The sequence below is a fragment of the Carettochelys insculpta genome, chromosome 4 (assembly GCF_033958435.1).
Source record: "Carettochelys insculpta isolate YL-2023 chromosome 4, ASM3395843v1, whole genome shotgun sequence".
Lineage (NCBI taxonomy): Eukaryota > Metazoa > Chordata > Testudines > Carettochelyidae > Carettochelys > Carettochelys insculpta.
Genome location: NC_134140.1, coordinates 26,140,785 through 26,409,094, shown reverse-complemented (window position 1 = coordinate 26,409,094; position 268,310 = coordinate 26,140,785). Strand labels below are relative to the sequence as shown.

The 268,310-nt window shown below is 42.6% G+C and overlaps 4 protein-coding genes across 5 annotated transcripts; 2 read left to right on the top strand and 2 right to left on the bottom strand.

The window, feature by feature from the left end:
- Positions 1–22,157: 22,157 nt before the first annotated feature.
- On the bottom strand, positions 22,158–38,821 carry LYAR (Ly1 antibody reactive). 2 transcript variants are annotated; one of them, XM_074992485.1, is made up of 9 exons: positions 38,765–38,821; positions 36,304–36,493; positions 34,272–34,386; positions 30,855–30,962; positions 28,152–28,235; positions 25,617–26,034; positions 25,202–25,315; positions 23,052–23,137; positions 22,158–22,621 (listed from the first exon to the last, which is right to left on the bottom strand). In XM_074992485.1, exons 2-9 carry the CDS (start codon positions 36,423–36,425, stop codon positions 22,487–22,489), a joined length of 1,182 nt encoding a protein of 393 aa, XP_074848586.1. In that variant the 5' UTR covers positions 36,426–36,493; positions 38,765–38,821; the 3' UTR covers positions 22,158–22,486. The 2 variants fall into 2 exon arrangements, with proteins under 2 accessions (XP_074848586.1, XP_074848585.1); XM_074992484.1 differs by lacking the exon at positions 38,765–38,821 and adding an exon at positions 38,599–38,743.
- A 22-nt stretch (positions 38,822–38,843) lies between these two features.
- On the top strand, positions 38,844–66,574 carry ZBTB49 (zinc finger and BTB domain containing 49). The gene is made up of 8 exons (XM_074992481.1): positions 38,844–38,958; positions 44,440–44,612; positions 47,811–48,916; positions 56,576–56,622; positions 61,401–61,474; positions 62,450–62,532; positions 62,622–62,783; positions 64,787–66,574. Exons 2-8 carry the CDS (start codon positions 44,461–44,463, stop codon positions 65,455–65,457), a joined length of 2,295 nt encoding a protein of 764 aa, XP_074848582.1. The 5' UTR covers positions 38,844–38,958; positions 44,440–44,460; the 3' UTR covers positions 65,458–66,574.
- A 37,116-nt stretch (positions 66,575–103,690) lies between these two features.
- NSG1 (neuronal vesicle trafficking associated 1) lies at positions 103,691–130,683 on the top strand. Its single transcript, XM_074992483.1, has 5 exons — positions 103,691–104,148; positions 104,767–104,900; positions 112,502–112,618; positions 123,124–123,234; positions 130,478–130,683. The coding sequence occupies exons 2-5, from the start codon at positions 104,772–104,774 to the stop codon at positions 130,676–130,678; spliced, it is 558 nt and encodes a 185-aa protein (XP_074848584.1). The 5' UTR covers positions 103,691–104,148; positions 104,767–104,771; the 3' UTR covers positions 130,679–130,683.
- Positions 130,684–130,705: 22 nt separating this feature from the next.
- STX18 (syntaxin 18) lies at positions 130,706–245,778 on the bottom strand. The gene is made up of 11 exons (XM_074992482.1): positions 245,588–245,778; positions 180,343–180,410; positions 169,855–169,970; positions 169,166–169,243; positions 168,929–168,995; positions 162,317–162,432; positions 154,363–154,451; positions 137,450–137,508; positions 136,578–136,647; positions 135,144–135,224; positions 130,706–133,723 (listed from the first exon to the last, which is right to left on the bottom strand). The coding sequence occupies exons 1-11, from the start codon at positions 245,747–245,749 to the stop codon at positions 133,628–133,630; spliced, it is 1,002 nt and encodes a 333-aa protein (XP_074848583.1). The 5' UTR covers positions 245,750–245,778; the 3' UTR covers positions 130,706–133,627.
- Positions 245,779–268,310: the final 22,532 nt, after the last annotated feature.

The window sequence follows — 268,310 nt, the reverse complement described above, 5'->3', positions numbered from 1 at the left end:
TAGGAGTATGGAGTGTGCTGGAGAGAGCGCGAGGTGTTGACTCCCGCGCAGGGGGAATGGGGTGTGGGGGGCTCCTGAAGAAGCACTGGCTCTGGTTGTCAGTCCGACTGCTGCAGGCAGGCGCGGGAGAGCGGGTTGGTTCTTGGGTGCGATGTGTGTAAGCGAGGTGAAGGGGGGAGGTGAGGATCCCTGACATGAAGTGAGAGATGTGATGTGCTTTGGGTGAAAGGAGGAGAGAGACCAACAGGCATCAAGGAAGCCGATTAGCTAAGTTATCTTTCCCAGGGGAGCTTTGAGGGAGGGTTCCACAAATAATGACATAAGAACGGCCATACTAGGTCAGACCAAAGGTCCATCCAGCCCAGTATCCCATCTGCTGACAGTGGCCAATGCCAGGTGCCCCAGAGAAGGAGAACAGAAGACAATGATCAGGTAATTTATCTCCTGCCATCCATCTCCTGCCCTTGTACTGAAGGCTAGGGCACCATACTTTACCCCTGGCTAAAAGCCATTTATAGACCGAACCTGTAAAAATCTATCGAGCTCTTTTTTAAACCCTAATAGAGTCCTGGCCTTCACAGCCGCCTCCAGCAAGGAGTTCCACAGGCTGACTGTGCGCTGTGTGAAGAAAAATTTCCTTTTATTAGTTTTGAACCTACTACCCATCAGTTTCATTTGGTGTCCCCTAGTTCTTGTATTATGGGAAAAGGTAAATAATTTTTCTATCTTCACTTTCTCCACACCATTCATGATTTTATATACCTCTATCATATCGCCCCTCAATCGCCTCTTTTCCAGACTGAAAAGTCCCAGTCTCTCTAGCCTCTCCCCATATGGGATCCGTTCCAAACCCCTGATCATCTTAGTCGCCCTTTTCTATACCTTTTCTAATGCCAATATATCTTTTTTGAGGTGAGGAGACCACATCTGCACACAGTACTCAAGATGTGGGCGTACCATAGTTTGATATAGGGGAAGTATGATATCTTTTGACAAAGAAAGAGAAGTTACTCACCGTAGTAACGATGGTTCTTCGCGATGTGTCCCCGTGGGTGCTCCACGATAGGTGTCGGGCTCGCCCCGGTGCCGCAGGTCGGATCTTTTCAGCAGTTTCTGCCGGACCGTGCATGCGCCGGCACGCGATGCTCCCTTGCGCGCTCCCGGCCACATGCGCGATCCGGTCCCCGCCAGTTCCTTGACCAACCGCCTCAGATGCTCCTGAAAAATACTAAACAGAGATCCAAAGCAGGGAGGATGGGTGGGTGGTGGAGCACCCACGGGGACACATCTTGAAGAACCATCGTTACTACAGTGAGTAACTTCTCTTTCTTCCTCGAGTGTCCCCATGGGTGCTCCACGATAGGTGACTACCCAGCAGTAACCCAAGATAGGAGGTGGGTAATCAGTTTATGTGCAGCTTGTCCCCGAGAGGACCGCTGTCGAGAGACGGGTATCCTCTTGGAATACCCTGTGAAGGGCATAATGCTTGGCGAAGGTGTCATAGGATGACCAGGTCGCCGCTCTGCAAATGTCTTTTAGCGCAATGCCCTTGAAAAAGGCTGTTGATGCCGCCACCGCCCCAGTGGAGTGAGCCCTAGGCGGGGCCAGTAAAGGAGTCTTTCTAAGTTTGTAGACATTTTTATGCAGGATACGATGTGCTTCGAGATTCTCTGCGAAGAGAGACCTTCTCCTTTTGATTTGGGAGCGAGAGAGACTAGGAGCCTATCCGTTTTCTGGAAGGACTTAGTCCTGTCTATATAGAAAGCCAGCGCCCTCCTCATGTCCAGGAGGTGTAGGCGCACCTCTTTGTTGGAGTTATGAGGCTTTGGATAAAACGAGGGTAAAACTATAGGTTCGTTAATATGAAACTCTGAAGAAACTTTGGGAACAAAGGCTGGATGCAGCCGTAAGGTTACCGCCTCCTTGGAAAATACTGTGCAGGGTGGCGTTGCCATAACTGCCACAAGCTCGCTCACCATGTGAGCTGATGTGATTGCAAGAAGGAAGGTCGTCTTTATCGTAAGGAGACGGAGGGAAACCATGGCTAAGGGTTCAAACGGTGGTCCCGTTAGCGCATTAAACACCAGGTCCAAGCTCCACGAAGGTGGAAGCGGTTTCCGAGGGGGGTATAGGTTTACCAGCCCTTTGAGGAACCTGGTAACCATGGGATGGGCAAACACTGTGTGCCCTTCCTCTTCATGTCTGAAAGCCGATATAGCGGCAAGGTGGACCTTCAACGAGGATAGGGAGAGTCCGCCTCTCTTGAGGTCCAGTAAATACTCTAGTATTACAGGTATAGGCACAGCAAGGGGGGCTAATTGCTTGATAGAACACCATGCAGTGAATTGAGTCCATTTTTGCTTAGGAGGTCTTCCTGGTGGAAGTCCTCCTGCTACTTTCTAGGACTTGTTGCACTCCCTCCGTACATGTGCTCTCTAGGGAGCTGAGCCATGGATTAACCATACTTGCAGTCGCAGGCCTCGGGGGTGTGGATGCACTATGGACCCCTGGGCTTGCGTGAGCAGATCCGGCGCCACCGGGAGGGGCATCGGTGGACAGTCCGACATGCGCAGGAGTAAGGGGAACCATTGCTGTCGATCCCACGTTGGGACTACTAGGATCATTCGGGTTCTCTCTGTCTCCTGGCTTTCTGCAAGACTTTGTGAATAAGTACTGTGGGAGGAAATGCGTAGAGCAGGGGGCCCCTCCACAAGATCACGAATGTGTCCCCCAGGGACTCCCATCCCAGTCCTGCCCTGGAGCAGTATTGTGGGCACTTCTTGTTGTGTTGAGTGGCAAACAGGTCTATCTGGGGAAATCCCCATGTGTGAAAAATCGGTCGTAGCAGATCGGAACGGATCTGCCACTCATCTGTGAGTGCGAAGCGCCTGCTCAGCTGGTCTGCCTTCACATTGTGAGCGCCTGGTAAATACGAGGCTTTCAAGGTTATATTGTTGGCGATGCACCAGTTCCACAATTGGACTGCTTCCGCACATAAGGCACGGGACCGAGCTCCTCCTTGCCGATTTATATAAAACATGGTGGAGGTATTGCCTGTACGGATCCCGACTACTTTGCCTTGTATATGGTCTCAAAAGTGTTTGCAGGCGTTGAACACTGCTCTGAGCTCCAGTATATTTATGTGCAGTGACTGTTCCTTGGAGGACCACAGTCCTTGCATCACCTTTTCGCCCATGTGTGCTCCCCACCCTATGTGGGAGGCGTCGGTAGTGAGAAAAACAGATATTTGTGGTTGGTGAAAGAGCACCCGTTAGTATGTTCTTGGGGTTCACCCACCATTGCAGGGATCTGCGCACCTCTGTCGTGGGCGACACCACCCTGTGGACAGTGTGTGCTGCCGGTTTGTAGACGCTTGCCAGCCAGTGCTGCATGCTGCGCATATGCAATCAGGCGTTCTGTACCACAAACATTGCTGCTGCCATGTGGCCCAGCAGCTGTAAGCACGTCAGAACCGGCACCGTAGGCCTGAAGGTGATGACTTGCACGAGAGAACCAATGGCACAAAAGCAGGCATCTGGTAGATAAACCCTTGCTGTGATGGAATTTATACGTGCTCCTATGAACTCTATGTCCTGTGGGGGGTCTATCTTTGATTTTGCCAGATTGATGACCAAGCCCAGTGAAGAGAACATGTCTGCTGTGACGCATATCATGTGAAGTACCTCCTCCTGCGAGGCCCCTTTCAGTAGGTAGTCGTCCAGATATGGGAATATAAACACCCCCTGTCTGTGCAGGTAGGCTGACACCACTGCCAAGGTCTTGGTGAAGACTCTGGGGGCCGAGGAGAGGCTGAACGGCAGAACCTTGTACTGAAAATGTTCTTTGCCTACCATAAACCGGAGAAAACGCCTGTGAGCCGAGTGAATAGTTATGTGGAAATACGCGTCTTGTAAGTCGAGGGCTGCGAACCAATCTCCATCGTCCAGTGCCGTAAGCACAGAGGCGACTGTGATCATCCGAAAGCATTGCTTGCGCAAGTACCGGTTGAGGCCTCGAAGATCTAGGCTGGGCCTCCAGCCTCCTGTCTTTTTCTCTGTGAGGAAGTATCTTGAGTAGAACCCTTTCCCTCGGAGTTGCTCCGGCACTCTTTCCACTGCCCCTATAAGCATAAGATGGTCTACCTCCTGCTTGAGTCTCGCTTCGTGGGAGGCGTCCTTTAGGTGGGGTCTGGGTGGAGGTCGTGGTGGTGGGAGCGACTGGAAGGGAATAGCGTAACCCGTGGCTATGATCTCCAGTACCCATTTGTCTGTGGTGATCTTTTGCCACTGGTCATAGAATGGTTGGAGGCGATGGTGGAATAGTAGCTTCGGATGACATTGTGCGATGGTAGTGATAGTGCAGCCCTCGATCTGTGTGTCAAACTTGTGGCCTTTGGCCCTGCCCCGAGGATGCACGGCTCTGTTGAGAACGTCGCCTGGGAGTTCTGTACTGTTGGTGGTGTTAATGTTGCCCTTGCTCGTAGCCCCTGTGGTACTGGGGACGCTGTGGTTGATACTGGTATCGTCTTTGTTGGGGGTAATACTTTTCTTTCTGTATGGAGGGGTGTAAATCCCCAAGGTCCTGAGAGTAGCTCTTGAGTCTTTACTGGAATGAAGGACCGAGTCGGTTGATTCAGCAAACAGCTTCTGCGTGTCAAAGGGGAGATCAACGATCTTCGCCTGCAGATCCCTCAGGATACCCGATGTCTGGAGCCAGGACTCCCTGCGCATGACCACTGCCGTAGCTGTTGAGCATGCTGCCGTATCCGCTACGTCTAGGGCGATCTGAATTCCTGTCCTCGAGGCTGCGTAGCCTTCCTGCACGATGGCCTTGAGCACCGGCTTCTTGTCCTCTGGAAAGCGAGTCCATGAGGGAAGCGAGCCTGGAGTAGTTGTCGAAATTATGGTTCGCTAGATGCGCTGCATAATTCGCCATTCTCAACAGTAGGGTAGAGGAGGAGTAGACCTTTCTGCTGAACAACTCTAGTTTCTTTCCATCTTTGTCCTTTCCCCCTGTCTTGTACTGAGAAGTTTTCGACCTCTGTTGAGACGATTCCACCACCAGAGAATTTGGTTGCGGGTGGCTGAACAGGAACTCCATGCCCTTCGCCGGGACGAAGTACTTCTTATCCGCTCTCTTGTTTATAGGCGGAGTGGACGCAGGGGTCTGCCATATTGTGGTGGCGGACTCCATGATTGCTTCATCAAGCGGAATAGCTATTTTGGAAGAGGCCGGAGGTCTCAGGTTTTTAAGGAGCTTATGGTGTTTCTCCTGCACCTCTGCTGTTTGGATGCCTTGCGTGAAGGCCACCCTTTTAAACAGCTCTTGGAACTGTTTGGGATCGTCCGGAGGATGGATGTCCCCTGGGGCCGTGGCCTCGTCAGGGGAAGATAGCGAGGAACCGCTAGGGTAAGCCTCTCTGGACCCCTCTGGGTCCTGTTGACGGTGATACATCCTCTCGCTAGATACTTGTGAGGGAAAATCTCGGGGTTCCAGAATCAACTCCCCCTGAGATATCTGCGTTTCCGTCTCCGTCCGCGATTGCCCTCGAGGATATTGAACCGTCTGGGGGGATCTGTCCCTGGGAGTATGCCTATGGTGTCTATGCCCCACGTGATAGGGGCGATCATGGCAACACAGGCACTGTTCCGGAGATGGAGACCTGGACCACGCTGGAGGCGCATACCCCCTGCGTCTGGGTGAGCGAGATCGTCTGGGTGATTGAGATAATGGAGAGACTGATCTGTGGCAGTACTCCAGGGGTTCAAAGCCCAGGAAGGGCGATGGTGGTCCGAGCCATGGTGATGCTGGCTGTAGGAACGGGGATGGGGGCTCAGGGTATGCTGGAGGTGACCCCTGCCGCCTCGTTGGAGTCCGCAGCATAAGTGGAGGGCTTAGAGCGAGTAGCCCTGCAGCCCTGTCTGGAGAAAGGCTGCGGTGCCAGGTTTTCTGTGCTGCCTTTCCCCTCCCCTGTGGGGCTGGCTCCGCCCCTTTCCGCGTCGGGGATCTCAGCCCCGCTGTCTGCGCCGCGCTCGGCACACTCCGCTGCGGTGCCGCGCGGGTGGTCTCCCCCGGTGCCTGCAGGCCACATGCCTGCGAGCTCTGCACCGCCAGTTCCCCAGGGGTCGGTGCCGCTAGCTGCGGTGTCGCCGGTTCCGGCGCTTGCCTGGCCGCCGCCCTGCCCGTGGTGCGGGGCGGCTGTTTGATTATCGGAGGCTCAGCCTCTGCCACGTGCGTCTCCGTGCCACCGCCGCTCAGCTGTGACTGCAGCTGGGGGCTATGCGCTCCACCCATCCCGCTCGCTGTGGCTGCCGGCAGGGATCGGGTTGGTGAAAGCTTCCTCCGTTTTTGCGCTGATGGGGTTAGGGAAGCAGCTTTCCTTTTATGGGCCCCTGCGGGTCCCTCCTGCTGAGGCCGCTCCGGCGCGTCCGGCTGGAGGGCCTTGTCAAAGAGCAGCATTTTCAGCCGCATCTCTCTGTCCTTCCTTGCTCTCTGCAGCCGATGGCGGTTAAAGAGGAACTGGTGGGGACCAGATCGCGCACGTGGCCGGGAGCGTGCAAGGGAGCGGCGCGCGCCGGCGCAGGTGCAGTCCGGCAGAAACTGCCGGAAAGATCCGACCTGCGGCGCTGGGGCGAGCCCGACACCTATCGTGGAGCACCCATGGGGACACTCGAGGAAGAACCAAGACATATGGTATTAAAAGAGCGACCTAAAATGTCAGTGTTTCCTAGACAGATTCCTGAAGGCATATGGAGTCCGGCTCCTCCATCTCAGGTGGAAATGTGTTTGTGACAGGAAAGGTGTAAATTTACCCTTTACGAGCATGTCACACAGCACTGCCCATGTTGATCCTACTAACATGCTCTGTTAACTCCTGTTTCAAAGTGGAGTAAATCGGTGAAGAACTGCTAGGCTGCATCTACATTAGTACATTCTTGTGAAACAGTTTTTGAAAGAAGGGGCTCTTTTGAAATATTCAGGGGAGCATCTCCACACAAAAAGTGTTCTTTCAAAATTAAATCAAAAGAATGCAGCAGTCTGTTCGAAAGCACTCTTCCACTCCCACTTCAGGAAGAACATCTTCTTCCGAAAGGAAATGTGTAGATACTGCACAGGCCCTTTTCATCTTTGAAGGGGCAGTCCTCATGGTGCTTGATTTTTCCATCCCTGGGCTATTCTTCCGAAAAAGAGTGGGGGCTGTGGGGATGCACTCTTTCAAAAGAGAAAATCTTTTTTTTTTTTTAATCTGTGGTTTGTGTGTGGACACACTCTATCGAAAAAAATTCATTTGGAAGAGATCTTCTGAAAGAACTTCTTTCGAAAGATCACTGTACTGTACACATAGCCTGAGTATGTCAGCAGGGTCCATGAGTACACCTAGATATAGCAGCCTTATTTCAAAATAAACTATTCCAGAACAGCTATTCCAAAATAGCTATTTCAGTATAGGGCTGCTATACACAAAAAAGTGTTTCAAAGTAGCACTTAGCTATTTCGAAATACACCAAATATCTCACACCTCACTTGCATACTCCCATGGGATCTTGCTTCTGAAAGGGGCTGCTTTCAAAAGAAGGGTGCTTTCTAAAGCAGGGTTTCTTTTCAAAGGAACCCTGTCTTTATGGCTGTTTGTGTTTCGGGAGCAGCCCCTTTTGGAAGTGAGATCCCATGGGAGCATGCTAATGAGGCACAAGATATTTAAATCCACATCTTATTTGCATTTTCAATCAGCTGTATTTACAAGCCCTTTCTGAAAGGGAGGGGTAGTGTAGATGTAGCCAGTCTGCACACTGGTGCTGTTTCACAAGAGCGCCTATTTCAAGATAGGCGCTGTTAAGATAGGAATAGTGCTTATTTCAAAATAGTTAGTTTGAAATAGGGGCTATTCCTCCTGCACTGGGACGTATCAATTTTGAAATAATGCACCTGCTATTTTGAACTTATTTTGAAATAGAGGTTGTGTTGTGCAGATGCTAGTAAAGTTATCTCAAAACAGCTGCAATCTCAAAGTAACTTTGCTGTGTGGCTGTAGCCTTAGCATGCAGCAAGCTAGTGAAGAATAGATTCACATCCCATCTCCTAGGTTCAAGCCCCAAGCTGGTAAACCTGGGTGGGGAAACATGTTGCTCACCTGCAAGACCCCTTTCAAAATCGAAGAAGATAGTAATCACACCTTCCTTATAATTTGGCCCAGCAGTTGGAACACTCAACTGGTATGTAGGAATTCACAGTTCAACTCCTTTCTCTGCCTGATGGGGAGAAGGGAGGACCCCAGTTCAAATCCTGCCTCTCAGAGCACCCAAATCAGTGGACAAAGGGGTATTCTAATATAGGTCTCTCTCAATCTCTCATGTTGAAGCCATTCTACTTTACAGAAATACTCTAATGAGAAAGTGATAGACACTGTAGCCTGCTGGTTCGGACACTCACTTGGGAGAGGCAGGATCTAGTTCCTCTACTCCAATGACCTGTTAATTTACACACAGAACAGCTTCAGAGACCCACATCAGAACAGCCAATAGGCCATTGCTTCAGGCACATTTGTGAGAGGTAAGGATTCAAAGAGGCATCTCTTTCTGCAGAGTTTACTTACTCTGGGCTAAAAGTTAAGGAACACGCACCACTGCCACTTGGAAAAAACCCACCACCCACCAACCTATGCATCTAGTTCTAGAAGGTTCTTAGCAGCAGATCCCAAGCAGAGGGAAGTGCCAATTGTGAGCCTGGGCACGAGGCAGAGAACACATCCTTATTGCCATTTCACAATGACAGGTTTAGGCTATTCCCCACTTGGCATGCTGCATTTGATAGTCCCCTTTCCTCGGTACCTATGCATCCCCATGCATCATAAAGGGAGCTGAGCCTCTCAATGCCTAAGTTACTGGGAAAATACGTGCTGCAGTGCCTAAGCAGATTGGGAGCCTAATTTCCAATGCTTTCTATGAGAATCAGGCACCTAAGCTGATTAGGTGCTTTAAAAAGTCCTATTACGCACCTCTCTACATTCTTAGATGCCTAAATGCCTCTGAAAATCTGTCCCTATGTTCTTCAAGTTTTATTTATATACTAGAAGAGGAAAATAAGCATTATTGCTTCTTCAGTTCCCAATTAGTTTCTCAATTTGAATTAGTCTAAAGAAAGAAAATACGCTGTGCCCTAGTAGCTAAACTGAAACTAAATTTAGTAAGATGAAAGCTTTTCTCTGCAGCAGAAACTGAAAATACATGAGACAAATGTAAATGCCTGCATTCACTCCATCATAAGGCCAAAAATATATCTACTTAATGTAGTAATTATATTGCGACCACTATAAAGCATCACGTTGATATCAAAAGTTAAGATGTTTTAGCCCTGATCACTTCTAGTTTTAAAAAGCATCAGCACTCTAACTTATTAAAGTTTCAGGACTTAACAGGGGAAGTTAACAATTTCAGAGGTCAGTTTCAGATTTGCAAATATATTTTGTTAAAACAAATTGAATTATTAAAATATTAAGTTTAAATTACTACACTCAGCATGATTACAGAAGGGTTTCATCCATCAATCTCCTGCTTGGAGGGATGGCAGAGAAATTCAACCCAGTCAACTCCAAACACGCTATTCTCATAGCTGGAAATGCATATCTTAAGTCAACCTTCTCCCCTAGCGTAGACCTGGGTTTAGGAAGAAAAACAAACACCTTTTTCTCCATGTTCTTCAATATGTTAGACAACAGTTGGACAGAATTGCTTGGTATATTTTAGAGTTAGGGTCTTGTCTACACTACAAATGTTGTGCATAAAGTACTCTTCATAACTCAAATCAAATATAGCCACAATTCCAGTGCACTGATAAATTCAGACAATAACCAGAATAATTAAAGGATTAGAAAATATGCCTTACAGTGAAACTCAAGAAGCTTGGATTATTTCGCTTAACAAATAGAAGCTTGTAACTCAGTCTGTAAGTGCCCAAGTGGGGAACAAATATTTGAAAGTGGTTCCAATTTAGCAGCCAAAAGACACAATGAGACCAATAGCTGGAAGTTGCAGACAAATACAGAATGGAAATAAGGCACAGAGAGGATAATTAGGTATTGAAACAGTTTACCAAGAACCATGACTGGCTACTTAAAAAAAAATCTGAAATTTATTTTAAAAAGATACACCCTAAAGGTATTGTGCAAATTCTATGGCCTGTATCATACAGGAGATCAGAGTGGGTTCCCTTCTGGCCTTGCAAGCTAAGAGCTTGTCATGAAACACTAACATTTATACACCACAGCCCCGGGGTAAGGAGGGCCTAGCTCCATGTCCCTGAAGGGAAAGGGCCAAGGGCATTCAGCCCTGTTGGATGTTATCTGAAATGACAAGCCTAGGGGCAAATGCCCCCTTTGCACCTCCTTCCCCTATTGGTGGGCCTTTTTATACAACTGTGGATCTGACAAAACCCAGGCGTGGTGGAAGTGCTGGTGCCAGAGTGTGGCTTCTAAAATGTTTCATTTATAGATCAAAAATTGAAAGGCATTATCAGTGCCTTAATACTTCCTATCGCCATATGTGTATATAACCAGTACCTATCAAAATAATACACAGATGCAAGGTGAGCGAGCAGCTACAAGAAGTAATTCATAGACTTCAACATGTCCATGTGGAAATGAGCTCTTTTGCAGTTTGCCCAGACCCTGGATTTAATTAATTTGTTCCAACTGGCTAAAGAGTGTTTATATCCTCTTACGTTGGCAGCTACTAAACTAGCCATTAACCTTTAGTATATTGTGTCACTTCTGAAAACACTGCATCAGCATTTACTCTGCCATCAAAATGGCTTGACTACCATCGTACTAAGTAAGTCTAAGTGCAGTATCCAAAAGTTTTCAGCCTGTTATATTAATCTATGACTATACAGACAGTATTAAATGTGTTAGCATAACCCTGAAACTGTACACCACTATACAATTTTACACTATACAAGAGTAAAGGTTTGGTATACCTGCTCTCAAATATTGTAGATTTGAGTTGCTTGCTTTGTTTTGTTTTTTTCAAGATGGCCCAATTGGTTCAGCAAAGCAACCATTTCAGTCTCTACCACATCAGGTAGCAAAACAAGTGACCTAAGCCTAGAACTTCCACTCTAAATTTTGATAAAGCCATACTTTCCAGAACAACTGACTACATCTTTTGGACTTAGATGTACAACTATGTTCTTGTAATTAGGTTGCAACACCCACATCTGCTCTGGTTACATCAAGCAGTTTTGTCCACTGAGCAGCTTTTGTCACAATACAATCTCATGTCAACTGTGCTAATGTTCCACATCTACCATTTTGCGTACTGTGAAAGTGTGGGCAGGTATGCCATACAGTTTCAGAGGACATGCACATAAAGCTATACCAAAAATAGTGAGGTAATGCACTCAGGGAAGTCCTACTGCCAAGAGTTGTGAAGCAGGCTGACCAACAAATATTGTTACACAAACATGGGTCATAGTGCTATCTGCACTACAGAACTACTGTGTCCTATGAATAGAGGAAAATGACCACTTAGCAAAATAGGAAACTGGCACAAGTGAAACACTTAACTGGCAGTTACTAACTGGACAAACAAGGTGAGTGAGGTAATATCCTTTATTGGGCCAGTTTCTGTTGGCAAGGGAGACAAGCTTTTGAGCTTACTCAGAGCTCTTCTTCAGATTTTGGAAACATACTCAGTGTCCAATAAAAGATTCACCCATTTTGTCTTTCTAATAGCCTACAACAGAACTGCACACAGTTTAATTTGGAGTTAATCCTGATGTGTGGATGTAAACTTGGTTAATGAAGACAGAACAAAAACTGAAATTTACTTGTCACTGAGGATGGGGTCTAGGACAGAGGGACTGAAATTCACACTTCTGCAGCTTCTGTTTGGCTGGAGACGTTTTTCTGTCAATCAGGATAATAAGAAAGCAAGTTCTGATGCAATAATCTCAACATTACAAATCACATTTTCCCCTATCATCTCACATTGCATCAGTCACTACTTTGGTCATGCTTTTATAGACAACTGACTAAATGAACAACAGCAGTCAATGGCACAGGAAGAAGAAAGGAACACTAGAAAATACCAAGTCTCTATCACTATTTCAGAGGAAATTTACCCCACTGCAAGCTCCCAACAATCTGTTTCCTTTCAAATAGTCAATAATGTAAACAAAGCACAGCTGAAAACTTTGAACTAGGAACTGGTGATGGTTTAATTTCAATGATAATACATTGTGGCCAAATGTGTGAGACTACTGCTTTTGAACTGGCAGTATACAGGAATAAGGGTTTCTGTGATAATGTTCTGTATATTTTCTGAAGTCTACACTGAAGCAGTGCTGGCATACAGACTTAAAGGCATCTAACACCGCCAAGTACTACCAGAGGACCTCCTACAGGAAACCAGGGGTGTTCCACATGCTTAAATGAGCAGAATTTAGCTCACAGTGATTCTATGATATGGTTACATACCAACGCTAATTTAGGGGAAAGACCTCTGCCTTTAGAAGTCAGCTGATGAGCAACAGAGGGCTTTAGAACCAAAAAAATTCAGTAAGATGAAGAGGAGCAAAAGAGATATTTAAAGACAAAAAAGATCTACTTAAATAAAAGAAGAAACTACAGGCTGAATAATTCTGTTCATAATCTAACAGCAATTTTATAGCATAAGTGCCGCAGGGTCTTTTATTTTGTTTTAATTTATATCACGTTACACAAAAAATAAAAGCAGGAAGATGTATGTTTGCTGGAAAAGCTGTATTACCTAGAGTCTTGAAATAACCTGTATTAAAATGACCTAATAAAAGCAAAATCAGAGTTCCACTGAAGCACCTCAAACAGCATGTAAAAGCAGTAAGATACGTGCTCTAATGCACCTACATAGCAAGAAAGAAGCTACTATATGAGTTTTTTTTTAGCCCAAGTGAAATTTAGAATTCAATATAAAGTAACACTTCTTGGGGGGAAAAAAAGCATTAATGAGAAACTTAATACACTTTCTGTGGCTGACAAAGCAGAAAAGAAATTTAGAAGACTTACTCTTGTTTTCTTGAAAGCCTCACTGGGAAGAAAAAGGGACAAATGTTGAATACATTGTGAAATCTGGTAACTTGCGAGTAAAGCTCAATATATAGAACAATATGCTTTTTTTTTTTTTTGCTTACGTTACACTAAGTTTAATATTTGCTCTTCGATTTCCTTCAAAAGGGAGAGTGTTGCAGCTTAACAAACGTCTGAACGAAATAATGAGCTGAGACTCTGTATTCAACAGTCATCAAGCATAATCACCAGTCATGTTAGGGTCTGAATACACTGTACTGAAGCAATCAGATTACACCAGATGGGAGGATCATTTTTCAACGGGAGAAGGAAAACAAAATGCACTACCCTAATACTGCAATATAGTTCTGTACTAAGATGTGCATCCTTTGAAGCTCTTTCTTTGAACAGTAAACTGCTTAAATGCCTGTGTATTATATTTACAAAAATCCTTCCCCCACTAATTTAAAGTGTGGGGGGGAACCAAAATAGTTTACACAGAAATAGCAGGTAGTGTTTGGAATTAAAATTGCAATACAATTTTGGAAAGAAAAATACACTAACATGGCTATGTCTACACTAGCCCAAAACTTCAAAATGGCCATACATATGGCCATTTTGATGTTTACTAACAAAGCGCTGAAATACATATTCAGCACCTCATTAGAATGCTGGCAGCTGCGGCACTTCGAAATTGATGCGGCTCGCTGCCACGCGGCTCATCCAGACAGGGCTCCTTTTTGAAAGGACCCCAGCAACTTTGAAATCCCTTTATTCCTAACAGCAGATAATAATAAGGGGATTTCGAAGTTGCCAGGGTCCTTTTGAAAAGGAGTCCCATCTGGATGAGCCGCACGGTGGCCAGCTGCGTCAATTTCAAAGTACCGAAGCCGCCAGCATTCTAATGAGGTGCTGAATATGTATTTCAGCGCTTCATGAGTAAACTTCAAAATGGCCATATGTATGGCCATTTTGAAGTTTTGGGCTAATGTACACACGGTCCATATGTTTAATAATGAAGACAGATTGTGATATAATAATGATATAGCACAAGGAGATATCGGAGCAGCTCACTACAGCAGTTTCCTGTTACCTTACTTACTCCATATTAGCTTATCATCAAAAGAAGCTGATAGCCCAACATTTAGATTGTTCTGAAACTAAAATAAAAAGGGTTCAAGAAACCTCATGACTGTGTTGATTGAAAAGAGAAGTGAGCAAAATGTTAATTTTTTTTCATATTGTGTCTTTATGTCACAATAGAACCAAGTTTCAATACTGAGCAAATGCCAGAGAATGTCACTCTGTGGACCTCAGGCTGACAGATATGACTCCTTTGTTTTGTGTAAAACTGAGGTAGAAGACTCTTGTGAAAGATGTAGTTTGATTTTAATATAAAGAGGATATTTTCAATACTATGACAGGAGTATTAATTTTTCCTCTGAGTAGGGCTATTTCCAAGATTCTTTCAGCTAAGATTTATGACAAGTTTTAACAGACAGAATCCTCATAATGTAAGTGTCCAAAACCAGTTGTGGTACAAGCCTGAAAATGACTTTTAGATACTGCCTTCAAAATAGTGGGATGAAAGTCAAAGGATTTATAGGTTAAGTTTAGTAAGCTTCCTCCTCAGCCATGAGTCAAGTTTTCTACCCTAACTTAAGCTGCAAGAGCTACATTTATGATTATACCTTGATAGGGCATGAGGTTCAATAATACTGAGCACTTGCACCATTCATTCTACTCAAATTAGGTAGCAGTGGATATTCTAGTTATCCATATCAAGGTTTAATTCTAGTTTAAATCAAACTCTTGTGCTCATAAATCTTATTATTTTCCATTTAATTTACTTATTTTGTGCTTCTATGAAAAGTAAATAAAAGCCCTGATTTTACCTTTCTAATCTGTTCACTATTTTTTTAATGTCACTAACATGACCACTTTCATTTGTCACTTTCTAAAATAAACCATCCCCATTTTTTAAATGGCTTCTTGTGTGGAAGTTACTCCACGCTGCTAGATCATTTTCTTTACCCATTTCTGAAATACTTTTGTCTTCAATGACAACAAATGAGTAGGGTAATAAAAATCAAATTTATTTTGTGTATTTGAGTTGCACATATATTGTATCAAAACTAAAGATATTTGAAGAAATGGAACAAGTATTCAGATGGTTAAAATTCATAGCCACAACTTTAAATCCATTCACACATTGACACAGATTTATATATTTTGATGGTGGGCACTTAATAAAAGCATACATTTCTGGGACCTCAAAGATCTAAAACAATATGAGAATCTTGTCCACCTTAAACCCTAAATGCTAGTTTAAATGATGCAAGTAACAATTTTCACCACTTTCTTTCATATCCCATGGTAGCTGGTATTTTTAAATAATGGGGGTATTATGTGACACCTGAAAATTTATCCTATTACTTCAAGTAATACTCCCTACACAAATTTCACTTTATTCCACCATTTCTAAAATCTAATATAAAGACTTCCAGCTTAAAACTACAGTACTTGCAATTTTAATTAGTGTATTATTCATGATTCTAAAAGCACATAAAGATTGATACAACTGGAAAAAACTTACAATAATATAACCGTTTATCAGTATTTATTGTAAATTTTTTGACTGAGGTGATAGTACTCACGTACAAATAGCTTAAGGCTTCTAACCAAACATTTATGGTACTGAAATATGAATGGATTTAATGGTGCATGTATGAAGCTATGTATTTTCATTTAGCGTGTATTAGGAAATTAGACATTAACAAATGGATAGTGACTTGACACAGAAAAGAGAGAAGTTACTCACCTGTGTAGTAACGATGGTTCTTCGAGATGTGTCCCCGTGGGTGCTCCACTGTAGGTGGGTGTCGGGCTCGCCCCGGCGCCGCAGCTCGGAAATTCTTCAGCAGTCTCCGTCGGATCGCGCATGCGCCGATGCGCGTCGGCTCTTCGCGCGCTTACGGTCACGTGCGCGATCCGGTCCCCGCCAGTTCCTGATCAACCATTCCGGATGTCTCTGAAAAACACAAACAGAGCTCCGAAGTGGAGAGGAACGGGTGGGTAGTGGAGCACCCACAGGGACACATCTCGAAGAACCATCGTTACTACACAGGTGAGTAACTTCTCTTTCTTCTTCGAGTGGTCCCCGTGGGTGCTCCACCGTAGGTGACTACCCAGCAGTAACCCCCCCCCCCCAAAAAAGGAGGTGGGTACCCGATTTATGCGCAGCTTGCCCTTGAAAGGACTGCTGTCGGCACGCGTGTATCCTCATCAAGCATCCTGTGCATGGCGTAGTGCTTGGCAAAGGTGTCATAGGAAGACCACGTCGCCGCTCTGCAGATGTCTCTCAGCGCGATTCCCTTGAAGAAGGCCGTCGACGCCGCCATCGCCCTAGTGGAGTGGGCCCTGGGCGGAACTGGCAGAGGAGTCTTGCGAAGCTCGTAACACAGTCTTACGCATGACACGATGTGATTTGAAATCCTCTGCGAAGATAGTGCTTCCCCTTTTGACCTGGATGCAATAGACACCAGGAGTCTGTCTGTTTTCCGGAAAAGTTTAATTCTATCGATGTAGAAGGCCAGTGCCCTTCTTACGTCCAGTAAGTGCAACCGTGCCTCTTCGCTCGAGTTGTGAGGCTTAGGATAGAATGAGGGCAATACTACTGGTTCGTTGATATGAAAATCTGAAGAGACCTTTGGAACGAAGGCTGGGTGCAAACATAAGACCACCGCCTCCTTTGAGAATATCATGCAGGGTGGTGTAGACATTATGGCTGCGAGCTCGCTCACTCTGCAAGCTGACGTGATTGCCAGGAGGAAGGTCGTTTTAATGGTAAGTAGTCAAAGGGGGACCGTAGACAATGGTTCAAAGGGCGGTCCCGAGAGCGTGTGTAGAACTAAGTCTAAACTGCATGACGGCAGTATTGGTTTCCGAGGGGGTACAGATTTACCAACCCCTTTAGGAAGTGTGAGACAACAGGATGGGCAACTATGGTTGATCCATCCTCTTCATGTCGAAAAGCTGATATAGCCGCCAGATGAAACTTTATAGAGGATAGAGAGAGTCCCTTTTGAGTTGTAGCAGGTAGTCCAGAATCATAGGTATAGTGGCGTCCCGAGGTGTCAGCTGCTTGGAAGAGCACCAATTGGAAAAACGCGACCATTTGTGCTGATAAGTCTTTCTGGTGGAAGTCCTCCGATTACATTCCAGGACTTGCTGCACTCCCTCTGAGCATGTAGTCTCTAGGGCGCCGAGCCATGGATTAACCATGCTTGTAGCCGGAGTCTTTGCGGGTGCAGTATTGACCCCCGAGCCTGTGTGAGAATGTCTGGCACTGTTGGTAGGGGAAACGGCCGATGCTGTGCCATGCGTAGAAGCAATGGGAACCATTGTTGCCGATCGCAGGTCGGGACTATGAGTATCATGCGTGCTCTCTCCCTTTTGGCTTTCTCCAAGACCTTGTGTATGAGTGTTGTGGGAGGGAACACAAAGTAGAGGGCCCTTCCATGGGATCATGAAGACGTCCCCCAAAGGCCCCTGTCCCATGCCCGCTCTGGAGCAGTATCGGGGACATTTCTTGTTGTCGCGAGTGGTGAACAAGTCGATTTGGGGAAAACCCCATCTGCGGAACACTTGGTGAAGCAGGTCTGAACGGATTTGCCACTCGTGTGTGGGCGCAAAGTGTCTGCTGAGTTGGTCCGCCTTTACGTTGTGGACACCCGGTAAGTATGAAGCTTTTATGGTTATATTGTTGGCAATGCACCAGTTCCACAGTCGGACTGCCTCCGCACAGAGTGTACGAGACCTGGCCCCCCCCCCTCGGTTTATATAAAACGTGGTGGTGTTGTCGGTATTTACACCAACTATTTTTCCGCGCAGATAATTCTGAAAATGCCTGCATGCATTGAACACTGCTCTGAGTTCTAATATGTTTATATGCAGTGTCTTCTCTGCGGGGGACCATAAACCTTGAGTGGTTTTGTTGTCCATGTGTGCCCCCCATCCCGTATGGGAGGCATCTGTTGTAATGAAAACAGTAATTTGTGGTTGGCGGAAGGGCACCCGTTAGTAGATTCTTGGGGTCTGCCCACCATGTTAGTGACCTTCGTGCCTCCGTTGTGAGTGACACCATCTTGTGAACGGTATGGATTGATGGTTTGTATACGGTTGCCAACCAATGCTGCAATCCTTGCATGTGCAGCCTGGCATTTTGTACCACAAACGTAGTGGTCGCCATATGCCCCAGTAGTTGTAAGCACGTTAGGACTGAGACAGTGGGGCTGTATGTTATTAGTTGTACTAGAGACTCGATGGCGCGAAAACGGGCATCGGACAAATATACCCTTGACATGACAGAATCTGAGCCCCTATAAATTCTATATTTTGCATGGGGTCAGTCTTTGACTTTGAGAAGTTGATGATGAGGCCCAGTGAGGTAAATGTGTTTGTGGCAATGTGTATCATCCATAATACCTCTGCCTGGGAAGCTCCCTTTAGCAGGCAATCGTCCAGGTACGGGAAGATGAAAACGCCCTGTCTGTGCAGGTATGCTGACACGACCGCTAGGGTCTTGGTGAAGACTCTGGGTGCTGAAGAGAGGCCGAATGAAAGGACTCTGTACTGAAAATGATCTGTGCCAACAATAAACCGGAGGAAGCGCCTGTGCGCTGGATGAATTGTCATATGAAAATACGCATCCTGTAAGTCGAGGGCTGCAAACCAATCTCCGTCGTCTAGTGCCGTGATTATTGAAGCTATCGTAGTCATCTTGAAGCGCTGTTTGCGCAGATATTGGTTGAGTGCCCTTAGATCCAAAATGGGTCTCCACCCTCCTGTCTTCTTCTCTGTCAGGAAGTACCTGGAGTAGAAACCTTTGCCTTGGAATTGCTCCGGTACTCTCTCCACTGCCCCTATGAATAGGAGGTGGTCCACCTCCCGCCTTAGTTCCGGTAGGTGAGAGGGGTATCTGAGAAGGGGTGCGGTGGGAGGATTTGGTGGAGGTAATGACTGGAAGGGGATCGTGTATCCCATGTTCACAATCTCCAATACCCACTTGTCCGAAGTGATGCTTTTCCATTGTGGGTAGAATGGCTTGAGTCGGTGATGGAACATGTACTGAGATTGGCACTGAGATATGGTCTTGGTTTCGCGACCCTCGACGTACCCGTCAAACCTGCTGTCTTATATTTTGCCCTGAGGAGGCGTTGCCTTGTTGAGGTCGACGTCTAGGGGCCTTGTAATGTGGCTGTTGATGACGTCCCTGATCATACCCCCGTTGAAAGTGGGTACGTTGCGGTAGGTAACCATAACGGCGTTGTTGAGGATAAAACTTTTTCTTTCTGTATGGTGGGGTGTATATCCCCAAAGTCCGAAGTATCGCTCTGGAGTCTTTACTAGAGTGTAAGACTGAGTCGGTTGATTCTGCAAATAATTTCATTTTGTCAAAGGGAAGGTCTGCTATTTTTACTTGTAGTTCCTTGGGAATGCCGGAGGTGTGGAGCCACGACTCCCTGCGCATTACAACCACAGTGGCTACGGCACGAGCCGCTGTGTCCGCTACATCTAATGCAATCTGGATGCCTGCTCGAGAAGCTGCGTAACCTTCCTGTACAATTGCCTTAAGGATCGGCTTCTTATTCTCCGGGAGGAAGTCCATGAGGGAGGTAAGTTTGGGGTAACTGTCGAAATTGTGGTTCGACAAATGGGCAGCATAGTTAGCCATGCGAAGCAACAGGGTAGATGATGAGTAGGCCTTTCTACCGAGGAGATCCAGTTTCTTTATATCCTTGTCCAGTCCCCCAGATTTATACTGGGATGTTTTGGATCTATGTTGAGAGGATTCGACCACTAGCGAATTTGGTCGTGGATGACTAAACAAGAATTCCATACCTTTAGCAGGGACGAAGTACTTTTTGTCTGCCCTTTTGTTGGTAGGAGGAGCAGAGGCCGGAGTTTGCCATATGTTAGTGGCTGCCTCCACAATTGCACCGTCCAATGGTAGAGCTATTTTAGAAGAGGACGGGGGCCTGAGGTTTTTAAGAAGCTTGTGGTGCTTTTCCTGCACTTCCACCACCTGAATGTCCTGAGATTGAGCTACCCTTTTGAACAGCTCCTGGAACTGTTTTAGGTCATCTGGGGGGGAAATGTCCCCAGGAACCACCGCTTCGTCTGGAGAGGATGAGGAGGCATCACTGTGGTATCTCTCCTCCAGTTCCTCGAGATCCTGGCTGTATTCATATGGTTGCCCTTTTGAAGCTTCGAGGTGAGGCTCAAAATCTTTTGATCCAGCCTCTGATTGGGAAACTTGCGGTGTTCCCCCAGGTGGAAGCTGTGCACTGTGGCATTGAGGAGGAGTTGACGGAGATCTATGATGAGATGCAGACCTCCTATATTGATGTCCTGTATAATGGTGGCAGTCATAGCAACAGGGACAGGGACCCGGTGATGGGGACCTGGACCACGACCCAAAGATGTAAGGGTGATGCAGGGAATGCCGTGGCCGTCGAGATGACACCGATGTATGGGGAGAGCCTCTGTGAGAATACTCATAGGGGTCTCTGCTAGATGATGGTGAGAAGCGTGCAACTTCATGAGATGGACTTTGGAGAAAGGGAGATGGACGTCTGTGGCAGGCTGAAGGTGTTGCTGCTCGTCGAATCTCCGGTGGGGATTGCGGCGATAATGGCAGCGCAATTACCTCAGGGGAGGGACTGCGGTGCCAGGTCTTTGCTTTAGCTTTTGCTCTTTCAGGCATCACTGGTGGTCTGATCGGTGCCGGAGGGCTCGGCACCATAGCGGGTGCCGTGCTAGTTTCCACTGCCCCCGGTGCCGTTGTTCTCGGTGCCATCATTCCTGGTGCCGCTCGGGGTGCTTCGCTCGGCCCCATAGGGCCTCGTGCCGAGTGTTGCTCCGGTGCCGTTGGAGCCGAAACTTTCGGTGCCGCAGTAGCCGGTGCCGGTCTGTCCGGTGCCTGCACAGCCCTCGGTGCCATTTCCTTAAGAACCATGGGCCCCTGCGCGGGTGCACGCACCGCGGCTTTCTCAGCAGCAGAAGCCAGCGTGCCCGGGCCCTTTGTTTCGCTCGTCCCGCTCCCAGAGGTAACGGGCAGGGATCGAGCTGGAGAAGCTTTTCTCTTCTTCTGCACAGAGGAGGTCAAAGAGGCAGCCTTCCTCTCGTTAGATCCTGAAGAGCCCTTCTTATGGGGCTTCTCTGATGAGGCAGGTTGAAGTGCTTTGTCAAAGAGCAGCATTTTTAGCCTCATCTCTCTATCCTTCCTAGCTCTATTCGTTAATTTAGAACAATGGGAGCACTTCTGGGGAACGTGGGTCTCCCCTAGGCACCGGATGCATCTGCTGTGGCCATCCGAAGCAGGCATGGCCTCCCGGCAAGATTCTCACTTCTTAGAACCGAGGGACAACATTGTTAGAATTTAACTCTCTGAGTCCTTAAGTGCTAAGAGCACACTTAACAGTCTATTTGCCAAACAATAGCAACTGTTGGCCTTTGAAGGCTTGACAAAACTAGTGGGCCCGCCAGGAGGCGGCCACTCCAATGCTTAAAACAGTCTTGTACTTCTAAAACCAACTATAAACACGGTAAACTAATACTATAATAACTATATAACTGCTAACTATTATTATTATAACTATTAACACGAATAAAATGAGTTTCATCTGTCTCGGGCGTTGGAGCCGGAGAGGATTCCATCTGCAGCCATTGGCGGTTGAGAAGGAACTGGCGGGGACCGGATCGCGCACGTGACCGTAAGCGCACAAAGAGCCGACGCGCATCGGCGCATGCGCGACCCGACGGAGACTGCTGAAGAATTTCCGAGCTGCGGCACCGGGGCGAGCCCAACACCCACCTATGGTGGAGCACCCACGGGGACCACTCGAATCTCAATGATTCCTTTTATGGCAAAATTGGAGTCTAATATAGTTTTAAATATACTCTGAAGCGTATGGCATTAGCTTTGGACCCCAACATTTTTGTTTCTTAACTTTTTTTCCATTGCTTTGTATTACTATATCATGTTAGCAATTATACTGCTTCCTGCAAAACTGCAATACAACCCAGGTCTTAAGTAAATTCACACCTGCATAAATTCAGTAACATGAAAACAATTTTAATAGACTGGACAGCAATTTTCCAGCAATTTTTCTGTTAAAAATTCCCAAAAAATTATACATTTTCTGTAAAACCAAAATTTCTGGAAAGAGATATGCAACCATTCCCAAATTTTCAGTTGTATATATGAATGTAGGTAAGAAATAAGAGGGAAAAAAATCCAAGAATGGAATTACAGCTAAATTATTCTGTGATATGTACTCAATGTCTACTGGAATTCATTAAAGCTATGTTTGCACACTTGATAGGAAAATCTGGATACAGTGTGCAACTGTAAAATCTGACCATTATCAAAATACACATTTTCTATTTCATAAGTTTAACTCTGTCCTTTAAAACCCTGAATTTGGGATTGTTGTTCACTTTCTTATTAAATATAACCAGGAGATCCTCTTCTGATTTATGACGTTCACCAGCTACTGCATGAAATTGAGCTAAAACCTATACAAAACAAACACAAAATAGTTCAAGTTAACAGAAATTGACATTTTTTATATAAACATTTCACACTAAATTGCACACGTATTATGCATCAATTCAATAATATTGAATGATTTAAATCCAACAAGAAATGTATTAATACCTACACCTCAAAGCTGAAATTACAGACTTAACTATTTTCTTAGATGGTATTTTGCAGAATTGGGAGGAGTGGTTCCCCCATTATTTATTTCATAGAATAAACTTCTTTAAATCACATTTTTATATCTCTATATATGATTTGCTATTTAACCAGCTCACAATAACATATGATGTTTCAAAGTCTTGTTTATGTAGAATAGCTGTATATTTTCATATCGGTAGTTTAAAAGCGGAAAAAAATACTTATTTCCATAAACTAAAGGGGCTTTAAAAACAAACTCTACTGTACCTTTTTTCTTAGTTTTTTTACTGAAATTTCATTGTTTGGAGCTTGCTTCAAAACAGCTTTGATAGTTCCCTTCCAGTTGAATTTACCTATAATATTATTAAAAAAATATTATATCTTCTACATTCCTAGGTCATGCTTTCATTACATGTACTAGCTAAAAACAAATCACAGAACCCTTGTCTAGTTAGTTCCTTTCTCATTTCCTCATTATTGTACCCATGGCACTATCACCACCGTGGCACCTGGATTGAACAAGTGGTCTCTCAAGTTAGTGTAAAGGGGTGTACAGTCTCCATGCTGACTTGGCAACCAAGAAGTTAATGCAGCAACCACTAATCACCGTTCATTTCCTAGCTGCTGTGGCTCCTGCCACATATCACTTTGTCAGTGGCATACAGGAGATGCTGTGGAGTACTTCAGGGAAGTAGTGGAGCAGTGGCAAGGCCTGGGACAGAGCAGAGATCTGAGTAAAATCTGTGCTTATGCTACCAAGAACAGAGGAGGATAACCAAGCACTCCAGCAGGACTGAAACTAACACCCTTCAGAACCCAGAATGGGCCTACTATAGACACTCATTGTTTAGCTACACTTGAAATGTTGCAGTGGCACAAATGCAGCACTTCACTTCAGCTAGTACCTATGCCTACGGGAGGGATTCTTTTGTCAGCACAAATCAGCACCTTTCCGAGAAGCAATAACTAAGTCAGCTGAAGAATTCTTCTGCTCACCAAATGCTGGTTTACAGTGATTTCATTCATACAACTCTCTCTCTCTGGGACAAGAATTTTTCACACCCCTGGTATATGTAACTATATCAATGTAAACTTGTAGTACAGTCCAGTAAACTCTGATCAACACAGGCAACATGCTTCGCCAACAAGCAAAAACTAAGTTGACAGAAGAATTCGTCCATCAATCTAGTTTGTTTATGCTGGGGATTAGGTTGTCTTAACAGTGTCTTAGATAAGTAGATTTTTTTCATACCCCTGAGCAATATAGTTAAACCCAATTTTCTAGAGCCATCCAAGGCCTTTGGCCAGGGACTCTGACAGAATGACCACCAAATGAAGCAGATTGTGTGTAATGTTCCATCTGACCAGCATGAGTACTATTGCATTAGCATGTTAACCTTTTGTGAAGGAAGAACACATGACAAGACAGCATTCTGAACGACAAGACAGCATCTTGGGAGAGGGAGATGCTGCACACTTAAATAAATTAAGATTGTATTACGCTTGTCACAAACAGATCTCAAAGCATTTTTATCTAATATGGCTCAGTTTCTATGCAACTCAGGGTACGTCTATACAGCAGCCTTATTTCAAAACAACACTGCTACAGATAAAATGCATTTCGAAATAGCCCTGAGCTATTTGTGCCTACACATAATAGAGCCATTGGCTGCACTATGGCTTATTTTGAAATAGGCTCTATTCCACATCTACACAGCCACTATTTTGACACAGGTCAAAATAGGCGCTATTCCTCGTGGAATGAGATTTACCTATTTCCAAATAAGCCAACTGCTATTTTGAAATAGTGGTTGTGTGTGTGCATGTAAATGCTAGCAAAGTTATTTCAAAATAACTTTGTGTAGATACACCCTTTGGGAAAATTGAGGTCCTCCTCCCCTCCCCTAAAAAAGGAGGAAAACTTTAACGCAATATAGACTTAGGAAGCCATTCATTAGGATTGCTTCTAAATGTGAAAACTACATTGCCATATTACATGGGCTCAGCGATAAAAAAAAAATTATTATACATAGCCTAGATGTCAAGTACAACTAGTTTAAACAGAAATAAGGCCAATTATAGATCCAGCAGTCATGTAATGCCAAGCACAAAGTATGTCCAAGACATGCCATCTTCTTGGTCCCCTGCACTGGCTAGTCGTATGATATGTAGGAACATAAGAGGCTACTCTTCCTCTGTGCAGCTGTTTTGCCGATTCCTAGGAGGAGGGAACTGGGTGCTATGGAGAATGGCCAACAAAGCTAAGTGAAGAACCAGGGGAAACAGTCTACACCAGATATGAGGCTCATAGATACTATGTCTCTAGAGGAAGGTGGGAGCTCTTAAGTAATTTCATATGCACGTAACTATCTTCCTAAAATACACATCTAAATTTCCACTTTAAAATTCAAAGATACCTTTATCTGCAACCCCACTTTCTTCAGTTTCCATGGCTGCATCCCCACTTCTTTCAGTTTCTGTTGTCACAGGTTTCATATATTTCATTTTTTTTGTTATGGTGTTAAGATCGTCTGTAGAAGGGCAAGATATTAATTTAAATATTTTTCCTCATCAAATTTCTAAAAAAAAGTAAACAAAAGTTTCTTGGCATTGGAGTTTGTTGTAAGATTTTTCCAGATCTTGAAATTAAGAGAAACTTGCATCATATTATTTTTAAGTTGTATTATATATCTATTTTTTGCTTAAAAGTTTCTTTAAGAGCAACACTCTACAAAAGCTGGTTACTAAATTTTCAAGATGCCAAAAACAATCCTCCCCCTCTTCCCCTCCCCTTGGCACAGCCCTGCATGGAATGTGAGCTTAAATATATACCTTCATGTTTACGTTTTTGTTTTTTTATATTGGTGGTTTCTTCTTCAGTATGATGACTATTTCCATTTACGTCTAGCTGAGTTGTATCATTTTTCTCATGCTTTCTCTTCTTCTTTCTTTCTGCATTATTGTGGTTGGAAGTTTCTTCATTTTCATCTTCAGAAACTTCCTTTTCTTTCTTATGCTTTTTGCTTTTTTTAGTTTTCGAGTTCTCTTGTTGGCTTTCTATTTTCGCATCTTTTTTCTCTGCCTTTTTGTTTTTTTGTCTTTCTTCTTTTCGCTCTCTTTTCCTCTTTTTCCTCTCAAGTTTATCAGCTGTTATTTCATTTGTTTCTGCAGATAGGGGGTTTACTTCACTCTTTACGGACTGGCTTTCTACTTTCTGCAGTGGTTTCTCTAGTTCTTTTTTGCTTGGCCCCTTTTTGAAAAAAGTAATATTGTAATAAAATTTTATTTCACATCTATTATTTATGGGGTAGATGTTATGCTTGGAATAAAAAAATACTTGATTAGTTATGGAGCACAGCATTACGTGGCAGAGACAATTAATCTCAGCTGAAGTGCAAGGCATGGCCTGTAGTCTAACTCCCCAATCTAAGATGTTAATTTTACAAATGTAAATGCTGGAATAAATTGCCTAGGGAAGCTGTGGAATCTCCAGAGATATTAAGAGCAGGTTAGACAGACATCTTCTGGGAATGGCCTAGATCAGTGGTTCCCAAATTTTTTGGCATCACGCCCTCCTTTTGATTTCTAAGAAACCCTCACCTCCCACAGGCCAGCCACCCCAGCTGCCTATGAACTGCCTTCCTGAGCCCCTTCCCTCCCGCAAAGCCAAGCACTGCCAGCCCCTCATCAAACCCCATCCTCCTTCTCCTGCCCTAACCCACACTTACTCACCTTTGCAGGAGACAGCTAGCTCCACGTGAGCTTTCACCGGCTGCCTGCTTTTTATAGCGGCTGCACCGGGTCACCCATGTGACATGGCAGGGGCTGTGAGCTGGAAGCAAGGGCCGGCTTTTTCTTCGAGTGGCAGGGGGGCTAGGTTGCCTCACACCCCCCTGGAATTTCTTCATACCCCCCCGGGGACATGTCCCCCAGTTTGGGAAACCACTGTCTAGATGGTACTTGGTCCTGCCGTGAAGGCAGAGGACTAGACTCGATGACCTCTCAAGGTCCCTTCCAGGTCTAGTGTTCTCTGATTCTAAATCATATATGCTTCTGTTATTCCAATTAATTTTGTGTTTCAAAAAATGAATCGGGCATTTGTGCACATATTTTCGTTTTTAAAAATCCAACATGGATTAACATAATTTTTTAATTTTTTTTAAATGATTATGTTTATTTTTTTCAGCGCAACAACCAAATTTCCAAACACATCTGAGTGCTGTGAACCTTGGACAAGCAGCAAGTCCAGGCAAGGATAGTTTCCAAATTACAATGCATTAGTGAACAGGTAAAGTATTTTCCACCAGGGACAGGAGGTGTTGGTAATAGCTCAATTTAGCAAAATATTAAACAGAAATTGGGAAAAGCCAGCTAACAGATACAAGTTGTTGTTGTTTTAATATTATTATAAGTTGTTGGTTTCAACTCCATAAGCAAGACTGAATTCCATTCAAAGCATGGATTCACCACTCTGTTATGTATGAAAAGTAAAGCACATACTCTCCAAACGAACAGCATTTACACTTTGAATAACTAAACTTTCCGCTACCCTGCAGCAATACCACAAAAGGGGGAAAATAAGAATAAATATTTGGAACCATAAACAGTAAAATGCCTTAATCATACTCTGACAGTTATTGCATTGCTTGACTGCCTTAACTGTGCATTCCTTCATACGGTTGGATATATTTTCTGTGTACTTCAACTCTGAATTGCCTATGTTTAAGACAGCTGATTGTGAGACAGTTCAGATACCCCGTTTTACCCTTAAGTTACTGATATTCTTAATTTTAAATTCATTTTAATGAAGCTGTGTGTCTGGGAAGAGAATTGTTAATCTTAAAATACATTAAATATTACTTATTTTTAATAGAACTTCTTTTTTAACGAAAGACACAATTTTAAATTTGTGTTTATGAACTGAGTTAATAAAACACTCCAATGAGCGGGTAATAAGACAATATACAAGCTTTTCAGTTGCAATGGAAAAAAGATATGCAAAAATATTATTGGACACAGATATGCATGTCAGATTGGGGTAGTAAAGATCAAAGAGTGGACTGACTGTTCATTACTGGAAAAAACAGTTTGGGATAAGAAGTTTATCCAGAGTATTCAAGCTAAAATTTATTATGTTGCCATGTATAGCTACTGCGTACCCCAACTATGCCGTATCAGCAATCCACTGCCTTATAGATTAGCAAGAATTTGGTCTCATGTACTCTATCTTTTCTTTGGACACAGGAATGACTCGTTCTTAATATACAGTACTTAGTGTATCAAGCAGGAGTCTTGAAGATTCTTCACTTTGCTGCCCTATTGTTGTATTCTTAATGAAAAGATTTTTGTGGCTTTGATTTGACTTACGTTGCTGGTTGCTTCACAAAAGATATCCCACACCTGGTCCTGCAGTGTACTATTAACCACCTTCAAGTTGTTCACCATCCAATTCTATGCAGAAAAAGAAAAGTAGTGAGACAAGTGATGGGCATTCCACTTTAACTTGATAATTATATGTAAGGTAAGTATAAAGCTAAAGAATTAAAATTCACTCAAGTATAATTAAGGAAATGTGTGTTTCTTGTAAAGAAAGGCCACAACTAGTAAGTAAGAAGAAATCCTTTCAAATTACTGTAAACCCTTGATTTAATGGGCTAATGGGGGAGGGGTGTCTGTTAATCCCAAAAGTCTGTAAAATCTGAGGGTTTACTATCCACTCCCCCCAGCTAGGCTCCTCCCCTGCCCGGGAAAAAAAAGCCAGGAATTCACCAGCCCACAGCTGCTGAAGCCAAAACTGCTGGAGCCTGCCATACAGCTGGAGCTGCCAGATCATGGCTAGGACCCCACCATGCATGGCTGGAGAAGGCACCGCTGCCACACGCTTCTCCTGTGTGTCGGCTCCAGCAGCGGCTCCTTCCGGAGGCAGCGGTAAAAAATGTGTGTGTGCGTGTCTCCCAAAGTCCAAAGGAATAAAGTAAGGGAGAAAGTATCATTCAAAGAATAATGGGAAATGGGAAAGTTTCAGAAAAAAATGAATTTGACAAACAGGGTACACTGCACGTGGTTTTAACAATAAAAACAAAGAATCTGTCTTAAAATTAACTAAACTGGCTCTTACCCAACCCACACATCATTGCACGTACAATGGGAAAAATTGTTGGACAGCAAAAAGGGGGGAAAAAGCCCTGGAAAGAAAGGAGGTTGTAAATTTTATCTGGATTAAGACTGGAAACAAAGATGAATTGTCACAAATTGCTTGTTATTTAGCCTTTTTAGGCATGTTTGGAGCAACTGCATGAAGGGCTACTTGGCCTTTGGATTTGCCAAAAGAATTCATTGTTAAATTGGTGTTTGGTGATTGACCATATTAATAATTTCAAATATTTATTTAAGAATTCTAACACCACATGACCACTTAACTGAGGAAATGTAGGTGTCAGTCAACTGTTATTCTCAGTAGTCTAAAGGTTTATTCTCCCCATTGCACTGTTGCTCTACTTTGTTTTGCATATTATTTGCATCTATTATAATAGGTCATCCATGTCTCAGACATCAATAGCTGTCTCAGACTCTTGTCCAAATCATGAAATTAGTACCATGACTCTTCTGAGTAGAGACTGTCAACTGTACTAACATCCCATTAAAACCTGTAATTGTTTATTAAGTGAGCTATAACATAGTTAGGCTCACTGAAGTCATTTAAAACATGGGACAAGTGATTACACTCTCTAAGGCAATGGCCTTAGTTTGTTAGAGAACATGAAAATGGAAATAAGTTTCACATGTATCCACTTGAAAATTATTGGAGCAGTCTCAGGTGTTCCTTCTACAAAGGAAAGTGTTGCAAAATTTCTTTGGATATTCTGAGGAATCCGCGAAAGCTGATTAGAAAAGGGGCAAGGGGAGAGTGATGGCTTTAATGGTTTGCCATAAAGGTTTCCTCATTACAATACACAGGCTGAACCTCTCTAAACCAAGAATCTGTGTTCTAGCAACTGTTCTGGAACCAGAGAGCCCTGAGGAGTCCAGTGGCAGGAGGGCCAGCAGCCAGGAGCGCTGCCAGGGCTAGGAACCCAGCCAGTGGCAGCGGAGCTGGTGGCCCTTCTGGGATTGCAAGTCCAGCTGGTAGCAGTGGAAGCTGCCTACCAGGAGCCCCACTGGGGCCAGGAGCCAACCCAACTATGGAGCTGATCTGGGGGTCCAGTGGCATGGGAGCTGGAACTGACATACCCTGGTACAGCAAACTCCCTCATTCAGAACTGAGGAGGACCAACCTGTATTATTTCATTTGTTCCAGGAAAGGACTATGGAAATAAGATTGGACGGTTGAAACGTCTGATCTCTAATAATGGAGCAATGTTCCCAGCAGTATCATATGTCACTCCTCCCCCAAATACCTACTCAAATGTTCACATCTGCTGTGGTATCTCAAGAAGTTTTACCACAGCTTCTGTTTCCTGAACCATATAAAGGAGATATGTTCTGTCTATTGTTAGCCAAATAAATGGAGGCATGGAGTAAGAGAAATATGCTCACTTTCCCAGCCATGCCTATTATTCTTTATGGGTGTTATATAAAATCATTGGAACTTGGCACAGATGTCTAGTGGCAACTCAATAAGGCTATTTGGAGGAACTGAGAGCCCTAAAGAAGCAATGAAAGTTTCTGGAAGGAGTGAGATTTAGCAGAAAGATCACTGTAATTTTTTGAGCAGTGCTTGGGGGTGTGGAAGTTGACAGAAACAACAAATGGAGAAATACTACAGTGGGTGATTTTGAAATGCAGGACAGACCTAGAGTGGCAGTCTGTACCTGCAGGGCTCCAAACCTAACAAAGTGTTGAACGTTTGACCAATAATTCTTTAGATAAGAATTGAATAAACAGAAAGGCTTTCATCTAAAGATCAGTGCTTTATAAATACAATAGCAGCCTCAACCTCACCTTCACTCACCTTCCAAACTGTACAGATGGGTTAAGCAACCCGTTTCAGATAATGCAAATTAGTGGCACACATGAGATTATAATGCAGAAATCCTAATTTCAAATCCAGTACTTGTCTTAAAGTCATACCTGAAATTTGACCTTTTTTCTTGGAATATTGTCATAGGTATGCATTTGTTCCAAGATGTTTCGCAGTTTGGGACTAATGTTTGGCTTTTTTATAACTTCATGAATCTTCTGCAAGAAAGAAACCAAATAATTTGTCAAGTGAACACTGAAGTTAGCAGGATGAAATGAGAAATATAGAGCATATTTAGTTAAAAAAACTGCAAACCATGGAGTATCCATACATTCGAATATTTGCCATCTTAGTATTCAAACAGATTATATAGACAATTTTGAAAGTACTAGAGTATTACAAAAACAGCCCAACACACACCCATTCTTGAGTGCTTTGTTCTAAAAGTCACAGGAAAAAAAAAATCACAGAAAGTGATTATATGAATATTCTACATTCTTTACTGCTAATCTGAAGCAAATGACGGACTAAGTTTGAAAAATAAAATTCAAAAATAACCTGGCCAAGGTAAGATATTCCACTACTATCCACACATTATCTCTCCTGTTCATCTTTACTTTCACATCATGCACTGATGAAACAGAAGATATAAGCCAATTTAGCTATGGTCTCAAATTTAAAAAAATCTAAAAGTAAGACAAGTAGCATAATACCAGACAACTATGTTAAACTAAAGCTCAGTTATTCCTTCTGAGTCGTACTAAGAGAATGTCAGCTGCTTGTCTCTTCATATAGCACTCCAGAAATTCACAGCCTCTTAAAAGGAGGGAAGCAGTTGTCTTTGACTAACCTGAATATTGGGTTTCCACATCAAAAGCATAGCAAATAAGACACTGAAGACAACCCCTTCCCCTCACCACTGCCCCCCCAACCCCCCCCCAAAAATTACTACATCGCTCAGACCCACCAGATAAATGGGGCAGCACATAAAACTATTCTACTTCGTGGCAACTTTTTTTTTACATAAACAATCTAAGGCCCTTCTTCACAGCACCATCCACTGAATAATTAAAAGGCTCTGTTCTAGCAATTCACTAAATTACAAGCACACCTTCAATTACATCTGTAATACCATTGAAATCAATGGGATTATTTATCTAAAGTTAAATGCTGGTGTCAATACTCGGTGAGACTGGGGCTTTAGGGTTTGTCTATACACACACTTAATTTGCAACAAGCTGGGCTGCGAAAGTACCCTGGACAAGCCTACCATGCACTAAGGGCCTCCTTGGAACCTAACACTTTCTTGGTGTGCTTTATATCTACTTCTATTAGCTAGGTAGACCAGCACATACTAAGGAACTGTGTGTGTGGACCTTGCTGACATGTACAGACACTTGGACTAAATATCTGCATTGTAGCTGTCCGTGTGCTTCCCAGAGTACTAAAAACAGTAGCATAACCACTCTTAGAATGGCAGCAACTCAGGGGTGAGCAACTATGCCCCATGGGCCACATTCAGCCCATCAACCATTTTAATCTGACTCTAGAGCAGGCGTGTCCAACCCGTGGCCCTGGACAGCTAGTAATGCGACCCCACAAGATCGTAAACTTTTAACATTATTATGTGATTTATATACATTAACTATATTATATATTTTATATGTGGCCCAAGACAATTCCTCTTCACTCAATGCGGCCCAGGCAAGCCAAAAGTTTGGACACCCATGCTCTAGAGGTTTGACTGAGGAGCAGGGTATGGGGCTGGTCCTGCTCTGTACATGGCTCCTCACGGCTCTCAGAAGCAGCAGCAGCATGTGCCCACCTCTCAGCTTCTACATGTAGGGGCAACCAGATGGCTCCGTGCACTGCCCCCCTGCAGCTACCATTGGCTGAGAACCTTATATTGGAACTAGCTGGAATGGATACACGCCAATGACTCTGAGAGCTGCTCAGTAGATAAGTGCAGCCTAGAACCTGCCCCCCTGAACCCTCTGCACCAGTCCTGATCATACTCCCACACTCCCTTCCAACCCACAGACCCCCTTACATCCCAAATCCCTCGTGCCCAGAGCCTGCACCCCCAGCTAGAGCCCTCACCCACTCCCACGCAACAACCTCACTTTTGTGAGCCCTCCATATAATCTCTATACTTTGATGTGGCCCTCAGGCCAAAAAAACTGGCCCACCCGTTAGGCTAGCTGCTTGAATATATACCCAGCAGGTGAAGTGTGACTGCATCCTGTGGCTACGGTTACACTACAGCAATCTGTCGACAGAAGCACTGTCAGAAGAGATTACCCAACAAAATTTCTCTCGACGAAGTGTGGCCACGTACAAAAGCCAATCAGAGGAGTGCTCCGCTCTGTTGACAGAGCGGCTGGACAGGCCACTCTCTCCACGGGCACTGGAAGTACAGCAGACAGGGCTGCCCATTGTCCTGGATGCCGTGGCTGTCGAGAGAAGGCCCCCCAAAGTGTCCACACAGCTTTTGTGTTGACACAACCAATCAACTAAAAGTGTTCTTCCTCACCTGGGAGAGGCAGAAGGTTGTTGGAGGAAATGCCGACGTTTGTCAACATAGTATCAACAAAAACACACTGTGCAGGTGGACATTCCACCCATTTTTTAATTGGCAAAACTGGCTAGTGTAGCCATAGCCTGTTAGATAGCCTGAGCTGCTGCAGTCATGCTTCTGATTTTTAGCATGCTAAACTTCAGTAGAGTTTGTGCGCATCCATCTGTTCCCAAGTACAATGTTGGCATATCCTTAGTACATGGCAGGTTATTATTGAGTAAAGTTACACTTCACATTGCTGTGAATTAAACATACACACAAACTAGTCCTTGGGTTACTGTTGATAGCTTCTGAAGCAATTCAAATGACCACTGTCAAGGATGATGTTATAGATGTGGAAGAAGAGAGGTTACAAATCCACTTAAAGACTTGTATTGCTTATTAAAATTCTGTCACCTTTTTGTTTTTTAATTTATGGACGTATATACTTATAAGTATATAAATAGTCCCATTCACTGTATAAGTCTCTAGCTCATGCATTATTCTCAGTGCTGAGAAAAATTATCTTTAAAACCCTCTTGGAAATTTAAGAGCCCTCTCACCAATTTTGGCTGTCTCTTTTTTTCTCCTTTTCAACTTACAACTACCACCCCACTGGAGAAAGAATCAAGTTCAGCCTCCTTATAAGCAAGCAGGATCACAACGGAGTCGCTACCTGCAGGGGAAGAGTATGCTATCATTTACAATGCACAGACCGCGAGCAAGAACAGAACCTGAAGTTCTGATGCCCAGCTGGTGAGATGCATTATGTCAGGCTTTTAAGCTCTTCTCTTCATTTCAGACCTTTTTCAGGACATGCATAGATATTTAAAATAAAGAATCTGTGCATTTATTTTCCCCCACAGTATGAATTCTTGTTTTCAGTATGCAAGTTTTTCTGAAATAAAGATGACGTACTATTGGAAAGAAAAATAAAAAAAACCTAAATATATATATTTTAAAACATTACCTGAATCCACTCCTGTTGTTTAACATCTCCTTTGTTAGTTTTGGCCTCATAACCCTTGCCACCATATTTCTGATCTTCACTTATACACTTCACATGGCTCTTATAATCATCACCCCTTAAATATTAATAAGCCACAGTTAAATCTGTAAACAGTGTTTCATTTCAATTAACAAAAGCATTAACAACTCACACTCAGTGTTTCAAACTAGGCAACCTTCACAAGCAGGGAAACAAGGTGTAATTGTATAATACAAATTTACTCTCCAATTCTATGAATAACTGTGTACATTCTGTTTGTATTAGTGGTCCCACTGAAATCAGTGGAATTCACAAGAGTAAAGGACAAGCATATTTTCAGGACTTCCTGAATTCCTGACAGTGGATGGCCTGATAAACATCTCTTGACTTCAATGGATGTTAGAAGTAGCAAAGAATACAAAAGTAGGTCTTTATGTATGGCTGCTTTATATTTATTAAAGTAATACATATGTAATTATGCATACAAGCTAAATGTAGTATTTGCCTATACTCATATTTTGTAAAAGCTGTTTCTGAAGAATATTAATATTTTTCTGCAGTGTGATAAGAGTATAAACATTTATAGTTCATCTCTCCTGGCTCACATATAAGGTAGTTACATGGCCTATGAGCATAGTATCTGAGAGCCTCACTATTTTTAATGTATCCATCCTCACAATGTGAGATAGTAAAGTACTACAGATTGAACCTCTCTAGTCCAGGGACTTTGGTCAGACATCATCTGTGGCGCTAATGGAGCAGAGAGGCCTGGAGATCTGGAGGTGGGGCTGGCTGGCCCACTGCCTGACCACCAGCTGATAAGGTGGGCCGGCTGCCCAGAGGCGTACGTGTGATTATCCAACCCCCAGTTATCCAACATTCATTCAGTTTTATTCCACGCCACCCCAGGCAGTGTCACATAAAATGGAATGTTGGATAACCAGGAGTCAGCTCACTGAAACTGTAATGTAATTCCTGGATTTAGAGACCGTTCATCAATTTCTGTCTAGGGAAGTTTTCTTGACCATGTTTTTTTACAGCTGAAAAATAGGAGCCTACTAGTCTGGATCAACAATTTTATTTCTTGTTAAATTTAGATAAAACTAATTTCTACTTTTACATTTGGGAATAGACACTATAGTGGGTCTTTTGTGAAACATCTGGATAGTTACAGACTGAGCTGCTGCAATTTTGGCAATAAGTATTCCACAGTCACACTGATTCTTCAGCAATCAGCAACATTTTTGCCATAATCTAAAGCTCAAACTACTGTAATTCATAACTGCAAAGAGTAACAATAACACTTCAATGTTTACACCATATAACAGGGATGGAAAAAAAATTTAAACATGCACCTATATGCCATAATGCTTGAGTTACTAAAATAGGTTCAGAGGGGTAGCTGTATTAGTTTGTAGCTTCACAAACAACAGTAAGTCCAGTAGCACCTTCAAAACAAAGTTATTAGTTAGTCTTTAAGGTGCTACAGGATTGCTTGTATAACAAAGAAAGCCAAACAAAAACAATACTAAAAATGAGGGAACAATATATCAATAAATAACACATGAACCTGTAGGAAGTGCACTGTGCTACTCTTCATTCCAAGCTTTTATTTGAGTCCTCTTACTCCACAACGAGAAACAATGATAGGCTCTGTTGCTCTTTATATATATTTTAGCATAATTTCTTGTCCCTTTCAAGGGTGACCTTAGGCTCTGAAGAGTAAGAACATAATTAATCTTCCCTCTTTGCTACTACTTTGGAGAAGCTATGCATAATACCAGAATGGTCTATTAATTTCCAACTCCAGACAGCACATATTTTGGTTCAAATTGTATTTATGCAGCTTTGTAGAGTTGGCGTTTTTTGGGAGGATAGGGGTTGGTTTCAAATACAAGTCTGAATACCTCACAAAATAACTCACACCTCCAAAATATCCTAGGAAGCTTTTCTATGGAAAATGCTGAATATGCACATTCATCCGCCACTCCCCAACACAAAATCTTTGACATACCAGAAATCTTTGCCACAATCCATGCAAGAAAGGCACTGGCAGTTTCTGCAAATGTTTACATGTTTTTCAACTTGCCCTTTCTTCACAGAATCTCCACATGCATTACAGGTAAAAACTACCATTTTGGTGGCGCGATCAAAACAATTTCTTCCCAAAAGTGGTTATAATTGGTTATTTTTCAAATGCAAATCTAGAAAAAAAATGCAATTAATGTTATAACTCTGAAAAAGCATATCAATTATATTTCATTAATAAGCAACCCACACAAATTAAGTGCACATGGCTCAATTTCCCAATCACAAATTTAACAGATGTATGTTTTTAAGTAATATTAATTTTTAATTTCAAACTTATTTCTGTGTATGCAACTCAATTATTCTGATCGTTTTTGAATAGAAAACTGTATATTGCTCAAACTCAGATTATCTTCTCTCCTTACATTAAAGTGTTTGCCCAATTTTGCTGTCCCTTTGTAAAACTTCTAAAATACGCTCTTCTTCGTTTCTGACATCAAAATCCTGGTTCTAACACAACGGTGTTTTTTGACACCAGGATTAATTTAACCGTCTTTATTCTAAAGAGGGGAGAATCAGGGGCTCTATACATCTTTGTACATATAAAAACAATCAATCAATCTCCTTTTGCCACTTTGACTACACGATCCCTTCCTAATTTTATCACACACTCATGGTCATATTTTGCATGAAGATCAAATTCTTTTCTCTCAAAATTTAAGTCTTTATTCCTCTTCCTATATTTAAGGCTTTTCCCCCCTCTGGAAGTCTGCTGCCCTCCAGTTTGCTCTTCTCAACAGATGTTCCTGTAATAGGCAGTCACATAAAGTCTAAAATTTTGAGAGAGATCTCTTTGTGATCTTTGTGTGGAATATGACCAGGAGTCCGACTACATCATCCCTTCCTGATGTATCAGGAAGCGGCAGGAGAAGATTATTTATTTTAATAAATACTGAGTGCATTGGGAGTAGAGGTGTGTGTGCGCGCAGGGGGTATGCTTAAATGTGGCCTTTGACTGATTCTTATGCGGCTCAATGGCTCCTGACCAAAAATAGGTTGGGTATGCCTACACCACAGTGCTGTGGGAGTTAGACTGACCCATTGCAGCTTTCAGGGCACAAAGATTTTCACACCTGGAGAACAGGTGTGCTCTACAGCTTAAGTCAATATAATTTACATCATTCAAGGATGTGAAAGCCTACCCCACTCTCAATCACCCCACTTCAGCACAAGTCTACACTGTCTCCACAGCCCTGGATCACAGGGGACACTACTCCAGCTCTGTAGCTTCTGAGCCTTGCTGAAGTGAAGCAGCTAGGCTACATCCAAACTACAGCCATCTTTCAGAAGTTCTTCTGGAAGTTCTCTTATGGAAAAACTTCTTTCAAAAGAGCTTGTCCATATGCAAAAAAGCAGATAAAAAAATCAAACTAAAAAAATTGACTCTTTCAATACAGAGTGTCTGCACAGCCCCCACTCTTTTGAAAGAAATGGGTCAGGAATCAAAAAGTGCTGTATCATGAGAACTGTTCTTTCGACATAAAAGGGCCCATGGAGCATCTACATGTGCCTCTTTCCCAAAAAGGCACTCTACTTCATCAAGGAGAGTAAGAGGGCCACTGGGAAGAGCGCTGCGCTCTTGTGATTTCAGGTCCAAAGAGCGCGTGGTGGGCAGGCACTCTGTGAGTTCTTTGGCAAAAGGCCCTTTTCTTTTCCGGAAGAACTTACTAGTGTCCACGCAGCCTTAGGCTGTGGGGAGCTCTGCCACAGCAGCTTATTGCGTCCTCACCAGACAAACGCAACAGCGTAGATTTGCCCAGAGAGGCACGGCCAAGCCCGACTGAGCGCCCCCCGGCGTGCTCTTGAGCTCCGACTTCGGCTAAGCCCCCGCCGAATGCCAGACTGCGCTCCCCTCGCGGCTGCAGGCTCGCTCCCCTGTTACCCCCTGCAGCGCCCTGCCCCTCCCCCGGCTGGCCGCAGTGGGGCTTGTTTCCCTCCCTCAGGGTGCGCTGGTGGGAGCCCTGCATAAGGCTCCCCACTGCAGCAGCCATCCCGCAGGGAGCGGGTAAGCGAGTTCGTGGGGCGCAGGCCGGCAGGGCGCCCCGCCGCTGGTGCCCCTCACGTGCGCGGCCAATGTCCGACGGGCGCATACAACCAGCGCGCTGCTCCCGGTGCCCCCACAGACCCTTCCGCCCGCCCGGCTTCCAGATGCGGGGAAAGCTAACAAGGAACTTGGGCCCGGCCCGACGCTATTCCACGCCTGACCGGCCCCTCCACTCACTTTAAATGCTGCGCCAAGGCCAACAACAGCCAACCCCGCCGGGCCCTGGCACGTGCGGCCACCTCCCCTCCCTCCACCTGGCCGCCGTGGAGCGTAGGGGACTCCTCCGCTCCGCCCTAACTGCGCGTGCGCTCCGGATGGTGTCACCGCGGTCCTCTTCCCCTACCCTGCCGCACGTGCGCTTCGGTGTCCCCGTCGCGTTGTCCCGCCACCGGCAGTCCCCTCCCCGTCTCTCTGCCGGCAAGCGGAAGTGCAGCTACCGGAAGTGCCGGGTCGGACCGGGCGGGTAGTGGCCCCTGGGGATAGATCGAGCCGGCGTGGGGCGGGCGCGGTGATGGAGGAGAGAGGCGGCCGGAGCCGGTAGGAAGGCCGGGCGGGAGGAGGCCTTAGGGCGGCTCCCTAGGGAGAGGACACATCCCTGCCCCCCAGCGCTGGGAACAGCGTTCTGCTAGTGGGGCCAGTGACTCGGCTGTTAGCAGCTGGTGTCTGCCCCTGTTGCTGTCCCCCCCCATCAGCGCTGTCACCGGTGGTATCTGTGGGGTCAAAATAAACCTTTCCGCGCCCACAACATTGCACCAGCCTGCTGTCCCTGTGAAATATCTGTGACTAGGGCTGGTCTGGGGATCGGGATAGCTCTTCTATACCCGCCCTTACACCAACGCCCTATGCAATGCCTGTGGCTAGGGCTGATCTGGGGATCAGGATAGCTCTCCTACTTCCACCCTTACATCAGCCTCCTATGTAATGTTTCTGGCTAGGGATGACTTGATGGGTTAGTATGCCCACTGCATACTTTCCCCAATATTACAACATTCCCTATATCGGTAATTAAGGCACAACTGAGGACTGGTGTCATCCTTTGTGTATCTTGCATCCCCAATATTATACCAGTTTCCCATGTTAGATCTGTAATTAGAGCTGACTTGAGCTCCAGTATAAGGTGTATCATTCTTCACCTACCAACATTAGCCACCCCTTTCCCACCCACACACCATTTGATACTTGTAGAGAGGGCTAATGTGGGGGTTAGTACCACCTCTGCTTGTCCCCTCTTCAACATTAGGCCCACCCTTCTCACCTCCCCCACCCCAGGCACTCATGTTAGGTCTGTAAATATGACTAATGTGGGATTTAGCATGCCTGCTGTGTATCTCCCTCCTACCCAACCCACTAACAGTGGACAAGTGCTGTCCTTTCTCTTATGATATACTGGTAGCTTGGGGTAAGGTTGGGATTAGTATAAGCCTTGTATATCCTCTTCTCCATGCTCACTGGCATTAGACCAGAACCTCCCTCACTTTCACACTCAGGTTAAGCCTGTAGCTCAGTGAGGGGCAACCTAGGCTAGTGTGTGGGTCACATCCGTGATCTTCCTTCATCTCAATGCACTGTAAGATTGTTGTAACCAAGATGGTCTCTAGGATAAAAGTTTTGCTAACTGCAGTTGTGTACCAAGAATTTGTGGGCACTTTGGAAGCAGAGGAAGTACATGGCTCTTAGAATGTTGTGTGCAATCAGCACACACTTCATTTCACATGCCCATACTTTAAGTGTATTGTCTCTTTTGTAATAATGGTAGGAAAAGACCTAAGTGGACAAAAACCAGTAGAATCTGGCACCCTTGAGCATGGGCAATGGCAAACAAAATGTCTTGTGGGCCTCACATAAAACCCCAATAGGCTGCATGCTGTCCTCAGGCCACAGGTTGCTCACCACTGGAGTAGTTAGAGCTAACCTGGGTTCACATAAAGGTAGAATCAGTCTCAAATTCCTCATGTGCCCGTATTGGAGCAAACTTTTCTTTGTGTTATACTCTAGGCTGTTTTCTTCTTTATTCAGACTTCATGGAGACTTTTCAAAGAACAGCCTAAAATGTTATCAGAGAGATAGCCGTGTTAGTCTGTAGCTTTGAGAACAAGAAGCAGTCCTGTGGCACCTTACAGACTAACAGATATTTTGGAGCATAAGCTTTCATGGGCAAAGACCTGCTTCATCAGATGCATGAGTGGGGGCGGGGGGGTGATTTCAGAGGGGTATTTAAAGAGTGGGGTCCCAGCAAAAGGGAGGGCCAGAGCTGACAAGGTCTATTCAGCAAGGTGGAAATGACCCATTATCAATAGTACGCATGAAAAGAGGGAGAAACAGGTCAGATCAGACGGGGTGATATGACCCATTGTCAGAGTCTAATGGGGAGATATTAACACCCAGGGCAGAGAAGCTGCTTTTGTCAGGTGCGAGCCACTCCCAGTATCTGTTTAATCCTTGGTTAATGGATTCAAATTTGCAAACAAATTGCAGCTCAGAGATTTCTCTCTCCATCTGATTTTTGAAATTTCTTTGTTTTAGGACTACCACCCTTAAATCTGCTATTGAGTGTCCAGGGAGATTCAAGTGTTCCCCCACAGGCTTCTGTACATTACTGTTCCTGATGTTTGATTTATGTCCATTTATTCTTTTACATAGAGACTGTCCAGTTTGACCAATGTAAATTGCAGTAGGGCATTGCTGGCACATGATGACATGTATTATATTAGTAGATGTGCAGGTAAAGGAGCCCCTGATGGTATGGTTGATGTTAGGTCCTGTGATGATGTCACTGGTGTAGATATGTGAGCAGAGTTGGCAGCGAGGATTGTTGCAGGGGCTGGTTCCAGGCTTAGAGTTACTGGTTTGTGATTTATAGTGGTTGGTGAGAATTTGTTTAAGGTTGGCAGGCTCTCTGTAGGCGAGGACAGGCCTGCCTCCCACGGTCTGTGAGAGTGAAAGATTATTGTTCAGGATGGGTTGCAGATCACTGATGATGCATTGGAGAGGCCTTACCTGGGGGCTGTATGTGATGGTCAGTGATGTTCTCTTGTTTTCCTTGGGAGGCCTGTCTTGTAGCAGGTGACTTCTGGGTACCCGTCTGGCTCTATCAATCTGTTTCCTCACTTCCTTAGGTGGGAATTGTAGTTTGAGGAAGGCTTGGTAAAGGTCTTGTAGATGTTTGTCTCTGTCTGATGGATCAGAGCAAATATGGTTGTACCTTAGTGCCTGGCTGTAAACAATGGTTTGTGTAGTATGCCCTGGATGGAAGCTGGAGGCGTGTAGATAAGCATAGTGGTCCGTGGGTTTTTGGTATAGGGTGGTATTTATGTGACCGTCGCTTATCTGCACAGTAGTGTCCAGGAAGTGAATCTCTTGTCTGGGCTGGCCCAGACTAAGGTTGATGGTGGGATGGAAACTGTTGAAATCATGGTGGAACTCTTCAAGAGCCTCCTTCCCATGGGTCCAGATGATGAAGATGTCATCAATGTAGCTCAGGTCGAGGAGGGGCATTAGGGGACGAGAACTGAGAAAGCGTTGTTCTAGTTCAGCCATAAAAATGTTGGCATACTGCGGAACCATGCGGGTGTCCAAAGTACTGCCACTGATTTGAAGGTATAATTTGTTCTCAAATCTGAAACAGTTGTGGGTGAGGGCAAAGTCACAAAGTTCTGCCACTATTTGTGCCTTCATTTTGTCAGGGATAATGTTCCTAATAGCTTGGAGTCCATCTTCATGTGGGATATTGATGTAAAGGGCCTCTGCATCCATGGTGGCCAGGGTGGTGTTTTCAGGAAGGTCACTAATGGATTGTAGTTTCCTGAGGAAGTCTGTGGTATCTCAAAGAAAGCTGGGGGTGCTGGTAGCACAGTGTCTCAGTAGAGAGTCCACATATCCAGACAGTCCTGTAGTGAGGGTGCCAATGCCTGAGATGATGGGGCATCCGGGATTCCCAGGTTTATGGATCTTGGGAAGCAGGTAGAAAATACCTGGTTTGGATTCAAGGGGCGTGTCTGTGTTAATCTGTTCCTGTGTTTTTATAGGGAGGGTCTTGAGTGTATGCTGTAGTTTCTTTGTGTATTCCTCAGTGGGATCCTTGGACAGAGGCTCGTAGAATGCGGTATTGGAGAGTTGCCTGGCAGCCTTCTTTTGGTAGTCTGTCCTATTCATGATGACAACAGTGCCTCTCTTGTCGGCCTCTTGGATGACAATGTCAGAGTTGTTTCTGTGGCTGTTGATGGCATTGCGTTCTGCACGGCTGTGGTTATGGGGTAAGCAATGCTCCTTTTCCACAATTTCTGCCTGCGCATGCCAGCGGAAGCATTCTACGTATAGGTCCAGTTTGTCATTTGGACCATTGGGGGAGTCCATGAGGAATTCTTTTTCTTGTACCGTAGGTCGGAGGGTACCTGTGGGTCAGTGTGCTGTTCTGTGTCATGTTGGAAGTATTGCTTGAGTTTTAGATGGCCAAAGAAGGCTTCCAGATCACCACAGAACTGTATCCAGTTTGGGGGGCGGGGGCAGAAAGAGAGTCCTCGAAAAAGGGCAGATTCTTCTACCGGGCTGAGTGTATAGTTGGATAGATTGACAATATTGCTGGGTGAGTTAAGGGTACCACTGTGGTAGCCCCATTGTAGCCTAGAATGTTGTTGACATTATTCCTGATAAGGTGGTGGCTTTCCACACGTTTGGGTTCCCTTCCCCAAGGGGAATGAGGTACTTGCACTCACTATCCTTAAAACACACATACACCAAGGTTGCAGATTGCTTCCATAAACTATCAGGTACTGTGCAGCAGGGAGAGGTTATAAGGACTATTACACTGTTACGGGGTTTTCAGTGAGCTCTGCTAGGAACTTTAGCAATAGGTGCAATGAAATAATACCTCATAATAGTAGTTGAGAAGCTGCATAAAATTATCATACGTTAGAAGGAGACACATCGTAAAGACCACAGGATGGTGCCCTGTAGTATTTCTGAGACATTGATTGGTAATTATTTTAATTGTAGGATGCAAATATGCTTTTTTTTTTTTTGGTGGGTGACCTAAGTAAATTTCAAACTTATATTCAGTAGTGAAGAAGAGTCCCTATAAGCTCCAATTCTTTCTATTTTCCTACGTCTAAAGCTAATGAGAGAAGGAGATACCTTTTCCTTTTGACAAAATTTAAGTGAAAACATAGATTATTATATAGTGTTGTTTCATTTGGGAACAAATCATAGATGTTTTCTGTACCAGATTACTTTTGTGAACATCCTGAAGAGGCTTTAAATATGGTGTACTTTCTTTTCAGAACAAAGTTAGTGTCCTGAATTTGTCTAATGCCAGTATAGTTTATGTATCTGAGAACAATAAGTGAAATGTGCTTAATGCTGCAACACTGAGCACAATATAAATTGTTTGGTAATAATTGAGTTTGTTCATTGCAGGATTTTCTGTTCTGTATTTAAAGAATTAAGAAACTGAGTTTTTCCTGTACCATATACCTACTTGCAGTAAAGTTTATGGATCTTCTGTGTTCTGTTTGGTAAAGTCTAATACATATTTAAGTGAATACAGCATTTGTATTATTATAAAAGCATTGACCTTGTAAACGCAGGATTGTGAGTTCAATCCTTGATGGGGCCTTTCAAAATTCTGGAACAGGCTACATTTAAAAAAAAAAACTGTGAGCAATGGGGATAGGTCCTGCTGTGAGTGCAAGGGACTGGACTCAATAAACGCTCAAGGTCCCTTCCAATTCCATGAGATATGTGGGTATATGTATGTATAAAGTTCAATTTTATGCAGTATCTTCATTACCAGATATTTGTGTAAAAACTCATGGTAGTAAGAAATACTCACTGTAATAAAACTTTTGGTGTCTGTATTGCTACAGCTATTGATCACCAACAGTTTTTTCATTAATCTTTATATGGCCTGAATATCATTAGACACCTGCATTAGCTCTGTCTTCCTTGCAAGATAGGGAAAATAGTGGTAATACATTAATTTTAATGTCATTTAAAATTTGTTCTGCAATTATGCTGTTGTAGGTAATCAAAGGGTGTTCTAGCATGGACACTGTTGCTAGCCATAGCTGTCATCTTCTTCAGCAGCTGCATGAACAGCGCATTCAAGGCCTTCTCTGCGACTGCATGTTGGTAGTAAAAGGAGTCTGCTTCAAAGCACATAAAAATGTGTTAGCTGCTTTCAGTCAGTATTTCAGGTATGTAGTGGGAAAATATTTTTATTGGTGAAATAAATAGTATACCATATAACTCATGTTTTACTTCTGAGGAGAGAAGTTTCCTGCTACTTAGGAAACAATGAATCTAATCACAGGTCAGAAGGAAAAAAAAATAAAGGGAACTTGGATCACTTGTGTATTTCACATCTGGTCTAATTAGAAATTATGGTCTGTCTAATTTATTTTGTATTTGTACATATTTAACCAGTAAACTCTTTGGGATTCTCTTTTTATTACATGAATACAGTGTCTGGAATAGTGGAATCCCAGTGTCTGGAGAATATTGGATAAACATGCAGTACGTAGTAATGTAGTGATTTGTAGTCTCAGAGGGCCAGCCATGTTAGTCTGTAGCTTCACAAAAAAGCAGTGAGGAGAGCCAGGTGGGAGATTTACTGTATCAGACAACCAGTTCATCCCCTTCTGCTGTTTGGTTTTTAAAAGGAAACTGAGCAGGAGGACAGCTTCTTTTTTTAGTTCTTCCAAATCTGTGTCTGAATCAAATTCACATTGCAATCTCTTGATGTGCTAATGAGTACATCTGAAACATCTTAAAGTTAAGCAAAACATCAGTCATGTATCACTTTAAAGACTAACAAAATAAGTTATTAGGTGATGAACTTTCATGGGACAGAACCACTTCTTCAGATCTATAGCATGTCCAGTCCAGACTCAGTTATGTAGCACAGAGGTCCAAAAAATTGCAATAAAAATGGACAAGTCAAATGCATGGAACTAAAGGAGGAGGGTGAGGGGTGGTGGACGTTGTTAAGTGTCTTGCCTGAGATAATTATGAACACTGAAGGATGGGAGACAGTCCTTGTAATGCATGAGATAATGCTGTCCCTGTTCATACCAAGTGTTAATGTGTCAAATTGAGTTTCTTAAAGTGTGTTAATAGCCCTTGCAGTAAGCAGCATCTGCTACTCACTTGCGTGGGGATGCTGGGCAAGACAGTTTTCCTTGCTTGTCAGTGAATAATCTGGTATTTTTCTTAACTGTTTTTTGTACCATCTCTAAAGCTTGTGCTAACAAAAATCCATAAAAACAGTAAGTTGGACAAGGTGGTTTATAGTGACTTCATGAGGGGAAGGAAAATTGACATTCAAATGCTTCTCCACTTGTTTTAGTAACAGAGAGGAAGCCGTGCTAGTCTATATACTATCAAAACAAAAAAGGAGTAAAGTAGCACTTTAAAGACTAACAAAATAATTTATAGGTGAGCTTTCGTGGGGCAGACCCACTTGTTCAGACCATAGCCAGACCAGAACAGACTCAATATTTAAGGCATAGAGAACCAAAAACAGTAATCGAGGTTGACAAATCAGAAAAAAATTATCCAGGTGAGCAAATCAGAGAGCGGAGGGGTGAGGAGTCAAGAATTAGATTAAGCCAAGTATGCAAAAGAGCCCCTATAGTGTCCCAGAAAATTTACATCCTGGTTCAAACCACGTGTTAATGTGTCGAATTTGAATTCGGAAGAGAGTTCAGCAGTTTCTCTTTCCAAAGCAGACTGAAAATTCTTCTTCAATAAGACGCAGACTCTTCAGTCATTAACAGAATGGCCCACTCCATTAAAATGTAGACTAACTGGTTTGTGGATCAGGAGTGTGTTGATGTCTGTTTTGTGCCTATTAACTCTTTGTCTGAGAGGGTTTGAAGTCTGTCCAATATACAAAGCATCTGGGCATTGTTGGCACATGATTGCATATATGATGTTAGCTGAGTATTCTCACCAACAGCCACAGTCTATACCGCAGGAACACCAGTCCTGGGACTTTTCTTTGCAACAAAGCCAGCTGCCAGCTTTGTCCACATATCTGTTCTGGAGATACCATTACTGGACCTAACCAGGTTAGTCACAGAATCACAGGCACATTCTCATGTTCCTCAACTAGCATCATATATGCCACAAACCAGTTAGTCTACATTTTAAAGGAGTGGGCCATTCTGTTAATGACTGAAGAGTCTGCATCTTATTGAAGAAGAATTTTGAGTCTGCTTTGGAAAGAGAAACTGCTGAACTCTCTTCCGTATTCAAATTTGACATATTAACACGTGGTTTGAACCAGGATGCAAATTTTCTGGGACAGTAAAGGGGCTGTTTTGCATACTTGCCTTAATCTAATTCTTGACTTCCCCCCGCCCATATGCTCTCTGATTTGCTCACCTTGATAATTTTTTTCTGATTTGTCAACCTCGATTACCGTTTTTGGTTCTCTGTTCCTTAAATATTGAGTCTGTTCTGGTATGGCTATGGTCTGAAGAAGTGGGTCTGTCCCACAAAAGCTCACCTAATAAATTATTTTGTTAGTCTTTAAAGTGCTACTTTACTGCTTTTCCACTTGTTTTAGTGTCATAGCACAGTCAATAATAAATTATAATTTGGATTTGTGCCCAAAGACTTTTGGCCATCAGGTTTAAACTTAAGGGAGTTAGGTGCCCATTTCTTTAGGATGCTTTCAGCAATCCAGGCCACATAAAATAAAAACAGTATTACAGTATGTTTCAGTAGTATGTATATAAATAAAGTGATTTTGTTCTATGGCTATGCCTGCAGCTTGAAAAGTTTGCCAGCCATTTAAATCTACTTGTTCGAGGTACAGCTCTAAGAAGGATGAGCCCTCATGAAATATACTAGCGGAGCCCAAAGTAAAAGATCTGTTGCTGGAAGGGGAACTATACCTTGGTTTCCTGACTGTGGGGTCCCATATTTCTTTTCATTTTGATTTGCTAAATGTAGAGCTCCCTTTCTCATTCCCCAGTGTTTGCCAAGAAGAATGGGGAGGCTCCCATTTCAGTCTATTCACTTCTTCACAGTCAACCAACACAACATTAAGGTTGATATTTAAAACACTTAAAATAGGAAATTACAAGTGTTGGGTGAGACTTTCAAAAGCACCCAGCTATGGTGTGGCTGCTCTTTTAACGTCAACAGTAAAACTCCCATTTTATTCAAAGGAAGCAGAGTTCCAGAGCTAGGTTAATTCTGAGCAGCTTAAAAACTCACTATCAGTAAGTATCAGAGCAACTTTCTCTCAGCCCCTGTATTACATACCAAGTTACTGATTCACATTGGCTTAGGATATTATGTTTGCTAGATATTGTATTAACAGTTGTTCAGACTAGCAAGGTACATGCTTGTGTATCATAACAAGTTATGCTTTATTTCATCAGAAGCCTGTTTCAGAATTCTCCGGGCCAGAAGAATGATGTTTTTCACTTGGACATTAAAAATGTGGGTGGCATAGGTCAGATCTTGGACTTCATGTACACTTCGCACCTTGATCTTAGCCAGGACAATGTACAAGCTATGTTGGATATTGCACAATGTCTACAAGTGCAAAATGTGCTGAACATTTGCCACACTTTTTTAAAATCTTCTACAGCTGTAGAACAGCCTGCCAGCATGCCTTGCAATAGTGTGTTCACCTTGCAAAATACTTTGGCTACAGAGACTAACTGTATAAATGAAAGTTATGGTACTAACTTACTGCATGAATGCTCATCAGATGCACAAGCGAGTAAAGTGTTGGATGACCATCATTCCCATGGATCACAATCTATTAATCTTCATACTTCCTCAGGTGATGTGCAGAAACAGACACAGGACTCCTTAGATGGCAATTGTGCAGAGCTACCATTTAAACAGCCAAATTATTATTATAAACTGCGTAACTTTTATAGCAAGCAGTTCTACAAGCAAAATGCATGTTCCAACCAGGAGAGAATAACAGAACAGTCCTTTGCTTTCAATACATCTACTGAACTAAGTACAGTAGAGAACAATTCTTGTACTGTCAATCAGTCTGAATGTATTTTGGAATCCTCTGACCACTTACCATCAAACTTTCTGGCTCAGTCCTTGAATGAATCTGTTTCAGACCAAGATTTGGAAAGCACATCCTTGCAGCCTACCAAACAGATGCGGTTGAAAAAGGCAATACACCTGAAAAAACTGAATTTTTTAAGATCACAGAAGTCTGCGGAACAGTTGTCTGAACCTAAGAGAGATGACAACGGCATAACAAGGGTGATTGAATCTGTAAATGAAACTACCATGGAGATGACAAATATTAGTGTTGTTGAAGAAAAAGAAACTGAAGATCTTGTTAGTTCAGAGAATTTTGAACAAGCTGTTGAAACGGAAAGATCTCAGGGTCCTTCAGAACAAGATGAGCAATCCCAGGTTCTTCAGTCACAAAGGCAATATACTTGTGAATTATGTGGAAAGGCTTTTAAACATCCAAGCAATTTGGAGCTCCATAAAAGGTCTCATACAGGTACAATTATTTAATGCTTTCAGGTTAAATATTTAATAATGAGATAAATAGGAAAATGTCATTCAGGACTTCTCCTAATTCAAAGACAGGAGTTACATAGAGATTCACTTTGAAAATTGTACTTTCTATGGTAAACCATGTAGGGAAATCAATGGCAGGGCTATCTTAAATGTATAGAAGAAAACTTTTAGGTTCAGTTAAGTCTGTTTTCCCTCAACTAAATGTTAAGGTTTCCCTTAAAAGCACACTTTGTAATGTTTAAATATAAATTTCATATTTTTTCTCACCTTTAAAGGAGATGCCTTCTTAATCCTAAGAAAATTCTGCGCCCAAAAGTTAAACAGTCTATGCAAAATAAAATTATATGCACAATATTTTTAAAATTCTACAAAATTCTGCAAATATTTTTCATCAGACGTGGCTCCAGCAGGGGCATTTGGAGCACAGGCCATTGACTGCGCTGGGGTAGATCTCCCTGAAGTCTCCACCACCTCCAGTACTGGGACTTGGCAGTGTGGCTGCACGCAACTTTGACACAGTGCAAGAGCTGGGCCTGGCCCAGAATCGCCTGGGCTGCTGTCTCTCTGCACCAGGGGTGGGTGGGCAGGCTCAGCCCAGCACGATCCAAGTATGGTGGTGATTAGTATAGGGGATCCATGCTTGGGGTGAGAGGTTTTTGTATTGGGAAAGCTAGTGGCTCAGTGGAAGATTTGGATGCATGGGAGCTTGGTGTGTGTGTGGCGGGGGGCGTGGGTTGTTTTCAGGTATAGTGGTATGGGATTCTGTAGGGGATCCAAGTGAAAGTGCTTGGGGCTCCGGGGGGGGAGGGGGCACAGCTGGTTTGGGTGTGGGGAGAAGAGGCTTGGTGGGAAGGGTCCTGAGTGTAGGGGCTTTAGTGGAAGAGTCTGGGTGCTCAGGGATTGGGACTCGATGGGTTGGGCATCCAGTTGAAGCTGGTTTGGGTCCCACTGGGGCAGTAGGGCTTGTCAGAGGGAAAGGGCTTGTCAGGGTGAGTGATCAACAGACCTGCTTAACAGGGGACTCCCTGCTGCTGTCGAGGGGATGTCGCAAGCCCAACTTTGCTTCCCCCATGATTTCCCTATCGTTCCTCATCTCGTCCCCCTCCTTCACTGTCCCATCTCCCTCCCTTCATTTCCATATTCCTTTCCCCCGCCCAAATCCTTTCCTATGCCTCTTCACCCCACCTCCTCACTCTCCCCACTTCCTCCTTTCCCTTGCCTTCCTTTACTCAGCCCCACCAGGGGCACTCACTGTTACACAGAAAATAGGAGTGATCCTAGCACACAGCATGGGAGCATGATTGAGACTAGAATGGAAAAGGCAGCATTCAGCTGCAGGCAGTGGAGCCTAGATGCAACCTCCTTCAGCTTAGGTAGCTCTGTCTTCTTAGAAATGGGGAAAGGGCAGTGGCATGTAATCCTACATGCCTTTGTGTGCCCCAAACCTGTCCCCACACAGCTCCTTACTGCTGATGTTTTCTGTAGGAAGCACAGGTATTTGGGAAGGGTGGTTTTGTTTTGTTTTGTTTTGTTTTTTGTTTTGTGGATGTGCAGTCTCACAGAATTCCCCCACGAGCAGTCTTTTGTGTACTATATGTAACCATCCAAAAGCACACACACGTGGAGAAACGACAATGTAAATGGGTGTGGGTGAGAAAAACTAGTAAAGGACCTGTAAATACCTCTTCTGTAGTATTTCACAATGAATTGAGGCCATCGTAAATCATACATGGATTTGTTTTTGTTTTGTTTCTCAATTTTGTACAGTATCAAACATACTCTGGCAGTTATAGTATTTATCAAGATTTCTATTGAAAAAGTCTATGGTCCCAGAGTACTATACTTGGTAGAGAAAATGAGGGGGTTTGAATAATCTGGCTATACACTTGTAAAATCCATTCAGATAAAAAATTGTGCATATATTGTTTTCTAAAAACAGAATTCACAGGTTTAGATTTCTTTTGTCACAGCAAAAATTAAACCCATTCTAGCTTTTTAGCTCATCACTATGAATGTTTAATGTCACCAACGAATAAAGTTTCAGATCTACAGCAAACTCGTTCGAAAAACCTTTTGTAAAATTATAGTTTAGCTGTTCAAGCAATACCATAATTTCCATAATTTATCATGGCTTCTTTCATGAGGGCAAAACAAATTAATGTTTTGTGCCCCTCTTTTTTCCTTTATACTCCAGTAGCTCATGACATAATTTACAAATGCATATAAATTCATCTTTCCAAATAAATACATCCACTTGTCAGATTATGCATTTTTTGCACAGACGTCAAGGAGAATATGGCCCTTGTTTTAATATACATTCATTTCTCTATTAAATCGTGGTCTTTAGTAGTGAGAATTTAGATTTCCATGAATTGTTAGTGAGCAGCCTTCCAGAAACAAGAAAATTTGAATTTTTCCAGCATAAGGTTGCCTCCAAAAGTCTATTCACTTTTTTATAAGGTTTTCTGGATGTTTGTGTTACAACTCATACGTGTCTGTTTTTTCAAAAATGAAGTTGCTCAGGCATTAGGTAAGTTTCTTTGGACAGAAAAATATATTTCATACCAATGTAATAAACCATTTTAAATTTATTATGAAAAAAGATATATTGTAAATTCAGGACTCCATGGGGTATTCTTTTATTTATTCAGAGACATATGTGCTTTATAGCACAAACAAAACATCATACAGTTTCATTTCAGAGAGAATGCATGCGAACACTGAACAGTGGGGACTTCAAAGAAGGACAAGGGTTGAAGGGCTCATATATTGGGTGCAAGAGCCGTGGCTTGGGGTGCAAGGTGGGGTGGGGCTGGAGATGAGGAGTTTGGGGTGCAGGAACCATGCTCTAGGTGTGGGAAGTATCTCTGGGCTGGCAGGGTATGGTTTTAGGGTGGTACTGGGGATAAAGGCTTTGTTGTACAGTAAACCCTCAAAATACACAGCTTCAGGCTGCACATAACATGCGTTAATGTGAGTTAAGCACAAAGTGAAGCTGCTCTGCTGCCGTCAGCTTGCCTAGGGCAGCTAAGCAGGCTAAGAGCCCCTTCTCCCTGCCTTCCCCCAGTGACGCTGCTGTCAGTCTGACAGCCACATGGCTGAGAGAAAGCAGGGAAAAGCAGCCAGGAAATTGACCAGCCTTGATGGGCTGTTCAGCTCCCAGGTCCTGCAAGCAGCGGGGAGGCAGGAACTAGTCTGCCCCCTTCTTCTTGGCTCCCCACCTCTCTGGGAGCCAGGAACGCAACCCCCATGTAACCCATGTAACTTGAGGGTTTACTGTACAGGAGGATATTCAGGGCTAGGGGAGGGTGGCTCCAGGTGAGGCAGGGGTTGGGGCTTGGGCTTGGCAGTGAGGAGCTACCCTCTGTAAGCCATGGTAGATCCATGCTGTGGCCAGCACCGACCTCTGCAGCTTCAGAGCTTGGGGTCAATGTCTTGGGAACATCTCTTTCTGCACTGCAGCCCCAAGCCTCTGTGCAGGGCTTAATGGGAAGCTGCCCAGCTTAAGGGGGAACAGATGAGACTCTGCCCCCTCCAACAGTTCGTAGAGTGGGATGGGTGGATGGGCTATAGCAGTGCATGACTAGGAAATTGAGACAGATGGCAAGGCCGTGTGGGTAGCTAAAGCAGTAAGAAGTATATTAAACAGAAAGACAAGAGGGCGACACACCAGGATGTGGAGGGAAGAAAATATGATGCTTTGTTTGCTTGCCTTGCTAAGTATATTCCTGTGCCATGTATATTCTGTGACTCAGTGTACTTTGTGGTGTGAATTCTGTTGAGCGTACTGCATCTGTGTTCCTTGTAATGTGTTGCTTCCTATTTATTTGTGTGTACAATTTAAGACATTAGATGTTGTTACATTAATCTAGAAATTCCTCTATAATCTGAATATCTAGGAGAGAGGTAATATATGTGCCTGTCTGACAACCGAGGGCAGATATGGAAGCTCTTCTAACAATCAGTGTAGCTTTTTGGGTGTTAGAAGCAGGATGTTGAAAGGTTTGTTTGTGCATCAGTGGATTTCAGCTCCCTGACACCACCAGGTTCTTCAGTGTTTTGAGAGCCCTTACTTTGCCTTGCAGGTTTATAGTCGGTGCACCCCCACCCAGTGGGAACCGGGGTGTGGGTACAGGTGGGAGGAGGGGACAACAGCCATGTGCGCCCTGCCCCATCCATGTTGCACCCACTCTCCACCCATACCCTGCCCATGCTCCCTGCTCCGCCCAGGGCCCACCCTCTTCCCTCACCTATGCATTGCGCTGCAACCCCTCCCCGCTCCCACCCACCTCTTCCTGTGAAAATACTGCACCACTTCCACTGAGTGTAGGGTCATTTCCCCACCTCACCCCCCAGAGCAGTGCAGCACTGACTCTAAGTGGGGGAAGGGGTGATGCTGGGAGTTGCGTGAGACACTCCGTATACCTCCACACATCACTCCTGCCTCAGTTCCCAAGACCTTTGAAGTATACCCCTGCATTATCCGGCACTTAATCATTAGAGGCTCTCAGAAGTTACCCAGTGAGCTGCCCTCATAGGAATAGTACACATCAGTTTGATTCAGCTACAGATCAGCTCAAATATAACATAATACTGAGATACAGTTATAGGGCAAACACTGTGTTTTAGTCAAGGCTGAGATTTAAGAACTGGTGAAAATAACAAATGGAAGCAGAACTGTTACATGTAAAACAAAAAAATATAACGTGCTTCCTAGAGCCTAAACTTTTAACAGGCTAAAACTCTTGTATAACATAGTTAATCTCACCATAAGGAGGGGAAAGACTGTATTTGGACACATACTGGCTAACCTAGTGAGGAGGGCTTTAAACTAGTTTCAGCAGGGACAGGGGAGCGAAGCCCACAGGTAAGTGGAGAACATGGAAACCTGGGAGGTGGGTCAGAAATGGGAGGGAGCATGGGCTACAATGTCAGAGTAAAAAGAGGGTCAGGGCAAAACAGGGAGGCAAGAGCAAATCAATATCTTAGATGCCTATATACAAATGCAAGAAGTGTGGATAATAAGCAGGAAGAACTGGAAGTGCTAATAAATAAATGCAACTATGACATTGTTGGCATCACAGAAACTTGGTGGGATAATACACATAATTGGTATGTTGATATTGAAGGGTACAGCCTGCTTAGGATGGATAGACAGGGAAGAAAGGGAGGCAGTGTTGCCTTATATATTAAAAATGTACACACTTGGACTGAGGTGGAGATGGACCTAGGAGATGGATGTGTTGAGAGTCTCTGGGTTAGACTAAGAGGGGTAAAAAAAACAAGGGTGATGTCCTGCTGGGGTTCTACTGCAGGCCACCTTCCCAGGTGGAAGAGGTGGATGAGGCTTTTTTTAAACAACTAACCAAGTCATGCAGGGCCCAGGATTTGCTGGTGATGGGGGACTTCAACTATCCAGATATATGTTGGGAAACTACTACAGCAGGGCACAGACTATCCAGTAAGTTCCTGGACTGCATTGGAGACAATTTTTTATTCCAAAAGGTTGAAAAAGCTACCGGGGGGAAGCTATTCTAGATTTGATTTTAACAAATACGGAGGAATTGGAAAAGATTACCCAAGATGGGGGATGCTGACAAATGGTTGTGAATTGCCTCTTCTCCAAGATGTAGGAGTGGAAGAGGCTTACTACTACTACTGTAATGAGGTTACACAAAATGGCTGTGGGTAGGGAAGAACATCCCTCATCATTTTTAGCCTAGTGGTTTTGGTACCCCGTGGTTCTAGCTCTACCTCAGGGAGAGAAAGAATCTGAATGCGGATCTGTTACTTCTCAGTACTAGGAGATATTCTGATGTGGGGCTCTCCCAATTTATCATCCTGTGTGCAAATAATTTTAAAAAAAATCATTGGCACAAGGAGAATGGATCCTGGGTGTCTCAGATGAGTACTGTAAGATATACAGTCATATTCATTCTCTTTCTCCTATTTTCCGCCCTTCCCTCAATGATGCTTTCATTATTTATCCACAGTGGAACAACTTCACTAGTTGAGACTGAGTATGGGAAGGGGCGCATATCAGAATATCCCATAGCCCTGTTGTTAGGATACTGACCTGAGAGGTGGCAGAACTCTTTTGAAATCATTTCTCCTCTTCAGGTGGAGAGATTTGAAGCTGGGTCTCCTACATCCCAGGTGAGTACCCTGTTTACTGGGCTAAAAGTAACGAGGGATGTAGGCCTACATCTCTGGGCTTCTTGCTAAATCAGCATAGGCCCCGAGTCACAAGAGAGAGTTTGCATCTGAGAATCCCAAGCAAAGTGAAGAGCTCAGTTTTAGGTGTCTGTTTCTGGGAGATTGGCAGGATTTAGCTCTGGTCCTTATCTTGCCACATCCTTGCTCGTCCTTGGCTAGTTTGGGGATGAAGCTGCCTAGCTTACCGTCTATTGTGAATGCCATTCTGAGGCACCTATTCCCATTCACTATATAGAGAGGCCTAGTCATCTAACCCAGGCTTTGTGAGTAATGGTGTTTTTCTAGGCACCTAAAAATTAGGTCTAGCAATGCTCATAATCTCCATACCTGTTTGTTTATGACTCTAGCCCTGGGTGCCTATGTGCATCTTTAGGCAACAAAATATTTTTAAAGATCTGGCCCTGGTCACTGGCTCCTAAATCACAGAGGGACTCCTGAAAGCTATGCATAATATAACATTAGGAAACCCTTTAATAGAGAGAACTATGGCAGAAGTATTTAGTGGCTAAACGTCCTTATGGGATAGGAGAAGAGTTGTTGAAAAAGAGTATACATTGATTCAAACTGATAATTAGGTGTCCGGACTAGAAAACTGAAGAATGTGACTAAATATCAGTATAATGGGATTACAGTATAATTCAAAAAGTACCAGTGTATTGGGCTGGTTTTCTTATTTCTTCAGTTTCTTATACAACAAATAGAGAGACTGAAATACCAGTTTATATATGGTTGAGAAATATTAAAACTTTTTGTTTTGTTTTGTTTTATGACCAACTTAGTTAGGTCAGTTGTCAGATCCTATTATAAAGGACAACTAAGAGTGTGAAGGCGTAGAGGGCAAAAGTAAAGGCAAATAGATTCAGCTAAGTTTTAGTGTGAAGTCATGGGCTCTAGACTGTTTCCCGTGTCTCTGACCAATCAGAGATAATATTCAAGTGAACAGAATCTTGCAAAGAGAGAGTAGAAGACCTCACATTTCTTTGTGAATTATTAATTTCTCAGTGAATGATTAGTGTGTTGGTTTGTGAGTGTGTGTAAAACTGTGAAACTGATGTGCTTATATATTTTTGTCTGAATTTAACAGAGTTACCACATTTCCTTCAAGTGTTTATAATTCTCATTCTCAACACATCCTGCAAGGAAGAAAAGTGTAAATGTTATGAACATTTCTATTCCTGTCCTTTCTTTGCTAGTTATTTGTTTGTGAAATATAAATTATATTCCAAAGAGATTCTCCTTTAAGAGGTAAATGACAGAAACACAATACCCATTTAATTTTCTCTTTAAATTATTTTGGTAAGTGCCCTTTTGGCTATAATTTTTGGCTAAATTATATATTTTTAACAGGAAATATAGCAATTTGAAACATTTGTATTCTGTTGAAACTATTAGATATGCCATGTTCTGTCTTTTCTCTTTTTAGGTGAGAAACCTTTTGAATGTAACATTTGTGGGAAACACTTCTCACAGGTGGGATTATTTTATTTTATGATATTTACAGTTAAACTAAATGTTTCTGCTTATTTTTATTCTAAAAATAAACTTAGTTTTGTTTACTGTGACACAAACGACATAGTCTTATCCAACATGACAATTCTAAATGTAGGATTTGGCCACCTGTAGTGGCTTTTGAAAATAGAAATTATAGTTTTTTCAAATTTCTTTAAGATATTTTCTGCCCTATTTTTTCTCCTTTTATGTAGCAGTTCTATAACCTCTCCCTCAATATGCCTTTATTTTGCTTTTCTCTCAGCAACTGGGTTTATAGCTACATTGATTTCCAGAAACGAAAAAGTCCTCCACATATTTAAAATCAAGAATACATTTACTGCCACATGGTTACAATATAGTGCCTAAAATATATAGGTATTTCATCTAGGAATACAATTTGAGTTGTGTTTAGAGGAACAGTGGAGTCAGTCTTGCATACTATTATTTTTATGTACTCTAAAATGAAAGTGTCTTAGTCACATGTACAATTTGTTGCATGTATTGTGGGCTTCTTGTACACCAAGGCTATGTCTACTCTTGCCCCCTTAGAAGTGTCAAACTTCGAAGTTGCCAAGGGGGAGAATTTGCCTAATGAAGTGCTGAATATTCATTGCAGCACTTCATTGGTGAACTGCCACCATCCTGATTAGCATGCCCCCTTTGAAGAAGGTGGCAAGTGTAGACATAGCCCAAATGTAGTAATGCAGACCTCTCCATATGGAACGCTGGGTAGCTGATAATTGCATAAATACAATCAGACTAATTTTGTTTTAGCTGAAATTCAAATAGTTTCAAAGCCTGGCATAGTAATTCAGTTAAGTTTAATTGGGAAATTAAAGTAGGGTTATTTTTCTTAATAACTGTCCCTGACTTTTAGCTATGCCTCAACTTCACCTCCAGTATTTAAATTGCAAAGTTTAAGATACTGTTCACTTGCATTTGCACACATCAGATGCCTAACTAGTTGACTTACAGTACAATCAGGTAGGCAGTTAAAAGGAGTCAGTTTGTTGTTTCCCTAAAATTTTATTACCAATATTGGAGACCACTTCTGAAAATTAAGGACTTTGCCTTTTAATTTTAATTCAGGTGGAGTATGAAGTCAATTGTTAACAGCTCTTTAGGTCAATGAGAGGGATGGAGCGGTGTAGACACACTCATAACAAATATGACCTAATGTGTAATACATCAACCTAAGACCAGCCCTAAGGATCAGAATGGGTACAACCAGGGCTTTTTTTGTGGCGAAATGCACTGGAACTCAGTTCAGGCACCTTTTTTCCATTAGAACACCAGAACAATTTTCACTGCCGGTCTTGCAGCAGCATAAGGACTGGGGCAGGAGCCCCCTTCCAGTCCCACAGCAGCACAGGAACCAGGGCAGGAGCCCCTGCCCTTCCCGCAGCAGTGCGGAGCCCAGGCATTAAAACTGAACACCCAAACCCCTATGAGGAATCATCAGACCTGAGTTCCAGTACCCTTTTTTCTATAGAAAAAAAAGCACTGGGTATAACCATTAAAAGCAGCTATGCAGAATTGTGGTGAAGATGTACCAGCCTAGGTGGAAGAACTTATTGCTGCCTTTCATGTTGATGAGGAAAAGAAAAATGGGTTGTCTTTTGTTTTTGTTTTTTTTTAATCATTAAATATTTTTTGTTTCAGGCAATTTTTTTCAAGGCTGGTATAAGTTGTTGATGGAGGATTTGTGGGAAGGGAGATGAGACAGCAAAGTATGACAAACTTAAAAAAAAAGTTATGTAACTGACTTTGTTTTTAATGAATGGGTTTAATTTTCCATCTGTCGAGAAAAGGTACCAGAAACTGTAATTTCTCTTTTTACTACCCTTAAACAGTTTTTCCCCTATCATAATCTCCTTAAGATGCAGGTAAATAAAGATAATATGGGGCTTTCATGTTTGCAAAATAGAAAGTCCACATAGCAATCCACTTGTTACTACTTTCCTATTCATAAAATGGAATTTACCTCCATCCCTATTCTTTCCTTATGTGAACGTCTCAAAAACATGTTGATTTTATATACTAGTAAGTATTGTTGAAGGAAGTGTGAGAGAGTGAAATTCTGGGTATCAGTCCCCTTATCATATCTTTCTCCTCAATCTGCAAATACAATACCATAACCCAATCTTGTAAGACTCCACCTACCAGGAAGTAAAGAGCCAAGAACATTGCCTTCTGCGTTTATAATAACTAGTTCCTCCCACCTTCCTCAGGTTTTTGTTTTGTTTTGTTTTTCTGTCACAGCCTGTAAGCGTGGGGGACTGTAGCATTGTTCTCTCTAGCCTTAATGCTTTGGTTTTGAGCCCAGTGCACAGACTACCAGTGAAGGTGATGGAAGTTACAAGTGCATAGCAAATGCTAGATCAGCATTACTTTTGTATATAGAAATAAGTGGAAGATTAATAAAAAAATGAGATTGGACATAGGAAAAAGATCAGTAAAAGGAACCTACTTTACTTGACCTTTGGGGAGAACAGCCCTTTTGCCTCCCACGAGTACACCAGCTGCTTGCCTGCATAATTTTTTGACACAGCAATTGAGGATAACATGACGGATCTCTTGCGTACCTTTTTTGCAGAACCTCTTTCAGCATATTTTCTTTGGTTATCTGCTCCCTAAGACATGCCACTTGAGCCTGGAATTTTGGTCATAAAAATTTGTAACCGGATCAAACCAGCTATCTTCTTCTGAATTAATCTGTGAAATGCAACTAGGATCATTCTGGCTCAGCTACTCTATCCCACATGATCTTTAGTAGCTTTTCCTCTGACTGAAATGTCCACGGTCTTCCTATCCCCCATCTTCCTAGCTAGTTATTATTATTCCTTATCTGAGTTAAAACACAGGGATCAAGCCAGAGGTTATAAGACAATGATAAACAGTAGAACATCTGATTTATGAACATATCAGAAATGGAGGTTATTCATAACTCTGAACCAAATGCTGTGGTTGTTCTTTCAAAAGTTTACTACTGAACATTAACTTAATACAGCTTTGAAACTTTGCTAGGCAGAAGAAAAATGCTGCTTTTAAACATCTTAATTTAAATGAAGCATGTACAGAAACAGAAATCATTTCATTGCTTTCTTAAATTATTTTTTAAAATTCCCCTGGTTTTAGTAGTTTACACCTAACAAAGAACTGTAGTGTGCTTGCTTTTCCCCTCCCCCTCCCCCTGGTCTGTCTCTGCTGCAGCCTCATTGTGTATGTCCTGTTCCAAATGAAGTTTGTGGTTAACCAATCAGTTTGTAACTCTGGTGTTTATAACTCTTAAGATTCTGCTGTACTATTGTCCTCATTCCCTAGGCTTCAAATTACTCCTGTAACAAAGGTATCAGAACTGCTAATGATAAGTTCATTCTCCTGGCATTATTAGGGGATGGGATCAACCATTACAGGTTTATTTGCATAGGGGAATTCATCAGAATAGCTGTTCTGCAATAGCTCCCCATGGGTACTGTTAGTTCAAAATATGAGTGTCCAGACTGTAAACCATTCCAGAAATGCTATTATCTTAATCTAAAATAACTGAAGTTTAGACCATCCCTGTCTTCCTGTTTGTTCTGTGGTAAGTGTAGACAGAGGTTCTGCCCTTTCTGTGGCGTGGATGCTTCAGGCTTCCCAGGTTTGCCTCACCATGGAAAATCTCCCTCCTCCTCCCAAACTCCAGTTTTACAGGGTCAGGTAATATAAAGGAGAACTTATCTTAGTTGAGACGTCCATTGTTCTCAGATCACTAGAGTCTGCTGAGTCTCCAGAACACCTGCCCTTGTTCCCATTCCTGCTATAGATTTTATTGTCTGACTCTGGCTACATCTACACTACAGAATTATGTTGAAAGAACAGCCATTATTTTGAAATAACTTTGCTACCATCTACACAACACACAATGTATTTAAAAATAAATTTGTAATAGCAGGTGCCTTATTTCAAAATTGGTAATCCTCAGTGCAGGAGGAATAACACCTCGTTAGAAACTGGTATTTCGAAATAGGTGTGATTAAGACACGGAATAGTACTATTTCAAAACAAGCCGTGATGGCCTCCAGTGGCACTATTTCTAAATAGCACTATGTGACTATGTCTACATTGCATTCCCCTTTCGGAGGAGAAATGCAAACAAGGGAAATCAAAAATTCAAACGAAGAACTGATTTACAAATATCTCACTTTATTTGCATAATCTCACACAACTGCGTTTCCAGAAGAGACTTTTCCAAAAGCAAAAACAGCCATGTAGACGGGTTTCTTTCAGGGAAAAAGCCCTGTTTTCAAAAGAACCCTTCTTTCTGAAACAAAGTAGGAAGAGAAGGAGACTAAGACAAATCAAATTACTGTTAAATAATCATCTCCCCATGACTGTAATCTGGATGTTATCTTTCTTCTTCTCTCTCTGAACAGCATCCATTTTTCAGGTGTCACTTGCTTCCAAATTTGTTTGAATCTGTGTGTCTGGTTGTTTTGGTTTTTTGGTTTTAATTTACTCCTTTTTTTGTCGTCAATTTGTTCTTGTTTATGTATAGCTGCAGAATAGATAGAGAGGTGGTTATTAGTGTGGACAACAGCATTTCTTGATCAAACAGCGTACATACTTCTTTCTCAAAATGGTGCATAGCCTTGAGCATTTTAAAATTAGAAACTGAAAGCTAGCTTCTGGATTCTGTTCTTTATGCCTCTTCATCTACAGACACCAACTTGCTAGCTTTGCCATCTTTAAACTTTTTATTCCCATCTTTTCAGGCAGGTAACCTGCAGACTCACTTACGTCGGCACTCTGGTGAAAAACCATATATTTGCGAAATCTGTGGGAAAAGGTTAGTATAGTTGTTAATCTCCTGTACAGTTAGCATGTCAGTGCTTTACGACTGTATTAATAAAATATTTGTTAACCATAATAACAACCCAGAGGCCAAGGTTTAGGTACCATGAATAGTTTGTGCTGATTTACATCACCATAGACTTTTATTTTCCATGTACCTATCACTTTTTGTGCAGTTCTGCCTTTATGGGAATACTGGTAAATTATAAGCAATGAATATTTGAAATTGCTCGTTAAAAGCTAGTACAGATGATGGGTTGAGCAAATATTTTGGTGATATTTGTGTGTATGTGTGTTTGTGTGTGGAGAGAGTACATTACTGCTGAGACTCACTAGATGTGTTTTATGGCTTAGATTTCTATTCATTGACAACTGTTTAATTAACTAAAAATATCCAATATCTATTCAATTTACACAATTTTTGGAAACTCTGGTGATCTCATGATGATAAAGTATGCACACATTTGTGCTTTTCCTTTAAAGCTGTCAATTGTCATGATGATTTAGATCCAGAATGTTTAGGGTTTTACTAAAATTTACAACAGTTGTGATCAATAGATAGGTCTTAATTTGAGTTTTTAAAATATTTCATTGAAGTCTTTACAACCCAAATATTGCTTCATTTTGCATGTAACTGAAAATACACAAACTTTTAACTGGCTTGTCTATTTTTATCTAGGATGGGCAAAATACAAAATGTAAAGAAATAGTATAATGGCAAAAAATGAAGTTGATTGTTAAAAATAGACGTTTGAAATTTAAGGTATTATGTTTGTTTAAAAAGTATTCTGAACCTGACAATTTCTCCTTAATAGCATCTGTAGGATTTTAATATTTGTGACTACAGTCCTCTAACGATTCTAGAATTGCTGTGCAGTTGAAACATTCCTGACTTCTGCTCCCTAGATGATATCCAGTTGTGGAGAGTAGTAAATAAACACTTAAACTGAATTTCCAAATTCTGTTTCAGGTTTGCTGCTTCTGGTGATGTACAGCGTCACATTATTATTCATTCTGGAGAAAAACCTCATCTGTGTGATATCTGTGGCAGAGGTATGGAAGACTGAATTTTTCTCTCTGTAGGATTTATGATTGAAATGTGAATAATGTTCTTAATCTTAGTGTCTGTTACATTCTTCCAGGGTTTAGTAACTTTAGTAACTTAAAGGAACACAAAAAGACCCATACAGCAGATAAAGTATTCACCTGCGATGAGTGTGGAAAGTCATTTAACATGCAACGGAAGTTAGTAAAGCACAGAATTAGGCACACTGGAGAAAGACCATACAGCTGTTCAGCATGTGGTAAGTCAGGTTTACAATACATATATGTTTATTTTTAAAAAACTAGTGAAAATTCATCTCATTCACTGAGGGATTTGGAAATAGACAAAGTAACACTAGATTGAAATACCTTTCCTGGATGTCTTCTGTTTGGTTTAGCTGATGGTTAAAATAGTTTTCAGATTGATTTATTATTGCTTTTTACCATCTCATACCTAAGACTTCACCACTATTGATGGAACAGGTGTTACTTTTTCAGCAAAATGCCCTGTTGTTCTCACCTGTGTGAAAGCTATTTTTTTCTTTAAGTTGTAAACAGTGCTAAGCTGAGCACAAATGATATCACAAGTGAATTTTGAATGGAGAATACAGAAAGGAAACTGGAAGAGTGAACGTTGTTTAAAGTGGTGAATCTGTTTCAAGGCCCTGTAGTCTGGATTTCCTTTAATATTGTTTTGATTAGTTTTTCTTGTATCCAGTTCATTTGATTACCACATAGGAGGTGTAGAATCTAAACGGAGAGCAAAAATGGCCCTCAAGTGAATCCATCTCTTGTATAGTTCACCATATACAAAAATTCAACACCTACTAACCCAGTGATAATGTAGCTATGCAGAAAAGTCTGGGCTTTGTAAAATTGTGTGTTAATTATAAACAGTTATATGCAAAATTATAATGTCAAAAATAAAAATATAGTCAACTGAGTGGCTTGTAGATCAGTTGTAATTTCTGAAGCTTTCACATAATTATGTTCTGTACTGTTTATTGTCATGATACTGGCCATATACAATACAGCATTAAAACAATCATTAATATGAACAAACACATGTAGAATCAGATTATACTACTTTGAAGAATGTAAAATCTCAGAATCAGTGTGTACGATTTTGGTAGAAATTGTATAAATTAGACATATCCTTTTCTCCTGGTGCAGTATGACATTGTTAATATCTTTGCTCAGTTGCAGTCTCTTACTATATTACTAGCTGTAGTTTTATAAGAATTATTTTATGTCTGGTTTCTATTTATTCTGAAAAACATGTATATAACTACTGCTTCTTAAGAAGGTGATAGTTTTTCATTATACCTGAATGCTCCTAGCAATAATAAAATTGCAACACGGAAATTATTCTGTAGTCAAAATATGTTTTCTGTTTACATTGTCCATCCAGCTAAGTTTTTAGCAGAGTACCCATCACTGTACTATCTGAAAATAGTACCTCTGTAGTGAGGCAATTACGGTAAGGCATATTTTAGATGATACAGTTCTTTCATGAAAAATGTCTTCAAAATGCCATGTTCCTCAGACTGTTACTACAGTAAATTCTGTTTTAACCGGTATTCAGGTAACCGGACTTCTCAGTTAACTGGCATATGCGAGCGGCTGGCAGTTCGTCCACTCTACCATCCAGTGTCTGCCACCCAGAGCAGCTCACCACACAGCATGGTGTCCCGCCCAGAGAGGTGCATGGCGTGGCCATGCACAAGCCACCCAGAACAGCTCCCCACACGGTGCCCCACCTAGAGAGGAGTGCAGCACAGTGCCCCACCCAGAGCAGCTAATGGCACTGCCATGCATCAGCTGCCCAAAGTGGATCACCACGTGGTGCTGCGCCCAGAGCATATTGGAATATCAGGCAACCTCCCAGTCCCAGGGCTGCAGGATATGAAAGAGTTTGTAGGGATCAAAGGGATTTGGTTCAGCAAAGACAGACACAAACTGAGAAAAGCAGTTGCTACTAATGCTTGTCACAGCCTTCCAGTGCTAGTGGGAGTTTCTGTTACTACAGACTGTGAACTGAAAGGTATGGAAGTACAGGGGAGCAAGTCAAGTCAAGAAAGAAGAAAAGAACAAATAATTTTTAAAAGAATAAAAACAAGTCTGAGTCTGTTTTAGACAGTGAATATGACACATTAGGAGTTGATCTGTAGTTTTAACACTTGATATGTCCCTCTAATCATACATGTTCACAGCACTCATACTGAGAGGAACAAAATCTAAAAGTATTAATTTTGTTTCTTAGGAAAATGTTTTGCCGGGTCTGGTGACCTTCGCAGACATGTGCGGACTCATACAGGAGAAAAGCCCTATACCTGTGAGACCTGTAACAAATGCTTCACTCGTTCTGCTGTTCTGCGGCGGCACAAGAAAATGCACTGCAAGGCTAGTGACGAGGGGCCAAATACCCTCGAGGAATTTACTCAGGCAATTGAAACTTCTGATCTTGAGAAATCTCAGCATTCTGACTCCTTTGCCCAGGAAATGTCTGTTACTTTGTTACCAGTATCAGTTAAATTTCCTGTTCGCCCAGTTGGAAATTCAGCTAGTGAATTTGATAGCTCTGCAGGGTCTTATTGCAAGTTGCGATCTATGATTCAACACCACGAGACTACAATCCATCAAAAGTTGAGTCTGGATCCTGCTGAACTCCCAAAATCTCAGACTCACCAAACTCCTCAGTCACCTTTCACGTATGCAGAGGTAGATGTGTCAGCTACAGAAGAACCTTTACAGTCTGATATTTCTATGATTCGTTCATCAATGACAACCCTGGATGGTCATTGTGGTGACCCATTGGGCAGTCGTGTATCTTCTGCTGCATATAGGAGTAATGAAGGACCATTCTTTTCCAGCATGACTCTGTGGGGCTTAGCGATGAAGACCTTGCAGAATGAGAGTGAGTTGGAACAATGAGGGTTCATGTTACTGATTCCCAGTCTTCTAGTGCAGTGGTTTTCAACCAGTGTGCCATGAGACCTGTCCAAGTGTGCTTGAAATTCATTTAATCATTTTCCCCTCACTGTGATTCTTTGCAGAGTCACCATGAGGGGAAATGCTGACTCCTAGGAGCCCATTTGGACTGGGAGGCATCTGAAAAGCTGCTTCCCAGCCCGAAGGAGCTGGCAGGAGCCTGCCTCCCCTGCTGTGGCAAGTGGGAGGAAGGGAGGACAGGAGCCTGTTGGAGCTGGGATGTGGTTTAAATGCCACATCCTGGTTCCAATGGTCTGGTGGGGAGGGGAGCCAGCTTTCAGTGGCTACTCATTTACTCAACATCCCTACCATGGCGCTGAGCAGATTTTGAAAATGTGACTGTGCGCATTGTCAAAGACTGTGTATTCTGTGGTGGATTTAAAACATTAATACACTTGGTCCTTGCTTAGCTTGTTGTATGCTCTACTGTGTGACAAACCTCTCTAGTAAGACTGTAACCAGAGTAAATATAAGTAAATGTGATGTTTCTGAGCAACTGATTTCCCTGAAAAAAGTGAGTGTGACGTAAAATTGTCTGTCTCATTGAAGTGTGCCGTGTTACTGAAAAGGTTGGGAACCACTGACCTACAGAAATTATTTTAATTTACCAGAGTAAGACCACATATTTCCGCTAGTGCACACCAACTCCATTTAATTGCCCATGTGCTATCCTGTAATGGAACTTGAGTTGTTCCAAGGCCCAGTTTCATTATTAAAAGTGCACAAACGTGAACAGAGACTTTATAAGCAAACCAGTCCTGAGGTTTGTTAGTGTAATGGTGTGGGAAAAATAGTGTTCTAGCCATAAGAGGTTGAAGTATCAATAATGGACTGCTTATCAGCAAGATCATTGGTTTACATGTCTTCATATGCATTGGTCATGTGAGATATTGAAACATTGTTAAGTACTGTACAATAGTTGTCAATAGTGCACAGTAATTGTATATCAAGGAGCTTTATTTTTACAATAAAAGCCTTTTCTAGTATTTTATAAACTATTTTGCACAGAGATTTACTTGTAGAATGTAGATCACAGTAAGAAAATGCTAATTTAATTTGAATAAAGAGAAGCTATTTTATGTAACATCTTAATTGTTCAGTGTGTTGCATCTTTACTAATTTAAAAAAATGCTATTTAATGGTATTTATTCCAGATGGCTCTAGCCTGTTGCTAAATCTGATATTAAGCCAAGCAAAGCTGCACTCTACAGACTGTCATGTTTGGTAAATTAATGGAAAATGTTGGCAAGTTGATGAGGTTAGTTGTCCAGAGGCCTTAGTCCTATTGAGGATCAAGAAAGTGGCCAGGTTTCTGCCCATAGCTACAAGATCTCCCTTACAAGGGGGGATCCACTAAAAACACAGTCCCCAAATAAGTTTGGGGGACAACTAAAAAGAAAACTGGGATGGGTGTGGAGGTCAGAGGGCTAAAATGAGGGAGCCAGAAGGGGATGCTGAGCAGAGAGCCCCAGACAGCCAGAAGCTTTAGGATATGACCACATTACCCTTATGCAGCGCCTCATTAGCATAACAACAGCTGCACGCGATTCGAAAGTGCCGGTTTCGAAAACACATGCCACACATGTAGCTGGGGCCTTTCGAAACAACCCCCCTTTTTTCAAAAGCCCCTTCTTTCAAAAACCAAGTGGAAAGAAGGGTCTTTTGAAATCGCGGTCATTTCGAAAGGTCCCCAGCTACACGGGTGGCATGCATTTAAAAACTGGCACTTTTGAAGTGCACACAGCTGCCATTATGCTAATGAGGCACTGCATATTCCTGTAAGTGGCTCATTAGCATCTGCCGAAGTGGCTCATTAGCATGCCCCCTCTGAAAGGAGGAGGTAGTGTGGCCACAGCGTCAGTGTTGGGCAGGTGGTTTACATTTTCAGTACCAATTTTGTCCTGCCTCACAGTCTGTGTTGCTGCAGTCAAACAAGTGTTAGGCGAAACAGATTTACAAACCATTTAAAGTGTGTTCTCAGTCTTTATGTCAAAACATCTTTGCAGATATAAAGTCTTCGAAATTCATATGACTTCCACCTAGCTACCATCCCTTAGGTGGTTCAATCAAAACATCATTGTCATGCATGAATGCCTGTAAACGGTTAAACCCAGAAGTAGTAGGTGTTGGTCAGCAGCCGGGTGAGGCAAAGGCAAGAGAGAGCAGGGTTTTTGAACTGAAGTGCTGTGACCGACTGCTGGCTAGGAGAAGCAAGCCAGAGCTCTGCCATGCCAGCTGCCGCAGGAAGGGTGTTTGGAGCTGGGTCACTAAGCCCACACCTGAGAGGTAAATGGGGAACAGCTGCAGGCCTCATTAGCCAGAGGGTTATATAAGCCTGGCAGGAAGGAAGTATGGGGAGAAGAAGGGGGAGGAGCCAGGGAGTGGAAGTCTGTGATTCCCCAGCTAGTTGTAGGCTCTAGCAATCTCAGCTGACTGTGCTGAACCTTTGTATGTAGCAGGTGATAAGAACTGATACGGGTAATAAAGGGCACAGGTACTTACACAAGAAGAAGGTCTCTGACTGGGCCCAGAGCTGAGGGGGCCCGCTTGTGTAAGCCTGTTATATCTGCTGAGAGAGTCCTTTGTGTGGCCAGAGGTGGATTAAGGTCTGAAACCAGACTCTGAGAGTTTCAAAAATATCGAGGCCTCTTGAGATAACAGATCTGTGAGTAGCAAGGAAATGTTTCAGGCCTCTATGTGGGAATTTCAGGGTGTGTGTGTGTGTGTGCTGCTTTTGTAAATATGAGCCTGCCCTCGACAGCGGGCCTGCCCTTTTCCCCTCACCCTTGGCTCTCCAATGAGCCCTGCCTTTACACCCCCTCTCTGCTCAGTCCAAGGACCTCCTCAACACCCCCATCCACCCTGGTAAGGCTCCAACATCCCCCCGACACCCAAACGCAGTCCCTGACCCAAACATGCCCTCTCCCTCCTGCCCTGCTCAGCTAAGGGAACCTCCAACCCCACTTGGCCCAGAAGGGTGAGGATTACTGGTGGCAAGTTGGGATAAAAGGCTCGATGGGCCAGATCCAGCCCCTGGCCATATCTACTTGGGGATAGGAGCTGCAAATAACCGGTAGCAGTAACCAATAAGCAGATGTTTATCAGTCGTGTAACCGGATACTCTGTTACATCCCTACTTTATGTCTTGGCCATTGTCACCTAGGGTGCTGGTCTCACATCAGGGCTCTTATACATGGGCTTTTAGGCCCTCCTCTTACTACAAGCACCACTTGGTAGCTGGAGAGGAGACATATCAAATGGGTCGTCATATTGCGTAGAGGGCAAGCTGAAAACATACTCATCCACCATCATAGCAGTTCCCTCTGCATTCCTGTTCCTGCCCAAAGACTCGTTCACACCTGCTTGCAGGCTATACGTTATGGAGTGCAGTTTGGGATGTTGCATAATCTACTAGCATCAGATTTTCTGGAAGGACATTGAGATTTCGGTAAGGAAGTAGTGGAGGAGGAGGAGCAGTAGCTCAGTGTCTTGATCATTGGCCGTGTAAACTCAGGGTTGTGAGCTCCATCCTTGAGGAAGCAAGTTAGGGGTCTGAGGCAAATAGATTAAAAAAAAAATCTGTCAGGGAGGGTGCTCAGCCCTGACAAGGGGATGAGACTCAACGACCTCTCAAGGTTCCTTGCAGCTCTGATATATATACGTCTCCATATATTACAATTATAAACAACACACTTAACAGGCATGGTTGGGCCTAGCAGTTACACATGGAAGAGTGAATCCAGGTGGACTAAGAGCTACATTTGATGGTTTCAGGGACTTTTGAGGAGGGGATTGAGCAACAGAGAGGGACAAGTTGATGGAGAAAGGGGCAGAAGGGAGGGATGGCTCAATGGTTGGAGCCTTGGCTTGTAAACCCTGGGTTGTAAATTCTATCCTGGGGGTAGCAGAGGGGCCTTTCAAGGTTCTATGGCAGGTTAGATTATTTGGAAAAAAAAATGTCAGGGATGGTGGTTGGTCCTGCTTTAAGTGCAGGGGGCTGGACTCCATGACCTTTCAAGGTCCTTTCTAGCTCTGAGATATGCATATCTCCATGTTTTCAAGATAGGGTAGTCTTGCATGTTTGGTGAGAGAATCTGGAAGTCTGTAGTAGGTGCCCTCATTGCTTTATGTATGCTTCTGTCCCCCAGCTGTGGTGATCTTTCATTTTGCAAAAATCTGGGCGCATAAATATGCCATATCAAGGGATATTCAGTGTCTTTCACAGCGGGATCTCTCTGGAGGAATGCTTTGAAAAGGGATGGTGTTTTGTTGAAATATGGGAAGAATCCTGAGACAAACTGTGCAATCCAAAGGAAAAGAGAGTTTCTGAGTGTGAACATGAAAGGTGATATTACTTTAGCCAAAAATGATCCTGCCTCTGGGGGGAGAGAGGCCAAGTCAGAGCAGCAGCTGCATCTTGACTTTGAGGTAGAAGCCACAAAATGATTAATCAGACATCTGTGTGGAGGCAGTGCTTCTACAAGCAGAAAATCTTATATAGGTTCTGCTCACGTGCCTAGCTCTGCACAAAGCATCAGGCACTGCTGCTATGCCATTATGATCAGTGTAAGTATCTTGGCTAGGTTTTTTAATATTTTTAGAATGATCTGACATGCCTGCTAATTAGTTAAGTTTTCCTGCAGTTTGGCATTGCTCTTCAGTCATTGTTGAGTACTTGAATCACTTATTTCTGATATATATTTTTAATTGCCCATGATTTAGTTATCCTTTTTTCTTGAATTTCTGTACAATAATTGAACTTTATACTGTGATAGTGCTTAGATGGCTAATGTTGTCACAGTGTGCCTTTTGGATAGTAGTTTCATGTAATTATGTAAAAACCAAGGGCAAAGTTCTATGATTACACCTCTGTGTGTGTGCTTACAGGTGAGCTGTTATTACTAATAGGTCTGCCTGGCACTTGAATAAACAACTCAGTCGTCAAAGTTTACAGTCCAATTTCTTGAAAAGTAAAATTAGTGGAGCATTTTTCATCAGAAAATAGTGCTGTTCTTAATCCATACCAAATCTTTTAAAGGAAATGTTTCTGTTTTGATACAGATTTCTCAGGTCCAGGATAGAATTTCTGGTCAAAATAAGAGACCATTCTCATAAAGAGCTAGAGAGAAACAGTTTAGGCGCTAATCTGTGTTTTGTGGTTTCCACATCTAATCAGGTTGTGGCAGACGTAGATTCAAATCACTGCCAATCGTGGGCAAGCGTCTTAACCACTGTTAGTGGTAAGTGAATGAGACATTTTGTGGGTTGGTGAGAGGTGGAAAGGGTTGGTGTATGAGAGGAGAATTTAAAGTCTAAGTGCCCTTGATGCAGAATGAAAGCAAATAGCAAAATCTTGATTTATTGTTAAATGGGATTCTGGTTATTCAGCTACTCCCAGTCACAACAGAGTGAAAATAGACAAAGGGAGGGACAAGGAGGGAAGGGTAATGACAATTTGTATTTTTTTCAAATTTTTCAGGATTTGTTTGGGGAGCTGTGTTTAGAGTGTAAAAGGTGAAATGCAAGAATAGATGTAGATGTTCGCCGAAAAGAAAGTTAGTGGTGGGAAGCCAGCTAAACCAAGTCAGTTTTACAGGATGATTTGAAATATGAAAATGGAGTTACTTAGAAAATAAACTGCCAGGATAATACAAGAGCCTTATATGTAGCCATTCTTTCATGTAATTCACTAATGATTTTAGAGTGAGCTGTGTTCCACTCTCCTGCAAAAACATTTGTGTGTTAATACATTTTGAGTCATGTTTTCTGGCCCACAGCCTTACTCATTAATCCTTAGTGACACCTAATTTTGATTAGTAACAGAGAGTAAGCCGTGCTAGTCTATACACTATCAAAACAAAAAGCAGTCAAGTAGCACTTTAAAGACTAGCAAAATAGTTTATTAGGTGAGCTTTCATGGGACAGACCCACTTCTTCAGATTTTAATTTAATTTTTAATTTAATCTTCTAATTTTGATTGTTGGTGTCTCTCAACAGTCAGTCAGTCTCCATTTCTTCTTATGAAATCTGTGTCCTAATGCATGGAGATAACATCTGTAATATGTAAAAAAATAATCTGTAATATGCAAAACAATGTTGGTATGACGTCTCTGTCTTTTTAAAAACACATACATAATGCTCTTCAAATACTGGGGGAAGGGTGGTGTTCTTTGATATTCATAGGGGTTTTGTAATCTGCTGACTGTTTTGTTCTCTTGCAATGATTGAATTTTTCTTTGAAGGCTACACAGCCCATGTTAATTCAGTCACACAATGTAGTGCCGAGGAGGTGCATTCATGAGCTACACATCTGCTTGCTTTTTGTTAAGCTCTGCAGGGGTCATATAATGAAATACATTATCTCAGACTCTTTTAATGTAGATCTGACCTGCTACTCTGTAGTACACAGATAACTGGAACCAGAGAAAGGTCAGCGTGATTACTGTAAATATTTGTAAGTATCTCCGTGCCTTTCAAATAGAACGGTAAGATCTGAAATGTGAAAATGTATCCCACAGGTATAGAGAGGATCAAAGGGAAGCCAGCCTGTGCTCAGACATCTTTTCAATTACCAAACTAGAATGAATCAACTTCTGTGTAAGTCTATTCAGTTAATATATTTCACACGGAAAACGAGTCAGAGGTGAGTAATATTTTTGGCCCCAGGGCTACATCAGAGTATGGAGAACCATGAATGTTCACAAAGTTGCGGTTCGGGTGTGGGTGGGAGTGCTGGCTCTGGGGTGGGGCTGGTGCTGAAGAGTTTGGGGTGCAAGAGAGAGTGCTCCAGGCTGGTATTGAAGGGTTCATAGAGCGGGAGGTTGATCAGGGATGGGGCATGCAGAGGGAAGAAGTACCTCAGGGTGCTGACTCCATGCAGCACTTATCTCCATTAGCTCCCACAACCAGCAGACCCCCCTCCTCCCCAGCCACCCACTTCTATGTGGAGGTGCGGCTGTGTGTTCCACCCCGTCAGCAGGTACCACCCTGGCAGCTTCCATTGGTCATGATCTGCAGCCAATGGGAGCTGTGGGGCAGCACTTGGGGTGGAGGCAGTTCATGGACTCCTATAGCTGCTCCTGTACCTCGGAGCTGGAGGGGTCATGGTACCTGCAGAGCAGGGCAAGCCCCCAACCTTGCTCCCCAGTGGAAGCTTGATGGCCAGATTGAAATGACTGAGGGGCTGAATGTGGCCAGTGGGCTGTAGTTTGCCCATCACTGCAATAAGCAAAGCAATGGAAAACTAACACTGCCCGTAATTAAGGGATAGACCAGTGTGTTGTGAGAACTGTCCCAATGTGCTGTGAAACTTCATCCATTTACCCTTATGGCAGCTCTTTGCAGATCTGCTGTTGAGAGGGAGGGATTGATCGATCCCCACCAGCTGGGACTCAAGCAGCAAGATCTGTAATGTGAATATATCCCACAAGTATAGAGAGGATCCAAGGGAAGGCTTCCTGAGTCCCAGCTGGCACAGGGCTGATCAATTCTGTGCCCCCATCCCCGGTGGGTCTTTGCAGAGGTGCTCTGACGGGCAGTGCGAACCCTACAGGGGGCCATTCACACCAGGAGATAGCTGGAATTCTGCTTCCCAGCCTAAAGGGTTGGCAGGAAGCCTGCTGTGGCAAGGGCGGGGAGAGGGTTGAAGCTTGTTGGAGGTGGGATGCAGTTTAAATGCCACGTCCTGGCTCCAGCAGACTGGCAAGAAGGGGAGTCTGCTCTCTGGACCTGCCTGCCCACCCTGCAAGTAACTGAACATTTCAGCAGTTACTCGATGACTCAACATCCCATTTGATCCTTGTTTAGCCTCTTGTATGCACTGCTATGCTGCAAATCTAAGACTGTAACCATAGTATACTTAAGTAAATGCAATGTTCATGAGCAATCGATGCAGCTGAAAAAAGTGAATGTGCCATGGGATCTTGTCTCATTGAAGTGTGTTGCGTTACTGAAAAGGTTTAGGTTTTAAGCTATCAGAGCACAGCTATCTGCAGTTTTCTAGAAGATGTTTACATACCATTGCATGTAAAGTTTGCAACACCAAAGTGAGGAAGCTACAAAAGATTCTTGTCCTAGTATTGGGCTGCTACGTTAAACTTCATTTTATGTAATCTAAATTAAGTTACCAGAACCTGAGGTAACCTATATTCTAAAAGGTGCTTAGTTATCTGTATTTAGGCCATGTCAACCTTGGCAAAGCTAAGTGGAATTTTTAAACCATGTTTAAAACTAGTTCAGAGAACATCATACTAGCTCTATTGCAGGTCCGGGACCATAGTTTGGAGGCTACTAACACAGTCCTTTGGACCTTATTTACATGAATCTCCAGTGGGAGTACTAATGTAGATTAAGTACCAGTCTCCTTAGCACTGTATTCTACAGATGGGATGCCAATGACAGAGATACACATCTGGAACCTTCGAAAGGTCAAAGTGAATGACATTAAAAGATTTGTATAATTGTTTTAAGGTTTGGATGCCAGTCACCCTTAGAATTGATTAGAACAGGTGTGTCCAACCTGCGGCCCGCGGGCTGCATGCGGCCCCGGACAGCTAGTAATGCGGCCCCACAAGATCGTAAACTTTTAACATTATTATGTGATTTATATACATTAACTATATTATATATTTTATATGCGTCCCAAGAAAATTCCTCTTCACTCAGTGCGGCCCAGGCAAGCCAAAAGGTTGGACACCCATGGATTAGAATATTCTAGGGTAATAGGTTTATCCTCTACTCTTGTTGCACAAATCTTAACTTTCACTCACACAAGAAATAAATCAATTGAATGTCTGATATGAAGGATAGCGCTTGCTTGTGCTTGTACACGATGAAAGGCTGAGTCCTGATATGGCGTCGAGCTTTCAAATTCCTAAGATAACAAAATAACAAATGGACAGATGAACACTACCCTTCAGTTTGAATCACTTCTTCCTACCTAAGGAGTAGCAGCAGAGACAATGGTCACATCAGGCAAGTTATTAAGTAGAGAGCCTCTGAAACAAGTCTGGGAGTTGAAATTCCAGCTGCTTCATGAGACACAACAAATGAATTTCATTTTAGGAATAGTAATTTCTAAATGCTGACTCCCAGGAAGAAAAGTATTTAGGATTCTTTTTCCACTGAGTAATTTACATTTCAAATTTCTCTCCCTGTCACTGATGCATCTCGCAGTAGTTGTCTCCTCATGAATCACTCCTGTTACCTTAAGTATATTTTTAACATTCTGATGTACTCTAAATGACAATGCTGTTAAGCAAACAGCCTACACTGTTTACAACACCGCTCTTTCCTTCCCTCTGCCCCTTTAAAGCTGCCACCTTTTTAAATGCTTAGTAGACCGTCCCTACCAGTTAGTGAGAGCACTTTGGTACTCACCAGCTTGGTGGGCCATACCCCTTCCCGCTGTGCTCCTACCCCCAAAAATGCTCTTTTATTCCAACCAAAAGGGTAAAGATTTTATTTACCCACCCCGCTTGGAGTTCCTTATTGGCGCAGGAGGCTACAGAGAGGTCCAGGACAGCATCCCAATGGTTGACTTCAACTGATAAAGGCATTAAATGCCTTGGTCTTTAGGGTGGGGGGTGGGTGGGGAAGTCATGTTCATCAACCAGCCTCTGGTTCCACTCATGTGAGGAAATCCTTCACAGGTGGTAGACTCTCTCCTTCTCTGAGAGTCCATAGAACAATGGCATTCCAACATTGGGGGGAGGGAATTACACTTCCCATACAACATGGAGATTGGAGACCTGGTTTGAATCTATGCCAACTAAATATCTTTTCTCACCAAGCAAAGTTTTGCATGGTGATACTGGCACATCTCCCTGAAGGAGAACACAGTTTGCGTCTCTCAACATGAAAGATGCTTATGTTAGCGTGGATTGTCACACAAAGTTTCTCAGATTTGCGGTTGTCCTGAATCACTACCAGTTCAGTCCTGGGACTTTTCGTTGCAACAAAGCCCACTGCCGGCTTTGTCCACATATCCTTTCTGGAGATACCATTACTGGATCTAACCAGGTTATTCACAGAATCACGGGCACATTCTCATGTTCCTCATCATGTGCCAACAATACTCAGATGCTTTGTATGTTGGACAGAGTTCAAACTCTCTTAGACAAAGAGTTAATGGGCACAAAACAGACATAAAAATACTCCTGATCCACAAACCTGTTAGTCAGCATTTTAATGGAGTGGGCCATTCTGTTAATGACTTAAGAGTTTGCATGTTACTGAAGAAGAATTTTCACAACACTCTCCAAAGAGAGGCTGCTGAACTCCCTTTCATGTTCAGATTCGACACATTAACGCATGATTTGAACCAAGATTGGAATTTTCTGGGTCACTATCAGGGCTCATTAGCATGCTTGGCTTAATCTAATTCTTGACTCCCCGCCCCTCTACGCTCTGATTTGCTCAGTTGGATAATACTTTTTATGATTTGTCCACCTTGATTACTGTTTTTGGTTCTCTGTGCCTTAAAGGTTGAGTCTGTTCTGGTCTGGCTATGGTCTGAAGGAGTGGGTCTGTCCCATGAAAGCTCACCTAATAAATTATTTTATTAGTCCTTTAAAGTGCTACTTGACTGCTTTTTTGTTTTCATTTTCCTGTGTTTTTCAAATTAGTTATTGGCAATTGTCCACCAGGTGGCAACAAAATCCTTATTTAACATAGCTGAATTGTATTTGTGTCTTGCTTTTGATGACTGTATGACCAATACCGTAGTTTCACTCCAGTAATTAAGCCTGGTTTACTTGCTTGTACATATTCTGTGTGCAGTCAGAAATCTCTTGCTTTCTACACTGCTGGCAATTATAAAACTCATTCATTTCTATTAGTGAGTGGGTATGCAGCTAATAACCTGGGTTCAAATCTGGAACTTGAACAGTAAACTGTAACAAAGTGATTTCTTCATGGTGCATGCTCTTTAAGATGGACCCAGTCATTATTTCCCTCAGTAGAAAGGAGGTGTGAAGGTTCCAATCATGTAGCTATTATAAATGGATAATGTATCAAGTTTAATAATTTTCAGTTTGTGTTTTGACAATTAGGTTTTGTTTACTGTGAAAAATCCCTGCTATGTGTTTTAAGCCATTGGTTAACTACATACAATGCAAAATATAAAAACCAGAAGAGTATATTGAATTATCCAGGAATAACCAAGTTCCCAGAAGCAATGATATTAGACTGTGTAAAAGACTATCAATGCTCCATTGTATCTAGTCACATTGTCTATATTCCACCAAATGTTTCATTTAAAAACCAATATAGGTTTCTCAAGAACATCTATCCCTATAAATAATGTTGTCCAACTGACAGGGTGGATAGCCAGTATTCTGGGTCTTGCAAGGTTTTTTCCTGTCAGGAGAAGAAATGGATATATATATATCCATTTTATATGAATCAGAAATAGGATTGAATTATTAAAATATTTTAACAGTAGGGATTATTTAGATTTCAAATTTAAATACATGTATTTAAAAATATATAAATTAGAAATTATGAAACTTATGAAGGCCTCAGCTTAGTATAACACATTAAAATAATTTAAGGTCATGCAAAAACATAGACAAGGAATACATGTCTGCTGCCACAGCTTTAAAGAAAGTCAAGCCATTGAATTGGTGGACATCATTGGCTAAGCAATTAAAATGAGAATTTGAAATGGTAACCTAGCTTTGGATAGCAGAGGCCTCTCTTGCAGGTACAGACATAATATAGTGCTTTGCCTTTATCTACACTGGCATTTGTCAGCAAAACTTTTGTCATTCAAGAGCTTTAAAAAAAACACACACACATTCCCACAAAGGACAAAAGTTTTACCAACAAATAATGCTGGTATGAACAGCATTTTGTCAGATGCCATTCGTGGGGGATGGAAGGTGCAAGTTTTTATGGGCAGGTGAAGTCTCTTCTGCCAACAACAGCAGCTACACTGCATGACTTTTAGTGGCACAGCCCTGTCACTAAAAGTTGCATGGTATAGCCGTAGCCTTCATTTCACTTTACTTGATTTGTTCAGTTCAACAACTAATTCATGACAAGCTAAGAAAGAAGTGGTTGAAAAACATCATGAAAGCTTTTTTTTCCTCTTTCACTCTGTACATAAAAATGAGATGTGAGGATGGAGTCTACTTTTAAAACCTTGAAGGGACATCATGATCAGAAACAATCAGTTCCATACGCCAGTATTGAACTTCCTTTGCTTAAAAATCTGTTTAAATGCAGAACAAATTTTGCTACTTTCCATATATATCTTGTTTATTAATTTACATACAACTCCAGTTAAAATGCTACTTTACTGAATTTTAATTGAATTCCAGCTCCCATCCAACTACAGCGTGACATGAGTTGCAATTAAAAATTAATATAGTCAGAGATGCATTATTAAATATTTTCTAGCGTAATGAAAATTTAAAATGTAAGAATCTGAATAAATTTAAGGTAAATAACTGTATAAAAAGTGTGCATAGATAATATGGTTCGTAAAGAAGTACCAAATTTAGTGTAAAGGTTATATTTAATTGCAAATCTTAATGCTTCAATGATGATGATCATCTCTTTAGGAAAAATACAAATAAAAACCAACATTAAAATTAATGTTTTAAATAATCATGTTAAATCACTTTATAGCTCAATCCATCCTGTTGCAGAAAGTGTTTTTTTAAAAAAAAATCCTGTTTCTCTTGTTGTAGTAAGAACAGGCAGCAGTCTTTCTTGTTTGCTATATCCAGATGTGCTCCTCCAGTCAGTTCTGTGCAAAAGGCGCTCTGTGCGTCTGCCCTTACTCTCGACCATGTTTAACTGACTCACGTGCTGCATGTCGGCTTTTTGCTTCTAACACACAGTTTGACAAATATTTGCCTTGCCCTTGGTCTTTGTGTTTGCAACCAATCCAGGGAAACCCCCCTCAGACCAAATGGCTAGCCCTGCTCAAGCTTTGCCACCTGCCCAAGACACTGGGCCACTAGACTCCTGTTTCCAGCTATCACTATATAAAGGAGTATTTAATTATTACTTCAGCTTAGACTGAAGAAGGGGTGCTTAGCACACCAATTGGCTTTAACCAGGTCTGCAGTTGTTTACAGATCAAATATGGCAGCTTTTAACTTCCAGCACAACAATATTATAAATATAGTTGAAATTTGAAAAATAGTTTTAAAGCAGGTGCTGCTGCCACTGGAATGGTGGTTGAAGCATGAAGAGATGTGTGAATGTATAGCACAGCGGCCTCAAACTCATGGCCCGCAGGCTATCCCCAGCCAGAGCAGTTGTGCAGTCTAGCCCAGGAGTACAGGTAGGCTGGGGTGGGGTGGGTGGGGGGCTGTCCATTCCTGTGCCCCAAGCTCCACTCCTTCCTGCCACTGCCACGTCTTACCCCAACAGCAGCCCAACACCTGAGACACATGGTCTCAGGGATATGGGGGAAGAGCTGGTACAGGGTCGGGGGTCTCCTGCACTCCCCATCGTGCCAGGAGCTGTGGGGAAGCAGAGTGTGCTCACTGAGTACATTTGCTCCACTTCCCTGCAGCTTCTGCTGTTGAGAGAGCTTGAGGGGGCCCAACCACTGCTGCTGTCCTGGGCCAGGCGCCTCCACCCCCATAATCCCTAAGGCCCCAGCCCTGGGGAACAGGGTGAAACTGGAGGGAGGGCATGCGCTGGTGGCAGGAAGGTTTTGGGCATAGGCCGGGGTCCTATCTGGTCCTACCAGTATTCCCAGGGTGGACTGTGTGAATGCTCCAGCCAGGGATGGCATTCAGGTTGTGGGTTGGAGTCCTCTGGTTTAGCATATCTGGCATATAAATACCTTTCAATGCCAGCTACAAAAGCCTCATGCAAATGCCTGTGCTTGCTCTCTGGTGATGTAAATAAGTGAGGCGGCATTATCTCCCATAAATGTAAACAACCTCCTTTGTCTTAGCTAGTGTTTCCCAAATGGTGTTCTGTTGAACCCTGGGGTTCCGCAAAGTGAAAATATGGGTTTCACCAGGAAATGATCAGGGAATGGCAACCTGTGGCTCTGGACACTGCTGCTGCTGACTCCTCTACGGATCCCTGCCCTGCCACTGTTAAAACAGTAGAACTAAATTTAATTGGTTTACTGTCTGGCAGGGAGGTGGGAGGGATCCACCTGTTAAACCAATTAAATTTAGTTCAACTGTCCTCTCACGTTGCCATAGGGAGGTCAATGAAATCAGGCCCTCAGGCTTAGAGGTGGAGGAGCAGCAGTGGCTAAGGTATGTTTGTCTGCCATGTTGGGTGAGATAAGGGGGAGCAAACTCGAGTGCAGTTTATTCAGGCAGGATTAGGCTAGGGGCCTCTTTGGGTGGATGGGTTAGTCCTGAGTGTTGTTTGGGGCTAAGGCAGGTTAATCCTGGGGATGGAGGGGAGAAGGTTTGGGGTGAGTGAGGTTAAATCATATATAAGACTGTTGTTAGGGGTTCTGCAAAACTATTTTGAGTTTGAAAGGGTTCTGTGGATAAATAAAATTGGGAAACACTGGTCTTAGCAATTGGCTGAACAAGAAGTAGGACTCAGTGGACCTGTAGGCGCTAAAGTTTTACATTGTTTTGGTTTTGAGTGGTTATGTAACAAAAAATTTAGATTTATAAGTTACACTTTCATAATAAAGAGATTTGATTATAGTACTTTTATGACATGAATTGAAAAATTCTATTTTTATTAGTTTCAGTGTAAATATTTGTGATAAAAATATAAAATGAACACTGCACACTTTGTATTCTATGGTGTAATTAAAATCAATGTATTTGAAAATGTGGAGAAACATCCAAAATATTTAATAAAGTTCAATTGGTATTCTCTGGTTTAATAGTACAGTTAAACTGATTAATCATAATTACATTTATGAGTTAATTGCCTGGGGTTTAACTGGGATTAATGGGCTGCCTTAGTGTAAATTGTAGGATTTTTGTTGAAGTGTGATACATAGGAAGATTGTGAGTAGAAGGATTACTTTCATTGTGGGCGCAGTTTACAGTGGGATTTCTTTGATGATGTCATTTATAGGATCTGTACTCTAGGGCTTCAAACCTCCAACACGAGACTAATCAGAACACCCCAAGGGATGTGCTCTTCTGTCCATTTTGTGGGGCTGCGACTTCTGTGCTGGGTTTCTAAACAGTTTAGCATAAAATTTTGTCCCATCTTTGGCCTGGGCAACATCTTAGGCCAGTGTTTCTTAACCGTGGTACACAAACTCATCTAGATATTTGCCTAGTTTTACAACAGGCCACATAAAAACACTAATTAAGTCACCACTATCTAAAAGGTCATTCAGACTTGTTTCTACTGCTTCATATGCCTTACGCTGAAAAGTAAGTACAATATTTCTATTCTAATTCATTTATTTGATAATAAGATGGTATAAAGTCAGCAAGTTTTCAGTAGTTGTCTTCTCTGATATTTTTGTGTGGTTTTGTAGGTAAGTAGTTTGTAAGTGAGGTATAACTTGGTGGTATGTGAAACAGACCTGACTCCTGACAAGGATACGGTCATCTGGAAAGGTTGAATGGCACTTGTTTCAAGACCTCAGATTTCCTTAGGACCATGTTTCTCAACCAATGGTACGCAAAAAGTTAGAATAGGTATTTTTGTTTTTGTTTTATGTTTTTTAAGAGGTACTTTTTTTTTTAAATTAACAGTTGAGAAAAACAGTCTTATTACTCCAGGGAGGGAGCCATTTTGCCTGATCTCCTTATAGTCTTTGGGATGAATGGACTAGTGAGTAGGCTCCATCATTAGGAACTCAAAAGAAGGGGCAGAACTTGACATTTCCATCAGCTACTCTCAGTGCAGCTCAAACCAGCTGTCCTGAATCAAAGCAACGATTTTTTTAAAAGTTCAGAAGTGACTGATGCCCAGTTTACCAGAATAGGAGAATCTAGAATTTGTGGGATTGTGATTGTTTAGCTATAGTAGCCCAAAGAAATGCAGGCAGAATTTCAAAACGGGAGCATTTAAGTGTTTTCTCTATCCTCTACCATAAGTTTGAATTTGTATGTGTGAGAACTCCTCCTAAATAGTATGAGGTAGGACCACCAAACTCATTGTACAATTTCCTCTTTTCATAATTTAAAGCAACATGATGGTTTGGATGTGCCTGGAATGGAATTGCTTCTCATAAAACTAAACAGAAAAAAGACAATCACCAGACAAGTGAAAGGGGCTGGCTGGGGACTGCCTCACCCTGAACCTCCCCTGACCCCCATAGGGAGGGGAGGGGCCGAAACTCGCTCCCTGCACAATTCATATGAGTACATTGTTGGCTTGTTCTCCTTTGTCAGGGATCACGGGGAAAGTACACAATTTGCTGCATTCCTCACTCTGGCTTGGGAGTGGTGGAGGCAGAATGGGTGTGCATTTTGCTCTTGCTCCCTGACAGGGACAGGAAGGGAAAGAGCAAGCAACCCTGGTATGAATCTTGGGGTGGAGTTGTGTCATAAGGAAGAGGGTGGGCAGGGTGACCCCGTCCTGACTCCTGCACCTCCTGCTTCCCCACCCCCTGTCTTGAGTCCCCCACATCCTGGCACTCCCCAACCCCCTGCCACACTTCACCCCACACTTATATTTCTTACACGTACTGTTGGGAAACATGGCCCAACCTCTTGCCCTGAGAGTCATCCCAGGGGCATGAAGGATTATGATAGGATTATACCTGTAAGAAATTTTAGTTACTTTCACCCCTGGACTGAACCAAGATGAGCCAGAAAAATAGGATGAACCTGGAATAGGACTGATTGTCAATAAACTTTACAGAAAAGAGATAAAAACGGAGAAATTTGGAGTAGTGCTCTATTTGGCACAGCTAAATCAATGCTTAAAGTTTGAAAAGTAGAAGAAACTGTTATTGCAAACCAAGTTGACTCTAGCTTTTTTTGTTAAAATAGAGCAAGTGATAAAAAGTTATGAGGATGAAGAAAAAAGTACAATTGATGGAATTCCCATTTAAAAACTGACTTAAAAATCGTAATAATCCCTTTTTAAGAAATCTAAAATAAAAATAAATTCATAAAATATTTTTAAAAAATACAGTGATTTAAATCAAGCATAGTTAGAGAGGTGTTAGTCTGTGTCTTCACAAAACAAAAAAGCAGTCATGTAGAACTTTAAAGACAGAAAGCCCCCATGAAAGTTCATCATCTAATAAATTATTTTGTTAGTCTTTAAAGTGCTAGTCAACGCATATATATTTTTTTTTTTCAAAAAAATACCCTAACTGAATTAAGGACTCAAGCAATGGTGGGTAAATGGGCTAGTAGTAAATATTTTTCTAAAAATATGTAGAGAAATCAATAAAACGTTACTGTGCTAAATTTGCAGACTAAAACCAAGCATTGAAATGTAAAATGAGGATTTTAATCCACCCTAAGTGCAAATCTCAACACAGCCTTAATTATGTAACTGCTGCAGGTGCCTTTATAATTTGGACTTATACAATGTATTTTTGAACCTAGTAAAACAAGGATCATACCACCTCAGTTGGTTTTAAAACTGTTTACAGCTCTGAAAGCTATAAAGAAAACCATAAAGTGCTATGTGTCAAATATCACATCTTTTGTAGTGACTTTGGCTATAGAAGCCAATTGCATTTTATTGATTTTTTCCATTAGTGGTGAGAGCATTTATCATCATAATTGATATCTTGTTACTACCTGTGTCACTTTTAGAAAAAAATTAACCAAGCTGAACAGGATTTAACGGTCATATTTAACTGCTTCTAAAGCCTGTAGGAACTAAAGCACAATTGCTTCAAAGTTAAGAAAGCAGCTAAAAATATATTTTAACTATTATACAAGTTAAAATAGATATTAACTTTTTAAAGAACATCTTTTTTCTACATGTCCCTAGTGCATAAAAATAACCCAGTGACCATCATTACAAATACATTACACTATTAATCATACATATTTTAAAGAAATAAGCCCTGCAATATCTGGAAGTTAATTTCCAGACCCCCTCGTGTGGATAAAAACATTATACCTGTGTTTGATTTGTGATCCATCAATTACTCTTTCAATTATTTGATGAAGGGGTGATCATTTTACAATAAAAAGACCTGTTAGCAAAAACCATCAAGAAAACACTTTATTCTGATAGTGGGCCAAAAAAAACAAAAAACCAGAAGTGTTGGTTTTCACTAATACTGCCATTAGAGTGAGGATTTTCAAGAGCCTAAGGGAGTTAGACACCTTGGACTATACTCAAAGAAATTTGGCATGTAACAAATCATTTATTCACAGGTGTGAAGTTTGGCACCTAGGCTACCTATACAATAAATGGGGATAGTAACAGAGAGGGAGTCGTGCTAATCTATATACCATCAAAGCAAAAAGCAGTCAAGTAGCACTTTAAAGACTAGCAAAATAATTTATAGGTGAGCTTTCGTGGGACAGACCCACTTCTTCAGACCATAGCCAGACCAGAACAGACTCAATATTTAAGGCACAGAGAACCAAAAACAGTAATCAAGGAGGAAAAATCAGAAAAAAATTATCAAGGTGAGCAAATCAGAAAGCGGAGGTGTGCGCGGGGGGGGGGGGGGGGAGATCAAGAATTAGATTAAGCCAAGTGTGCAGATCAGCCCCTATAGTGACTCGGCAAATTCCCATCCCGGTTCAAACCTGTGTTAATGTGCCGAATTTGAATATAAAAGACAGCTCTAGCTGCTTCCCTTTGAATAGCCGTGCAAAAAATTTTATTCAGTAACACGCATACTCTTAAGTCTTTAACAGAATGGCCCATTCCATTAAAATGTTGACTAAATGGTTTGTGGATCTGGAGTGTTTTGATGTCTGTTTTGTGTCCATTAACCCTTTGTCTAAGGGAGTTAGAAGTCTGTCCAACAGACGTCAAAACACTCCACATCCACAAGCCAGTTAGTCAACGTTTTAATGGAATGGGCCATTCTCTTAATGACTTAAGAGTATGAGTGTTACTGAAAAAATTTTTTCGCACCGCTATTCAAAGGGAAGCAGCTAGAGCTGTCTTTTATATTCAAATTTGGCACATTAACACATGGTTTGAACCGGGATGGGAATTTTCTGAGTCAGTATAGGGGCTCATATGCATATTTGGCTTAATCTAATACTTGAACTTCCCCCTCCCCTCCACCCTCCGCTCTCTGATTTGCTCACCTTGATCATTTTTTTCTGATTTGTCCTCCTTGATTACTCTTTTTGGTTCTCTGCGCCTTAAATATTGAGTCTGTTCTGGTGTGGCTATGGTCTGAAGAAGTGGGTCTGTCCCATGAAAGCTCACCTAATAAATTATTTTGCTAGTCTTTAAAGTGCTACTTGACTGCTGTTTGTTTTGATGGCATGTATGATGTTAGTTGAGGAGCATGAGAAAGTGCCCATGATTCTGTGAATAACCTGGTTAGGTCCAGTGATGGTATTTCCAGAGAAGATATGTAGACAAAGCTGGCAGCGGGCTTTGTTGCAAGGAAAGGTTCCAGGCCTGGTATTCCTGGGGTATAGACTGTGGCTGTTCATGAGGATGCTCATAAGGTTGGGAGGTTGTCTGTAGGAGAGAACAGGCATGTCATCTAGGGCTTTCTGGAGTGTGGCATCCTGATTAAGGGTAGGTTGTAGGTCTTTAATAATTCGTTGCAGTGGTTTGAGTTGGGGGCTGTAGGTGATGACCAGTGGTGTTCTGTTCTTGGCTGTTTTGGGCCGATCTTGGAATAGTTGGTCTCTGGGTATTCGTCTGGCCCTGGTGGGTAGTTCAGATTTATGAATATTTGGTAAAGGATAGCTGTCTTACAGTGGGATCCACAAAAGCAAAGAGAAGCACTTGGACCTTCTGTGTAACTTTTGGCCCAGTGGTTAGGAGGCTCACTAGGGTGTTGGTGGTCCCTTCCTCAAGTCCTCCACTCCAGTGGTGCTCACAGCCACTGCAGGCCCCAAGGCAAGATGGAAAGGGGGCCTGGCTCCATAACACAAAAAGTTGGGACCTCCCATTCCCTCACAGGTGCGCGAAGTTGGAGCAGCGTTGCCACTGCAGTTCAAAGGACCTTACAACTCCAGCTGCTGCTGTCGCCAAAGTGGCACGGGTATAGGCTGAGGCTGGAGTTCTGTGACTCTTTGAAACACCAGGACCAAAGGCAAATTCTTGTTGTTGGTGGGCCTGGACCGCTCCCCCGAGGGAGAAAAGGAATTTTAACAGAGCTCTTTCCACTTCTAGATGAATGTCCTAACCACTGAGTTATGGGGTACTCTGGGATTCCCATTAAACCTGTTCCACTATGAATAAATAATTAAAATGCTCAGAGGAATAGCATGACAAATTCTGGGCTTCCCAGGTCAGTGCTTTATTTTAAAGCACAGAGCTATTCTGGTCGTTCTGGGTGGCTGTTTTACTCAGAGAGTGGCCTCAAGGCACAGTTCAGGTGCCCGCTGACCCACCTCTATATGGGGGAGTGCAACATCCCCGAGCTTATGGGAGATGGTTGTATCCTTCACAACGCCATGGAGGGGAAGGGTGAGGCCTTCCTCCCAGGGCTGGGAGTGGCCACCAGCCACAAGGGGTGAGCCTATGAGCAACGAAGCACAGTCACCATCTGCTAGGCCCATCAGGATGGAGCATGGATCTGGGAAGCCCTGAGAGACCGCTTCTCCCCAGGGGCCCCATAGAAGCACTCTCATTCCCACCATAAGCCCTCCCTTTGCCCCTTCACCCCTCCCCTGACCTGTGCTTGTATGGTGAACAATAATTGAGCTTAATGTGAAAACTATTTACAAAGTGGGGGCAGGATGGTGGCTGGGACCGTGGGGTGGGGGGGTGTCTTTCAACTTGGACGGCGTGGGGCTTGGGACAAGGGGCCTCAGAATATGGAGGTGGAAGGGCCCACAGACCCAAGGGGGAGCAGGATCCTGAGTGGCATCAGTCTTGGGATCCCACCCACCACAAGTTTGGGAGGCCCTGTTGGTGCTGACCTGGGGCTGGGATCAGGGGGAGGTATGGACAAGGAGGAGCTGGAGTGGGATCTGGGTTGGCAGAGGGGGGAGTCATAGTCGACAGGGGGCATGGCCATCACCCAGGGAAGCAGGCGAGGGTCCAGGAAGCCTTGTGGGAAGACAGGCGGGTGTAGGGAGGCAGTGGGAGTTAATGGTCAGCTGGGCCAACATGTCACAGTGGGACATCAGCTGGTCCTGCAACTGCCACTCCACATCCTCCCAAACACGTTAGGCCAGGGTGTGCTGGATGTCCTTGAGGACAGCAACATGCTGCTGCATGATATCCTTATGCACCCTCCAACTCCTCCTCTGGTTCCAGGGGGCGGTTTCAGGGCTGGGCCACCCCAACACCATCACCAGTCAGTGCAGGTCCAGCTGTCCAGAACACAAGGAGGTAGAAACGGTGAGTCATTCATGCAATGCAGCCTCTGAGGCCATGCCCTCCACTGTGAGCATCAACCAATACCCCTCGGGCCAATGTTCGGGGATGTCCTGGGCCAGAAACAAAGACGTGTGGCTTGCATAGTGAGTTCTGCCACATAGGGACTCTAAGGTTCCTCCAGGACCATGCTCGCATTTGCCGCTCCCACTCCACAGTCAAGGGGCTAGTATCCAAGGTGGGTGTCTGGCAATCGAGTGGTTCCCTCGTGGATAATGGGGGAGCCAAAAGCAGCCTGGCTCTTCGTGGGGCCCACTCTCACACCTGTGGCTTGCAGTGCTGCTGGCAGGAATGGGTGCTGACTTGCACATGCAGGCATGTCAATGTACCACATGCCGTGGTGTCTGGGGTCATGCCGATGCCCTTGTGTCTAATCTGCGTCCGCCTGTGGCAGGTGCTAAGAGGGCCCCAGATGGGAGGGCTCAACCCCCAGGGCCTGACACTCATCTAGACTTCCACAAGCCTGGCAGCAGAATGCCACTTGGGGCCAGGCAGCACGCATGCTGGGACCTCAGCTTGGGGTCCCGGCCAAGCGACACTTGCAGCCTGCCCCATCTGCACCATCTCCCACACCCTTGGGTGTGTGACAAACGAGGCACTCGTCAGAGGAACCCTCCCCAAGTTCAGAGAAGGCCTAGGAGGCATCCTGGCTGCCAGGGACCAGGTCCAACATGATAACCAGGCTGTTGGTCTCCAGATCTAGCTGCTGGTGCTGCCCCTCTGGTGGCTGGTCCTCCTCCTCGGGCTTCTGCTTGACAAGGGAGGTGTTGAGCCCCAAGTCCAGGCTGAGGCCAGGGGGTGATGTGTTCTCCTCCAGGATGCGGTGTAGTGCCACGTAGTAGGGGGCAGATTGGAGGTTCTACCTCAATGTCTCACAGTCTCCTGGGCCCGCACATACCCCTGCCATAACTCCTTGACTTTGGCACCCACCTGTTCAAGGGTGCAGCAGGTGTTACCCTGTTCTTCCAGTTCCTCTGCCATCTGGCTGTAAATATCAGTGTTCCTACGCCAGACTTTTGGGGTCCTGAAGGGTTTCCTCCTCCACCCACAGGCTAGCAGAGCCTGGATCTCAGCCCTGCTCCAGGATGGGGCATGCCTCTTGGAGCATCGGGGAGGATCTTGGGACCACTGGGGCTGCTTGCTCAAGGGCCCGGGGGGGTTGCAGGGTACCTGCCATATCAGAAGAGGTGTGGTCTTGACAGCATGGGGGTAGAGCTGTGTGTGGCATAGCTACTCCCATGCTTTCAACTTCCTGCCACAGGGTTCCATGGGCTCCCTGCAGCTTTAAAAAGGCCTGGAGGCAAGAACCATAGAACTCCAATTACTGTGGACAGGGTGTCCACTGGGGCACCTGCATGGCATCCTGGAGGCCTGTTCTGAAACTTGTCTGTTCTGTTGACTTACTGCTGACAGAACGTGCTTTGTAATCTGGTCATGCCCTGGGTTGCAGTCTAGGTATAGCCCTGGAATAGAAAACCACTTCCCCAGACAAAGTTAGTTATGTTGATGGAAGCATCTGTCATTAAAATAGCTGCATCTACACTAGGCATAGATCTGCTTAGCTATGTTGGTCAGGAGTAAGAGGAGTTTCATACCCCTGACTGACACAGCTATGTCAACCTCACTTGTCAGTGTAGATTAAGCCTTTGAGACGAGATGAGTGGGAATGAAGGACTGGTAATAAAAAGGTGAGATCTACTAATTCCAAAATGACTGAGAAAGGGTATATTAAACTTGGACATATGAAAATTGAGAATGGTAATTAGTGATTAAGAGATGTGGTGTTCTAGATTGGAATATTTGAACACATGGAAAATATTAACCAATTTATTTTTCAAATCTGAGTGCCTAAAATTAAGCTCCTAAATGTTTAGATTCTTAAATAAAAATGACCCTGATTTTCAGATCTAAGTAGCACACAGAAATTGAACTAGTCAATGGAAACTACAGGTGCTCAGATTCTCTAGAAGTTAATATAGGTAGAGCATTTACTGGCCCTTGCATGGGTTAATTCTGCTTGTAATTTAAGTCATTCTGGCCCTCTTTATTAAAACACAATAATATTTTGGCTATTATACAAATTGCCACTACATGTGGATTTTGGATAGCATCCAAAATGCACTAGGTCACTTTTATTTTCATATGACCTTTTATTAATTTAGAGCATTAGCTGCAATTTTAAGGGTAAGACCAATTTCAACTAAATATCAACTTACCTGCTGAATCACTTACTTTAAAAGAAAAAAAAAGGCTTCACTGAACATTCTGGGATATGATTATAGACTTTGCATTGGCCTTGAACCACTTGAAATTATCTGGTCTAGAGCCAAAGGAGGTGTATAATATAATGCTACTGTTTTAAATTTAGGCAAATGTCATTAGAAATGAGAAAATTATGTAATTCCTCAGAGAAAGCAAAGGCAAAAAATAGGACAAATAACCATGCAGTTAGCCTGCAGCTGAATCAAACCAGTTTATCTTAAAAATATATTAGGACAAAATCCTATACAATGAAGGAAGAAAAAGCTTTTCTACAACTAAATTGCAATTAGAAATTTCAATACATTAATCATACTCCCTTTACATTTGTTCACACAATTTTGAGCTCTCTCTCATTTCATTGTGTAGGTACAGTATGTGTATGCAAACAGATTTTCCTAGTGAGGAAAATAGAAAGGAACATAAACACTCCCAAATTAAGTGTCATAATGTAGTAAGAAAAGCCAAAAAAGAGTTTGAGGAACAGCTAGCCAAAAATTCAAAAACCGATAGTAAAATGTTTTTTAAATACATTAGAAGCAGGAAGCCTGCTAAAAAAGCAGTGGGGCCCTTGGACGATAAAGATATAAAAGGAGCGATCAAGGAAGACAGTGCCATTGCGGAGCGATTAAATGATTTCTTTGCTTCAGTCTTCACGGCTGAAGATGTTACAGAGGTTCCTAAATCTGAGCCAGCCTTTTTAGGTGACAAATCTGAGGAACTCACTCAGATTGAAGTGACATTAGAGGAGGTTTTGGAATTAATTGATAAGCTGAATAGTAACAAGTCTCCAGGACCAGACGGCATTCACCCAAGGGTTCTGAAAGAACTCAAATGTGAAATTGCGGAGTTATTAACAGTGGTTTGTAACCTATCCTTTAAATCCACTTTGGTACCAAATGACTGGAAGACGGCCAATATAACACCAATATTTAAAAAAGGCTCTAGAGGAGATCCTGGCAATTATAGACCGATAAGTTTAACATCAGTACCAGGCAAATTAGTAGAAACACTAGTAAAGAGTAAAATTGCAAGGCACATAGAAGAGCACGAATTGTTGGGCAAAAGTCAGCATGGTTTCTGCAGAGGGAAGTCGTGTCTAACTAATCTATTAGAATTCTTTGAAGGGGTTAATAAACATGCGGACAAGGGGCACCCAGTGGACATAATATACCTAGATTTCCAGAAAGCCTTTGACACGGTCCCACACCAAAGGCTTTTATGTAAATTAGGTGGTCATGGGATAGGAGGAAAGGTCCTTTCATGGATCGGGAATTGGTTAAAAGGCAGAAAACAAAGGGTGGGAATAAATGGTACATTTTCACAATGGAGGAGGGTAACTAGTGGTGTTCCCCAGGGGTCAGTCCTAGGGCCGATCCTGTTCAACTTGTTCATCAATGATCTAGAAAATGAGGTAAGCAGTAAGGTGGCAAAGTTTGCAGATGACACCAAGTTGTTCAGGACAGTCAAAAGCAAAAGGGATTGTGAAGAACTACAAAAAGATCTCAGCAAACTGAGTGATTGGGCAGCAAAATGGCAAATGAAATTTAATGTGGGTAAGTGTAAGGTAATGCATGTTGGAAAAAATAACCCAAATTACACGTACTACATGATGGGGTCAAATTTAGCTACGACAGATCAGGAAAGGGATCTTGGAGTTATAGTGGATAGTTCTCTGAAGACATCCACGCAGTGTGCAGCGGCAGTTAGTAAGGCAAATAGGATGTTAGGAATTATTAAAAAAGGGATCGATAATAAGACAAAAGATATCATACTTCCCCTATATAAAACTATAGTACGCCCACATCTCGAGTACTGCATGCAGATGTGGTCTCCTCACCTCAAAAAAGATATATTGGCATTAGAAAAGGTTCAGAAAAGGGCGACTAAGATGATTAGGGGCTTGGAAAGGGTCCCATATGGGGAGAGGCTAGAGAGACTGGGACTTTTCAGTTTGGAAAAAAGGCGATTGAGGGGCGATATGATAGAGGTATATAAAATCATGAATGGTGTGGAGAAAGTGAATATAGAAAAATTATTTACCTTTTCCCATAATACAAGAACTAGGGGACACCAAATGAAATTGATGGGTAGTAGGTTCAAAACTAATAAAAGGAAATTTTTCTTCACACAGCGCACAGTCAACCTGTGGAACTCCTTGCCCGAGGAGGCTGTGAAGGCCAGGACTCTATTAGGGTTTAAAAAAGAGCTTGATAAATTCTTGCAGGTTAGGTCCATAAATGGCTATTAGCCAGGGATAAAGTATGGTGCCCTAGCCTTCAGTACAAGGGCAAGAGATGGATGGCAGGAGATAAATCACTTGATCATTGTCTTCTGTTCTCCTTCTCTGGGGCACCTGGCATTGGCCACCGTCGGCAGATGGGATGCTGGGCTCGATGGACCTTTGGTCTGACCCAGTATGGCCATTCTTATGTTCTTATGTTCTTATGTTAGATTCATTGGGCACTCATCTTTAGCAACCATTTTTTGGCATGTTAATATAGATGCCAGTTGAAAATTTGGGCCTATGCATATCTTTAAAATAATTTTATAGATACAGCCTGGCAGATGCACAACCTTCAAATAATTTCTCCTTTAATTTCAATAGCCATAGACTGAAATTTTCAAACAAGACTAATGATTTTGAGGACCTCGATTGTTGGGTACCCAATGTGAAACACCATAGAAGTAGCCTGATTTTCCTAAAAGCATTGAGCAGGGACCCTCTTTGAAGGTCAGATCCCTTTGCAGGTGTCTTAATTTGATACACCTAAAATCATTAGCAACTTCTGTAAATTTAAAATCACAATTTTTAAACATGCTTACTACTGGTGGTGGGGATAGAAATGTGGTTGTAATTAATTAGAAGCAATACTTAAACTGCAAGCTCCATAGAACAGGGGCCATAGGTAAAATTTTCAAAAGCACTTAAATAGCATAGGACATACTGACAGTCCTAGTGCTTTACTGATACAGGAATACCAGTGTACTATACGGGCGAATTGTGCCCTGTGTGGACACAGTTATACTGGCCAATCTGTGCGGTACAGTAAAACCATCCCATATAAGCAAACTATATAACCAAAACCACAGTTGTGTGGGTATAATTGTATTGGCACAAGGGGCTTCTGTTAGTACAACTGTTAGTCAGGGATCACACTTCTTTACAACCCTGAGCAACACAGCTATGTTGTCAGAAGCCTGTAATGCAGAAAGCCTTAGAAGCCTAAATTTCATATTCAAAAGGTATTTCTTCTGAGCTGGATGCCTGAAGTCAAGCTCCTAAATTCACATTCAGACTCCTAAATAAAAATTACCCTGATTTTCAGATTTAAGTAGCATCCACAAATAAGACTAGAGTATAGGGAAGCTTCAGGTACTCATTCTCTAGAAATGAATCCAGGTAGAGCTTTGACTGGTCCTTGCTTGCAATTTAAGTTCATTTAAACCATGGAAGTCATTCTTGTCCACTTTATCCAAACAGAGATCAGGCACTCCAAATTTTTAGCTATTTACCCACCTAAAGAGGTAGATGCATAATGGAATTTTCAAAACTACCTCTGTGTCTAACTGCCAATAAAATCAGTGGAAAAGTCACTGGTAGTTAGGAGATTTTGAAAATCCCTCTAGCACCTGTCTCCATGTTTATGTTTACCTTTACCTTGTGCATGGAACTTACGTTGCATAGATGCCTATAGATGCAGGCAAGGGTTTAGTAAGATTTACAAAAACACGTGAGTTAGGTTCCTAATTCCCATTGACAATCAATGGAAGTATGAGTAATGAACAATATGGATGTCTCCAACTTTAATACTTACAAGGCTGCTGTTAAGCTTAAGTCATTCATGTCTGCCATGTACTTTTGGATTTTCAGATGTAATAAGCTCATGATTAGGCAGCGGCCAATGTGCATTTTCAAAGATTATTGGTCTGTTTTAGAAAAAAGGTTAAAGGTATGAGCTCTGTTTGATTTAGGGGAGTTATTTTATCTTCACTACATGCAGGTGCAGCCTCTTATAGCATTAAATACAGACACATAAAGAACTGAGTGCCTTTGAAAAAACAAACTGGCGGGAAACCTAGCAAACAGTAACAGCCAACACTTCTTTATTTCAGCAGAGTGTTTTGTCTTTTTATGAAAGCTTTTGTTGCACAAGCAATTGCTGCATTATTCTGCATCAGCACTGTTCCTAATCCTGATTTGAGAGCATCATCTGATAATTTGACAGGGTGTGACACTTGGTATGTTAAAGTGTTTTCAGCTGCCCTGACATGATAAATTGTAAAGGCTGCAACAGAGCCTATTGTTGACTGTGGCAATGAACCACAAACTGCAAGGAAGACTAGGTGCATGACAGACATCAATGCAACATTTGTAAGGCCTAGCATGTTGATGGTCACATGGGTAATTTTCCTCTTATTTACTTGTGGGGGTGAAAAAAGAGAGGCATTTCCACCTTTTTTAAAGAAACAGAAACTGACACTTAAGCACTGGTGAAAATGAAGGTCCTCGCAATCTGCTGTCCAGTCCTGTTGGAGTGTGTACCTTGCTAGAACAGTAGCACTTTCTCTGTTTCCACACAGGGAGAAACCTACACCTCCTCTCAGTGACTGAGAGCGTGACATGAACGATGCAAACTCTAGTCACAAAAGGACGCCAGTTACTGTATTTACTTATTTCCTCTACACCTCCCCTTTGTTTTTCACAACCTTAATGTTGTTTAAACCTATTAAACCACATTCATCTCTGGTACAACTCTACTTCACTGCAACAGGCATGAATTTGGTCCAAATCTGACCATAAGCCGCTCTGTTACAAATGTGAATTGAGTTGGTTTGACTGAGAGAAGAATTTGCATCAATTTGATTACAGTAAGCAAGATTTTATTCCAGTGTCATTTCTAAGAGTAACTTCAAGCAGAGACATGCTTAGTATATTTCCCATTTGCTCTGCCTGGGCTTTTTTCCAATTCATTATGTAACACTACAACTCTTTGCTGCAAACTACATAGTATCAGTTCTACATTTTGCTTGTGGTAGTATCCAGGGCGGATAGTCTATGGAGCAATTTCTGATAATTTTCATTTTTGTAACCTCACTGAACTCAAAGGGATTCCAGAACAAGTTAATCAGAGTTCAATATTGCTTAGAGTCAAACCAATGGTAAGCAATTTCAGTACTAAGTTGCTTGTTCTATTTGTTGTTTACTCATCAGTTTTAAAAAACGTACAAACAAGTATAGCATTTTCTCAGAGAACACTAACTTTAGCTAAAGAATGGGGCTGCCCTATGTCTGTACACCTCCATAGCAGGGGTGTGTTTTATATGTTGTGCTCTTGTCACTTGCTTGATTCTGTACAAAATATACTACCAGGAGGAAGATTTTACAATTGATTGAGCAAACACAGCAAAATGACACACAACGGAAACCCTCAGGAAAGAAGAGTATTTGGTTTTGAAAATATATTTAATCTCATATTCTGCCCTTTTCACCCTTCTGGGACAAAGGAGAGGTTTTTTTAGAAGAGATGTGAATGAGAAATGGAGGAGGCAGTGTACCAGGAATGTATGGGAATGCATTACTCCATTCCTGGAGCAGTACAAAAGAAAATGAACATGAGGAGAAGGAAATAAATGGTACCTCAAATTCTAGTGTGTCTAAGTCAAATTTAGGATTTGTAGAAGGAGTACAACCAAATTTCAACATCTATGATGAAAAGGTCTTAGGAGTAAGCAAGTGATTCTCCAACTCTAGGTTGGGATCCTGAAGTGGATTGGGACCCAGTTTAAGTGGGTTGCCAGGACAGATTTTTAGATTTGCTGGGGATTAGGGCTGAAGCCAAAGCTGACATCCAGGACAGAAGCCCTCAATCTTTGGTGCCCTCCAGGGAAGCAGGGCTTGGGCTTTTAGCTCTGGCCCTTCTGCCTGGGGCAGTAAGGATGGGTGTAATGTAGTAATTTCTGTCGTCAGAAGGGTGTCATGATGCAGTGAAGCTTGAGAAACACTAAATATAATATTCATAATTCCTTTTCTTCAGTGACACTGACTGTAGGAGTGCTACAGCTTCTCACCTTGACCTTGAAAAGCAGCAGAAATGTGGAACATTTCTTCTTAGTTTTGTCATGACCAAACCAGTGTGATGAAACATTGATTGAACATACAACTATTGACTTTGGTTATCTTTACAGCATAAACAAAAAGACTTCCATGCACATCATTGTGGTAGAGTCTGTTCTGGTATGGTTATGGTCTGAAGAAGTGGGTCTGTCCCACGAAAGCTCACCTAATAAATTATTTTGTTAGTCTTTAAAGTGCTACTTGACTGCTTTTTTGTTTTGATAGTCTATAGACTAGCTCGGCTTTCTCTCTGTTTCTAATCATTGTGGCAGGCAGTTTTTTTGGAAGGTGGAGGCAGTTTCACTAAATTCCTCCTCTGCACATGGAAATCTCCCACTTTTAGGAGACTACAGAAAGAAGATTTATGTGATGTGTATTATTCCAGGAGTGGAGATTTTGGTAGTACCAGGTCATATTGTCATAAAATGGTCAGGATCTTGAGAATTAGCAAAGGGCGTTCCATTTCACAAGGACTCAGTTATGGCCTAAATACACTAGGTTATTTTAACCAACAGCTGTTTCTTAGGCTTACCAAGGAACTTGTGAAAAGAGACCTGGGGAAACAAACCTAAACTTAAAGTGGTGTTTGTGGAAGGTTCCCACAACATATCAGTAATTGGGGCTATGATGAAAGATTTCTTTTGTTTTTTAACAAAAAAAAAAAAAAGCCTAGAAAATGAGGGAATTGAGCAACATCCAACTATGAGGTCCTACAGTATACAGTGACAGCTTCTGATCTGTGAATGTGGCAAGGTACTGTATAAGGACCTCATTCCATATGCTCCTATACTGTAATCACTGGCAGCAATCTATCTAGGACAACAGTTACGCATAAGCTGCAGATGAAATTGCTCACAAACTCCCTGATGGCTAGTGCTCATTTTGTGTATCTATGCAAAAGTCAGGCCTACACCGGCCTTTGACATGTCTTTTCCCAACTTCTAGTATATATACCCCTTTTCCTGCTCTGCAGATTGTAGCATGATGGGGCTGAATAGGCTGAATGGCTCCGAGTTATTCAGCACACCAGTCCCAAGGTATTTGCTCACAGAATGTGCTGAGCAAGCAGACTGCTATATAACATGACTATCCATGGGTACGATGGGTTCTAGATAGAGACAATTTTTAGAGTTTGATCACCGTTCTGGAAAAGCAGACCACCAAATGAAAGACCCTAGGAGTGGAGGCTATGAGAAACTGCAGTTAGTTTGGGATATTGCTGTCTTCCTCAGTGACCACTAGGACAGAGATGATTTTTCCAGTGCATGCGCTCAAAGAGGTATGTTTTTAATAAGAGAAGGAAATTAGCTCTTTATACTTATTCTTATATTTTGTCTGAAATGGTCACATTGTATTATGCCTTGTCACCAGGCTTTTCTGCGACTGTCTGTCCATCAGTGCTGATTACTCATGGTCTCAGACCTCTCCTTCCTGCCCTCTGTTCCTTTTGTCCACCGATACAGTTGTTATCTCTGCCCAGGCTTCACTTTTCTGTCTTTGATTCTTTTTGACCTTTCTCCTATCGCAACATCCACCCTGCCAACTGCCAACCCTGACTCACCTGCCACAACACATTTTCTCTGCTCCTGCTCTTATCATGCAGAGTGACTTTGTTGGAAATCTCATGATCAGACCAACTTCCTCTACTACAAATGAAGTCTCTTCTTCATTTCAGCCATCTAGCTAAACAACTTGACGTCTCCAACTTCACTGAATCCAACACCTGCTAACTCAGCTGCCTTCAACCGTCGTCACTTCCCAAAACCTCCCCCTTTGCCTTCACTCTTCTCTGTGCATACAACTTCCAATTTCTACTAAGAGAAAATTGACAGCTCCTACACCTCTCACCTCCTTCTCCTCTGTCACAGATATCGAAATTTCTCATCTGCTCTTCTCTAAGCCTCACAGTGAGTTCTATTCCATGCAATCCTCTATGCATCTGCTTTCATTCCCTCCCGTCTCTTTAACCTCTTGCTCTTCTCCAGCCCTTTCCCCTCAAACTGCAGTGTTTCTCAAACTTTTTGATACCAAGGACTTGCTTGCTGTCTTCTTAAATTGTGCCAGGGAGATCTCAAGGACTGGCAGCAATCCATGGAGAAATACTCCTCTAGTCTCTTGCATATTTAAAAAAAATTGACTCTTCTTGCATCTCCAGCTAATGCTCTAACTCCATTTCATTTCTAATCTCATTGACATCAGTGTTTACAATCACTGTCTGGAGTTCCACTCCTTCAATTCCTAGGCACTCTCTAATCTGACTTCAGCCCTTTACACTCCACTGACTCTACTCGCCCAGAATCTCTAGTGACTTTTTTCTAGCTAAAAATCAGAATCAAAACTCCCTCTTCATCCACCTTGACCTATCATAGAAATGGGGGGCTGGAAGGGACCTTAAGAGGTCATCTCGTTCATGCCTCTGGGCTTAGGCAAGACCAAGTTTACCTAGACCATCACAAGTACACACTTCAACCACCTGTGACACAGTCAGCCATACTCTTCTTGAACTCTGTTCTCCCTGGGCTTCTGTGATCCATCCTTTTCAACTTCCCCTCCTACTTCTGTAATCGCACCTTCAGCAAAACTTTCAGAGGTTCCTCACCATATCCTCCTCCCACTTTCTGTGGCAGTTCCTTGGGGTTCTTCTCTCATCTCTGGGTAATCTCATCCACAAATTAATATTATTTCTATGATGACAACTCACTGAAATATCTCTCAGCTCCAGCCCTGTCTCCTAAATCGTATAAGCTAAAATCTTGGCCTGTCTCCTCATGAATGTCTAGCCTTCAGGTCAAGCTAAAACAGGGTTTAAACAGAGTGCCTAATCTTGGCCTGCCCACCAACCCCTCCATATTCTCCCTATTCCCTCCTTTCTTAAGATTTTGATGTACACCACCAAATCTAGCATGCTACCTTGGACCATGACATCTTTGACCTGAACCTCTTCCTAGCTCCTTGTATCCAGTTGATGCCTAAATCTTGCTTATTCTTTCTGCATACTGTTTCTAAGATATGGCACATCTTATCAATCCACAAAACTGAAATTCTTGAGCAAGGTGTCGTCGTCTTACTACAACATCCTTCTCTCCAGCCACAGCACATGTAGTCTATCCTCACTCATATCCCTTCAGAACATTGTGGCAATGATTATTTCCCTTGCATGTCACCTTGACCATATCACCCCTTTCTCTGAATCTTTTCACTAGCTCCTCCTTCTTTATCAAATCTAACATAAGTTACTTGTACTCACTTTCAAAGTACTTCTTGGTCAACCCGTCACCCTTTCATCTTTCATTTGTTTTCAGTGCTCATCTCTGATTGGCCCATGATACCAACATCCATCACTCACTCACTAAATTTTCAGTCTTTTTTTATGTGTTCTCCAAGGCTGCTTCGTATGCTTGGGAAATACTTCCCATAAACACCAGCAAAGTTACCTCATTACCCACTTTCAAATATATTCTCAAATTGGTCATTTTGCTGTGATATCTATCAAAAAAGAATTGACAATGATTAAACTACTGTAGTACAAAATTCACTGCCTGTAACGCTGACCACTACTGCCTCATTGTTTAGTGCACTTCCTCCTCTGTCCAGCCATTTGCTGTCTTTTTATTTTTAGGTTGTAAGCTTTTGGGGCACAGACAGTCTTTTGGTTATGTTTTTACAGTGCATAGTGCAGTGGGGTCCTGGTTAGCAATGAGGGCTTCTGGGAACTACAATAGTACAAATGATAAATAGTAATAAATAAAGGGCATATTTGAAAGGTACAATGTGTGAAATGTACTTGCTAGAATTAAAATGCACATGAGTCTCCTAATATGCGCAATCAATAGTGAGCTGTCTAGTACATGCTAATTGTGTACATCTTTCAGCTAGCTCAGGGATTCCAATGCAAAATCAGAGATGTTAGAGGTGGAAAAGACTTCCCCAGTCATCTTGTTAATTCCTTTGCCATTGCAAATTTGTTCCCTATAGTATATTCTCAAGTGCACTTGGGGGCAACATATGAATTTGTGACACATGGCATCACTTTGGCTCCACAAATCAATGAATAGATTAGTTTCATCCAGCTGTGGTTTATTCACTGATTCAATCAAATAACCTCTGACTAGAGAGACAAGCATTGCCAAAGTAAACTGATCAAGTACTATAGCCACTGCTTCAGATAAGGCCTTCCTACATCATTACCATTTGTGCGGGACAGACCTCTCTATAGCAGAGGGAATTATTCTGTTTACTAACAAAGCCAATAATATTTTATAAAATGTTACCAATAAGATAGAATTATTATTCATCTTATTTATCTAACTCAGAACTGTGTGGGAGAACACAATTCAGTGGGAACTGCAATCCCCTGTCATGTATGCAGCATTTTGCTAAACATACAGGATACATCTTAATATGGTAGCAACCATAAAACACCAATTTTTGACTGAGAAATAGTGTAGTAACATGCTTTCCAGTTTAAGCAAATGTGTAACCCTAACTCCCCCATTCTGTAACATGTATTGCAGGCAAACAACACAGATTGAACCTCTCTAATCTGGTACCCTTGGGACCTGACTGGTGCTGGAATTTTCTGGACAACAGGAGTTAAGTGTTGTGTAGCAGCATTACAAACGCTTCCACTGTTTACTAGACTCTTAGAAGACATTTAGAGGTAAATTACAGCTAAATGATAGCACAGAACACTGAGAGCCAGGATTGGCTCTCAATCTCTAAATAAGCTTTATGGCACCGCGGGGAAACTTGGCCACACCCATGATAAGTGGTAGTCTGGCTAACTAAAATCATGCCAGATTACACATGCTGCTGAATGAGAAATGGACCCACGGTACAGCTTGAACCTATGTGATTCTGGATTCCATCAATCACAGATGGATTATTAGGAATGCAAGTATACGTTATATGCAGTGTATGTCATGATAATGCATACGTTGGCTAAAATATATAGAATTTCCAATTTTAACAAATCAAAATTAGTTTTGATACTAATCTTAGTCTTCATTCTGTCTTATTTTTGTCTAATATTTCTATTATGTTAGCACATAGCAACTCTAACCGAGATCAGATCCCACTGCTCTTGCCACTATATGTACAGTGACAGACAGATGGAAAAAGGGTGCAAAGAAAATCAGGCACAGACCATGGCCATGTCTATACTTAATGAAAAACTTCAAAATGGCCATGCTAATGGCCAAATTGAAGCATACTAATGAGGTGCTGAAATGAATATGGAGCGCCTCATTAGCATGCTGCCAGGCACGGCACTTCAAAAGTGCTGCGTACCACTCGCCCGCGGCTCATCTACACGGGGGGCCTTTTCGAAAGGTACCTGCAAATATTCAAATCCCCTTATTCCTATCAGCTGATATGAGTAAGGGGATTTTCAGTGTTTGCAGGGTCCTTTCGAAAAGGAACCCCCCATGTAGGCGAGCCATGGGTGAGTGGTATGTGGCACTTTTGAAGCACTGCTGCTGGTGGCATGCTAATGAGGCACTCAATATTCATTTCAGTGCCTCATTAATATGCATCGATTTGTCCATTAGCATGGCCATTTCGAAGTCTTTCATAAGCCAGTGTCTCCTGAGTCTTAGCCCAGTGCTCCATAAAGAAAAAACAGTAATTAGAATTCCATCTTGGACTGGAGAGCCAGAGCAAATCTCTTGGGAAAGTAGACTTGAACAGTGGCCATATTTGCTAGAATGTAGAGCACAAATCTAGATAATCGTACATGCAAGACTGGCAAAGAAAAAAAACAGCCCAGAGTACAGTGTAAATGCTGCTGCAGTTATAGTGCACACGGATGTACCTAATTTTTTAGTTTTTTTTTTATTTTTTTCCTTCAAACAAAGATCACAGTTAATCTCCCAATGATTAAAAGAGAAACAGACAAGCTGCTCAGGCCCAAAATTTCACCTACCATAAAAATACCCCTTGCTGGTTTAGGAATGTCCTGGGGCTCCTGCTACTCCCACAAAACACTTATAAAAAGCATGTAATGGCCATTGTAAATGCTGGTCTCCCACAAGCTTTGTTTTGCTGCTGAAAAGATAGCCAAATAGCGAAAAGGTTAATTAATTAACTGCATTTCCTAGAACTGCGCTGACGACATGGACATGCTCAGTAATACTTCTGACAACAACATAGTCGATGAAGGAAAATCCATTTGGCTTGTGTTCCCTGCGAAACAGAAGGGAAAATAAATCAATTATTTGCCAAAGAGGAAAAAAGGAAATGATGGTAACAAAAATATATCCTGGCCCTTAAAAGTGTTCTAAAGGTGAATCTTGCAAAAGCGTATTGTGGGCTTACAAGTCTATTGTCTCATTATTTTCACATCAAATTTGCTCAGTTTTTCAGCTTACACATTGAGAGTAAAAGTTTGGCTCCTTTGACTTCAACAGGAGTTTTAGAGCCAGGAATTCACTTATAGATTCAGTGCCCAGAACTATTGGCAAAAAATATACAAAGTGCACCACACCTTTGCATGTATTTTGCTGACGGTTCTGTCGGAAGAGGGTTTTCTGACATTTGGCTCATCCACACAGGGCCAAATTTTGGTGGAAAAATCCCTCTGGCAAGAGATCACATCTTCCCCAGGGAATGAGGCGTACATGGATGTTGACAGAACACTTCTGACCAGCAAATCTCATCCAAGAGATCGCAGTGTGGACATGCAAACTGTTGACAAAACATCTGTCGACATAAGCCTGCAGTCTAGATGTAGCCTTGAAGATTAAGCCTGAAATTTCTTGCCTGACCTTCAACGGACGTGGAGAACAATTGATTACATCCAACTTTACTGCAGCCCTTTATGTATTTTAAGACTGATCAGGTCCCCCTACTTCCAGTCTCCTTCTCCCTACACAATACATGTCTAGGGTTCTGTTTTGTAATCTTTCCTCATAGATAAGGAAAATGTCAATAAATTGAAGAGTCCAGAGAAGAGCAACAAAAATTATAAAAGGTTTAGAAAACCTTAAGTGTGGTACCCAGAACTTTCCATGTCTCATGACAGTCCTGTTGATACACCCCAAAATATTGACCTTTTTTGCTTCATCACTTTGTTGACTCTTATACAATGTGTTCCACTATAAACCCCTGATCCTTTTCAACAGCATTGCCACCTTCCTCTGCAGTGACCTTGAAACAATAAGATCTGAAAAGTGTGAAGTACCCCTGCCTATTTTCAATGGATTATTTATGCTGTTGGCTCACAAGAAAAGAGAGGAGCAGTCAGATTAGAAATATCAACCATGAGCAGTGCCTTGCTTTGGCTATTGGCTGAATACTCTTCTTTCCCATCCATCCCTGAAGAGACTTCATAATGTGTAGGTAAGTGTTCCGCAGGATGCCGACATTTGGTTTCCCCAAGGCAATCCACCCACATGATTACAAGGAGTGCAGACTGGTTGCCTGTGGTTACAGAAGAGATAAAGTAGAGTGCTTGGTGAAACAATTCTCCACCCAAAATGGCTTCTTGCGTGGTCTTAAAGCTGGATGATGTGTGTCTTCTACCTTGACGTGCCAGGGACTTCACTACAGGAGTCAGCTTTCTGTTTTGACCATCTTGTGTTTTTCAGGTCTAAAATAGGTTAGGGCAAACCCAACCATCCCCATGATGAAGCACAAAAATCCTCACCCCTCTGTCCATGCTGACCAGGCAGCTTGAATGTGTGGGCTGGCCACCCCCATGGGCTGCCTCTGCTCCCTGGGGTCTCCTCTGGCCTTTTGTCTACTACCATGGACAAGGCTGTGCAGGTGCTGGAACAGCTTAATAGCCTTTGCCTGAGGAACACCAGGGAAGCTGAATAAGGGCTCACTGCCTCTAGGAGGCCAGGATCCAGTAAAACAATGCTCGGAAAGGGACAGACTGGCTGCCCCAGCAGGCGGGGTGCCGCCCGCAAGCTTACTGAGAGAGGGCTTCCCCCGCCTTTCGGACCGCCTTCTAGCGCTAGGACGCGGAGCAAGGGAGCCTGGCTACCGGGGTGGATGTGCCGCCCAGGCTCACAGGTCCCAGGCCGGGGCGCAGGTTCTCCGGCTGAGCCAGCAGCAGCGCGACCCTCGCCATCCCCGCACCACCCCCTCCTCCGAGCATGCTCCGCCGGGGAACGCGACGCTGTCTCTGACCGCCCAGCCCCGGGGACGGGGACAGCGACAGCTCGCGCCCCGGGCGCGAAGCCCCAGCCAACCCCTCTGCACCGCGCCTACGGCTAGAGGAGTGGGGAGGGAGCCGAGGCGCCCCCGGAGGCTGGGTGAACGCGCTCCTCCAGCTCCGTGGCACCGCGCAGCGCCCCCGCCTCTCCGCAGCCTGTGGCACCGCTGCCTCCCAGGGGCCCGGCCAGCTCCTTTTCCCCTCCCAGCCCCACCCTCTTTTAGCGCCCACCGCCCCCCACCCGCTAGGAGCGGGGAAAACGATCCGTCGCCGCGCAGCCCCCGACCGACGGCCCCTGCGCCCCACCCGTCTGTAGCGCGGCTGCAGGGGCAGCCTTGCGCTCGCGCCCGCCTCCACCTGCTGCAGCCGCGCCACGAGGCGGGCGTGCGCGGACCCCGCCCCTGCCCGCCGCGCAGCCCCTTTGTGCTGCTGCTGCTGCTCGGAGCTCCCTAAACGAGGCGGCGGGTGCGTCACGGCGGAGGCGCTGCTGGCGTTGCTGCTGCTGCTCGCAACGCGCCCAAGCCCGTTAGCCCCCAGGCCAGCCGCCGCCGCCCCCCCCCCCAGTCCCGCCCGCGCCCCCGGAGAGGCGGTCGAGCAGCGCCGCCATTTCCCAGCGCTACAGCACAAGGCTGGGAGCAGCCCGCGCCGCGCCGCGCACGGAGTGACCGGCCCAGGAGCCGCCTGGGTAAGGCCGAACCGCTTCTTCCCGTGGGCAGCGAGCGCCCCGGGCGGGAGGGGCTGGACTGTGCGGGGCTGCTGGTGGCGCTCTGCTCTCGCCCCTTCCCCTGGAGGTGGGCCCGCTCCGAGGAAGGGGGAGCGCTGGGCAGAGGGTTGCAGGGATCGGGACCGTGCGGCTGGGCTGATCGGGGGGGTGGGGGGAGGCTGTGTCTATGGCGGGAGCAGGGCAAGGGGCTGTGGGATGGACGGACGGGCACGTTACATCGAAAGATGTTGCATTTTCACTGACGTTATTCAGGGCTTGCAGAAAGGGTTCGCCTGGCGTGGAGGCGGGTCACCCTTCGGCTGTGAAGGAGTACGCGGTTTTATTGGTCATGTTACGATAACAGCCATGCACTGAAAACCTAAACCTTCTTCATGACCATTCAGAAAGTGTTAAAAAGTGGAATTCGGTCACTTGAGATCAGCAGAAGAAATTTTACTGGAAGAAGGTGTATTTTAGGATATGTGTGTGTGTTGTGGGGGGGAGGTGTATTTTTTCCAGGCTATGAGTTTGAGGCACATCATCGGTAAGGATTTCATTGTATGTGGGCTTGCAGGAAATCTTTCTCTTTTTTTAATCCAGGAAGGATGGTGAAACTAGGGAATAATTTCAGTGAGAAGAGTGCAAAGCAACCCCTCTTGGAGGATGGATTTGACACTATCCCCTTGATCACACCTCTGGATGTCAATCAGCTACAGTTCCCACCTCCTGATAAGGTACAGTAGGCTCCAGTTTGTACTGCAGAGAATCACACCCAGATTTCTCACAAAGAACAAGGAGAACCATTTGTGTGGTAGGGTTTTCAGGAATCTCATTTATTAGAGGTCATTTTAAGGAGTGGCTGTTTCGTCAGGAGAACAAAATAATGAAGCCAATGATAATCATAAACAAGTCAGTGCAAGTCAGACATTTTTCATTTAAATGTCATTTAAAACACCTATTATATGGTACTGAAAAATCAGCAATGAGTAAATTTAGCTTTCTTTGTTGCTTTGGGCATACAATGAAGTATTTGCAAGGTTATTTGTGATAGTCTTTTTTAATTGTATGCCCTTCTCTTTAGACTCTATAATGCAACTGTGAAAATTCATTGCAAAATACAACTCCGCGTGCTGTAAACCATTCTACTGTGTGGAAGCATTGCCCTGGAACTCTACAGTGTGACCAGGCAAAATAGTCTCACAGGGAACTTCTGTTCCACCTGCATGTCTCAGAAAGGGTTCCATGCAGATGCCAGATAAGCCAGCAGGAAAGAGATAATTAAGTCATCCTCTCATCCAAAACGCTAGAGTGGGGTGGGGTGGGGGAGAGTGTGTGTGTGTGTGTGTGCTAGTATCCTATGGGCTAGAACAATGGTGTCCAACATGAATTTCAGGATTACACCCCCCCCCCCCCCCCCGAAGCCAGGCACACATCCCCAACTGCCAGCGAATCACCAGAGCTGCTGAGCCAGGCGAGATGCCCCATGGCTAGAGACGTGGCTGGAGTGGTGCTAGTCGCTCCAGGCCACCGCCTCTGTGGCTGCCATGCACTTGTCTCACCGGTTGGTGGGGCACGTGCGGAGTGGGTGGAGGATGCTCCATTTTGCCACATCTTGGTGTCCTGGTGACGACATGTGGCGAATGGGAAGTGTAGTGGACATGGCTGGGCTAGCATGTGGATCAAAGAAAGATTGTATTGCTGCCCCATACCCTGCTCACTTGGGGGAGAGGCTTGTATTCTGCCTCCCTTACTGCTGCTTAATGGTCCTTCATGCAAAGCCTGATTACACAAGCTTTGATATGGAAGGGCAAATGCAGAAGTCTCAGGACACTTTTCTTAACCTGCGCAAATAATCTGAGGACATTTACCAGTTATGTGGCGTAATGGGACTGATTCAAGAAGACTGTTTTCAAATATTCCCTCATTTGTGTAACTTAAAGCTTAATGGTCTCCGTTGTTGCTACTGAAAAATACTATAAGCAGCCACAGACTCAAACCAGCAAATGCTCATGAAATATATTTGGTAACAAATTTTGTGGTGAGTATTTTCTTTGTAATCTTTGAACTCTCAGTTCTTACATAAGTGGTAGGCATGGGTTGCATATCATGAAAATTTTATGTATTCTTACTCTAAAGGGAAAAAAAATCTAAAGCTGTCTAAAATGTTCGTGTATGGTGGTCAGTAAGGGTCTATTTATGCTTTCCTTTACATGGGTGTAACTCTCATTGACATTTTTTTCTGTATGTGGTCACCACTTCGCATCCTTTACAGAGGATCAGTCCCAATAGTGGCTTCAAAGCCTGAAAGTCATTTCTTTGTACAGTTACATGTGTACGTGTCATATACTGAGGACAGAATCGGACCCTAAGACTTTAATAAAGCTGTTGCTTTGGTCATTTTGTGTACCAGCTGGTGACCAGACAGTTAGCAGGGTCTTGCACCAAGAGGCTGAACTTGTGAGTAGGCTTGTTATGTTGGTCAGCTGCTAAGCAGCCCTTGAATCATGAATCTCTGTGGTCCACGGGCAGCCTCTTCACCAAAAAGAAGTTTTTGTAGCTAAGTCAGTAAGAGCTAGCTTTGTCTATTGGGAATTGTTCTTCGATTAGTACGTGGTCAAGGAGCACCGGGCAGAACTGCCATTACAGAACCAAGGGGCAACTTATATGGACCTAAGACCGAATAGAGAACTCAGACATTTGATTAGCATTTCTTCCCCCATTGCCCAGCTGTATGTGCGTTCTTTTTTTGTGCCATTCTTAACACACAAGGGGTGCGTCTACACTACCCGGCTACTTCAAAGTAGCTGGCACAACATCGAAATAGCACGTGTCGTGTCTACATGCGCCGTGTGCTATTTCGACGTTGAAATCGATGTTAGGTGGCAAGACACCGAAATTGCTATTCCCATCCGAAGATGGGAATAGTGCCCTACTTCGATGTTCAACGTCGAAGTAGGGCGTGTGTAGACGATCTGCATCCCACTACTTCGAAATAGCTGGTTCCTCCATGGTGGCCATCAGCTGAGGGGTTGAGAGATGCTCTGTCCAGCCCCTGCGGGGCTCCATGGTCACTGTGTGCAGCAGCCCTTAGCCCAGGGCTTCTGGCGTCTGCTGCAGCTGGGGGTCCATGCTGCATGCATGGGGTCTGCAACGGGTTGTTGGCTCTGTGGATCTCATGCTGTGCAGGCCGAGTGTGTCTGGGAGGGGCCCTTTAAGGGAGCGGCTTGGGGCTTTGCTGGCCCCTTATTTCAATGGGGAGCGCCTGTGTGTGTGGACACTCCACATTTCCTTCCGGGGCAGCTCCTTTCGACGTTCTCCGTCGCTACTTCAACGTTGAACGTCGATGGCACCAGCGCTGGAGGACGTGTAGATGATATGCGTCAAAGTAGCTTATTTCGATATTCTTACGTCGAAATAGGCTACTTCGACGTAGTGGCCTAGTGTAGATGTAGCCAAGTAGAGTATTCCATAGACCTCAAGGGTCCCTTTTGTGCCAAGTTCGCCCCAGTTATTTAAGATGCTTCTGAGCTTATAGGTCACTGATACAGACTTAAATGTCTTATTTTTAATAGAGCTCATATTAAAGATTCCTGTAAGGATTACTGACATCAAATTCTAAAATGGCACTGTAGTCTTGTGTAATAAAGGTAAGTATATGCTTCACCCATCTAAAGTTGTTACGCAGTTACAAAGCTCTGGTGTGGCAGTGAAGCATAAAAACTTTGTGAAGAACAGCAACTAACGTTTAGAATTGATGGTTTTTGACAGTTTCTAAATTAAAGACTGAATTAATTTCAGTATATTTTGGTCATGTTAAACAAAAGAAAACTTTATATAACCAAACAGATAAAACTATGTTCGCTATCAATTGAATGTGATTTTTTTGAATGCCTGAAATTATGCAACATGATGAAAAAGGGGGTTTAAAATGGGGGGAAAAATACAAAAACCTTGATTCACTGAACAGAATTATAATGAAAATGAAAATAAGATGCATAGAAAATAGTTTTCAACACTAAGCACAACCATATAATATGCTAAAAATATCATGTAAGTTTGGTGACACTGGGCCTAAACTGTCACATAATCAAGACACTGTTTCAGAGAAGGCTCTCAATTCAGGCTCTGGCTTAAGTGTCACAGTTCAGCTCTGAGAGGTATACAGTTCCTATGGCTATCTTTGGGTTTTGTCTAAAGACAATATTATTCCTTGAAACCAAAAGGGATGCAGACTTATACTTTTGAGTATGACAAAATATTGAACAGATCTTTGAGTCTGTACAAAGGAAGGAATGTGTTCAGTTTAAAAGTGATGCTATAGAGAAGATATTAAAGTTGTAGAAGACTTATGATGGGGCAGGTAAGATGAAGCATAGTTTTGTGGAGGAATAAAGCAATCTAGATTTGTATTCGTTAGAAGATTAAATTAATAGGAACATTGCTGAGGTATGGAATATTTTATGGATATGAAGACTTGGAATTGGTTGGGGCTTTTAGGGCCTTATGGGAATTCAGGAGAAAGCTTATGTGCAGGTAATTACCATAGGTAAATATTTGAAAAAGCTAGCCTGGTACTTCAAAAATATTACAGCATACATACAGAACAATGCAGAACATGGTAGGTGGATGGATGGATAGACCTATGGAGGGCATTTTGCTTCTTTCAGTTCCAGAGTGCTGCTGTGAAGAAATATTGCTTCGTTGCCATTGGCTGGAATTTTTAATTGACCTCTTAATTGACTAGCTGATCCAGTCAATCACGGGCTTGAAACTTCAGTGGTTGAATTCCTCTGAAGCTGATGGAGATGACCGTTGTGGCTTACTGACAGTATCCTATTAATACCTTTGGGGGTACATTGTACGTGTTATTTTGTATAAGAATGGGGAGGCTAGTGTACTTACTCTGTTATCAGCCCTTTGTAATACACCTCCACAGAAAGGAGCATAACTGGATTCTCCAGGAACCAACAGACAAAAGTAGAGTTTTGGTATATATAGCGTGATTTAAATTGGTTCTTGGCCTTCTCCCCGATGGACAGGACTATGGTCCACAGAGGGACCCATTCCTTCGGGAAGGATTGGAAGGACTGGACCTAATGAGGCCCCAGAAGACTGTGTGCTTGGTCAGATCTGAAGCTGTGATGAGCTTGTAACTAAAAAGAATCCCCTTGGGTGAGGGAGGTGAAGGACTGCTCCTGACACTCTGTGTTAGGGTGTTCTCTAGTAAGCTTATTTATTAATTTGTTTTTCTCTGTAGTGCTTTTTTACCTTAAGAATAAAACAGGCTTCAATAGGAAGTGTTGTGTGGTACCTTATAATGGTATAACATGTGGTATGTGGTACTAGTCTTGGTCTCTGAAGAGAAGGCAAGTAAGTGTCCTTGGGCAACCTGTCTGTGCTGGGAATAACACAGTGAAGGCGGGGGAGTAGGGGGGACTGTGTAGCCTGGAAATCCCCAAGTCAGATGAGAGAGAGATGTAGCTCTCCACCCAGAAGGACAATAGTGTGGAAGCTGGTAGTCTGAGAGCATTGTGCCTTTGGTGGACAAGTGAGGGGAAATACAGATGCAGTTGCCCTGAACTATAACAGTCATACATACTCTTAAAATATACCAAAGGAATGTAGAAAAAAATAAGCACCACATCATATTTATCTTAACCAATAGTGGATTGAGCTAGCCAGTTGCATTTCTTATCTGCTTACATGCACATACGCACAAATATAGCATCATTTGTGGAAGTCTTTCAATTATATGCTCCCTTCAGCTTCCTCAAACGCATGGAAGGGAAATTCATCAGTATTTGCTAGTCAAAAAAGGGTAAAATTGTTAAGAATGTTTATGTCCTCCATGAGGGAATTATAAATTATAGGGAAAGGCTATTTATTTGTTTCGCATCGGTGGTATGTTTGCCAGTGGAAGTAGATAAAATAAATTAAAAAAAATTGTTCAGTAGTTGTGACCCAAAGCACCCTAGCATTCACACTGTACACACTGTTGTCGTAATCTTTGTACAAAATATGTCTTAAAACGTATCATTTGAAAACTAATGCCTCATTAATATTCTTGCATTTTTATATATATGTGTATCTCTCTCTCTCTCTCTCTCTCTCTCTCTCTCTCTCTCTCTCTCTCTCTCTATATATATATATATATATATATATCATAAAATATAATACATACACACGTGCGCAATGGATATTAAGATTTATGAATATATGTAGTATTTCTACTCAGCTCTGTAAACCAGATGTGCTGGGAGGTTGTTCAGGATATACCTGTTTAATAAAGGGTTTTTGTTTCTGTCAGTTTACATATAAGCAGTAAACAGGCCCATCAAGCTAACAAGAGGTCGAGAAAAAGGCACTGACAAGTGGGATGCTGGTGAACAGGGCCATCCTCAGACCTACACAGCTGTGTAGGGCACCGCTAACTTTGGGGCATTGGGCTCAGCAGCAGGGCTCTAGCAGCCCCCAGCATCATCACCTTCCATGGGCTAGGGGGACTCAGACAGAGCACGGGGCAGCCACGCAATCATTGACTGGAACAAAGTGGTACTTCCCCCTTCAAAGTGTCACTTCTCTATGGACAGCTGCTGCCCTGACCTGTGATTGCGCTGCCCATCACTGCGCGTGCCTCCCTCCTGCTGCATATGCCTAGGGACAAGTTTGCAGGCAGTGCCAGCTCCAGTGGCCCCATCCTCCAGCTGCCCCCCTACCTCACTGCTGAGGCTGCAGGGGAGCCTGCTTCCCTCCCTGGCTCCAGGGTTCCCATCTCTCCCAGATTTGATGCCATTGCAGCAAACGGTGCCAGCTCTCTGGCCTGGGCAACCCCCTACCCCCACAGATTATGTTCCATTGCAGCCCTCTCACTGGGAGCTGCTTCCCCCATGGAAGGTGGGGTGCCAGCACTGGTTGGGACAGGCCTGCAGGAGGAAGAATTTTGGTCTGGGTTTTACTTTTCAGAAGAATCCATTTCAAGGGTTTATTGGCCTATAAGGACAGGGGAGCTGTACCTCAAGTGATAAGCTGTTAAATCAACTAATTGAATGCAATATTACTGCTTCATGAAAGATCCTTTTTATATGCATGCCCAGAAAGCTGTGCCATTCCTTCCTATCAGCCTGTCTCTAGATAGATTAAGCATGGTGGAATTAGAAACAATAGAAACCCCATTTACATAGAAATTCTAAAGGGGATGGGAAGCCCACAGGACCGAAAGAATAGCATGAGGTCATCCTACTGCTTGAAACAAGTTCATTGGGCTTAGAAAGATAAAAATAAAGGTGGAACCCATATTTCTGGCAGTCTCAGAAGGATGGGCCCTAAATCTGGGGATAGGGTTGGGTTTGGAACTGAATATAAACGAGAAACCTGCTTAGCAAAGATTGTTCACCTAAGAAGATAAGGGAGACCAGCACCCTGTATTTTGTGCAAGGTCCTGACTGAGGGAAAGCCCGCATGGCTTGAAGAACGACTGGTTAGCACAGTGCTGGAACTATGGGTGTAGAGATGCAGCAGCACCCTCTGGCTTTAAGTGGCTTCCATTCCGTAAAAGATGGTTCAGTGGCTCCCAGTGCCCCCACTATAAAAACTGTTCCAGCACCTCTGCTGGTTAGAGAAACTAGCTTGAATAAAGCTCATATCTTGTTAGATTGTTTTAGACTTTTAGAAGAATATTTAGTTTTGGTTTTCTTGTGTGACTCCATTCCTTTATAGTTGAACTCAATCACATATTTGTTTGGTTAATAAGTTGTTTTTCATTTTTCCCATAAAATAATTTTTCATTTTTACTCAGCATTATGTTTAAAGGGGGAAGCATCTATTAAACTGGCTGGTTTAATAAGCTGTGATTTGCGTGTGCATGTGTCTTTAGAGGAATAACCAAACAATATTATTTCTCTGAACTGTCCAGGAGAAGGCTGGACATTGTAGAATACAAAGTTTTGGGAAAATGTGTGTGTGCGGTGGGGTCACCCTGCAAGTAGTAACCGAGGCTCAGAGACACTGAGCCAGGGCCATCTAGTGTACAGACGCTCAGGATGTTCTGCAGGCTGGTTGTGAGTGGCTCTTGTTAGAGGTTAAAAGAGGAATGTATTGTGAGGAGGTATCAAGGTTTGCAGGGTAGATGGTGACACAGCTCTTCACTGGTGCGGATTGAACTCCAGAATGATGGTGGCATGCCTCCCTTTAATCGCATTGGGAAATTTTAGATTATTTCATATGTAAAGTTATGACTCAGAAGACTCCCATGTCTAGTGCAAAGTTAGTTGTGTTGGGGAAAATAAACGGTAGAGTGTGTTGATCTAATTAGTAGTAATTTTTTTTTGTTCATAAGGTTGTGGTCAAAACGAAAACAGAGTATGAACCTGAACGCAAGAAAGGAAAATTTCGTACTCCCAAAATAGCTGAATTCACAATCAGCATCACTGATGGCGTTTCGGAAAGATTTAAGGTAAGCAGGACTTTTAATGGTATTAAGAACTCAGTTATTGTCACAGAAGTACACTAATCAATTACTCACTGTAGCCAAAGAAAACTGAACTTAAATAACAAAGGTGTGGTAGAAAAATATTAAAAAAAGGAGTGCAACTAGAGATTGTCAGCATTAGTAATTAGGACCATCTCCTGCAGTCCTTACATGCAATTACTCCAGTCCTTACTTTGACAAAAATCCCATTGAAATTTCAATCAATGGGAGTTCAGCATGATTAAGTGGTGAGTATCTTATGGATGCGTAGCTCCCATTATGGGACTAGTACTCCTATTAGCTTTAGAGGAGAAATACTGTACAAGCATTGGATTTTTTTTTTTGCTCTTTTTTCACCATATTGAAAATATTCTTTTAAAGGAGCAGTCGTTTTCCCAATTTTTTTCCCTGTGATGGTTGATGAATATGAATGCACTTAGTGATTTGATGGCTCAGGGGATTAGTGATAAAGCTGTTGCCATCAGTTTACTAGTTCAGATGTATTCCCTCATATGATGGTACCATGAAAACTCTTACCCTCTGGTTCCTGTTCAGTGAAAGTGGGTGGTCTAAGTCCATTTCTTGGTGAAAATGTGTCCATATCACAGTGATGTAGGTACGGTGACGGATGCAAAAGACTAAATGGGTGAAGAATCATTCCCTCCGTAGAGGATGGTGGGGTTCCTGGAGCCATATTAGCAAGGCAAAGTGAAGAAGTGTCAGCAGCAATGCAGGTTCTGTCACACTTCAGTTTTCTTTGCTCTGACAGCTTGCACAGGCATCAAGGTCAGGCAGAAAACAGTTTTAAAATATTTGGTGAGCGATGGCAGCTTAGTGCACAGACTAACACAGGGCTGGAAGGTTTAAGGTTTATTTTGGTGATAAAATGTTTGCTGAAATAAAGGAGCATATTCTCTTCCCAATGCGCATGTGCAACTCCAGTTAGTGCCAATGGAAATTTAAAGGGTACATCAAGAGAAGAACATGCTCTTGGCATGCAGAATAGAATACAGCAGCCATGCATGAATAGTGACACTGAAAGGTCTTTGGGCCAAAATCTGCTCTCAGAACTGTATGGATAGCTTTGATTGAAATCAAAGCAAGCCATATGCACATTGCCAGCAGTACAGTTACAATCTTTGTGCCAGTTTGGAGAGAGAGCTCAGCAAATAAGATCTCTCTAAGCAACAGGTAAATTGCTTGTCTCACACTGTGGTGAAGTCATTTCTAATTTGTAAGGCTGAGCAGTTAGAAGCAAGAGTGTTTTCATGTTGCATTTTTATGTACTTTTAGATGGCATTCTTGAAACAAAATGTCTTTGAGATATGACTTCACAGTTACCACTTGGGGATTAATCTCAAACTGCAGGGTTGCTAGGTAGTGCTGCTAGGTAACGGCTGCATCAGAGAGGCTTCTGTAAGATGTTTCTCTCTCTGGGGGATTGCAGGATGAATCACACTATGGCTGTATGTCTGTGTTTCCAGGGAGGCCATGGAGGGTTGACCAGTTAGGAGAATTGGTGTTTAGTTAATAGAGAACAGTAGTTTCATACAAAACAATAAAGCCCTAATGTTCCTCTGTTTCCTTATAGCAGTGTTAGGATTAAGTTATGCTGCTTCGTAGCATTTTAGAAGGGCCTAACTGCTTCTCTATCAGAGATGATTGTCATACTCACCACTCTGTCCTAAACAGTTCATGAATAATTGATGAAATTTCATAAATATGCAGATAGGAAAAAAGAGATTGGGGGGGTTTCCTCCTGGGTCCTTGTTAATTGTGAACCATCATGTTAACTGCTGCTGTTGATTCTGAGAGAGCAAAAGGAGGTTTGTTTGAAAGTTAAATATTTGTTATAATTATAAAACACATTATTTAACTGATTGAATATTGACTTTGGTTTGTGTGAATGAATAAGTTTGAGAAGCTTTTTTAATGACTAGTACATCAGCTATGGATATGCTTTTTACAGACTAAAAACAACATTGCACTAAAATATAAACAAACACATTTACTAATAATTCATATGTGTATTCCAAGATGTAACCCTTATTTAAGGACAAAACAGATTGTATTTTTGGGATTCAGTAGTGGAAGTCATCTAAAGCTATGCTTCTTAAGAAGTTATACATTGTGACAAGTAAAGCAGTCAGTATGTGCTCATATCACATATCTCGTTTGTTTCAGCAGTTGGGTGAATAAGAAGTTGTATATTCTCTGCATTCAGTCTACACTGTCTGTTATAATAGAGCTGAAATTGTTTATGGAGTAGAATTAAAGTGTAATTTTTCCCTAAAGATTAATTAGCTGTGTATAGCCAGATTTTGATTTCCATCTGACGAAGTGGGTCTTTGCACATGAAAGCTTATGCCCCAATATGTCTGTTAGTCTATAAGGTGCCACAGGACTTCTTGCTGTTTTTTGATCTCCAGTTACTTCAATACAACTGAAATCAGAATTTGGTTCAACTCCAAAATGGACAGGAATATGAATGTTGTTTGTATATGAGAATCCTGTTCTGGTTTTCCTCAAGTAATCACTCCTGTATGGGTATGAATTTAAATGGCTGGTTTTGAGTGTGAATAGACGTCTGTGAAACTATTGCAGGGAAATGTGGCAAACTATTCTGTCCCCTTTAGAAACCTAACTTCAATGGAATTACAGGTGGAAGTTTTTTATCTGGTGTCCAATAAATATACCACAACAAAGAATAACTGCACATAACTCTACAAGTCTGGCAGTGTCAGCTCACAAGAGACCTATGGTAGGAATTGTGGGAAGAAGAAGTTACTGAAGGTCAGAATTGAGGTGCATTGACGCTTAGGAATGAAACCCTGATTCAACTGAAATCAGTTATGGCTCTCAGAGGACTTCAGAGGAGCCAGGATTTCACACTCAACATTTAATCTTCCTCCTGTTGAACTCCTGTATACAATGGTTTCAGAAATAATGTGGTACACTCAAGCACAAGGGACAGATGATTCTTTTACCTTCTGTGAAAGAAAACTTGGTAGAGGAGCACTTTAAGTACTTAGGAAAGTAAATGTTTCAGTTTCCCCAGTACATTTGAAGCCTTAAAAAAACAAAAACAAAAAAAGCAGTGCGAAACCGCACGTGGACATTTACAACAGCAGATGAATTCTTCAGACATTATCCCTGACAGCTATGTGAACATCAAACTACACAGGCAGAGCCTGAAGCCTATTTGCAGCATGAGCATATGGTGCAAGTCATGTGCCATTAAGTAACAAATGGTTGTTGTTGTTTAAATGTTTACATGCAGTTATGGGAAAGCAAAAGAGGCATACTCCTTAAAAAAAAATCCATTCTCATGATTCAATTCTACAGTTTATCTTTTTCTACTGCTTCAATAATGTATTTTAATAGAGAGAAGAAATGCAAATATATATAATATTCTTAAAAGGTTTCATTATTGAGCTACTTAGAGACACAATCAACCTAAGAATGACATTTCTGTCTCAAGGGAGAGAAGGTGGGTGAGGTGATCAATCATTTCTTTTTCTTGTACCAATTTGTGTTGGTGGAAGAGACGAGCACTCAAACTTCACAGCTTGTCCCTCGTCTTGTTTCTCTCATATCCTGCAACCAAGGCTTTCTCTAAAGACAAGAAATATGTTTCAGTTTATTTTTGGTTACATTGCGGATTTGTTGGGAAATTGGCCCCAATTGACCAAAGCACGTAAGTATATGAGTAGTTCCTTCCTTCCTTATTCAGCAAAGCATTTTTTTTAAGATAAGCATGTGCTTAAATGCTTTTGTGTCTAGTTTTTCAGGCTTGTAAACTGCAAATATTTAATTCACGTGAGTAGCTCTTTAGATTTCAGAGAAACAACTCATATATGTAAATATTCATAAGATTGGCTCCTTGGTTATGTCTTGGTATTATTTGTGCAAGTCTTTTCCAGAGCAATGGGGGAGAATTTTATTTTTTCCAGTCAGATTGCCATTTTAAAAGCACAAAAATGGGCAGAGGAGTTCTGGGGCAACTGCTTTTTTTGCATTTTTAGATAATATCGAGTAGACAACATCACTTTAATAGTCTCTAATTGAGTGGTGTTTACTTAGAATGGGAGCCAGTAGATTTAATGTCAGCTGCAAAATGGGACTGTAACAACATCTTACCTGATCCATCAACAGGTTGACCATCCCTCAGTTCAGTAAGTTTTCTCTTAGCGATGGCAATGCTCTAACAACAGTAGAGTGTCCTTCTGGCTACCTCCAGACTTCAACACTTCCCACCCTACCCACTTTGCCCCCCCCCGCTCTAGCTACTGCCTTTGAGAGGTGGATCATCTGCAGTGACAGAGAGCCCCTCCTGTCTGCATAAGTTATGTCTGTGCTGAAGCAGTGTAGCTGCATTGTTACAGTTGTGCCACTGTAGTGTATCAAGGGTAGAGAAGCCTAGAGAGAGAATGTTGGAGGCGGATCACCTGGCTTTAAGAGCATAATTTCCAATATAGATACAGGTATTATTTAAGAAGTTGCGTGTGTACATTTCACAACAATTACAATGACTAGTGGCTCTTGGGAGAGAACTTGCAGGCTGCTCTTTAGTTTATTATTATGTATATACATGACTCAGGTTTCTTGTAAAACTCTGCCCCGTTCTCCTCTCTTTCTTCTGCCACTTGGCACAAAGAGATTTCCTGGGGCTCAGAGATCACTGTGGAAAGCCTAAGTGTCACATAAAGGGAGGAGCAGATATCACCAGTGATTCTCTTTCAGTTTACCAAGTCAGTCCTGAACCAATGACCTAACATAATGATAGGGATCTGTGTGCTGTGGAAGGTGCAGCCTGTCAGTCAAGAGGGCAAATGGTCACGATGACCATTTGGTTAGAAGCCCCTGGCATGTTTTACAGAAGTGTTAATCTACTGTATTATAGCCAGACTTAGTCTTACATAATTACATTTTGCCTGCCTAAAATTCTCCTATGTAACAATAGACTTTTCTTAAAAATGGCCTAAATAGTTTTGCAGTGTTGCCATATTTCCTCCCAGGCATACCTGCATTTTAGTGGTAAGTAGAGCTTATGTATAGGTTTTGAGTCATTTGGATGAAAGGTAAATACTTGTTCTCAATCTTTTTATGAGGCTGGCTGCCTTACTGACCAATCAGAAACAAGGTTCCTGTTGCACAGAGTCTAAAATCTAAACTGCTTAATATGGAGATACAGACTGGGGAATAGAATGTGGCACAGGGTATGTCTATGCTTATGGGGAGATTGACCCGGTCTGGGTCAAATTTCCAGGGTTCAATTTCATGTGCCTAGTGCGGACACATGAAATTGAACTCTCGGGTTGACAGTCACTCCTGTACTCCTCATTTTTGCAAGGAGTAAGGGAGGTCCATGACCTCCCTCTGTGAAGATGGCCAGATAAGTTGATTTTAGATGTGTCAATTTCAGATACTCAGCTGCCATAGCTGGAATTGTGGATCCAAGATCAACTTTTAAGGTTTGCCCTAACCAAGTCACTGAACAGAGAAACCAAACATGCTCTGTTAGTTCCACATTTACTAAGATAAATGCTTTTAGGAGGGGAGGAGTTGGATGCATATGGCTCCTTAAGGATTTGTGGTTTCAAGGAAAAATTTGGGGAGAAGCATGATAGACTGGGCTAACAAAAGGCTTTAGAGAGAAAGGGGCAGCTGGACACATGGTGTGGCTATGAAGACTAAAGGAGCAGTAAGCAAAGAAACAACGAAAGGAGAATAGAACAGAAATGTGAGCTAAACTGAACATGGCATTGAAACAAATTGACTTTTAGCTAAGGTGGTTCAATTTAATTCAGAATGGGATGGAAAAGTAGTCTGGGATTTGAAGAGGGCAGAGTGCATTGGAGCAGTGGATACCTTTGCAGTAGCACTTCGGGTTGGTTGAAAGGAAGCAGGGTAAACACCAAAGTAAGAGAAAAGGCAGTTGTAATAGTGAAGGAGACAGGTCAAAACAATTGGAGAATGTTTTATACCGTTGACTTGTAGGGAGAAGATTAATAAGAGCTTGTAACACTGCATCGGATCCATTGCTTGTCAGACTTCTTGTCTCCGTCTGTATGGCCCCCTCTCTTCCGGAAGGGGCATGGTAATAAGCAAAGGGTAATAGTCACATGAAGTGTGGATTTAAATATCTCACACCTCATTTGCATAATCCTGCGAGATTTCGCTGTGTAAACGGGGCCCTTTCAGAAGGAAACCCCACTTCCAAAAGCCCCCTTACTCCTCAAATGTTTAATTCTGTTCATTTGATAGTCTTAGTCTTTTCTTGCCTCTATTTACTGTAGTGGGCTTCTGCCACAATTCTCAGATTACTGACAAACACCTCCTGCTGACTGGCTGCTCCAAAACTGGTAGGGAACCTCTATGCATAAAGAGGGGTCTCAGAGCTGAATAGTCTGTGTTTAGAAAAAAGTTGGAGCCTGGAGCCCCATGGGCCATGTCCTTTCAGTATAGTTCCCTATTCCCTAACTTCAGGAGGGGCTGATGATAGTGGTATCACCTGTTTGATAGCTCACCTGGGCGCTTGCTGAAGTTGTCCTGCCCAGACAGTATGCCAGAGACTGATGTCTCCTTGCAGGATCAGTTTGAGCTTGTTGAGAGTACTTTCCCTGAAGCCTTCCAGGAGTCTTCTTGGGAGCTGTAGAGCTGCTATTTACTTTCTCCCAGTGCTGTCCAGAAGTTGACTGAAACTTCCTGCTTTCTGAACCCTGTTCCATCCCTGACATAAGTGACCTGTGCTGGAGAGGTGGGCCGGCTTTGTGCATATCAGCTCCTTTTACCCCTTTTGTCACCTGCTACCACTTCCAGCTAGACTTACGCTTAAAATGCGTCCCAAAATCTGTTCTATGCTTAATATATTGTCACCTCTTCCATTTGAGCAATGCCACACCACCTCTCTCTAAAACCAGCTGAAAAGGACTCACTTGAGTGAGGCTCAACATTTTGGTTTTGATTGTAGTGTTTTGTTTTTTTTCTTCTAAAGAACAATGTAAATAGAAATATTCTACATGAACTGTTCTCGTACTTCTAAAAGTTATTTTAAGGGGTAATCACTCCTGTGTAATGGTGAAGACCCAAATGCTTCCCGGGAGAGTACTCAGGCATGCATGCTCCATAGCACACAAATACTCCACTCCCACTGTGTTGACATCTCAGGCACTCTGCCAATTGGCTGCCATGACTAGAAGAGATGCAGAGTCCCCTTGGTGAAAAGAACAGCTGTCTGTACCAGAATTTCTACCCCTCCCACTGCCACTCAGTATGAACTGCTGTCAGGACCCCTGTGGGAGGAAGAAAAGACCCCTCCCATAGGTGAGGGAAAGGATGAAAACCTAGGGTGTAGGGAAGCAGTAGTGTGACTGGAGTAGCTTGCTTCAGTCCTTTGCCTCTATCCTCCCACCCTTCAAAGCAGAGAGCAGTTGTTTGTTCTTGAGGGGGTGGCCATGGGACTCAAATGTGGTTTCAGATGGGCAGAGGGTGAGACTTGCTCTAAGGGCAGGGATTGCATGGGGAGGATCCATTGTGTGGGTGGAGTGACTTTCCAGTCAGGTGACTGGATGAGGTTCTGGGGTATCAAAATGAGGGGTATTGTGTGATCAGGAGAAATTTGGCTGTTTGGAAGAGGAGGTATTCGTTAGGCTATAGAAGATGACGATTGAATTGGATGGAACTGAGGGGAGTTCAGCTCTAAGGACCTTCTTCATTCCCTTTCTCGTATGTGAACTCGTGGGCACATAGAAGGAGCACCTTGTATCTTCAAAGGGAGCAGAGTGAGACGAGGCTAAGACACCGGGTTGGGTTGAAGCAGCTAACAGATTTATGATTGGGGTTTGGAAGCATAGCACAGTTGTAAATGGCAAGTTTCACAGGAATAAGAACTCACCTTTGAATGCCATTGGCTATGTCTACACTAGCCCAAAACTTCGAAATGGCCATGCAAATGGCCATTTCGAAGTTTACTAATGAGGCACTGAAATACATATTCAGCACCTCATTAGCATGTGGGCGGCCGCAGCACTTCGAAATTGACACGGCTCGCCTAGACAGGGCTCCTTTTCGAAAGGACCCTGGCTACTTTGAAGTCCCCTTATTCCCATCTGCTCATAGGCATAAGGGGACTTCAGAGGAGCCGGGGTCCTTTTGAAAAGGAGCCCTGTCTGGATGAGCTGCGCGGCTGCGAGCTGCATTGATTTCAAAGTGCTGTGGCCGCCCGTATGCTAATGAGGCGCTGAATATGTATTTCAGTGCTTCATTATTAAACTTTGAAGTGGCCATTTGCATGGCCATTTCGAAGTTTTGGGCTAGTGTAGACATGGCCATTATGAAATAGATTAGATCAGTTTTTCCCAATTTTATTTGGCCACGGAACCCTTTTAAACACTAAAGAATTTTGCTGAACCCCTAAAAACAGTCTTTCATATGGCTTAACCTCCCTCAGCTCCAATCCTCACTGCCCCCATCCTTCAGGTAATAACCTGCCTCAGGCCCAAACTGGCCCCTGGGGCTAACCTGTTCACCCCACCTGAACAAACTACACCCGTTAGCTCCTCCCATTATCTCACCCAGCATGGCAGATGAACCTACTTTAGCCATCGCTGCTTCTCCAACTCTAGTCCCGTGGGCCCACTTTCTTTGGCTACTCTATGGCAACATGACAGGCCAGTCACAGCCAATGAAAGGCAAGGACAGTGCAGGACCCACAGGACCCACCTGGCTCCCTTTCCAGATAGCCATTGGCTCCCCTTGTCCCACCCCCATTGCATGTGCGCTGGCTGCTTTGTAAGTGAAGGGCTCTTTGCCCTGCCACAGCTGAAATAATGGACCTAAATTCTATTGGTTTAATGGCTGGATCCCTCCCATTGCCTGATGGCTGTTACACCAATTAAATTTAGTTGTACTGTTTCAGTGGCAGCAGAGCAGAGAGCCACAGACAAGTCAGCAGTAGGAGCTGCAAATGGCACCTTAGAGCCACAGGTTCCCAACCCCTGATCATTTTCTTGCAGAATCGTTATTTTCACTTCCGGGAACCTTGGGTGTCCACGGAACACATTTGGGAATCACTGGGTTACATAATATATTCTATAATAAAGTGTAGGGTAGTGGTAAGACCTGGGATCTATTTTCAGTTGTGAACTGTGTGACAATGGGCAAGTCATTTAGGACCTGATCTGCAGAATTGCTGAGCACCCAGAGCTCTGAATGAGATCATGAGTAGGGTGATCAAGCCCCCAGGATTGGCCTGGATTCCCCTATAATCAGCATCAATCTCCCAGTGACAACTGAAAGCAATACTGGAGGTATTAATAGGCTCTTTTAAGAAACTGACATTGTCTTGTTGGAGGGGGAAAAAACTCCTGGAAGAGCTTCAGTCAGAGGTGTCAGAAATAGCCCCTCAGCTAAATGCACAACTTGCAGTTAAAGTGCAGGATTGGATATAAGAAGGACCATACTGAGTCAGACCAATTGTCTGTTTAGCCCAGTATCCAACAGCAGCCAATGTCATGTACTGCAGAGGGAATGGACAGCACAGGCAGTCATGGGGTGATTCATCCTGTGTCATCCTTAGCTTATCACTGCCAGAAGCTGAGAGAGGATGCTCAGACCATGTGGTTGTATCTCTAATTGTCTTGGCTGATAGCCAGTGATGAGCCTCATGACTTTACCTGGTTTGTTTAACCAATGGCATCTAATGCAAGCTAGACTAAGCTTATCCCCACACTGCTGGCACCACTGCTCCAAAGCACCTCATTCTGTCCCAGCAGCCTTGAGGACCTACTGAACAGGGAAATATGACAACAGAACCTTTCACTACAAGGGCCCTCTGTGATAATTTAGATGGAATGAATGGTGCAAAGACGTTAACATAGTCACTATCCAACATTTAAATCATGTTAAACAGGGTCTAGGGTTTGGTGTACAGCGACCTTTGCTTGTTTGGAACCATAGAAAGCACATCATAAAATAGTGCTTTACCTTCTTTTTTTAAAGAAGGGAAAACAGTTAAACTGTGTAAAATGTACAATATTAAACGAGGGTTTCATTTTAACAATACCTCTGTTCCCTTTCCCCATCAGCTGGAGGGAGCTTTTCAGAAGGATCCTGCCCCTGTTTGACAGTTTCTTGGATGGTCTCAAAGATGGTGGTAATCCCTTTTGAAGGGGGAAAAAAAAAAAGAAGCTTGCTGAGATGGACTAGAGGAGTTGGGGCTGTTAACGTTGGATACTGTTTAATCCCAAGGGGTGTTCGGGATTCAACTGGACTAGAAGAGGCGGTACTATCATTTGGGCCCCTTTCTCTCGTCTCATAGGGTGAAGACATCTCTCAAGATGACAAAGGCCCCGGGTTCCAGAAGATGATAGGGGAAGCTTGATTTTCTTTTATTGCAAAGCACATTGATACTAGACAGTACATTAATGAATGATCATGTAATAAGTCCTGTATTACTAACACAAATGTTGTATTATTTCTGTTTGCAGGTAACTGTTCTGGTTCTTTTTGCCCTTGCATTCCTAACGTGTGTTGTATTTCTGGTCGTCTACAAGGTTTACAAGTATGATCATACCTGTCCGGAAGGATTTATTTTCAAGGTAATTCACACAAATTCTAGAAAAACAGAAGGAATATGCAAACTGTCTCTGTTGTTTTTTCCCTATCCTTGGGCAAGTTGTGTGTGTTTGCATAACTTATATATTTTTATAGAATAATGCTTTTTCTTTCTTTGTGCGCAGTTATCATCTTACTTACCATTTCATAATTTTCATAATATTCTAGATTTTTTGCTGCTACTCCAGAGAGAGACTATGTTGTTATTAATTCGTGTGCTGTTAAAATCAGGAAATCTTCACCTGCAGTTGTTTATAAGATGGATGTCACAATTTCCCCCCAAATTTGTAGGCTATAGGAAGAAACAAAGATAGAATAAACTCTTTCATATCTGGCATTCTATCATCGGGAACTCTCAAATAACCGGCATTTTAACCATAAGTAAATTTTAGTTACATCTTCCATAAGTACAATATAGTGAAAGTAAATGCAAATAAATACAACAAATACAATATACAAAACTACTGTTGGTAAATAAAGTACTGTGCATACATTTTTATTTGCTTCTTAATATCTAATCTTGTTTTTCTTTAGCATTATGCAGTGGTAGGTATACCTCTCTATTATTCTCATGGTCTTGAGGCTGCCAGATATGAAAGAATTTACTGTAGAAATCTAAAATGCGGAATGAAGCATCTTGACTCAGCTCTGACTTTGGATTTGTGACAGATACGTGAAAGTTGTCATTAGATTGTGTAAAAACAGGCTCTTATACTACAGTTACCACCTTGTAAAATACACGTTCATAGGAGAAATAGGTATTTATAGGAAAAAACCCAGCTTTACTAATGTAATTACATGCCTAATGTTTAAAGGGTTAAGAGGTACCATGAAGATTATAGAGACTGAATCAATTAGGAAGAAAATGGAGAAAGAGAGAGTGGAACTGGAATCAATTATCACAAGAATGTGGTGACTTATCTCTGACCATGCAGATGAACAGTGTGATTTATTTCACTTCTAAATTCACCACTGTTACCATCTGCAGGATGGGGCTTGCCTTCTTATTGCTTGTCAACTTCTCCCCATTTCCAGGCTCTCTGCTTATTGCGTTGCTAATTTTTGACATCTAATTTACTTTTTTTTTAATTAAATTCTCTTTTAAAGTAAATAAATGATTTTGTGGTTAAGGCATTTGACTTGGCCCATCAGGCCCTGTAATGTGGGTGGTCTGACTTAGTGGTTGGAGCCTACAGTTGTGGTCAGTGGTCACAGCCAGAGCTGCAGTGATGAAGAGGACATGGTAACGCACCAAGTAGGAACCAGGCGAGGAGGCATGAATTTGGTCTCATGGGTCTGATCAGCGAGAGGCCTAGCAACTAGCTGCTCAAACAGCTGTGGTAGGAACAGGATCATTTATGCCAAAGCTATATCCAGTGAGCAGTCTGCTGCTAGTCAGCTGATCTCACTGAATCAACAAATTCAGCCTATGTTGTGAAGTATTAGCAACAGTTTCCTGGTGGCACAGAGGAAAATACTTCTGCTTGGCAACTGTGCTGGAGTTCAGGGCCTCAGGAGATCAAATGTAAGCTACTATTTCTGCATTGGAGACTTCTTGTGTGACCTGAAGCAAGTCACTTGATTTCGCTGTACCTGTGTCTCATCTTTAAAATGGAGACAATATTTAAACAGTCCGTGTGCCAGAGAGCTTTCACCATCTTTGTGCAGTGCCCAGAATGCTGTCTGTTGGGCTTACGTGGCACTGAAATAAAATAATAATAATTTCCTCCTGGAAGATTTGTCACATTCTCATCAGTAACCACTCTGAATCTTCCCTTTCTTGAATTGCTGTCCCTTGTCCTCTTTTTTGTCTTTGCTTGCCTTTCTTACCTTCCCTACTCAATGTAGGGAGAACTTCTTGCCTCTACTTGGCATTTTTGAGGATATTATTTGACTGGATTCCTACTCTTCGTTTTGTCCTTCTAACAAAAGACAGGTGGGATCTCCCACGGCTCTCAAAGCTCTCTGGCTCTTTAATGCACTAATACATATAATTCATGCAAAGACCCTTATTGGTGCTTGTTACTGTCTCAATGGTGGGGGTTTATGGAGACAATTTCCAAAAGGACGTTTAGCTTTATGACCATCTCTTGATTGAAGGGAACACAAACCAGTATGTTTGAGATAAATCCAGACTATCAAAGCTACCATGCAGTAATTGATCTGCATGTCATGAGGCCTAAACCTGACACAATGCTGACTCATCTCTCTCTGGAGGTGCCTGTGCCTCTTTTCTGGAGGATCAGGCAAAGCTTTCCACAAATGTCATGTTGTGAGACTAATAAAAAGTCTACGTCAACGAAGATTACTTGGTAATGCTCTTACATTGACCATGCAGCTCTTTGGAAGACTCTCTATACTGTCTTTGCCTGCATTGAAGTTCTCTTGCATTGACTTCCCCAAAGCTAGGATACAATAGTTCTAGGTGCTGGGCAGTGTTCCCTCTAATATTTTTCCATCCCGGTTCAGAATAACTTCTGCTATGAGCACTGCACACCATCAGTAGAAACATGCTGCTGGCTGTGGGTGCTCTGCTAATCAGATGGGTGGCATTTGAATCACTCTTGGGTAGCCACCAAAGTGCTCAGCTATCAGGGAACACTGGCCATGGGATATATTTGCATACTTGCCACATCCTTAAATCAAAAACTTAGTTTTCTCTGCTTTGATGCCAACACATTGTGGGGCATCTTCAAACTGAAACAACTTGTTTCTAGGCCTTTGTTGAATTGATGCCTGGCTGAGGTGGGCAGTCCTACTAATGGATGCCTTAATCTCCAGCGTCTCACACCTTTTATGTTGGTCTGTGGATCCGAGGCTTCAAAGTGCCTGTGTGCACTTAAAGATGTTACACTGTCATCTGCCATAGCAATAGTACAGCTGCTTAGACCATTACATGGAGCACTAACTGCACTGAAGGCCTCTGATCAGGTAATGTCAGTCTTACCTAGCTACACACACACACACACATCAGATTTACAGGAGTCTCAGCTGGAGACATGTCATTCCACTCTCATCTAAACAGCCTGGGTCAGTTTCTCCAGGAGATAGTTACCATAATATAGCCCAAAGCAGTTTTCAGCCAGATGCCTGAGTGCTCGTCTTCTATTGAACCCAGAGACAACTGATCAAAACAATTTCAATATAGACATATATTTCAACTTCAATAAAGACCAGCACAGCCTTGCACATTCTGTCTGAAGCTCAATATTGACACTTTAGTTCAGCTAAATAAAATCTCCTCCTAAAGGAAGCACTGAGGCCATCAGTGCAGCCCACCCTTAAAAGAAGAACCATCTTGACATATCCAAATTCAAGGAGAGCTGGAGACCACAGTTGCCACAGGCATCAAGAGCTCTGTCTGTGACTAGCTACTGCAGGAGGCTGTGTGGGAGACTGGTGTCCCAGACTGGTGTCCCAGACTTGACACACAACCCCCTCTCTGTCACCCTGTGTTTTTCTTTACATAAGCTGAGAATTGGGCACATGGATAAAAAGTTTGGGACATCACCCTGCAGTCTAAGAGAAGGGCTGCAGGACAAGTAAAAACCTGGAACTAGCCCCAACAGTACATTTACAGTCTGGAACTCCTTTGGTGGCTGCAACCAGTACATTACTGGTAGGAAACATTCAAGGATGCTGGGCTGGGCAAGACAGTGGGTGCATTGCCTGCTTCCTTTCATTTCAAGTAAGAATCCAGTCAAGAGGGAGTCTTTAGCTGGTGTGTCTTTAGCTGTCCTCCCACGTGCTGTGTACATTTGTGCCTTACAAGGGGACATTATGCCATTTGGGAAAGCCATTGTTTATGATTAAGTAAGAACTATTGTACTGCAAGTAGATTTGGTTTGGTTCCAATGCTGATAGTCACATTTACCCCCTGCAGTTTTGATGAGGGAAGTGGATTGTGGTCTCCTTCCCTACATCTTGGCACATTCTGCTGATGAATGAAATAATCATTCTAGTCACTTAGAGGTATGCAGACACTTTCATGTCTAAAGCACCCCAAGCATGCTATAAACATTACATATACTTTTAAAGTTGATACACCACAGTATAAGTGGAGGAAAGCCAAGGAACAGTACAGTTAAGGTTCTGATAACGCACATTGTGTTTGATTCTATCCATTTAGTAATTTCAAGAGGCAATGCAGATGAGTTGGATACCCACCATGGATTGTTTTAACTGTTTGCCTGAATTATAAGCAACTGAAAATAGGGACCTATGGAGAGAAGTTGGGCAACCTGAACCATAGGTGCCAGCTTGTGTCATTAATGAGAGCACAGCTATCATAAATGCTAGCTACTCAACACAACCACCTGCAGAAGGATGTTAGCCATTTTTTGTGTTTTTAGTGCTAATGTAAACTGGCCTAGCTTTTCAGAATAAGAATAGATACTTCCAGAAGATGACACAGTTTCCGTAGCTGAATGATGAGAACTAATTGCTATCCCAGAGTTGCCCTTGCCATGCCTCACCAAGGCTCCCATCTCCCAATGACAGTGCATTGACTACTGTACCCATGCAGAGCACAGGATTCCACTCAGATGGGGGGTGAAATTCTGGCCGCCTTGGAGTCTGCAGCACCACTTCTATTGATTTCAGTTAAGATTTAATCCACAGAGCCAATTGTACATCTAGCCTTTTTTCTGTTAAACTGTGCACTTGGGCAGCCACTCAGGAGAGATTTAGGTGCCGCCCAGCTGATTTGCAGAGAGCCCACAGCCATTGTCAATGGGCAGCATATGTTTCTCTTGGTAGTGCACATCTGCACATGCCTTGATGCATACAATAAAATTTATTCTGCCCAGGGATGGAAAAAATTAGAGGGAACACTTGATCCAGACGAGTGATAAGACAGCAGAGAATCTAGGTACATTGAATCTTGCAGAGTAGAGCTACTGCCCCTTGTCTTATGTTGCCAGTCTGACATGCATTCAGCCTTTTTGTAAAAGCTGATTAATAGAACTGCTAAAACATCAATTACAATGTGCTCTTACAAATCATTATGGCTTTCTAAAGGTTGTTCACTCAAATGGCCGCTGGTAGCAGTGCCTCCAGTACTTGTCAGACCGACTATGATATTTTATTCTTCTGATGCTTTCTGATAGAGCTAGCATGTACAGCCATGTGGTTTTGGGTTGCCTTTACTTTTTCCTTCAGTTTAGTGTTTGGCCCCAGAAATACTACCCCCATGCTATCTCCTGCAAGTTCTACCACAGCAGTTTACGGCACAAGTTATATAATACCTTCCATTATGTCTCCCAGTTTTTTTATTTTTCGTCTGTCTCTTAAACATCAAGATGTTTGGGGAGATCTAAGTTACTGGTACCTACTTAAAAACCACTTTCTTTTTCTACTAAAGGTAATAATTCTGACAAACAGAAAAGTGGTATGTCCAGTCAGAGATTGCAGCTTTAACATGCCCTCTGTTGGGCCTGAGAATTGCTGCCCCAGTATTTCATTACGGTTGTGGAGTTCTGAGAGAATGCTAATGCAGTGTATTGTGTATATGCATAGTACATCAGTATTTCTTTCTGTAAGGAGACTTATCACACTTTGTCTTTTTAAATGTGTTTCCATCTGAGGTAGACCTAATTAGATTTACTCATTCTTCAGACTGATCTGAGTAGTGTATTTACCAGTATCTTGGCAAAAAATGTTTGTTCTTAGTCATTTCCCTTCATCATCTTACCTTGCACTAGCCTTCTAAGAAAAGTTGAAATTGTCTTACCAAGTGGTAATCTTGTTTACCACAACATCTTTGGGATGGTAGCTTAGAGCAAGCCAATAGCTAATGAAAGGATGTACGCAGTGTTCCCAGTATCCCAAGATTTTCAAATACAGATTTAGATGTGGACTGAAGAGCCTAACGTGAGCCACGTATTTGGTTTGTACACATGAGCTATTTATTTTGGCTGTGCCAATGTTTACTCCATTTTTCCGCTGAGGAAGTGAGTTTTGCCCCTGAAAGCTCATAACCTAATAAATTTGTTAGTCTCTAATGTACCAGAGAACTGCTTGTTGTTTGTGAATCTACAGGCTAACACAGCTACCCCTGAGACCATTTAGACTGTCATAGTATGTTCACAGCTTGGCAACAGAATGTTAGCTTTTACCCAACACAGTCTGAAACCAGGTGATTAAATTGCCTGCATGCATCTTTAACGGCTAGCTCTTGTACCAAGGTACCAAAGATGTCAGCTGGTTGTAGAAATGTAGACCCATTTAAAACAAAACCTTGTTGGGGTAGCAAACTAAATTTGACTTCTTGATGTTATCTGTTATTTTAGAGTGTGTCTGTATAAAAACTGTACTGTATGGAAGTAGAGTGGAATACAATTGCATGCCTGTTGTTTCCCTAAGGGTCATGAAAATAAGACGTGACCTAAGAGGTTGTCATAGTGACATATTCCAAAAGAAAATTTGTATCACCTGAGATTATAATGTAGTGACCATCACAACAATTCAATACTATTGTGTTGCTTCTAGACTTTCAGAATCGGAGGGGTAACCATGTTAGTATGGATCTGTAACAGCAATGAAGGGTCCTGTGGCACCTTATAGACTAACAGAAAAGTTATGAGCATGAGCAGATTTCCATCTGCAGATTTCCAAGACCAGCATCTGATGAAGTGAGTCTATGCTCACGAAAGCTCATGCCCAAAACTTTTCTGTTAGTCTATAAGGTACCACAGGACCCTTCATTGCTGGTATAGACTTTCAGAAGTTATTCATGTTGGCTACATGAAGCCTCTGTTGACAGATGTCACTGTCAGAAGGGATTTCCCAGCAAAACTTGTGTCGACAGATTGCGTCTACACATAAAAGCAGATCAAAAGAGCAATCCACCCTGGTGACAGAGAGTAGCCAGACTGCCCAGCCTTCTCTCGCCAGAACCGCTGACCAGAAGCTTTGCAAACAGGGCTGCCCCATGAACCAGAAGCCCTGTCTGTCACCAAAAGGGCCCTGCAGTGTTTACGTGGCTGTTTTGTCAACAGAAGCATTATACCTCAATGGGGAGAGGTATAATGCTGCCTGCAGATGTGCCAGGTTTTGTCAACAAACTGTTGACAAAGCATATTTTGCATGTAGGTGCTCCGTGGTTTTTCCCAACAAAAGTTCAGTTTTGCTGGGAAAAGCCTCTCATGTAGACTACAAGAAAAGCAATTCCCTGTTTAGTGTCTTTGGAACACTATCTAACATAAGTGGTGGATTTTTTTTTTCCAGAATAATCAGTGCATTCCAGCTGGATTAGAGAACTACTACTCTGAACAAGACTCCAGCGCCCGAGGGAAATTTTACACGGTCATAAATCACTACAATCTGGCCAAACAAACCATCACGCGCTCAGTGTCTCCATGGATGACAATACTGTCAGAAGAAAAATTGTCTGAACAGGAGACTGAAGCAGCTGAGAAATCAACTTAGTGTGGTTATTAATGTCATTTGAAGGTAACTAAGGGACTTTAAGGAACTTTTCATTAAATATAATTATGGATAATTTAGAGGTTACTCATGTTTATGGTGCAATTGCTTCTGTTTGCTGATACTGCTTTGCAAAAGAAACTCCCCAAACTTGCTATAAAACATTCATGGGCATAAAACAAACTGCATATCAGTATAGCTTTAGAACTCTGACACCAATTTCAATGTTAAGAAATCAACTTTAGATATTTTCTTGCAATTTACTGGATGCTGACAATTTTTCACTGGATTTTTCAGTGGTTTGGACTTTGCATAAATAAGTCGCTTTATTGTCTGAACTGATACTTTTGTGTTTTATTATGTAGACATTTTTGCAAACTGAAACACCATAGCCATAACTGGAGTGATCTCTTGTGTAGTAAAGAGCTGTATGGAAAACTTGTTTTCAGCTCAAGTAAGGCTGTTACCAGTACTTATAGCAAGGGAGTGCTGTAATGATTAGAATGCAAAAAGGAGAAAAAACTGTCAGGTAGCATTTTTTCTTCACTGTTGATTTGTAAGTGATAATGAAATTCTCTGCAACATGGCATGCTCAATGTTTTATTATTGCTGTTAACAAAATTTCACTGCATTTCCACATTGGCTTTAAGGTTAGTAAGTATGTGTGCTGAAACAAACTAGATAGGATGCTGTGGAGAGAGATGTTTTAGCTATGGATTTGTTCAGGTTGTGTCAAAGCAACTTACGAACTGAAGGGTGTTCTGGTGAGAAATGGCATCCTTTGCTCATACTGGAGGAGGCAGAAAGCCTTTCACTCTGTCTGCAGTCTGCTCTCTGGAATTTGTCTGATATGACAAAGGGAGTAACATTAAAAAAACTTCATACAACGTCAACTGTTTCCCTTTTTATACATTCTGAACAGCTTTGAGTTAACTACGTTGTTTGCAATTTGCTAATTTTTAAATATTACAGGATCTCACAAGTGAAAAAGCAATTAGACTCTGACAATGGCTCATATCCCTGTCTGATCTGACTTGTATTTTCCTCTTTTGATACCAACTACTGATAATGGGCCCTTTCTACCTTGCTGAATAGACCTTGTCAGCTCTGGCCCTCCCTTTTTCTGGGACCCCATTCTTTAAACACCCCTCTGAAACCACCCCCCCCACACACTCATGCATCTGATGAAGTGGGTCTTTGTCCACAAAAGCTTATGCTTTAAAATATCTGTTAGTTTATAAAGTGCCACAAGACTTCTTTGTTGTTCATATAACTACATGACTCTGGAGGAAAAAGATTATACCAGCCTAGCACTGTGGGTGCAAGTTAAATTGGATGTTTCATTGTATTGACAGTTTTTCTATGAAACCATATTTTTAATTTAATCTTAAATATACATTACAAAAATTATAATCTGCCAGTTAGACAAAAATAAGTGTGTGACGCTTCTAGGTAAGAGATTCACTTTTCCTTTTATATTGCCTGAATGTGATATTTCTAGTGGACATGTCAAAAGTTTCATTGTTTTAGGCGCTATACAGAAATGAAAGGGAATTATTGATTGTCTAATTCTGTAGTCCAACTTGATCAGGTCCACTTTTGGGTTTTCATCTAGTCCACTACTAGTGTATTTAGCATCAAGAACTTCACATATCAATTAAGTACAATATGGCCACTGCTGCTTAATTCCATAGTTTTGACACAAAACATAATGGGTGCATTATATAGTTACAAACCACAAAAAGGCTTCTGTTATGCTGTTTGGAATGCATAAAAAGCAATAAATTATGTGCCAAAATTTTTCTTTGCATTTTTAAAAAAGTTCTTGTGTAAACATTAAAAACATACTATGTTTTGTTTTCTAGTAGACATGTACTTTATTGAATGTAAATTAATTCACATGTAACTTTTGACATTTTCACTTCACGCAAAATAAAGAATATTGCCTGTTGCACAGAGTATGTTGATATACATTTTTCAAGATACAGTAAAATGAATGACTAAATGAAACATTTTAGCAAAAAATGAAATAAAATCAAAATTTAGATTAAAAGATGTTTTTCTCTTAAATTTAAGACCAGTAAACAAGTTCACTGTACAGACAGCTGCTGAGCATTACAACTAATTACTATTCTTAAAAGTAAACATTCAAAAAATTTATGTTGAAACAGCTGGAAACGTAAAACTCGTTTGGTGACTGATCCTGTAACCATTGGAAGTCAAAGGGAGTTTCCTCACTGACTTCACCAGGAGGTGGTTCATACACTCCCAGCTCCAACAGCGCCCAAGGTTTCTTTGCTTTTAACAGCTATTTAATAACTTTAATATTATAAACCTAGAGTTTGTCGTGTTTGCTCCAACATTTCAATACAATCTGTTTACATACAGAACACTTCCTAAGTTTCTTGGAACAGAGCAAGTAAAGCTTTACAACACTGTTTACAAGATAATTATTTCCCAGCAAATGCTAGTGAGCCCTGTACAAACTAATTTTACAAGATTAGGAAGAACAGTCACATGTACAAAGTTACTACCATTTGTGGTAAGTGATGTCGACTAAAAAGAAACGTGCGAAAATAGAAAAGCTCAACTCTGTACTGCAAAAATTTTCTTCATTATAGATTCCTGAACTTTGAATTAACTGGCCTGGTGGGATGCAGTTTCTTAAATGTTATATAATTTATGTTTGATTAGTAAGTGGCAAGACACTTTAAAACTCCAGCCTGCTTTTCACTTGCTAGCTGATCCAAAGTTTTCAGTTTTGAAAGACTACTTTTGTTATATGTAGCTGCTGAATGGTATCGGTCTACTTACTGCACGAGCAGGTACATATGTACAAACACACTTATTTGTTGGAAAATGTGAGTCCCAAGCGTATGGTATTTGCAGATAGTGTATGCTGCTTTGAGGGAAGGAATGTCTAAATCTGATACAAACAGCACATAGGCTTTGTTAACTGTCATACCAGTCCAGGAAAAGCAAGGAGAATGAACACATTACAAGGAAGAAAAGGATCCATACTCGAAATCCAGCATTTTTTTTGATTGCCTGTAAGAAGATATAAGTTCAATGACTATGTTTCCCTCAAAATGCTAAGTTTTCATAATACAACTCAACCAACAGTCACTGTAGGCCCAGTCTGGCACCTGCTGAAGACGGTGCCAAAACTCATCATTGACTTTGCTAATAGATGAGTCAGGCCCATGTTTCTCTATAGATTCTTACCCCATGACTCAGGCATCAATTTCAAAAGCAGAGTCAGGTGAAGGGAAAAAAGTATTCCCTCATCCACCAATATAGCTGATTTAGTTAATGATAGAACATGTGCCACACACAATAATGAACAGTCCTGAAGAAACAGTTAAGAATTAATTAAAAAAACCCATACATTATCAATTAAAAATGCCAAAAGCCGATATTAGAACAAGAGAGATTTCTTCTCTAAACAGTGCCGTTGAAGCTCTATGATTAAATAATGACTGCCACTGAGCTAATTTAACATAGTTCAGATCAATATTTAAATTACAGCTGATCAAGTTCAAAATAGGAAAGATCAATGCCAAGACTGGTTTTTCAATTTAAATGGCAAGAATGGGGGATTATTTTAGACAATGTCAACAGACAATCATTAATAGCTTCTTAAATATAGTTTGCATTGGCGAATCTCAGAATTTTACAGGTACAAAAACTGAAGCACAGAGGTTAAAGTGACTTCCTCCCAGTTAAGATGCAGGAGATCTGTGTTTTAGTCCCAGTTCTGCCACTGATACACTTTGTGACCTCAGGGAACTTAGGTACACGCTTTGCCTCAATACCACTAGTGGCAGAACAAAGCTAATGATGCTTTGAAAGCCATGAATTGACAGTGCTGAATATTAAGTTGACTGACAATGAGTCTCCGAAGATTCATCTCTGCCTTCTGTGCCATGCTACCTTATGGATAACTGAGTTTGAGAAATAAAATCCTAAAGCAAGTCCTGCAAATAAAGCCCCAAACAGATTTTTCAAAGTTAAGTGCCTAATGATAAACTCCTAAATCCATGTTTAGGCATTTAGATAAGTGGACCTTATGCAATATGGGGAATGGCCTTTTCTGATAAGGTATCAAGACTACATTCCCATCAATTTCAGTGGTGTTCTTTTCCATCAAACTCCTTAGGGACAGCACATAGGTGACTACATGTAGCCCAGGATCTTCCTCATATTTAATAAGGAGGTGAGTTTCAGCAAAGTTCACAAGCCACAGTGGTTGCTCAGATGCAGATTAGTGAGACATGAAGTTCGGTAGGGTGTGCTTCATTTTACATGATCAAAGTGGCCTCCATCCATGCTATTATTGTTAATAAGGCCTTCCCCTAAGGTAATCTACAAATTGCAAATATGGCCACAATATAAGGGATTGCTTAGGCAAAAATGCTTTGATAGTTGGGAGGAAGAAATGCATAGACACAATATTGAGTAACATTACCTCTCTTATGTCTTCATTGCCTTCTTTGATATTTTCTGTTGCACCCACAACTAACTGATGAATATTGTCAATTTCAGCATCCTGTTGAGTAAGAGTTTCATAAAGACAATGACAAATTCTGCAGAAGAATATTAACTGTAAAGATCTCGGTCAGAATAGGTCACAAATATGAAATAAAGTACAACGTGGATTAGTATCTTTTGTGCTTCTTTACCAATCTTCAAGGGGCTGAGGACAAATTAAATCCTCCATTTTCTGTCTCTGTCATTAGGAGCCTGAAAGTAACAGAAAAACTTCCACTGGCTTCAGTAGCTTTGGATTAGACTTACATGTAGCCTATTTTTTTTTTTTGTCACTTGTCTTAGGAAAGATGTTAGTTTCCAAAATGCCGCTAACGCAGTATAAGCAACAGGCAACATTATACAGTCTTTTGGGGCAAGAGGATCTTAATAGTTAGAGGGTGCTTGCCTTTTTAATGACACTAGGAACATGTATGCATTAAGACTATTATACAGGGAAAACCATCCTGTATTGGCTTTGAAACATGACATCTAAGTTCCATTTTTCCTCAGTGTGGCTGCGTCTACACGTGCACGCTACTTCGAAGTAGCGGCAGTAACTTCGAAATAGCGCCCGTCACGTCTACACGTGTTGGGCGCTATTTCGAAGTTGACATCGACGTTAGGCGGCGAGACGTCGAAGTCGCTAACCCCATGAGCGGATGGGAATAGCGCCCTACTTCGACGTTCAACATCGAAGTAGGGACGTGTAGACGATCTGCGTCCCGCAACATTGAAATAGCGGGGTCCTCCATGGCGGCCATCAGCTGGGGGGTTGAGAGATACTCTCTCTCCAGCCCTTGCGGGGCTCTGTGGTCACCGTGGGCAGCAGCCCTTAGCCCAGGGCTTCTGGCTGCTGCTGCTGCAGCTGGGGGTCCGTGCTGCATATACAGGGTCTGCAACTAGTTGTTGGCTCTGTGTATCTTGCACTGTTTAATGAAAGTGTGTCTGGGAGGGGCCCTTTAAGGGAGCGGCTTGCTGTTGAGTCCGCCCCGTGACCCTGTCTGCAGCTGTGCCTGGCTCCCTTATTTCGATGTGTGCTACTTTGCCGTGTAGACATTCCCTCGTTGTGCCTATTTCGATGTTGGGCTGAGCAACGTCGAAGTTGAACATCGACGTTGCCAGCCCTGGAGGACGTGTAGACGTTATTCATCGAAATAGCCTATTTCGATGTCGCAACATCGAAATAAGCTATTTCGAAGTTGGGTGCACGTGTAGACGTAGCCTGTATGTTTCTTTTTACTCACCTCTTTCATAACATAAATGACAAGACACCGCAGTTTCACAGCCAAAAAATGTCTACAGAAAAATCTCATTTCATATGACATTTTGATGTTATGGCAGCAAACTTTTTTTTTTTTTTTTTTTTTTTTACCTGTTGTAAGACTTTTTCTGTGAATATCTCTTGAAGTCTGGAGATTTCAACCACTTTTCCTTCAATTTGTCTTGAAAAAACAAAAACATCCCACACAGTAGGTCACTGTGTTCAAGCAAAGATTTTCCACTTAGATTCACTCTAGACTCTCATCCTCAAACCCAGCAAATAAGATGACTACGGTAGTCATTTTGTCAGCCATTGTTTAGTTTGACAATACAAATATTCCATGATTTATGGTGAGAGGGAGTAGAGCCTGCAGAGGTGCTGGAATATACTGGAAGCTCTACACCAGCTTCATTTATATGCAAAATGACTTATTGAAATTATATGCAAATGAATAATACAAATAGAGTAGTCCTTAATTTAGAGATTTTGACATTAGATCCATTTTATTTTAAACTGATCCCATTTTTACTATTTTGATGGCTGAAGACTTGTATTGACAACACGTGGTAGAAACGGTCAGAGAAAAGATGGAGAGATTTGGTAGGTGGGGAGCTGGGTCTTTTCCATTTGAAGCAGCATGGAAAATAATTGGGGCTTACAGGATAAACATAATCAGGATGTATCTGTTAAAATGACTGGCCATGAAATTATTTAAAGGGCTATATTTACGTTTCAGACAGAAACAGATCACACGCCTTACAGAGGGTTTTTTTTCCAGACTGCCTGCAGACTCAGAAAACAATATGGCACAAGTTTACATTCAGTTCACATTTTTAAGGTTTATTTCCAGTTATATGGACTTGCGTTTTTTAAATGAAAGCCTATATTCTAGAGCAAGCTATTAGCAAGGGGTGGATTCTGTAGCCCTGGAACATAGTGGACTCATAAAATATATAAACCCAGTGAATAAGAGAAAGTTGTACCTCACTTCATCAAATAGGCTGTTCATCTCACCAACAAGTCGCTGGTTTTCCTGTTCAAACTAAAAGGAAAACAAAACAAAACACACTGCATGAGATTACAGATCAGATTATTGTAAAATACATTGAAAACATGAAAACAAGATCTCAGTTATAGTTAATGCCCTAGGAGTCAATGTTTCAGAGCTACTGATACCTTTCAGTATTACTCACCCCAGTTGGGAAGAAAGAAAAACCATTGGGAACATGGTTACTTATATTAACCAGAGACTTGATAAGCCAGTATTCTCCTCTTTTCTCCCTAATGATGAGCCAATAATAATAATTCTATGGATTTACTCAGTATACAAGTACACAAAAACTACAATAAAAGCAACATTCCTCCTGATGTAATATATGGTTTGACTTGAGAAGAAGCCATAGATAGATAGTGTGGTACGTAATTAAGAGCTTTCAGTTTGCCAAAATATAAAACCTTCTGACATCTAGTACTGATAAAAAATACAGTACAGCTGCAGTCTTTGTAGCTGACAGTCACTTTCCATTTTAAATTAGGGTTACTTTATGAAATAGCTTTTAAATTTACTACTATCATTACATTTTCCAAAGAAATAATCAAACGGATTTTATCAGGGAAGTAAGCTCTCCTTTCACAGATGGACTACATTCATTGCCAATTCATTTGGAGTTTGCTGTACTAGTTTTTGTTCCATCATGTTCATCCAAAAAGATTGAGAGATCTGAAAATGATTTGACAAGTCTGTATAGCCAAACTGTAACATATACATGTAAATAACAGGCTAATTGCAATCCCCATATTAAAGAAATTGTTCCAAGAAGAACCTGTGATTCCAAGAATCACATTATGAAATTCTAGGTAGATGGGATTTTCTTGGGAATCTAATGTTATATCTACACTTGCACTCCTCTTTTGAAAGAGGAATGCAAATGAGGGAAAAATGCAAACAAGGCACTGATTTACATATCTTGTGCTTCATTTGCATAATCTCATGTCGGAAGAGATTCTTCTTCTTCGAGTGTCCCTGTGGGTGCTCCACATTAGGTGTCGGGCTCGCCCGGTGCCGCAGATCGGATCTTCCAAGCAGTTTCTGCCGGACCACGCATGCGCCGGTGCGCGCCACTCCCTTGCGCGCTCCTGGCCACGTGCGCGATCCGGTCCCCTCCAGTTCCTCTTAACCGCCGTTGGCTGCAGATGGAATCCGACTAGGCTACGGCCAAGTTAGCGTATTCAATGGTTTTAGCTGTTTTTCTTTAAAGTTTTCAAGTTCTTAGTCTATTGTTAAGTTAGCCAGTTGTTATTTTCAAAAAAAAAAAAGAGAAACAACAAGCGGGACGGAATTCAGTCTGGTCCTAGTAACAAGTGGAGCACCGGAGGCCAAGAGCCTAGGGCCATTAGCCCTCCCGCCGCGGCAGGCTATCCGAGAGGGGGAAAACAGCACAGAGAAGGTGCTAAGTACCCCATTAACAACTAAAAGACTCACCGACAATGTCCTCTTCAGGATTCAAGAAATGCGAGTCTTGCCGAGAGGCAATGCCAGCATCTGATGGGCACAGTCACTGTATAAGGTGCCTGGGGGAGTCCCATGTCACACAGAAATGCTCCTTCTGTGCAAAATTAACAGCCAGAGCAAGGAAGGATAGGGAGATGCGGCTTAAAATGCTGCTATTCGACAAGGCCCTCCAGCCAGACGTGCTGGAGTGGCCGCAGCAGGAGGGACCCTCCGGGGCCCATAAAAGGAAAGCCGCCTCCCTCACCCCATCAGCGCAAAAATGGGGGAAAGTCTCCCCAACCCCATCCCTGCCGGCAGCAACAGCAAGCGGGACGAAGGAGCACACAGCCCCCAGCCGCAGCAACAGCTGATCGGCGGCGGCACGGAGAGCCACGTGGAGGCGGCTCAGCCTCCGATAATCAAACAGCCGCCCCGCACCGCAGGCAGGGCGGCGGCTAAACAAGCGCTGGTATCGGCGGCACCAACCCCCGGGAAACCGGTGGTGCAGAGCGCGCAGGCACGCAGCCTGCAGGCACCGGAGGACACCGCCCGTGCGGCACTGCCCATGAGCGTGCTGAGCGCGGCGCGGACGGGGCCGATATCCCCTGCACGTCAGGGGGTGGAGCCACCCCCTCAAGGGAGGGGGAAGGCTGCACAGAAAACAAGGCACCGCAGCCCCTCTCCAGACAGGGCTGCAGAGTTGTTTTCTCTCAGCCCTCCGCTCATGCTGCAGACTCCAACTAGAAGGCAGGGGTCCCCCCTAGCCTACCCGGCGCCCCCGTCTCCATTTTTACAACCAGCCTCGCCCTGGCTGGGACCACCTTCACCCTTCTTGGGGTTTGAGCCGCTGGAGTACTATCACAAATCGGTCTCTCCAGTGTCCCAGGCCTCTCGACGGTCTCGCTCCCCCAGACGCAGGGGGTATGCACCAAGGGAGTGGTCCAGGTCACCTTCCCAAGAACAGTGCCCATGCTGCCATGGTCGTCCCTATCACGCGGGGCATAGACACCACCGGCAGTCTACCAGGGAAAGATCCCCACAGACAGTCCCGTATCCCCGAGGGCAATCGCAAACGGGGACAGAGACTCAAGTATCTCAGGGGGAACTGGTTATGGAACCCCGAGATTTTCCCTTGCAAGCTTCCAGCGAGCGGATGTACCATTCCCAACAGGAACCGGAAGGGTCCAGAGAAGCGTATCCTAGTGGTTCCTCGCTCTCCTTCCCGGACGAGGCTACGGCCCCGGGGGACGTCCATCCTCCGGACGATCTCAAACAGTTTCAAGAGCTGTTTAAAAGGGTGGCCTTCACGCAAGGCATCCAGACAGCAGAGGTGCAAGAGAAACACCAAAAGCTCCTCAAAAATCTGAGACCTCCGGCCTCCTCCAAAATAGCAATACCGCTTGACGAAGCAATCTTGGAGTCCGCCACTATGATATGGCAGACCCCTGCGACTATTCCGCCTGTCCACAAGAGAGTGGACAAGCAATACTTCGTGCCGGTGAAGGGCATGGAGTTCCTGTTCAGCCACCCACAACCAAATTCCTTGGTGGTAGAGTCATCGCAACAAAGATCAAAGACATCTCAATTCAAGACAGGGGGAACAGACAAAGATGCCAAGAAGCTAGAGCTGTTTGGCAGAAAGGTCTACTCCTCCTCCACACTACTGTTGCGAATGGCAAATTACGCAGCGCATCTAGCGAACTACAATTTCGACAACTACACTAGGTTAACCTCCCTCATGGACTCGCTTCCAGAGGAGAAGAAACCAGTGCTCAAGGCCATCGTGCAAGAAGGCTACGCGGCCTCGAGGACGGGAGTTCAGATCGCCCTGGATGTTGCGGACACAGCAGCACGCTCCACAGCTACGGCAGTGGTGATGCGAAGGGAGTCCTGGCTCCAGACTTTGGGTATACCGAGGGACCTGCAGGCAAAGATCGATGATCTTCCCTTCGACTCGCAGAAGCTGTTTGCTGAATCAACTGACTCGGTCCTTCATTCCAGTAAAGATTCAAGAGCCACACTTAGGACCTTGTGGATTTACACCCCTCTATACAGAAAGAAAAAGTACTACCCTCAACAAAGACGGTACCAGTACCAGCCACAGCGTCCCCAGTACCACAGGGGTTACGAGCAAGGGTGACATCAACAGCACCAGCAGTACAGAACTCCCAGGCGATGTTCCCAACAGAGCCGGGCGTCCTCGGGGCAGGGCCAAAGGCCACAAGTTTGACACACAGATCCAGGGCTGCGCCATCACTACCATCGCACAAGGTCATCCGAAGCGGTTATTCCACCATCCCCTCCGACTATTCTACGACCAGTGGCAAAGAATCACCACAGACAAATGGGTGCTGGAGATCATAGCCACGGGGTACGCCATCCCCTTCCAGTCGCTCCCACCGCCACGACCTCCACCCAGGCCCCACCTCCAGGAGGCCTCCCACGTAGCGAGGCTCAAGCAGGAGGTAGACCATCTCATGCTCATAGGGGCAGTGGAAAGCATGCCGGAGCAACTGCAAGGGACAGGGTTCTACTCGAGGTACTTCCTCACGGAGAAAGACAGGAGGCTGGAAGCCCATCTTAGATCTTCGAGGCCTCAACCGATACCTGCGCAAGCAACACTTTCGGATGATCACAATCGCCTCCATCCTTACGGCACTAGACGATGGAGATTGGTTCGCAGCCCTCGACTTACAAGACGCGTATTTTCACGTAACTATCCATCCGGCTCACCGACGATTCCTCCGGTTCATGGTAGGCAAAGAACATTTTCAACACAAGGTCCTACCGTTTGGCCTCTCCTCAGCCCCCAGAGTCTTCACCAAGACCTTGGCAGTGGTGTCAGCCTACCTGCACAGACAGGGGGTATTTATATTCCCGTATCTGGACGACTGCCTACTCAAAGGGGCCTCGAAGGAGGAGGTACTACGCATGATACGCGTCACAGCAGGCACATTCTCTTCGCTCGGCCTGGTTATCAATCTGGCAAAATCAAAGATAGACCCCTCACAGGACATAGAGTTCATAGGGGCACGCATAAATTCTATTACAGTGAGAGGGTATCTACCAGAGACACGCTTTCGGGCCATCGGCTCCCTCGTGCAAGTCATCACCTTCAGCCCTACGGTGCCGGTTCTGACGTGCTTATAGCTGCTGGGCCACATGGCAGCAGCGACGTTCGTAGTACAGAACGCCAGGTTACACATGCGCAGCATGCAGCACTGGCTGGCGAGCGTATACAAACCGGCAGCACACACCGTTCACAGGGTGGTGTCGCCCACAACAGAGGTGCGCAAATCCCTGCAATGGTGGGTAAACCCCAAGAACTTGCTAACAGGGGTACCCTTCCACCAACCACAAGTATCGGTTTTTCTTACTACAGATGCCTCCCTCATAGGGTGGGGAGCACACATGGGCGAAGAGGTGACGCAAGGGCTGTGGTCCTCCAAGGAACAGTCACTGCACATAAATATACTGGAGCTCAGAGCAGTGTTCAATGCCTGCAGACACTTTCAAGACCATATACAAGGCAAAGTAGTTGGGATCAGTACAGACAATACCTCCACCATGTTTTATATAAATCGACAAGGAGGAGCTCGGTCCTGTGCCTTATGTGCGGAAGCAGTCTGGTTATGGAACTGGTACATCGCCAACAATATAATCTTGAAAGCCTCGTACTTACCAGGCGCTCACAATGTGAAGGCAGACCAGCTGAGCAGGTGTTTTGCACTCACGCACGAGTGGCAGATCCGTCCCGATCTGCTACGACCGATTTTTCACGCATGGGGTTTTCCCCAGATAGACCTGTTTGCAACTCAACACAACAAGAAGTGCCCACGATTCTGCTCCAGGGCAGGACTGGGACGGGAGTCCCTGGGGGACACATTCGCGATCTCGTGGAGGGGCCCCCTGCTTTACGCTTTTCCTCCCACAGTGCTGATCCACAAAGTCTTGCAGAAAGCCAGGAGGGAAGGAGCCCGAATGATCCTGATAGTCCCAACGTGGGATCGACAGCAATGGTTCCCCCTACTCCTACGCATGTCGGACCGTCCACCGATGCCCCTTCCGGTGGCGCTGGATCTGCTCACGCAAGCCCAGGGGTCCATAGTGCATCCGCACCCCCAAGGCCTGCGACTACAAGCGTGGTTAATCCATGGCTCAGCTCCCTAGAGAGCACATGTACGGAGGAAGTGCAACAAGTCCTAGAAAGTAGCAGGAGGACTTCCACCAGGAAGACCTACAAGCAGAAATGGACTCGCTTCACGGCATGGTGTTCTACGAAACAGCTAGCCCCCCTTTCGGTGCCTATACCTGTAATATTAGAGTATCTACTGGACCTCAAGAGAGGAGGACTCTCACTATCCTCGTTAAAGGTCCACCTTGCCGCCATTTCGGCGTTCAGACACGAAGAGGAAGGGCACATGGTGTTCGCCCATCCCATGGTTACCAGGTTCCTCAAAGGGTTGGTAAACCTATACCCCCCTCGGAAACCGCTTCCACCTTCGTGGAACTTGGACCTGGTGCTTAATGCGCTAACGGGACCACCGTTCGAGCCTTTGGCCACGGTTTCCCTCCGCCTCCTTATGATAAAGACGACCTTTCTTCTCGCAATCACGTCAGCTCGCAGGGTGAGCGAGCTTGCGGCAGTTATGGCAACGCCACCCTGCACTGTTTTTTCCAAGGAGGCGGTAACCATACGGCTGCATCCAGCCTTTGTTCCTAAAGTTTCTTCTGAGTTTCACATTAACGAACCTATTGTTTTACCCTCGTTTTATCCAAAGCCTCATAACTCTAACAAAGAGGCGCGCCTACACCTCCTGGACGTGAGGAGGGCGCTAGCCTTCTATATAGACAGGACCAAGTCCTTCCGGAAAACAGATAGACTCCTAGTCTCTCTCGCTCCCAAATCGAAAGGAGAAGGTCTCTCTCGCAGAGAATCTCGAAGCACATCGTATCCTGCATAAAAATGTGCTACGAACTCAAAAAGACTCCTTTACTGGCCACGCCCAGGGCTCATTCCACTAGGGCGGTGGTGGCATCAACAGCCTTTTTCAAGGGCGTTGCGCTAAAAGACATTTGCAGAGCGGCGACCTGGTCATCCTATGACACCTTCGCCAAACATTACGCCCTTCACAGGGTATTCCAAGAGGATACCCGTCTCTCGATAGCGGTCCTCTCGGGGACAAGCTGCACATAATCCGATTACCCACGTCCTACCTTGGGTTACTGCTGGGTAGTCACCTAATGTGGAGCACCCACGGGGACACTCGAAGAAGGAAAAAAGGTTACTCACCGTAGTAACGGTGGTTCTTCGAGATGTGTCCCCGTGGGTGCTCCACTACCCGCCCATCCTCCCCGCTTCGGATCTCTGTTTAGTGTTTTGAAGGAGCATCCGAGGCGGTTGGTCAAGGAACTGGCGGGGACCGGATCGCGCACGTGGCCAGGAGCGCGCAAGGGAGCGGCGCGCACCGGCGCATGCGCGGTCCAGCAGAAACTGCTTGGAAGATCCGATCTGTGGCGCCGGGCGAGCCCGACACCTAGTGTGGAGCACCCACAGGGACACATCTCAAAGAACCACCGTTACTACGGTGAGTAACCTTTCTTTTCAAAGGAAAAAAAAAAAGCAGTGTCGACAGGGCTTTTTTGAAAATAAACCCCATCTTCTAAAGAACCCATCCTATTTTGTTTCATGAAGAAGGGTTCTTTTGAAGATGGGGTTTATTTCTGAAAGAGCCCTGTCTACACTGCTTTTTTTCTTTTGAAAGAATCTCTTCCAAAAAGAGGTGATGCAAATGAAGCACGAGATTTGTAAATCAGTGTCTCATTTGCATTCACCTCTTTTGAAAGAGGAATGCAAGTGTAGACATAGCCTAAGTGATTTAGGTGAACAAATCGTGTTGAAAGTCACAAGTTCCATTTGAAAAATCCCACTTAGTGGAATTCAGAATCATGTTGATTACTTCAGGAAGAGCAGTGCATAGGTAGGAACTCAGAAGGTATGCCTCTGAAATCCCCCACTATCAAGTGTCAAAAAATCTTGAAAATTTAGCCCTGGAAAGTGCCAGAGAATGGGCATTATTTTATTTCTTTCAAGAACACTTGGTATTTTCACTGAACTCATCTATTAAAACACTTCCTTTGTGTTTTGGCATAATCAAATCATGTACCAATTTCATTAGCCATAAAAATACAATGCTTCTCCATACAAGGTTCCCAGATGCCCAGTTCTCAATTGGAACACCTACTCGAAGAGAACCTAGCAGCTCTAGTCATCACCACCAAGTGGGCCATTAAAAGTCAAGGCGGTAGCGCTACTGGAAGGCTCCCTGCTTGATTCGGCATGGCTCCTGAAGTGGCTGGCATGTCCCTCTTGCTCCCAGGCAGAGGGATGGCTACAGGGGCTCTGCCTTGGCTCAAGCACCAGGAATTGGCAGCAATCTGAGCAAATGCCCAGTATTTCTAAGGGCGTGAGAAACGGGAGTTCTGTAAGGATTAAGTAAAAATAATTTAGACACAATATATAAATGCATAAAACAAAGGAAGCTGGTAACTGCCTGGACCACTGAGAGCTGTCTTTAACAGGTAAGATGTATAGTTCCATTCATGTGGAATACCACATGGAGATAACTAGACATTTTGCCTTCCACAGAGACATTCTGAAAATGACCTTGCTAAGCTGTATTTTTAAATGATAGACAGTGTAAATATTTTTACACTTCAGAATAATTTAAACATTTAATTGATCATTAATTTTTTCAAGATACTACATGTAAATCAGCATGAACAATATGGCATAGCACTAATCAGACTCAGCTTTTGTGCAGCTCAGTCTGCTTGAGTAGGCAACTTTAATGCCATTATGCTGCCATCTTTCAGAATTAATCACAATCTTTGTTGCTCACCCTGGTCAATTCCCGCCCCCCACTCCCCAATCCTCTTAGCATAAAAAGGGATTATACTCACAGCACATATTTTTCAAGATCTATTTTTATCTCAAATTAATTGTCATTTATTTCAAAATCCTCAGAAAATTCAATCTTCCTTCACAGATCATGTGCTGTAAATTTCAGGGTGAAATACTGGAATCTTTGTACTAACACAGGAGTTGAATTTTTCAGTGATTCAAGAGGCTGAATCAACACTGTTTTAACTATGGAAACCTGAACATTGCCTCCATAACGTCTATTGGTTGATGCATATTTCTAGAAAACTGTATATAACAGTCGAGTATTTTTCTTTCCTGCTGGTAACACTATTCCAACTAAGACAGCAACAGTACAAATTCCTTTTTTTTTTTTTTTTTTTTTTTTTTTAACACTGCGGGGGGAAGAAGGGGGACAGTCAGCCACTTCTTCCCTTCCAAATAGTCATAATTCATCAAGTGATCATTAGACCATTCTATGTATAGTACACACCAAGCTCATTTATGATGAGGAAGTTTGCCCTTCAAGACAGATGGCATATTTCTTTATAAGATACACTGTTCTGGGATTTATTTACTCATTGTGGATAGGTGGCTTCACAATATGACTGACATCTTTGAGAGCTGAGACTGGCCCCAGATATGCCATAATTAATTAGCTGCTTTCCAGCCTGAGAGGGCAGGGCTAATCGGTGTCACATGATGCTTTAATGAAGCACTAGGTCACAGAAGAAGGGCTGAGACAGATCAGTCTGGAGTGGAATCACAGACAGGCTCCTGTGAAGGCCCCAGTGATGTTCTGTAGGAGGCTGGGTACTCAAAATCTACTAGCCTTGTGGCCTGGAGCTCCATACTAAAGAAAGCATTAACCCATTAAAGGAAGCTGGGTGTCCAATTAGCATTATATCAACATTCCCTACAGAAGACTGAATTCTGAATTTGATAATTCTTAGCAAATTCACATATCTGCTTTTTCCAAAATGTCCTATCCTGTCTACAGATACATCTTTAGGGATGGCTTTGTAATAGCCACATTCCATGTATCAGGAATATTCAACTGTGCCCACAGGCATGGCTCACCCATCCCTGATTACAGAGTGATGCTAAACAAGGGATACCTAATGACACAAGCCTCCTTCCCCCTCAGGCACTGAAGCTCTCTAGAAAGTGTATTCCAGGGGTTCAACCCTATCATTAGCAATCCTCCTATAGTCCAGCCTATCACCTGCCCACTGATTTTTATTAGATCATGGCTGACTGCTAAGATCTGGTCTGTCCCACGAAAGTTCATCGCCTAATAAATTTAAAATTTGAAAGTGCTACTTGAGTGCTTTTTTCTTTTGATCCCAGCCTAAGTAATTTAATTGCATACATCACAGGGACTTGGGTTTTGGAAACTTTTTTTCCCAAAGAAAGTATGCATGAACAAAAATCTATTGACTAGTACAGATATATTTACTATGAATGGCTATAAGATCTAAACCTCTTGGGACCTGACTCACCAATGCATTACTTTGAGTTTACAGGAGTGTAAGCATTACATGGAGTTACAACAGAGTAAACCTGAAGTAAAGTGGAGAGCCAAGATCAGGAGTAAGCATGATGGTCATTGACTGCAGAGGACAGCCAATTTATCACTGTTTGTAACATTTTTCGTGCTGAATTTTTCACATAGGACTATTTGATCTTGTTAATGTTGATGCAGCAGTTGGAACCTGTCCTGTGTGAAAAATTAAGCATTGAAATATTTTTACCATTTTTAACACTCTAGTAAGAGCTACACAAGCAACTTAGAGTTAGATTTTAAATACTCAGTAAACATGCCTGTGATCTGTTACAAATACAGGTAGCACCTCCCGTGTCTGGCACCCTCGGAACCTGATGGGCCCTGAATGAGGGAATTTGCCAGACTAATGGAGTTCCCATGCTCTGGCCACCCAGTCTGCTGCCGCCCACTGCTGCTGGCTCCGCTTTTCCACCTCCCCCCTCCAGCCCAGGGCCCCCTTATCTCCTGGGACCTGGACCCCTGCTGGGCTGACACTGGCCTGGCCATGCTTGGGCTGCCAGCCACAGAGGCTGGATCCAGCCCTGGCTGGGCTGTTGAACATAGTCCTGGCCCTGTGGGCACCGCTGATGTGGCCTCGTCCCTACAGAGGATGGCTCCAGTCCTGGCTGGGGTACCGGACACTGCTATGGCCCCACAGGTGCTGGCTCCAGCCCTGGAGGCCAGCTCTGGCCCCAGCAAGGCCACTGACATGGCTTCAGCCCTGTATGCGCCAGATGCTTAAGCCCTGCTGGGCTCCCCTGCCCAAGGGGGTGGGCTCCCCCTCCTAGCCTCCCAACCTGGGTATCTGACCCAGTAACATCCGTGGTCCTGCCAGACCAGAGAATGCCAGTTCTTGGAGGTTCAGTCTATAGTACAAATATAGTTGGAGAATGTATTCTTAAAGAAAACCAAAGCCCTCTACTCATGTTGGAGGAAAAAAAAACCCCCCAAATCCTAAATAAGCTTTGCAATTCAAAAAGATGGCTGATGAATTATTTGGTCCTCACTGTATTAAATCTATGACAGAACAGTCAATTGAACAAAGAGTGAGAACACAGAGTACATAATACATCAATATGTCACAAAAGAATTTACATGATAGGAACATAAAATTGAAACTACAACAATCAATATAGCTCAACTATCTATGGCTTAATAAAGAAAGCTCTTTTTATGACAGTAAAATATGCTGCTACAAAACGATGGCACAAAGTGACAAATTACTTAGACTTTGCCCAAGATTTAATGAATAGAAATAATAATCAGAATTCTTTTTGCCATCCCAAGAGATACATCATTAAATGTCTGTACGTGATTTCACTGTAGACAAAAAATAAGATAAACGTAGTTGAAGGAAAATTAAGACCTTTTCAGAATAGAAACAGCAGAAACAGATTTTATTCCACTCAATCTGACCACAAGACATCTGCTCACAATAACTATAAAAACATTAATATACCTGTACTATGGGTTATAAATTAGAATTTATTGTGCAAATCATGCAATAGTCTGCAACCATTTTGGACCATGTAATGATGTCTCCTGTGGGTGAAATAATGAATTAAATTGCTTTTGTAGCCATATGATGGAGGTTTAACTCATTATTTTACCCTCAAGAAAGATCATGAAACACTGATTGTGAATTATGGATATAATTATGGGTATAATGTGTCACAACATTCCAATTCCTATAATACTTCTCACCCTGTTCATTTTGGCTATGTCTACACTAGCACCCTGTGATGGAGTTGGGGGTTACGTGTGTGTAGGTGTGTCTCTCACACAAGGTGTGGGCTCCTGCTGGGGGTAACCTGGCGACCAGGTGACCCCTCTGGGCTGCAGACAAAGGGGGAGGTGAAGCCTGAGGGGTTTGAATTGGAACTGGGAGTTGGAAGCAGTGAGTCGGCTGAGAGAGAGAGAGAGAGAGAGAGACCAAGGCCCCAGCTCTGGAGGCCCCTCTGGACCTCCTCTCCCCAACATGGATGGGACTGGCTGTCTCTGCCGGCTGCACTGACTCCTCTGTACGACACTGTGTCCTGTCGGTGAATAAACCCGCTGTTCTCCTGCCGAGTGAGAGTCACGCCTGCCTGCAGACGGGGGGCAGAGCTTGGGGGACCCTGAACCCCATCACACACCCCTCTTTCGAAAGAGAGATACTAATGAGACTCTTCAGCACTGGTGCACATGGTGCCCACACATTGAATGTCATAAACATATAAACCAGATCTTGAAGAATGGCCGTTATGAAGGTGACAATCATTTTACTAGTATTGCCCCATCTCTCACTTTTATGAGATTATGATATAACCTTTTCCCACTAATTGACTGACACTTAAAGAGATTCTAGCAAGCCCTAATGCTGTTTTCTAGACCTAATATATATTGTTTTATTACTAAATATAACTGGACTAGGATATTTACAAATGCAGGGATGTGTGTAGTAGTTTTGCTTAAATGAAACTCTGCTGAAGCACATAACAGAGCTGGTGAGTCACTGAGACAGCCATTGTTCTGCACAATAGATTAATAGGTGGGAAGAGATCTGAAAGGGCACCATTCTATGTAGACAAAAAGCTAGAACATCCAGAATGTGGCGCTTTGGTTTGTCCTTATGCATTTTGGAAAGAAAGCCAAAAAAAAAAGTCAGAGGGGGAAGAGACATACCTCTCTGGAGAGAAACTAGCTGTGTCTTGACTTTAACAAAACAGTGTATGGAGAATCCGTTACTAAGGCATTCAGCTCAACTGCCTTCATTATGGAGGTGATGGTCACTAAAAAGACCACAATCAGGAAGCCAACAGATCAAAAAGGGGAGGCCCACAAGGGCTGAAAATACTTGAGAGGGTGGGAAGCTAAGCACCTGACTTACAGCGTTGATTAACGGTGACCATATGTGCCACTTATAACGTTGGTATTGCAAAAGAGATCAACTCTGGGTAAAAGATCTGGAATTTTTCAGGTAAGATTCCAGCACATGAACTGCAGTTAACAAAGATTCAGAATGTAGTACAGCCTCCACCTCCATCAGAAGAAAATCAGCCAACCTGATCAGGACTGACTTTTGGCAACCTCTTAAGTTAGAGTTACCCTCTCTGCTTCCTTAACTACAGTGATAGCTCACATTTACATGCTTCTTTCAGCTCTTGTTTCCTGCTGTATTTTCACTGCTATATGCCCTGGTACTAAGGGAAACTACTTTTCCTTTTGCAATAAGAAAAACACACTTGAAGTGAAAATTTGTACTTAATATTTAAAAGTAAATTAATGCACAATTCCAAGAGCAATTTACTTACCACATTAACAGCTCACTTAGCAAGCAGAGATATAAAAAAACAACATCTCAGTAGCATTCTGCATCTGATACTCTACTGACAAGGCCCTCATATTTGGAGCTAATTTCTGACACAAGTTATTTCACTAGCTGAGGCAGGGCAGGGATGTCCAGTCATTGTCACATTTGGGGTATCAGTCTACAAAATGTCAGCAGAACAAGGAGCGTTAAAAATAAAAGTGACAGGATGGCCTTGTATTTGCTTATTTAGCTCAGAACTTCAGTTTTGTTTTTATCCAGGTTTTTGATATTAAGTGTCACTTGTGACTAAACAACAGATGAAGTCTAAGAAGTGAGCCAGTGTAAGATGAACAATGCCAAGTGCAAATATACATAAAAATGAAAGAGCAGGAGCACTTTCAAAGGTTGCATGGAGTAATAATGCACCTTCTAAAGTCATCCAGCAGCTACCCTTAGGAATAGCTGACAGAATGTCAGACTACAGCTACTTTAAGGGATTATTAATTCTAGAATTCCTTCAATCATCTCAGTGTGAATATTTGTATCTCAATCATTTAAAGTCTTTAAAAACTATGTGGAGATACTGTGAAACTTTATCTCAAACTGCTAAGATAAAGAGCACAACAATTGGTCTGAAACTTAGACTAGAGCACAGAGCCAAAGGACAGGAAACGAACAAGGTTATTAATCAACCCACAGAAAACTACTTTACATACAGCAACTCAGTTATCACATTCACTCCTTCTCAATGTGGTCTGCATTTCAGGGGGCTGTTTTGGTCCCTTACCTTCCCCTTAAATTCCCAGTAACTGTGGTCAAGAGGATGTTTTTTCAGTCTGTGATTAGCTAATGAGTGTTTCCCTTATCTGTCGCCCTTTCCACAGACATTTATATATCTTTGTCATCTCTAACATGGGCATATAGTGCTCTACCTAAGCTCCCGTTAAACTGTGCAGTTGTGCTCTTCAGGCAACCCTCCCCGCAGTGCCATGCTGCTGCTGCCCTCTGCTTTGAAGCCCCTGGGCAGATGCGCCTAGGAGTTTCCTGCTTTGCTGTGCAGAGTGGAGTGGGGAGAGCACTGGTACCCGGTTGTCCCCTCCCTCTCTATACTCCATCTCCACAGATTGGGAGTAGGGGACACCACAAGGCTCAGGATGGGGCCTGGTAAGGAGCTTGCTGCGGGGCTGCTGCTGTGTCTGAATAAGCAGGCTTCAGACCGGTGACTCTTAAAGGAGGAGCACATTTAAGGAAGCAGCATGTCTCTCTCTCACACACCCCTCCACCCCTACAGTGTGTGTGTGTGAGAGAGAAAAAGAGACCAAACGTGTGAGTGTGTGTTCTTCCCCCTCTCTTGTGCACGTACACAGCATGTGTCCCCCAACCCATTGTGTCCCACTCTCTCTCTCATCTACATGCATAGCATGTCCCCCCAGACATGCAAAGTGTCTGCCGCTCCCTCTCACGCACACACACACACTGACACAGACTGTTTCGCTCTCTCTCTCATACCCTCTGTCTTTCACACTCTCCTCCCAACATACACTTGTATTATTATTGTTGTTTCTTCTTGATACTTCCCGCAATGCACAGATATTCTGTAATTTCTTCGCAAGTGTTATTTTAGGTTTTTGACTGATCTATGTATCTCTTAATTTTTATTTCCCTCTTACACTTAAATTTAAATTCTTTGAGTAGTGAGTTCTAAAATATCTAACCTATCCTGGTGGGAGTATTTATCCCTATTATAACTTTTTAAAGATATATCATGTACATCTAGATTTTTTCTCTCAACTAGCAGTGCACATCCACACATTCCCTTGATATTGGTGCCCATAACAAAATACATTCCAAATATGGATGAGAAAAATTAGAGGAACTATTGTCTAGGAATACACTGAATACCACCTTGGAAACGTCATATGCTGATGAATGCAGCAGCCAATCTGATTGGCAAAACCAGTCATGCTCAGGACGTTATAACCTATAGCCTATTCGTTGTAGTGTTTCCCTTTAGCTCTGAAATGCCATGCAAGGTGTTTACATCCAAATCCTAAGAGACCTGGTTTCCAAATACTTGGGGTCCCAACAACATTAAAGAAAGTTTAGCCACACGGAGACCTCATGTAGTTAGGGTACTGCTGCTACTTGTGTTTTAAATAACCACATCAATCAGCTCTGACAGGAGCAGGGTTAACTGACACACAGCATGAAATGACAGCGATAGCCAGTGGCCGATTTACACCATGACACCCAATATGTCTGACAACGATAGAGCTGAACCGGTGTTAGCACTGACAGGAAAAAACAGAAAATTTCCCTAGTGTACGAAAAGACTCGGAGACAGACTCTCTTTTTACCCACCCTTCTGACAAGTGGGATCAGACCACTTGTGAGGACCAGGGTTTGAGTTTTCTGGCTTTACGACACATTATAAAGTGACAGACAGCTGTGACAGAAAGCTTGTGAGCTGCCTATTCACACTAAAAAAAGATCACTCTCTTCTATAAGTGCTAAAAATTCACAGATAAAAAAGAATCAAATTACGTAAGAGTAATGGAGAAAAGAATAACTTAAAAGGGGCGGCAGCAACAATCTTTATCCTCCAAAAGTTTCTTTATGCATCTCTTACTGTTACCATGACTTCCACTGTTGGATGATTTAAACAGCAACCCATAAGACCACTGTAAAAGGGCATTTTAAATTTAAATTTCAAAGGGTAGTTTCAATTGCTGAAAAATATTCTAATATCATGACTGCACAGCATTCTCTCTTTTTGTAGCAATTTTAAATATTAACTAAGAATTAGGAAATCAAGCAGAAAAGACAAATGTGTTATTAATTTACTCTACATAAACAAAAAAGCAGTCAAGCAGCACTTTACAGACTAACAAAATAATTTATTAGGTGATGAGCTTTCATGGGACAGACCCACTTCTTCAGATCATAGCCATACCACAACATACTCAATATATAAAGCACAGAGGTCCAAAAATGATCAAGGTTGACAAATCAGAAAAACTGTTATCCAGGGTGGTAAATCAGAAGAGCAGAGGGGCAGCAGGAGGGGGATGTGGGGTGGGGAAGTCAAGCGTTAGATAAAGCAAAGTATGTAAGAGAGTCATTATAATGGGCCACATAATTGCTGTCCCGGTTCAAACTACGTATCAATGTGCTGAATTTGAATATAAATGAGAGTTCTGAACATTCTCTCTGTAAACGTATCAGAGAGGTAGCTGTGTTAGTCTGTATCTTCGAGAACAACAAGAAGTCGTGTGGCACCTTATAGACTAACAGATATTTTGGAGCATACGCTTTCGTGGGCAAAGACCTGCTTCATCAGATGTATCTGACGAAGCGGGTCTTTGCCCACGAAAGCTCATGCTCCAAAATGCATGTTAGTCTTAAGGTGCCACAGGACTTCTTGTTGTTCTCTGTAAAACATCGTTAAAATTCCTTTTCAGTAAAACACAGACTTTCAGATCATTAACAGAATGGCCCACTCCATTAAAGTGCTGGCTGAGTAAGTCAAGAGCCAAGTGAGAGTATGTGTTCTGCTCCTCAGTGCACCATATGCACTGATAACATTAGCTGGAATGGCGTGTGTCAGGAGGATGAAAATCAACTAACAGATATAAAAAAATTTACCATCTGAATTTCTTCAGGGGATAGATCGTCTTCACCTTTGCTGTCCCCCCATATCCCAAAGTTAGTGTGGGCATCTGTCAGATTCTGATCTATAAAGAGAACCAAAAAATCTCAAACACATGAGCATACTGAAATTGGAAGCTACATTAACTACCGAACAATGAGACTTCATTTCTAGTTAATTGAGATTCATATGCCAAAGGTATTTTCAGTTCACGCAGGTGAGGTACACGTGCAGGGTTGGAGGGCAAAGATTTACACATATGCTTAATTTTGTTCATGGAGCAGTTGTATTGAAGTGTGTACATTACAGCAAGTGGAATTACTTCTAGTGCATAAAGTTAAGTCCATGCAGATGTCTTTGCAATATCGTTTCTTTTGTCATGAAATAATACCCCAGTAAAAGTCAAAACAAAGTCACTTCTCCCACAATCTGTATGTTAGCAGAAATATGTATACTTGTGAAAATAACACCAACAGTATGAAGCCATCACTTTTCCTGAGATTTCAGAGAAACATCTTGCTACACACTATTTTGCAATATTAAACCCAGAACCTCATTTTAAAATATTAGCATAAACCTCTCAAGACTGATCTTGTTTCCTTTTGATGTTGATTCTGTGGTTTAGGGTCCCACTTGTGCAACTAATTCCTCACAAGGGGTCTACTTACATGCAACAAGTCAGGCTCCACCCAGAAAACACTTCTAACACCCGTTCAGTTTACATACTAGAGCCGCGGCATCCAATATGTTCACCACTGACTACATGTGGTGAACAGGACACCACAGTGGTGAATCTGACTCTGGAGCCGCATGTGGCTCTTGCCACTTTTAAATGAGGCTCCTCAGAGCCGCACACATGAAGTGCCCACTGCCCATGTGCCCCACTGCTTAGTGGGATAAGCACATGGTGGCAGCAGTGGCTCCAGGCCCCCAGCAGCAGCCACGCAGGTCCCAACTGCAGCACGGCTCCAGGCCCCAGCCGCAACATGGCTCTGGTGAGTTGCCAACATTCAGTTTGCCCAGGGGGTTGTGCCTGTCTCGGGGGGGGGGCATTCAATTAGAGTGGTGGGGGGCCTGGGGATGCCTGGATCTGGGGGAGGGCATTTATTTTGAGTATGGTGGGGGGGAAGCTGGGGTGTCTGTATTGGAGGGGGAGGCCATTTATTTTGAGTGGGGGGAGTGCCTGGCTCTTGGGGAGGGGGAGGTCATTCAGTTGTGGGGGACTGGGCGGGAGCATTGTGGCAAATACGGAAGGGCAAAAACCACAAGAGTGGCAAATCCTTGAATTTCTATTGGGCGAAAACCACAAGAGTGGCAATCCTTGAATTTCTATTGGACACCACTATACTAAAGCAGTCCCAGTCATTTCATTTAAGCAAGGCTCCTTTTATAATGTGAAGTTGCGTATCATTTTGCAACACTGGGGCCTCAAACATCTTAAATATATAACTTCTGATAATGGAGTATGTAATAGAGATTGCAATTTAAGATTAAATACTGTAAAACGCTTCTGGATGAGGAGAAAAATAGCAGTTCCTCCTTTTCATCTCTTTTATCCCATCAGAGCCAACTGATCTTGTCTGTTTTTGCAAGCATAATCATCAGTACCCAACGTGATGGAGTTACTATCACATCTCTGGCAAGTTAATACTAGCCCTCAACTGGGACATTGTTACAATCCTCAGCACACAGATCTGTGCCACGGCCCAAGAGACTCTGCGCCTTGGTTGTTTAGAGCTACCAGATGCAAGGCACAAAACTAAGATGCAGAAAGGTTTTTATTTCACCTCTTTATAAGTGTTAGATTTGCTGTTAATCATAATATTTTTCCTTATTTGGACACTTTATTTTTTTTTCATTGTAATTGCATACAACCTTGTATCTGAATGTTTTCAATTAAATAACCAATGTTGATGCATCACTCAGAGAAACCAACTTCTCTTGGGAAACCTCAGAAGGCAGTCTGTTTAAAAACAATTTCATGTAAGATACTGTAAGGAGATATTTTGCTCTTGTTCTTTGTTACCAGAACATTAAGTTCTGGTTTTACTGCTTGTTCCTTCACCAAAAATTATAGGATTGGTTTCTGACATCACAACTGATTTCCGTGGAAATGATTGTCATGTTGCAAAGAATTGTGAATGAGCAGCAGGATCAGCTTAGCTCTTATGAAAACCAGACTTTTTGTTCCTTAGTCCTAACTAATAAAAACAAGCAAAGACATGAAAAGATTTAAGATTGTTTAAAAATATTTCTAGTTATGTTTTCCGTGGGGAATCATCAGCTCTTTATATGTATTTCTCAGAGAAATACATTATTTTGTTTAAATGTGACACCAAAATTATAATGGATACATGTAATTGCAAAAATAAAATAAAATAAAATAAAATAAAATCCTGTTCAGTTTTCAGGGAAATAGTTGTTCAATATTTCTTCAGTCATTCTGATTTTATTCACTTGAATCAAAAAAAAAAAAAAAAGAGGATAATTAGTTTAGGGAACCAGCTATAAAATAATAATACTCTCTTTTTTATCCCAAAGGAACCAATTATTTCCAGTCACTGCTAATACTTGGCAAGAAACAGCACATGTGTCCAACAAGTTCATTAATAAGCAACTACGCCCTGGGTAAGCACTAGGTGAGAGACATTTTCTAATCCTCCCAGAGTTGCTCCTGTCACTCTGGCACATTTCCTGCTACTAGGAAAGCAGATCCTGGAATATGTGTCTCTTGGACCACGATTCATCTAGCAAAACCTAGAGAAAAAAACATCTATTTCTTAGGAATGCTGAAATAAAATACTTCATATCTCTGTTTTTCTGAAAGATGCACTGGCTATTTTAATTAACAATTGAATTCCTTTTAACCTATTTCCAAACTGGCTTACTTCACACTGAAGTGAGAGATGCTAAACTGATAGATTAATTCAAAAGCTGTAATTTATATTTCATGCCATAAGCTAATTGTCCTGTTTGTAATAAGCAAATCGAAACTGGGCAATATATAATCTTTAAAGGCTTATCAAATAAACACCAAATGGGCATTTCCTAAAATGATGCAAGTTTGTTATACTTCTGATGTAAAAAAAGGTGTTCAGTACCAAACCCAAGTAATCTAATCTGCCAGAGAATAGAATAGACCATGATAAACCAAGGTAAAAGATGAAGCGGGTCTTTGCCCACGAAGCTTATGCTCCAAAATATCTGTTAGTCTATAAGATACCACAAGACTTCTTGTTGTTCTCAAGATAAAAGAGTAATTAAATGTCCTAACAGAGGGCAGAGTCCCCTGGTTTCACTTTGAGTCTGACCCTTCCAATAATATGTTATGTGCATGGGGATTTGGGTAAGAGTTATACTCCCAGTAAGGAGCAGTCTTTGTAGGGCAAATGTTCATACAGCAATGCCCAGAGGCTATTGTGACAGACACTTCAGAAAGGCAAATAATCACCAAACCCCAAGTTCCTGATGCCCCATGAAAAATCTTATTTAAAAATAACCTTGGTTTTATTTTTGTAATTCGTTTGGTTTTTCAAAGAAAACATTTAAGAAATCAAAGATCAAAAGATTGAAACGCACAATCCCCTAATGATAGCATCACCATTATTTCTACAGCAACTACCTGTGATGCCCACAATGAAAATTATGGTTTTATATACAATAGCAGCAAACGCTTACAGTCACCCTCATATATGCAACAAAAAACAAAAGGTGCAGGGCGTGTGCATAATATTTTCCAGGCAGAACTGTTTTGAAAGAGGCCTCACAGTTTCCTCAAAAAGTTATCAGTATCTCTAAGATCACTGCAAGAGCATCACTTACATAATAAACCACACTCTTAGCTACTTGCTTCTACACAATTGCAGTTAGGCTAATAATGAAAAAATAACTACCACCAGTATATTCAAGTCTGAAATGCAGTGAAAGGTGCAATAAGTGACACCTTTTTGCAATGTAATGTTGTGATTCAGATCTGATGGCCCTAGGCAACCAAAGACTAGAACCTCTTGTGGCATGGCACAGATTTCTGAAACTTAATATTATAACAGGGCTCTGGATGATAGAGCCACACGGAGTTGTCCAGAATTACAGTGGTGTTCCATACGGCTGGAACCACACAGAACCACTGAAGATACTACTACATTGCCACTTTTCTGCTGGCAGGCCTCAGAGCTGTAAACTGCTCATGATATGAGCTAAAGAAAAACACAACTGTTACCTACGTGCTGGATTGCTCCGAGTTTTTAAAGAAATGAAATGTGCACAGTAAACAGACACTCAAAGCCTGCAATTTTATGTTTTATAGCAGGTTCAATTTGAGAAGAAAAAGCTTACTGTGAAGTTGCACGAATGTAGCTAGTTAGACAAATAAAACTACAGCATTTAAAAATTAAAATGTCTGTATGTGCTGAGGGACCATTCAAAATTAGAGCCTTCATTCAAAAATGGAGTTTCCACCTCTCCCTAATCACTGCCCACAGGCACTTACCTCTTTGACTAACATCATTTAACAAAAGACAGAATAGCTGATGGTTAGAAATATCCCTTTGTGTACATCTTCTGCTCTATCAGCTGTAGTCTGAGCTTAACTTGAAGTCACATTTATGCCAGTTTTTGTTTCTCGCTAAAGAAAATTTCAGTGCTGTAGATCATATTACACAGTATTGCAGACTTCTTTTGCAGGTAAAACCACAGAACTAATGCTAGAAAAAAAGCACTTGCTTCTGTAACACCATTCAGAAAATAGAAGCCCATTTGGAGACAAACCCTGAAACTGTCTTTGAAGTTGCTGTTATTGCTCAGAAAGGTTTCATGCAAAAAACTTCTGCTAATTTACCTGACTTAGAACATGACTACACTGCAAAAAAAGGTGTGCTCTTAACTTGCATGAGCTAACCCACACTAGCTAACTCAGGTTAAAATAGCAGCAGACGCAGCAAATCACCTCCTATCTGAAGCTAACAACTTAAATTCAACCATAGGCTCCCTAACCTGAATTAAAAGCCAAGCTGATGCATCTGCACAGGCTGTAATTGTGGACTAGCAGCATCACTTCCCCTATAACCTCAGCCATGCAGAACAAAACACCATCCACAGCCTCAGAAATGACTCTGACATTATAATCAAAGAGGCTGACACAGGAAATGCTGCAGTCATCATGAATAGGTCAAATTACAAAAGGGAGGCTGCCAGGCAACTCTCCATCACCATATTCTACAGGCTACTATACTTTGATACCACTGAGCAGTACCTAAAGAAACTATACCATCTACTCAAGCAACACAGCGACAAATCTTCACCACACACTCCTAGAGCCCCTACTAGGGTTATTCTATCTGCTACCCAAGATCCATAAACCTGGAAATCTTGGATGGTCCATCACCTCAGGCAGTGGCACTCTTACAGAAGGACTGACTGGCTATAAAGACTCTCTCTTCACACCCTACGCTCCCAGCTATCTTTGACCGACTTCCTGAGGAAACTACATCCACTGGTGATCTTCTGGAAAACATCATTCTCACTGCTATGGCTGTAGAAGCTCTCTATACCAACATTCCACACAAGGACAGACTACAAGAATGGACTACTATATCCCCAATGATGTCACAACACAGCTAGTTGCTGAACTTCGTGCCTTTGTTTTCATGCACATTCAGATTTGTGGATGACGTATACTTTCAAGTCAGCGGCACTACTGTGGGTACCCTTATGGCCCTACAGTGTGCCAACATTTTTATGGCTGACTTAGAACAATGCTTCCTCAGCTCTTGTCCCCAAGTGCCCCCTCCTTTATTTGTGCTACACTAACGATATCTTCATCACCTGGACCCAGGGGACAAGCGCCCTTGAAGAATTCCACAGGGATATCAACAATTTCCCACCTTCCATCAATCTCAGTCTGCATCAGTTCACACAAGAGATCCACTTCCTGGACACTACAGTGCAAATAAGTGATGGTCACATAACATCACTCTATGCCAGAAACGTACTGACTGCTGTACTTACCTATACACCTCCAGCTTTCATCCAGAACACATAACATGATTGATTCATTGTCTACAGCCAAGCCCTAAGCTTACTACCACATTTGCTCCAATCCCTCAGACAAACACCCACATGATCTCTACCAAGCATTCTTAAAAACTACAATACCCACCTGGAGAAGCCAAGAAACAGATTGACAAAGCCAGGTGGGTACCCAGAAGTCACCCACTACAGGACAGACCCAACAAATAAAGCAACAGAACCATTAGCCATTACCTACAGCACCAGCTAAAGCCTACATGCCATCAAGGATTCACAACCTATCCTAAATGATGATCCCTCTCTCACAGACCTTTGGAGGCAGACCAGTTTTCGCTTATAGACAGACCCCCAAACTCAGAAAACACTCACCAACTTCATACTCCACAACAGAATCACTAACCCAAGAACCAATTCTTGCAAAAAAAAAAAAAAAAAAGACCACTTCCAACTCTGTCACACATCTACCCTAGTGACATCATCACAGGGCCTAATCACATCAGCTATACCATCAAAGGCTCATTCACATGCACAACTACCAAAGTGACATATTGCCATCATGTGCCATCAATGGACAAACCAGACTGCTGCTACACAAACAAATAAATGAACACAAATCAGATGTTAAGAATAGTAACACACACAAGCCAGTCAGGGGAGCACTTCAATGTCTCTGGACAGTTACTGACTCACAAGTTGCCTTTCTTAGACCAAAACCTTCAAAAACAGACTGCAACAGAAAACTGCTGAGCTGGAATTCATATGCAAATTTGATACCACCAAAAGAGGCGTAAATCGAGACATGGACTAGCTCTCTCATTATGATAAGTACTTTCTCCTTCAGATATTCTCACCTTCTCATCACCGTTGAAGGTAAGACACATCCACTCTGATTCAATTAACAAAGATATGCCACACATCCATCTTCGTGGCTTATTTTTTTTCCTTTTTCCTTTTCTCTTTAAGCATCTGACAAAGTGAGTTGCAACTCATGAAAGCTTATGCCTTAATAAATTTGTCAGTCTGTAAGGGTGTCACTGGTCTCCTTCTGTTTTTGTGTCTTCACTGCTATTTTAAATCAGAACCGGCTAATGCAGGTTAGGTAATCCAAGTTAAGAAACCCCCTTTTTTTGGGCGGGGGGTAAGCCGGGGAATTGACTGACTTGAACTCTAAGCCTAAGTAACACTTTTAACAACCCCGCTATCAGACGATGTCCATGTATTGATAAGACACAAGCCCTCCAGCAGCAAAAATCAGGATTATGAAGAAAACACATTCTTGAAGGAACCAGATATAGCCTCCTGTCTACCTCCTTTCCCTCACCTCATGCACACTTTTTCTAAATGTTCCAAATCTTATTGTAGGTCTAGACTCTGTTTTCCATGGGCATTAAAAGAGCAGGTCTTCTTTTAAGAATGCAGGAGGCTAATTTTCAGACAGTCTGTCCTTTCAGTGAAGGGATTCCTACAAAATCTTGCATCTGCCCTGAGAGTCCTGTATTTAGAGCAGTACTAAAAAAGTGAGAACCAAGATAGTCATAGAGTTGTTTTGACACGGATTGAGCTGTCACATCTTAAATATTGGAAGAAATGTTGAACATTAGAAACAACCAGGGAATAAAGGCTCATGGGAAAGTTTATAGTGATTTTGGCTGTGTGTAGAAAGATGCACTCCAAAAACCCCTTTTGCCTTTGGCTGAAAGATGCTTCTGAAACATACCAAGAAGCCTGAGACTTCTCTGCCTCATTCTCAAAATCTGCTTTGCAACAGCCTGGTTAGCACATGAAGGGGAAGAAAGAAGAGCAGGTACATGTGACAGGAGGAAGTCTTACAACAGCTCTGTGATCTGACAAAAATCCTGCTATCCAGTTGGGTGAAGTACACAACTGCTCCCAAAGTGAAAACTAAAGGGATTTGAGTCTTACCTTTATTTTCCTCATAAGGAGGTTTTTCTTCAGATTCTTCTGAAGAACTCTGTACAGCTTTTTCAGGGAAAGAGGTTGTCTGAGCTTTGCTGCTCTGTTCAGGTTCAAGCCTGGACCTATAAGCACAAGACCTTACAATTTAGCAACAAAGAGATAAGGAGATCAAAGATTACTTGGAAATAGAGCATGCCATAAAATCTCTCTTGCAAAATTTTGATGAAAATTTACCAGCCAAGACACAAAATGTACTATCCATCCTTTACCATGATATTTGAGAAAAATAAAGAAAAATAATTTACTCTTTCCTGGAAAAATAATTATTTGTGCAGGATAAGCAGAATATTGTGTCTATTCATGTGAGCCTTACAAAATATTTCGATATACTGCCTTTTATAAACCTAGGATATTAAAATGTCTAGGATGGTTTGTTAAAGCAGTTCTGTTAATACCAAACATGTTTTCAGTAACAATAGCCAATAGGCATGTTTCGGTAACAATAGCCAACTCAGTCTTGAGTTCTGATTGTATATATTATCAAAATAACTTCAAGCAAAGGTAACAAAATATAAACTGCATCTGGTTTCACAAACAATGATCTTTACTCAGCAAGCCAAAAATGTACTCCAGTAGTGGTGCCAGTAAAGGAAAACGAGTCTCACATATACTGTTTGCAGAAGAGCATAACAGCTATTTAGAAGCAAACCAAGACAGTTTGTATGTGGTGCAGAGCTGTATTATAAACTAATTCTCTGCAATTGTCTGTAATATTAGTATGTGTGGCACAAATAGAGCATTGGGCTGGGATTTAGGAAATATGAATCCTATCTTCAACTCAGCCTTTCGCCTGCTACATGACTTTGGGCAAGTCACTTCATCTAGGGATTAATTTATTATTATTGTAGTATTATTAAAAGCCCAATTAAAAATATCACTTTATATAGCAATCTCTTACTAAATATCAGTCGTATATTTCTTCTAAACTATAAAAACTGTATGATAGAGGAACTGAAAATAAACACTAGATGTCACAGGTTTGCCTTTTCAGCTATGAACTCTAATAGCAATGGAGTGGAGGACTGAAGCCAAACCACTATGTGGTTATACGACAGGGGTCAGCAACCCCTGACACAGATGCCAAGAGTGGCACGTGAGCCGATTTTGATCGGCATGCAACATGGAAGCTCAGCCCCGTCCCTTCTCACCCATGCAGCCAGGTGTTTGCTCAAAGCTTTGCCACCTGGAGATTAACAAAAGACCAGTTAATGCTACCAACCACCACCTGAACAGTAAAGCTCTGTGCATCTTTATTTATTTATCATTGACAGAGTTGTACATAGGACTATTAGCAATTTTATAAAGCATCACCAGCACTCATACTGTACATAAAGCAAAAGGTCAAATTTCAGCACTCTGCTGGTTGCTCACCCGTTATATGGTGAGAACTAAACAGCAAATCTAACTCACATTTTTTCCAGTATTGGGGAGAATTTGCTACCCAAGAACACAAATGACTGATAAAAACCTATCAGGAAGTAACACCTGCCAGATACTGCACTAGCTTCCTCACACACACAAAATAACTCTCACATATGACCTTTGACTATGTCTAAATACTTGTGTATAATTTGCCATGCATCTACTTAGGATAGTAATTAAAAATGGAAAAAGTTGGACAGAAATCTAATCTGGTCACCCACATTATATTTAAAACATGAGAGGTAACAGGAAACTCTGTATGGTCCAAATATTAACTACAATATCTAAGTCGTGGGGGAAGCACGTAAAGTAAAGCTTCCTGCATCTTCTGTACTACTGATAGAAATCTATGACTTGCTGAAGATGACAACAACAATAATTGTTCTGAAAAACCAAGAAAATACTGATTCCCGATATAAATGAAATCCAACTCAAGTTCAGTTCTCTCTTAAAAGATATATCTAATGCCAGAGTTTTCAGTTTCTATCTATGAACAGTTTATAGTCTGAGATAAAATATAATTTTAAATGTCACTGAATACAACAGTTTTAACTAACTAGGATCACTTCATAAAATCATAGAAAGATAGAGCTTGAAGGGACATTGAGAGATCATCATGTCCAGCCCTTCCTGCTGAGGCAGGACCAAGTAAACCCAGACTATCCCTGATAGATGCTCATCCAACCTGTTCTTAAACATCTCTAATATTGGGCTTATGCAACCTTCCCTGGAAGCTTGTTCCAGGTGTTTACTACCCTCTTATCTAACCTACATCCCCTTTGCTGCAAATTAAGACCACTACCTCTTGTCCCTATCTTAATCCACTTTTAACAGCCCTTGACATATCTCAAGACCATTTTCATACAGTACTATAGACTTGTGCGCAACTGCATCTCGCTGTTGTCTCATATTAAATTTGTGACCACATAAAAACCCTAAATCCTTTACAGAAGTACTATAATGTAACCAGTTATTCCCCATTTTATAGTTGCACATCTAATTTTATATTCTTAAGTGAAGTAGTTGGTACTTGTCATTCTTTTATTTAGTTTTGTTGATTTCCAACAATTTCTTCAACTTGTCAAGATCCTTTCGAATCCTAATCCTGTCCTCCAAAGTGCTTGCAACTTCTCTGAGTTTGGTATCATCCACACATTTCATAAGCATACTCTTCTCCACTTTATTATCCAGGCATTAATATAAACACTGACTAGTACCAGTCCCAAGACTGATCCCTGAGGGATCCCAATCAATACATTCTCTCAGTTTGACAGCACACCACTGATAATTACTGTTCCAGCACAGTCTTTCAACCAGTTATCACCTACTTTATAATAATTCAGATAGCATTTGCCTTGTTTTCTTAGGATGATATTATACGGGACTGGGTCAAAATGCCTTATTAAAATCAAGATGTGTTGTATCTACTGCTTCCCCACAATCCACTAGATCAGTACCCTAGCACAGGTCGAACCCCTCTAGTCTGACACCCTTGGGACCTGATTGGTGCCAAATGAAAGAGTTTGCTGAACCTCAGGAGGTCAATATTGCCTAGCACTATTAGCAATATTTCCGTTCTTTACTGGGCTCTTAGAAGACATTTAAGGGTAAACCACAGCTAAATAACAGCACAGAACCCTGAGAGCCAGGACTGATAGCTGTAAACAAATGTTATGGGACTACAGGAAACTTGGCCACACCCATGATAAGTAGACACCTGGCTAACTAAAGTCATGGTGGATTATGGATCTTGCCGGACAAGGAGAGTGCCAGACTAGAGAGGTTCAACCTGTAACACAAAGGAGAAAGGCAACAGCCCACTTTCCTTAACATTTCATTTAGGGAAATTAGATGTGACTGGCATAACTTTAGAATACACAAAGCCAAATTATGTTATGTCTGGAAATTACAAACCCAGGTAGTTTGTTTCAGAGGCTACATCTACACTAGCCCCAAACTTCGAAATGGCTATTTCGAAGTTTACTAATGAAGCACTGAAATACATATTCAGCGCCTCATTAGCATGCGGGCGCCGTGGCACTTCAAAATTGATGCGGCTCGCCGCCGCACAGCTTGTCCAGCCGGGGCTCCTTTTCGAAAGGACCCCGCCTACTCTGAAGTCCCCTTATTCCTATGAGCAGATGGCCATTTCGAAGTTTGGGGCTAGTGTAGACACGGCCAGAGACAGAACAAGAGAGGGACAAAGAGAAAAAAAGAGAGAAAAAAAAAAAGATTTACTTATACAGTGCTGGAAAAGGGTGCTGTTAACAAGTATATATTTAATGCCTGCTAAACTGCTGTAAAGCAGTTTGACATATGGTTTGAACCGGGATGGGAATTTTCTAGCTCATTTTAGGGGCTCTTTTGCATAATTGGCTTTATCTAATTCTTGACTTTCCACTGCTTCTGTCCCTCTGCTCTCTGATTTGCTCACCTTGATAATATTTTTCTGATTTGTCAACCTTGATTACTAGTTTTGGTTCTCTGTGCCTTAAATATTGAGTCTGTCCTGGTATGGCTATGATCTGAAGAAGTGGGTCTGTTCCTTGAAAGCTCCTCACCTAACAAATTATTTTGTTAGTCTTTCAAGTGCTACTGGATTGCTTTTTTGTTTTGATAGTATATAGACTAGCACAGCTATCTCTCTGTTGCTGTAAAGAAGATCTGGTGCAGGACTGACTTTAAAATATATCCCTTTGTTTTTTGTAATCCTCATCTTCCCGAGTATGCTCATGTACCCATTTTCAATTAAAAATGAAAAAAAGCCTGCAATGCAGCAGACATTAACACCTATTTAAATAATAAAACACATTCTTATTATCACATAAAGTGTCCCCTGCAATCCTTATGGCAATCACAAATCAACTAGTTGAAGACAAACAAAAAAAAGAATTTTTCTTTGTTATCAGAAAGACTGGTTTAGGCCCTGTGATCTATTTAAATTGCATTTTAATTTTAATAGCAATTTAGCTATTACATCATGGCCGTGTTTACACTAGCCAAAAACTTCGAAATTGCCAGGCAAATGGCCATTTTGAAGTTTACTAATGAAGCGATGAAATACATATTCAGCGCCTCATTAGCATGTGGGCGGCCGCGGCACTTCGAAATTGAGCTATCTGCTCATAGGAATAAGGGGACTTCGAAGTAGTCGGGGTCCTTTCAAAAAGGAGCCCCGTCTGGACGAGCTGTGTGGCAGTGAGCCACGTCAATTTCAAAGCGTTGCGGCTGCCCGCATGCTAATGAGGCACTAAATACGTATTTCAGCACTTCATTAGTAAACTTCGAAATGGCCATTTGCATGCCCATTTCAAAGTTTTTGGCTAGTGTAGACATAGCCCATATATGCAGTACATACACAGCCTCGAACTGTCTAACAGCTGTTCTTCTGGTTCTGACACTGAGTAAAAGTGGCAGAACAATATCCTCAAGTTTTTATAATTTAAGTGTTACACTGTTGCTTACACTTTGAGAGAGGTTCTAACTTCTAATATAGCTCTTTTGCTTCATGTTTGGTGCAGATAAATCGATTTGTTTCCCCCATTTACTTCACTAAAGCATCTTTAAAAATCAGTCTCACATTGAGGTGATAGCACGACCGCATGGTAAGCAGAACAACAGGGCACATTTATTAGCTTAATTAGATATCTGCTGGAATCAAACTTTTTTTCCTTCAAAATTCAATTATGAAAGACACTAAATCTGAGAAGATTTTATGCCTAATGTGCAAGACTTTGCTGCTGGGTTGTTTTTTTTAAACCATTGTGTCATCAAGAGAAGCTGCCTTCTCAATGAGTTATGAAAAATTTAATGAGTTATCTTGGCTTTCTCCCACACTTGGTGTGAATGTCTCAACAAAAGAAAAATAAAATAGACTGTACAGCTATTTATTTCTAAAGCGAAAGCCTCAAGTGGATCCCATCTGAGTGAAATATACAGCTGAGAGGATATTTAAAGATAACCCCACTAGTTTTAATTTAAATAATATCTGACACGTTCACACTCTAAGCAGATAGAGGAGTCCAAGTTCTTTGAAGAAAGTTCAAAACTTTAACCACTGCCACATCCACTGTGCTATTTCTCATTTCCACATGAAAACCTCCCTATGGCAAATCAGGGTTAGAATCTTCATTATGAAGACCAGTGGTGGGAAACGCAGACATTTTGCTGACTTTGACTGCCACAGGCACTGCCCCTGCAGCTCCCAGTGGCTACAGTCCTCTGTTCCTGGCCAATGGGAGATGTGGGGGGTGATGCTTGCAGGTGAAGGAGACACAGGGATGTCTAACCCACAGCTCCCACTAGCTGGGAACATAAAACTGCAGTCACTGATAGCTGTGAGGGGGGTGTGTGTGGGTTTGGGTGTGGGGGAGGTGGTGCCAGAGGTCAGCCAACATCCGCAAACTGTTTCGTGTCCTGCTATGAGATTACCTTAATGGACTGCATGTGACCCACAGGATGCATGTTGACCAAGACAGGTGAAGACTGAGAAAGAAATGATAATACTAAAACGTTAAATACATTTGTTTTTCAAAGTGACAAGCTAAAAATGATTAACCTTCTCAGTTCCCACACGAAAAATGAACAAAACAAAGGAAAAAAAAAACCTTGCAGGCAGCTGTGTTTGTTACCCTTGATTGAGACAGATCAACAGCCTATATACTCTTTCACAGTAGCCAGAGCTCCTTTGAAAAAAATTTTCATATTGATGACTGGATGTTTCAAGGGAACAGTAAAACAATAGTAAGACCTTTCATCTCCAAGTGACTAGTTCAAATTTAACTCATGCTAGTAGCAGGAGGAAGCTGTTATAGTCCAATAGCAGTTTGGTGAGCAATTAGCCTGCAGTTTCAACCCAGCCCCTTGTTAATTCTCATCACAAAAAATGCCAACTACAACAGCATTCATATACACATCTGAAACAAATGGTGATATAGCATTCACTATTTTAAAACTTTCAATGCATGATACAAGCATAAAAAGTTGCAGCCATTCACCATGAAAACTGCACATATTGCTGCTTCTAATGAATATGTGCATCAGTTGAGAATTGCTAGCCTGGAGTTCTCAGTTCACATTTATTCAGCTAAATAGAATTACATAGGCAATCAGGTAATTTAAAGTTTTAGTACTCACAATCTTTTCTTATCTACCATTCGTTTGACTCGAATGGCTCTTTGTTCAGAATACAGCTTACACACTCCTGTTCAAAAATGTCAAGAGCAGAAAAACAATGTAGTTAGATGACCATGATTTTTCCTAAGAAATTATCAGTAGAAACTTAAAAATATGAAAATAAAGAGTTTGACAATATTGTACAATCAAATAATCATTTACAGTTATACCATACTAGAAAAACCATATATAACATACTTTTTAAATAATCTTCAATGAAGTCCAAGACAGCTGCTCTGTGCTCCTTCACTTGCAGGGATTGGACATCCTTATGTGCTGAATTAAAAATACACAAGATAATATTTTATACTTTGTGTTGAAGAATATGAAAGCCCACCACTTCATCTTCCCTTAGAATATACTCTTTATATACAACCCCATATTTACGGGAGTCTGTTAGTGTACATTAAGAAATTAAATCTGTATCTTCACGATAATTGTTAACAAAAACAAAACATGCTATCGTATAGACGACATTTAACATTGCTTGATATTCTTATCAGGGCCCTCACTACTTTGCTCAAACTAAGCTTAAAGACACAAATCTAAAAGCTAGGTCTGGGATGTGCTTAGAAATGGTGCACAAAGTAATGGTGAAGATATACATGATTTTCTTCTTTTTTATCAAATGCTAATTAATGCTTTTGGATGGCTACACTAAATTCTCTGTGTTGGACTCTGCTCTTTACTCACACAAATGTACATTAAGAATATTTCCACCGAAGTCAATGAAGTTACCCAGATTTAAATGAATGGAAAATTAAACCCTACATATATTTCTTTTTAAAGGTTGTTCAGAATACTGTTCAAACTTCAGAGTCACATCAGCACTTACCTTTTACTCTTCAATAATCAACATCATCCAGTTACCATTTTACTCATATTACCTTCTGTTCTCAGCTGTTGAATGGCATCAGCACACGTCCTCATAAATATCTGAGCATCCTGATCAATCTGATCCCGTTCTGTGTCCGTCATTCTAATGTATTCAGACATAAGATGGCTGGAGGAAAAAAAACCAAAACACAAATAGTATCATTTTTAAACCCTGGACAATTGGCAAAGGTTTGTTTTTGAATTTGGGAAGGACAACAGACACCCAAGACTGGACCAAAGGAGTCATCATCAAGGTTCCCAAGAAAGCAGCACTCAGAAACTGCAACAACTGACATGGGATCACCCTTCTATCTGTACCCAGCAAGATCCTAGCCAAGGTCACCATCCAGCAGATCTCAGATGCTGCTGAGAAGCCTCTGAGGAATGAAGAAGCCAGATTTCACAAGGGAAGGGGATGTATAGACCAGTTTTTCACCCTAAGAAACATCACAGAGCAGTGCACAGAGTGGCAGAGACAGTTGTACATAAACTTTATTGACTTCAAGAAGGCTTTTGACAGGATACACAGAGATAGCCTTTGGCACATTCTGAGAGCCTATGGAATCCCTCTACAAGTGGTCCAGCTCATCTCTGTGCAGCAGCCTTCCCTCAAGCTGTGTGCTTGGGCAGCCACCTAGGAGAGATTCAGATGTCGCCCAGCTGATTAGCAGAGCACTCACAGTCAGCAACGTGGGTTTCCATTGGTGGTGCACACCCCCAAGTGCCTTGGTGCACACAACAAAATTTATTCCACATACAGATGAAAAAAAAGAAGGAACATTACTATGCTGGTGATGCTTTCGAAACAAAATTGGCAAATAATCTGCTGGGTTAATATGGAAATTCGAAACCATCTTTGTGAGGAATTTTGGTTAGTGGAGAAGATGAGCCTTATTCTTATAGAAAACTGTATAACGAGGCTCTGAGGCTAAGGCTTTGAACTCACCCACTCTCCCTGCTGAACAGGATGTTGGAATAATTCAAATAGTGAAAGAACTACAAAAACGTCAAGATTCTGAGTTCCTTGAAATACATGTGTTCATCATTTCATACCCTCAACTTCCTCTTTATGATGCACACTGCTCGACTACTGCAAAATCTCTGACTTCAAAGGACAGCACTCAGGAGAAAGTGTCTGGAAATAAATATATTTAACATGATATGGGTTTATCGGACAACTGAAAATATCTACTACTCTTTGCCTTTTATTTTAGATGACATGTTATGCAGCTAAGAACCTAAGAATGCCCATACTGGGTCAGGCCAAAGGTTCATCTAGCCCAGTATCCTGTCTGCTGACAGTGGCCAATGCCAGGTGCCCCAGAGGGAGTGAACTAAATAGGTAACAGTCTCTCTTCTGTCATCCACCTCCAGCTTCTAACGGAGGCTAGGGACACCATTCTTTACCCATCCTAGCTAATAGTCATTAATGGACCTAACCTCCATGAATTTATCTAGCTCTTGTTTAACAGAAAGTTAATACTTTCTAATATTTTACAACTTAGTCTTGTAGTTTAGGATAAACTAAAATAGAAGCAAAGATACAAAGAGTCAAATGCTACCAAGAAATTCTCAGGAAATGTGATAAAGGTCCAATACATGTAAGTAACCATGTTATAATTTTGGTTAATTCAGTGTTTCATAAAAATAACACAAACACACCAGTGACAGAGAGATAGCTGTGTTAGTTTGTATTCTACCAAAACAAAACAATTTTTGGACCTCTGTGCTTTATATATTGAGTCTATTCTGGTATGGCTATGATCTGAAGTGGGTCTGTCCCACGAAAGCACACTACCTAACACATTATGCTGTTAGTCTTTAAAGTGCTACGTGACTACTTTTTTGTTTTGATACAAACACACTAGATACCCAGTAAGATAATATACAAAGAGAGGGTATCTATGGTACGACAGTATTCGCTTTTTAGGGATTTCACTGTTGCTCTGTACATAGGAGGGTGACAGAGCTTTTGCTATGGTCATCCAATCTATTTATCTCATTCCTCCTGGCTATATATCCAACACAGCACATTACAATCCATTTTAAAACCACAAATGGAAACTTTTTCTCGACTTTTCCTCCAATTTTAATTAGTGTGATCCTTTATGTGTGACCCAACTCTCATTGGTTCAGAGCATGCATGTTAGGTACATTCTCATATAGTTATATTTATGTATTGGCATATAAAAATTAAAATGAGACACTGGATAAACTGTATTTTATTCTGTTCTGGATTTTTTGTTATTCCCATCTATGTGGTATACCAAGTGCTTTGGTGAGGAGGTCAGAGTTGCCAATGAGAGAAATTCTTAATGTGAAATACTATAAAATTATTTCATTTTCTTTAAATAAAAGATATACCAACTAATTCAATAAAGAGAAGAGATGGGAAAAATTGAAATTCATATGTGCAGCCACAAATGTTTCTTCCATTTACACAGACATTTTGTTAGTGGGTTTTTCCTAACGAGGTTGCTTAAATCTGGAAATTCCAGTAGGAATTCTAGTCTTCTTAATTTGCATTTTTTAAATCGGATCTGGAAGGTTAAGGCTCAGATGTTGTCTCACTATAGAGAAACAGCAGAATTGCCACTCCACAGCTGGATTAAAGTTATATATTTCAAACAAAGCAAATTATTTGGAGACTGATCACTGAATGATTACATAAATGAAAATAGCAATTACTTGAAATTTTATTTCCATCATTTGAAAGTGTTTTGTCAATACCTGAAAAGGACAATGCAACACTACTGCAAATTGTGGGTTATAAGCATGTTCTTATTAGAGATTTACACTGCACATACAAGTTCCTCACCACCGTATAATAAAACAAACTCCATTAAACACAGTGGGACAGATCCTCTGTTTTGCTCCACTCCCCACTCCACAGCTCCCCTCCGACTAGGTTTCACTTGGCACGGATGAATCCTCACAGGTACAGAGCCAGTAAAGTCATATTTTATGGCAGTCTCCACATAGACCAAGCACTGCATTATGCCCCATAACAAGGTCACTGGGAATGGAGCATACCACAATGCACTCTAGCTATCCACAGCTAGTGAATGGGCACTAGGAGAATATTGTCAAGTGGGACAAAAGAGCTGCCTGATGTCAATGTGGATTGGTCAGAACCCAACACAAGTCCAAGTGTTGAGTCATTTTCACTTCCAACGTATAACTGATGCTTCCCTCCAAACCTGTGTCCACACTGCCACCTATATCACCCTTGGGGCTCCGTCTGGTGGGGACTGCAAAATCTCCCATGCACACAGCTGGGATCTATCTTTGGCCACCTTCTGCCCATGGAGTCAGTGCAGCAATGGCTGTATGCACTGCTTCTGCCTTCAGATGCTGCCTTGCTATATTGTATGTGCTGCAGAGCAGGACCCGTTTGGACTCACTGGCAAACTCACTCCACAGCACACGCAGCACAGCAAAGCAGCGGTGGCTGGCAGGAGCATGACACACAGCTGTTGCTGAATTGACAGCCTAAAGATGATCAGAGGCTACCCAACCCAACCTGAGCCCAGGAATGTCAGTCTGCATTCAGACCCTGCTCAATCCAAACCCGACATCTGTCATTGGGTTTGGATTGGGCTACTAGACTCTCAGCTGCAGCATGTTACAATAGCCCTAGGGCTTCTCTAATCTGGACTTCGGTCAAGGCAAAAAAATTACAGAGCTGTAACTAGCTCCATGATGATCCTCCTCCCTAACCACAACCAGTAGTAATGTGTTTCAAAGTGTATTCAAAGTAAGCAAAGTGTTTCAAAGTGTCTGCGAGTCCATGTGTCTGAGTCCATTTGCTCAAGAACACCTCAAACTCTAAAAGGAAGGGCCACCAAAATTTGGTATGCAGCTTCCTCTTACTCTAACTTAAAGCAAGGTCAGGGTTTGGTTGTGCCAGGAAAATGGGAAATGCCTGAATCCAATGGCTTTCCAAAACATGGAAAGGGAAGGAGCACAGAGAAGAGGGACAATATATTTCAGACTCACTGCTAAGGATAGCGAGCACAAGAAACAGTGATACTGGAGAGTGATCACTGGGGACAGATGCAGCAGGAAAACAGAGGCCACCTGAGGACAGGGCTCTTGAACCTGCTAACCACTGGACAGGGTAAATGCCCTCCTACCCCAAACTCTCTCCCCAGCTCTTTGCTGCAGCGTCAGACATGGGGAGCCCTGCTGGCCCCAGCTCTGCCTCCCTATGAACCAACTCGCCTGGGACCACTCTGACACAGAGGTCAGGGTCTGCCATGCCTGGCAGCCCCTGCAACCCAGCTCAGGCCTGTCCCAAGGAAGGCACAGCCTCCCCACTCCCAGAGCTCAGGCTGGGTCCAAGGAACACATCTACCTGGAGCCTTGAGCTAAGAAGGGAGGAGGCCGCCTCCTGTTATTTCTATTATATCTCCTGGAGTAGTCCTGCCTGTTCTGCAGATAGTAGACTCAAACCCTCAAACAGGAAGAATATTTTTAATGGTTGATCTCTCCCATTTTGAGCCCTGGCCATAGGTTTGCCACAAGCTGCCTCAGGGTTTAAAATCTGGGGAACAAGGCATGTCCTGGTACTGGTGAGAGTCTGAAGGTAAGGATACCCCCAGAATGAAATCCTATTGAAACTGTAACCATTCTGCCATTGATAACTACTGATTTAACTATTTACAGATATCTGAAGCTTATTGAGGGGACAGATTTGCCAAAGCAAGATAGAATGAGCATTCCAGCTAACTATCCCCAGTAATGAGAAAGAACTGAGCTGACGTCATGGCCTTATGTAAGGTGCCATAGAGGTGCAAATTAGTGGAAAAACCTTCCAGCTGTGATGAACGCAGCATGCTCACACCAAATTGGAACTGGTTTGAGCAAGCGCTTTAAGACAAAGTTTATTTTATTTTTTCTGATTAATATTTCCTGTTTGTATTCCCAGGCTATATTTCATGCATAAATATCTAAAAGTAAGTATAATTCACAAAGAGGCAACACTAAGCACTGCCAAGCCTACCTCAACTCCAAAATAACATCCTCCCCATTCAACACACACCTTGAGAAAACCCAAGTAACTATATAAACTAGGCTACATGCTGCAAAGAGCTAGTGCTTTATCAGTCCAAGGAAGCAAGCAAAATCCAGAGTTGTAGGGTCTTCACTACTTACGACAGGCTCCCTGGCTCAGTTCTAGAAACTAAGAGCTCAAGCATTCGTTTAATCTCAAATGTCTCTTTCAAGCACTAAGAGAGAGAGAGAGAGAGAGAGAGATGGTCTCTAAAAAAAATCAGGCCTAAACCATAAAGAGCCACAAAGCTGAAAACACTGTGCTGTAGCTGAAGACCGTGAAGAACAACTGCAAGCTGGTACAGTATCTCATGCACAGGGCCGTATTCTCCCTGCGTAAAACACTAGTTAAGCAAACAGCTTCATTCTGCACTAGCTTGATTGATTTACAAGAAACTCATACCATGATGAAAAGAGCCACATAGCTAGAAATGTAAAGTGATGGATTATAGCAGGATAAATTGCGGGATGAAGGGAGGGACGAAAAGATGGACAAAACACATAACAGTAATCACCTGGAGATGACAAATGAATGAGAAAGCATGGCTGTGTTTGCATCTGACAGGCATAATTCCTATCTCCTTGCCAGGAAAAGATGGACAAAAGCCCTGTTGGATATCCACTACCTAGACATCTGCAGTAGCATCAAAAATATAGCATAACCCTACAAAACAGGAAGCACATACAGAGCCCAGGAATCCCCCAGATAGGGCGTTCAGATAGCAAGTATGATAAACCAGGATGGGGGATGGAGAGTAATAAGAGCCTATCAAATACAAAGTCCTGAATATCTGGACTGACTATATAAAATTAGAACATCTAGTCACTCTAACTCCCAGCAGCTCTCCAACCAAGAAAGCTGCTGGGACCTATGTAAGACCCAAAGGAATAGCGATGTACCAGTTTCTACAAGGCTGAAACATGAAAAGGCAGATTTCTCTTCTCTTTTCTGCTGCACCTCCATGTTAATCAACTAAATCACAGAATTTAAAAGTGGTATGGGAGGAGATTAAGGCCTAAAGTCTGTCTGAAGTCAGGGAAAGATTTTTTTAGGAGACTTGCTCACCAGTGACACATTAATACTCCAAATTAATTGAATTTCAACATACAGGAAGGCATCTATGGTGTTTAACAATGGTGTTTTTTTTAACATTTGACAGGAATCAATATTTAACCTTCTGACATTATCTGTGTTGATCACAGAAGCATACACCCCTTGTAACTGTCAGTAAGACTTAAATATAAATGTATTTAAAATTCAAGTAAACCCTACTTTAGGAAACAGTGTTTAACTCTTCATTTTTCTTACTTCCATTAAAATATATGCTACATCACAAATAATTACATCTAACAGAATATATTTTCTGAACATCAGTCAGAAATTTAATATTGAATATCACCATTTTTAATCTTCCTTTCAGACAGGTAAACCATATACGGTATGAAAACTTAGTGCATACAGAATATTCAAATAATGTAAGAGTCAATATACACCAATAATTACTGACAGCTTTTATTCCTCTCATTGCAGTTACTGAAATTCCACTACTGTAACCATTCATTTTGTGGCTTTTACAAAATAAGCCAGCCCTGCTTAGTTTTAAATTTACAGCACCACCTAGTGTTGTTCATTAACTATTCCAACCAGTATTACAAAAATAAGACTTTGTTATACTGAGTATCTTTTATATTGGTTTTGATATTTGTTTTGTAGAAAGAGTTATTCTCTGTGTGGCTTTGGCACATGTCAACATTTAAACAATTTTGGGAAGTACAGAGCACCGACAGCTGCCTTGGCTTGAACAGAGCTGAAGTTGCTTAACACTTAACAAAATTAAAGTCTATGGTGTCCTTCCTTGGCACACAGAACATTTCTTACCAGGATGTGTTGAAAAAGTGCACTCAATCATTTGGCAATTCACCCTGGGACACCTTTTAATGCCACTGATCATAAGGTATTGCAGACACAGTCACAGTCCCTCACAGGACTGGAAGGAGCTATTGAGTGGCTCTGTTCATCTGTTACTGAGAGGAACCAAAGGGTAGCACTGGATGACTGCTCACCTACTTTCAGCATTCTCTAATGGGATGGGGGGTGCCCTATCTCATTGTCACTGCCATGCATCTTTGGGCAAGAGATAGAGAGAATATCAGGGACTTGCAGATCTTCAATATTCAGCTGACACTCAGTACTACATCTGTATTTCATCTGGTGCAGCTGATTAGCTTACCCATTGCATTGCCAGAAGGAGGAAATGGACAGGGCTGGCTGCAACTCAAAACTCCAGTTATTTTGATAGGCTGAAAAAAAATGGTAAGAAACTACAGAGTGGTATTGGTGCCCTCTGCTAGGGAAATCTATCCACATTCTTTTACTCAAATTCCCAGTTTGGGACTCTCTAATGGCTCTCTAGTTGGTGCTGGAAGTTCATTTAGTGGGAGAAGCCAGGAGTAGTTTTTAGTAATTATGCTGACTGGTATGCTTCTTTTTCATATATGGCACTTCCACATATGCTTTTGCCATCTCCAGAATGAAATCTAGCATGATCCTTTTCATGAAGCTATACTTTAAGACAATCTGGAAATTTCAGCTGGTGTAAAATTTGACGGCCCGTTTGTAAAAGGGTGTTTATTGCAGGAAGCACACAATACAGCTTTGTTGTCTGATCTGCACAGATTTCTAATTCATGTTTAGGTGAAATTTAAGATGTTAAGCTGGGCTTTGGTAATCTCAGGCTATGTCTAGACTACAGTGATTTGTGGACAGAAGTTTTTGTCAGAAGATATTTTGTGACAAAACTTCTGTTGACAGATCACATCCAGACTGCCAAAACGGATCAGAAGAGCAATTTCCTCTGTCGACAGAGAGCTGACAGACTGCCCAGCCACTCTATTGGAAAAACAGTCAACTGGAAGCACAGCAGACAGGGTTGCCCAGTGTCCTGGAAGTCCTTTCTGCCAACAGAATGGCTCCCAGAGCGGCCAAACTGGCTTTCTGTCAACAGATCTCCATCGACAGGAGGTATTCTTCTTTGTAGTGGGCGGGATACAGCTGTTAAAAAAAAGTGGTGCACTCTGTCAACTTACTGTCAACAGAACGCTCTTGGGAATCTAGACGCTCCATGGATTTTGTCAACAAAACCCTCTAGTTTAGACACAGCCTCACAGGTCACCTGTCTTCACATGTGATACCACAGCACAGATCATCATCTTGTCTCACGTAATTGAATTGAAGGCATGGTAATTTCCTTCTAGGATATTACACACTTGAATGTACTTCCCTTGTCAATCAGCTGAGCACATTGATTTTCAGATTATCAGATTATGCTGCAAGGCTCCTTTTCTCTCTCAGATTTTTCTGAGGACTTGAAGGAGGAAGGAGGAAGACAAGAATGATTAGATATGTGGGGATAAGTCCTAGTTTTGAGCCTTCTGGGAGAATTTAAGCAGTCTGTTGTCTTCACAATGAGTGTGCATTGGAAACAAGGGCACTGAATTGGCATATTTTTATAAGCAAGAAAAACTAAATAATATGACTAACCAAGTATTTTAAATTGACCTTTCAAATTGACCTTTCAAATGTCTGCTTTCAGTAGTAGAGTTGATAAAGTAGAGTAGACCCTTACCCTCTCCATCCTTGTTTTCTGTGGAGTGCAATGCTCATAATGTATAAATATATATTAGCACATTGACTAAAACTGACAGGCCTAAAAATGTTCCTACAGATTACATTTTCCTGGTTCAAAATGTTTCCCTATCGATTCTTTGGATTGAGATCTCCAAAATTCAGGTTGCAACAATATTAAAATCTCCAGCCTCAGATCTAACAAAGTGAAAGTGCTGTTTGCTGCAGTGGTAGATGCACGGTTGCCTCTATGCAACAAGCAAGGAGCCTGATCCCCAGCTCCCATTGTCGTATTTGTGCGAGCTCCATGAGAGCTGGAGCAAGTATAAATAGAAGTGTAGCCACAGTGGCACAACTTAGTTGTGCCAAATACAAATCCACTTGAATTTATGTCAGTCCCAGGCTACATCTACACTAGCCAAAAACTTCGAAATGGCCATGCAAATGGCCATTTCGAAGTTTACTAATGAAGCGCTGAAATACATATTCAGCGCCTCATTAGCATGCGGGCAGCTGCGGCACTTCGAAATTGACGCGACTCGCCACCGCACGGCTCGTCCAGACGGGGCTCCTTTTCGAAAGGACCCCGGCTACTTTGAAGTCCCCTTATTCCTATCTGCTCATGAGAATAAGGGGACTTGGAAGTAGCCTGGGTCCTTTCGAAAAGGAGCACCATCTGGATAAGCCGCACAGCGGCGAGCCGCGTCCGCCCGCCTGCTAATGAGGCGCTGAATATGTATTTCAGCGCTTCATTAGTAAACTTCGAAATGGCCATTTGCATGGCCATTTCGAAGTTTCTGGCTAGTGTAGACACGGCCCTAGTGTGAGAAAGTGTATGCACGTTGAGGTCGCACCCCTTGTTCACAGTGTAGACGTAGCCTAAGTATATCTGCTGCAGCACTCTTCAACTTTTGCTTTCTGATCTTGTAAACAGACACAGGATTGAAACAGACAAGATACCAGCTACTGACGTGATTAGGCAGCAAATAAATTCAAGAATGTCAAATGCTTCCTACAATGACACAAATGAGGATGCTTTTTTTTCCCGTAGGTTCAAGCACTTGGAATAGACTCCTCAAAATTTTGATCTAGGAAAGCAAAGAAATTCAGAGTGAGTGGTACTCCAATAAAGTGTTCTCAAAGAGGTCCTTCAGTTCCTGAATTCGCTTGCCAGAGTTTGATAAGCCTTATCCTGTGCCACTCGTCATCTATCTGCTCAAGCTTTTCACTGACCACTTGGCAGATGTCTACGGCACTACTGGGAAGTGCAGTGTTTTTTTTTTTTGTGCTGGTAGTTGCTGATAATGAGTTCCTGCACCACAGCAGCCCGAGCAGTAGGACTGGCTGGGGGTAGGGAACAGGAAGCCAGCTGAGTACCAGCTCCTATTTAAAAAAAAAAAAAAAAGACACAAAAAAGCACTGGGGAGGTATGATTCCCAACTCAGGCAAAACTGTGATTGATCTAATGCACTCAAACAGCGGTATTGCTGGTACAGTACAGGCAATGCTTGAGCAAACTGACTTAAGAAGGTACCTAGAATCACAGGCAGTGTTGTACTCAGGCAGCTGTACTATCACGGTCACGTTGCTATTTTTAGTGCACTAGCTCGAGCAGCTAGTGCCTGTATATCTACACCTCCCAGCCGCTATGCAGACCTACCCTTACTAACAGGCAATAAGTCTGGCGTATAAACCATTCAGGATGAAATTGGTCAGCAAACTGTATATTTTGTTTTAAATCATGTCAGTGTGCTCAGAGAATTTTAATGGGCTCATTTAATAAAACTGAAAATCAAGTTTTAACATAATACACACTTACCTGTATGCATTAATGTAATCCTTTCTGTGTTTCAGAAGAAAATCCTTCAGCTTCCCAATATTAGTAATCTAAACAGAAAAATAAAAGTATAAATGTTAACTCTACTACCAGCTAAAATGGATTTTTAACATTATTTTTATTTTCTGTTCTCTTTAAAAAGTACAAATATTAACAGGGCCTGTGCTATTGAACTATAAACTAAACTACTGCCTAGAATGTAATTCAAGATTATAATGATAAAAGCTACACGGAGATCTAAGTTATTTGTACAGATTCCATTTTGTAATAAAATTATAATTTTTATTATGCATGTAGCCAATGGTTAAAACTAGTCTCAGGGAAACAAGATCAAGTAAGAACACTTGTTGAACCAAAAAAAAAGCACTGAATCGAAGAGGAGAGTACATGAAGTATATACTTAATCACTAAATATTGCTGAATAATGGTGGATAAGGATCATGTGTACATTTTACAAAACAGGTCCATTTAACAAAAAAGATTTTTACAAAAACAAAATACCAAATACATGTACATGCTTTATAAAACAGAAAATCTGACCCAAACATTTCAGTTTAATCGTAAGAACTAAATTGCTTTGCAACTACATTACCTGCATCTACCAAAAGAAGGGAAGAAAATTGATCAATGTTATTTATCTGAATATTTTCACCTGTATTTTTGCAGTGAGTGCTTTATTATCCAGACTGATTAATCCCTGATCCATCCGACCCAAAACAGTTAAAACCTATCAAGTAACTGTTCACAACTATTTGATAATAACGTGCAGAATCTGAACACTTGTGCATGTACATGCAGAGGGAGAGCTGTTTCTCCACACATCTCTTCATTTTACACTCCTCCATATATTTTTCTCTACTCTTCAAAAGACTATTTAAATGGAACAACGAACAACTTTTAAGAACTTTTCAGTCAGGGTTGGGGCTGATACCCAGCAAGATCCAGCTTAGCATAGAGGGAGGAAGAAGTTTCAGAAATACAGTTTTAGTTAGCCCAAGGAGAGAGATCCCCAATGTGATTTCCTTAATAACTCCCCAATATGGTTCAGTCTCCACACACACAAAAATTACATTTATTCAATGCCTTACGTAGAACATAGGAAGTTTTCAAAGGAGAAACCAAAAAACACCCACACACTTTCCCTGAGGTATGTTTTTAAAAGTAGTACAAAAATGTGGTAGGAATTTTACAGAGTTAAGCAAATAATTATGTTGTCACAAATGCAAAATCATGACATTTGGTTGAAAATAAACACCAGGGCATGACAGGGTAACTGGTGGCATGGCTTCTACTAAAGAGTCCTATCATGAGTGTGTCCAGGTGAATGAAGATCACCTCAAAGTAAGTCTTGTTGGAGCAAATGGGCTTCAGTACTTTCAGTAAGCAACTAACCTGGAAGGGAAACTCTGATTTCAAAGTTCCAAGGGCATCAGCATTGCACAGCCAACCTGTTAAGTGCCTCCATTAGATATGCTTATGAGAACTGATGTTTGTGAAAGTGTACCTCAGAGTTGGGGCATTTCACGAAAGCAAAGTGCAACTAACTCCCTGCCCTGGCTGCTGTAACATTATAAGGACAGCTAAAATTAAAGAAAGGAGTGAGTAAGCTGAGATACACAATGTAAATGTAAAATGATGACTGCAAGAAGCTTGGACCTTTGTGAGGTCTTACAGAGGAAAACAGTAAACATGGCATGTGTACAAGAGACTTAATTGAAAGGTTGAAAAATTTGGACTCTTCATACAGTCAGTGGGTATGCACCACAGTTAGCACAGAAATCAAAAGGTAAAAGGGGAAGTTTTGGATGAGTTGTTGTGCCTTATTGGAAACATATCACCCAACAAGAAGACAATTACCAGAAAAGAAGTAAATGTATGCACTAGGACTGCAAAGGCTGGACATGAGACAGTCTAAGAGGGTTGAAACTCTAGAGTGTTACAGACTTGCCTGGCACTGGACATGGTGATTACAAACACACTTTTATGAACCAGTCTTCCCTCTTCTGACTTATGCCAGTGTCTCACATTGACCTCTTTTTATAATATATATATATAGAGAGAGAGAGAGAGAGAGAGACATCTCACAGAGCTGGAAAGGACCACAGGAGGGACAAGGACCTCTTGACAAGACCAAGTACCATCTCTAACAGGTTTTTTTTTTTTAATTTATTTGCCCCATTCCCCTAAATGGCCTCCTCAAGGACTGAACTCACAACTCTGTGGTTAGCAGGCCAACACTCAAACCACTGACCTATGCCTCCCCCACATTTTTTTACAGCAGTCGTCTCCAATCTTTTTACATCCAAGATCACTTTTTAAATGTCAGAGCAATCCCCAAGACCCCATCCCTTTCTTGAGGCCCCACCCTCTCTGTTTCCCTCCTTTCCATCATTTGCTGTCCCCAGCCCTTGCTCACTCTCACGGGGTTCAGACAGGCGGTACAGGCTCTGGGGTGTGAATGAGGGATTTGGGTGTGGGAAGGGGTGAAAGGTGCAAGCTCTGGGAGGGAATTTGGTGCAGAAAGAGGTGGAGAAGGGGCTGGTGACTCAGGGATGGGCCTCCTGGCTGGAGAATGTTGGGGTCAGGTGGAGTGTTGGGGTGCTGAGCAAACCACAAGCTTGTGGATGTGGGGTGCAGGAGTTCAGGTTGGGCTATGAAGGGCTCAGGGCAGGGGGGCTGGGAGCACGATGGACTTAGGATGCAGATTAGCAGCATGTGGATTGTGCAGTAGCGTTGTGGCAGAAGACTGGGGATCTGATAGGCTCAGGACTGAGGTGTGTGTGGGGATGCAGGTGTGTTATGATGCTGTGGCCAGATGGGGGCTTGACGGCCAGGCTTAATTTTTAAATATATGTCCAACACAAATGTTTCAGCATTGTCTTTATATATGGGATGGCTGGGGAACCTCTTCTGGGTCCAGAGTTACTGACCCACAGAAAAGTAAGTCAGGGACCACAGAAGTGAGATGCAAAAAAAAAAAAAAAACTCCAAAAAAACCTCCAAGCCCCCCTGCCCCGAAGCCCCACTGATGTGACCCCAACTGAGACACTTCCCTCCCCTGGCATTCCAGCCCCATGGGGGGAGGGTAGGTAGGACTGAGGTTCAAGGACTCAGATTAATTCTTCAGGGGTTCCAGGGTTAGTGGAATTTGTGGGCCTCTCTACACTCTGAGGTGGAGCCAAAAAAGAGGGATCCAGTGCACAGGACAGGGCTGCCAATGAGTGGGATAGGGATGGGGTGCAGAATTTGGGTGGAAAATAGGGTACAGGAGCAAGCTGGTAATAGGTGTCTGGCCAGAAGCAGGGTGCTAGTAGGACCCAGGGCAGGGGGCAAGGTGCTGGTTGGTACCCTGAGCAGGGTACTTGTGGGGGTCTGGGTGAGGGGAGGGGACAGCTTGGCTGGTACCTGGGGGACCTGCAGCTGCCTGCCAAAGCCGGAATCTCAGGAAGTGCATGTGCTGCTTCCCCTCCCCAAACAGCTGGCATGTTTCCTGAAAAGCTGGGTCTCTTGCCCACCAGCAACTTCCTTCTGCCTAGTGCCTTCTGCACGGGGTTGAGGGGAAGTAGGAGCCCTGGGTCCACACTGGCTCCAAGTGCCAGGAAGGCAGCAGGTGGAAGGAAGTCACCGGTGGGCAAGAGACCCAGCTTTTCCAGAAACATGCTGGCTGTTTGGGGAGGGGAAGCAGGGCATGCGATTCCTGAGATGCTGGCTCTGGCAAGCAGCTGCAGGACTCCCCCGCCCCTCCATTTTTGCAGGAGTTAATGCCAGAGCGGGCTCTTTCTTGGGGTGGGGGATTGTTGGGAGGGTATTGGTTGCCTTGGCATGCCCCCCAGTTTGGGAACCTACGCCTTAGAGAGAGACACCAGGCTGCCATGAGTTTCTTTTAAAAAGGCTGTCTAATTTACCTAACTATGTAAGTAACTCAGTTGTACCTCACTACACATAAAACATGCATGTATTTTTTAAAACACCTTACACTCTAACTCATTCTCTCTCACACCTCATGTTATCAGAGAAGTATTTTCTCTGGTGTAATTTCGAAGGTTTTCTATGTAGTAAACAGAAGGCAAAATTCTGGCCACACTGAATTGAATATGATGTTTTTCCACTGACTTCAAAGGGGCTGGGTTTCACCCTCTTTAGCAGTAAAATGAGTTGTAAAAAGAGAAGTAACCAGGAGTAGTAACTTGGGCTATGTTTACACTGTGGAGCTATTTCAGGATAACAGGAATCCCAAAATAACAACCCCATGTCTAGAAAACTTGCCTGGTATTTCAAACTATTTTTTTTAAACGTCAGGTGTGCTATTTTGGCATCCCTCTACACCTTGTTGTGGGAGGAGTAAAGGATGCCTCAAAATAACACAGTATTTTAAAATTTGGTACTGTACAGACTGTGCCAAATACTGAAACAGCCTACAGTAGGGTCTCAACATTCACGAGGGTTCCACATTCGGAACCCTTGCAAATGTTGATTTTTCGCTAATATGGGGGTGGAGTGCCCATGGCCCCGGGGGAAGCAGCGGCTGCTGGAGTGCCTTCCCAGTGCCGCTCGCAAATAATTGAATTCATGAACATTAAGGTCACGAATGATGATACCCTACAGTATTTCGAAATTGATTCAAAATAGGATACGCAATTTGTGTAGCGCAAATTGTGTATCTTATTTCAAGCTAAGGGCACAGTGTAAACATAGCCTAACATAACAGGGCCCAAAGGGGAACCCGGAAAACACTTCTATACATGCGTGGGACTTGCAAGTGGTTTTCTTTTTTTTCCAGTTTCTCTTATTTTCCTTGACTGGCACTCCATATGATTTGACATGTATTTTATGCATACATTCATTAGAACAGAATGTAAAAACAAAATATATTCCCAAATTAGAACTTTATACTGTATCTGCACAGAGGAACAATATTGAATAGGTGATAAGAAATAATTTCCGAAACAAAGAATGGAAACGTACAAATAGTGATATATTTCACATTTAAAAGTTAACATGTAAAATAAAACAGGAAAGTCAGAAGAGGAAGATTAGTAAAAATATATAAATCTCTCTCCCATTGCTGCACAATGAAAATGTCCAAACAAATTTTAAATTAGCAATGGTTCACATAAGCAGAAAAATTCAAGATGATGAGCAAGAAAGCTGTAATAGGTATCTCAGCCATTTGCATTCAAAGTATTGCATCTGTGGTAAAATTCTCGTCTCACATTTTAACTGCACTGACACTACTTTGCTTTCCTGCCATTTGTGACATTATTTGCATGAATTTAGATTAGCATCATTATGCTTTCACTAACTTTAGGACTTGCATCGGAAAAGTTTGTCCCTCTCCTTAGATCTTAATGGCATGCCGTGTGGCTTGATGCAGTTTCTTTCTGCCTTTTCTAACTGGCCTCTGTAGTGATCAATTGACATTTGCTGGGCTTGCCTTTGCCATAGACTTAAGCTGACCCAGAAAGGTCACTTTGAAAAGAAAGTTTCATTAGAAGGAACAAGAAGAAGTCTGCTGGCACCTTATAGACTAACAGATATTTTGCAGCATAAGCTTTCATGGGCTAAGACCCACTTCATCAGATGCATGAGTTGGGGTGAGGGGTTCAGAGGAATATTTAAAGACCGGGGTCCCAGTAAAAGGGACGGCCAGAGCTGAATAGACTTTGTCAGCAATGGCCCTCCCTTCTACTAGGACCCCACTCTTTAAATACTCCTTTGAAGCCTCCCCTCCCCACTCATGATTCGGGTGAAGCGGGTCTTTGCCCACAAAAGCTTATGCTCCAAAATATGTTAGTCTATAAGGTGCCACAGGACTTCTCGTTGTTCTCTAAGATACAGACTAACATGGCTACCTCTTTGATATTAGAAGGAGCAGACATTTTGCTTAATTTTTCAAGCACCCAACCTGTGCTTAATGTACTGTGTTTATATCACGTACAGAATTCCAACACAAAAATAATCATGAAAACTCCCATAAATCCATTCCCCCTCAGTCTATTTAACATCCACTATAACAAGAATCTCCCCGCAATGCGCACACATACGTTCTTACCACCAATAAAAAGACGACTGCAGCAGAGGTGGATTAAGCCAAACTGAGGTCATTGGCACACCACAAACTCTCCCACTCACCTACCCATGCACACCCCACCATGGTGCTATTCCTGCACCTCTGGGAACTGGTCCCCATCGCCTCACAAAGAGGCTGGACAGAAAGAGCCGGATGACACTCTTCTCCGCAAATAATAGCAGGAGGTGACTTCTTCATCCATGGAGAGGTAGGGAGTGTCAGCTAGCAGGGGCTGGGGGATTCTCATAGTACATATCACAGCAGCTTAGGTAAGTTGGCTGGGCCCATTGCACTCTTCTTCCTGCTACACACAGAGTCCCCTACCATAAGGGCCATGTGTGTAGCCAGAAGAAATGAGTGCAGCAGGATCCCCACTAATTACAGGTGTAGTTAACAGCTCATTGAAATGCACAAAAGAATTCACATCTCAGAGTTAAATAGTGAGACAGAGAGCTGTGTTAATCTGTATTCTATCAAAACAAAAAAGCAGTCATGTAGCACTTTAAAGACTAACAAAATAATTCATTAAGTGATGAGCTTCCGCGGACAGACTCACTTCATAAGACCCATGAAGTGGGTCTGTCCCAATGAAAGCTCATCACCTAATAAATTATTTTGTTAGCCTTTGAAGTGCTACATGACTGCTTTTTTGTTCTGAGAGTTGTTTCTGACTAACAGCAGATTCAGTCTTGAGCTATACTTTAAGACGAGGTCACCGTAGCTATGGACACTGATAAATCTGCACTTATGAGAGTAACATGCAGACCCTGCCCTGGTGTAGGGGTAGGGGTGGGGTGGGGGGAATAGAAAAACAAATCTATTCTTCCATCCACTCAGCTGTCCTCACTCGGAGGAATGGTGATCCTCCGGAGATGGAAAATCCCCCTGTGAAACGTTTGGTCACAGAGATCCCATGTGACTGTCATTTAATTTGCTGAAATACCACTGACCCTACTTTCCTGCCCAAGTGGGCACGCCTCAACTCTGTTCTGCTGCCCATCCAGACCCAACAGAGATAGGATCAAACGCCCTTTGTGGTACAATACAGACTCTGAGCTCAGATCAGGTCTAGGAACGCTCAGTCAAAGAGACTTGTCTCTGCATCCAAATGCACAGCCTCAGTGGGACCTGAACTTCAGATAACATCAGTCTTCTCTTACTCTCTATGAAGCCTGTTATAAGCTCAATGCTCAGAAGGCAAACATAAGAGATATATGCACAGATGCCTTGCCCTCCCTCAAGTAACAATTACTTACAATGGGTTCATTAATAAAAAAATGTGATTTTATTACACACAAAAAGGTACGATTTAAATGGCTGTGAGATAACAGACAGAATGATGTAGGTTACTAAACAAAATAAAACAGAACATGCAGGCTAAGCTTAATACACTAAGAAATTGGTTACATGTAATATTTCACCCACAGAGTTATTTTGGTAACTTTCTTTCACACACTTTCTTTTGACTCCTAGTCCTGGGGCTGCCAGATATGAGAGAGTTTACGGTACTTCTCCAGTTACACTGATGTCACATTTTCAAGCTTTTCTTTGCCACTCTGGCTACGTCTAGACCAGAAGAGTCTGTCGACAGAGTTGTGTCGACATTTCTTTCAACATATTGCATCTACACACAAAAGCAGATCAATAGTGCAATCTACTCTGCTCTTTGTTGACAGAATGTCTGTACAGAAGTTCTGTAAATAGGGATGCCCAGTGAACCAGAAGCCCCCTCTGTTGACAGAATTGTCTACACTGCGCTTCTGTTGGCAGAAATGTGTTGAGACAAATGCATAGTTCTGTCGAGACTCTATCGACAGAACACTTTGTGTGTGTGTGTGGGGGGGAGAACAGAAGCTCCCTGACATATGCTGACAGAAGGCCCCGTCTGACCACAAAACTCTCTAGTGTAGACATAGCCTCTAAGGGCTAAGAAAAGAGAAGTTACTCACCTGTAGTAACGATGGTTCTTCGAGATGTGTCCCCGTGGGTAATCCACAATAGGTGTCGGGCTCGCCCGGCGCCGCAGATCGGAAATCTTCCAGCAGTTTCTCTTGGATCGCGCATGCGCCAGTGCGCGCCACCCCCCTGCGCGCCCCCGGCCGCGTGCGCGATCCGGTCCCCGCCAGTTCCTTGACCAACTGCCTCGGATGCTCCTGAAAAACACTAGACAGACATCCAAAGTGGGGAGGATGGGCGGGTGGTGGAGCACCCACGGGGACACATCTCGAAGAACCATTGTTACTACAGGTGAGTAACTTCTCTTTCTTCTTCGAGTGGTCCCCAGGGGTGCTCCACAACAGGTGACTACCCAGCAGTAACCCAAGTAAGGAGGTGGGTAAATCGGTTTATGTGCAGCTTGCCCCCGAGAGGACTGCTGTCGACAGATGGGTATCTTCTTCGAATACCTGAGGCAGGGCATAATGCTCGGCGAAGGTGTCATAGGATGACCAGGTCGCCGCTCTACAGATGTCTTTTAACGCGATGTCCTTGAAGAAGGCTGTTGACGCCGCCACCGCCCTGGTGGAGTGAGCCCTGGGTGGGGCCAGCAAAGGAGCATTTGGAAGCTCGTAACCCATTTTTATACAGGACACAATGTGCTTTGAGATCCTCTGTGAAGAGAGACCTTCTCCTTTTGAGCTGGGAGCGAGAGACTAGGAGCCTGTCCATTTTCTGGAAGGACTTAGTTCTGTCTATGTAGAAGGCCAACGCCCTCCTCACATCCAGGAGATGCAGGAGTGCCTCCTTGCCGGAGCTGTGAGGCTTTAGGTAAAACGAGGGTAAAACTATTGGCTTGTTAAGATTGGACTCCGAAGAGACTTTTGGAACAAAGGCTGGGTGCAGCCTTAAGCTTACCGCCTCCTTTGAGAATACTGTGCAGTGCGGCGTTGCCATCACTGCCGCGAGCTCACTCACCCTGCAGGCTGACGTAGTTGCAAGGAGGAAGGTTGTTTTTATCGTAAGGAGACATATGGGAACTGTGGCTAATGGTTCAAAAGGTGGACCCGATAGCATGCTGAGCACCATGTCCAAATTCCACGATGGTGGAAGCAGTTTCTGAGGGGGGTACAGGTTTACCAGCCCCTTCAAGAACCTGGTAACGATAGGATGGGCGAATACCGTGGGCCCTTCCTCTGTATGCCGAAAGGCTGATATAGCGGCAAGGTGGACCTTTAGCGAGGATAGAGAAAGCCCGCCTCTCTTGAGGTCCAATAAGTATTCTAGTATTACAGGTATAGGAACGTCAAGGGGAGCTAACTGCTTGGCGGAACACCAGGCTGTGAAACGAGTCCATTTGTGCTTGTAAGTCCTCCTGGTGGAGGTCCTTCGGCTACGTTCCAGGACTTGTTGTACTCCCTCCGTACACGTGTTCTTTAAGGAGCTGAGCCATGGGTTAGCCATGCTTGTAGGTGCAGACCCTGAGGGTGTGGGTGCACTATGGAGCCCTGAGCCTGCGTGAGTAAGTCCGGCGCCACCAGTAGAGGGAGTGGTGGGCGGTCCAACATGCGCAGAAGCAAGGGAAACCATTGCTGCCGATCCCAAGCGGGATTATGAGTATCATGCAAGCTCTCTCCCTTCTGGCTTTGTTTAAGACCTTGTGCATAAGCGCTGCGGGGGGAACGCGTAAAGTAGGGAGCCCCTCCATGAAAACATGAATGCGTCCCCCAGGGACCCCCCGCCCCACTCCTGCCCTGGAGCAGTACTGGGGACACTTTTTGTTGTACTGGGTGGCGAACAGATAGATCTGGGGAAACCCCCATGTACGAAAAATGCGCTGTAGCAGATCGGAGTGGATCTGCCATTTGTGCGTGATTGCGAAGTGCCTGCTCAGCTGATCTGCTTTCACGGTGTGAGCGCCCGGCAAGTACGAGGCTTTCAACGTTATGTTGTTGGCAATGCACTAATTCTACAATCGGACTGCTTCCGCACATAGGGCACGGGATCGTGCTCCTCCTTGTCGATTGATGTAAAACATAGTGGAGGTATTGTCGGTATTGAATTAAGCAGTGAGGTGGCAAAGTTTGCAGATGACACCAAGTTGTTCAGGACAGTCAAAAGCAAAAGGGATTGTGAAGAACTACAAGGAGATCTCAGCAAACTGAGTGATTGGGCAGCAAAATGGCAAATGAAATTTAATGTGGGTAAGTGTAAGGTAATGCATGTTGGAAAAAATAACCCAAATTACACGTACTACATGATGGGGTCAAATTTAGCTACGACAGATCAGGAAAGGGATCTTGGAGTTATAGTGGATAGTTCTCTGAAGACATCCACGCAGTGTGCAGCGGCAGTTAGTAAGGCAAATAGGATGTTAGGAATTATTAAAAAAGGGATCGATAATAAGACAAAAGATATCATACTTCCCCTATATAAAACTATGGTACGCCCACATCTCGAGTACTGCGTGCAGATGTGGTCTCCTCACCTCAAAAAAGATATATTGGCATTAGAAAAGGTTCAGAAAAGGGCGACTAAGATGATTAGGGGCTTGGAAAGGGTCCCATATGGGGAGAGGCTAGAGAGACTGGGACTTTTCAGTTTGGAAAAGAGGCGATTGAGGGGCGATATGATAGAGGTATATAAAATCATGAATGGTGTGGAGAAAGTGAATATAGAAAAATTATTTACCTTTTCCCATAATACAAGAACTAGGGGACACCAAATGAAATTGATGGGTAGTAGGTTCAAAACTAATAAAAGGAAATTTTTCTTCACACAGCGCACAGTCAACCTGTGGAACTCCTTGCCCGAGGAGGCTGTGAAGGCCAGGACTCTATTAGGGTTTAAAAAAGAGCTTGATAAATTTTTGCAGGTCAGGTCCATAAATGGCTATTAGCCAGGGATAAAGTATGGTGCCCTAGCCTTCATAACAAGGGCAGGAGATGGATGGCAGGAGATAAATCACTTGTCTTCTGTTCTCCTTCTCTGGGGCACCTGGCATTGGCCACCGTCGGCAGATGGGATGCTGGGCTTGATGGACCTTTGGTCTGACCCAGTATGGCCATTCTTATGTTCTTATGTTCTTATGTTCTTAATCCCGACTACTTTGCCATGTAGGTAATCTCGAAAATGTCTGCAGGCGTTGAACACTGCTCTGAGCTACAGTATGGTTATGTGCAGTGTCTGTTCCACAGGGGACCATAGCCCTTGCGTTACCTTGTCGCCGATGTGCGCTCCCCATCCTATGTGGGAGGCGTCAGTAGTAAGAAAAATAGAAATTTGTGGTTGGTGAAAAGGCACCCCCACTAGCAGATTCTCGGGGTTTTCCCACCACGCCAGGGATCTGCGCACCTCTGTTGTGCATGACACCACCCTGTGGACAGTGTGGGATGCCGGTTTGTAAACGCTCGCCAGCCAATGCTGCAGGCTTCACATGTGCAACCTGGCATTCTGTACCACAAACGTCGCTGCCGCCATGTGGCCCAGGAGCTGTAAGCACGTTAAGACTGGCAACGTGGGGCTGTATGTGATGACTTGCACCAGCGAACTGATGGCGCGGAAGTGGGCGTCGGGTAGGTACACCCTTGCTGTGATAGAGTTTATGCATGCCTCTATGAACTCTATATGTTGTGTGGGTTCGGACTTTGACTTTGCGAGGTTGATGGCTAGGCCCAGCGAAGAAAAACGTGTCCGCTGTGACGCATATCATGCGTGAGACCTCTGCCTTCGAGGCCCCTTTTAGCAGGCAGTCACCCAGATATGGGGAAAATAAACACCCCCTATCTGTGCAGGTAGGCTGACACCACCGCCAGGGTTTTGGTAAAGACTCTGGGGGCCGAGGAGAGGCCGAACGGAAGAACCCTGTGCTGGAAGTGCTCCTGGCAGACCGTGAAGCGGAGGAAGCGTCTGTGTGCTGGGTGGATTGTTAAATGAAAGTAAGCATCTTGTAAGTCGAGTGCTGCAACCCAGTCTCCATCGTCCAGTGCCGTGAGTATCAAGGCAACTGTGATCATCTGAAAACGTTGCTTGCGCAAGTAATGGTTGAGGCCCCAAAGATCTAAGATGGGCCTCCAGTCTCCTGTTTTCTTCTCTGGTAGGAAGTAGCGTGAATAAAAACCTACCCCTGGAATTATTCCGGCACTCTTTCCACCGCCCCTATGAACATAAGGTGATTCACCTTCTGCTTGAGCCTTGCCTCGTGGCAGCGTCCCTGAGGTGAGGCCTGGTGGGAGGCTTCGTCGGTGGAAGCGACTGGAAGGGGATCGCGTAACCCGTGGCTATGATCTCCAGCACCCATTTGTCTGTGGTGATCTTTTGCCATTGGGAGTGGAACGGTCTGAGGCGATGATGGAACATGAGATGAGAGTGGCATTGAGTGAGGGTATTGATATTGTAGACCCTGACATACCCGTCAAACTTGTTACCTTTGGGCCTAACCCGAGGGCGTACGGCGTTGTTGAGAACGTCACCTAGGAGTACTGTACTGTTGCTGCTGTTGATAGCGCCCTTGGCCATAGCCCCGTTGATATTGAGCACGCTGTGGTTGTAAGCGTAGCGTCTTTGCTGAGGATAAAATTTTCCCTCCTGTATGGGGGAGTATAAATGCCCAAGGCTCTAAGTGTAGCTCTCGAGTCCTTACTTGAGTGAGCGACCAAGTCGGTTGAGTCTGCAAACAGCTTTTGTGTATCAAAGGGAAGGTCCACGATCTTCGCCTGTAGGTCCCTCGGGATACCCCACGTCTGGGGCCAGGATTCTCTACGCATGACCACTGCTGTAGCCGTTGAACGTGCCGCCGTGCCTGCTACGTCCAGGGCAATCTGGACTCCCGTCCGCGATGCTGTGTAGCCCTCGTGAACAATTGCCTTTAACACCGGCTTTTTGTCTTCCGGAAGTGAATCCATGAGGGGAGTAAGCCTGGAGTAATTATCAAAATTATGGTTTGCTAGGTGTGCCCATAATTTGCCACTCTCAATAGCAGGGTAGAAGAGGAATATGCCTTCCTGCCAAACAGCTCTAGCTTCTTAGCATCTTTGTCCGATCCCCCCGATTTGCACTGAGAAGCCTTTGACCTCTGCTGGGATGACTCGACCACCAAAGAATTTGGTTGTGGGTGACTGAAGAGGAACTCCATGCTCTTTGCCGGGACGAAGTACTTCTTATCCGCTCTCTTGTTCATAGACGGAACAGAGGCCGGAGTCTGCCATATGGTAGTGACTGACTCCAGAATGGCTTCGTCCCGCGGAATAGCAATTTTGGATGAAGCCGGGGGTCTCAAATTTTCCAGGAGTTTGTGATGTTTCTCCTGCACCTCTGCCGTTTGAATGTCTTGCGTGAAGCCACCCTTTTTAAACAGCTCCTGAAACTGTTTAAGGTCATCCGGGGGAGAGACATCCCCAGGGGCCATGGCCTCATCTGGGGAGGATGAGGAGGAACCACTAGGGCAAACCTCCCTCGAACCCTCAGGCTCCTGCGGTCAATGATACACTTGCTCGCTGGAGGATTGTGAAGGAAAGTCTCAGGGTTCTAAAATTAACTCCCCTTGAGACAACTGTGTTTCTGTCCCCGATCGGGAGTGCCCACGGGGGTATTGAGCGGCCAGGGGGGGACATGACCCTGGGTGTAGGCCTGTGGTGTCTGTGTCCAGCATGATAAGGACGACCATGGCAGCATGGGCAAGGGTCCGGGGATGGAGACCTAGACCACTCACGGGGTGTGTACCCCCTGATGTCTGGGAGACCGAGACCTCCGCGACGACACAGATAGAGGTGAAACTGGCTTGTGATAGTACTCCAGGGGATCCAATCCCAGAAATGGATAAGGTGGCCCAAGCCATGGTGACATTGGTTGGAGGAACGGAGAAGGAGGTTCCAGATGGGTGGTGGAGAGACAGACCTTCCGTGCGGCATCTGTATCACAGGGGGAGGACTTGGTGCTAACAGCAGCGCAGCCCTGTCCAGAGATGGACTGCGGTGCCGGCTTTTGATTTTGCCTTGCCCCTCCCGTGCTGGGGATCTTGGCCCCGCTGTCAGCGCCGCGCTCGGCACCGTCAGCTGCAGTGTCGTGCGGGTATCCTCCTCAGGTGCCTGCAGGCTCCGTGCCTGGCGCCCCTGCACCATTGGTGCCGCGGGGGCTGGTGCCGCCTGTCGCGGTGCTGCCGGGTCCGGCACTTGCCTCGCTGACGCTCTAGGTGCCACGCGTGCTGGCTGTTGTATAACCGGAGGCTCAGCCTCTGCCACGTGCGCTGCTGCGCTGCCGCTTGCCTGAGTATGCGGCTGGGGGCTGTGTACTCTGCTCGTCCTGCTCGCTGCAAACGCCGGCAAGGATCGAGCCAGGGGGAGTTTCCTCTGTTTCTGCACCGAGGGGGTCAGAGAAAACTGCCCTCCTCTTATGCAACCCAGAGGGCCCTTCTGGGTGAGGCTTCTCCGGCAAGTCCAGCTGGAGAGCCTTATCAACAAGAGCATTTTACGCCTCATCACTCTGTCCTTCCTGGCCCTGGCTGTGAGCTTAGCACAGTGAGAACACTTCTGGGTAGCCTGTGATTCCCCCAGGCATCGGATACATTCACTATGCCCCACGGAGGCCGGCATAGCTTCACGGCATGACTCACGCTTTTTAAAACCTGAAGAGGCCATTGAGGTGAGTCCTTTACTGTTAATAGGGTACTTAGCACTTAATCCGTGCCTTTCCACCCCAAATAGTGATCACCGGCCTGCGGGGCAGCGGGTGGCCTAAATGGCCTTCACGTCCGCTCTTCTCTTCTCTGTTCCTCTTTTTTTCTTTTTTGCTGATATTCTCTTTGTCTTTGCTTTCTCTCTTTTTTTTTTTTTTGTTTAATAACCAAAAACAACAAATGACACGTAGAAAAAACCCACTATTTAATCTGACTCTGGCCTTAGCCTGAGTGGATTCCGTCTGCAGCCGATGGCGGTTGAGAAGGAACTGGTGGGGACCGGATCGCGCACGTTGCCGGGGGTGCGCAAGGGGGCGGCGCATGCCGGCGCATGTGCAATCCAGGAGAAACTGCTGGAAGATTTCCAATCTGCGGCGCCGGGCGAGCCCGACACCTATTGTGGAGCACCCACGGGGACCACTCGAAGAAGAACTATTTTTTAAAAACGAAAGTTCAGATCCACACATCACAAGACTTGCAGCCTTAGATATGAAACTACTTCAGTGAATTAATCTTGTCCTACCCTTTGAGAAATTCCTGAGAAGCTAAATAGATCTTACAGATCAACAGGGTATTCAACAAACGTTGGCCCTGTTGGACCAATAAGGGAGTGGTTGAGTTACAGAGTTAAGGGCCCTTCACTGAAGATGTTGTAATGTTACTCCTCTATGGCTGGGTACCTATACGTATAACACATTATAGATCCAAACCGACAATTTAAGTAGCATACTAAAGTAACAAAAATTTTCAGCAGCCTAACATCTTGCAAATTACATTTTAAAATTAAATTTAATTTTTTTCCTGCTCTGTTTGTGGTAATTTTTTTTTTTAAATCAAACACACAAACTAGGATGAAGCATTTCACATGTCAATAAAGAAAAATAACTTCCAATAAAAATTTGTATCATACACTTCAACCCAGTTTAATCATAACCCTTAACAAAACTAAGCACCTACATCAAAGTAATAGCTAGAAATTCCCAAGTGTAATCCTAGTAGAGAGAAAAGGATTGGGTCTTGTAGAGTTAAGTGAAAATGCAGCAATCTGATACATATAATACATAAACCACTAGATGGCAACAAAAAGTTTCAGGATTATGCCAGTATCAAAGCTTCTCTGTACATACACATTTGTAGTTTTAAAATGCAACTTGTTAAACTGAGGTCCCAAACTGTAGGTACTTTAAAAGTTGTATATTCATTTAGACAGAATATTGGAATGCATATCTATTTAGTTTTTTAAAAATAATGAACCTAGTTATTAATAAAAATAGAAGAAAAAATGTTGCATTTAGTGCAAGTCCAACACAAAAAAAAGCTGTGAATGGCTGCCATCTGCTATCACAGGTGGCATGCACAACTTTGTATTTGAGGCCTTCACTAGTTGTAGTACATGCTTTTTTTTATTTTTGTATTTTTCAAAGTGGGATTTTTTAATCAATTAAAATAGATATAAATAAGAGAATATTTGTTAAGAAATACCTTCAAAACACATGCAAATCAGGCCTAAAAAATTGACTTGTGTCCTTTCAATATCTCCACAATCTATACAAAATTTCCGTCAAGCTTGCCATAATCACTTACGAAACTGGAGGTTGCAATTTACATAAATTTACCATTGCAAAAAGCAGCAGCATTGTTTACAATTACGATTTGAGCATTCATATGACATACTGTAGGGAGAACTCTCCAGTACCAAAAAATTATTTTCACTGAACAAATGTAACATTCTGTCAAACTGAACAATAAAACACTATTTCCTGCCATATGACGTTGATAAAAAGTTTGTTAATCTTTGTAAATATATGTTAACTTTTCGACTTGGTCTGTTTTTTAAAAAAAACTTAAATACCTTACCGTGATGCACACGACAGAATAGCTTTTGCATAGGATTTTTGTAATAGAGATGTACATTAATATGTACCACTTTTCATTTTAACTCACAGCAATATCATTGATTATGTATAGAGAGAAAGCCATGCTAGTCTATACACTATCAAAACAAAAAAGCAGTAAATTAGCACTTTAAAGACTAACAAAATAACTGATTATGTGAGCTTTCGTGAGACAGACCCACTTCTTCAGACCATAGCCATACCAGAACAGACTCAATATTTAAGGCACAGAGAACCCAAAAACAGTAATCAAGGTTGACAAATCAGAAAGATATTATCAAGGTGAGCAGGCTCTTTTGCAAACTTGGCTTAATCTAATTCTTGACTCCGCCACCCACCCCTCTACTCTCTGATTTGCTCACCTTGATAACATTTTTCTGATTTCTCAACCTTGATTACTATTTTTGGGTTCTCTATGCCTTCAATATTGAGTCTGTTCTGGTATGGCTATGGTCTGAAGAAGTGGGTCCGTCCCATGAAAGCTCACCTAATAAATTATTTTCTTAGTCTTTAAAGTGCTACTGGACTGCTTTTTTATTTTAACATTGATTATGGACAGAGTTAAAATCTAAAGCCAAAGTATTTGTTTTTTTTAAAGGAATCCTAAAAGTTAACCTCCTAACTCCACAAACACTTAAAACAGCAGTATTGTACTAATTTTCAACAGTTTCGAGCACCTAACAGTCCTATCTAAATAGTCACAAAAGCTTATTTGCATTTGCCACTACCCCTTTTGCAAAGTAAGCAAACAATGTAAGTTTAAAAACTGTTACACCTGTAAATCTTTTTATTAATTATCATTATGTTTTTTACAGTGGCTTTATTTTTAATTCAAATGTATCAATTGCCTGTCAACAGAACATATTTTAGCAGGATTTGTGACTTTCAAACAGCAGTAAGAAGATACACAAACATTGCATGGCTCAAATATGAAAAGCTACAGCAGCCCAGCAGACATAGTAGAGGGAGCTGTAGCAACAGCTACAATTAACATTGCATACGTGTCTCCATTATAAAACCCTGTAACCATAACCTTCTTAGCTGAAATTTTCCAAGTCTGGCTTCTGTTCAAAGGTGAACTTTTCTTAGAATTTGGAGCAAAACTTATTTAAAATGTAAAAGTACAAGGGGAATTAAAACCAATGAACTTTTTCATAATTAAAAAATATTTTATTTTTAAAATTCTGCACAGCAGGAACATTTGCAGCTAGAGGATATGTATTATGAATATAGCTGAACAGCTCACACTCAAAAGTCTTTCAGTGAGAACTGATACTAAGTTCATAGAGTGTAACTTTCAAAGGTTCCTAGCCCTAAAAAGACCAGATCCTGCAACATGTTAAAAGTGTGCACACCCGGGCATTGAAGGGAGCAGGGGGAGGCAAGCAAAGGCATAGCACACACCCCCACATCCTCACACAATAATCATCTCCACTGTCCACACCTTCTGCCCTGGCCCCCGCTCTGTGACCCCCACCCCCCCACAATCCACCCCTCCCTTTCTGCCAGCATGGAAGTGGAAGTGGGGCTGAGCACAGCTGGAGACATGCCTGGGAAAGGCAGAACAGCTAGTGCTTCCCCTAAGCCACAGTTTATGGCACCCAGAGCACAGAAGCTGGGCTGGCAGCAAAATTCTGCAAGAACAGGCCTGGGAAGCCAGCTGAAACCCTTTCCACTGCCACAGTATCCAGTAAGTGTTTTGCAAGTTTTACTATGAGACACTTTAGGAAATGCACATAATATACAAATTTACAATTTAAATGCTGAAATTTGGGGCTGACTCTCTCACTGATTTCCAGGTCTACTAGCTATATATTTCAGGGGCCTGAGATCAGTGTACGATATAACTTCCTATAAATGCAGCAATCAATTCCTGGGTATAGGGGCATATGATGAAGATTAAAAACGTTCAAATTTGAATTTTCTAGTTGAAATAATACTGGCTTCACACCATTACAGTAGTAATTATTTCTAGTCCATTACAGAGTGTTACCTTACATGAATTTCTTGAAAAAAGTATATTACAGTAAAATGACAACTGCCCAGATGATTTAATCGAGGATATAAATTTGTTTTAGATTTCCACTGCAACGTTGAAGTCCCTAAAATAGGTCATGCAGACCAATTGCTTTCGCAATCTGAAACCTAAATAGCTAAACAATAGAATGGGGTGGCCTTGTCCTTAAATGGGGTAGCAGAAAATCAGGAGACAGCCAGCCTGGCTACCACTAATCTCATGAAAATTGTTACCTTGTTTAGTTTCTGCTTTACATCAGAAAATGAGTTACAAACAACAATCCACAGGGAAAGTCTAAAACTAGACCATAATTCAGAACTATCCTAATTAAACATTTAATTTACAAATTGCATCACATTTCTCCTAACACTATTTCTCCTATGAGAGAAATAAATATTAACATACAAGTTTTATTTAAAAAAAATAAAACACAAAAGCCAAGTCCAGTGCAGTTTGACTATGAAAAAAATGCCTATAAAAAGATGTATGTGGATGTTCCAAAAGTCAAAAGTTCTTGGTTCCACGTAACAGGACATGATATTAAGTTCAAGAACCTCTGCCAACAAAATTATTCAAATTCCAAGTTAAATCCATAATCATATTTCAGAAGTCTATTATCTTAATTCACATTCCTTTCCTCCACAGTGGTCTCCTTCAAAGTAAATAAGGCATGAAACTTTAAACACTAAAAAAATACCCGTAAAGTGTTTATTATGGATTTCTCCATATAGCTAATGAACACTTGAATGTTTTCTGTTTGGGGAAAGCCAAAATGAAATTTGAATTGCATGCCTGCAACATTTATATTAACCACAGCAAAGACAGTATGGATACTTGAAATGTTCAAACAGTATTCAGTAGTGATATAAGAAATCGTCTATTTATCAGTTGTATTAAGACACAACTGTTAATATACTACTGCCAGTTTTATAGCAAAAGAAAATCATTTTACACAGTAACAAACTGACAAAAAAGAAAAACATTTTAAAAGCACTCTCTCATATAATAAGTTTATCTTGGAATGAAACATTAATTTTATAATTTTACTTTATTAAGCATAAAATTATACATCTTATACAAGGTTCAAAAATTATCTCACTGATGTATTTAAAATGCAAAGTGAGAGCAGTAAAAATCAACAGCTTTTAAAATATATTCTGCATCTGTATTTGATTTTTTTTATTTATTTTTTTTTTAATTTATAAAGATGAGCTGAGGTTTGGAGAGCACATCACTCAATTTCAACTCAGGTCAATAAAGAACATGTTGCAATACTGTTCCTAAAAATGATCTGTTCAAAACAGGATCAAGAAGAATTTGTAAAATCACAGATTGGATAGGCCAATTTGCAAGAGTTGTGCAATTGTTACTAGAATTTTGATTTTAAAATTTATATTACTAGGTAGCTGGCAAAATTAGTGCTTAATACTGGTAAGTTATTACAACACTATCGGTGCTTCCACTGACTTCAGTAAGCACTGACAATACTTAGTATCTTGTAGAATTTGGGTCATGAGTTGTTTTGCTATACAATAAAAACTTAGCATTGTACCCAACCCAAATTCTAAAACTGCGCTAAAAACCGTTTTACAACTCCCTAATATATTTTATGTTTTCTAAGGCCAAAGAGAGGCTATCTTATCACATGAACATCTGTGTGATGGTTACTTACATGTATAGATACAATCATTCTGTTAATTGCTGAAATTCAAAAACAGAAACTTCATTAAATAGAAAACAAGCAGTCCTGCAGCACCTTATTGACTAACAATTTTTTATTAGGTAATGAGTTTTCATGGCTAAGACCTACTTCTTCAGATTTTCAGAAGTGTGTCTTAACCAAGGAAGCTTATTACCTAATATAAATTTGCATGTTGAATAGTAACAGAGAGGTAGCCATGTTAGTCTGCAGGCTGACAAAAAAAAAAGCAGTCATGTAGCACTTCAAAGGCAAACGAAATAATTTATTAGGTGATGAGCTTTCATGGGACAGACCCACTTCTTCAGACATGGAGATAGTGGGTCTGCCCCATGAAAACTCCTCACCTAATAAATTATTTTGTTAGTCTTTGAAGTGCTACATGACCACTTTTTTTGTTTTGTTAATATAAATTTATTAGTCTTTAGGATGCTACAGCACCACTTGTTTTTTGTGAAGCTACAGACTAATAGATTACACAACTGTGACTAAACAACTCAAACTACAGACTCTGAGTTTAAAAGATTACTTGAAACAGATGCTTCGCAGGAACTTTGATTCAAAATGTACTATACATATTTTAATTTAATGATAATAATGCATATATTTAGCTTTTGTGAGATTTTTAATGTCTCAACAAAATAGATTTAGTTTGCTATCTATGTCTACACAAACTATAAAGACATTTTATGAGAATGCTCGATAAGCAACAACAATTAAAGGATCCAAAAGAACATATCATTAACTCTAAACAAAAGAAATGGAAGATCTCTCATATGCTAAATAGTCTAAATTTTCAGCTCTACCAGTCTGCTTATATTCACTTTCTCACTGGCAACAAGCACTGTACAGTAACAAAAAAAAAATAGACAACATCTGATTTTAATAGACCTTCCTAATTTGTTTTTTCATGTTTGTTGTCCAACTCCAACCATAACTTTCCTTAACATTTATATCTTCACACAACGATCCAAAACCTCACCAACTAACATATAAACCCAACAGCAATTGTGGGAGATGTTTTTGCTTGAGAGATAAAAGCAAACTGGTCAAAATATGTATTCACAATAATTGGCCTTTACTTCTGCTGTTGAAAACACTTCATTTTCAACTCTTCACTAACTGCATTAAACTTCATTTGTGTCTTTTTGAAAGATACATTTTTTTCTTTTCCCTCTGTTCTCACAATTTAAACCCATGTAAAATATTCTTGACTCAACTAGTTTTTTAAAACTGACATTTTCAGTCACATTTAACACATTCAGTAAAAAAATGTTTTGGATTTTTTCTGAAGTTCATTGTGAAGTTTTGAATCTAAGTTTAAATACTCTGGCCCCAAATCTGAAAAGACATGCATAAAAATATGCTTTAACTTCATCTGAATGGAACTAGTTAACAATGAACGGAAAAAAGCATGTCCAAGTCAATGAGACTACGTGTAGTGTATAAATCAGGGTTGACTGATTTAAAATCAAGGCGATTTAAACCACAATTTAAAAAATCACCAAAAAAAAAAAAAAAAAGGATTGATTTAAATCTAGTTACCAAAAACACTGAGACTGACTGGACTGAGAGGGCACTCAATTTTTAAGTAAACCCCATTGAATTCACTGGCACTTCTGTTTTGTGAGAAAACAAGTATAAAATGGAATTCTCTTAAAAAAGCTGAGTTACGCTGAAGTAAAATAGGGAATAGATCAATGACATCACCATTCTAGTCTGTGGCCATGATGTTCCAAAATAAGGGGCATGTATTGTGTAATAAAAAAGAAAATGACACTCACTGATAACTAGGTTTATAAGCTATACAATACAGAAAGATGCAAGTAAGATAAATCCAGAGTTAACTAATTAAACAAGCCATAGGATTTAGCTAAGCTAAACTTTCTTTTTCTTGCAACATCCAACAACACAAACAGCTTTAGGAATTTAAGCGTGTCTTATACTAAAAGGCATTGAAAGTATGTCTTGAAGAATGAGGCATTGTAAAGTAAATTATTTCAGTTACTAACTAGGTGATCCACCAAGCCATATCCACATCTCCATCCACCTCATTTTCTCCCAATAAGCAGTCTTCCTTATGATATTTCATTCTTGCTGCTAGGCCCTGCATCATCTCCTTGCACGGCTTACACTTCACATTTTCCCTTTTTTTCCCCCCTCAGAGAATGAATTTTTTCAAAATATTCCCAGTTTGGGTCTCTTATACTAGAAGCCAAGACAGTTTTTCTGAGGCAAAAGTGTGGGAGAACAGAGGAAGCCATGTGCGTGCTCAATAATGCCTTCCATTCTTATCTTCAGTCCCCTCCACTTTTACTTTTTACACTGCCTCCATCCATTCCTACACATTGGGTCTCTGTCTTAAGACAATGTGTCTTAACTAACTCATCAGCTGTGCTTGGCCAAGGTTCACCATCATATGACTACACAACAAAATCATTCCTATGCAGCCTGCGTTTTTATTTGCTCTTTTTACTCTGCTTAGAAACAGAAACTGAAAGCCCAGAACTTTCAAGAAGCAAGAGCTAGTAGTTAGGCTGGACAGACTAAAGCCGTTATTCATTTTTATGAGATTGTAAGTGTATTTGTAGCATGTTTATGATGAAATTTAATTGAGTAAACCCCACACCTATTTTCACTATTCCATGTAGTGGCACCTAACTCACTTACACAGAGAAAAAATAAGTCTCCTCTACAGCTTTAGCTGAGAGGCAGCTTGCTTTCAGCTTAATCTGTAGAAGCTCTTGCAGTAAGTGCCAGGTTTGAGTCTGCCTGTGGGCAACTGCAACTGTTATTTTTAAATGGCATACTTAGTATTTTATTATTTAAAAAATCCACCCTGGTATAAAGCTAAGCATGTGCTTGAGTCTTAATAGAATCAGAACTTGACATTTGAAAAAAAATGAAGTGGCCATTTATTCCCACAGAAGTCAAAAGAAGCAGGAGTCACCAGGAGGACTCAGGCACCTAACTGCCCCTTTACAGGCCTGTCTGTATGCAGGTGGCTGACGAGATGCAAATGCCCCTGCTCTTCAATCTGGTTTCTTTCCCTTCTTCCCTGCTGTGCTGTGCAGGGCTAGCCTGCAAGCCATGACGAGGAAACCCAAGGCACCCTGGGAGCTGTACTTCCTTGGCCAGCTTCCTGCCTAGAGAGCTGGCCCTGGAACATGACGGGACTACAGCATGCCCCTGGCAGCTAGCAACAGGAGAGGATGAATATTTCGGAATATTGTTTTTCACTTATGATATGCAGGAAGATCTGAAAAGGTACTTTCAGTAAAACCTTTATTTCTGTATAAATTTTTGATATAACAAAACCATTTTAACCATCATTTTACTGGTTCCACTTAAATTTTTCATCAACCTCTCCTATGCACACTCATTGCATGACTGTTTTGAACGCCTTTATGTATTGAAAAATAGCAGTCCACATTTACAACAAAAATGTCCCTCCCCCAAAATTCCTGTGTACTGTGCTGCTGTAGGCACCTAAGCCCAACTCCTAGGTCTAGCTTACACTACCACGGACTGTCAATCTACGTTAAGTGAATAATGTAAGTGACACTAATGTACTTACATCTACTTACTGTGGTATCTTCACTGTGGTAAGCTAACAAATGACACTCTCTAGTCGCCTCTCTTTACTTGTCCCTTTCTGGAGGAGTACTGGAATTGATGAGCAAATGCTTGGCTGTTGATTTATCACATCTGTACTAGACATAATACATCAACCCCCAATGGATCGATAGTTACCTGTTGATCTGGTAGGAAGCGAAGACATGCTCTTAGGAGTCACTGGCGTTCATAAAAGTCCTGCTGTGCTGCCACCTAACCAATTCCACTTTCAGCATGTGCATGCCCAGTGCACTAGCAGATTTTTCCTGTAGAATCCCCATGAGGGATGCACATGCACCCTCTGCTGCTAGATGAGCGGGGCGGGGGGGAGAGATATAGGCCTGAGCAGCTGTCCAAATCCCTTCAGTTTATTTATCAGCTAGATTCCGATATACAAGAGGACGACGGATTATGGAATGGACATGAGGAGTGGTCTCCAACATTCTTACTCCCAAGATCACTTTTTTAAAATGTCAGGTGACCTCCAGACATGAGTAACAAATCTTGAAGCAAAACAGTTATGGAACAGGTTAGTAACTACACTCATCCCTTGCTCTATGAGCACAATTGGTTCCCAACTTTGTGCTCGTAGGTGAAAACTTGTAAGAGGGGCACTAAATTCTCATTAAAATACACATAAAAGTCTCTGATTCCTAGAGCTCAGCAAAGGAGTGGCAGCAGGTGGCGCTGCTTTTGAAAGGTAAGTGAACCTAGGGTTTGGAGGTTGGAACAGGTTAAAGGCTGAGGGCAGTCTGAGGCCATGAGTGGAAGGGAGGGTTAAAACCTGGTGGCCAGTTGGGTCTGTGCGGTGGGTGGGGGGGTTCAGGCTGCTGGTGGTCTGGCAGGGGGGCAGGGGTGTCACGCTGTGGCGGGTTAGGTCTACTGGGCTGGCGGGGAGAGGAGGCGGGGTCAGGCTGCCACAGGGCCGGTCTGCGGGGCTGGCGGGCAGGCTGCCGCGGGGCCGGCAGAGGCCAGGGAGCTCAGGCTTCCACGGGGCAAGCAGGGGGGATAAGACTGCCATGGGGCCAGGGGGTGGAGGTTAAGACTGACACGGGGTCAGTCTGCGGGCTGGCACAGAGGTTAACACTGCCACAGGTTGGGGCTGTAGGGCTGGTATGGGGGTTAAGGCTGTCACAGGTTGGAGTCAGCGGCAGGGGTCAAGCTGCTGTGGGGTCAGCGGGGGTGGGGACTGTGTCAGGCTACCTTGGGTTGGGGCCGCAGGGCTGGCGGGGGGTCAGACTAGGGCAGGTTGGAGCCACGGGAAATGGATTAGCCTCGTATTAGCTGGGGGAGTTCACTCGTAGAGTGAACTAAAGGTAAGTAAATGTGTCCCTCGTTTAAGCGAGTACTCGTTAGTAAAGTACTTGTTTAATGAGGGATGAATATACTTTTCTTCACTGAGTGTTTACAAACATGTCCATTCCACTTCAAGTGACTCAAAAGCCATTCAGTCTACACTTAGGATAAGAGTTTACCAGAATAAAGAAGGAAGTGCTAAGCATCCAAATCAGACATCTGACTGTTGATAAATGGCATATCGAGAAGCAAAAGTCTGTACAAGTGACCCAACTGCAGCCCTACACATCTGGTAGAGGCCTTTGAGCTACAAAGCTTGCAGAGCTTGCAAGTGATCTCACTGGGATCACTATAGATTTCTCACTAGCACCTTTTTTCCTGTGGAAGAATGGTCACTTAACCAGGTGCTAGTCCATTTGATTTTGTTGACGCCTGGCTGACACATCAGTTGCCCTTTATCTTTGAGAAACTGGCTTGTACCTGCTTTTTAAATTTGGAACATGCCTCAATAATTAATATAACTTTATATACAATGTTGACACACAGGACAACAATGATCGGTGACTTCTGGATTTTTAAATAGTCACACAAGGCATACTTTGCACAAAAGCCATCAGTTTTTGTAAAATGAGTGAACACACCGAGATGCAGAATATCACAACTAGGCTTAAGCCCAAAGGTAAATTGAATTTAGTTCTATTGTTTCAGTGGTGGCAGGGAGCCACAGAGGAGTCAGCGATGGCAGTGTCCGGAGCTGCAATGATTCCATTTTGGCCCCCTGGAAAGTGTGGTCTGGCCCCAGCGGGGGCAGTTCTGTGTCCTTCCTCACCCATCCACATCGGCCAGCTCCCGCCAGCTCCCTCCCTCTCTCTGCCTGGCCAGTGCAGGACAGCAATGGGGCAGAGTGCCAGGTAAGGCAGGTGGATCCGGGAGCTGAGCAGGGAGGGGAAGGTGGAACAGCATGGGGAGGTGAAGAGGGAATTCGTGCTGCTGGGTCTCTTGCAGGGGACTCCTCTGCAGCTGCCAGCCCCTTTACCTGCCTCTGCCTTGGGCGACAAGCGCCCCCCAGGCAAAGCCTGGCTTCAGACCTTGCAGGAACACATGGCGGCCTGGGTGCAGGGGGAACACGTGCCTGAATCTGCTGCCTCCAGTTCCTGGCCATGCTGAACACCTGAGCTCCAACCTACAGAGTGTAACTTAACTTGGCAGCCCTTACAGCTTGGCGGTGCCCCCCACCAGGGTTGGCTGAGTGTAACTCAGGTGGCCGCCCCAGTTGCTGCTCCTGCCATCTGGCTCCTTGGAGAATGGACCCAGCCTGCTGCAGCTGCTGCAGCTAAGTAAGAGCATCCTGTTCCCCTCCCAAGCCTGGCTCCCTGCCCCACCATGGTAAGGAATGTCCCAGGCATGTTTTCAGCAAACTTTCCTTCCTCTCTTTGGCCCCAAGGAGCCCCGCTCTCCCCCAGGAACAGGAACTGAGCCCCTCTGCCCCTCCTCCCCCTGGCCCCAACATAAAGCATGAGGAAATTGAATGTGTAAAACGTCTGTGATGGTCCTGGAGTAAACCACACAAACCATCATGGGTGCGCTGTTCTTAATGGTTTGACATTATTTGTTATGGACTGTCTCATTCTCACATGCATTGCGGCTCTTGAAGTATTGATTTTGTAACCAGATTGGAAAAAATGGCTCTTGCTATTTTGGTTGCAGACCCCTGTTCTAATGGGAAAAGACTGTGGAGGAGAGCATCTCCCGTGGATTCCCAAACATCCACTGGTATGGCACTGGAAGGAGAGTGACAGTACTATCCCAAGGCCAAGACATACAATGCTGTCTCTGATTCAGACAACAAGGCCTAGTCATACAATCAGTATGGAGGGTTATCCTTCAGAACTGAGGATCTATATCAAAAATCTAGAGAGGAGGTTACCTAAAAGAAGCATACTAAGTTTGCTGCTTTACAGCTCACAGGCCCACCTGGCCTGCTGGGCCTGAGCTTGGATGCCTAACCTCAGTCTCCAGAGGAGCCACAATATCCACACCACTATGTTTAGAGTGCAAGCTCAAGTCAAGCTAGTGTAAGCCTGTCTACCTGGGCTGAGAGGCTCATTCCCAGCTGCAGTGTAGATACACCCTTGGGCTACCTATACACGAGCAGCCTATGTTGAAGAGCTCACTATCGACAGAGAAACAAATCGCCAACAACTCTGTTGACAGATCGCATCCACACAAAAAAGTGGCTTGAAAGAGCAAGACAATCTGTCAACAGCAGCCGGACTGCCCTGCCCTCTGTCAACAGAATGGCTAACCAGAAGCTCTGCAAATAGGGCTGCCCAGTTCCCTCTCTGTCGGCAGAACAGTCTACTCGGGCACCCGTCAACAAAACGCTTTCGACAGAGGTGCTATAACTGATCTGGAAGAGGTATGCTGCTGCCGGATGAACAGCTGAGTTTTGTTGACAAAGTCTTGACAGAGACATTTAACTGTGTAGATGCTTGGAGAGTTTTGTTGACAAAGCCCAGTTTTGTCGACAGAGGCTGCCCATCTACACATAGCCTTAGACCCCTGTGATGGCCTAAGCATGAACATATCTTCAGGGAAGCAAAACTGTACAGGTAACAAAGAGAAAGCCATGCTAGTCTATATACTATCAAAACAAAAAAGCAGTCAAGTAGCACTTTAAAGACTAACAAAATAATTTATTTGGTGAGCTTTCGTGGGACAGATCCACTTCTTCAGACCATAGCCATACCAGACCAGACTCAATATTTAAGGCACAGAGAACCAAAAATAGTAATCAAGGTGGACAAATCAGAAAAAAAAAATTTATCAAGATGAACAAATCAGAGAGTAGAGGGTGGGGGGGGGAGTCAAGAATTAGATTAAGCCAAGTATGTAAACTGTTGTCAGATGCCACCAGCGTGGTGCTCTGCTCTCTCCAGTGCTGGTATCACTCAGCTGCGTGCGTGTGTTCCCTCTGTATGCTGCCCCAGCTCTGCAAATAGCTGACACAGCAGACCCAAGGAGAACCCCCAGTGACCACAGAGTCTAGCAAGGTGCGAAGGCACGTCAGCCGGGTTTATTGCCGTATTGGACACAATAGTAGTTCCCTGTAGATTTCTTAGTCTAAGTCAGGGCATACTACAAATATGCACCCACAGTCAATGGACTCGGCTCAGTCAGTGGTGGGACTTTCCACTGCCCCCTCGGCTGGACCCAGACCACATCCCAGAAGTACATTCTTATACACAGGTACAAACAATTTACACATCACTCCTGATGTATCGAGGTACACCCCTGCTAGGTGCTGCCTCTCACCTTGTACATGTTGGTTCAAACAAAACAACTCTATCCATCATATTACCCTTTTGCCCCTGTCATTGGGATGTATTGGCCTATTCTTTCTTATCTGTGGGATGTTCTGGTACCATGTACCTGCCATATTACCCTTTTGCCCCTGTCATTGGGATGTATTGGCCTATTCTTTCTTATCTGTGGAATGTTCCAGGGTAGGGTGTTCTGGTACCATGTACCTACTTCAATATGCTAGGTAGATATGTTTATGCACCATCAACCCTCTTCTTGCCAACTTCTGTGAGTAATGCATTCCTTTAGCTCACAGCTGCACTTTGCTTTCTGTTAGCAAAATCTTGACCGTTAGTTTGGTTCAGGCCTAAGGCCTCATTTTGGGCCTGTACTCACTACATAAACGAGCCCCTATAGTCACTGAGAAAATTCCCATCATGGTTCAAACCACATGTTTATGTGTTGAATTTGAATATAAGAGAGAGTTCAGCAGCCTCTTTCAAGAGTGTAGTGAAAATTCCTCTTCAGTAACATGCAGACTCTTTAAGTCACTAACAGAATGGCCCACTCCATTAAAATGCTGGCTCACTGGTTTGTGAATCAGGAGTGTTTTTGTGTCTGTTTTGTGCCCATTAACTCTTTGTCTAAGAGAGTTTGAAGTCTGCCCAACATACAAAGCATCTGGGCATTGTTGGCACATGATGGCATATATGATGTTAGCTGAGGAACATGAGAATGTGCCCGTGATTCTGTGAATAACCTGGTTAGGTCCAGTGATGGTATCTCCAGAAAAGATGTGGACAAAGTTGGCAGTGGGCTTTGCTGCAAGGAAAAGTTCGAGGACCGGTGTTCCTGCGGTATAGACTATGGCTGTTGGTGAGAATCCTCATAAGGTTGGGAGGTTGTTTGTAGGAGAGAACAGGCCTGTCACCTAGGGCCTTCTGGAATGTGGCATCCTGATTAAGGATAGGTTGTGGGTCTTTAATAATTTGTTGCAGTGGTTTGAGTTGGGGTCTGTAGGTGATGACGAGTTTTGGAGTAGCTGGTCTCTGGGTATTCATCTGACCCTGTAGATTTGTTTTTTTATTTCTCCTGGTGGGTAATTCAGGTTTATGAATATTTGGTAAAGACCTTGTAGTTTTTGGTCTCTGTCAGTAGGATCAGAGCAAATGCGATTGTACCCAAGGGCTTGACTATAAACAATAGATCTAGTTATGCATGCAGGTAAGTAATTTTCCCTTGAGAACTGCAAATTGTAACCTATATATCCAAACTTAAATTCATCACAAGGAAGCACATGAGAATTTTGTACACTATGGATCCATAAGCACAGTTTTAGGGATACTGAAAACAGGGAAATCAACATTATTCTTAAGAGCAAGTAGATTATGTTAACATTTGTAAGAAAAGACTTGTACTTGTCAGAGAATCACTGAATACCTGACAATAGAATTTGGTTGTGTAACATGACATTCCATTCCTCCCACGCTCTCCAAGCTAACAATTCTAGGGGTTTTTTTTGTTTGTTTGTTTTTTTTTTAAAAAAGGCTATTTCCTGTAATTTTTGGGTATTTTAGTGTACAATTATTTTACATTTTTATGATGCCACTGGGGTACCGTTACAAATATTTTAATGTGTTTAAAAAAAGGAAAGAAATTTAAGTAATAGTCTCTTATGAAGAGGCTGTCAACCCTGTTCTGAACAAACACAGTCTTTCTTTAAAGCAATCTAGAGATCTAGTTCTCCCCGTAACCATAGAAATTAATCTTGAGCTTAGACAAAATAGCAAAAAACACCATCTATTTAATGAAAATCAGAACACTGCTATTGCAAATTAAGTTTGGTATTTTTTTTTCTTTAATTGAATAGAAAGTTCTGTATGAACTCATAGGATTTTATTTGATGGGCTGTTTCTTACAGCTTAATTGTTCCCAATTAACCAATTTCAACAAAGCTTTCAGATTTCCATGAATTTTAATTTTACTGTCAATGGGCGTCAATCAGAACAAAATAAATCATCAAAAAAGCTGTGTTCAACAGGAGGATTCTTCTAACGATGCCAAGCAGCCAAGTAAAAACACAATTACACTGTGAAGTTAGTGAGAAAACAGCACCAAAAAACTTAAGTATGAAAGACAAGGAACGACCACAAACTGAGCAACATGTTTATGTCAGCTTGACTATAAAATGACAGGACATTATGGAAAACAGTTTTCACCATGGAGTAAAAGTTCTACATATAGTTGCCAGGGAGATCTGGCATATAGGTGTACTGACCAGATACCAAAAAGCCTGGTGACTGTGGGCATGCCAGGTGATCAACTCGTACTAGCCCCTGCTCAACTGATATAGGCAGGCTCCACATCAAACTGCAGCTCCGGAGCAGAGGAAATATGACGAAGGGTTCGGGGGGAGGGTGAAGTGGATCTAGTTATGTGAGTGGGGTAGAGCCACAAGGGATGGGAGTAGGAAGGTAGCAGAGCTTGGAGGAAGAGGTGGAGAAGGCTTGGGGCCTTGGATAAAGAGGTGGGGCAAGGCATGGGCAGAGGGGATCTAGCTGTCTGTAATTAGAAAGCTGGCAATCCTGTAAAACTACAGAAGCCAACCAAGTAGAACAAAGTCACATGTTAGTCTGTAGCTTTACAAATAACAAGCAGTCCTTCACAAATAACAAGCAACATGTTTTTGTCAGCATGACTATAAATTGACAAGACATTATAGAAAACAGCTTCCATCCAAGGAAATGGGTTTGATCCATGAAAGTTCATGGCCTCATAAATTTGTTAGTCTCTAAGGTGCTACAGGACTGTTTGTCATTTGTAGTGTCACATGAGAAACTATAAGATTAAAGGAATTACTATTTTTATATCTTGGTTAAATGAGAACTAAGGCGAACAGAACTATGTCAAGGGAGAAATGTAATTGTTTAGGTTCACACAAGGGAGAACAGATAGGTTTGCTGTTATAAAACTAGAGGAAAGAAAACATAGCACAAATACCCCAAAAATATTCACATTGAGATACATTAGATTGGAATAGTTGACCAACGGAAGTGGTGAAAGCCACTTAAATTTGACAGAAAAGGCCCTGGAAAATATACTGTAGGGAATAATTTTAAATGCACAGGCAGCTGCTCTCAGTAGTGGTTTTTATGATTAAGACCATTATAGGTAGACTTACTAGGATGATTTTTGTTGGTCAGTGGTGTCAATTTCACAACATACACAGAAGAAATATTTCCACTGATGATGGTAATTTACAGATAGCTAAAGTAAGAAAACCACTTTTTCAGAACTTAAGAGTTTGATTTACAAACATTTACTTTGTACAGATTGAACCTCTCTTATTTGGCACTTTCAGGACCTGACAGGTGCTGGACAAGAGAATTTGGTGGACCACAGGTCAATATTTTCTAGCACATTACCAATGCTTTCATTGCTTATTGGCCTCTTAGAACACATTTAGAGCTAAATAACACCACAGAACATTGAAAGCCAGGACTGGTGGTGGTTAACAAACTTTATAGGACCACAGGAAATTTGGCCACACCCAGGATAAGTGATTGTCCAGTAACTAAAATCATGCCACATTATGGATGTTGCTGGATGAGAGAACACCAGGTTAGAGAGGTTCAACCTGTATATTCAGATGTGATATTGACCATTTATGTTTCAACAGTTATAAATATTTAATTTTTTAAAATCTTCAATGTCTGTAGAGATTTAATATGTATTTGACCCTTTCCCCTTAATCTCTCACAGCTTTCAATTTAAATTTTGAAAATTTAAAATAAATAGCAAAAATGCTTGACAAGTTTGTACAACTGTGAAAATTAAATAAAAATGTCAAAATCTTAAAAATAAAAATATTTGTCAAAATTATAAAAATAAAATTCCACCACACCCAATTATGAGACATGCTGTTTTCTACCTAAACATAACTCCTTCCATCTGAGACTACCCAGTGGATAAGAAAATTCTTTCAGTCCTCCAAGGAGGTTTAAGTCTTTATCAGACACAGTGTGTTAGGTTGCCAGTTTGCAACTCAGTGAGCACATCAGTGGACTACCCTCAGTTGTATTAATAAGAAACTATCAGAACACGTTAGAAAAATAATTTTAGGACTTTCTCTTGGCTTGGAAGCCTATCATAATTAAAACCCATCAGTAGTTTGCTAAATGATGAATGGGGTAAGCATGCTTGCTGTACAGCTTAAGAAAAGATGGTGAAAATCTTCAGGGAAAACTACAGATGTTTATAAATACATAGGAACCATTCAAGACACAGCTACTCTAACTTTTCTGTAGTCATATGGACCTCCTTCTACACTGATTAATTTACTACCAGATTTGATCTCGGAGGGGTAGCTGTGTTAGTCTGTAGCTTTACAAATAACACGCAGTCCTGTATCACCTTGGAGACTAACAAATTTATTAGAGTATGAGCTTTCAAAATAGGTCTTACCCATGAAAGTTCATGACTTAATAAATGTGTTAATCTCTAAGGTGCTGTGGGACTGTTACCAGGCTTTATGTATTTCCTCAGATTGAAAAAAACTTGTAAGTTTCTGCTTAAGATGTTTTCTGCTCAAGAGGACAAACTTTCTCCATCAATGTCAGCTTCAGCCATTAACCAAAGAAAACTTTGGAAGAAGTAGCAATTGCAAAGCCAGAGAAAGAAAAGTGTTCCAAGAATGTTGTTTTGTTATATTAATAGTCTTTAAAAAGTTGGTTTTGTTTCAAAAATAGTCTTTAACAATATGTAGAGAGAGGAAATAATACCATCTTCTTGATACATATGTGAGAAATTTGATGGTGAGCAGCTCTTTTCAGGCTAAAGTAATTTTTACCAACACATCTCCTTACAGCACCTCTTTGGAGCAAAGACTGGAACCTCATTCTTAAGATATATCTGTTGTCTAATATAAAGAACGACACATGACATGGCTGTGGCTGGCCCACGTCAGCTGACTCAGGCTTGAGCTGCAGGGCTATAAAACTTCAGTGTAAGCAACTGGGTCTGTGATCTGTCCCCCTGTGAGGAGGAAATTTCTCAGAGCCTAGGCTTCAGTCCATTACCTACATTGAGGATTTTAGCCCTGCAACCTGTGCCCCAAAGTCCAAGTCAGTTGAGCTGGGCTCAGAGACATGGGGTCATCATTTTTAATCACAGTATAGACATACTGCATTGGTAAGCTCTGAAAAAATTTCATACCCTGCGTGATGTAATGAAGATGATCTAAGCCCCAGTGTAAGACACTTATGTCAATCGAAAAATCCTTCTTGGACAGGCAGATTTACTACAGCAATTGAACAACCCTCAGGCTATGGTTACATTAGTGAGTTTTGCTGACAAAATCCTCAATGCCTGAATGAGCTCTCTGTCGGAGTAGATGCCATGACAGCCAGGAGAACAATCAGAGATATGTACTGCATGCATATCATCCTGTTCATTACACATTTGCCTACACAGAGAAGGTTTGCCTCTGAACTAGATACTCAGATCTTTCTTGTGTCATCGGCATATGAAATCTCTATGTACCAAGCACTTCCTCCCAATAATGTCCAGTCTCTGTTCAGGCTTACTGGAGATGAGATGTTGGGACCTTTTATTCCCAAATCCAGAATCTTGCAAGGTCAAAAGAAACCTTGGTGACTGCACTGCCTCCTCCTCATAGGGGACTTTATTCTGGCTGTGGGAATTGAAAAGGACTCCTCCCATTCCCAAAGCACAGGCTTCTCCTTCACCACCAATTGAACTAAATGATGCTCTTCATGATTTACTGGCAGGACAGAGCCAAATGGTTCTGATTCCACCTCAAGGTTTGGAATGAGGAATATTTTGTTGTATTATCTCCTGATCTGAACTTACATGTAAGATTAAAATACGGCTTCAATTGGCATTTGTATTTTTTTTCTTTCTTTATATAGGAATTAGATTAGATACCTTGCTCTGGTCAGCTAATTTCTAAATTATTTTCTGCAAAAACTCCCAAAGTAGTCTCTGGAATCCCAGTTAAAAATGTACCCCAAATCTGAAATGGCACTCCTGCACAGCCCTGTGGAGAGGCCTGCCAGAGGCACGGATTGACAGCTGGCACAGCATCCAAGACCTGCACCAGCCACTCTGCCACTGTGACAGAGAGTCATACTACCCTCCACTTCCAAGGATACCCCCCACCACACACCCACCTCCCACACCCCCATCTGTACTCCCTCCAGTATCCCCCAAATACTCCATCCAGTGCCCCTTATCTTTGCCTCCTGCAGCAGTGTCTTCTATTTGAGAACCTGAAATATGGTAAATCTATCAGTTCCATTTTCTTGGCCTTGGTAGCCAGAACAAGTCCAACCTGCCAATGTTAGCGACCTTTCCCCAGAGTTGAAGCTGGCCGCTGGGCTAGACCTATACAACCATAAGCTCAGTAGCCACAGGGCTGGGACAGGGCAGCCTAGAGGAGCTGGAACATTTTTAATCTGCACACAAGGAAGTGTGGGGAGAGTGACCTGGCTGCAATGTCAGGTCATAGGTTGTGGGCAGGGGTGTGACCAGGCTGCTAAGAGGCAAGGGCCCAAGTGTTCTATCACTTAGGGAGATAAGATTAACATCAACACGGAGCAGAGCCTTTTCAGCCTTTGCTCCCAGGCTGTGGAATTCTCTTCCCAGGGATATTCACGTGGCACCAACATTAACATTGTTTCAGCACCAGGCTAAAACCATCCTTCTTACTCGTGCTTTTATTGGTATGAGTTTGTGCATGTGCTCCTTCTTTTGAGATGTTTTAGTAGGTTTTATGTCCTTTTGGAGTTTTGTATTTTTAAATCTTTCTATATATTTATATATTTAAATTTTGTAAGCTGTCTTGAATATTTTAAATAAAGAAGGGTTAAAGCCAGGTTCTGGGGGCAGGGGCCAGCACAGAGGACGTTGCTGGCCAGCACTGGGCTCTGAGAACAGAGGTAAGAACATATCAAGGACATAGCTTGGAACTGTGCTGCCTAAACTTCCTGGTGAGCATCCAGCCCTGGAGAGGTGATAGGGACAGATGAACGTAGGGACCTTAGAGGCTGCAACCCATAGCCCAGGACTAAGTGAGAGGGATGACCCTGCAAAAAGATTTCTGGGATGCCACGAACACTCCTACATTGAACCAATCCTGCCTAGAGGGGCAGGGGGAGGCAGTTCCACATGCTGCCATTCCTCACATGCCAGGCTGGAGAGACACAGCAGTTCCAACCACACATTGCCGTGCTGCAGGCAGCACCTTCACAGCTCTCACTGGCTGGGAATTATGATATCGTGTCCAATGGGAGTTGTCAAGGAAGTTGAGGGTAGAGCCACTTCCTCAACCCCAGGCTGCAGCCAGGGATGTGGAAACAGCTTCTGAGAGTGGCATAGGGCCAGGACAGGCAGGGAACCTGCCTCTGTCCCTGCGTGCTACCAAACAGGAGTTGCCCACAGCCCTGTGGCCCCTCCTGCACTCGAACTCCCTCTCAGTCCCTGCACCGCAAACCCCATCCCTGAGCCCCTCCCACTCTAAACCCTGGAGCCCAAGCCTGGACCCCCTCCTGCACTCCAACCCTTTGCCACAGCCTGGAACACCCTCCCAAACCCCTGACACTGACACCCCTCTACATCACCTCTAGAAGGCATAAATAGGCTTGCTCACCCCAGACACTAACATGCTTAGTTATGGCTCTGTGGGCAGTGCTGGGAACACACCCCTTCTCTGACTCCTAGCTCAGTCTCTTATCCACTCAATCATGTTGCCCTTTCACAACTTGGTTGAGAGAGCACATGCCCAGCCCTGAGCCTCCAGTGAGCACCTCCAACTCAAAAAAAAAAAAAAAAAAAAAGCTGCAGGTAAGAGAGGAAGCAATTTAAGGAAGTAATTGGGAATGAGGTGCAAACAGTATAGCAAATAAGAACAGAAAAACAAAACAAAACAAAAGGTGGAGGCACAGGAGCAGAAAAGGAGTGGGAGTGGACACAGACATGAAACAGCAGTGTTGGGGCCTAGTACAAGTGCATATGGTGGGGAAAAAGGAAAGGGACTCTGACTGAACATACCACACAAAAGGGTCTCTGAGAAGGAAAGGATGATGGGGAGTAAATATCATTTTACTTGCGTCTTGTTGGCACTCGTTTCTCTTTTTTACAATTCAGCAGAGTGGGGGATGATCTGAGCTGTGAGGAGAGGGAATGGATGATCTAGCAGAATATGAGAGTGGAGAAAAAGAGGAATATGGAGGTGGGAAGGGACTGTGAGTGAGGGCAGAGTGTTAGCAAAAACAACCACAAAGAAATAAATCTAAATAATCACTCAGCCAAGATATGTATCGATAGGGTTGCAATTGGAGACACGAAAAGTTGGCAGTTATTTTAACATATATAGTATAGATAGGCAGAAGAAGATATACAAAGAGATATTCATGTTGTCTACTCAGTCCCTGTCTGATGCTGTTTTTCTTTCTCTGTATTTTCTTTTCTATTAGCATGCACTATGGAGTTAAAAATCACTCATTTACTTGAATGACAAGATAATCAAACATTAGCATTGGGGTGACTTAGTGGCCTGCAGATCTCTGGCCAATATTCTTATCTCCTATGCACCAAAAGGCAGTCTTTGTATTTCCAGTTTGTGTGAACTGTGAGCTAGCATGATAAATATGAAAAGAGGATGGAGTGCCTGAATGAAAACCCTGATCTATAACAGAAATTCCTCTCCCTGCCTTGTTGTTTGTACTCTTCTTCCTTCCTGTTTCTCAGTTCTTGCTTTTCAGTTTTATTTTCCCAAATTTCAGAGTTGCACAAGTTTGATTAAAAGGTGTGATTTTTAAATTGGTTTAGTTACTCATGAAAAACCATGTGAACACTATTTTAGCAATGATTTATATCAATTTATTTTAAGATAAGGAATCTTCTGCCCCTTCCCTTGCCAGCTTCACAGCTCACTAAAACACATTTGTTCCAAATATCACTTCTAAATCTAAGAGTAAAATATTATCCTGTTAAACAGTTATCCCATATTTCTTTGCTTCATGCTTTCTTAGTGCATATTTCTTAACTAATAATTTTGTACACCAACTACTAAACAATACTAAACATTACATTATTAATAAATCAAACAGTTAAACAGGATATATCTATTGCTAGAGTCATAACCCTTTCTCACCATTTGCACACCAAAAAAATCCAATAAATCAATTATGTATATTTACAAAAGATTATTTCTTCACATCTGAGCTAAAGTTTTATGTATAAACATATCTTTAAAAACCACAGTATTTATATGTTGCTTCCATTAGTGTATGAAATGAATGAAATTACCTTACCAACAGGTGTCATTACTTGTTAGGGTTGTATTCTGCACATTTAGACAGGACCTGTCTAAATATATCATCTTTATTGCACAGACCATTTTCTAATTAATGGTTGTGTATTTAAGCTACCTTATTAATCACTCAGAGTGTTAGGATGGAAATATTACTATCAACCAATGCAGCACACACTACATAATTTCCCAAAGATAAGATAATGAACTGCTTGTTTATTCGTTTAATATTTTGTGAGCTAGTCATCTGACCCAGGAATTTGCAGCCATGGGATTAATCTGCACTAACTACCATGCTTTGGAGCAGGGGAGCCTGTTTTCTTGAGCACGCTTGTCTGACTGAACATACAGCTTATTTACTCTGGCAATCTTCTTTTATCCAGAATTCCACCTGAAATAAACACATCACGGAAATGACAAACTTTTATCTTGGTTTCTGAGTAGGGCCAACAGGCAAGTTAAGGTGTGGCAAGTGAGAAGCCTCTCTTGATTTCCTTTTTCAGACGAAACCAAAAACTATTTTATCAGCATGCGATACCATTCATGTGACAGCACAACATAAAATAAAAAACACTGATACAATTCTTCAAAATTTAAAACGTTACAATTCTTCAAAATTTAATCTAATAAAAGCACAGTGTCTCAACTGAAAGTGGCAGTGTTAAAAAAAGACACAAAATTGTAACAGCCAATTAACAAAAACTTTTGTTGCACTTCAAATGTGTTAACTCAATGGCCATAAAGTAAAATACTAGGTCCCAATCCTTCAAATTCTATACGAGGTGTAAATTTATTAACTTCAATGGGACTAATACCGGTAGCTAGCCATGTGCCTGGCAACGAGAGCTTTCATGATCTGGCAACTAGGCAGCAAAATTAATCCTTTAAGAATTATCAAACCAAAGAAAAAATTAGATATAAATTCAAGTTTTAGACTGCGGTCAATTGAGGTCTAGACAAAACCCTACATTTGTTCGCTGCCTAGTCTCCAGTCTGCTCCAAGTTTGAAAAGGTAATTGAACTCTGTCTATAATTACTGGATTAGACACAGATGGGCTCTGTACATTTTGGGGCGGGGGGGAGCACTGTTTTGATTGATTTTATGATTGCCTGTACGGCTGAACTTTTAAAAGTGTACTTTCATCTGTTAAATGGTTTCTCAGATTCCCAGGGGCATATCTTCAATAACTGATGTTTTAAGCAATTTGGGCCTATCAGATCCTGTCTTTGAATGTAATAAGCTGCCCATTTTCTAATATTATAAATGTGCACACAGGTTAATTGCTACATCTCTTACATATTTTCAAAATTGCACTTTTTTGGAAAACTGAAAAGTTTACTCAGTAATTGGTTTATAGAAACTCTCTTAGAAATACTTCATTTTAGGGTGAACAATATCTACACAGGAATCAGTACATTACTCAGTTAAACCATGAATGTTCTTACTCATAATAGCAGTGAGATCAATTCCCTACAGTAACGGATAAAAGATAAGCTTTTTACAGTAACTGATAAAACTTCTCTTCTGGGCTCTAACACAGTAAGGTATGTAAACAAGTTCCTAATTTTAAGTATTATCCACGTGCTTAAAAGTTAAACACGTACTCAAGCATAATAAAGAAATGGGCCTTAAAACACGTTTTTTAACAGTAAAGTTTCCCTTCAGTGAACCACCTCATTCCCGTAAACAACAAAATTGAGTAACACGAAATGCCATCTGCTGATCATCACTGTTCACTTTGCATGTATGTTATGAGCAAAATCCTGTCCCCTCCCTGAAACCAACGGTAATTTTGCCACTGACATCAATAGGAATAAGATTTCATTCTATATCCTTCTCCAATAGCCCTCTCAGGCTACATCTACACAACAGCTATCTTTCGAAAGAACTCTTCTGGAAGATCTCTTCTGAAAGAACTTGTTTTGAAAGAGTGCATACACAAAAAAAAAGCAGATCAAAAGGGTGATTTGCTCTTTCCACAGTGTCCACACAGCCCTCGCTCTTTCGAAAGAACAGTTCGGGGAGCAAAAAAATCAGGCTCCATGAGGACTGCTCTTTTGAAAAAAAGGGCCAGCCAAGCATCTACACACATTTTCTTTCGAAAGAGGCTTTCAAAAAAAAGGAGCTCTTCCTGAAATGGGAGTGGAAGAGCGCTTTCGAAATGAGAACCACGTTCTTTCGATTTAATTTAGAAAGAACACTTTTTGTGTGTAGATGTTCCACTGGATATTTCAAAAGAGCTCCTTCTTTTGAAAACTATTTTGAAAGAACTTGCGAGTGTAGACACAACCTGTCTTGTATATTTAGATTGTAAGCAGTTCACAAAAGGGTCTATCTTCCTGTTATTCTATATCTGTTAGTGGCCAGCACAGTTTGGAATTTAGTTTGGAATCCTGGCCATTAATTTAGTACAAACTATAAATAATAATTTACCAATAACCAACTAAAATGCTATATGGCAATTACGACTGCAGCCTCAGCACATGAAGGGAAAGATTCTTTAAATAAAATAGGACAGATATTTATATTGTACTATTAATACCTCAAACTGCATTTCAGCCTTTTTGCTGTCTACAACAATCTATCAACAAGAATACAAATGAGTTGTATTTCAGCAAAAGTACATGTAGGTCCTCATACCCACGCAATTACAGACCGTTATACTCAAGCAGCTGCTCTTGTGAGATCACACAAGATTGCCTACGCAGGGAGTAATTCTGGAATAGCTATTGCTAATTAACTCGTGTGGTTGTTCTCTTTCTGGAATAAGAATCACTTATTACAAATTATCTTAATCCTTTGGAATAAGACACACTTATTCTGGAATAAAGTGGACTTAATTAGACATAGGTAATCCACTTAATGTGTACACTTTGTTTTATTCCAGATTAATTTTTGCACACATGCCTTAAGAGAGTATTTCATCAAAGACTTAGGATCGAAGCACTGGTAACAAGTATAATGTCAAAAATTTTCATGTAAACCCTCTTCTGTCTCTGTACAGGCTGCTGAGAATAGCTTGGAAATATGGCATTTACTCTAGGCAACTTTAAATGTTTAATAGTCTAATCATGTTACTTTCAAATGATTCTTCTCAATAAGGGCCAACCTCCGGTTTTGTTGAACTTAGAGGAAACTACTGTAAACACTTAAGTGGAAAAATTCTTTAAAATATAAAAGAATACTGTTGGTTATACAACTTCTGTAACAAAAACACACCAATGTTCTAATGTATGTATTATGTAACATATTATGATAAAGTCCCACTGAAATCTGTAAGATTCTACTGGCATACTTTAATGGTTAATTTAATTGCTGCACAATATGTATAAACTAGTCATTCTTACATTTTACAAGTTAAAAATATTCTGTCCACAGAAATGCCCTCATACAACAAAATTAAAGCAAAAAAAAAAATTCAAGTAATATGAAGACTCAATAGACTTCTTTGGCTTTCTTTTCTTATAGACATATTTAAAAAGACTGACAACACAGCTACTCATACTCAAAGCCAAATTCTGTCCTCAGATGTGCAAGAAAGACTCTTATTATTGTCAATGGCAACTATTACCATGCACCAGAGCAGACTTATTTCTTAGATCTCTGCTTCTGACTACATTTCATTACGACTGGAATACTGTTCACATGACTATTTATAGGGCAACATTGTTAAAAACAAACATACAAAACAACCTCCTCATATAGGAAACAAAGAAAAATGGTTCTTTTCAGCTTTTTCTTCATAAAAAAAGCTTTTAGAAAAATATACATTTCATTTTTCCACACAAAAGAAAATTATGCTAAGTGGTATTTCAAATAGACTGTGAACTCTCGAACTGCGTCTAGCACTGGTGTAATTATCCTGCACGGGAACAATGAATTTTCAAACAATGCTATTGTCACAAGCCACAACATACTGCACTTTTCATTCCATGAAGCATAAGAATGGTAAATATGAAATTAAATGATTTGCAGAGACAGATTTTATTTAAACTGTTTGATTCTTAGCTAAAAGTTCTGTTGATTCTTTACATTTTCGATCCTATAATCAAAATACAGATGCAACATCTTGGTTTTCATAAGTCTCTATCATCTGTAATATTATGTAGTGGGTTTGTAAGGCGAGAATTTAAGATTAGGGAACTGAAAAAATATTTTTGAATAAAACAAAATTAATATTTTAATGAGCCAGTAGCACTTATTTTATTGAAGAAATTGAATACCATGAGCTTTTAAAAGAAATGAGAAATTGCATACATGAGAAAAGAATACCTGATATATGTATAAAACGGAGATGATATAAAGGCCAAAGCAGATGAAAGGATATAATTATTTAATCATCCCCCTCTTGCTTCCCAACTCAAATAGAATGATTAAATACTCTTTGGATGTGAGTATCTCCACCGATTCTTGTGCAGAAAGAAACTGCCATACCAACCAAATTCAAGACTGGTACACTACAATAAAATGCTTTAAATTAATGCATTATTGCCAAGTTTTATCACTAAAATGAAGACAGAACATTCATAGATTCATAATGTCTCACAACAAAACAGTAGGCTTGTGATCAGAAGATGGATGGTCCCCATAGTTTCTGCACTTGCTTAAGTCTAGAGAGACCTGGGTTAACGTCTTTGCTCTGCCATTGACTTTCTGTGAGATCTGCGGAAAGTATTTCAACCTCTCTGTGTGTCAGTTCTACATCAGTAAAGTGAGAGGGGATAGTACTTTCCTTCTTAGGTGGATGTTACAAAGATAACTACTTTAAAGGTTGTAGGACATTCTGAATAATAATGTGTGTGTTGAGAGGTAAAGACACATAAATGCAGTCTGAACTACGGAATAACTCAAGATGTTCACACTGTAACTCCTGCCAGGTTCACACCTTCTGGGTGAAACAGAGCACACTTTTTAGAAAGAGATCCAATCCTGATTTAAAAACTTCAAGAGATGGAGAGTCTACCACAGCTCTGAAAGCTAACCACCTTCATTGTTTAACATATGCATGGCTCTTGTCATACCTTTGAGAGATGCAAGAGCCCTCTGCTATCAAAAATCTTCCACCAATATAGTTGCTTCTACCTCCTAGCCTTTACTTGGACAAGCTAATATGTTGGCTTATTTACTATCTCACTGCAAGGCAGATCTTCTGGATTTCAGATGACTCTTGTAGGTCTTTCTGAACCCCTTCCAATTCTTCAAAATCCTTCTAAAAGTGCGACCATGGTAACTGAACACAGTATTCCACTGTCACATTAATGCCATACATAGTTACAACACCAGCTGCCTATTTCTAATCACTATTTCCCTACTTTAAACTAGATTTTTAAAATTAAATCTTAGTTTTTAAAAAAGTAATATTATTTCTGTACCAACTGCTATGTGTAATATAAATAGTGCAATTTCTTCAAGGAGGACAGTTTAAATGGGCCAGGTTCTGCTCTACCACACTTCCAAATGAAGACAATAAAAGCAGAATTTGCACATCCCCATTATTATTTTGCTTCAGATTCTTTGAATACTTTCAATAATTCATCTAGATAATGAAATCTGTACTCGAAAACCTATATGATGAAACTCTTCCACACCATTCAGCAAAGATTATACTTCATACATTATTCAGGTGGATCTCTCTATAGCACAATATAGAATAAAGGCTGAAGAAAAAAATTAAAAATAATCAGAAATTTGTAGCTGTCATTTAAAAGAAAAAACCTTTGTAACCAAGTTCTGAAAGAATATCCCAAGAACATGCACATCTGTTTAATATTACAAGCCAACTGTCAACATCCTAAGTGAAGTTTTAATTTAATATTTTTTTCTTTCTTGATGTTTTACCTTTAATCAATGCCTTGTGAGAGTATCAGCTTTCTACAAGAAACTGTTAAATATAAAGAAATGTTATTGTAGCATGTTTATAAAATCATAGTTCGAGAACTTTTTATTTTTCTAAAGCCTGACCACAACTTAATTATCCGCAGGACATTCCAAACTCACAATTGCAAGCTCCAATTCCCAAGCAATTTTATACAATATCTACTGTACAGGACATAGGGTATTCCAAATACCACAACACGGTTACATTTCCAAAAGTCAGCATTAAGGTCTTTCAACCTGGCTTTTACTTGAAATAAATATATTTGTTTCTCTACTAATCTTTAAATGGTTATCACCATCACATAAAATTATTTCACATGTCAGTTCGCTACCTCAATTGTTTGTTTTTACAATTAAAGTAAGCTACATTTATCTATTTTGCATATTATCTCCAGTTCAAAGAGTTTTGTAACATACCTATTCAACTCCCACCTCTCAATCAAATAAAAAAAAGCAACAAAATTCCCAGGCAAAAACTTTGTAAACATGGAGTTAAGTTAGAAAGAATGTATCATTCACTTCAGGAAGACAAATAATAAACACAACAAAAAACCCAACCCTCATAAAAGAATGCTGGAGTTTCCTCAAATGACAGAAACACTGAAAAGCTGCCACTCTACAATAACTTCCAAACTACTGAAGGTATGCAAATTAACACACAATCCAATTACTTAAATAACCTTAGCTCTGCAAGCATAGTGCCAGTCTGAGAACAATGAGAAATTCTGAGACTCTGCTATAAGAGGGGACTGGAAACTTTTTAGTAGAACATTTTTTTCCCATCAGAAAATGCTGATTTTTTCAAAATTGAAATTTTTCATGGGAACAAGTTGGTTTCTACAAATATTGAAACAGAAATTATCTGGTTTCTTACTAACTCACCCATCCACCTTTCTCTCCTCAACAGCCCACCTGGTGAGATACTATAGAGTTGGAGCTCTCCAGCAGTAAAGCTGACAATTTACTGCAGAGTCAGAGATCACAGGCTGCCTTAAGAGACAGGGATTCCAGGTTCCTGGAGAGGATATTCTGTTTTGGAAACAATGAAACATCCCCACAATGGAAATGTTTAATTATTTCCAAAAGAAATACTGCAGAATTTCACTTCTGCAAAAAAAAAAAAAAAAAAAAAAAGTCCAGGGTTTGGTTTCTCATCCCAATTCCAAATGAAAATATGCCCCAAGCTTTGAATTTTTTTCTTAAGATTGTGAAATTCAGTTTGGGGGAAACTCTATGCCTGATACATCAGAGTTTCATCTCTTTAGTGACCACAAACATATGAGCTGGGTCTACACGTGCCCCTTCCTTTCAAAAGGGGCATGTCAATGAGCGGGTTCGAAGGATGCTAATTAGCATAATGGCGGCCACGGCGATTTGAAAGTGCGGCTTTTCGAATCGTGCGCCGCCCGTGGAGACGGGACCTTCTGAAAGGACCCCCCCCAGTTTTTGAAAGCCCTTCTTCCGATCACCAGATAGAAAGAAGGGCTTTCAAAAACTGGGGGCGTCTCTTCGGAAGGTCCCGTCTCCATGGGCGGTGCGCGATTCAAAAAGCCGCAATTTCGACTGGTCGTGGCCACTATTACGCTAATAAGGCAATGCATATTCATTGCAGTGCCTCATTAGCATCTTTCGAACCCGCTCATTAACATGCCCCTTTCGAAAAGAAGGAGCACGTGTAGACACAGGGTTAGACCTTGTATTCAAATTATAGTGAATCTGTCTGATAAACTGATAAGCCTTTTCCTCACAGGATACGTGTACACAAGAGGGTTTTGTTGTCAAAACAGGCTTTTAGTTGACAAAGCCCACAGAGTGTCCACACTAAAAATGTGTTGACAGAACTCATCACTTCTGTCAATAGCCTTTTGCCTCTCCCACGAGGCACAACACCTTTCCTGACAGAATCAGTCAACAAAAGAGCCATGCAGGTGCTCCAGGGGACCCTCTGTCGAGAGACAGAGGTTCTGGGTCACTGGGCAACCCCGTCTGCTGTGCTTCTGATAAGCTGTTCTGTTGAGAGAGTGGCCAGGCATTCCAGCCACTCTGTTGACAGAGCAGATCGACAGAGCGATCTGCTCTGCTGTGTGGCTGCGATCTGTCGATGGAAGTTTTGTTGGAAGAGAACTTCCGACAGCAATTTCTGTCAACAGATCACTTTAGTGTAGACATTGCCATAGTTTCTGGGGAGGTATGGCTACAATGCACACTAAGCCCAGGATCTGATCCAGGTTTGTCTGTCCATGCACAACTCAGTTTGACTTGAGTCTGCAAGCACTCAGGATACAGGTCCAGAGGGTAGGGGTGTGTGCGTGATCAGAGTCCAACTCCCACTATGACTTGGGACCAAGCACTGTCATTTTACAATATGGACACAGGTCAAGCGGCATACCAGAGTCATATTAAACTCACACCATCCAAGGAGAAAAACAGTCAGCCAAAAAAGGAAATACCTGACAGAGGAAAATGTCAAGTGGTAACTCTGCACAAATTACTGATTTTTTTTTTTAAATATTCTTCTACATCTAGACATTTATATAGCTTCCATAACATCTTAGTATGCAGTGGGGTCTCAAGATTCGTGAACTTAATGTTTGTGAATTTAATTATTCACAAACGGCTGCTTGCCCCGGGGCTCCAGGCAGGAGAGCCAGCAGTTGCTGCTTCCCCCAGGGCCCCAGGCACCCCCCGTATTCACAAAAATCCAACATTTGCAAGGGCTCTGAACACAGAACCCTCACAAATGTTGAGACCCTACTGTACATTACAAATGGATAACAGTGTAATTTTTTAAAAAAAGTTTCATCCATTACAGGCTTCATCCTGATACCTTACTTACCAGGAAAAGAATAATTGGGAGGGGAATGGATTCCCTTTAAATATATTAGTTTTTCAAAATAAGAGGCACAATATTTGTGTAAACAAAAGGCAGAAATTTAATGTAGAGTTCATGTATTTGTACTATACTGCTGTTCCTGCCCCAAAACAAAGGGAAAGATGGAAACTTAGAATGAAAGGGAGAGAAGGGGCCAACACCTCAAAAGGTTGGAACCTGATAATGTGTATTATTTTTGGCAGACAAAGGTTTGCCACCACTGCCCTGAAACCAGGAACTTAGGTTTTCAATAAAATAGCCACAATTTATCATTCTAAGCAATTATTTTAAAATGTAATATTTTAGTTGTTAAAAACATTTTTCAGCTCCCCACCCTACAATTTTACCCTTTAATTGCCTTAACTGCTCAAACTGCAATTCCAATCCCTGATCTACTTATTCTGTAAACATTCTGTAAACATACTTATTCTGTAAACTTATTCCTGAAAAACATTTTTCAAATGCACAATTTGTACATTACAATATTTTTCTGACATACAATATCTGTGTATCACGCTGAAGCAAAAAGAATTTTAATACAATAAGCACAAAAATACTATCTTCACATCAAGCTGTTTCATTGTACCTCAACAGCTAACCATGATGATAAACCCACACCCCAAAACAATTCTAGATATACATCAGTACAAAAGTTACCCGAACACAGATTGATAGCAAATATTTGTTATTTGTTTACATATAACAGCTTTTTTTGATTTTTCAGCTCTGAATGACCATGTTAAGTACTTCCTACTCACCTGCCTTTGTATTTGTGTTGAGGGCTAACCAAAAACCTCCCATTTTATTGCTGACAATTTAATATTTACTAAAGTACCTAACTACAACATTACTGTTTTATTACTAATAATATGGTAAAAGCTTCACAACAGAAAGTTGCTAAGATCTATGATCTCTCTGGCATTCTGTCAGATAGAGAAAGGAAACCACTTTGGCCTCTGTATTCAGCAGATACTATGGTGGAACAGCATTCTACATATGCCCAAGACAAATAGGGTATCCCTGACTGTATATTAGTGGGGGATTTTTACAACAATGTAGAGCTGAAGAATGTACTCATTCTTATAATGAATTACATCTACCAATGTGACATTATGTAAACCCACGAACTGTGGAACAATTTTTATGAATGGGATTTTACAAATGACATAGTGTTAACTACTTTTGCATTAATTTATTTGTAGTCTGTTAAGAATTGCTTTTGAGGAATCTGTTATTCAACTCCTTTTTAATACACTGTTACTAAAGTGGCTTCATACTTTAACTGAAAACCCCATTTTAAACTTTGTACTGATTTAACTCTGTGTAAATTTAGGTGAACATGTTTAGTCTCATTTAAAAGCGTGAGTGTGAGCATTTCTGTAATGGGATCAGTCCCCAGTGGCTGAAGAACAGAAGGTGAGTCCTGCAAAAGAACCCACCCAAGAAAGAGGGAGACAAAAAGATCAAAGACACATCTGCCATTAACTGATGATCCCATGGTCGTATAGGCCCCTGGGGGAATGGGACAGAACAGGCTCTACCGACTACGGTGCACAAGTGTTCTCGTCTGTCCTCCCTGTGGAAGGAAGGGGTCCGCGTACAGATCGTCGAATCACAGAGGTAAATGCATGGTTGTGCAGGTAGTGTAGCAGGGAAGGATTCGGTTTCTTTGACCCTGGGATTCTCTTTCATGAACAGGGATTGCTGGGAAGAGATGGGATCCACCTCACAAAAGAGAGGAAAGAGCATCTTTGTGAGCAGGCTTGCAAACCTAGCGAGGAGGGCTTTAAACTAGGTTCGTTGCGGGAAGGTGACACCAGCCCTGAAGTAAGTGGGGAAGGAGGAGGGAACAATCAAGTGGGTTTCCTGGGTGGAGAGGAGAAAGTGGGCCAATCGGCCCCTTTTCTAAGATACTTGTACACTAATGCCAGAAGCCTAGGGAACAAACAGGAAGAATTAGAGGCCCTGGCACAGCCAAAGAAGTATGAGGTGGCTGGAATAACGGAGACTTGGTGGGGCGATTTGCATAACTGGAGCATGGTCATGGAAGGTTATAAACAGTTTAGGAAGGACAGACGGGAGAAAAGGAGGAGGAGTTCCGCTCTATGTGAGGGAGCAGTATGATTGCTCAGAGCTCCAGTATGAGGAAGGAGAAAATCCAGTTGAGTGTCTTTGGGTTAAGCTTAGAGGTGGAAGTAACAGAAGTGATGTTGTAGTTGGTATCCGTTATAGACCACCAGATCAGGGAGATGAGATAGATGAGGCTTTCTTCAGGCAGCTGAGTGAAGCTTCCAAATCACAGGCCCTGGTTCTCATGGGAGACCTAAATCATCCGGACATTTGTTGGGAGACCAATACGTCAGCACACAGACAATCCAGGAAATATTTGGAGAATGTTGGGGATAACTTCTTGGTACTAGTGCTGAAGGAACCGACCAGGAGCCATGCGCAACTTGACCTGCTGCTCACAAACAGGGAAGAACTAGTAACAGAGAGAAAGCTGTGCTAGTCTATATACTATCAAAACAAAAAAGCAGTCCAGTAGCACTTTAAAGATTAACAGAATAATTTATTAGGTGATCAGCTTTCATGGGACAGACCCACTTCTTCAGATCAAAATTATTCTGTTAGTCTTTAAAGTGCTACTGGACTGCTTTTTTGTTTTGAGGAAAGAACTAGTAGGAGAAATAGACGTGGAAGGAAACCTGAGCTGCAGCGACCATGAGATTGTAGATTTCAGAATCCGGACAAAAGGAAGAAAGGTGAGCAGTAACATACAGACCCTTGATTTCAGAAAAGCAGACTTTGACTACCTGAGAGAATGGATGAGCAGGATCCCTTGGGAAATGAAGATGAAGGGAAAAAGAGTTCAAGAGAACTGGCAGTATTTTAAGGAAGTCTTACCAAAGGCACAGGAACAAACCATTCCACTGCATAGTAAGAAATGCAAACATGGTAGGCTACCAGCTTGTCTAAACAGGGAAATCCTTAGTCAGCTTAAACTCAAAAAGGATGCATACAAGAAATGCAAACAAGGACAGTTGACTAAGGAGGAGTATAAACATAATGGCTGGAGAATGCTGAGCATCAATCACGAAAGCAAAAGCACAGTTGGAACCGCGGCTGGCAAGGGATGTGAAGAGTAACAAGAAAGGTTTCTACAGGCATGTTAACAATAAATAGTTTATCAGAAAAAGTGTGTGGGGCTGCTACTGGATGACGGAGGTAACCTAGTGACAGATGATGTAGGAAAAGCTGAAGTACTCAATGCTTTCTTTGCCTCAGTCTTCATGCACAAAGTCAACTTCTACATGACAGTCCTAGACAATGCAATATGGGAAGGTGGAGGGCAGCCATCTGTGGGGAAGGAACAAGTTCTGAGCTATCTAGAAAAACTAGATATACACAAATCCATGGATCTGGATTTAATGCACCCGAGGGTACTAAGGGAATTGGCAGAGGTCATTTCTGAACCTTTGGCCATTATCTTTGAAGACTGTTGGAGGTCGGGGGAGATACCGGATGACTGGAAGAAGGCAAACGTAGCATCTATCTTTAAAAAAGGAAATAAGGACAATCCAAGGAACTATAGATCTGTCAGGCTTACCTCAATCCCTGGGAATATAATGGAGGGAATCCTCAAGGAATCCATTTTGGAGTACTTGGAAGAGGGGAAAGTGATCAAAAGTAGCCAACATGGATTCAGCAGGGGCAAGTCCTGCCTGACCAATCTGATTAGCTTCCATGATGAGGTAACAAGCTTTGTGGACATAGCAAGTCAGTGGGTGTGATATACCTTGATTTCAGCAAAGCTTTTGATACGGTCTCCCACAACATTCTTGCCCATAAGTTAAGGAAATATGGATTGGATCCCTGGACTATAAAATGGCTTGAAAGCTGGCTTGACGGTCGGGCCCAACGGATAGTGGTCAATGGCTCAATATCTGGATGGCGGTCAGTTTCACGCAGAGTGCCGCAAGGCTTCGTTCTGGGGACGGTGTTATTCAACATCTTTATTAATCACCTGGATGAGGGACTGGGTTGCACTCTCAGCAAGTTTGCGGATGACTCAAAACGAGCGGGAGAGGTAGATACGTTGGAGGGTAAAGAGAGAAGCCAGAGTGACCCGGATAAATTGGAGGACTGGGCCAAAAGATATCTGATGCGGTTCAACAAGGAGAAGTGTAGAGTCTTGCACCTGGGGCAGAAGAATCCCAAGCACTGTTATAGACTGGGGACCGAATGACTCAGCAGCAGTCCGATGGAAAGGGACTTAGGGATTATGTTGGATGAAAGGCTGGATATGAGTAAACAGTGTGCCCTTGTAGCCAAGAAGGCTAATGGTATACTAGGGTGCATTAGGAGGAGCATTTTGAGCAGATCTAGAGAAGTAGTTATTCCCCTCTATTCGGCACTGGTGAGGCCACATCTTGAATATTGTCTCCAGTTTTGGGCCCCCCAGTATAAAAAGGATGTGGATTTGCTGGAGCCGGTTCAGCGGAGGACAACAAAAATGATTAAGGGGCTGGAGCACAAGACCTATGAGGATAGGCTGAGGGATTTGGGCTTTTTTAGTTTACAGAAGGGAAGACTTAGGGATGATTTAATAGCAGCCTTCAACTTACTGAAGGGGAGCTCTGAAGAGGAGGGTGAGAAACTGTTCTCAGTGGTGTCAGATGGCAGAATAAGGAGTAAAGGTCTGAAGTTGAAGAGGGAGAGGTGTAGGTTAGACATTAGGAAAAACTACTTCACCAGGAGGGTGGTGAAGCATTGGAATGTGTTGCCTAGAGAGGTGGTGGATTCTCCATCCCTTGAGGTTTTCAAGTCCCAGCTTGACAAGGTCCTGGCTGGAATGACTTAATGGGGGTTGATCCTGCTTGAAGCAGAGGGCTAGACTAGGTGACCTCCTGAGGCCCCTTCCAGCCCTATGATTCTGTGACTAAACATATAAAAAGATAGGTGGGCTAGGGAAGTGGGATATTGATTTTTGCAACTCGAAATCGCACATTTTGAGGGTTTACTGTACTGCTTTTCACTCTTTCTTCCCCAGCACTTTTAATATGATCTTCATACCTTCCCTCACTCTTTTAGGACTAAAATTCTTTTCAGAGAAAGATGGATGGAATCCAATGCAATGGGGAGGTGGAAGGTAAAATTACAAAAAATAATCAGGCTGATAATGAATCAGACATCACATTTAACCTCAGTTATGAACCAGAGCCTGATATGCACAGTAGAAAGTCACTAGTACATTTTTCAGCATAATTTAAATGCATAATTTGGCATCACAAATAATAAAAGTGTGTGCAAGTACTGTACAAAACACAGCATTCATATTCAAGCAACATGTTATAAAATAATGAATGTTTTAATAGTCAGGAGAGGGAGAAATAAATCTGTTTTTTCTAATGACCTCAGCTATGAGCCCAATTTATTAGAGCTCAATTCATTGCAGCAGTTTAAAAAGTGAACTCAAAATAACTTGTAGTCAAAAATTCGGCATATTAATTAATTTCTATTGAAGAGCATAATTGGCCATGCCAAAAATACTGTGCGCTATATTTGCAGCCCTACATTCTCTTTTGGGAATTAATAGGTAACCATCACAGTCAAGTATATAAACTAAATCTCTCTCTCTCTCTCTCTCAACAACTGAAGTTCCATTCCCTCTGATGTTGTCCCCACAGTGTCTTTCTGCCTCTCCCTTCTCTGGGGTTCATCTCAGTCCTCCAATGGGGCCTGCTTCTGAGGAAAGCAAGAGACTAAATTCTAGGCCAAAGCATGGTTCAAATTCTGGGGAAGAAGGGCCAAATCTTCCCTTCCTCTCCATCCGTCATGTGCTAGAAGCCCGTAACAGCTCCAGTGAACTTGTCCCATACCTGTGTCAAGATGTCATTACAAGACTTCAAGTCTCTCTTTCAGTGAGACTTTGTAGCACCTGTTATGTTGTATTTTATCACAGAAGCATCTGATGAAGTGAGTCTGTGCTCACGAAAGCTCACGCTCAAAACTTTTCTGTTAGTCTATAAGGTGCCACAGGACCCTTCGTTGCTGTTACAGATCCAGACTAACACAGCTACCCCTCTGATAGTATGCCAAAAGAGACTCAGTTCTGGCTTGTCTCAATTTTGTCAGAGATTTAAAATGCAATTACTCTTGTGAATGGAGGTTTTCAATTTACCCTACACCAAGCCTGAATTTTTAGCAAATACAGTACTGTATTAAATGTATACAGAATTAATGTCTCTAATACATCAGTACCTTCCCTTAGTCGCTGAACTAATTTTCTAGTAGAGACCAGGTCTCTGCAATATCCACCACAGAAGTTGGTCCAATAAAGATATTATCTCACCCACCTTCTTTATGCTATATCCTGTGACCAATGTAATCACAACACTACAAACTTTACAAAACTATTGCAACCTTATGGGTAACAGCTATCTGGTTTGAAATTTAGATCCCCTTAGTTAGATTAGCAGTGTTCTATTTTCACTCGCTGTTCAGCTGACTACATGTCATTACTCTGTCCACATTTTTTTCTCAGAGTCCTTTCAAATCAATAAAAAATAGTCCAATGGCATTAAAGAATCCATACTTGGGCCATTCAGTTTTACCTATAAACAAGTATAAGTGTACGCTTGATTTTATTTTTGTTTGTTTTTTAAATATGTTATAAGAAAATGACCACTATCACAATGCTACAGGACAAGGGTCATAGGCACCAACTCCCACTCTAGCTAGGTCCAATGCTCCACTTTCCAACCTATCCCAGGCCCCTGTTCTGCCTCTTCCCACCCCTGCCCCATGCTCATGCCATCCTGAGTTGTGCTCAGGGAAATGAGCTAACAGGGAGTTCCATGTGGGAAATCTCCAGGAGAAGGAGGAATCATTATGAGCCCCTTGAGGTAAGTGGTGTGTGCTGGGCGTTACTTGCCTTAAAGATACTGTGTGGTGAGCTTGGGTTTGTCCATTTGTTTGGAGATGCATATGCTGAGGTGTTTGTTTGAAGCACTTTGCTGTGTGCAGCTGGAAGTACCAGCAGCTCTGGTGGAGGGGGTGGCAGCTCCTCCAGATTGCACCAGTGAAGTCCTTAACTTTCGGGGGGTGTGGACTGGGCCAAGGGGGCACTGGAAGTGGGCTGAGCTGCAGGCTAGAGGGGTGTTGGGAGCAGGCCAGGCTGGGCTGGAGGGTACAGGGAGAGCTGGAGGCCAGGGGGAGGGGTGTTGGGAGCAGGCTGGGCTGGGCTGGGCTGGGCTGGAGGGTGCAGGGGGAGCTGCAGAGCATAGCTGGAGGCACCAGACTGAATGGCTGCGGGCGCCCCGCCACACTGCCTGAGCTGCTTTGCAGCATGCAGTTGCTCCACCACGCGGTGCGAGCCGCTTTGCCATGCACAGCTGCAGGTAACGGCAACTCCAGTGGAGGAGGTACTGGCTCCTCTGGCCTGCACCACCAGCAGTAAGTCCTTAACTTACCTGGGGCGGGGGGGTTCGGGGACCGGGCCATGTGGGTGTTGGGAGAGAGACGGGACAGGGGATACAAGGGGGAGCTGTGGGCTGCTGGGAGCTGCATGGGGGAAGTTCAGCGACAGGGGAGCAGATGCTGGCAGGGAGGATCAAGCTGGCCTGATCCTCCCAGACATGTGTTATTTCTTCTTGCTCACATGGTCCTCCATGAGCCCCATACAGGGGGCAGCGGCAGCAGTGCCAGCAGCCTGCGGGCAGCACAGAGCCCCAAGCACGATGGTGGGCGGGCGGACTGAGCGGCTTCTGCCCCCTCATTCAGCATGATACAAGAGTCTGGGATACTTGGGTCCTTGGATTATTTTGGGTAATCCAAATGGTTTATGAACCATGATTTGGTCACCTGCATCCAAGGGAGCATGACTCCTTACATCACCCCAGGGAAGACAACAGTGTCAGAAAATTCCCCACTGCCTTGTGGGTAGGTTCGGGAGATCCAAAGGCTATAGGAGCAAACCAAGACAAAAAATTCAGAGTGGAGAGCCTAAGGCGGTTAGCAGGGAGGTTCATCAAACCTGCTTTCCAGCATCTCCTTGCAGTCACCTCAGTTCCAAACATACTGACTTCTGTCTTTCCTTTGGATTTAGCTGGCGCGACTGAGAGGGGTACAGTGCCACTTGGGCAACGCACTTGCTGCAAACACTAGCCCAGGTAACGCAGCATGTAAGAGGGTGCCAAATGGAGAGGACATTCCACCCTTGCCGATAGCACGGAAACAACATGGGAAGTGGCAGTTACAGGTTAAAAGCCCTACTCAAGGTTACTTTTGTCAGTGGGAGGAGTCATTGCACTCCACTGGTCAGCTACCACCCACCTCAAGCCGGGCAGTCCCCAGTCAATCAGGAGCTGACCTGCCACATCTGCCTTCCTCATTGGGTGCATGGGGATAGACCAAATATTGAAAAGTAGATGTAAATGACGTACCCACCAAAAAATGATATAAATCAACTTGCCTGCAGCTTGGTAGCTGGAATGTGTGGACCATGTGTCTGAGACCTGAATCTGCCCAGGACCTTAAGAACACTTACTCAGTATGCAAAACAGCAGTCACAGATCAACAGCTACACAAACGGAATGTCGACATCACTGCTCTCCAGAAAACCAGACTGGCAGATGCTGGGTCAGTGAAAGAAACCAACTACACTTTCTTCTGGAAGGGCTTGAGTTCAGAGGAATACCACCTCTATGGAGTTGGATTTGCTGTTCGGAACAATCTGCTGAAATCTATCAATATGCCCACAGCTGAATCGGAATGTATTATATCCCTGAAGCTCTAAGCCATGTCAGGCTACGTCAACATCATCAGTGCTTATGCACCCATGTTGGCGACATGCACCGAAGACAAGGACTGCTTTTATTATAATCCTCAGAAAGTTACTGACTCCCTTCCAACTGTCGAACAACTGTACATCCTTGGCAATTTAAATGCAAGAGTTGGAAGCGACCATCAGCCCTGGCCCGTCTGCCTCAATCATCATGGTATTGTGAAAATGAACGAAAATGGTCAAAGACGTCTCAAATTCAGCTCTCCGAATCAGCTCTGCATCACCAATACTTTCTTTAACTTGAAAGAGTGTCACAAGATTTCATGGCACCATCCCAGATCCAGTCACTGGCGTCAACTTGATCGTGTACTGGTAAGCAGGAAATATCTCAATGCTGTCAAAATTACACACATGTATCACAGTGCAGATTGTGACACTGATCGTTCCTTGATCATCATCAGAGTGAATATGGTCCCAAAGAAACTCTATATGGCAAAGGAATGCAATAAGCCAAAAATCAATACCCTCAATACCAGAGATGTGCTCAAATGCTCTGTCTTCGGAGATGATTTCACTCACAAAATGGAACACACACCTGACCAACAAACCATTGATGAAACATGGTCCATGCTGAGAGATGCAATATACGAATGTGCGAAATCTGCCTTTTGAACATGTAAATTCTCTAGCAAAGACTAGAACGATGAAAATGCTGACATTCTGAGACCTTTTCTTGAACAAAAAGACAAGGCACATCTGAATAACATAAAGAAACCATCTCAAATATAAGAGATCAACTTCAACATGCAAGATTTGTTCTTCAGAGAGAATCCAGGCAGTATACGAACAAGTATTGGGCTGACCGATGTTCTAATATTCAAAAGGCATCTGATTTGAGCAACCTGAAAACCATGTATGATGGCTTGAAGAAAGCACTCGGACCAAAAGTTACAAAAGTCACCCCACTGAAGCATTTAAATGGACAGGTGATCACAGACAAAAAGCTGAGGATGTCCAGATAGGTGGAACACTACTCAAGTCTTTATTCCCATGAGCATACAATAGAACCTGAAGGTTGTAGAGCAGTTTTTAAATTAAGAGCTGGGGGAAAGCTGATGGGTACGGAGGACCCATGGATCAGACAGAGACATCTCTTATGGGAAGGCCTATAAATAGGGATTATCTATGTTCTACGAAGGAGGAGAGGATTGAATGTGGTAAAATATGGGTAAAATCAGATGAAAAGCAATCATTTGAAAAAGAATCTAATACACCCGAAAATGGCAGACAGATAAATAGAGACAAATGTTTAAAGTGCTTATGCACAAATGCTAGAAATCTAAGTAATAAGATGGGTGAACTAGAGTGCTTTGTATTAAAGGAGAATAATGAAATAATAGGCATCACAAAAACTTGGTGGAAAGAGGACAATCAATGGGATACAGTCACACCACAGCACAAAATATATTGGAAGGACAGAACAGATAGTGCTGGTGGGGGAGTGCCTCTATACATAAAAGAAAATGTAGACTCAAATAAAGCAAAAATTTTAAATGAACCTAAATGTTCAATGGAATCTATATGAATAGCAATTTCATGTTCTAATAATAAGCAGTATTGTATCGACCACCTGACCAAGATAATGATAGTGGCTATGAAATGCTAAGGGAGATTAGAGGGGGTACCAAAATAAAAAAAAAACTCAATAATAATGGAGGATTTCAACTATCCCCATACTGACTGGGTACATGTCACTGCAGGATGGGATGCAGAGACAACATTTCTAAGTCACCGGGAGCAGATGGCATTCACCCAAGCGTTCTGAAAGAACTCAAATGTGAATTTGCAGAACTATTAACTGTGCTTTGTAATTTATCAGTTAAATGAGCTTCTGTACCTATTGACTGGAAGATAGCTAATGTGACTCCAATATTTAAAAAGGGCTTTAGAGGTGATCCGAGAAATTACAGACCAGTAGTAAGTCTAGCATCAGTAACGGGCAAATTAGTTGAAACTATAGTAAAGAATAAAACTGTCACACACGTAGGTGAACACAACTTGTTACGGAAAAGCCAACATGGTTTCTGTAAAGGAAAATCCTGCCTTACTAATCTACTAGAGTTCTTTGAGATGGTCAATAAGCATGTGGACAAAATGGATTCAGCAGATATAGTGTACGTAGATTTCCAGAAAGCCTTTAATAAGCTTCTTCAACAAAGGCTCTTAAGTAAAATAAGTTGTCATAGGATAAGAAGGACGGCCCTCTCATGGACTGAAAACTGCTTAAGAGACAAGAAACAAAGAATAGGAATAAATGGTTAGTTTTCAGCATGGAGAGAGGTAATAAGTGGTGTCCCCCAAGAGTTTGTACTAGGACGAATCCTATTTAACCGATTTATAAATGATCTGGAAAAAGGAGTCAACAGTGAGCTGGCAAAATTTGCTGATGATACTAATCTGTTCAAAATAATGAAGAAAAAAGTAACAAAACTAGGTGATTGAGTGGATGTTTTCAGAGAACTATCCCCAGTGACTCCAAGATCTCTCTCTTGAGTGGCTATAGCTAAATTATTCCCAGTCATGAGGTAGGTATAATTGGGATTATTTTTTTCGAATGTGCATTACTGTACATTTATCAGCATTAAAATTCATTCAACATTTTGTTGCTCAATGTGCTGCAGTAGTCAAAAAAGGCAAACAGAATGGTAGGAATGATTAAAAAGGGATAGAGAATAAGACAGAGAATATTTTCTTGCAGCTATATAAATCAACAGTACGCCCACATCTTGAATAGTGCATACAGATGTGGTCGCCTCATCTCAAAAAAGATAACAGCATTGGAAAAGCTTCAGAAAAGGGCAACAAAAATGATTAGGGGTTTGAATGGGTGCCATACGAAGAAATATTAAGAAGACTGGGACTTTTCAGCTTAGGAAAAAGGAGACTAAGGGGGAATATGATAGAGGTATATAAAATCATAATTGGTTTGGAGAAAGTGAATAAGGAAAAGTTATTTACTTGTTCCCATAACAAAATAACTAGAAGTCACCAAATGAAATCAATGGATAGCACACCTAAAACTATCAAAAGGAAGATTTTCTTCACACAGCACATAGGTGGCCTGTGCAACTCCTTGCCAGAGAAGGTTGTAAAGATCAAGCCTTTAACAGGTTTCAGAAAAGAACTAGACAAACTCATGGAGGTTAGGTCCATCAACGACTATTAGCCAGGATAGGTAGGAATGGCGTCCCTAGCCTCTGTTTGTCAGAGGTTGGAAATGGATGTCAGAAGAGGGGTCACTTTTGTGATTACCTGTTCTGTTCACTCCCTCCAGGGCATCAGACATTGGCCTCTGTCAGAAGACAGGATACTGGGCTAGATGGACCTTTGGTCTAACCCAGTATGACTGTTCTTATGCTCTTTACTCAACCACCTTCCTGCAGTCTATCCTGCCCCATTGGGCCCCTCCCCAAAAATCCTCCCCTTTCCCATCCAGCCCCACCTCTTCCTCACCTCCTGCTCTGAGCACTTCCTGTCCCCACTCCTCCTCCCCTCTCCTAGAACATCCTGAATGCCAAGAAACAGCTGTTTGCAGCTGGCAGGAGGCGCTGGGGGGAGCAGGAAGTTTGGTTGCTGCCATGGGTGCTCCAACCCCAGAGGGCCAATGGATGTGCATTGTCCTTTTACCAATCGCAATATATCATGGAAGGCAGATGGATTAGTGATTTTAGACAGGCATATATGCAATCATTTGTTGGGGATCTGATGATACTTAAGTGTAATTTCAGACACTAAACTTCAGAGGGGGAATTTCTCTTTTTCCCATTGCTCATGACCTGTATAAAGAAACCTACCTATTCCTGACATATACATTGGCCCACTACAAATTAAATCAGCATGTAGACCTAAAGATCTGTGATGAGGCCCATGATTCTATAACTCTGCTTTTCACACATAATTGTACTTTCCACCATAAGGGGAAAGGTCATATGTGCAGAACACTGAGCTCTCTTGCAGGCTGGTCCAAAACTTAGGAACAAATTTCCACAGAAAATAAGGACTATCATAACTCTTAAACCCTTCTTTGATCTTGCCTCTCTACCATAAACACACAACACCATGTAATTATTTATAAACAAACTTACCTAAACAATAGCAACACTTAGAATTTTGCCCTTAAGATAAAACTGATAGAACAAACTACGTGACAGATGTTAGTTATATTGCTTTATGCACTACTGGAAGGTGCTCTTACACATTGATGATGAAAAGTGGTACAAGAAACTATAAGGAATCAAAGGCTAGGTCTACGAGGAGCTCTGCTCAGCGCTGTTGCCGGCAGAACTATGCAACGTGAGCTTGTCAGGATTGCAAATGGCTATCTATTTGCATACACCCAAAGCTCATTACCATAGCCATGCGAGAGTCAAGTGCAAGCAGAAGGGGGTACCGGCACTGCAGAGGGCCTGTGGATGTGAGTTTCAGGCATAAGGGACTGGTGAAAGAAGGGGGTTTAGCCAGCAGAGACACGTCCACATGGCCTCTGCAGTGCTAGCACACCCTTCTGCCAGCACTGAACTCTCACGTGGCAATGGTGATGAGCTTTGGGAGCATGCAAATGGGCAGCTATTTGCAATCCTGAGCCCATTTTGCATAGTTCTGTCAGAAGCAGCATTGAGCGGCGCTCCGTGTAGACCCAACCAAATAGAATGCAACAGAACAGTCCTTATCAGGGAGCATCTCATACTTTCTGAACATAACCTTTAAAAATGTCAACTCTCTGAACTCTTCCGAAATGGTAAGGGCTAGGACCATCAAATTATGCAGCTTCCTCTTACCATAACTTAAAGCAACGTAAGGGTTTGGTTGCGCCAGGAAAATGGGATTGCTTCTCATAAACCGTACAGAAAAGGGGCAGAATCACCAGGCAGGTCAAAGGGACTGACCAGGGATGCGTGCACCCACCAGTGTGGGACTGTCCCAGACCCTAGTCTCCCACCCTGCAGGCACCCTTTAAGGAGAGGGGAGGAAGGGCTAAAGTTTCCTCACCAGCCCTAATTCATATGGAACACCACTGGTTGTTCCCCTTCATCAGCAAGGGGAAAGTGTGCAGTTTGCTGCATTCCTCACTCTGGCTGGGGAGCACAGGAGGCAGATGAACCTGGACCTGCCTTAGCCAGGGGACAAGCACCCTTCTCCCTGCTGTGCTTGCTGAAGCTGCAGCAGCCATGCAGTGGCACTTCTCACATAGCCCCAAGTTCCTGTGGTGAGAGAGGGCTGGAGCAGTTCCCTCATCCCCAGCCCCACCCCAGAGTAATGGTTTAAATGAAGCATGTACATTTTCATGTCATCTTCCAAAAAACAAAACAAAAACAAAAGTGACAAGCACCTGCGCAATGCTGGACAAATATTCTAGTGTTCCATAAACTGGCAACTCTGTGCTGTGGGTCTAAATTTCTATTATTCCCTAGTACAGCAGTTCTCAGCCTTTTTTTCTTTCTGAGCCCCTACCCCAATATGTTATAAAGACTCTACAGCTGACGCATGCCATAACAACTGGTTTTCTGCATATAAAAGCCAGGGTCAGTGTTAGGGGGTAGCCAGCAGGATAGATGCCTGGGACCTCATGCCACAAAGGGCCTACATTCCTCAGGCTTCAGGTTCAGTCCCAGTTGGCAGAGCTCAGGGCCCAGGCTTCAACCCCATGCAGCAGGGCTTCAGCTTTCTGTCCTGGATCCCAATAAGTCTAATGTTGGACCTGCTTGGTGATCCCCCCTGAAACCTAGTCACAGCTCCCAGGGGACCTCACTCATTCTCTAGCATGCTTAGTTAGCGCAGGGCTTTACCCTCTGCTGATTCCGACTTACGATCTTTTCAGAGAGGTTTAGGTTTTAAAACAAAAACTAGTGCTCTGATATGTTGCCAACATCATCTTTTAGATCAACCAAGTCTGTAGGCATAATTTTATACGGATATGTTCCAGAACTAAATGTGTCAATCAACAAATCATTTGCAAGTTAAATTGCCTAGCTGTGGCAAAAAACAGCTAAAATGGCAACTGCAAGCCTGTAACAAGAAAGGAGCTCTCTCACACACACATAATCAAATCAGACTTTACCAACCATCTCTTGCCTTTCCAGAAAAAATAAATGCCTTGGACTAGAGCTTATGGCTTGCATGCATTATTGTCCCTCTAAAAATCAAACTGTATCTCCAAAAAATAGCAGCTACCAAGTTTGCAGGACCCTACATGTTGGTACAAAGCAGTCTCTGGCTCATCTGGAAAATTAAACTGTTGGTTTCCATTCTGGCAAAAATATTTTGAACCACTTAAATAGCTGAGAAGATAGTACCCAATCTCTCCAAAAAAGTGCCAGAGACCACTGACCAGGCATCATGCAGATACTGGAACTCATCCTGCAGTATGCTTAGCAAAACACTTATCCTTTGTTTAATTCGTTTCTGAAGCAATTGCTTTGAGGCTGAGATCAATCAGACTCATTCCTCCTTCCTCACAAACTGCCAGCTCAACTTTATTGCTTGGTTCATGCATTGAGGTGCCATTCAAACTCAGTTCTTCTGACTGGCATCTCAGCGTTGCTGTGCATGGTTTCAGTCAACCAGTGTTCCCTGTAAACTGAGTGCTTGGGTGACCTCCAAGGAGAGATACAAATGTCATTCAGATGACGAGCAGAGCTCCCACAGCCAGCAACATGTCTTGCTATTGGGATGCACATCTGCATACGCCTCGGTGCACATAAAAAAATTATTCTGCACATGGATGAAAAAATTAGAGGGAACACTGCAGTCAACCCTTGGCAGGCAAGAGATCTGACAGCTTTATTTGTTTAGACAGCATTCAGACTATTTCCCAGAAGCCCACACAATGACATTTTCTTGTGCTTATGGCTACAGTTTTAAGTGACTTAACATCAGAGATTTTCTGGTGGGAAGCATCCAGTTTTGATAAAGTCAGATTGCCACCACAACTTGATTAATCATCTTAAACTAACATAAGTCTTTACACAGGATTTTAATTTAAGATTTAATTTAATTTACTATAGCTAGACTGCAAAATCTCAGTGCATAAATAACTTGATAGAAAAGTCATTATTATGTTTAAACAAAAATATTTCAGAGGCTCTCTCTCTCTCATCCATTTCAATCCATCCTTTTGTAAATCACTGATATCAAAGGTAAAATATTCCTGTGACATTATGTCGAATAGTGCAATTCTGCAGATATTCTTCATTGAAAGTGTAACAACACTTTCATTTCTTAATAACATATTCTCCTATATATACACATATATATTATATATATATTTTGCTTCCCATAACAGCAGGTTACATGTTTCATTTATATATGCCGGGTCACTTTGGCGCTAGTGTATGCAGGCACAACTCCACTAACTTCATATTTAAACCAGGACTGAATTTAGCCTGTCAAATGTATTTAAAAGAACCCTGCAGCTCCAGAAACAAACATTTCTCTGAAGAGTTGATTTTAAAAAGTAGCAATTCACTAACGCTGTTCAGAGGGTTGGAATGACAGACTTAAACCCAAAAGAGGGCGATTAAAGAACAGAAGGCAAGGAAAGCTGTCTGAAGGTTCATGGTGAATACAGTCTATCACAGGGGTGAGCAAACTTTTTACACGGGGCCCACTTTTCATCCCTGCAATTAGAAGGGCCCTGCCATCCTGTCTAATCAAATCCAAACTGATGGGAATTTCGTATATGTTCATATGAAAAAAAAATCTTTCTGCATGTGTAAGAAAATAAGTTCGCAGAATATACAGTAAATTCTTATCTGACATTCTACCATTTGGAACTCTCAAATAACCGGCATTTTATCCATAAGTAAATTTTAGTCACATTTTCCATAAATACATAGTAAAAGTAAATAGAAATAAATACAGCAAATACAGTACAAGTTTACAATGTACAATACTACTGTTGTTGGTAAATGAAGTACTCTGCGTACATTTCTGTTTGTTTCTTAGTATCTAATCTTGTTTTGCTTTAGTGTTATGCATTGCTAGGTACCTCTCTCTATTATCCAGAATATCTGAATATCCGGGCAACCTCCTGGTCCTAGGGATGCTGGATATGAAAGTTTACTGTAAAAACATTATTAATTGGTGTATAAATGTAAATACACACACACAAAAATTCACATACATATTTCAACATTTTTAATTAGATGGATGAGCCTAAGAACCAGCAGCCAATCATGCTGTGCTCCCCCCTTATGAAATTTAACTCCCCACCCCCTCTGAGGGGCTCCACCTGCCATTTTGCTCACCCCATCTATCACACACACAGCCAGACCAGAGGGGCCCAGCCTGTGGACAGGGCCCAAAGCAGCACACTAACAGCAAGGCCCAGCCAGTGGGCAGTGGATGCTACACTTAATTGGGACACGGGGCCCTAGGAAAATGCCCAGCTCACCTGATCTGCTCACACAGTTTTGAGACTCTACCTGTATAAAGTGTAATAGTCAGCGGCACACAGAACATACACATAAATCTGCAGCAGAGCTATATGGCTCCACCTCTGAAAAGCTAATTATAGTAACCCCCAAATTAGCCTCTTCGCACCCATGCGTAACTCAAATTTCGCACAAGCCAAGGGGAGCCATTCCCTGGGCTTGCAGGAGCCAGCACTGGTCAGTTTCCTGCCTCCCAGAGTGGCCAGGAGCCAGGAAACTGATCAGTCCTGGTGCACTTGTAAGTTTCCCAGCTCTGACAACCCCAGGGCAGCCAGGCTGCCACCTGGTTCCTGGCTCCCCACCCCTCTGGGAGCCACATACAGCTACTTCCTGGCTTCTCCCAGCTGCGGAAGCTTGGAGCTGGAGTAGGGAGCTGGCAGAGAAGCTGCAATCCCACCAGCCCCCAGCCACTGGGAACCCCAGGATTTCAGCTTGTGCTTAACTCACCTTAACACAAGTTAAGTGCAAGTTGAAACTAAAGATATTTGGGGCTTACTGTATGCACATACCTAAGTTTATTCATGGGAGTAGCTCTAGTAGCTCCTATGCCCCTATTCATAGAAGTAAATTTATACTCATATTTATTTGCAGTAGCAGTCCATACAGAAAAGAACAAAGCGCTGTGTGGAAATTCTGGTACCTGCAGGCAATTGAATCAGTCCTAATGAGAACAGACTAGCAGCTAAACAACATCACCGGAGACTGTACTACATGTCATTATTATGAGCAGTAAGTATGCCTTCCTGAGGCTCTGTCACGTCTCTTAGGGGAGGGATTGGTTTTAAAGAGACACTGTCACCCTGACAACTGATCTGGATTTCAAACGGAGTAGAAAGTAGTTCTAGGTTCTCCTGAGTCCCGCAGCGATTGCCGAGTTTTTGTGCTCTCTCTCTCTCTCTCTCTCTCGATATTGGGAGAGGGGCAGGGTCCCCCCGCAAACACCTCAAAGTCAGCGACTAAGGCCTAGCGAGCAGGTGTTTTTCATTACCCCCCCCCCCCGCTCCGAGCGGGAGCTGCCGGTCAAGCCCACGCCCCCAGTGCCCCCCGTCTGGCAAAGTGAGCGCTGGGGACAGAGCCTTGCAGCCACGCCGAGCGGCCGGCGACCAATGGGCACCGCAGAGGCAGCTGGCAGGCCGCGGGTGGGAAGTGGTAGTAACCCTTCTTCCACGCCTGCATAGCGGGGCACAGACCACAGGGGCTGCTAAGGGCATGAGGTACAAGAAAACGGGGTGGGACACCGCTCCGATCGGGGTGAGGGGGCGGGGCGGGGGCCAGGCGCCCACTGTGCACACGGAGCCTTGACTAGTGCCACCACAACCCTCCGCCTCCCGGACAACGCGGTCCCCGCCGGCCCCGCACTCACCACCTCGCGGGCCCGGCAGGAGAAATCGCTCTTGGGCCGCGGGCCGCCTCGCTTGAGCAGCTCATCCCGGGCGCTGTCGCCGGCCGGGACCCCCAGCGCCTTGTTCCGGGTCTTCACTGTCTTCACGCTGGCTTTGAACAGCAGCGTGATATCCACGGCCATGGCCCCGCCGCCGGCGCGCTTCCCCCACAGGCCGCCCCCCGCGCGGGTCCCTCCGCACAGTCCTCCCCGCACAACTCGGGCCCCGGTGCTGCGTTCCGCCGCCTTCTCAGTCCCCGCGCAGCGCCCAGCAGCCGCGGAGCGCAAGGCGCGAACCGCAACAGCCATGTTTCCCCGCCCCCCCCTTGGGAACCTTCGGCACTACCCGGGGGGGGGGGGGGGAGAGGAGAGGGGGTTATGTCTCCAGGGTAACCCTTCTGCACTGCCCCAGTGTATGAGGGGCGTGCTCCCCCAGGGAGACTCTGCATTGCCTCAGGTATGTAGGGGTTGCATCTCCAGGGAGACTCTGCACTGCCCCAGTAATATGGGGGGATGCGTCTCAAGGGAGACTCTACACTGCCCCAGTGTTTGGGGGTGGGGTGTCCCCAGAGAGACTTTACACTGTCCCAGTGTATGTAGAGGGTGAGCTCCCAGAGAGATGCTGTGTGTGTGGATGTGGGTGAGCTGCACTGCTTCACTGGGGGTGGGGCGTGGCAAGTCTCCCCTCAACTCACAAGAAGACCCCTAATTGCCACAGTGTGCAAGGGGTGAGCCCCCAAAGCAATGTTACACGGCTCCAGTAGGGGGGGAGCAGCACGAGACTCTCCACCATCCCCATTGAGATCCTTCGCTGCCCCAGTATTTGTGTGTGTGTGTGTGGCTGGGGGGGTTGTCACTCTTCATTGCTCAGGGATACCTTGTACTTTCCCACTGGTGGAGTGAGCCCTGCCAAAATCCGGAGTTTATCCAGATGGCAGAGGAGAGCAGTGAGCCCTACCAAAATGAACAGAACTGCTTGCAGCAGCAGTAGCGGTCCATCAAAACAGGAGTTTAGGGACTAATTTTTCTTCAGTTGAATCACGTAAAATAAAAATTGGTAGGGTTCATATGTTTACTAAAACAGATGTAAATCTTTCTTTGGATCTTTGCACTCTGATCCTGCTTACTTCTTCCATGACAGCTGGGTCTGTCTCCAAGAGCATAGTCTGACTTCATGTTTAGTAACAGAGAGGTAGCCATGTTAGTCTGTATTCTACTGTTTCATATTTAGCATTCACTTTTTGTTTCTTAGAATAAACATTTTGCAGAAAGGAAACATAAGCATTACAAGTCAAACCTTATTTAAAACCTGGGCAATACATATGAATTTTGTCAGTATAGCAATACTGACCAAAACTTCCTAATGCAGGTGCAGTTATACAATTACAAAAATATTTTGGCCAGTATATTTGTTTCTGGGTCAGTGACTGAAACAGTACATATTTGGCAACAGCACTTTTTTGTTGGTATAACTGCATCTACACTAGTTCTTTTGCCAGGATAACAATGTCATTAAAAAAAAAGTAATAACCCTACCTACATAGCTATGCCTGTAAAACAAGTGTAGGCTTAGGCTCACTTGGGTGTTTTCATACAATGTTTTCTTTTTAATAACATTGTTATGGCAGGTGTCACCAGGTGGTGCTATTACAGTGTGTTAAAGTTGTCCAGATTCTTTCTCTTAGGATATGTCTATACTGAGAATGCTATAGTGGCACAGCTGCAGTGCACCACTATAGACATTAACTGCAGTGCTTCTGTGTAGACCAGACCTGCCCAGGGAGCCGGGGAGAGCAGGGAATTGGGCAGCTGGTCCCAGGCCCAGTGATTTAAAAGGGTCAACCCTGCCACTACTGTGGCGGTGGCGGTAGCAATAGGCAGACCCTGTGCCCTTTAAATTGCTGTCGGAGTCCCATGCAGTGCGGTCGGGGCAGCATGAGGGCTGGGTGGAGGAGGCTAACCTCCTCCAGACCCACCACTTTCATCTAGGGCCCCACCCTTTCTCCAGAGCCCAGAGCCAAATCCCTGTCCCCCCTTGACGATGGCCCATTGAAGTCTGTCACCAGCCCTGGTGTAGACACTATCTATGCTGTTGGCAAGATAATCCATATCCCCAAAGAGTTGATAAGGGTTCATCTAACTAGTTCTGTCTACATTGGGGGTTATGTCAGTATAGCTATTTCTCTTTGGTGTCTGAAAAATCTACACTCTGAGAGAAATAGCTATGCTGTTGTAAATTCCCAGTATATACTGGCCCCTACTTTCTTCACCAATGGGGAGACATGTTGATTAATTGAAACAGGTTTGTTCTCTGGAAGTGGGCAGTGGTGTTAGGCTGAGATTCCCCCAAAAAAGGGGTTGCGTGCAATCTCTTGATCACCTCTGTTCCATGACTGATGGATAAGTGTAAATAAATAAAACAAATTACAGTAATTTCTCCTCCACCGGAAAGTTGAATTGCAAGACCTTGAACAGCTGTTACCATTCACCAGAGGGGCGATGGCAGTATTAGAACAGGACACTGGTGTTGGAAGAAGGGGCAATAGTATATTGCATTTTGAATTGTCATGCAGTGACACTAGCCACTCCATGGAAGGGCTGGAGGTGATTTTAAGAAATAGCAGTTGTTATTATTAATATTAGGACAAATTTATTCTCCCCGGATTGAGCAGAAGTAGTCAGCCTTTGTGCAAGACAATACAGCAGGCAAAGAGGGAAACATAGTCTTTGGCTGGGTCTACACTTCCCTTGAATATCAGTGGCTGCTACACAATTTTAGGTGCGCCAATTGCGTACCAAAAATCGATATTGCAGCCGTCAATAGTCATCCCTGTCCTCACTGCAGAATGCTGATGGGAGCGCTCCTCCTATCAGCATTCCTTAATCCTTGCGGGTCACAAGGAATTCCAGAGTCGACATTTACCCCAGAACGTGCCGTTTCATGTGTGTGCAAAATGGCACCCTGGCAGATCAAACCTAAGCGTTTGATCTTCCGTGGGAAGTGTAGACCCAGCCTTTCTCAGCAGACTGTAATGGGGCTGTTGTCTCAGGCTCCCAGTAATTTCTGTGCGTGGGGAAAGGAGAGGAGGGTGTGGAAATTGCTGGTGGTGCTGCATGTTATGTAACCTCCAATTTGACTCCCACAGTTCTCCAGCATGCTAGTGGCCCATATGCTCCCACAGGAGTTTCGAAGGATGGAATAGAACCTTGCACGGGTCTGAAAAGCCTGACACTCTCCACAGCAGAACTGAAGTTAATACATTATACCTAACCATCTCCATAGCTGCATAAGAACTCAGGGTTGTTACCATCATAGTAACCCTGTTTTATCTTAAAAGTTCAACACAAGCCTAATTATAGATCTCTTAGTGAGTCCTCCATAATTATAATAATTAAGACCCTAAATAAATTGCAGGATTCTTTTCCAAACATTGCTGCTGAGTTGAAGACAAGCCATGGAAAACTGCACAAAAGTGATAATGGACCTTATTAATTGTGATAATTAAATTCATTATTACTTTTCTGAGATTTTCTGAGGTCAGCTGCCTAAGCTGAGTGTGGGGGTTCCCCGTCAGCTTCTTGGGGCTGAGTGTAGGGACTTCTGCTGTTGGCTGCCTGAGGCTGAGGGCAGGGGTTCCCACCTTCAGTTTGGAAAGCCAGAAATCCCTCTGTCAGCTTGCAGTGTGGTGGTGCTCTTGCTGCCAAAATTGCAGTGGAAGCCTAATGTGAAATTGATAACAAGAAGTCTTGTGGCATCTTATAGACCAACAGATATTTTGGAGCGTAAGCTTTCGTCAGCAAAGACCTGCTTCATCAGATGCATGACTCATGACTCATGCATCTGATTAAATGGGTCTTTGCCCACAAAAGCTTATGTTCCAATATATCTGTTAGTCTATAAGGTGCCACAGGACTTCTTGTTGTTCTTGAAGATACAGACTAACACAGCTACCTCTCTGATAATGTGAAATTGTCGATTTCCACAACATTGAAAGTTAATTAGTGCCTTAATAATAATAATTCATATATTTTACTTATTGTTCCGTTCATCATCCTAAGTGATGATTTTATTGTGACATTACTGTGTACTTTCAATAAAAAGAATTCACAGTCACTGTCCCCTGTGCTGAGTTTATAATGAGAAAATACTTAAGGTATTAACTAGGTGGGCACCCTGGGAGGCAAGACTCTTCATTCCAGGAATGCCACAATTATTTGTGTGAAATAGTAGTCAAATGCCATTGCTCTTTTAAGATTTAAGAAATACTGTATAGGGGATATTTCAGGAAAATATGCATGTAATAAAGCCTGGAATTCACAGATGGTAAATCAGATGCTTAGAGATATGTTTCTTTAAAATTGCATATTTCCATCTTGCTTTGCGTTATTAAGAATAAATTCCAGAAATAATGACTTGTTCATCATGCTGTCACCCTTGTATGGAACATTTTGTAGACTTTTTTGACATGTTAAAACTACTGTTGCCGTGTGTTAACATATTTCTTGCAGGCTTTAATTCTGCCACCCTAATACTCAGAATAGTCTCTCATTCTGCAAATAGTCTTCCTGAAATGAATGGGACTATTCAGGTAGGGTCACATAGTGCAGTTACTTGCACCACCAGTCTTCTTGAAGACAGTGGGAAGGCTTGGGCAGATAACTCTTCACCACTAGAAATAACAGGCACACAGCTTGGCTCAATTTAAGGGGAGCTCTAAAGAGGAGGGTGAGAAGCTGTTCTCAGTGGTGTCAGACAGCAGAACAAGGAGTAATTGTCTGAAGTTGAAGAGGGAGAGGTGTAGGTTAGATATTAGGAAAAACTACTTCACCAGGAGCGTAGTGAATCATTGGAATACATTGCCTAGAGAGGTGGTGGATTCTCCATCCCTCGAGGTTTTTAAGTCCCAGTTGGACAAGGTCCTGGCTGGGATGACTTAGTGGGGGTTGAACCTGCTTGAAACGGGGCTGGACTAGATGACCTCCTGAGGTCCCTTCCAGCCCTGTGATTCTATGATTCTATAGTAAGACATTACTAAAAGTGAGACAAGGTGGCAGAATCAGGCTCTGTGCCCCATGTACTCTTATGCTTATGGAGCTTGATCCAAAAAACACAAAGCCAGTGGAAACCTTTTCACTGTCTCCAATGGGCTTTTGGTAAGACTTAGCATTTTTATATTATTGGACTATAGCCAGCAAAGCCAACAACCACTCTTGGTCTGGGTATAAAAGGGTGGGGAGTGCTGGTTCCTTGCCCCAGGAGGGCTGTGTACAAGGGTGGAAGGGGGAGGGTCTTAGAGCAGTCATCCCTGCCCCCACCCATGCTCTCTCAGGGCAATATGTGGAGTAGCGCAGCAGCGCTGCCACAGTATTTTAAAGGGGCACAGAGCTCTGGTTGCTACTGCTGCTACTTTAGCAGCAGCGTTGGCTGATGCTCCAGGCCCCTTTGAAATGCTGGGCCCCGGGCAACTGCCCTCTTTGCTCCCCCGTTGGCATGTCTGACTATAGCTAATGTAGCTCTTCAGAAAATAAAAATGAGTTTGAAACTTTTAACCTTTGTTCTATCTTACTGTATTCAGAGACAGCATCTTGGTGCTTATTTCATGTCATAGCCAATTTACTTTTTGCTTTAAATGCAGGCAAGTACTTACAGTTAAATGGCATATTATTCATAATTTTGGTATGAAAATTTCACCTATTACTGCAGATAATTTGCTATTGGCTGAAAGGGTCATGTAGCTCTACGAGCAAAAATAAATAAAAATCTGAGAAATGACCAGGATAACAGAAAAAGAAGGTAGTGGGAGCTTCAGCATATTAAAACAAATAGATTTTAAACAGCATGGTATAATTTAGGTCTTGATTCTGCAAATAAGTATGCAAATACTGTGTTCACTATGTATAATCTTATTGAGATCAATTGGATTACTCACAATGAATAAGTTAAAAACATACATAACTCTTTTCAGGAAAACGACTTTAGATTGTAAACTCTTCAGGATTGTGTCTTTACTTGTGTCTGTTTGGTTCCCGCATTTTTTTAGAGCATGTCTATACTAGGAAACTAGCTCAAATTTGTTAAGGTTGATTTTGTAGTTCCCGTTTTGTAAAGCCAAGGGTGCATGTCCACACTGGCACATTAAGTTGATAGAGTGCATCCCCTTAACAGTGGGTAGCTTCGCCTTTGTCAGCAATGCACTGTAGGGTAGCTATGCCACAGTTCCTGCTGCCCCCTTGCATTGTAGGTGTTAAAGCATCTGATGGGACAAAGAAGTGCCAGGGGAGTTTTCTGGGTGTGTTATCAGCTTCCGCAGTGTACTTCTCTTCTCCCCCACCATTGGAAAGCAACAGCAAAAAGTGTTTTCACACCCTTTTTTCATATCCATGCAGATGCCATTGCAAGCCTATCATGGAACATGTCCAGCTTCAAACTGTTATGAGAAATATTATGAGCACCTCACACATTGTGCTGTGGCATATACAGAGCCTGAGCGCCATGAGATTGATGAAGACTCTGAGGAGGACAAGAACATACACAAATGTGAAACACTGGAAAGGAGGAACAGAGAGAGGCTGGCTGCACTCGATGCTTTGCACACAGTGGAACACCAGTTCTGATTCTGTGAAACAAGCTCAGACTGGTTGGTGGCTACAAAATTTCTGCATGCGAAAGGCCACTGTCATGGAACTTTGCAAATTGTTTTCCCCTGCCCTGAAGTGCTGCAATACCAGAATGAGACCTGCTCTAACAGTTCAGAAGCAAGTGTCAACTGTTCTGTGGAAGCTTACACCAGACAGCTGCTGCTTAGTCGGCAAGTCTACAGTGGAGGCAGCTGTGATCCAGGCAGCCAAGGCAATCAGTACCCTTCTTCTACAAATGATCAATACCCTTCTGCTATGAAAGATTGTCCACTCTTGGAAATGTGCAGGACATAATGGATGGTTTTACCAGGGTGGGGTTCCCTAACTGCAACAGGGTGATAGATGGGACACACATTCCTATCATGGCACCAGACCACCTTGCCACAGAGTACATAAACTGCAAGGGGTACTTCTCTATGAATGGGACTATTCAGTATATACCGAGTATAAAAGGTGTTGCAGGCATTGGTGGATCACAAGGGTTGTTTCACTGACTTCAGCTTGGGATGGTTGGGAATGGGGCATGACACACACATCTTTAGGAAGTCTGGTCTGTTCACAAAGCTGCAGAATGGAACTTTCTTCCCTGACCATAAAACTACCGTTGAAGATGTGGATATGCCAATAATGATCCTGGAAGATTCAACTTATCCTTTGCTCCCTTGGTTCATGAAACTATAGACAGGCAACCTGGACTGCAATAAGGAGCAGTTCAACTAAAGGCTGAGCAAGTGCAGAATCATAGTAGAATGTGCATTCAGCCATTTAAAACCAGGTTCAGGAGCCTTCTGACTCAATTAGACCTCAGTGAAAGCAACATTCTCTCTGCTCTGTGCTCCATAACTTATGTGAGAGCAAGGGGGAAAATTTCATGCCATGCTGGAGGGCCAATGCAGATCAACTTGCCAGTAATTGTGAGCAGCCAGACACTAGGGCAATAAGGAGAGCGCTGTGATTGGCACTGCTCATCAGGGATGCTTTGAAAAATAGCTTTATGAATAACCAGACATCAACATGACAGTCATGCCTGTTGCTCTTAAGGAGGTGCCCCGTGCATGATGTGTGCCCCCCCGCAACACAGGCAATAAACACATTGTGTTGTGCACTTGATTGTGTTTTGTTCAGGGGACAGTGAAGGAATTCATAGGAGGGACTTCAGGTATGGGTAAGCAAGGGCAAGCGGTATTTTACCATCACATGTGTGGGAATGTCACCTTCTACCCTGACAAGTGTCCCAGGGAGTGGAGTGCAAGGCTGGCCGTGACCCCTGCCCTGGCGTTCTGCGGTGCTGATGTGTGGGGGGTAGGGAGCATGGTGAGGGGGGCATGTGGTTCATCATGGTCTGCAGTGGGGGCTCCTATTCCAGGCACCTTAGGAGCTCTGTTTGCTGCACCATCAGCTTCAACATATCCTTCTGCATCTGGACTTCAGGCTCTGAGTGCTCTCCTCTCCTCATGATCCACCCTTCTGTCTTCCTGCTCCACCCACCACTCCTCCAACATGGGTCTTCTCCATGCATTTAACTGTTCTCTGTCTGTGTGGGCAGCTTGCCATGTGCTCTATGAACATATCTTCCCACATTCGTTTTCTCCTTTAGATCTGGGCCACTCTAACAGCTGTAGGGCTGGACAGCAGTGGTCAACAAGCCCACTCCTGAGCACACTGCAACAGAACATGAGTGAAGGCCAGACACAAGGGAGACGCATTTACAGTAGATGAGGCAATATTTACACGCAGAAAGGAATTTCATGAAAGAGCCTGTGTGGAACACAATAAGGATGTGTTACATGCAAGGAAGTATTTTGGCTTTTAAGTGTCCTCTCTGTGCAGCAGGTACTACACAGAGCTTTAAGGGACCTGCTTGACACAGTTTGCTTCCAGTCATGGGAAGGCACAGATTGGGACATACTTTCAAACCTGGGATTCAGCTGCTGCACACTGCAAGTGGGTGGAGCAGGGCCCTAGGGGCTGTGGCAGTCACTGTGTGCTTTCCCATCCATCTTTGCTTGGGCACTGAGAGTCTCTCTTCTCGCAGGGGCCCAGGGAAAGGTAGGGAGTAGGGCAGGCATGGCAGTGTGCCTTGTGCTGTCTGTCAGTTGCTATGTCTATCCCTCCCCATCCTTGGCCTGGACAGTGAAAGTTTCCCTTCCCCCAGGAGCCCAGAGAGTGTGGGGCAAGGCATGGCAGTGCAGCTTGTGCTATCGGGGTTGTGTGGCTCTTGCGGTTGCTGCACGCTTCTCCTCCCACCTCTACTGGAACAGGGAAAGTTCCCCTTCCCCCAGCAGCCCAGGGATGGGGGGAAGTGGGCAAGGCTTCTCACTGCAACTTGTGCTTTCCTCCTTGTGGCTGTGTGTACTTCCTCCCCCCCTGCAGCTTGGCTGGGACATTGAACATTTCCCTTCCTCCAGGAGCCCAGGGAAGGGAGTGGTGGGAGGTGGTCCAGTCATGGCAGAGCAGCTTGTGCTATCATAATAGCTTAATGGTCCTTCCCCTGCTTCCTCTAGGTTGCCAAGAGAGAGATTAGTCTCCTCAGAATAAGAAACATTGATAAGGAACAGATGCTGACTGAACATGGGCAGAAGGCTGGTTATTAGGTTGTGCTACTCTGTGGTGTAGTTATGCCAGATTACTTACTGGTGGCTTGGGAAGGAAAGGTGTCCTATCAGGGTCAGAATAAGGCAGGCCTCCCCAAAATCCTTGTGAGAAGAATTAAAGAGTACCTTTCTGAGTGCTTTATAGAGTGGGGCAGGGAGCATCTGCACTCCACCACCAGACTCGTTAATAAGTTGCTCTGGGGGCCCCGGGCTGCACAAGTACAGTGCCCACCATAGATCACACCCAATTGCCTTAACCCACTTGTAGCATGACTAAACATGAGAACTCACCAAAAGTGCCCTCCCTGCCAGCAGGATCTGTCTGCAAAATGTCCTGGAACGAAGGGATGAGATCCAAAGTTTTAAAAAGCTCCTGGCAGATGTTTAGGTCAGCTGCTCCATTTGTCTGCTGACCATTGCTGTACTTCTCTTCCTCAAATACCATGTCTTCCCTGCTGTTGCCAGAGGCTGCATGAAGAATCTCTTTGGAATTATTCCTGAACTCTTTGGGGACAGTGGTTGTGTCCCCAACTGGAACTCCATGTAGCTGCTCATAGAAGTAGCATGTTTGTGGCAATGACCCAGAATGTCCTTTTGCTTCCTTTGTCTTCTGGTATTCCTGCCTGAGCTCATTTATTTTCACCAAACACTGCTGGGTGTCCCTGGTGTATCCGTTTTTCAGCACTCCCTGTGAGATCTTGGCATAGGTATCTTCTTTTGCTGCTACATAGTTTTGCCAGCACAGCTTCATCTTCTCCTCCCCTCCTCCCAGCAATGAGGTCTGAGGTCTCCTCTGTGCTCCATACTAGAGCTCATCTGCGATCCAGGGAATTTCAGGGCCAGATGTGCTGCTGATGTGTGCTGCTTCCTCCACTCACCATCCTGGACAAATAGGAAATGAAATTCAAAACTTTCCAGCATCATTTCATGCACACCTGGGGTGTGTCTACATGGGCACAGATCTTCGAAATAGCCATGCTAATGGCCATTTCAAAGATTACTAATGAGGTGCTGAATTGAATATTCAGCGCCTCATTAGCATTAGGACGCTTCCGGCTGCGGCGCTTCAAAAGTGCTGCTTTTGAAAGCACGTGGCTTGGCGCGGCTACACAGGGGTCCTTTTCGAAAGGACCCACACCTTTCGAAATCCCCTTGTCCTGATCACTGATTGAAAAGGAGCCCCATGTAGCCGCACTGAGCCGCGTGCTTTCGAAAGCAGCACTTTTGAAGCACTGCAGCCAGAAGTGTCCTAATGCTAATGAGGCACTGAATATTCAATTAAGCACCTCATTAGTAATCTTCGAAATATGGCTATTTCGAAGATATGTGCCTGTGTAGACACAGCCCTGGAGAGCAGCGGAGCTGAAAATGGTGGCCAGAGTGGTCACACTGGGGCACTGTGGGACACCTCCAGGAACCCAAGAACATCAAATTTCACAATGCTTTTTCTGCACTACCCTAATGCTTGTCATGCATGGTTGATTTTGGCTTTACTCCTTGTGAAAAGCAGGAGTACAAAAGTTGAACTTAGGAGCCCTTAAATTCTGCAGAACTGACCCTGTCATGTGGACTGATTGCTTAGAAAATTGACCTAAGTTATCTTAATTCAATCTAATCTCCTAGTGTAGATCAGGTCTCAGGTGCTAAGACATAATGGTTACATCTACACTACAGAGATCTTTTGAAAGAAGTTCTTCTGGAAGATCGCTTCTGAAAGAGTGTCTTTCGAAAGAGTGTGTCCACACACAAAAAAGCAGGTCAAAAGAGTGATCTACTCTTTCGAAAGAGAGCATCCACACAGTCCCCACTCTTTCAAAAGAGCAGGGATCGAAAATGAAGACTTTTCTTTCGAAAGAAGGGCCCTGCAGAGCATCTACACACATTTTATTTTGAAAGAAGCTTTTGAAAGGAGGCGCCCTCCTGAGATGGGAAAGGAAGAGTGATTTCGAAAGAAGCACCACGTTCTTTCGATATACTTTCAATGGAACGCTTTTTGTGTGTAGATGCTCCATGGGCTCTTTCAAAAGAGCCCCATTCTTTCAAAAAATCTTTCAAAAGAACTTGCTAATGTAGACGTAGCCAATGTATGGGTGGATAATAAGATATTTTTCATCTGTTTACTGAAAATCGCAAAATTATAATATTAATTAATTCATGATAAAATTACAGGACCCATTCTTAAATTTATAGACACTTTACAACTTCCACACAGAGGATGAGGACAGAAAATATATGTTTCAGTAGCAGCACGGTGTTAAAATTCTGCATAGGTGATCTCATCTGTTAATAGAATGAACAGCCAACCTGGAAGAGGAAAAAGTTAAAATATTTTTGACCTGGAGAGAAGGCTGCTTAAATGGTCTGTCTCATTAGGTATATAATACCCTTGTCCCTCTCCACAGAGATAAACAGATAGCTTTGTAGATTACAACTACTTTAAAATCAGTTGCTAAGAACTGGTGCCCAGACATTTATTTGAACTTGATCCTAGCTTCCTGTAGACAGTAACTGCATCTACTCAGAGGTTATTTGTAGTTCCACAGGCACCTTGTTTTGAAAGTTTCAAGTTTTGTTTGGGGCCAGATAGGTTTCAGTAGTACATGCTGTAGCTTCCTGTAATTGCTAAAAAGACTAACTCTGAAACTTTAGATTTTCAGGTTGGAGTAGATTTCCGAAACACACACAAAGAACTACATTCTTTCCATAAGCACTGCACGTAAATATGTAAAAATGTGTACCTTGAGGCCTCAGTTACACCTCTGCAGAGAGAGACAGACCCACGTTGGGTAAGGGAGGAATGACTGTCGGCATTATGCCTTTGCAAAGTATGAATTTGCAGACATGGTGAGGAGAGGTTGGTGGACATAGGGACTTTCTACATCTATGTTACAGGTGTCTCCTGTACTCTCCCAGTGCAATTCTGCTGTGATAAATGTGATCCAGGTCAGGCTATTCCACCCAACACAAGAGTCCATATGCTGTGCTGTCTCCTGTAAATGAGGGGCTCATTGGCAGGCAAGATGCTCCAGAGCCTTCACCTCTCCAGTACACACATGCTGGAGCAGCAATAATTTAGCCCTGACTATATAAAACTGCCTTCAATATATTTTACGTGTTCCATATTTTTTCTGGCATAGAAATAGCTTCATGTGTGTGATGCAAGTGCTGAAAATGTAATCAATACATCAAAAGAAAGGCAATTTGCTTACAAATCTCATTTGTAATCAAGCCCAATCAAAAGGAGAGAAAAGCAGTATTTGAAGATTGTTTAAATCACTGAGTCAATAGCATGCATTCTCATTGGCCCAAATTCAAAGTAAACATAGCAGCTTTATGGATGTGTAAAGAACTCTTTTTCAGCACTTTAAACTTGGGAAAAAATACAATGTTTTTAAGAAGAACCTCATGGAAAGAATGTTCAGTATACACAGAAAATTGTGTGGCAAGAATGGATTTGAATCTAAGAGTTATGAGCGAGTGGCATTGTCAGTGGCTGTTAATTTAGGCTGCTAGGTAGTAATTCAGTTTGCAACATCATCAAGGTTATATTATTTTGTTTGACTCCAGGCCACCAGCATCCAATCTACACAATAAACAATAATAATAATAATAGGAACCTAGCTTAAAATGTATTATTTCCTAAAATTTTCTGTGATTTTGATGTCTGGGGAGACAAAAGTCTGAGAATGGGTTTAGGATAAAACAAGAATCTGACTTTAGCATTATTCACAGATGTGGGTACACAATAAGAAAAAAAAATTTTTAAATTGCATCAAAGGACAGCTGTATGGTAACTGGGTCTACTGATATGATAGACCCATCTAAATTACATAAACAAAGCACTGAAGATTTGTTTGTATCTAGTATAAACAACACTATGCAGTTTTACACAGTCTAGCTTTCCACTGGTCAGGGTTCAATCCTAGCTCTGTCAGTTGACCCAATGTGAACGCTAGAGGGAGCTAATAGAAAGATCCAAGAGGAAGGGAGAAATGGTGGTGAAAGAGTGGAGCTATAATAAAGTATTGTGATTTTCTAGCAACAAAGAATCCTGTGTAAGTCTGTTCATTTCAGTCAAAGTGCAAATAGTTAATATGTGCTTCTGTAAACCTTGACTTGTACACATAGAGGTATTAAAGTGGTTCAACTGATGACATACACACAACACACTCCATTACTGTGCACTGACTCTGCATTTGTCATGAGCTCTGCAGTCCTCTTGCCCAGTGGATTAGGTTTGATGCATAGATTGCAAGCTCCTCTCATCTCTTGGGAGGGACCATCCTGTGGAACAGCTTCACAAGGTATGTAGCTTGTCTGCCTCTTGGAATAAGACAATTATGTGCCTCTTCCATCTTCATCAGTCTACCAGTATCATTAAGAATCAAGATGGCTTAGTGGGGATCAGAAAACTCAGCCCCGATGGTCTTTCTTAGCCCTTCTGACATCACAGAAGTGCTGCAAATATACCAATACAAGTGCTAAACCAAAACAGAAAAGGTGCGTCTACACTTACATTCCTCTTTTGAAAGATGTATGCAAATGAGGCAAATTGAAAATGCAAATAAAGCGTAAATTTGCATATTTTCACCTCATTTGCATAATCTAGTTTCAAAAGAGCTTCTTTTGAAAGAGGAAAGCCAGTGTAGACGCTGCTCTTTCAAAAGTAAACTCATATTCGAAAGAATCCTTCTTCCCTTTATTTAATGGGAAGAAGGATTATTTCGAAGATGGCTTTACTTTCAAAAGAGCATCATCAACACTGGCTTTCTTCTTTCGAAAGAAGCTCTTTTGAAATTAGAATATGCAAATGAGGTGACAACTATGCAAATTTATTAATCACTTGCATTTTTGATGTACCTCATTTGCATACCTCTTTCGAAAGAGGAATGCAAGCGTGGACACATGCAAAGCATTTCCATGGCCAAGGATGTGGAAAGCCAGAGAACTGCAAAGGCAGCTGGTGGCATTGTGCTGAGCCACATGACTCTTCTACAAAACATGCTCCTGCTAAGTCAGGAGGTGCTGCAGTTCCCAGGACCCTGCTATGTCCTTCAGCCCCTGACAAAACTGGCTACTGAAATCTCTTCACCATACCGCAAGCACTCCTCCCAGACACCATTCCCCTCTCACATCCAACGTCTGCCCACTGAAACCACTGGCTCCTAGGAGCCCAGCACATTTGAGCCCTCCAAAACATCTGGAAACGTTATGCTGCAGCAACCAATTCCACAACTCCTGTGTGTAAGCAGAGACAGAGAGAAGGCCTATATGTAGGGCACCTCCAAATTTAAACCTCCCCCCATGTTACTTTTGCACAGATCTATTGTCAGACATTCAGTTTGATTTACACTGTTGTTTTATTTAAAGGTTTGTTCTTTATTGGATAATGTAGATTACTTTAGTAAATATATTGTCATATAAAAATGGGTTCAGGGAAAAAGTTTATTGTTGGCTTATTTTTTTTAAATAAAAAATTAATATCCATTTCAGTCCATTATGACTCATCGCTGCATGTAATATACAATCCTTTAAATATGGCTAAAATAACTCATAAGACTTTTACAACAATATGTAGATAAATTCTGAGTTCCACCAAACAATACTGCACTGTCATTGTCTATCCTAACCCTACTTCCATGGAATAGCAACTAGATGTTCAAATAGAAGACTCCAAATAGGAATAATAGACATCCCTGACAATATCCCTCCAGATGCAAGTATTCTCTTTGGGATGCCTTGCTGGCAGCTTGAACTGCGGAGCAAATCTGCACATCACCCTCCCACCCACCATTAAAGCTTTCCCTTTAGTCTCACAATTACTGTGAAGAAAACACATAGCTATAATGGTTGAGCCTCTTCTTGCAAATGATTCCATAAACTCTGCTATCATCATTCAGAGAACCAAATGCCCATATAACTACCATTTTGCAGCTACACAAGGGATAGTTAAAATGTTCCACTCTTCTGTCCAAGTGGCCTGTGTTTGGCTATATTAACTAGGGGATCCCAGAATAACTGGGCCAGCTTCAAAGCCATCCATCTACAGAGTGGGCCTCGGGAAAACCTCCATTTTTCCATTAATTTAAACAGAACTGAGTTTTGAAAGATCCCAGTATCGTGGACGCTTCCAGGTCACCCAGCACTTATGTCTGTAAACCTGCTGCCATGGTTAACCACTCCTTAGTGCACGTCGGAGAAATAACTCCTTCTATTTATTAATCCTGGGCTCTGGCAGGTAGGGAAGGACACGATAGATACATGTGTTCTATCAATTAGCCCAAAAAAATTTAAGACTGTCATGTGTGCAAATCTGTCAATGTCAGAGCATTGCCCAACTTTATTACCCAGCTACAGCGTACCTTAAAATAGCACTGCAGACCTGCATGACAAAGGCCCCAAGCCAAACGGTTTGAGTGCAGAACAGTTACTTTCTGAGGTGGCCAGCTTCCCAACGGCAATGGTGTTTCACTTCTTCAAGGTCATGGGTTGCTATTTGCTGAGATGCTGCTGCTGCAGCTCTGGAATCAGTTCTACACAAATCTCAAACAAAGTAGCAATCACCATCCTGAAAATCTGTCATCACGGCTGGTTGTCCTGGAGCTGCAGCGCCATCCTCTCCTACCATTCCAGGCTGGTTTGCTGGGACCACAAACAGTGCTGAGTGCTTTATAGTTGATCCTGGAACTGGCTCTCCAGCTCAGTGTTTCTCAACCTTTTTTTAAAGTACCCCTTTAAAAAAATTAAGTACCCCCAGACTTCAGTCACATGCCATTAAAAGTCCACATACCACCGGTTAAGAAACATGGCCCTCGGGTGATCTGAGGTCTTGAAACAAGTGCCAGTCAACCTTTCCAGATGACTATACCCTTTTCAGGAGTTAGATCGGTTTGACATACCACCAAGTTACACCTCACTTTAAAACTACTTTCTTACAAAAAACATGGAAAAATACTGAAAACTTGCTGAATCTCTGCCATCTTATTGTCAAAAATAAAGAGTTGTAATAGAAATATTGTACTTACATTTCAGCTTAAGGTGTATGAAGCAGTAGAAGCAAGTCACTGTCTGAATGACCTTCTAGACTGTACTGACTTTTCTAGTGTTTTTATGTAGCCTGTTATAAAACTGGGAAAGTATCTAGATGAGTTGATGTAACTCTTGTGTAACCCTTCTGTTAACGCCAGATGCCTGCCAGAAGGGCCGGGTTCAACTCTTGTGGGGTTTTCCTATCAAGGATACAATCAACCGGCTCGAGCCCCCACCCAGTGGCCTGGGACAATTTCACCCCCGTGCTGGGTGCCTGTAAGGCAGTTCTCCCCCCCCTCGCAAGCACAGAGTCTGAGATAGAAATGGCTTGTTTAATGACCGTAACCTACCCCAAGGTTACAGCGACAGATGCAGTATATCTCAGCACAGAAGAGACAAAACCCCTTTTACCCAGATACCATCCCCATATGCAGTAGAACCCAGTCTCTTGCTGGGGCTCTTGGCCCTTTTCCACACACACACAGTTACAGGGTGTACCCTCTGCGGTACATTCCCAAACTCAAAGCCCACATATACGTCACCAGGGCAATACTAGCTGTCCACTTGTCTGTAGCCTCCCCTTGCTGTCACCAGCCGCCCGCCGGTCGCTGTCGTCTGCCGCCGCCGCCGCTCCTACCGGCCGCCCGCTGGTCCTGCTGTTGTCCGCCAGTCCTAACCCCACTGCTTGGGACTGCCCTAAGGCAGAACCCAGTGATTTCAGCTCTGTGTGGCCTCAGCTGCCACTCTGTGATTTCAGCTCTTGGTATCTCTAGTGTGGGGTTTCACAAACACCCTAGTATCCAGCTCTATCTTTTAACAGGTGGGGAGGGTTAGTCAAGCCAGGCTTATAGCTATATGGCCAAGGCATAGGCAGGGCCAAGGCACTCAGCAAGCTGGCTCAACCCATACCCCTCCCCTGCTCTCTCACAATGCTTTAAACCAGGGAGCCCTGTGTAATCAATGTCTTACACAGCTAAGGCGACTGCCCTGTCCCCCCACAACAACCCAGAGCATTGGTGAGATCTCACAACTCCCACCTTAAGTGTCAGCTTAAATTGTGATTTTACAACTACATGTTTACAATAGACCAAATCTCATGGCTTACTTGCTACCCATTAGGCTTTGCCTGAAAAGGTATCACACATGCACACCTTTTGCATTGTCATGCAGATGACCTCTGGGAGACTCATTCCTACCAGCCTTCAGCAGCACTGCATTCCTTCTGCCACATTCCCTACACTCGGAAGACCCTGGTGAATCCCCAAGGGTACATGTACCCCTGCTTGAGAAAAACTGTTCTAACTCCAACAGCTCAGGATCTTCAGCTCCACAGTTTTCTCCCACTGTCAGAGCTCTGCTGATGCTGTCATTGAATATTCCCCTGCACCCCTGACCCTGTATCTACTTAGCAGGGTGGTAGGCAAAGTCCATTGCTGAATGTGAGTGTTGTAACAGAGCCCAAATAGCCTCTTCATAGTCACATTTGCCACCGTAGCAACATAGTGAAGTTTTAGACCTAGTCTGGCAGACAGTGATTCAAAAAAGGTGCTAGGATGCTGTGACATACTGAAGTACAATCCAGACCTTTGGGGAGTACATCACCCGATATGTCACTTTACAATGCCTTGCTGAGTTAGTTCCGACTTGGGCTGCTCACATCCTTCCAGAATCCATGCCAAACCCTGTGGGTCTGTGTGTAACCACAGCCTGCCAGCTACAGCCTGGCTCTCAGCTGTCTTGGTTATACAGCTTGGACCTCCCTGGTCTGGCATCATAAGGACCTGACTGGTCCCAAACAAAAGAATTTGCTGCACCAGGGGTGGTTCCCTACCACGGGCCCCTGCAGCCTGCCACTGGCTCCAGTTCTGGCTCAGGCCTCCAGCGCTTCTTGGCTGCCATGGCCCCAGTTCCAAGACCAGATGGCCTGCCATAGACCTGGCTTGCTGCCACAGCCCCTGTTCCCAGCCCTGTTTGGTAGCCATGGCCATTGTGGCCTCAGCTCCCAGTCCAGCTGGGCTCTGAACTGTCATTTCTTCTACTGCCTGACTCCCAGCCACTGGGGCTTTATGGTTTGGAAACATCTGTGGTCCTGCTGGGATATTTAGGAAGGTGCAACCTGTACTGCAGGGTGATCCCAACATTTCCCTCATCTCAAGTTTCTCCCCAGAAATGTATGTCCTGTACTGCCTTTCCCTAGATGGTACAAATATTTTTAAGTTCATTATTCCTTTAAGGGACTAATATACCAGTTTATTATCTCAAATAGAGTTACCCAGACACTTGAATTTAAACACACTGGATTAAATAAAATAATGAAACAAGATTACCAAGTACAAATAAATGGATTTTAACTGATTACAAGTAATGAGGCATAAAAATCAGAAATGGTTACAAGAAAAATAACGATAAAATGCTTACAAATGCCTAGCTTGGGGTTGGTAACCAAAAGAGTGGGAAGAGCCAATTTTTTTCAAAATTGTTAAAAAAAAATCAATAATTTAAGAGTTGGCATGCAAGAAAATATAAGATGGCCCTTAATAAAGAGCGTCAACCCATACTTTTTGCACCTTCTATTTTTAGAACCACACACACATATTCTACAATGCACTGCACATATTAAAGCGGGGAGATATCCATTGTTTCAAGATCACATAACATTTACTATTTAGAGATGAATTGTTCATTGCTTGGCTTTTAGACATTCACTGAAATTTCAAAAATAATCAGGAAGGTTTCTTTTTTATTAAACTTAGCAATTATAGCATCAGGAGCCACAAAGAAGTCGTTAAAGAGCCTCACGTGGCTCTGGCACTACAGGTTGAAGCCCCCTAACCTAGCTAAAAACTATGTTAGGTTCAAGTGACATTTCTCACCAAGTGCTTCTAGCAAGGTTACTGATACCTCCCTCCACAAGAGTCCAACAGATCTTTCCTTTTGTCTTGTCAGTGTGTGGGTAAGGAGGGCAGTGGGTGGGGAGGAAGGAATCCCTTGGGGTGGTTGTCACTCCTTTTTATACCTGCAGCTCCACTCTTGAAAAACCTATACAACAGATTGACAGTTTGTCTTCTGGTTATGTGGAAGGATGTTCCCACTTCGTTATTTTCACTGGTTTAAGATTTCTTTATTTTACCTTTCTCCTTGATGACTCTGTTAAGTGCTTAAATGAAAGTTAAGGCAAGCACACACTTTTGTGTTTATATCAGACCTGTTTGTTGACTTCTCCTTGGGCAGGGCTGTGGGATTTGGAACATGCATTAATCATATAGGGAAGTCTTATAATTTCACATTCAGTGTTGCTGTGCATATTTTATCAGGACAATACTGACTTGCAAATTGTGAGTTTTCACATTATATCTTACAAAGCATACCTCATACAAGATTATTACAATGATGTGTGGGACACAAAAGTGTATTCCATCACACTTGCCCAGAAAGGAAGCATAGATGTAGACAATAAAAACAACTTTTTTTTTTAAGTTGAATCTGTCTGGCCTCCACATGTCACAATTCCCGGCACCAATAATCCTATGATGCATGCTCAGCCTCAAGGGACCAGGCGATATCCTCCAAGAACACTACTCCCTCAGTTAGGATCAAACCACCCCCATGTGTTCAGCTGATGAAAATTGAAAATGGAACAGGAATTCTATGTGTATGCTATTGGTGTGACATGCATGCTGCAATTACCAGAGGCTCATCATAAAGCTTTTCATTAAATTCCCCATGTAGACATACCCTTAGATAAAGTATTAGTTTGTTTCTATTTCTTTATACATTCATATGGTGGCAGCATTAGGACTTGTTAGTTGGAATGTGTATATTGAGAAGACAAACATAATATAAACATAAGAAATTCTTTTTCTTTTTCATTTAAATTGATGTTTATTTGAGTTCTGTTCTTTCTGCTCACTTGGCTTCATCCTCTGCCATCTGATATTTAATCTAAAATGGGGAAGGATTGTAAGAGGACTTTGGCAAACTGTAGATATACATCCTCTAGGAAAATACAATCATTTTCAGTGAACACAATACAATGATGAGGTGTCTTATTACATAATTGAGGAGACAATGTCTTTTATATGCATGCTGGCTCACTTTTCACACTAAATTAATCTTAATAAGCATCTGCTTTGAGTAAAGAGAGTTTTGTGATAATTCAACCATGACATCTCTAGAAGTCCAAATGATTTCACTTTCTGCCTCAGACTGGAGTATTCTTTTGAAACATTCCTCTTTACTGTATGACAATCAGTATGTTAACATGAGTTGATTAATCCCATCAGTCTAAGTAATGTTGATACCCTGGTTCTTGAGCTCACTCCCTGATAAACTCATGATGATGAAATCCTTCGTTTTACAAACCAAACTTGAAGATATACAACTGCATTTATCTTCTCTATTAGTCACCTGTTGGACCTTTTAATATTTCCCAGACAACAAAACAAAAGCCTTTTCTAAACCATCTGTATAGAAAAAGAGAATGTAGTGTCCTATTAAAGAAGGTTGCCTTTTAATTTAAGAATGCAGACAGAATTGAGGCATGTGTAAAATATTTACTCTAATTTATGAGATTATATATAGGCTTGGAAAGATTTGATTTTTATTGTCAAATGTTGTGAAACATCAATTTAACCATGCACACAAGTGGATGAAAAATATTTCAATTGATAAACAGCATTTACAAATAGGCAAAGTAAGGAAATTGCTACTTAAGAACTTAACAGAATTTGATTTAAGGATATTTAGATTGTATAGTCTGACAGGTGATGCTGACAATTTGTGTTTAGACAGTAACAGAGCTTTAACTTTTTGAATTTCACCATCTGTTGTCAAACAATTATTGTCTACCCTTCCATAATTTCCCACAACTCTGAAAATTTTACTTGCTAAAAATAAGCTTCAATATTATGTCAAAATAATTGAAAAATATTGAATTCTGCCAAGCCTAAATATGTAGTTATGCCTGAGTAATAATAATTCAAAAACATGCTGGGTGATGCTATTTACTTTGAAGTCAATGGAAATGAAGGGTATACAGTGACTTGCTAAGCAATGTCCTGTTTCAACATTCAGCATTTTGTTTTTAAATAAACAAAACAGCAAAGGAAAGAAAACCCTAGCAAAAGCAGGAACCTTTGGTGGTTTATTATTATTATCTGCTCAAAAAACCTGTGTTAGTACATTCCACACATTTTAAAGAAAAGCACTTCAAAATACATTTCAGTTACATTTGTTATCTGTCACCGTGGGTTGCAAGACCAGAAAAGACAGCTCAAATGAAGCAGGACTGGGCCAATACTTCAGCTGGACGTCTGCAGCAAGTGCCTTTGGGATTTGCTCACTGACACTCTTCTCTCTAAGGGCACGATCCTGCTGCAATTAAGGTCAATAATAAAATTAACATTGACTTCAACGAGAGCAAGGGTGAGCCTAAATCTGTACTGAATTTATGTTCTTACCACTATGCTGCTCTTGGAACCATTAAAAGGAGCCTGTAATTTGTAATTACTCTTGGCCACTAAAAATACCATTGCATTTGTTTATATAAATAAGAATATTTACTGTTCTGTCCAAAATCCAATTTTAGTCATCGTATTTGCCTACCTTAAATTCCTCCTGAGATTTCAGTTATTTATGGTATTTTCCTTTACTTTGTCCAAAAATTGTCTACTATTGCTATTCATTGTCAAACAGGCTATGTTCCCTCCCAAATGACCTGGCATTTCAGGAGTAGATAGAGTATAGTCATGATTCCTAAAAATATGTTCGCTACCATAAAAAAGTTTTATGGGAGACGGTGTTTGTAAAATACATTGAGAACCTTAAGTTGCAAATTCAAATTGCATCTGTTTTAAGTACATTATTATTGTAAATGTAAATCTATTTTTATGTAAAATATTTAGAACAAATAAACTTCAAATCCCTCTCTCCTATTTCTTTCTTCCACCTCAAAGCAAAGTTGGAGCATTTGTTTTATTTGAGAGAAATATTTATCAAGAAGAGTGTTTGGCACTCTACAAGCTGCAAATATACGCCTAGTCCAAGAGTTTCTAATGTCACCAGTGATTTTGGCAGCCTCAGTTTTTGCTGTCCAATTTGAGACACTTTAAAGTGATATAATTAACAGAAAGGGCTAAACTCGCCCTGTCTAAAAATCAGGTTAATTTAAGATATATTTGAGACTGATCATCCCCAAAAATCAATAGTAATTTAAAAAAAATCTTAGCCATAGTCCACATTCTCTGGGATTTCTCTTCTTAGCATCTCATGACCCAAAATAAGTTAGAATGAATTTATATCCAGAAAACAATGAAAGCAAATTTATTTTATTTAACATCAAATTCAGCAAATTGTTTACAATGTATGAGATATCTTACACACATACATTAGGGCACATCTTTATCTGGGATAAACTCTTATAAGTTCATCAAGCTATGTGGTGC

Bases quoted from the DNA above. Each gene is read 5' to 3' on its own strand.
- LYAR (XM_074992485.1), bottom strand. From the start codon at position 36,425: ATGGTAGTTTTTACCTGTAATGCATGTGGAGATTCTGTGAAGAAAGGG. The intron at 25,316-25,616 runs GTATATATTTAA...GCCCTTCTACAG, and splicing joins ACAAAAACGTAAACATGAAG to ACGATCTTAACACCATAACA. The intron at 23,138-25,201 runs GTATCTTTGAAT...ATAATATTATAG, and splicing joins AAGTGGGGTTGCAGATAAAG to GTAAATTCAACTGGAAGGGA.
- ZBTB49 (XM_074992481.1), top strand. From the start codon at position 44,461: ATGGACACTGTTGCTAGCCATAGCTGTCATCTTCTTCAGCAGCTGCAT. The intron at 44,613-47,810 runs GTATGTAGTGGG...TTATTTCATCAG, and splicing joins GCTTTCAGTCAGTATTTCAG to AAGCCTGTTTCAGAATTCTC. The intron at 62,784-64,786 runs GTAAGTCAGGTT...TTTGTTTCTTAG, and splicing joins ATACAGCTGTTCAGCATGTG to GAAAATGTTTTGCCGGGTCT.
- NSG1 (XM_074992483.1), top strand. From the start codon at position 104,772: ATGGTGAAACTAGGGAATAATTTCAGTGAGAAGAGTGCAAAGCAACCC. The intron at 104,901-112,501 runs GTACAGTAGGCT...TTTGTTCATAAG, and splicing joins AGTTCCCACCTCCTGATAAG to GTTGTGGTCAAAACGAAAAC. The intron at 112,619-123,123 runs GTAAGCAGGACT...TTCTGTTTGCAG, and splicing joins GCGTTTCGGAAAGATTTAAG to GTAACTGTTCTGGTTCTTTT.
- STX18 (XM_074992482.1), bottom strand. From the start codon at position 245,749: ATGGCCGTGGATATCACGCTGCTGTTCAAAGCCAGCGTGAAGACAGTG. The intron at 169,244-169,854 runs GTAATATGAGTA...TTTTTAATTCAG, and splicing joins TCAACAGCTGAGAACAGAAG to CACATAAGGATGTCCAATCC. The intron at 133,724-135,143 runs GTAATGTTACTC...ATCTTCTTACAG, and splicing joins GCAATGAAGACATAAGAGAG to GCAATCAAAAAAAATGCTGG.